The 288,358-nt window shown below is 38.1% G+C and overlaps 1 protein-coding gene across 3 annotated transcripts; it reads right to left on the bottom strand.

Moving 5' to 3' along the window:
* Positions 1 to 77,756: 77,756 nt before the first annotated feature.
* On the bottom strand, positions 77,757 to 284,066 carry foxp1b (forkhead box P1b). Of its 3 annotated transcripts, none has more exons than XM_041783699.1 (19): positions 283,879 to 284,066; positions 263,201 to 263,281; positions 223,641 to 223,708; positions 196,424 to 196,594; positions 155,633 to 155,773; positions 129,957 to 130,094; positions 129,698 to 129,796; positions 124,832 to 124,976; positions 112,110 to 112,323; positions 102,809 to 102,916; positions 95,557 to 95,644; positions 93,852 to 93,935; positions 87,785 to 87,989; positions 87,555 to 87,631; positions 86,832 to 86,933; positions 84,217 to 84,338; positions 83,341 to 83,410; positions 82,982 to 83,148; positions 77,757 to 78,812 (listed from the first exon to the last, which is right to left on the bottom strand). In XM_041783699.1, the coding sequence occupies exons 4-19, from the start codon at positions 196,580 to 196,582 to the stop codon at positions 78,668 to 78,670; spliced, it is 2,064 nt and encodes a 687-aa protein (XP_041639633.1). In that variant the 5' UTR covers positions 196,583 to 196,594; positions 223,641 to 223,708; positions 263,201 to 263,281; positions 283,879 to 284,066; the 3' UTR covers positions 77,757 to 78,667. The 3 variants fall into 3 exon arrangements, with proteins under 3 accessions (XP_041639633.1, XP_041639632.1, XP_041639634.1); XM_041783698.1 differs by having other exon boundaries at positions 129,698 to 129,799; positions 283,879 to 284,065; XM_041783700.1 differs by lacking the exons at positions 155,633 to 155,773; positions 196,424 to 196,594; positions 223,641 to 223,708; positions 263,201 to 263,281; positions 283,879 to 284,066 and adding an exon at positions 139,642 to 139,828 and having other exon boundaries at positions 129,698 to 129,799.
* Positions 284,067 to 288,358: the final 4,292 nt, after the last annotated feature.

Genomic DNA, 288,358 nt, shown 5'->3' with positions numbered 1-288,358 from the left:
ATCTTGCTAAGAAATTCCAGCAGAAACTCTCCAAAAACTCACAAGTTCAATGGATGCAAGAATAGTGAAGGAGATTTTAAAGAAGGGCTCCTATGTTGCATATAACTTGGCCTGTTAAGATGTTTTTGATTGAAATAGCTTTTGATTTCACTAAATATGACCTCCTAATGCTGTAAACTCAATAAATGATCATTTTCAGTTCTTAAGAACCTATAAAATGTTTTAAAACTCTGTTGTGTATAATAATATGGAACAGTGTATTTTGAGTTTTTTATTTTTGAAAAAATAATAGTTATCATTGTGAGGTTTGCTTAATCAAAAATGAGGTATGCTTTAACAGTTGATGACTTGAAAATTATACTGACTGTCATTTACATTAACTGTTTAGGAAAATCAGAGAAAATGTCATTTGCATAATATTTGGCGGTGTATTTAAAATCAGCATTAACTTGTAAACTATCTTCTTTATTCAGCTTGAATATCTTTGTTTTTACATTTTGGAAAATACTCAGACACTCGGAGCAGGTAAAAGGTCTCTTATGCACACTCTCCTCCGTCAGTTAGCGGCAGGCTAGGCTTATAAGAGTTAGCTTACAACAGACCAGGATTCAATACGCTCATTTTTCGCTCAGAAAGAAATACAACAAAACATTCAGTCCATATAAACTTTAAGAATTTAACTTTACAGCTAAATAGACTGAATAAACAAAGTCTTCCTCATCACTCTCTCCTCTCTCTATGGCCTGTTACTTTATGTCCTGCCCCCTTAAACCTGATTGGATAGTCAGAAGGCGGACTGATGGTTTTTCCCTTCTGAGTGACACCTGTCTAAACCAGTGAAGCACTTGACAGTGAAGATAGGTTCAAGGGCTGTCAGACATTATAGTGCTTTACGATTACTTCATAACTTTTGCCTCTCAAAGACATGAATGTAAAATATTTCAGAAAATACATCGTTCAGAGCTAATTTTGCACAAGGGGTCAGAAGGGGTCAAAATGGGTGGCTTTGGTAAAAAATAAAGGGGGTAAAGTGGTAATAATTGCTTATAAAATGAAAAAAAAATGGTTAAAAGAGGTAAAAATGAGATTAAAGAGGCAAATGTGAGGCAGCAATGGGCAGAGAAAATGTTGAAAAGCTGCAAAAGTTGCAATAATGGATGAATAGTGGTAAAATTGGCTAAAAGTGGAATAGGTTTAGTGAGGCACAGTCCATAAATGGACAGCTACAGTGATGAAAAGAGGTTAAAAAAAACAAAGTAGAAAAATAGTCAACAATGGCAAAAACTGGTTATAAGGGGGAGAACGGGTAAAAAGTGTGGAAATAAATATGGCAAAATGAATGGAAACATTGATGGAAATGAGGTTAAAAAGTGGCATGAATAAATAATTTGAATTTCAGAACCCGATCATAGCTTGTCATACTTTTCAGCTCAAAAATAAAGTCACCATCAGCCAGGGCGTGAGCACCAATTCTATTGATCCAACACATATGCACTGATATCATCAGTAAATCACAACTTGGGAGGGCCCAATCACAGGGTTATCCAGGGACCCAGCAAAATCTGTAGGCAGGCCTGTGTCTGTATGACGGAGCATTAATGGCTTTTTTTTCCCTGTTTTGACCCTCTTCATGACCTGTTAAAATCCTGACGCAGGAGTCTTTAAACTGATAGAGTAACACAACTGAGAGTACAAATGCAATAAACCATCATGTCTGTTGTAAATGCAGGCATACACACAGTGAGGAATCTGATGACGGTTCTGAAACACTGTCTTATTTATTTGATCTGTTAGACAGTGGTGTTATATATAACTATGACTTAGGTAAAACTCAGGTAACCCCCTAAAACCCACAAGGATGATTTTACTGTCATGAGAAACATATTTTCCCTGTACTTCTCTCCAGTGCAGCCCCAAGATTAAGAGCTGTGTAAAAGGTGCCATTAGAATGTCAGTGGTGATTAATCACACTTATCCCTGATCTGTGGTGGCATTTCTAACTGGGTCACTTGTAAAAAGATTACATCTGATATTAAATAGTACCAACACCTCTCAGAGTATGATCCGGCACAGTGAAATCACTTTAACTGTTACATGAGAAATGATACATCACAGCATAGAGGAATTATTATTATTATTATTATTATTATTATTATTATTATTATTATTGCAGTTTAGTTTTTGTCAAGGAGACTGAAGGAGACTAAAATGTTAATGCTGGACTGTTTGACATTTAAACTCCATGATATTTCTCCATAGTTTGTCAAGTCTGTAAAAACACTAAAAGGGGTGATTTGAGAGCAGGAGGAGAGCTTGTGCCATTTTTGTGTGTGCATTCCTGTGCAGCCACAGGTAAAAAAAATCAGCTCTGGATGCTGCTGGTAGTAACATTGAGACTCTGAATTTTGGCTGTAGCTGCAGGACAGCCCTCTTTATCATCTTTGCATCTGATGTAAACATACTGAAAGTTTGTTTAAATACCTGCTGGTTTTCAAAAATATAAATTGAAATGTTTTTGAAAACCAGCAGGTTAAAATTTAATAAGCAGGGCTGTCAGCATTAATCAGGGTTAATCTAGGTCCATAATCAGTGCAGTGATTTTGTCTCATTTCACTTTAAAAAACTCACAGAAAGTGTACTATTTAAATTAAAATCCATCTGCGCCTTGTGCTTTAAAACATTTACCTTTATACCAGACCAGGAGGGACTGATCTGGAGAACTGGGGGAACTCCCAGTGGGCCAGGCTGGTTTGAACCACTATAACATTGGTTCTGCATGTACTGTATCTTATCATCAGTTAATCCCTTCTACCAATGACAGTCAAGGTGATAATAAAGAAAGAAAGATGAATACTAGCTACTGCAAAGTTGACATAGAAGTTAGACCGAAAAAAAAAAAAAAAAAAAACTTTAGAAGCCAAATGTGCAAATTAATTATGTTATTACAATTTCACAGCATTGCTGTAAACGTGCCAGGTGGAGATGGCACAGGTAAGCTAGGGGTGCAAGATGTGCAACTCATATACACAACATAAATGAAATGATGTTGTAGCCTATAAAACAACTTAAAAGAATACAGAACGAACAAACTGTGCAAAAAGTAGCTATGTAACGAGAACTTAGTGTAGGCTAACCTTTCACCTCTTAGCCCCACTGCAGCCCCAGAACATTTTTCTGCTGACAGATTGAAGAAGAGTAATCACCACTAACAAACCGAGAGTGGGCAGATAGGACACAGTCAATGTAAATGTTAAGAAAAGTACCATTTAGACCTGATCTTAATGAAAGGTGCCCAGAAAAACCCCAATGATTCAGGAGTATGTCAATAAACTGACTTGACATTTAGATGATTAAAAAAAAAGGTTTCTATGAAGGGAGGATTGTTCAACCGACAAAGATAACTGTCCTCTAAAAATGAATAAGAATGTCACAGTAGTTCATAATTTCAAATAGGGACATTTTATGGGAAAAAATGTAGGTTTTGGTTCTTTTTGTTGGAAACTGGCTTTCATGACTTTAGAAAATCATGCTCACATTATGTACTTGATTTTTTTGTCAGTAGCAGTCTCAGGCCCCAGTATTGAGCTCTGTGTAATTGTTGCTGTCAGTAACACAAGGCCCAGGTTCCAGTATAATGAATATCCATACCTGAATGCTACAAGCAACCTTTTATGCCTATTGTTAATAATCATTTACAGTTAAATGTTATTAGGATAAACATACTAAAGGCTGAGAACTACAGTGGACTGGCCTGAGCCATGAAAATCTGTGGAAAATGTGGTGGAAAATGTGTCCCACTCCATCCCTGCTTTACGCAGTTCCCTAATGTCCTTTCAGTCCATAACGACATCCTTTTTCTGTGGTTAAGATTATGACATAAGCTTCAGTCCAAACAGGAAGAGGAATTTCAATGACTTTGTGAAAATAGGGGAGATTATTCACAATTAGCAGCAGAAATTCTGATGTGGTTGACAGCGCTTGGAGGCAACATGCTATTTTACGATGTGTTCAAGATAAGCTTGGTAAAATAATTATTTTTTAAAGGCAGATAAAGCATCATTTTGATTCAAGAAAAGAACATGTTGATTTTGAGGAGAAACTTGAATAAATTGAGTTGTATGAAGACAAGATAGTCATGTTTTCTCAGAAATATAAAACAGATAAATGACTTCTGTTAATAATCGATAAATATATAATATTGTCAACAAAGTCTTAAATTGTTAAGGAGTGTCAATAAGATTGTCAGTGTTGATATAAAACTGCACTACCCATGAAAACGCTCAATTCCAGTTTGTTGGTTTTACATCAGGATATTTTAAAGTAGTGATAGCACATTTATATGAGTGCTTTTCAGTTTTATTAATTCATAATTAGTCATATTAAGCTTCTGATTTTCTAATTATTTATTTGAGTCACTTTTTAACCACGTTTATATTATTGTTGTTTCCCCCATTTTGCCCGTTTGTTTGTGCCTTACATGCAGTTTTGCCCCTTTTAACCAAATGTTGCTATCTTTTAACCCCCTTTCACTACATTAGTCACCCATTTTTACCCTGTAAAACCGCTTTTAACACATTTTTGCCACTTTTCAACAGTTTCTCACCATTTTCCACCCAACTTTACCCCATTTCTTCTCTCAACTCATATTTGCTGCTTAATCCCATTGTTGCTTTGTTTAATCTTTTTTTTTCCTTAGTCCCTTCTACTTTACTTTCTGGCATCCTGGCTTTTGTGCCACCCTCCCACCCCCACTTTCTCTGGGACCCAGAAAGCTGTCCCCTTTATCCCCTTTATGGACAGCCTTGAGTGTGTAACAACAGTCAGATGTCTTTGTAAATTTTCCAATCTTGGTTTCAGATTTTTTGACCTAAACGCAAACTAAAAATAGTATGTATTTTTTATTTTTTAAATCTAGTTTTAAAGTAGCATTTATTGTGAAACTTATTGAGAATAGTATTTATTGTGTAGAATAAAGTTTGGCTTTTCCCCTTACCAGAGTTCCTACTTATGATGGCAGCAGAGAGCATTACTCACATGTCACGCACAGAGGATGCTGGTGAAATATCAGTGCCAGTTAGACTTCAATATTAACAGTGTTTATGGAGGAAGTGGGATTTGCCCCGCCATTCCAAGTCCACTTGCTTTCTTTGTACTCTTAACTTTACAGAGAACAGAGTTGTGTCTCAAAGTTTAGCAGCTCAGGCCAAGGATTTTCCTTAACCTCTTTTGAGAAATGGACCGCAGGGTGAATTCATAAAAGAGCAGTCTGTTGGACAATTTGTCTTTTGACAGGAGGGAACATTGGAAGCCACCAGAGGGTGGTCAGTGGTGAGTGGCACAGGCGTGCCTGAGGCAGTACCTGCAGGCAATTCTTCCTCATAAATTGTCCCGGACCAGGAGAGGAGGGAGTGCCAGCGTGGGCTGCCATCTGGCCCTGGCCAGGGAATTGGGTGTTGAGGTGCAGGTAGTGGTTGCACGTTTGGTGTCAGTATACCTCCATTAGGGCTGTTTGCGAACAGATGTTCTGTGGTGTGTATGTACCGGCATGGCTCAGGAGGGAAGACGTGTCTATCAGTGGCTGGAGGCTTTCAGGGGAGCAGTAGACTCTGACCTTGAGGCTGCTGCTTGTCAATCCCTGTCTCCTAAAGCCCTGTGAGACTGCCAACCACGGCCCTGCATAGTCGCATATTTAGTCTGATGTAAAGTGATTAAAGTGGCGTCTAAGAAAATCTTATAGTAATGATAAATTATCAACAATCTTTATCAGAGCTCCCCTCTTAGTGCTTCAAATGTAGCAGCAGCTTCTGTTTCCTTTAGTCTGTATCATGCTTCCTCATGAACAGAGGGCAACATAGAATGCAAGGGCAAGAGGATCCATATCCACCGTCTCTATCATCTAGATCCCAGCAATCAATAAGTGTTTAATCAGTCAATTATATGGCACTAATTTAACAGCCTGCTGGTAGAGCCATCTCCATGAAAATACGGGCTATAGGAAATTTATCTTCTGGAAAATGTCAGAGCAGAAAATTACGTTTTCAAAGGAAAGATTGTTGAAGTCCACATCACACAGTCAGGAAAGAAAGGACAAAGCAGAAAGCTGCAGTTTGGGGTTTAAAGGATGGAGAGGGCTGAAGAGAAATCATGTATAGATGGAGGAAGGAGCCAGACGTAATTGAAGTCTTGTTGAGGATGTGTAGAAGATGATCTGCAAATAACATTTGTGCAGAGAGGCCTTTTAATCTGATTCCAGAGATAAGGGGGAAGAGAGAGTGAAGGGAATATTTAAACATTTATGATGGATTCTATAGGAACCATTAGCTGTGTCAGATTTATGTTTGGCTTTTAAGGAATAAATAAAAGAAACCAAATGTTACAGCAGAGGGTTTGATTGCATGCCAACTTGTCATTTTTGGTGTCAGTGCTCAAATAGTTTGGGAGCAGTATTACGGACACAGGCAGGGCTAGAGGGTGCACTATGGCTCCTCACTCACCTATAAAAACTAACATCTGTTGAAGCATACATTACGTTTAAAAATAACTGTACAGAGATCACCGGGTAAAGTACAGTCAACCAGATGTCGTTGTAAAAGTGCCAGATGGAACAATGAAAGTGGGATTGGAAATTAGAAAGCACTGTGAAAGGTCAGATCAATTAAGAAAGCTGCATTGGCTGCCATATGACAATTAAGGCAAGTTTAAAGCTCTTAAGCTAACGTAGCGAGTGGCTGTTGCAGCGAGGAACTTCTTGGGGGCATGGAAACGTGTGCATGCAGGATGGGGGAGCTTCCTGGACTGAAGTGCATTTACACCAGGTCAAGGTTAATGACCTGCACAGATGAACCTGATAGAACGCCTCACAGCACTGCTGGTGACCTTTGTCCATCAGTATTAAGAAGCCTATAAATTATAGCTGCGACTTTAAGTGACATTGGAATTGACTCTGCTCTAATGAGAGAAAGAAAGAGAGACAGCAGAGAGGAGCAGAGAGATAGAGAAGTGAATGTAGCTGATCTTAAGGTTTGCTTACAGTGACCTATCATTTATTCCTTAATTCTTGTCAGCAGAGTCCAAAATCTAACACCCCTGATCCCCCTGGATGTCTATTATGATTCTAACATTTTATCAGTCTCACATGCATGTCCTCTAATGATTCATTTTTGTCGTTTTTTGCCCTGAAAACAAGCCACAACAGGTACCTCGTCTCTGCTCTCCCAGACTGCTGCCAGCTCTCCTCACATCAGTGAATGCACACAATCCACAAGGGGGCAATAGTTGCATTGTTTGTCTGCATCCTCCCCAGGCACACACACTGATTAACATTTATGTTTTGCATTTGCACATTTGGATCAAGTACAGTTTAGCTGTTCATTTACATTGCAACATGTTAGCAGAAACCCCAAGAAGCTGTTTTCTTTAGCAGCAGCAGCTCAAACTTTGAATAAGAAGACCACAGGCTCTTATAAAGCAGCTTGTTTCAGTGTTTTTCTGTACTTTTGAAACATTTCTACCCAGCAAAATCTGTGACTTTGTTTCCTTTAACCTTCTGAGACCTGAGCTTACATACATAAAACATTTCAGTTCCCTCCACTTATTTAGGTAAAATAAGACCTGATAGATTAAAAAGCTCAGTCTTTTTTTTTTGAACAGGAATTTGTTTTCGCAGAAAAATACAGCAATGGATGGGTTTATCTTTTGGCTGTGTGTCCACCAGTTTGTCAGTCAGTAAGAAATGGTGTTGGTCATTACCAGAGGTATGGTAGAGATATTTTCTTCTTATTTTGTTGATGGAGTGCAAGGACTTGTTAAGCAAAAACATGAGCAAAATTTTTCCTAAAAGTTCTGAATTACTTGGAAATTTTCCTTTCCAAAATCAAACAAGTTCCCTAAAATTTCTGTGGAAATGCCTAAATGTATTATGAAATAATCCCAGAAAAAGTGCCCTATTTTTTTTTTTTTAATATTCCCCAAATATTGCAGTGAAACTTTATCCTAGAGCCTTATTATTCCAAAAAAATTTCCTCCCAAATTCCATGCAATTTCTTTAAAATTTTTAAGCAAATTCCCCCAAAATGTCTAATTAAATTCTCAAACATTTACAAATACATTCCCCAAAATTCCATGGAAATTGGAAAAAAAAATCTGGAAAACATCCAAACAAATTCTCTGAAATTTCCATGAAAATTCTTGAAAGTTTCAAAGGACAACCCCAAACTGAAAATCCTCAAATGGAATTCCCCAAAACTGCAGATACATTTTCCAAATTCCCATGAAGATGGTTAAATATTTATAAGTAAATTGTCCCCTAATCTTCAAAAGGTTCTCTCCTAAATATGAAAGAAAAATTTCTCTTAAATTCCATGAAAATGTTAGAAAATATCCCAAACCATCCAAACATATTCCCTAAAATTAAAATGAAATTTTATGAAAATTTCAAAGGACACAAACAAGCCAAAATCCCCAATTGAATTCCAAAAAAATGAAAACGAATTTCCCATATTTCCATGAAGATGCCTGAAATGATTAAAAAAAAAAAAATCTCCCCCAAACATCCAAACAAATTTCCCAAATTTCCAAATTCCTGTCAAAGTGATGAATATTTATTTTCAAAATCAAGCAAATTTCTCCCAACTGTTCACATGAATCCCTCCAAAATATACAAAAATTCCCCAAAATTTCCATGAAAATTCCCTGAAAATTCTGAAAGACATCCCCACCCAAAATTCCCCAAAATTACTCATACATTTCACCATTTTCCATTTAAATGAAAAAAAAATCCCCCCAAATTTCCTAACTGAATTCCCTGAAATTCATGTCCCCAAATTTCCTAATTGAATTCCCTGAAATTCATGTCCCCAAATTTACATAAAAATACCTAAATATTCCCAAAAAATGTCCCCAAACATTCAAAATTCCCATATTCTATGAAAAAGGTTAAAAATTCAAACCACATTTTTTTCCAAATATTCAAATGTTCAAAATCTCTCCAAAATAAACAAATATTATCCCAAAATTTCCATGAAAATCCTTGCAATACTTGGACATTTCCAAGCACATTCCCTAAAATATCCAAACAAGAAATTTCAGTGAAAATTCTTGAAAATTTGAAAGTAAATTCTCCTTATATTTCAAGCGAATTTCATTAACTTTTATGGACATTCCAGGCAATCATCTCAAAACTTTGACTAGCAGAAAGTATACCTAAAACTGAAATGTAATGTCCTCATATGTTTATGCAGGAGTTTAAACATTGCACTTAAAGCAGTTGTTCCATGTGGTCAAAGTTACTAAAAAGAAGGAGATCTTCTCCTCAGTTAAACTCTCAGAATGAGACCATTTAGGAATGCCTTACACATTTTGTTCTGTCGATTCTTCTAAAGTTCTGCTGTAAGCACTTTTGCAGTGTGCAAACGGAATTATTCATGGCATTAATGATAACATAAATGCAGTGGCGACAGAATTTCATGCACCCATGGAGATAACCTTTTATTTACTCATGAATAAGAATACATGGAGCTACTTTTGCAAAGTGGGATCTCTGTAAAAGGATTCTTTTGAACTGTGTCTCCATCACACCAAGAAGGATATATGTTAGGGCTGCTAATGTCTCCATTTGTATGTTCTTAAATAGTTTTAATTATAGATAAGGATAGTGTGAGATAACAGCAGCCTAAAAGCTAGCTCAGTATGTTGTTAAAGTTGAATTTTTATAGATAAATGTTAATAGTATTTTTATTATCAGAAAGCCAAGATTGTAAAAAAAAAAATCAGACAGACTGAAATGTGCACTCACATCTAAACGCAGAGTTCTCTTTTTGGTTCTGCATTGAAGCTGGAGCTTTATTTTTCATGTGCAGCTGCAAAAGTTCTGAGTCAAACCTCTGGTGCATCATGTTTAGTTCTCATCACTAGTGACTGCTCTGACTGGGCTCATCTCCATGTGTTTTCTTCCCATCGATTGTTGGGCCACTCTGCTGGAATGTTGGAATTAATTAGACAATTTGTATAATGGACTTAGGCACATAAAGACATGCAGGGCCCAACCAAGTGGCGGCATCCTGCGGCTCCCATTGTCCTTGAGGAACTCTCATCCAGATGTTCAAACTGATTGGAGGCTAACCTTTCACCTGCTCCTAATTATCATCTGAATGACAACATGGCCCAGATCAATAGTTCCCAGTCGCAGTTTGAAGATCACAGATAAGAGGCCACCTTGTTGTCACAGAGAAAATGCTAATGCAATTAATGTTCAATAATCCTGTGGCAAAAGATCTGTTGTGTGGATATTAAAGCTGGATATTTACTCTTAGCAGGTCCATGAAAGAAAAAGACGTTGACCTGGAAAGCAAGGATGCAAGTCGAAGCCCATTTGAGCACATTTGCTGCTGATCACAGTGTATGTGGAGTGAAGGTGTGAAGCAGAGGACACTTCCTGTCGAGGGTATAACTTGTGACGAGGTCAGAGGAACTCTTTAGTCTCACTGCCCTCCCTGTGCTGTTCCTTATGTGATCAGATACCGCTCATACACAAGGCAGGCACGCTGATGACGTCTCACTCGGTGTGACATCATTGTTTTGCCGCTCACTTCATGAAAACTTCACACAAACTACAACCTCCTAGAGAACTGCTCTCAGAAGAGGTGTTACTAAAACCCTTCAATGTCCAGTAAAGACTTTATTTCTTTGAAATACCTGAAAAATCTTGTGGCATATTTTCAGGTTTTCAGGTCAATCCTACCTGCAGTGGAGAATTTTTTTTAAATCATTTCTATCAGATTTTTTAAAAAAAGATTTTTTATTTTTGATTTCTAATAAGGGCTTTATATTCCTCACACATTAAAGCTTTTCATTGCAAAAAATACAGTAAATCCCAAAGAAGAATTGTTATGTGTCCAGGCCCTACACTGTAAAATAAAATTAGCTGAGCTTACTCATTGCTTCAAAAATAGCAAGTAAACAAAACTTGACTTTTGTAAATTGTAATAACTTGTTTGTTTAGAATGTGCTGCAAATACATTAACTGAATACTCCTGAGTTATAAATACTGATCCTAGCCTTATCATTGTTTTGGTCTGCAACCTCACAGTCCATTCCTGTGCAGGACTCTAGTGATGGTCTTCTTTGAGACTACAGTTCCTGACTTGGCAGTTATTCATTTGCAGTTGTGCTGGGCTCTTAAGACATATCTCTCACTAGTTTTCTTTCCAGGGTCTTTGAAATCTTCTCCTAACTCTACCAGGCTTGTTCTGGACTGTGGGGTTCTCTTTGAATGTCTTGATGATCCTTCTTACTCCTCTTCTTGACACTTGTAAATGCTGTGATGACTTTATGCTTCTCCTGCTTTATAAGCATCAACAATTCTTTTTCTCAAGTCTAAACTGATTTCTTTTTGGTTTTGGCCTGGTGCCTTCTCAACTTTACGTTGTGTAAACTGGGAAATAACTTGATTTTACAAGCTTTGAGTATTGCAAAGTTCAGGCACATCATTGATCAACAGTAGTTTTTGCTACGGCTCGACTAAAAGGTCAATTCTAAAGGGGGCTATTAATTTTGACCCTGATAGTTCTTGGTTTTAGTGGAATATTTTTGTTTCTGTGTGTAAGCATCCAAAATAAATCCAGGATGTTTGGAAAAACCGTGTTAAAAACTCTCCACTCTGTTTAACAGCACTTGGGAAATACTTGAGAAAAACTGAAATTGTCATAGGAGGCTAATAATTTTGTCATCATGTGTGGATGAAGCAATGGTCACTGTAATACTAGTACAATTGTAAATGATACTTTGCACAGAGGTCAGTGTGTGTATGAGGTCTTAGGGCTAAAAAAAGGTTTAGTTTTTCCAATTTGGCTTCAAGAGTGAAGTTTCCATGTTGTGATCAGCAGGGTGCATATGTTTACTATCATCTTTTTGTTACATTTCTTTCATAAATCTCATGAAAATAACATTTTACCAGCTTAAAGATCTGGGGTTTAACCCCTGTAAGCCAGCCTATGGTTCCACCTATGCAAAATATAAAGACCAGAAGTCTGATAATGGATGATAGGTCAGCTGGATTTTGAACAGAGTAGATTTGACCAGTCATAACACAGAATGTTTAGAACTGAACACATCTAGACCAGCTTTCTTGTCCATCATTTATGGTGTGAAAATTTCCAACCAGCATTAAATTCAATTTTTAGGTAATGGGCTTTGACTTCTCAGGATTGCTCAGTTGAGTTGCAAGTTATAATTTTTATCATGAAGAGAAAATCCTAAAAACAGAGACGTTTAGGTTGATTTTTTCCTCCTAGGGGGATGAGGGTATTTTTTTGTCAAACGGATTATAAAATCTAAATATACACTTAAAGATGTTTTTAAAACAATCATGTATAAAAAAAAACAACTTATCAGTTCACTGACAAAGGATTGACTGAGAAACAAAGCAAACTGGAATGCTTTTTGTCCCTTAATATGCTTCTGTAGATTAAAGCACTGTAACTGATCCACAGCTGAGAAAATGTCTGACCATGTGCAGACTCACTAAGCACAACCTTGACATCGAGAGAAGACACCACAGACAAAGCTGGGTCCCAAAAGAGGAAAGACTGTGCACCCACTGCAGCCAACAGGAGGTGAAAACAGAGCTGCACTTTAGTTCTATCCACTTACATAACTTTAAAATTAAACCCAGATTTTTGTATAATACTTTTTCTATAATTATTGTCATAAAATAATTACATTACATTGCTTTGTTGAATTCCAACTTCAGTTGTGGGTTCAAAATAAGACCTTTTGGACTGAAATCTCAGAATATCAACATCTTATATTAGATGGAATTCAGCATTACATTTAAGCATATACATTTGAGGGAATAAATATAATAAACAAAATCAAAGTGGTCAAAAAAAGACTTAGATATTGTTTCATGGGTTTATTTGTTCCCATAACAGTTTATAAATGAAACTGTCACCAGGCTGCCCAGTGTTTCTTCGTTTTCCTCTCTTTGTTCCTCCTCCTGTGTCCCTGTCCAGCCATGTTGTCCTGCAGTTATTAGACACACTGAAACACCCCTGCACCATCAACTTCAGGATGTGTTTCTACCAACCTAGAGGTTGCATTTCTCATGATTTAAACTCCTGAAGCCAGTGTGCCATTCAGAATCCCAGTAACGTAAATAAAACAGGTTGCAGATAGAAACGGTAGAGATTTCCAAACAAAGACATTGATTTTATTGTTAAATAACGAAGGATCTAATCAGGATTTCCCTCAGTAAGTAACCCATTCCAGTTAAAATGATATATAGGTGCAGTGAAGAGTGAAGAGAAGTAATGTTTATATGTCTGTGGGAGGATGTGTTCTTAACAAGATGGGGATGGAGCAATACAATTTATTCTTTAAGTGAGGTAAAGGCCATATTGCCTACCATTTACAGAGCCCAACGTCTGCATGGGCTGATAATTAAGTAATCCATACGAGCATGAGCAATACAGGGCAATCACTAACATCCTCTGCTCTTTTGCCACATCAAGCCACTCACCATTTTTCCCTCCAACATCATTTCAGATTATGCTGGGAAATATTATTGCATTGTGATTTGAAAGTGCTGCTGTAGAGGAAAATGTTCTGCTCGCAGCTCCAAACGAATGATTCCAGTGAGATGAGCTCATTACAAAGACGGGAGTTGCCTGTCACACTGATTTGCTCTCTTTGCAAACTTTAGGTGAATATTTGTTTGAACTAATGAAGATTGTTATTTTTATTTTTAACAGATGACTTTTTTTTTTTCTCTCATGAATAAAATAGATTTCAGGACAGCATGTATGATTCCTACTCTAAAACCTCCCCCTCACTCTAATTAGATGTAAATTTGATGTCATGTTGGTTTAAAAACACTTTCTGATCAGGAGCTCACTGAGATTATTTCATTTGATTCATGTGTTTGGATGAAATCAATCCCACGGCATGTGAGATCAGGTGTTGTAATGACAACATTGGATACACCTTATGTTATCTCATGCAGGTTCATGAATGGATGTCATATTTCATGGATTTTTAAAGTGTTTCACTACATGAAATAAAGCTTAACATCGACTGTAGAAAGACTATTAGTTTTTAAACATAAAGAGTTGTTTATGTAAGTTGTGTAATCCTGTAAATGCTGTTTTTAATTTCCAAATGGCTGTTAGGTCTGTAGTAATTAGGAATTATTTAACTCAGAGAGTGACATCTTAATTTCTCTGAATTGTGGCATAGCAGCTCAGTATGCTAATAATAAATCCTTGTGTTGTATCGTATCATATACTGATTTGTATGGTACTGATATTGCTCATATTGAAGTGTATTGTATGATATGTATGGTATATTATCATACTGATATTTATCATATTGATACTGCTAATACTGATATGTATTGCAGTGATATGGATCATACTGAAATGTTAAGTATGGTATGGAATGGTACCATACCAATAAGTATTGTATCATTTCTTATCAAATAGTATCATAGTATAATATATGGTAAGGTATGGTATCATACTGACATGTGTCGTACAGAGACTAATCATTCTGTTGTGTATAGTAATGGTATGGAATGAAATGGTATCATACTGATACGTATTGTATCATCATATTGTATTGTATTGTATCGCTACATATCATACCATACTAATATGGATTACACAGATAGCATGGTATGGCATGGTAACAAATCATATCTTTTCATGTAGGGTCTGGTTATATCTTGTTGGATCATATCAGTACATGGGCGATTGTGGCTCAGGAGGTAGAGTCAGTCATGTAATCAGAAGGTTGTGGGTTTGATCCCCAGCAGTCACATGTCACACTTAACCCCACTGCATGTAAATGGATATGGAAGCATACAAATGGAATAAGCTATTCTCCAACTCTCCATGGCAACCTCTACCATCAGTAAAGAAATGTGTAGGTAGGTGGGACCTGTAGTGTTAAAGTGCTTTGAAGGTCAGACAACTAGACAAGTGCTATTAAAGCTCAAGTCCATCTCCAATTGTATTGTGTCGTATGGTATCATATCTTATCATTTCGTATTGTATTTTTTTGCATTGTATCGCAAAGTATGGTATTGTATCGTGTCGTGTCGTATTGTTTCGTATTGTATCATATCATTTTGTATTGTAATATTTTGCATTGTATCCCACCATATCATACCGTTTTGTATTGTATCCCATTAAAACATGTTGTATTTTATCATGTTACAGAATGATGAGGATACTTTGAGAACAATAACATAAAAAAGATTCGGGCTTCAATGAAGGTTTTTTTTTTTTTTTTACTTGTAGGTTGACCTGAATCCTTTTTCCCAAATGATGGTTGTCTGTATTTTACATGCAAATTTTGGATTTGAAATAGCTTGGAAAAAGTTTCAAATTACTGCCCAATAAGCAAAGATTTTTAGGAAAGCGTGACCCTGGAGTCTCCTGAAGTCTGGGTTGAGCTCTCGATGCCCTACACATGGCCATGTCAGTGTCTGAGTAAGTCAGTCAGTCAGTTAGTCAGTCAGTAAGTAACTGACTGAGTGAGTGAGCCTAATTTATAAGCCTTACAATACAGAGTTGTGTTTGCTTGTAGAGCCATACTTACTTGTGCTGAAAGCCCTCTAATGGCTGCCGCCACTGCTGTAAATACTCAGACATATCTTTAGCATGGCCTCTGTTTAAGCAGAACCGGGCCACATTTCTGTATGACAAAGAATAAAAACAACCCTTTAAGCTTTCCATGTTGGGAAAGATGTTTTCATTCCTCTGCTGACCAACTTTGGCATGACAATGTGATAGTTGAGGGGGAAAAGGTAACTTATTGTGCTTGTATACAACAGCTTACCCAGAACAACATATTTCTCCATCACAGTTAGCGCTGAGAGCAACACAGAAAGCTTTCTGTGTCAGAAAACAATGTTGTTGCTTTTCTGACGCCCCACTTTGGCATGATTATGTGATAGTTACAGGGAAAAGGTTAGTTTTTGTATACAGCTAATGAGTTGTTGTGTCTCAGCTAATGAGTCTAGCAGGACTGCTAGTCATTAGCTGGAACTGAGCTGCAGCAGAGCTTTTGTTTGAACCAGACATTGTATCTCATCTGGACAAGCGCAGAGAGCAACACTGAAAACTTTCTGTGACAGAAAAAAAGTTCCTGCTCTACTCCCGGTCTGTTACGACATGGCTTTCCGATCATAGCGGTGGGCTTGTCCGTATTGTCCGCCATTAGCTATTAGCCTGGATGTCGCTGTAAGACCACAGCTGTTTACTCCGAACTGGACCGCTGTTCTTGTATTTGATTCGGACTCGTGATTTGAGACTCCTGCACAACCTTCGATTTTAAATTTTTCCATCATAATCTCTTGTCCCCCTGTCACTCTTTCTCCTATCGTCCCTTTCTCTTTGACTGTTCGTGCGTCTTTTATGCAGCTGCTCTCCTCTTATCCTCGTCTGCTTTCATGCTGCATAAAAATGACAGACAAACGCGGCGCTCATGCACACTGAAATGCACGCCAACATGTTGGTAGTGTAGTCGTCAGGCTTCTCTCTGTTGAGGGCAAAAGTTTCAGAATACTGGAGGACAAACACCTGAACTTTCTCCTCTTAAAGCTCCTCTCTGACTAGCTCGTCTGCACTGTGTGTGTATGTGTGTGCGCTCAAGCTGTGTATGTGTATGTCACCCGTGTGAGCCAGCAGTGTGCTCTATGTTAAAAAATATTTGGTAAATATTCCATTGATACTATATGTTTGTGGGGAACAAATAAATGTTAAAATCTCTGCATTTGCATTGTTAAGAGAACGCTACGTAAATGTTAGCACTGTTTAATTTGCAAGGAAAATAATAAATGTGCTGTTTATAGATAGTTAACTGATATTTAAAAACAACAATAGGAACACTAAGGTAGAAATTCAGCTTAATTTAACACATATTAAGACTCTTACACACCTGTCTGAGGACAATTAGAAATGTTCATGAAACCTGCTGCAGTTTTTCTTATATTCAATAATACACAGTTCATTAACAGTTAGTGTTTTATTGTTAGCATGAACTTACTGCTATTAAAGACTTATATCTGCCAAAAACACATTTAATCTCCAGTGACACTGTCTCTATCAGTGAAGTAAGACACGTCTCTGTAGTGTTTCATATGTACACAGAGAAGAGTTTTATTAAGAGGAGAGACAGAGGGAGAGAGAGAGAGGACAGCATGCAGCTATGTACATTTAAGTTGCCACAATAAATTTGGCTCACAAAACACAACAATAATGACAGAATCACTCTGCCAGTCAGGCATTTCAGCAGGCATCAGATAGTTGCAGTCAGCCATACTCTAGATTTTTACCTAGTCTTGTTTTGACGTCTGGCTCTGCTGCCAAAGAGAACTGAGAATTGCTTGTTCTCTCATGAAAACTTTTTTTTCCCTAACATCAAGCATATAGCAATATAAAACCATACAAAATAACGGCTACAGTTTCAACAGGGTCCTCGCACCCAGGCCCTAATAACTATCTCTTAGAAATCCTGAGTGTTCACAACATTTGGTTAAAAAAACACAAATGTAAAAAGTGTAAATGCATCAATTAAAAGAAAGCATGTCAGACAATTGTCTTTTCATCCATTGAAGTAAAAATTTTGGGTTGAAATGATCAATAAAGAAGGAATTTAAAGCAGTTGATTTGACCTCATGGATGGCAGAAAACATCTCCTTTAAAGTGACTTCTCTAGTTTGATTTATTCTTTAGGATTTATACACTCAGCCTCTAAAAGATCATTTTTTAGGTCTCTTCAGTGAGTTTAACTGGCTTCACTGTATACTTTCTTGGCTCTCATAATGGATATTTTAGAGTTAGTAGTATTTACAATGTATTTTTAGTATTGTTAAATTTGTGGAATTTGTTAAGGTGATATATCTTACATTTAAAAAATAGACAACAGCATGTTATTGTAATCAATCAAATCTCTCGAACTTGAAAAAAGTGAAAGCACTTTTTCCAAAATTACAATCACCTTACTGAGCCTGATTTTTCCCTTAATATTTGTGGAAGATAATCAACCTGATCAGCTGTTTTGTAAATGAGATAAGCTGCATAATTTTCAGTACTATGAACTGAGAGCTGATACAAACAAAAACAATTAAAATAATGTCTTAAAGTATGTTTCCCATGTTTTCCTCCTGGTTCGACTTTCATGTGCTTGCCTCACATCAGGAGAAATGGACATCATGTCATCCAGCTTTTCATCATGTTGGTCTAGTTGCCACTAAAATATTTATTCAGATTGCAATTTACAACAATCCACAATTTACGACAGCAATCCGTACCATCCATCTCCCTGCTTGTCCAAATGCATTTTCATTGTCTCTTAAAAGAAATTGAATCATAGGAGGTTTAGGACAAGACTCTTCAATTTTTTTCCCTCGCTTCCTAACAAACGGTAACATTTTAATTCCTGCCTTCATCCCTCAAGACTGAAAATACAATTTCATGATCACATCGCTGCGAGAGCCATGTTTAATAATTCCCAATTATGCAGCTAGGCACCTAGTCCTCAGTGTGAGCCCCACCATGCAGCCTGAGCAGCAGCTTGTTCGCCGCTGTGTGTGTATTCAGTCACCTTGATACCATCAATGAGCATGTTCCCCCATCTTAGCAGGACTTATGCTGTTGTTTTAATAATACAGCATGGTATTGTCCAGGAGGGAGTTTACTCTGTCTCTTGTTCCAGCCTTTTTCTCCAATTTGTTACGCAGTTTACCCAAACATGGAGCGTGGGGGGTTTCAGGCTGTGCGTGTGGTGGGTGCTCAGGGACAGCCAGCACTTAATGTGGGAGAAAGAAAACACTACAAGAGGACTGAACAAGAAATGAAAGCCTTTATGTCTATGTTTAGAGTTTCTGAAGAACAAAATCATATCTTAGCACACACATATTGAAACTATGATAAAAGATAAGGTAAAAAACTGTTAAACTCAGCATTCAGCGTGGTGCCCTTTGCATATGGGCTATGGAACCTAGCCCTTTCAGTGTGCTTTAAACTGGAAATGACAGCTGATCAAAGTCAAACTGTGAGGGTAAAAAGTCTGAGAACCCTTATTTCAGGTTAAAAAAAAAAAAGAGCAATACTATATTAAGTGAAAATAAGAGTCCTGGCTGGAAGTGGGATAAATATTGTGAAGAAAATGAACTCAAAGACAAGGAGAAATGATGCCTAATAATTCAAATATTGAAAACGATGAGAGTTAAACCATCAACACCTTTGGAAACACTTCATTTTAATGGGCCTTAATTACCCCGTAATTTTAGAGTATTAAATTGTAATAATCTGGTAATTTCTTAAGAATCAGGTAGTAATAACCTTGTAATAAATTGGCATTCTACAAATATTGGCTTTGAAATATGGCAATGAGTAAGTATTTACCTGGAAATTATGTATTATTATCAAGCATTTCCTTGTTATATTGAGGCAATTCTCTGGTAATCAAAGGATATTTACCCAAACCCCCAAACTCCTTAACCCTAAAAATTACTTAAAAATGATTCAGGAAGGACTGACTATAATTTACTGAGCCATAAAAGAAATTACCTGCAACTAATATAGAAAATTATAATCTTATTTCTAAGAAATAATTTGGGAAAATACCATTTAATTACCAGAGAACTCCCACAATATTACAAAGGTTAGGGTTAGGGTTAGTCAGAGGGTTAGATAAGGGGGTTGGGGTTAGGATTAGGATAAGGGGATAAGGATAAGGGTAAAATACCATCTGATTTCCAGAGAATTGCCACAATATTACAAAGGTTGGGGTAAGAAAGACTGTTAGGATGAGAGGGTTAGGGTTAGGATAAGAGTAAAATACCAACTAATTACCATAGAATTGCCACAATATGATAAAGGTTAGGGTTAGGATCAGAATAAGGGGGTCAGGGTCAGGATATGGAGTTTAGGATAATAGAAAAATAACACCTAATTACCAGAGAATTGCCACAAGTTTACAAAGGTTAGGGTTAGCCAGTGGGTTAGAATAAGGAGGTTAGGGTTAGGATGTGGATAAGGAGTTAGGATAAGTGTAAAATACCAACTAATCACCATAGAAACACCACAGTATAGCAAGGGTTAAGGTTGGGGTTAGTTTTAGAATAAGGGGGTTAGGATAAGTGTAAAGGTAAAATAACACCTAATTATCAGAGAATTGCCACAATATTACAAAGGTTGGGGTAAGAAAGAACATTAGGGTAAGAGGGTTAGGATAATAGTAAAATACCACCTAATTACCAGAGAATTGCTACTTTAATACAAGTGTTAGGGTTAGGGTTAGGGTTAGGGTTAGGTTAGGTTAGGGGTCAGATAAAATACCACTTTGTTATCATAGAATTGTCACAATATTATGAGGAATTACTTGATAATTAATACATTACTAGCAAGTGTCGACTCTGTCAGATGAGGGTTTAGTCAATTTTACAAAAAACTGAATTATCCTTTTTCCATTTTATTCTGTTTATTTGTTAATATATCAGCTAATCCATATGTGATACTATCTTTTTAAAGATAAGTTTGATATCTTAAATGTTAAAAGTTAAGTTAGAATACCATTAAATAAAGAGATGGGAAACTTTACATGAGGGGAAAAATAGATGAACATAATGCATTTTATTAATGAAAATCATTACCTAATACCAGCATTAGATAACTGAAAACTTTTCAGTCATCTTGAATTTAAAAGATTAAAATTAAATAAATTTAACCATGTCAGACATACAGAAAATCAAGATATGAGAGGCAAATTAGTCAGGTTTAAAAAAAAAAATACTGAATTAAAAATCTGTTCCTGCACACAACTGCTAGTTGAGACCTCAACCTAAAAAAAACTCCCCACCTCATATTATTGTGGCAAAACAAAATTACAAAGTCAAGGTAGGAACATTTTTCTAGGGTGTCCTTCTTTAATTTTCTTTTGCATGCCACCTTTAATGCTGAAGTCCCTCTCCACATGGATGAGAGCATAAAACTAGTCACTGAAGATGATGTTGATTCTTCAGTGTAAATCAGTTCTTAAAGATCAATGTTTGCATTATTTTCTAAAAATTATGACCTTTTTTTGTGCTTCCCCTGGCATGAAAACATGAAGAGTATAACATTTTCTCACTGAAAGAACAGTGCACTAAGATGTGAGCTGAGAATTCAGAGAAAACGTGCCTCAGGGTGCTCAAAACTTTTCTAATCTACTTTGAAGAGGTTTCATCTGCTCCCTCCCTTATTTACCACATCCGTGCTTCTCATGAACGATATCATCTTTATTGTCTTTTATTATTTGCCGGGCCTATTTTTTCTCATGAAGCAGCAGGAGTTTTCTGACATGTTTTAGTTTGTCATTTCATTCAAAAAAAATAAAAACCAGACTGTGTTTGTCAGAGAGAGCAGCAGCAGCAGCAGTAGTTCAGTGTGTGTGACTGGAGCAGGAAAAGACCAAATTGCTCATGTGAGCATGAGGTCAGCTATGTGAGTGTGCGTTTGCCTGGGCGTGTGTAAGTGCACTGGATCTTGATCCTAGTTGGGTAGCGATGTACAGGGCCGCGCAGGCCTCTTCAAAGCAATCTCTCTCCATATGGTGTGGTGTGCAGCGAGCGGGTCAACTTGCAGCACAGCTCTAGAGAGAGGAGGATTTTCTCCCGTCCCATTGTCTGGCCACAGCGCCTGCGGAGAGTGCCTGCCGCTTTCAGGGCATCACTGCCAGCTCCTAATATGGCAAATGAATGCATGAGCGAGTACAGGGGTGAATAACTGAATGAATAACAAAGACAATTTACATAATTGCACGTAGGGTATGTATTCTCTAACGTTTCAGCAGCTATTTGCATATTCACACTCTATAGAAATTATTCAGTCAATACTGTAGATCTATCAGTAAATAAAACTCCTTTGAATTAACAGAAAAAAGTGGGGGGGAAGGGGGATTCAAACAATAATAATGTTAATGATGTTTCATGCCCTGAGGAAAGATCTCCTCCTAGCCTCTAGAGCAATCACTGTCAGAATAAAAGTATGATCCCATAAATTCAGGTATGACATGTTTGCTTAGTAGATAAACATTAACTGATAAAAACAGTCTTCAGTGTGTTGCTTTTTTCTTCTTTGCCTGCAGCATTGATCTGAGCTCAAACAAACCATCCATTTCACCCATTTCAAATGTCAAGGGGTCTTTTGTTTCACACATGTGATCACAGTTTGCAGAAACTCGCTGCAAATTGTCGCAACTGTCTTGTTGCATCATTTGAAGTGCTATTTTCCCGCATGTCACCCTTTTCTGTTATCAAGATAGACACCGCGTTTATGTGCGCTGACATCTTTTGAACTATTCAAAAGCCCCAGCATCAGCCCATGTTCCTTTTATTGTTGTTTTAAACAGGATAAGAGGTTAACCTTCACATCTCTTGCTTGACATGAATGCAGGTTGGTGGTGCTGCTGGTGGAGGGGAGGATGCAGGAGGCTGAAGTGAAGAGAGTGGCAGATGAAGAGGGAGATGGGGAACTGGGTAGGTAGAAGAGAATGTGTGCGTGTTGGTGACCTGTCTACCCTTCACCTTTTGTCTCACTGTGTGAGGCTATTGTGAGTGCTGGAGGAGGACATGTGAAGAGCCGGACTCCGGCCAGCAGAATAGCAGCTCCCCAGCCTGCCCCCCTCCTCTTTTTTTTCCTCCGTCTTCCTGGCCTGCAGCTAAAAACACATATTTTCTCTCTTAGTGGGGGTTTACACGAGAGGGGAACCAAACACATCAAAAGCCCACGGCTGAAGTTTGTAGCTGTATTTGACCAGGTCAGCCAGTGTTGTCTGACATTACACAGGACTAGAGTGCATTCCCCTCATTTCTCTCAATCATCTCATTTTGCACCTCTAACAAAACAAGCCTCGTGTTTCTTGTCATACTTAAAATTCTCTTTTTTGTCTGCCATAATTCAGCATCTCATGAATGAGTCATGAGAATAACTGCTTTCATTTAGAGGCTTTAACCTGTGCAAAATTCTACTTGGCTGACTTGGCAGTGACACACGCACGCTTGCACATATCGGGGTGGGTGCTGGAGGCGGGAGATGCTTGGAGTCTTGGTGGACTTGCAGCGCTCTGTCCACAGATGGGGGGGAATGTAAATGAGATGGCCTGCAGTCCTTTGGAGGGGGTTGCACCGCTGATCATTGTCCAGCGCATTAGCACCACTTATTCCCTCCCGCTCACAAGCACAATCATCTCATCATATGCAAAACAGCAGCCCTTCAGTTTAAAAAACAACAACAGCTGCAGTAATGAAACACTCACTTTTAATGTGCTGGAGGGGAGCTGCATGTAGATGGAGAGATGTGTTTCAAAAGATTGTCATTAAAGAGGAGAGCCACTGGATATGAAAGGAGAGTTACACTTTCTCCAAATGTGTTTACATACTCAATTCTGATTCTTTTAAAACACAGGAAACATTCTTTATGCAACCCCAAATCCAAAACAGTTGGGATGCTAGGTAAAATGTAGATAAAAACAGAATGTAAAGATTTGCAAATCACTAAAGCATACAAACATGGAAAAAGGTGTTAAGCTGCCTGACCTCTACACCAACAGGGACTGTAATGCCATTGTGTTCAAACGCATGGACTTTAATATGGAATTTGCCCCTCTTCTGCAGCTACAACAGCCTCCACTCTTCTTGAAAGGCTTTCCAAATTTTGAGTGTTTTTGTTGGAATATGTGCCCATTCATCCTGTAGAGAATTTATGATGTCAGGCACTGATGTCAGCAAAAGGTCTCACTCACAATCTCCACTCCAGTTCATCCCGAAGGTGCTTGATAGGGTTAAGGTCAGGTCAGTCAAGTTCTTCCATACTGGACTCAAACCATGGGCAAAGAAATGTTGGAATACGAAGTCTTTGTGCACAAGGAACAAGGCCGGAGGCCAATACTGGATTCTTACGATCTTGTTAAAAACAGATTCTGTACAGGAATCACTGCATGAAATCAGTTCACCATGCTATTCATGGATGCAAGCCATATGTGAACATGATTTAGAGATGTCTTCTCTGAGCAAAAGCTATTTAAAATGGTCTGAGGCAAAATGGAAAACTGTTCTGTGGTCAGGGTATCAAAATTTGAAATTCTATTTGGAAACCACACATGTAGTATCCTATGGACTAAAGAGGAGATGGACCATCCAGCTTGTTATCAGCCGCATGTTCAAAAGCCTGTATCTCTGATGAGGTTGCGTTATGGTGTAGGCAGCTGAAACATCTGGAAAGACACTAACATTGCTGAAAAGTATAAAGAGGTTTGAGAGCAACATATTCTCCCATCAGGACAATGTCTTTTTCAGGGAAGGCCTTGCATACTTCAGCAAGCAACCGAACCGCTTTAAAAACTTGTTCGTGCCCACCTCAATAACGGTTTTGAATAATATTTCCTGAAGGTGTAGTTGGATTGTGCAATAATGTCATGGTGTCAATCTTTTTACCATATTTTATCTTGCTGTGTTTTTTTCTTGTCATTGGAATTTTTTGCCAGCATTTTTCTTTTTAACTATTTCTAAGAGAGTCTTGTGCAAAATTTGTGGGTTATGTGGTTGCATTGTTTTGTTCTTAAATGGCAGCTTCATCTGTGTGACTCTTGGAGTCAGAGACAAATTTCCCTAAGGGGACAATAAAGTGTGGTATGGTATGGTATGGTTTGGTATGGCATGGTATCATATGGTCTGGTATGGTATTGTATGGTATTATATGGTATGGTATGGTATGGTATGGTATCATATGGTATGGTATGGTATTGTATGGTATCATATGGTATGGTATGGTATGGTATCATATGGTATGGTATGGTATGGTATGGTATCATATGGTATGGTATGGTATGGTATCATATGGTATGGTATGATATGGTATGGTATGGTATCATATGGTATGGTATGGTTTGGTATGGTATGGTATGGTATGATATGGTATGGTATGGTATCATATGGTATGGTATGGTATGGTATGGTATCATATGGTATGGTATGGTATGGTATGGTATGATATGGTATGGTATCATATGGTATGGTATGGTATGGTATGGTATGATATGGTATGGTATCATATGGTATGGTATGATATGGTATGGTATGATATGGTATGGTATCATATGGTATGGTATGGTATGGTATGGTATGGTATGGTATGGTATGGTATGGTATCATATGGTATGGTATGATATGGTATGGTATCATATGGTATGGTATGGTATGGTATGGTATGATATGGTATGGTATCATATGGTATGGTATGATATGGTATGGTATCATATGGTATGGTATGGTATGGTATGGTATCATATGGTATGGTATGGTATGGTATGGTATGGTATGGTATGGTATGGTATGGTATGATATGGTATGGTATGGTATCATATGGTATGGTATGGTATGGTATGGTATCATTAGGTATGGTAAGGTATTGTAAGGTATGGTATGGTATGGTATGGTATGGTATGGTATGGTATTGTATCATATCGTATCGTATCATATCGTGTCATGACGTATCGTGTCATATCTTATCGTAAGACATACTGCATCCATCACAACAGCATGTCTTCATGGTCAGTGAGTCTTGCTGCTGAGCTGGCCTGCCTCCAGTCCAGACCTTTGACCAATAGAAAACATTTGGCTCACCATAAAACAAAAAATCTGGCAAAGACAACCCAGGACTGACCCGGGACTGGTCAGCTAGAATCCTACATCAGACAAGAATAGGACAACATTCCTCTCCAAAAACTCAAATTGGTCTCCTCACTTCCCAGATGTCTGCAGAGTGTTGTTGAAAAAAAAGCTTTCAACATGGCTCTTTGCTCCTCTTGAAATCAAAGAATGCAGTTTGATTCTGATAAAAACTGCTGCTGTCCAACAGGTACGTATATCTGTAGTTAGCACCTTTTTCTTCCCAAATGACGCTGATTAGTCAGGTATATTCTCAGACTGGGCAGTCATTTCAGATTGGAGCGTTGCAAGATGGATCTGCCTGATGACAAACATGGAATCTGACCAATCCATCTGCTTTGCAAGGTTTTTACAATTTTATAGCAATAAAATGTCACTCTTAGGTGACTTGATTTGTTGGTTTTAAAGGGGTGCTCATGAGGACTTCATATGAATTTTTGGTGGAATTAGACATGTTTTCTGGGAGAGGTTTTCTAAAGAAGTGGATGCAGACAGAAACAAGCGAGCAAATCTAGTACAGAAGACCAGCTGTTTCTGTGTTGCCCCCCTTGTTCATGGTTAGAGACAGAAAAATAAAGAAAAGCTGTCGTCTCCCATAGATGTCTTTCTCAACCCCTGCACAGTACAGTAACAGCACGTGGAGACATCTTTTAGTTACAGACTGCTTCACCCATGGTGTGGAGGAAAGAGACAGTGGGTCCTTCCTTCCTCTCTGCTGCAGTCAGACTCTTTAACTGAGCCTGCTTTTATACACCAAAGTGAGAATGACTGACTCTGATTACTAATGTCTAATATGTACACAATTTTCATAATACAACTCTGTGTCCGATTGTGCATATTGTGCAACTGCTTTTCTAAACTTTTGCCTTTAACTTTTAAAATTATTGGTGCAGTTTGCACCATGCCAACTTGGGAGCATCTTGCCATGACAGAGACAAACTGCGACTGGACAGAGCATCCTTTAACGATTTCCTTTTGTGTTGCATGTGTCCATGTAAGGACATGTGAATGTTCATAATGTCTGATCTATAAAGGGTCTTTGGACCACCCCAAGCCAGGATTCAAAATGAGGCAAGACATTTTGTCCATCTTGCTGTCTTATAAGAGAAGTAATCTTAGTCTTGCATCATATTTGAGTGTCTCCTCTCAGTCATCTATGATCACATAGGTCACCTGGTCATCATTGTGTAGAAACTATAGCTTCCAACAGAGCTTTAGCCAATGTATTCTGTGGACATATCCTTACAATATTAAAAAAAATCTCATTAAAACTGCTGGAAAAGTTAGATGAGCATTTTTTCAAGTTTAGGTCAAAAAATCCCTTGAGGAACCAGCAATCTTGATGATTTCTAAAGCCATCTATACAGATTAATGGTGCTCATAGACATCTCCTGTGCTGTTTCATCAATAGAATTGACTTTTGTTCACAGTAGCAGTTCATAAGACTGCACACATGAATCTAACCTGGCAGAGATCCCTCAGCAGGCTCATAATAGCCAAACAGACTCTGATAATACCGTAGACTGTGACAACAAATTAACATCCTATATTTGTCGGTGACATAAACAACAAAAGCCGACACTCAGCAAACACAGGCTTCTGAGGTTATTACGGCGCTTGTGAGTTCTGCAACAGTTAACACATTTGTACTCCCTGAATGCTTCATTTATTTAAATCTGTTGGCGCAATTTGTTCACTTAACTACATGCCTACCTTTTTATTCATTTACATGACAGGGTAGAGCTTCCTGTCAGGAGTGTTTTTGTTTCCTCTAAGCATGCTTCCAGCATCCAAATGTGCTGAACACACAGAGCACACCAGGGCAGGAGAGGAAGAGAGGAGAAGGAGCGTAAGCAGACTGGAGTAAACAACGGTTTGGCTCTTTAAATAAAACATTTGTTTGTGATTGAGGCTTTGTGATGTGAACAGCATGACCTGTTTTACTGGGAGTTCTCTTAACAGCCGGCTCGTCGCCCTCGCAGAAAAGGATCCCATCTCCCTACCCACAGACTCAGGCCTATTCATATTGCATGAGAACAAATTTTTTTGACAACTTGAGTGATAGATTTGTACAAGGCCCAAATGTTTTCTTTTTCTACAGAGGCTGCTGTCTGAGTGACACAAATTGGTATTAATAAAATTTTTACCAGACATGCCATTTGAGTTTTTTTCTGTTAACATGGTACGAGCAGAGCAAATGGTGCTTGTTGAAGGCTTCTTGGGAATAAGGTGTGTGTGTGTGTTTGGGGGGGAGGGGGTGCTCAGAGTCAACATTTGAAGAAGGCATCCTCTTTCAGGAAGGAAAGCATGGCACTTTATTGTGTATCGTAAATGAACACTTCAACAATTAACAAAGGAAAGAACTGAGCTGACCAGACATTTAAGGCCATTTATTCTACTTCTTTTAATTTCAGGTGCAAAGCCCAAACTTAGGAGGGTCCAGGACTATGCTTCCTGTTTTTTTCCTGTTTTTTTTTTTTTCAGTTTTTGCTCACCAGGCAGTCACATGTATAGGACTGGGTTCACAAAATAGATTCTACAATTCAGATTGAATCTAATCTTTTTTTATTACAATGCTGAGTCATATAACTCATAGATTAATTACGTATATAGGCCTGATCCATTTCCTGATGGCTCCTCATGCAGCCAGTCTCGGTCTTACATTGCTCATACAGCATGACATGTCATCAATACCAGCTTTGTAGTAATTGCAACTTTTGTTCTCTGGTAGCTCTTTTATGTTGAAGCAAAAAAAAAAAAAAAAAAAAAAATCCTGCATGAATTGATATTGAATCAGGTCAAATCAAATAGTGAATTTAATTAAATTGGGACAATATGAATCAGAATCCATTCAGGCAATCAGTGGCTATACCCAGCCCTATAAATGCACCATTTTGAGCAATTTAATACAACCAATCTATGCATCATTTGGGCAAAAAATGATGCTGTTCTATCTTAAAAAGCCCTCATTACAGCCTACATCTTTTAAATGTTAAGGTTCTCAGCAGGGATAGGTTATTATTCTAATTTATTGGCACAATTCATTAAAAAACAGAGCATTAGGGGTGAAATGTGTGGTTCTATATTTAAATATATTTTCAGAAATACAGAAAATGTTAATATCTAAAACAATGCTAAAAGTGTAAGTATAGGCTCTTGGAAGATGAATTAAGAAGATTGAGTTTATTCAGTTTGCCTACAATGGGGGTCAAACCTTTAGAAGCTAGGGAGCCCTTACAGGGGAGAATTTTCCAACAACCCCCACATAATCCTCCCGCTGATTAAACATGCTAACTGCCATTTGTACTCCTAGATGATGTATTTCAAGTTCTTCCACTGAAATACAAGCTCTTATCCAGTTAAGTGTGGCTTCTTACATTTTGCAGTCCTTTGAGCAACCAAATAAGATGCCCTCTGTGCTTTTTTTTATACGTGACAAGTGATAGATTTATGTGATATCTCACAATCATATTTGAGTTTTTTTTGGCCCATTTATAGGGAGGGATTGGTTTAGTATGGCTGTTTTATGGCGCAGTGGTTCCATATATATATATATATATATATATATATATATTTGATTGATTTTTAATTACATGGTCCTACTTTAATAAATTATTTTGAATTATTTTGTGGACCCCCAAGCCTTGGCTCACAGACCCCCAGGGGTCCCCAGACCCCAGTTTCAGAACCACTGACTTACAAGAAGGATGTCCATTTGTAAACTCTAAATGATTTCTTTAGCATTTATTGATTACAAGACTAAGCAGAAAAAAATACTTTCACAAGCCCTGAAGATGGGGGGCTTTTAAGGAAACAATGGGGGCTTAAGCCCTCTAAGCCACCCTCTAACTCCTATGTTTAATTAAAGAAGGGTAACCAAATAAGGAGCTGCAAGTTAAAGTAGTTATTTCAAAGTTTGTTTTTTAATTAAATGTGGAAAAATAATTCTATAACCATTTATAGTAAGATCTTAAATTAGTTGAGTTTAGAAAAAGCATAATTTTCATTAACTTGTTTAAGGCCTGAAAATCTTCTGGAGTCTCAGTAACATGAGACTGAAATCTTTTTTATTTATCTGTCATATTTTTCGTTTCATAAAGAGGAAATTTCAGTTTGAATAACTGAAATTCAGATATAGTATCGTTATGCATAAAATGTTTGTGGGGTCACAAAGTAAAATTAATGAGTCACTGCCATTCGTTGTTTTTTGATCAGGCATCTGCAAAGTCACTCGATTTCAAATTTTCTTTTGCTGTATCTCTGTTAACAAACCTTGTGGCCAAGAAAAACTTTGTAGCATGTCTCAGAAGACCTTGATTAATTTGTAAACCTGGAAGTGAGTTGTGAGGTAGAAAGGTGTCAGAGTGTCATCAGGAAATCCAAAATCAGTTAAACCACGACACTGGTTGTACATCAGATGAAATAAATAATAAAAAGGTGTAAAAAGGTGACATGACTTTGTTACTTGAGACAAGATGCTATGTTTGGTGGACACCAAGCACTGCACATCGCAACAAACACCATCCCCACTGTGAAGCACAGTGGTGGCAGGATCATGCTGTGGGGTTGCTTCTCGGCAGCTGTCCTTGGAAAGCTTTTTAAAGTAGAAGGTAAAATGAATGGGGCAAATATGGGAAAATCCTGAAGGACAATCTTATTCCATCTGCAAGAGAACTACAGCTTGGGAGAAGATTTCTTTTCCAGCAAGACAATGACCTGAAGTTTACAGCGAAAGCTACACAGGAATGGTTTGAAGACAGCAAGGTGAATGTTCTGCCCAGACCTCAGGCAGAATGTTTCTGAAATGATACTTAATAAGTTTAATGTTGTATTAACTTTTGAAGTTTCTTGGCTTTATTATATTGAAAGAGTTTGAACTACTGTGAATGCTTTGCATGGTGGCCTGCTCAGTGGTAAACAGGGTCTGCTCTAGCCCCAAAGACCCTGATGGGGTGAGTATGGATGGATGGATGGATGGACTCCACAGATGCCCCTCAGTCTCCCCTCTTGTACAGCTGCTATGATTTTGCACTGCAGTTATTAAGCACCAATATAACGAGGCAGATTTGTCCATAAGAGTGAGCGTTGTCATGGATGCTATCAGACTATCAGCAAATAAACAGCCTTACTTGGCAGTGTTTTGCTGAAATGGGGCTTGCAGATGTCCGACAGAGATGAAAAAGATTATATTTAGCAGGAAAACAAATAGGCTGACCACTCTGGACCAGCTGCCTATTTTGATAAATAGCTCTGTGGATGTTACCTGCTCAGAATTGTTGTTCCATATCACTTCTCTGAAAGTCTGAATTCATGTAAAGTTTACTTTCCATAACAGTGTAGTGGCTGTCTGCCTTCAACTTGGACACGATTTCACTCTATATTGGCATAAAGTTCTTAAATATAATCACTTTTAAAATGTAAGTATGACATTAAACATTTTTTGCATTTGGAAAAAAAAGACAAAAAAAGAAAGAAAAGGAAAACTGAGCAAAAAGCAACACATCACTTTCCCTGTCACTTAACTGAATGCTATTTTTATGTGAACATGCTGCATCCTGATTGGTGAAAAACACATGAAAAAACAAGTCTTTTGTTTTGATTTTAATGCTGTAAAAAAATCTCAAACCCCCTGAATTGTTTAATTTACTCAGGAATCTGCTGCTTCAACCAAGACTGGGCTTAAGAGTATGAGTTTTTCATGCATCTTATTTGCTAATAATGCTTAATAATAGTTGGATTTTTGTAAACTGATCAAACATTGAGCCAATCTTTTAACAAAATTGTTTCAGTCTCAGTTATTTTTAGAGTTACCTAAATATCTGCTGGGATTAAAGGAAAAAAAGAAAAGATACCCTAAATACAGCAATATATTTTTTTCCTCGTTACATTTTCTGAATTGAATCAAACTTCTGGGGTCTAGATAGGAAGCTGTGGGGCCGTCCAGTTTATGATCAGTGATCTAGAGTATCCCTAACTGCTCTGGAATCAACAGTTTATCTCAAAAATCTGTGTTAAAATAGGAGGACATGTCTTATATTTTCTCCACCTACGTGCCTACTAACATAAACCCATTGCATTCAACAGTAAGGAGAAAACAACCAAGGAACAGGAAGTCAATAATGCCAGCAGCTCCCTCAGGGTGCACATTACTATTGTTGTGAGCCAGGTTAATGTACTTCAAACAAGGTTTATTATATACTGCAGAGCACAAGTGAGGTGAGCAGTTGCAGTGATGCGCTGTAGGTGAGAGGAGAAGATAAGCGCATCTGCTTTCTTTGCTTTCTAAGATGGTGTGGTGTCCATCCAGACTTTTACATGAGGACTGGAAAACAATCCATGGTGGTTATCATGCTTCATTTCATGTTCATTTTGATAGATCTGCTGTTACCATTTTATTTTCCCTGCTGACAGCAAAGACAGCAACATAGATTTAGTACGTGGTATATGGAACTGTATACTGCAGTCATTAAATAGTTATGTCAATAATATATATGTCCTGAAATGCCTCTTTGATTATGATTGCATTGGCATGATAGCCTCCAGTATGTTTTATGTAATGCTGTGATGAAAAAAGGACATGGTGGAGCTTTGTCAGTGGCTTGAATTCAGTACAGGGGGCCTTAGTCATTTTTTACAGTCAGTCAAAATGTGTGTTGGTACCATTTCATGGACTCTGGAGAAGTGCTTTACATTTTTATGATCGTATACTCTACAAATCATTGCTCTTCTTAACTGTTGAAATCTTTTAAGTATACCCCACGCACAGAGTTGGCTGGACCCCTGAAAATGTGAGAGGATGGGCCCTCTCCAGTTGTGATTTATTGACGATATTAGTGCATTGGTGTTCCTAAATACAATTTTTGTTTTCTGGAACTTTTTACCTACTTTGGCCACCTTTTGCCATTTTTTTGCAAATTTTATGCCATTTTTCACCTTTTTGTACCACTTCTTTGGGACTTTGGTCAGTTTTATCCCATTTTTGCCATTTTTGATCCATATCTGCCACTTTTTAAAAGCTTTTTGCCCCTCTTTGCCTATATTTGCATCTTTTGCCAATTTTTGCCATTTTCTGCCTCTTATGCCCATTTCTGAAACTTTTTTGCAACTTTAGCAGGCTTTTCCATTTTCACCCATTTTTGCCACCTTGAGTCTCATTTTTGGCCAGTTTTTGTAACTTTGTACCCATTTGGATAACACTGATGCCACTTTTATGTCTATTTTTGTTTTTTGGGGGTTTTTTGTGCATTTTTTTTATCTCCTTTAGCAGTCTCTTGCCATTTTGCCAGTTTTTTCTTCTTTTTACCAGTTTTAGCTGCTTTTCACCCATTTGTGCCAACTTGTGTCCCTTTTTTGGTCACATTTTTGTTACTTTGTACCCATCTTTGCCCACTGATGCCACTTTTTTGCTGCTCCTTGCTCATTTTGGCCACTGTCGCCACTTTTGCCACTTTCACCCATTATAGCATTTTTTTTTTTTTTTTGCAACTTTTTGACCATTTTTGCCCGGTCCTTTTCCCACCTTCCCCATTTTTTGCCATTTCTGCAACTTTTTAAAACACTTTTTAAAACAATTTTCAAACACAACCCATTTATGCCATGTTGTTTTTTTTTTTTTTTTACTGTTTAATCAACTTTCCTCCATTTTTGTCTCTTTTCACAATTATACTATTATTTTCCAAAAAAAATTGTCTCAGTTTCTTCTCCTTTAATTTTTGGCATCCTGACATTTGTGCACAATATTGCCCAGCTATGAAGTCTGACATTACTTCCCTTATCCTTTCATTGAATGTGCCTATCCACATTGTCAATATCACCAGTAAAAAGCTAATTCTCTTTTAAGAAAAAGGGTTTACTTTTTGAAAAAGGGCGTTTTGTACAACAGCAGAAATAAAAATATCCTTTTTGTTGCTTTGATGAGAGTGGTTATTATTCAGGTTTAAAGAAGATTATCACCGCTTAACTGAAGAATGGACCTTGATTTTGCTGACATCCATGGGCTCCCCATTTTGGCTCAGCCCCAGAAAGCTCTCCCCTTTATCCCTCCTTATGGGCGGCCTTGTGCATACCTTTGCCTGTCCAGTGAAAGTCACTGCATAAGCAGTGAAAGTCTGAGTCTTTCGGTCATTGGCTCACTACGCTCTTATGAGGCCTGGACGTTGACTGATGGCCCGAGACACTCCTTTGTGACGACTTCTCTTTGAAGAGAAAGTGGGTGGACCAGAGCGACACAGGGACAAGGTTGACGTGTTGAAGTGTCGAACCAGCATATGCTCCCATACCTGACCTAAACAGACCTAACCTATGCAGTGAGGCCCCTTGATGCACAAGGCCCCAGGCACTGGCCTACCTTTGCCAAACTGTAAAACCATCTATGATGGTAGTCAGCAACTGCTTTGAAACTCTACACACACTTACTAAGGTCTCAGAAATATGTCTCTGCTGTCCAGTGTGCCTGATAAAAGATAGCTCTTTCACAAACACTTCTAGAGCTGTTTGTTTAAATGGATAATCTTTACTTTAAAGCTTTGAAATCTGACTATTTCATTTGTATTTAAATGTGAAGATGAACTAAAAATTAACAACCTTATCGTCCTCAATTGAAGCTTAAGTTTTAAGATCTGACAGAGCGGAATAATGCTTCTATTTCTGCTGTCCCATCACAGCTTTGGAAAAATGACAAGTGGATATTTGCTAGAATAACCACTTTTTGCAAAAGATAGGATCATATGCAAAATGTATATGTTTGTTGTAATGGTTTTTTAAAGCCTTGACAGGGTCTTTCTTGGTAAAGACATTTTGATCTTAATGGGACATCTTGGTAAATTAAGGTTAGATAAAGAAATGAGTAAAGCTGATGTGCCTATCAGTAGGAATGAAGGAATTAAGCCATAATTTCATCAGTACACTTTACATTTTTAGAGAAACATTGTAATGCTGTTTATCACAGAATCAGTCAGAGAGAGCATCTCGTTCTATTCAAATAATGATTTCAAAATAGTCATTTTATTTATATAGAACTTTTCACAATGCTTTACTGCATAAAAACAATAGAGACATCCAGACAATGCAATTGCAGCAGCAGAACAACAGTCAAATTACCAAAACAATCAGTCAGTGAATGCACCAGTAGCATCTCAACTAATTCAGGCTCTGATGTTGAAGCTGTTTGATCGTGGCACTTTTTAACACCACTTCACCACTTTTCCACCCATTTTTCCATTTTAAAGTTCACTTTAAAAATGTGTTTTGTTGCTGAGAGCTGGGGCCCTGACTGAAAAGGCTTGGTCCCCTTTGGTCCTCAGCCTTGATGGTGGAACAGTTAGCAGACCTTTGGCTGAGGACGTCAGGGTTTGACTGGCCTCGTAAGGGGGAGCAGATCAGTAATGTACATGGGGGCAGGACCAGAAATTGCTTCAAAAGTTAACATTAAAATGTTAACTGTTGCATTTTCTACTTGCTCTGTAGGAAGGAGTCTCAAGAACTACTAAAGGATGAAATGAGGACATGCATTATTATTTCAAGTTAATTTCTGGGAAGCAAGTGACAATTTTTGAGATTCTCCTGGGCTGATAAAAACATGACTGTGCAACTGAAATGACCTGCTTATCCAAATTGAGATTATTGTTGAAAATCATTCCAAGACTCGTGCAACAACAGGAAATGTTTGCTGATAAAGAACCAAGGTGCTGGGCTGGGGTATACAGGACCATTCTGCCCTCTTCTCTGCTCTGTCCACAGCCCTCACTGCTCCACTAGAGTCACTTTTCCCACTCAGCAGGCCTGGGGTCCAGAGAGGCCTTTTAGGCCTTGCTTCTATACTGAAGGGAGTGGAGCCCATCAATATTGCAAAGAAATGAAGCAGGCTGGTGGTGAAGGACATGAGTATTGGGGCCTAATCAAGCATCACTGTGCTCCAAAAGAGAATTGGAACAGGGATATAGATTTAGGGAAACACTTTAACACATCTGTTTAATAAATAATGAGGAAACATATGGCTTCTTTTTACACACCTAAAGAAATTTACAGGCCCATACATAATGCTAGTCTTCAACCCTGATGTGCAGTCAGTTTAGACACTTAAGGCCCTCTCTTTAGTCTTCGGGTGACCAAAATAACCCCCATCATTCAAAAGCAGAAGAATACAAGCTGCAGCTCAAAGGGATGGAGGCATTACCTTTATTTCAATTATAAAGTACATTCAATATGACTGACCTTGAACACAGTGGGATGCCAAAGCCCTGCATGGTTTTTGTTCATTATGCTGCAGTAGCTCAGAGATGGCCTACAGTGCTGTAATAAAAGACCAATGAACACTGCACATCCTGTATTGATTTGTTTGCTGAATATCAGAGTGATTTTTCAGATGTATTTATAATGGCCTTATTAAGGCTCCCTTTGATCTGAAGAACACAACAATAACAGAATTGTATGTGAATTTTGCAACCAACATCCAGTAAGGTAAAAATGTCAATATTAACTTCATTTTTCATCGTACGATTTCAGAGTTTCTCCTTTCTTCCCCCTTTAATCATTAAAACTTATTTTATTGGGGGGGCAAGTGTAATAGTATACCATCATTTTTGAGTGTTTTTGTAAATGAAATATTCTATTTGAAATACAAACAAGTTAAATTATTGACAGTGATGTTGCATATATCAGTGAGAGGCTGCTAGATGTTGACTCTGGAAACACAAACAGGATACTGTTGGGGTCTCTGTGCTTGGTGTGTGTTTTATGAAGTCAGTATTTAAAGGTGACTCTACTCTGATATAGGAGTTATAGGTAAACACAAAGACAACCGAGCTGAGGAACTGAGGGTTCATTTACAGCATTAAATATCAACTCAGTCTGTGCTTTATTTTTAACAATGTTCAAGTGGAGTTAAATAAAGAACAGCTAAAGATAAGATTTGCAAAACTTAAGGAGAGGGGTCTGGCTGCAAAACCATGGCTCTCTGACTGCCGCAACCTATTTCCAGTTTTAGATTTTTGAAAAATACATAATACAACTGTATTCATAAACAAAGTCAGATAGTTACATTCATGAAATAACATTACAAACATTCAGACAAAACATTTCATGAATACCATTTTAGAAAGTCTAAAAAGTAAAGCTTACATAGCTATGCAGACAATGAATGTATGAAGTTTATTTAGCTGATAGTTACATTAGCTATGTAGCTGCATTATCGACATAGCCTATGTAATTACAGATGTACATTGGCCAATGTAGATAAGTTAGCTTTAGCAATGTCAGCTTTGACAAAAATAGCTAAAACTAACTTAGCTACATAGCTTACAAATCTTACATACAGTAGCATACACTGCTATTTTGTGAGCTTAGCTTTAGTTATGTAAGCTATGTGGCTATGTTATCTAGATATACAGTGAAATTACAGTACTACATAGCTTTTTCATAAAGGGCCAGGCAGGTCTGGAAGGCTTTCCCCGCCTTAATGAATGACATCATCATTTAAAACTTAAAATTTAAAACTGAGTGGTGCTCTCCACCCAAACACATCTATGGACAAAGCAGACAGCCAAGTCCAACTCCATTGAATGTCTCTGCCAGCTGTTACAAACCAGACAGCATTTCAACATTTTGCTGACCTTGGTGGGGGTGTCTTCAATAAGTGCTGATCTATCCCCATGTTGTTGGCTAATGTCATTCTTTAGCAGTAAACTGTGGCCTCAATCTCAGCAAAGCTTGTGGTGTGAGTCTTACTCCTGCTCCATGTCTTTTTATTCCACCTCCTCTTTGCCTTGCTCAGGAAAAGAGGAGGTGGAAATAACCCACCCTTGTTCTTCCCCTTTCACCTCTAATGTGAATGAAAAGTGACTGGTTTTCATCAGTATGGCCAGCAGGTCATACATATATCCCAGGACATTTGACTATTAAACTGATCTGTAGAAACCTTACAATTTACTGAACATTTGGCTATTTAGTTCTACAAAGATCAATAGATAAAAGCCAGCTGTTTGCAAACTATCATGCTGTTGAAATGGAGGCAGACGCTGGACCAGGCTAGTGCTATGAATCAAATGATAAAGTGGTATTAATGTTAAATGAAAGTAAGATGAACAACTGGAAATTGAGCGTGCTGGCATATTTTTGATCAATAACTTTGGTGTTCGATGGCAGAGCAGAGTGGGACTAACTTAGTAGGGCTATAGCCTAACCAAGCCCTACCTTGCTGCTGCTTCTTTGTTGCATGAGAGCTTTGGGGTGTGTGCTTTTTACATCTGCTTGATTAACACATCGCACAGTGTGTGCATGATGGAAAGCTTGAAATTTTGAAGTCTCCAACTTGATGCTTTGGCCATGTGTAGCTTGATCAGTATCTGACTTCACCTGCTCGGCCTCATGCTGCAAGGTATAAAGATGACAGAAGACATGAAAACAAAAGCTGGCAGCCCTCCAGCCCTCTGCCCCATTAAAAACCCAATTTGAATGTATCAGCAGAAACAAAAATCTGCCATGCATTTGAGCGTTTGATGAGTTTGAGCGCTGCTGTGTGTCTGTGTCTGTGTGTAATGGGCACAGCAGTAGTGCATTATGAACTTACCTGTGTATATCCATCTTCCTAATACAACCTCTAAATGGCATGAAGATACTGTGTGATAAACTTTAGACTTCAGACCAGTGGGGTTCTGCTTTGTGTTGTGATGGTTTTGAATGATGCTGTGACACCTGGATTATTTTCATAGACCACTTTTTTTCTCTCTCTCTGGCATATAAAACAGATAAAAACCTCCATGCACCTTCCCAGCCTGCTCCGGAGAAACTTGGGCAACACATTGGAAGACTTCCCAGAAGTGGGCACAGTTAATAAAAATGTAACTTTGTTAACTGATGTTAGCTTTGATAATTGTTGATCCATTAATATTGTTCCAGATTCACTGAAGATAAAATACGTGTAAAATTAAAATCGCCTTCAAGTCTGACAATCTGCCCCCAGGTCATCAGTGTGCTTTCTAACTAATGTGGTTACTAACACAGCTGCAGTGGAGATATAGTATGCCATACATCGCTGGAAAGTTGCTATTCTTATGATAAAGCATTTCAAAACCATACTAACACAGCGGCTGAAATCAACTAATCTGTCAGACCAATGACAACCAACAGCTTTAAGAGCCATGTAACTCTTTAACTGAAGATCCAGTCTGTTTTTCTGATCACAATAGTTCAACAAATACAGTCCAGCTGTATCAGAAAGGGCCTCCAAAATCCAAATCAAATCTTTATTCCCTCTCCAAAAACATTGCATGAAAAGAAATATCCATGGATTGTTTCAAATCTACCAAAAATATAAACTCTCTTGATTCATTATCAGCGTTCCCTTCAACAAAACCCCTGAAGTACCTAACTTGATTGACATAGGTGACGTAGCATAAACATAAAGAGACAATCTACAGGTAGCTGAACTGCAACTATTGGAAAGTGCAATTGTTGACACATTAAGTAGGGAATTTTTGTCATTTTGTACATGCACTCCTGCATACAGTGCATTATAAATACTCACCCCTTGAATGGGCTGGTGAGTACACACTCAAAAAATAACTCTAGTGTCAAATTGAAAACAAATTTCTACAAAGTAATACCGTTTAAAAATGATGTCAAGTTAACTAAGTGATTGCATCAAGTCAGTATTTAGTAGTTGCACTTTCGGCAGCAATCACAGCACTGACTCTGTGTGGATAGGTCTCAATTAGGCTTGCACATCTGGACACTGCAATTTTATTTTATCCTTCTTTGAGATCAGGAATGAACATCCTTTTTCAAGTCCTGCCACAAAGTCTCTTTTAGACTGTGGTCTGGGCTTTTACTCGACCACTCCAGAACATTCCCCTTGTTGTCTTTAAACCGTTTCTGTGTAGCTTCTACAGTATGTTTTGGGTCACTCTTGCTTTAAAATAAATCCATAAACCCCAAGTCGGTTTTCTTGAAGACTAAATAAGATCCAGGACTTTCCAGTATTTTGCCTTATTCATTTTACCTTCTCCCTTTTACAAGCTTTCTAGGACCAGCTGCCAAGAAGCACCCCAACAGCATGATGCTGCCACCATGGTGCTTCACAGTGGGGATTGGGGTATTTGTGGTGATGTGCAGTGTTTGGTATCCAAAAAGCACCATTTTGGTCTCATTAGACCAAAGGACTTTCTCCATTTGACATGAAATCTCCCAAGCTCTAGTTGAGATTTGTATGAGTTTTTTTTTCAACAGTTGCTTCAGTCTTCCATAAAGCTTTGACTGGTGAAGAACCTGTCAAATAACAGTGGTTGTATAAGCTTGTAACTCCTTCAGAGTAGTCAAAGGTGTCTTGGTGGCCTCTCTCACTAGTCTTCTTCTTGCACTGTCACTCAGTTTGTGAGGACAGCCTGTGGGGGATGTTTAGTGCCTTGGAATTTATTTTTGTATCCATCCCCTCACAAAACTTTTCAATAACATTTTCTCTGAGTTACTTAGAGTGTTCTTTTGTCCTTATGGTGTAATGGTAGCCAGGAACACTGATTAACCAGTGACTGGACCGTCCAGACACAGGTGTCTTTATACTTCAATCACACATTAACTGCACTCAGGTGATCCACATTTCACTAACTGTGAGACTACTAGTACCAGTTGGCTAGACCTCTGTTGAATTAAGTCAGTCACTTTAAGGGGATGAATATTTATGCAATCACTTCTTTTAAATTACATATTCTTGTTTTATTGACATAACTATGTAGAAATCTATTTTCACCCTGACATTAAAGAGGGTATTTTTTATTTTTTATTCAGAAAAGGCTTAGTATATTGACAGTAATTGATTTGTAAAACCCATAAAAAGGATAAAACATTCAAGAAAATGAATACTTTTTACATCACTTTATTGCTCCTTTTTTTGGAACAGAATGTTACTAAGTGGATTATGAAATATGGCATCTGAACTTTTTCTTTTCTAGTTGATTGCCCCAATCCATGAAAAAGAGGAAGGCATGTTCTACAGATGGAGATGACTGCAGTCACAGCCAGGTAGAGGTCACCACAGCCAGGTAAAGGTCACCACAGCCAGTACCTCTTCCTGGTGGAGTTTAATCAGCGTGGTGCTCCACTGACCCTGAAAGGCCTGTTTGTGCCACTTACCCGAGATCAACAGCCATAAGAAGAATCCATCATGAGTGTCAGCAGGCTGCTGCTGTTGGGCAGGAGGGTCTCTGCTGTCAAACTCAAATAAATGATACTGCAAACTTATGTTGCCTAAATGAAATGCATGTGAGAGAGGGGAAGTTGTGTTCATGCAGGGCTGGAATTGTATAGTCTGTGTTGGCTGTTTCCACTTGGCTAACTTTCCGGTCTGCCTTCGAGCCCACACCCTGTACAAGCAACAAGGCCGTCTCACATGCAAAGATGTATGAATGTAGTGTGGAGTTCACTCTGAGGTTAAAAAAAGGTTTCTCCAAACGGTGTTGTTGACTTTTGGCACTACTGTGCTATAAAAGCCTACCCAGGGTGCCAAATGACATCCATATATGCTAAGTACAAGAGTTCCTGCTGATGCTACCAAATAAAGCCTATAATACTGCAGCATGTTCAGAAATTTTGTGGTTGATTTTCTGGAGTCTTGGCTCTGGGCCACACTTTGGGTATAGTGTGATCCAGAAAAGTCATGTATCATGGGCTTTACAAATAAAGCAAATGCCATATGGATTATATCCATGTTTTTATTCATTTCTCATAAGTGTATATGCACTTTTCTGCAGAATCAATATTTCTGAATAATTAAAAAAAATCAAAGTGAGATTATAATAATTGTCCTGTTTCTATTTACTGCATTAACCCCTCCTATCCCAGGGTTAGTTTTCCCAGTGACCATTCCCTCATGACAAGTGTCCCTACCGAATGTTAAAGTATCTAAAATGAAGATCATCCTATGATTAATCCTGATTTAATGTTTCATTGATCAGGTCGGGTTTTTTTTTTTAGATTTAAACCACTCCTTTTTGTTGTAAAACAAAGCTCATAATATCATGTATAGTTATTCCTAGAAGACATGAAAACATAAAAGATTAAATGAACTGAACGTATTTCATTGAGACAGAAAGTGGTAAGAAAAATTTTGAACTGTTTGGGTTTTATTGTAAACCCAGGCATAACTATTACAACCACTGAATACTGTCCTCACTCCATTATCATTAAATAATGCTAATAATTACAAAAATGTTTACCAATATTAAACATTTAGCAGACAATACATGTCTTTAAATTATTTGTAGTATCAAAATATGTTGGTACGTCTTATTTCCAGAAGTCAAAATTTTGCTGTAACATTTTATAAAACTTATTGCTTGCAATGCAGGCCTTTTTTCAGGTTTTCTTAATCTTAAAATGAAATGACTAGCTTTAAGGATAAACAGTGTAATTAGCATCATATTGGTATCAGCAGATATTATCTTTGAAAGTTATATGTAGTGGAAGATATAAAAATTTCTGCTATTTACAAAAATACGTTTTGGCCAGCTTTAGCTATGGCTCAATATGAGCTGTTAATACTGGTTTATATCAGCTGTAAATATTAACCTATATCAGCTGTATCAGATTATTCCAGCTATGAATATTTGCCTGTATAAACTGTATATATCAGTCTATATCAGATGTAAGAATCAATTGTAAATATCAGCTAAAATCCACTGTAAACATTGGCTTATATCAGCTGTAAATATTGGCCTATATCAGCTGTAAACATTGGCCTATATCAGCTGTAAACATTGGCCTATATCAGCTGTAAACATTGACCTATATCAGCTGTAAACATTGGCCTACATCAGCTGTAAACATTGGCCTACATCAGCTGTAAACATTGACCTATATCAGCTGTAAACATTGACCTATATCAGCTGTAAACATTGGCCTATATCAGCTATAAACATTGGCCTATATCAGCTGTAAACATTGGCCTACATCAGCTGTAAACATTGACCTATATCAGCTGTAAACATTGACCTATATCAGCTGTAAACATTGGCCTATATCAGCTATAAACATTGGCCTATATCAGCTGTAAACATTGGCCTACATCAGCTGTAAACATTGGCCTATATCAGCTGTAAACATTGGCCTACATCAGCTGTAAACATTGGCCTATATCAGCTGTAAACATTGGCCTACATCAGCTGTAAACATTGGCCTATATCAGCTGTAAACATTGGCCTACATCAGCTGTGAACATTGGCCTATATCAGCTGTAAACATTGGCCTATATCAGCTGTAAACATTGGCCTACATCAGCTGTAAACATTGGCCTATATCAGCTGTAAACATTGGCCTACATCAGCTGTAAACATTGGCCTATATCAGCTGTAAACATTGGCCTACATCAGCTGTGAACATTGGCCTATATCAGCTGTAAACATTGGCCTATATCAGCTGTAAACATTGGCCTACATCAGCTGTAAACATTGGCCTATATCAGCTGTAAACATTGGCCTACATCAGCTGTGAACATTGGCCTATATCAGCTGTAAACATTGGCCTACATCAGCTGTAAACATTGGTCTACATCAGCTGTAAACATTGGCCTACATCAGCTGTGAACATTGGCCTATATCAGCTGTAAATATTGGCCTACATCAGCTGTAAATATTGGCCTATATCAGCTGTAAATATTGGCCTACATCAGCTGTAAATATTGGCCTATATCAGCTGTAAACATTGGCCTATATCAGCTGTAAATATTGGCCTATATCAGCTGTAAACATTGGCCTACATCAGCTGTAAACATTGGCCTATATCAGCTGTAAACATTGGCCTATATCAGCTGTAAATATTGGCCTATATCAGCTGTAAACATTGGCCTACATCAGCTGTAAACATTGGCCTATATCAGCTATAAACATTGGCCTATATCAGCTGTAAACATTGACCTATATCAGCTGTAAACATTGGCCTACATCAGCTGTAAACATTGACCTATATCAGCTGTAAACATTGACCTATATCAGCTGTAAACATTGACCTATATCAGCTGTAAACATTGACCTATATCAGCTGTAAACATTGGCCTATATCAGCTGTAAACATTGGCCTACATCAGCTGTGAACATTGGCCTATATCAGCTGTAAACATTGGCCTACATCAGCTGTAAACATTGGTCTACATCAGCTGTAAACATTGGCCTACATCAGCTGTGAACATTGGCCTATATCAGCTGTAAAAATTGGCCTACATCAGCTGTAAACATTGACCTATATCAGCTGTAAACATTGGCCTGTATCAGCTGTTCATATTGGCCTATATCAGCTGTAAACATTAGCCTATATCAGCCATAAATACTGGCCTATATCAGTTGTTGATATTGGCCTACCTCAGCTGAAAACATTGGCCTATATCAGCTGTAAATATTGGCCTAAATCAGCTGTAAACATTGGCCTATATCAGCTGTAAATTTTGGCCTGTATCAGGTGTGAACATTGGCCTATATCAGCTGAAAACACTGGCCTACATCAGCTGTAAACATTGGCCTATATTAGCTGTGAACATTGGCCTACATCAGCTGTAAACATTGGTCTACATCAGCTGTAAACATTGGCCTACATCAGCTGTGAACATTGGCCTATATCAGCTGTAAATATTGGCCTACATCAGCTGTAAACATTGGCCTGTATCAGGTGTGAACATTGGCCTACATCAGCTGAAAAAATTGGCCTACATCAGCTGTAAACATTGGCCTATATCAGCTGTAAACATTGGCCTGTATCAGCTGTTCATATTGGCCTATATCAGCTGTAAACATTAGCCTATATCAGCCATAAATACTGGCCTATATCAGTTGTTGATATTGGCCTACCTCAGCTGAAAACATTGGCCTATATCAGCTGTAAATATTGGCCTAAATCAGCTGTAAACATTGGCCTATATCAGCTGTAAATTTTGGCCTGTATCAGGTGTGAACATTGGCCTATATCAGCTGAAAACACTGGCCTTCATCAGCTGTAAACATTGGCCTATATCAGCTGTAAACATTGGCCTGTATCAGCTGTAAACATTGGCCTATATTAGCTGTGAACATTGGCCTACATCAGCTGTAAACATTGGCCTATATCAGCTGTAAACATTGGCCTACATCAGCTGTAAACATTGGCCTACATCAGCTGTGAACATTGGCCTAAATCAGCTGTAAACATTGGCCTACATCAGCTGTGAACATTGGCCTATATCAGCTGTAAACATTGGCCTCCCTCAGCTGTAAACATTGACCTATATCAGCTGTAAACATTGGCCTGTATCAGCTGTAAACATTGGCCTACATCAGCTGTAAACATTGACCTACATCAGCTGTAAACACTGGCCTGTGTCAGTTGTAAACATTGGCCTACATCAGCTGTGAATATGGGCCTACATCAGCTGTAAACATTGGCCTACATCAGCTGTAAACATTGGCCTATATCAGCTGTAAACATTGGCCTATATCAGCTGTAAACATTGGCCTACATCAGCTGTAAACATTGGCCTATATCAGCTGTAAATATTGGCCTATATCAGCTGTAAACATTGGCCTACATCAGCTGTGAACATTGGCCTATATCAGCTGTAAACATTGGCCTATATCAGCTGTAAACATTGGCCTATATCAGCTGTAAACATTGGCCTACATCAGCTGTGAACATTGGCCTATATCAGCTGTAAACATTGGCCTATATCAGCTGTAAACATTGGCCTACATCAGCTGTAAACATTGGCCTATATCAGCTGTAAACATTGGCCTATATCAGCTGTAAACATTGGCCTACATCAGCTGTGAACATTGGCCTATATCAGCTGTAAATATTGGCCTACATCAGCTGTAAACATTGGCCTGTATCAGCTGTAAATATTGGCCTACATCAGCTTTAAATTTTGGCCTATATCAGCTGTAAACATTGGCCTATATCAGCTGTGAACATTGGCCTATATCAGCTGTAAACCTTTTCCTCCCTCAGCTGTAAACATCGGGCTATATCGGCGTTAGATCTCAGCTGTATTTATGATAATGTTTATGAACGTTTTGACAAGCACAACAAACCTACATCATCTGAAGTCTTTTTATGTCTCCATCCTCATTACTTAAACACTGAGGTGTGTTTCAAGGGCTGACGTTTTTATTCTGAATCACATTTTAAAAGCTAAATGGATTTGTAAATACTAGTGTAATGGGCATCAGCAGAAATCTAATGTCTCATCCCTAATTACTTAACTTGCAAGATGAATGTGGCTGAGAACAAGTGTTATTCAATACATCAGACACATTGTACACAGATACACTTGCTCACATTTAGGTCACTGCAGAGCATTTTCCTTGATTTGATCTGGGTCAAATTTGACCTGAATCAGACTAAACATACAAAAATTTCTAGCATCCAGGGAATATTTCAGTCACTTCAGGAAACATCAATTAAAGGCTAAAAGTATGAAAGCTAGGGTGCTTTTTGCTGTTAAATGTCAAAACAAGACAAACAGTATAGGAGTTATGAGATCAGCATTAACCATTTTCCTGCCAATCATGTCAATTTTTTGCCTCCCTTATCCTATTTTGTAGCTTTTATCCCAATTTTGCATTTTTTTATCCCATTCTTGCCATTCTGTAACCCCTTTTCACCACTTTTTTACTACAAATTTCTGCCATTTTATGACATTTTTAACCACTTTTTAATCTCTTACACAAATTGCCTTCCCATTCTCCACCTTTTTTTGCCTTTCTTTACCTATTTTGCAGCTTGTTTTATTATTTTTTGTCATTCTGTAACTCTTTCCACTACCTTTTCCCACCATCTTTTGCCTTTTTAAAAAACAATTTTTACCACTTTTTAAGGCTTTTCACCATTTTCCTGTCCATTTTGATAAGAGTGGTTATTATTTAAACTAAATATAAAATATGGTTATCACAGACTAACTGTACAATGGACCATGACTTTCCTGATCCCCTGTTAGGCTGGGCCCCAGAAAGCTCACCCCTTTATCCCCCCTTATGGGTGGCCTTGCCACCGACAGTGAAGTCAGTGTCAGCAGGCATTTAGTGCCAGAGGAAATGGGAGTGAAGTTTCTCAAACACAAAGACTTTGGTTGCGAATAAATCAGGCACAATTTAACTTGCTTACTGTGCAAGGCTTTATTTTGACCACAGGGAGTCCAACATGTGTCATCAGTGGCTGTTTGTGTGGGAGTCAGCTTTATGAAAAACACTGGATTTTGGTCCTTTCTGTGATTTTTTTCTGCACAAACACAAAGGAATAAACATGTCAAAAGCTTATTTACATCACAGTTAACAATAAACAAGCCAAACAAATGTTCTACTTATTTCTCACCTCTATAATGATGTGTTTTATCCCTGCAGGTGTTAAAAACATGCTCTTGTTGCATATTCCCTATCTTATATTCCAGGAATACAAAACTAGAAAATAGAGTTAAAAGAACAACTATGGTTAACAACAACAAAAACAAAATTATGAGTACACATAGAGTGAAGAGAGCAGGGCATTAAAATGCTGCCTCAAAGAATATGTCAGAAGCCATTTGTTGTAGACTAGAAGCCAAAATGAGACATTTTTAGCACATGTGCGGCTCCTGGCAGTGCGAGTGTATACAGAGCAGCGAGCTATTAAAGGATGCACTTCAAGCATGTGACATTTAGCAGCACATGGTAAATTTGTACCAGACAGAATATTCATGCCTATCCCTCAGGTCCCACCAAATGCATTTTAGTCTAAGATAGTGGATCCCTGTATTTACTTTCAGCAGGGTGAGAAGAGGAGAGCTATAATCACTGATTGAAATGTAAATGTAGACCGGCTAAATGAAGTATAAGGGCCAGCGAGCGTGCAGAGTGGAGATATGAATTACAATCTGTCTGACAATTTTTCTTTTCGGACATTATGTAAATGGAGGTATAAGTGACTAACAGTATTTGAAACAAAAATCGATGTAGTAGGCGATAAGCGAGAGTGGTTGACAGAGTGGTTCTGGATATCCAGAGATATTTTAAATTCAGAGATGATAATTTGATCATACAAAGTGTATTCATAACATAAGGGCCCCTGCATGATAATACAAGACTGCAAGTTAATATGGACTGTAGTTTATGATTTAAAAACTTAATGCTACAATGACAGGAAGTTTCCTCATCATTCAAATACCAAACTTAATATTAAATGCATTGTTGATTAAAAGAATTTGTATGATTCAAACCAAATGTTCCCAATTTTTTTTTTGCACAAAATTATGTTGACTGGCTCCCATGTGCACATGTTCTGCAGCATTTCCTCCATCTTTTGCTCTCATGCCAAAAAAATCTTATTTGAATGATTGGATACTGTTGTTGCGGTGGGCACTACCTCATTTCTGCCACTATAATGGTAAAATGTCAGTAAGGGTGTAAATGATAACAATAAATTCAATATTTATTATTAGGAAAATATTTTATAGAAAAGCATGTGTGACAAACCGTCAATTTTCCATTAGATAAGTGACCTGTAGCTGTTATTTGTAGTTATTAAATCTTTTTCTATAGGTGAACAAATCTGAAGACAATTAATTATATAAAAAAAATTAATTAAATTAATTAAATTATCTAAATGATTTTTAAAAGGGCTTAAAATTTGTCAACATTCATTTTGGGGTTAAAGCTTAAAAATCTATGATTTGATGTTGCATTAAGTTAATATTTTAAATGTGTTAAATCGGGCATTTCGGGTATCTGGGCATATTATCATCTAAAAAAAAAATTGTTAAATCGGTATTTACTCAGATTGAGGTACAATTGTAATAGTTCACACCTTTGAATTCTGAGTAAAATAAGTCAAAAACACCCACCTAGGACTACCGCAATTAAACAAAATGCTGTGTTTGAAACAAAAACAAGGACAAACACAAACAAGGTGTCTTTTTCAAGGTCTTAATTTTCATCTCAAACTCACTGAAGCTGCTATTGGTACTGAGAAATAAAACAGAAAACAAAACAGATTTTCTTTTTCTGTCTGTATCTGTATTGTGAAGCAGAGGCCTGTAGTGACTGTAGCTAGCCTTAGCTAGTTCAGGGTCAAAGATTTTAACAATAGAACAGAAAATGAGGATTTTATGCCCGTTTTTATGTGTAAAGGTTTGGGTGTTTCAAAATAGACAAGATTACAGCAAATACAGTGGACTATTGAGAACAATAAGGGCAAATTTGTAATAATAAAAACATCTAATTAATCTTTATGGATGTAATTCGTTTTTTGAACTGTACATTTGACTGGATTTGGATTATGGACTCTTTCTGATGCAGCAGGACTGTTTCTGATGGGGAATTATGATCAGAAGAGTGCAGGAGGGCCTGTAATAATGAGAAGTGTCATTTTTATTATAGTTTGTTTGTAGTCTACAAATGCATTAACTGTGGCTGCTGTGGTGGTTTTATCGCAGAAAGAATCCTGAGAATCAGAGCTTTCTAGTGGTGCATGACAGGTTTTTATTTACATTTTGCAAATAACTGAATAGTTAAAACAAATATGCTGGCTTAAGTGGTTAAGATTTTTGCAGAGGGATCATCTGTCAGCTGGATTGTAAAAATACTAGCCAGGATACACCAAAGTAACGAGGTATGAACATACAGGATGATAACTGAAGGCATAGTAACAGGTTTTTATTGAGTCTTACGACATGTTAGTACATCAGTGTTTACATTTTAGTGTCTTAAATTTACTTCAAAATGTAAATGTGCACAAAAAACACAACAAACATATGAAAAAAAACACTTTGTCCTCTTCTTCCAGATGTGTAAAACAGTCAGGAGTTAGTTCTGTTGACACAGGGGGCACCATTTTGTAAAAGTAACACAATTTGTACAATCTGACTTTTTTTCTAGACTTTTCTTACACATCAGTGTTCAGCGCTAACAGTTGCTGGCTAGTATGGCATCTACCCCATTTTCACTTGATCCAATGTTAAATATCAGACCCTCAACTTATCTACAGTTACCATATTTTAACTCCTACATGTCCACATTCTCCTTGTCTCTCCTAGCAGCTATGAGCTAACTAAATCTGCAATGCACTCCTTGGCGTTGCCCTGGAGAAAATATGAGCGTGGGAAAAGAAATGCTTTTGTACATTATTTATAGTTCGTCTTAAAAGGATCAATTCTCTAAGACCAAACAGTCAAAACTGAGCTGTAGTCAATCATTCTAGGTATTTTTTGTGATTGCGCTGAGATTTGACAATCATCCCTTAAGTTTTCCCAGTGTGCATCTTAGTGTGCATCTTTCACTCACTGTAAATAGTAGTTGCTTAAATTTACCTACAATGATGTTCAAGATTTAAGTAAATATGTCATTTTGCATTAGATGTAAACTAAATTTTCAAGTACTGGAAAGTTTTCTCGATACAGTTTAACTTATAAAAGTCAAGTTAACTCAACATAAATTTCTGTTAAATTATTACTCACAAAAATCTCTTTCCACCACAAAAAAACCTTTGATGTAATCAGTCTCAACAACAATTTTAAGCTCTTTTAACTTGTCTGTATTTACAGTGCATGGTGAAATAAGGGAGATGTGAGCAATCTTGCTGCCTTTGTGTTCACAGAGTTATTGACAAAGTTTTTGCCACTGGCATCGATAGTTGCAGCTTGGACTCCACGCGCAAAAAAACAACACATCTGTTGTAATATTTGTGTTATTTGGGTGATTCTAGACATCTTCATGATTAATCTGATATACAATCATCACCTTCAAAAACTTTTTAATGATTGAAAATTACATTTTGTTAAGAGGATTTGTCACTGTTCTGCCTTTGATAAAATGGGTCAGGAATTCAACAACGCCATGTGACAGGAAGTGCATGGACTTTTTTTACTCCTATATCACTGATAGAAAAAGGATGCACAACATTTATGAATGTACTGTATTTATTGAAGGGAAAAAATAATGAACTTGCAAAATCTTGCTGGTGTGCCTGAATGGGTTAAGCGATCTATTTTTAAAGAACATGTATAAATGTTTTTCCTTTTCTTTTTCTAAATGGAGAAAGGGTGTTGGGGAGGAATTAATCAGGGTGGACTGGGCCAGTCTGCACCCATCCCAGTTTTCCCTCTGTAAACAATAGGGTTGTGTATTAGTTTGGAAACAATGTGTTTATTTGAAAAGCCCACTTCCTGTATGGACTTAGCAAGTCTCCCATTAATTATATTTGCAGTGGCTCCAGTTCTGAAAATCATTGTTTAGAAGGGTAAAAAAAAATAAAACAAGCAAGGCGAAAAAGGAACCCCTTGCATCAGCGCTTGGTTCCTGTGTGATAGTGTGACAGCAATAATAGAATTGGTGGCAGCTTTTTTTCTGATATTTAATCATCAAACTTACAGCACAGGAAAAAATCAACCGAGGAAACACTTCGATGTTTTTGTTGAGTCTGCTTCGGCATAATCTCGCTGCTGTATAAAGATGTGAGTTCCATGGAAAAACAAGGCCGTTTTTAAGCTTAGTCTATGCTGCCATAAGCTGTCTACAGAATCTGCCTGCAGGGGCTGAGATTCAGCTAAAGGGCTGAGGGCTGAGGGCTGTGGAGCCCAGGAGCGACGCCCACCATCCCCTAACTGCCCAAAGCCACATCCTGTCCAAAAGGAAAAGACTTGCACTTTCTCCTTGGGAGGAACACGTGCATTAATGTGATCTCAATTATCCATGAAGCAGTCCTGCAGCAGCGCTCCCACCTCACAGCCTGGTTCAGCATGTTTCTTTTACCTAAATCTGATTGCTGCTGTGGAAAGTTTTCAGGAGCAGAAAACAAACAAAACTCTTTGTATGAAGGCAATTTAGCGTTATACTGAGCCTCCCCGGTGAAGTCAAATTTTCAGCCTGACAGCAATGATGGGGTATAAAAGGCATTAAGAGTAAGCAGTGCAACCTTCGCCTATCCAGAAACATGCTCAGAGGCCAGAGAGTAACAGGTAAACTCTTGGGAGGGTGGTTAAGCCCTAGTTAGGCATGTAAATCCCACCCTTTACAGGCAAAGCGCTCTAGTAGATCCCTGTCAATTTCCCGCAGCTGTGCTCGGGCGGATTTACATGAATACACTCTATCACTTGCGCTTAGCCCCCCCTGTGTTATACATTTACTCACTTTCGTGTGGGTTTTGAAATTGGTTATTTTCCTTTACTTTTTTGTCTTTTGTGGGGAGAGAATGGTTTTATTTACCACCCAGCAAGGCTTCTTTTGTAAATTGACTCCTCAGTTTTGTCCACGGGCCAGTCACAAGAAGGTTAGCTGCCTGTTTCCTGATAAGCTGGCAGAACCTATCAAACCCCACAAGAAGATAGTGCTCTGTATTTCTGTCATGCTTTATCATCAGCTGGTGTGAAACTAAACCGGTGTTAAGCGAGAGTAGAGGGACCATTTCCCTGGATTACAGGCGTCAACTTTAATTTCAAAGACCAATGGTGTATCCAGGAAAGGTGCAGGCTTCAGTTGCCACTGATTGGCAGTGGGCTCCTGATAAGCACCCAGTAGCGTTGTTTGTATTCACCACAGGGGCCTATTGATCTCAGAGCCGCTGGTTCATTTCATAAAATACAAGGCAAATGGTGTTCGTGCAGGAGTATGACTCCCCATTCACCAGGCACACGGCACCCAGTGCCAAGTCGTCTCATCTCGGTGCTGTGGTGAGCAGGAAGCACACCGCAGGAAGACAGGGCTTTAGTCATTAGTAATTAAGGAAGTAGGTGACAGTTCAAGCTTTTTTTTCTGTTGAATACAGTGCAAGAAGCAAAAAAGGAAAGAGCTTATTCTTTGCAACAAAGCCAAGCGAGTTTTATTCAAATTTCTCGGCACAAGACGACCCTGATTGGCACATATGAGCTGAAAGCAAAGGTATAATTTGGAGTAATGTTTCCTGAAGAGTAAAATTCATAACATATTGAAAACTGAAAGTCCTCCTACTTCACTAATGTTAGTATGAGGACCCTTTTATTTTATTATCAGTGGGTGATATTACTAGAAAATTATTTCATGTGATATTTCACATGGGAAAAAATACCATTTACAAAACACTAATGACTTGCAAACACTCCTCTAGCCTCCGATGCAAAATGACAAAAGGAAGAAAGGCAAAACAGGTGCAAACATGGGTAGGGAAATGGTGAAAAGTGGTTAAAAGTGGTAGAAATGGGTCAACAGTTGCAAATATTGCAGGGAAAAAGTGGTAAGAGTGCCAATAATTGCTGAAGAGAGGCAAAAATTGAGGTAAATGCTTCAAAATGGGTGAGGAAAGGCAATAAAAAATGGGCATGAAAAATGTGAACAGTGGGTAAAAAGTGGCAAAGATGTGTTAGAAGTGGAGAAAATGGTTCAAAGAAGCAGAAATGGATTACAAAAGGCCAAAACAGGGAAAAGTGGGTAAGAAAAGTGTGAAAAGCGGTTAAAAATCAGGTTAAAATGGGTCAAAAGTGGAAAAGTTGCTAAAACAGTTGGAAACAAAGGTAAAAAAAAGGGTTAAAAAGTAGTAGAAATCAGTCAACAGTTGCAAATATTAATGGGATAAAAGTACTAAAATCGAGCCAAAAAAAAAAAAGGGTCAGAAATTTGTGAAAAGTTGCAAAGATGGGTTAGAAGTGGAGAAAATGGTTCAAAGAAGCAAAAATGGGTTAAGAAAGGCCAAAAAGGGGGAAAAGGGGCAAGAAAAGTGTGAAAAGTGGTTAAAAAGTGGCAAAAAGCTGTTAAAAATGGGTCAGAAGTGGAAAAGTAGATTAACAGGTGGAAACAAAGGTGAAAAGGGGTTAAAAAGTGGAAGGTTCAAAAGTGGCAAGTATCGGTTAAAAGAGCAGAAATAGGGCAAAAGCTTCAAAATGGGGATAAGAAAGTTTGCAAAACAGGACAGGAAAATTGTGAAAAGCAGGTAAAAAGTAGCAAAAATTGGTTAAAAGTGGGGAAAATGGTTCGGAGAAGCAAAAAAAGAGGGTTAAGACAGGCAAAAACAGGCAAAAATGGGCAGAAAAAATGTGAAAAGCAGTTAAAAATTAACAAAATAAAGCAAGGCAGAAGCAGGCTTGTGAAACAACAACACAAATCACATTTCACTCAAACTGAAGGATCAGATTTAGGTAATCGTGATTAAAACAGGTGGAAAGAGGTTAAAAGGGGTGAAAATTTGGTGCGAATTAATAATTAAGACATCAGAATCAATAATAGCTTGACACACTTTTAGCTCCAAAGTGAAGAAACTGATAGCCAGGATGTTAGCGTTGATGCCACTGATCTAACACATACAGAGATATCATCATTTAACCAAAATGTAAGTACATTTTCTGAGAACAGAATCAGATTGGGTTACAATTGGCAGAAATAGGCAGAAAAGTTTAAAGTAGCTGAAATAGGTTTAAAGTGGAAATGCAATAGCATAGGCATAAATAGAAATTTGCAAAAAGGGTCAAAGTGGAAAAAAAAGGCAGAAAACGAGGTGAAAATGGGTTAAAAATAGCAAAGATGAGTTAAAAAAATGATAGAAATGGTTTAACAAATAGTGATTAGTAAATAAGGAAGTAGTAAGACAGTTCAAGCTTTTTTTCTGTGGAATAATAATAATTTGAAAGAAGCAAAAAAAAAAGGAAAGAGCTTATTCTTTGCAACAAAGCCAAAGCCAGCTTACAAGAAAAGTTTTATTCAAATTGCTCGGCACAAGACGACTCTGATTGGCGCATATAAGCTGAAAGCAAAGGTATAATTTGGAGTAATGTTTCCCGAAGAGTAAAATTCATAACATATTGAACACTGAAATTCCTCCTACTTCTCTAATATCAGCATGAGGACCCTCTTATTTTATTATCAGTGGGTGATATTATTAGAAAACCATTTCAAGTGATATGTCACATGGGAACAAATATCATTTACAAAACACTAATGACTTGCAAACACTCCTCTAGCCTCCGGTGCAAAATGACGCCTTCTCACAGTGTGTGCTCTGCTCGCCTCTCAACAGGAAGGTGCAGTCGGACGCCGCATGCTTTCCAAATCTAACATGAAGAGGAAAACCTCTTTATTTTTTAGTGGCAACAGCACATTAATTCTTAAAAATCAGCACATTTAAACCTGTCATTACGACAGCCTTCTAATGGTTTTAAGGTGTGTTTGTTGCCCAAATTCAAATGAGTCTCTAAAATATGTACATATTCTCTGCAGAGATGGATTAGGTTTGGGGTATTAATAATTAAGAAGGCATTATTATTATTACACTTTGCATCTTCTGGGTGGATCAAACTCACCTCGCTGCTTGACTGCTAATAATGATTCATCAATAAAACATGGTGGTAATGCCAGGAAGACACGTGTGTAGATGTACTGTCTAATTTTACACAGGCTGACTTGGTCATTAGTTCACTACAGCGTAAATGCTTCACAATGCAAAACACACAGGAGGTCACACAGGTGGCCTGATGCAGCCTGACAGTCAGTGCATCAAGCAGCTTCTTCATTAATGTTAATCATCTTGAAATTGTGAATAACCAAATCAGAGCACCTATATGCAAATATTTAAAGCATTTTACTCTTTAATGGAAAAGGCATTCTTTGTTTCCAGCGCTATCATTTGCATAGTTATAGCCTCTATTGTGTTGTGCTCCACTGACTGGCCTGGATGATCACTAGATAGTCATCTCTGCATGGATTCAGCACACAGACGTGAAAGAAAAACAAGCTAAAAGTCTGATTCCTGAAGTCAGGATTCGTGTTCATGCTTCCAAATTTCACAGGGCTGTAATGAGAAACTAAGAAAAGCACAGACCAGAGGGAGAGAGCTGCCTTTATTGCCACACAGACATAATAACTTAATGCAAATTGTAACTAGTTAAGCACAGCAAAATAATATGATACCATCGTCTGCGGCAGATTGATATTATAATGTTATCATTTGCAAATAATCACATTTTCTCCCAGATACAATTACATTATTTGTTATGGTTGTATCATACACCAATAAAAGCAAACATCATATTAGGATTCATGGCACTTTTCGCATTGTGTTATCAATATGTGGAAATAATTGTCTGCTGAGAGGTTAAATTACATTATTGTGTATCTTTTTCATGCCTAATAAATAATGATGGATGGCTCTTATTTTCATCACCACCTGCAACCGTTTTGTCTTCTTCTCCCTGCAAGTTAAAAATGAGAGAATAAAAAAAGACATAACGGAGGAGAGTTGGGAACCTGGAGCGATGCGAACCCGCAGGTTCTTGGCACTGAAGTTTCAGCGGCTCATAAAGGCGGAGAAGTTGCAAATGCAAGTCAGATAGACATGCAAAAGTTCAGCATGTCAGTGTTTGTGTATCGATACGTCTTCTGGCAAGCAAATAATGAGATAAGGAGAAGTTTAGAGGAGGATTTGATCATTATCCTGACAATCAAATGTTCCTTAAAATACAGCATATTTACAACATTGACCAAATATAATACTAGACTTCATTTGATCATATCAAATATTCTCCAAAGGCACACAGCTGATGTTTGGATAAGAATTTGGCTGATGATGATGCTTTTTCATCACTTCACTGTCATTTAACTGAGCTATGAGGCGTTTTGTATTTAAGATATTAAAAGTTGCTTCTCTTCAAGGCCACCCATGAGGGAGGACAAAGGGGGGAGCTTTCCTGAGCAGAGCCAAACTAGGGGCCCATGGAGATCGTCAAAATCAAGGCTATCGTAAAGTTAAGCTGTGATAACCATACATATGATTTTTAACCTAGATAATAACCGCTCTTTTCAAAGCAACAAAAATTACATTTTGTTTATTTATGCTGTAGTAAAATATAGCCTTTGTCATAAAAGTAAAACCCTTTTTTGAAAACAGAATTCCTTTTTTTTTCAATTGTTAATGATGTAGATGGGCACATTGACTTAACCATTTACAAAGTAATTCCAGACTTCATAGCTAAAGCATGATCTGAAAATATCAGGATTACAGAGAATAAAATAGAAGAAACTGAAATAACTTTAAGGAACACTAAAAAAAGGTGGAAACTGATTTTTAAAAAAGGGTTAAAAGTGAGAAAAATAGGAGGGGAAAATTGGGGAAATTGGTTACAGTGGTTATAATTGGGTTATAAGTGGTACGAATAGGTTACAAGTGTCAGATATGGGACAAAAGATGCAAATGGGTTAAGAAAGGCAGATCAAACATGGGCAGGAAAATGGTGAAACTGGTTTAAAAGTGGTAGAGATGGGTTAAAAGTGGAAAATGTGGTGGGGAATAAAGTGGTCAAAAGTGGTTATGGAATGGCAAAAAAAGGATAAAAGAGGCAAAAATGGAACAAAGGCTGTAAAATGGTTTTAAAAAGGAAAAAATCAACAAAACAGGGCAGAGAAATGGTGAAAAGCGGGTGAAAAGTGGCAGAAATGGGTTAAAAGTGGGGGAAATTATTCAAAAAAGCAAAAATAAAGGCAAATATTTATATATATATATATATATGTATATATATATATATATATATATATATATATAGCGTGACACCCTTATAGCTCAAAATTTAGGTAAATGTTAGCCAGGATGCAAGTATCAATGCCACTCACACATCACAGATTTATTGATATAATCAATAAATCACATAGTTCAATAAAGCTTTTTCACATATTAGCCCCTGTTTTTTAAAGAATAACTTTTTAAAGCTATTTGTATTTATATATGTAGTAGTATATAGCTTTCTTAAACATTTTAACCCCTTTTTGAAAAACAGATTCAAAATGGGTTAAAAAAAAAGACAAAAATGGACAGATTAGGTGGTGAAATGAGGTTTGGAAAGTAGCTCAGATGGGTAAACAGAAACAAAAAACAGGCAGAAAGTCACAAAAATGGGTCAAAGTGGCAAAAACAGGCATTTACAAATGGCAAAAAGGGGTTTAAAGTGGTGGACATAACAAGAATGATATGTGTTTGAAACTGGTGAAAAACGTGGTGGAAAGGGGTTAAAAGAGGAAAAAATGGGTGAAAACAAGCAAAATGGGCCGAGAATGGTAAGAAAGGACAAAAGAGGCCAGCAAAATGGTGAAAGCAGGTAAAAAAGTGGCAAGAATGGGTGAGGGAAATGGTTCAAAGAAGCAAAAAAGGTTAAGCAATTTGAAAATCAGAATGCATTGTGGCTTAATGCACAATATGCTCCAAAATTAACTGTTACCCAGGACACTAGCATCAACGCTACTCACACACCACAGATACGCTGATGTGATCAATAAATCATATTGTACAATATAGCCTTTTTTACAATATTAGCTGCTGTTTTTATCAAACAGAAAGGCCCCTTAAAGCTATTTGTATATTTTTATGATGTAGTATATAGCTTCCTTAAAAATGTTAACCCCTTTTCTGACAAAAAAAAATCAAAATGGGTTAGAACAGACAGACAGAAATTGACAGATATGGTGGTAAAACAGGTTTTTGAAAGTTGTTAAAATGGGTTACAAGTGGCCTAAAGGTTATTTTAGTGGCTTAAATGGGTTAACAGGCAATAAGTGTGCGGAAAGTCACAAAAATGGGTCAAAGTGGCAAAAACATGCAGTTACAAATGGCAAAAATAGGTTTAAAGTGGTGAATATGGGCATAACAAGGAGTGATATTTGTTTGAAGGGGTTAATAACACCAAAAGTGGGTCAATAGGTAAACAATAGCTGGAAAGTGTCTTAAATGGACAATAAAGGGGCTGGATGGAAAGTGCTGAAAAAGAGGATGAAATGAGGCAAAAACTGGTAAAAGGGGCTAAAAAAGGTGAAAATTGTGCAAAAATGATGAAAAGTGGCAAATAATCATGGCAAAATGTGTGGGAAAAGTTGTTAAAAGGGGTAAAAAGATTCACAAATGAGAGCATAGATAGCTGTAGTAGTAGTAGTAGTAGTATAAGTAACACATGCCTTGATATCATCACTACATCACAGCTGGAGAGGGCCCGTTATCCAGCTTTTTCAGGATTATTAATTTAGGATTATTGGCCACTGTTATCTGAAAGAGGGACACTTCTTTGAGGATTTTGAAAGGTACTTAAATTCCTGATCTTTGGCATTCTTTTGAATCCTTTAAACTCCCTTAGCGACAGGTTAGGTTAGATTGAGTGTCAAAGAATAAATCACACATTGCTGATCTTGCTCAAAAAATTATGAAGCACCAGCTCCCCATTCATCTGAGGTCTGCAGATCGTTGAGGTGTGCTGATCAGCTTCCTCTCATCGTCCTGAGGATCACATTAAAACCTGAGGTGATGTAGTGTTTTCTACAGTGGCTCCTAAAACATAAAGAGCTTCAGCTAAATAACAAGCATACCACCCACCTTAGCAACTTTTAAATCCCATATTAATATTTATCTCCTCTGGCTTTAAACTCAGCATGAGAGCTGTGTGATCTCTGTGTCTTTTATTCTCTGAATTCTAGACTTTCTGTTTTGATACTTTTTTTGTTTTGATGCTTTAATGTTTTATGTATTTCACAGCATTTTTAAAACAAATATTTTTAGGTATTTTATGCCTTTATTTAGTGGGGAGGACAGTGGATAGAGTCAGAAATGGGGATGAGAGAGTGGAGGAGAGACATGAGACATATGCTCACATACATGGGGTCCAACCTAACCACTAAGCCAACGGCACCCCACAGAACTTTTTTTTCTTAAATCATTGTTATTATTATTTTAAGTTATTGCTAATTCTTCACATATTGCTACTGTAATTACTGAAAAATTGGAGATAAATGTATGGCCATGACAGCCATAAATTTGTCTTCCATTTATTGTTTTGTTGTTTCTCTTGTCCCTCTACATCCACCTTTTCTCTTTTCCTGCTTCTCCTCCACCCCCTACCCACCAACCCCCTTTCCAAACCCAGCGTGGCTCCTGCAGAAGGCTGTCAACATGAGACTGGTTCTGTTCATAGTAAAGGTGATGGGGACTGATCTCATTATTAAAGGCTTAAAGCTCCATTAAATTTGGAAAGAAATAATATTTTTACAAGAAGAAAATTAGACAAAGACATTGATTGTATTTCAGTTTATTTCAATGTCTGGCCCCCAGATGTTGTTTCATCCTTAGGGGGACTGAACTATATAATTTTAATCAAATGATGTTTGTCAACATTGTAAATCTTAGTTTGTTTTTAAATATATTTTTTAAAATTGAAAATAGTGCATATAACTGTCTGATAACCCCAAAAATTCATGCAACTGGAGCCTAAGTTTGAGCAAAGCCCTGGATATTTAACACTCCTGGTCTCCCCCCCTCCCCATTAGTGGTCAGGCAAAACAGAGTCTGTAAAATACGAATAGAGGAAAGAGCAAAAGTAAAAAGAGAATAAGTGCATGTAAAGGAATAAAGCAGAAACAATAAGACTAAAAAGCTGTTAAAATAAAGCAAGTGGCTGAGAAAGAAAAACTGAATTCAAAGTAGAAAAATAACTCAGACTTGAGGAATTATAAGATGACAGAACATCACAAGAGATTAAAACAAGAATACAGATTAAACACATGTAGGTGCCATTAGCTTTAAAGTAGACTGGAAAAGTTTTTCTTCTTTTTTGATAATTTTGTAGCTGAACAATGTGGAATAAAGAGTTGTGACCTTTTCAGGTGATCTTCATTTACCAAATTTTAGAATCTTTATTACAGTCAGATGTTTTTTAAATCTATTGTTCATTTAAATGCACTCATTGCTCATATCCTCATAAAATTTTCAAATCAGACAATTCAAGTGAAGAAAATACAGAAATATATGAAAATGGTAAAGTAGTCAGATAGTTACATTCAAACCTCAGTAGTTGTAAATATCTCATGCATATCTGTTTTTGTCAAACAATGTGTAACTGCACTCATCTCAGATTGACTCCAACCCTTTACACTGGCTTTATTTTAATCTTATTTCCCTGCTCTATGAAGATAACAGGACTGATAGGTGTCCACTCTCCACTAGGCTTATTTTCCCGTTTTTCTCCTCCAGTGTTTCATTCATACATGTCAATGCAATGTAACTCTTGTTGCATGTAATGCATGTGTTGTGGCACCATTATGCAGCGATACAACAAGGTAAGGACATTAAAGTGCCCCCACCAGTTAATTGGCTTCAGAGAGAGCAATGCTGTTATAACTTCATAATGTCTTAAGTCATGCCCTGTGCACAGCTAGACGTACAGCGTTATGAAAATTTACATTTTAATGAAATATTTGAATAAGTACTTGAAATTCACTCTGCCAGGTCTCCCGGTTCTAAAACCAACATTTCATGTTTGTGTTTTGAATGACAGCTTCAGAAAAATTAACATGCCAGTCAGAAAGATTAGAGGAGAATCAGTGTAAAGTCACATGCCGGTAAACACTACCCAAGACATGTTTTAATGATAGCAGGATTTTAAAGGAAGAAGGAAAAGAGGGGGAAAACGTTTTATTATATGTAGGTATGAAAGAATCCATGGAAATAAATAGGGATTCAGTCTGCAGCAGTTTACAGAATGCACTTCTTTTGAACCACAATAGTCAATGAAACAAAGACAAGGATTTAAACTGGCAAGTTGTGATTAAAATACAACATAAAAAACAGATATAATTTATTAGAATTTAATGCAGGGATAAATGGTTTCAGCAGTGGTTTATTTCACCTCATCACACTGAGAACAATTAAGAAAAGCCTGTTCAAAGGGCTTTAGTGGATAACATAGAGCATGTATGACATTAAAGTATTAAAAGACATGGAAATGAGCAAAAGTAAGACATTAAAACATTTAACATGTGAAAATATAACCAAAACAAGTGAGGAAATATAACATTAAACCTAAAATGTGTCAAACTGTCCATTAGTCAACGCTTAACACTTTATCAATTGTTAAAAATCATTTATATAATATACTGAAATTTGTTAAAATAATTCACTGCCAGCCCTTTTTTGACTCCCACACGATACTGAACCTACCAAACTGAGGTTTCTCCTTTTTTACCATTAAGCTAATGGGTAAATCAGCACACAGCCATTTCAATGGTATCGATCTTTTAATCCACAAATCAGCAAATCGTTTAAAAAGCTTTCAACTCTTCCTCCTTTGATTACATGCTTTTCACACTACTCAGCCACTTAAAACCATACTGGATCTGCTACTTTTCTTTGATTCACTATGACACAAATTGCAAAAGCAACACCTAATTATTCATGTTGTTCTGCATGTCTTTAATAATTCAAGGTAAACATTTCTCAGAGTAATTATTGATGACAGCATAAGAGTAAAGGTCAGCCAGTAAAGGTTACATGCAGTTCATGAGACAGCTCCTTTAGCAGAGGCCCAGGACGAGTCTGGCACCTATTCCACCTGCTTCAAAGTGACAATAAATAAGTCTATGTGCACACCAAGGTTATAACAGTTTTGGATTTTTCAGTAGTTTTGATTTTCATTTTATTTTGTTTTAACTTTCGGTGTTCAATTTCAGTTTAGTTTTGATTAATTTTTACTGCTGGTTTGTTAGTTTAGTTCAGGTTTCATCTGCAAAAATGCTTAAAAACATATTCTAACAGGCTACTCTTCACTTATTTGTTTAAAGATGATGTTTGACTGCCACTCCAGACAAAAAAATACCACTGGGTGAAGTCTTAACCAATCAATTCAGGCGATATTACACCACCCAGGCTTGGGTGTAGGTGCTAGTCAGTGTGGTTGTGTCAAAGACTAAAACTAAGGACAATTTGTCTCTATTTTTATTTCATTTCAGTTAGTTTTGTAAGTTCACTGTAAAGTTTTGATAAGTTTTTGTTTTTTTTGATAAAGCTTATTTTTTATTTAATTTCAGTTGACTAAAATGATTTTCACATTTTAGCCCTTTAAAGGCTATTGTGTCATATTTGATACACACTTTTATGAGACCTTTATTTGATCAACATGATCAATAAATGATTTAAAAAGCTTTTGAATACTATGTGATAAATGATAAAAATGCCTTCCTGTGGATTATCAGTTGCCAAAAACACCTTGCGTTTCAAATGTTGTTAAAAAAAAAGAAGAAGAAGAAGAAGAAGAAGAAGACGACGAAGAAGAATAAAAGAAAGAATACATGTAAAATTTTACAGCAATTGTCCTTTTTTGGGATTTTGGTAGAAGGTTAAATAAACATTTCAATTTAAAAAAAATGGAAATTTTCTGGCTATTATTTGAGTTTTTTAGGCTTTAAGGGGTTAAATGTAATTATTTGGTTAGTTTTAGTTAACTTTAATGACCTTGGTGCACACCACCAGACTGATTATGATCTAATTTCTAAAGATTACTGAAGTAGACATTTAAACAACAAAGTGCTATATGCTTGATCAGAATATGGTCATTACTGGATTATGAAACATGGATGAACACATCAAGCCTTCGTCCAGTAATCTGTTTTATTCCGCTCAGGTTTAGCGTGTAATCAGGTGTTAAAGATGCAGAAGAAGAAACAGCAAATATGAACAGCAGCAGAGAGCGTAGAGAAGCAGCATTTTTGGACTAAAGCTGAAATAATAATAATTTCATGCTGAATGAAATAAATGAAATTAATCGATAAAACAACACAAGTAGTGTGCATTACCGCCATAGAGAGCAGGCAGCTAACAAGTCAGGACTGACCCCCTCTTTCTCTCTTTATGTGGCCACAATAGAGAAAAAGAATTAGGGGTTTTCTCTCAGTAACTAATTACTTTTATGAAAATGTAACAAACAATGGATTACTTGACTTTCAAAACTAAACTGTTACATCGCTCATTACAATAAAGAATTAATCTGAGCACTCTAATGTATGTCTTTGTGACACGTTACCTCCAACACTGTCAAGGACAGATTAAACTGTGGCTTTTCTACAGCAACAGCCAAGCTAATCACTACTATTGTGGTAGCTGGTGGCTTAAAGTACAACTCAACCTCACCCATAACGACTGAAAACTCATGCCAAAGCAGGCAGAAGAGTGAAAGCATCTTTTCTGTCATTACGCTTTCAGTGTGGCTCTATGTTCTTGTTTTTTTAAAGAAATGTGGTTCAATTCTGATAACGCTGCTGCTGTACTATAGCTACAGCCCAGCCAGCCGCTACACCAGCAGCAACCATGGCTAACAGCTTCCAGTACAACTAAACCACGCTGGTAGCCACCGTGTTGTTCTCCTCAAATGATGCTGATTGGTCAGAACTGTTTTCAGTTTGGCACTTTTGAAGATGGATTTGCCTGATGACAGTCAAATCCAAAAGCCTCGTAAGGTTAGCCTAGCTGACTCTAAAACAGCAAAAAAAAGGTTTCATTTCAACACACAAACTAAATCTGAAGGATTTGATTTTGATAAATTATACACAGTCATCACCTTGCCAGAGGCTAGAGGGACTTTGTTACATATTCTATATTACAAAACCATACATCTGCTATCTATTAGGACTTTATACAGCACATAACTGTAGTCATGATAGTTATGATCTAATTTCTTTTTTCAACATGTGATATTTTCAATATCATTTATATAAAATGGTGTAGTTGTGTTGGACTATCTACTACCATTTAACAGGATATCAACAACATAATATTAAGCCAACAGTTGATTCTCAATAAGTCTCCATCCCACAGCTGCATCTTCCTTCTGGTAGTGAACATGTTGGTGTATTTAACTGCTCCTCCAACTCAAAGGCTGTATTATCAAGAGAATGAGGCATCTCCCATTTATTTTACAGTACATGATGAGCATTATTACCACAGGCTCCTCACACGAGGCTTGCTAACTGATGTGATGAGTACCTTTCTGCTTCCTTTAGTTTCCTTTTAACTGCTTGGACTCTTTGAAATCAATCTGCGCCTCTTATCAAAGGAGAGAGCGGGCAAAGCTGTGAGTAACTGCTTGTTGTGTTGGAGCTGGTATAAAGTAAGACTGGCGGTGGTTTTGTTGTGTTTGTGTGTGTGTTTTCTTGCACGTGTGTGTGTAGGGGTGGGGGGCAGCGAGGCATGCCTTTTGAACAGCAGGTGGTAATTGAAACAAAACAAGAGCTGATTAGGGAAGCGTCTGGCAACTCATGATCCAAACAGCGAGCCGCCGAGGAGCCCCAAATACAAGAGCCCTGGAATAAAGTGGTCATCATCTAATTAACAGAACACATTTTAATTACCGGGTAAACCAAGCAGTGCAGTGTGTCAATTTAACTGATGTGGTAAGTGCCAGTTTACAATATCAGAAACAGACAAATAATTGGAATGTAATTACAAGCAGGTCTATTGCACCCCAGCGCCTGTAGCGCGTCTTTAATAAACAAATTTCAACATCAAACCATGAATAACAAACACTACAGGACTGCTAATTGCCTCACTGCAATGTTGGGAGTTTGCCAGCTCTGACTATCTGACTGATGCTGTTGTATGAAGGGACGAGGCTGAGCCATGCTTTAATTAGAAAAAGTAGGGATGTCAAACGATGACATTCTTAATAGCGATTAAGCACTGAATTTCTACAATTAAGTGTGATTTATACTTTGCATTTCAAAAATGCGAGTCATACACAACAGAGTGAAGCAACTCATAGCAAAATCTTGATTCATGAATAAAAAATAAGTCAAAGAGGTGTGATTAATAATCTTGACTTTTTGATTTAGAGTTGAAATGAGTGCTGCACTGCTACAACCGCTGTGGTCTGAAACCATAAAACTTACTGTCATATTCATAGATGCAGTAGAGCCGCAAACAACAGTGTTATTTATCATTTCAATGTCTAATATTGATGACATTTCACATGCGCTTCTAGTTCCTTCAGAATAAAATATGTTGTGTTTTATGGCATTAGGTCATTTTATCTGAGGCTGTTTTTTCTGATGCCATTTTGTCTGATGACTTTAATTCTAAAGCTGTTTGGTCTGAGGACAGTTCGTCGGAAGCTGTTTTATCTGAGGCCATTTATTCTGACACCGTTTTGTCCTATGACTTTCATTCTAAAGCTCTTTAGTCGGAGAACGTTTCATCAGAAGCTGTCTTATCTCAGGCCATTTTGTCTGATGACTTTCATTCTAAAGCCGTTTGGTCTGAGGATGTTTTGTCAGAAGCTGTTTTATCTGAGGCCATTTTTTCTGACTCCGTTTTGTCTGATGACTTTTATTCTAAAGGCGTTTGGTCTGAGGACATTTCGTCAGAAGTTGTTTTATCTCAGGCCATTTCTTTTTTTTGATGCTGTTTTGTCTGATGACTTTATTCTAAAGTCATTTGGTCTGAGGACGGTTCGTCAGAATCCATTTTACCTGAGTCAGTTTTTTTCTGACTCCGCTTTGTCTGATGACTTTTATTTTGAAGCCTGAGACTGTTTGCACTGACAGAGGTTTTCCTGAGACATGAGGCTGTTTGGTTTGACAAATGACAGAGGTTTTCATGACACCTGATACCTCAGTCCGAGACCTGAGGATGTCCTAAAATGTACACAGTACACCTGGGTCTGTCCACTTTTCAGGATTTTCATGATTACCAGCTTTATCTGTGTAAGTAACAAAGTTATGGTTAACAAATGAGGTAAGAATTTTTTTAAAGAAATGGTTCTTTGTCATGCCTTTTTCTGTGCTGGGATACTGGGATACGTATTTGCCCCCTTCCTGGTTTCTTATTTTTTGCATATTTGTCAAACTTAAATGTTTTAGATCAGTGGTTCTCAACTGGTCTCGACTCAGGACCCACCAATTTCTCTGATGACAAATCACGACCCCAAATAGACATTTAGTACATAAAAAAGTTGCACTTAAGATCTTGGATAGAACAAAGTTTATGACAGGAACAAGAGACAGGACAAAATTGACACCATTTTTTCCAGACACACATTTAAAACCCACTGAAAACTACTCCACGACCCTTTTTGGGTCCCAACCGACCAGTTGAGAACCTCTGTCTTAGATATCAAACAAATTCTAATTTTAGACAGAAATAACCTAAGTAAACACAAAATGTATTTAATGGTGACTTAATTAATTAAGGGAAAAAGTCATCCGAACTTACCTGGGACTCTGTGAAAGTAATAATCTTGTCAAATCATTAATTAACTGTGATTAACCTCAGATTTTAGAGAGATGAGTCTAATTTCACCTGATTACTACCAGACCTGTTTAATCAAGAAATGACTTTAACAGAACCTGTCTGACAAAGTGAAGTAGGCTAAGTTCTCTGAAAGCAACACATCATGCCACCATCTAAAGAAATTCAAGAACAGATGAGAAACAAAAGGTTGCAAAGCAGTTTATAAGGTTTTGGGACTCCACTGAAGCATGGTTAGAGCCATTATCCACAAATGGAGAAAAATAGGAATGGTGGTGAACCTTCCCAGGAGTGGCCGGCCTATCAAAATGACTCCAAGAGCACTGCGAACAACATCTTAAGACCAGCAGGCCTCACTTGACTTGATTAAGGGCAATGTTCATGATTCAACAATAAGAAAGAGACTGGGCAAAAAAAAATAGGCCTCATAGGGAGAGTTCCAAGGTCAAAACCACTTCTGACTAAAAAGAACACAAAGGCTCACCTCTATCATAAATATGTTAACAAAAATAATATTAAAAAAAGAAAAAAAGAAGAACTTTTTGAAGGGTATGTGTCTCTATACAAAGCATTTCTTTTAAAGAACATCATACCAACAGCCTAACATGGTGGTGGTAGTGTGACAGTCTGGCGATGCTTTGCTGCTTCAGGACCTGGACCATTAGTAAAGGTAAACGATCATCAGATCACAACATTGTATGCAAAATTATGACTGTTTCCTTGGGGTTTATTGATTGTAACTGTACCCAAATCCCAGAAATAATAACCAGAAGTTAGTTCAAACAGTTGTGGCTGAAGACGCAGGTAGTGATGAAAAGGACAAAGCGATCTGATTGCGTGAATGTTTTTCTTTCCATGTTTTTTTTCCCAGATGTTCATTTAGATCAGAACAGAATGGATACTAGTGGAGTATATATTTATACAGCTAATTAACTAAATATTGAAACAATATACTTTGATAAAGTATGATATTTATCTTAATGCTCAGTCTTTTTACATTTATTTGTCCACAGACTTTTAGGGAAGCCAGAATTAAAGAAATGCTAATAGTTTTAATTTGCTGATAATGCTGCTGATAATATTCCAGATCTGTAAAAGGCCAAGAGTTTGTCCATGGTCTACTTTGTGGTATCTCTGATGTCCACTCTCGGTTGGGAATTAATTAAACTGCAGTTTGAAGCCTAGTGCAAGTTCAAGCAGGACGGCTGTTTCCTCTCCATATATTCTTTCATTCATTATCACTCATTCACATGTCTCTGGTTTCCTGCTTTCATATTTCAAAATCTGTTCTCCTCTCCTCAGCAGTCTGTTGTATTAGTGTAATACTGCAACCCTCCTCCACCCCAGCCACCTCATTTACATCTCACCTGTACCCAGGTCTTCTGAAGTCCACTCCATTCATTGCTACCTCTTTAGAGGTCGCTCCTCTTCTCATCCTGCATCCTTCCATCACTACCACCAGTGTCCAGAGCCCACAGGGGGGTATCCTACCCTATCTTCAGCCTCACTATCCCTTTCAAATACATGAAGATGTTGTCTATTCACCATTTTATATTTGTTAACATTCCGAAACTTGTAAAGCAGATTAATTTTTACTTGTATTAAGTCTCTCTTGCTTGACTTATATAAAAGGACTGATAAGGAATACACCAAATGTATGAATTTGCAGCGATCGAATTCTGCAAGGTATTTCTAAGTACAATGCCTATAGACTACATATGTCATACTTTGTCAATACATGCATATTTATCTACTGTTCCTGTTCTTTTTAATTCATTTTTATAGGCTAAAATAATATCAAACATTATTCTGAAGATGATGCAGCAGAGATTTATTCGGGTGAAAGCTTCTGCACCTAAACACCTTCATTACTTTGTGTTCTACAGCCGTTTGTGATCAGTGCCATAAAACAACATAGATACATACATGTATCCGGAGCATCCTGTGAAATACTGCTTACCCAAAGATTGCTTGTGTTTTTATGTCGTTTCCATTAAATCTTGTCTTTCAAAGGCCTTAATTAATAATACACTTGACATTTATGTTTTTCAGCAATAAGGTTGGCAAGAAACGATTTATGCCCCCTAAAGCTTTTTAACAAATCAATGCAAGTATTTGTAATTGCTTGTTTCACAAGATTAAAAGTGCTTAGACTTGAACCCTGCCTCCTGTTTAGTGGCCATCATGACCCGCAGCACTATCATAAAAATGGTCAGCGTTAGCTGCTGTTGTCAAGTCCATATCAGTGTTATTTCTCTGACTTTAATGCTGCTGAAATTTATAGTTTATCAAATGCAGTTACCTAAATTGCTGTAAGGAAAAAGACACTTTTACTGTCTCTTTAATTACAATATAATTTATAATGTGGAGGTTGAGCTGGGAGTAGTGCAGGAGACGACAAACTTATCTGCCAGCACAAATACACAAAAAAAACAACAAGAGAGAAGACACAAGATATCTGCTAAGGGTGGCAAGACAATTCTAAGATCTGAACTGATTTAAAAAGTGTGGGACACCATGGACATAAGGGAACTTCTAACTAGTTTTCAACATCATCATCCTCTGAATGCAGACTCCAGATGATTTGGCCACTGTGAAACCACACACCTGCTAAATGTAGCAATGATTTCACAGTGGTGATTTCACAGAAGATCTCACAGGAGCTTACATAATCAAGCATAAATTCAGAAGGAAATAATGTCTCTGGGAACTTGGCTTAAGATATGGAAAATTCAAAACTGATTTTAGAATGTGATTTGTAATTTTAACATCCACAAAAACAGAGTGAAAAAAGAGTGAAAATACACATTCATAAGAAACTCTTGTTCAAAAACAGCTCAGTTTAGACCAGGGCTGTGTGGGTGTGCCAGCTCACATCCTGAAAGACAGTTGATGGGATACTGAGTTGCAAAATTCCCCTGGTGGAAAACGGACTTGAGCTTGTATAGTGGTGACTACTCATAGTGCTTATATACCGCTGGTCACACCTACCCATTCACTCCACATTCATACATTGATGGCAGAAGCTGCTGTAGAGAATTGGCAATGAGTATTAGCTTATATATTCAAACACATCCATACACATACACACGCCAACAATGCAGCAGTAGGAGCAAGTAGCTGGGCATCAAACCTTCTAGTTGACCAATTCAAGTGACTGATCCACAGTCCCCCCTTTGTGCTGAGGCCTCGAATACACAGCCAATACCACAGCCTTTTAGTTTTATTTGAAAAACATTGGTCCATAGACTTCTCATATGCATGCTGGTTTTACCACAAGGCAAAGGTAGGAAGTTGCCTGGGGACTCGTGCTCCAAGGGGTCACAATAGGTCATTTTATATAATTAAATCAATACTACTTCTGAACTGATACAGGAAAATTTATTGTTTTGTATTATTGAAAAAAACTGTGAGCAAAGTCCTTCACTTTGTCTTAATTGCTCAGAAGTTGTAGGATTTGATAAGGAGTGCCTCACTGATCCTGCTCTCTCTCTTAAGGTTAAAAATATGACCATTAAGTTTCTGTATTTTGTTTTTAATCATAAAGATACAGTATGTAGAATCTTTTCACTGAAATATTTATGTAAATAAAAAAAGTGACCATTCCTATGTTATCTGTTTTTTAGTTGAGGCCGGGAGCAACACCAGAGCACATGCCCATCCTTGGATCCCAGAGCACATGTGCATTTTGGGATTGCTTCCAGCATGAACGCAGAAGTGCACTTTTAAATGCATTAAGTGTTGATGGGCAGAGCTGGGCAGCACTGGTCTGTACTTGTCATATTGTGTTCTTGTTTTGATTGAGAGCCCCATGGTGGCAGAGTTTTACATACTGTGCATTAAAATAATGGAGATTTGATCATTTTGAAACATATTGTATTTAAAAATATAAAACATTTTGGCAAACTTCCCATACGGAAATGTTTACACTGCAAATTAGCCAAATATTGGGTGTCAGAGATGTCTATTTTTGTTTAATCATATAAAAATTTACCATTCTGGTATTGTATTTATTATTTCTTTACAGAAAAAATAAATAAATGTAGCTCAGCAAAAGTTCAAGCAGGAAGAGTGTTTCTTTTGTCACCATTCATTCATATCTTTTCCTTCTCTTCTTGCTCTGGTGATCAGCTGATTCTGGGCATTCACTTTTTTCAGTACTAAGCTAATCAGATTCTGCCACAACCTTTTTTGTCCAATCTTTATTTATCTGTCATATTTTAAATCTGTTGTCTTCTCTTTTACAGTCAGCCTTTTGTTTGTGTGTAGACACTGCAATCCTCCTCCACCCCAGCTACCTCCATTCAGTTCATCAGCATCTAGTCCAGATCCACATAGGTCTTCTTCTCATCTCATCCTGAATATCTGAATATCATCTCATCCTCCTCCAAGCCACCTTATTGGTGTCCCAGTCCAGCTTCTTGGAAGTCTACTCCTCTAATCTGGCCTTCTTCCTCAACATTGGAGCCTAATCGCCAAAGACATTGCTTATTTCTCTTTCATCAAAATTATTGTTAAACTTGCATTAAGTATCTCCTGATCAGGGGTGTAGCTAGGGATTTTGGGCCCCAAGAAAGACTATTATACACGGCCCCTCTTAGCCAGATAGCCAAGCAACAAATCTTGTATCATTTTTGCAAATATCCACGTATTTCAATGTATTTCTGAACCATAATTTCCAGATGGATTAGCAATATTTTTACCATGGTTAAACTGAATTTACTTGCATTATTTCACAGCGCTGGAATATACCATTTGGACATTTTTAAGGGAGCAGCAAGGGCCCCCCAGTATTTCATTTCACTCTATTTGATATAAATTTAGGTCTGTTGACTAATCCATTTGTTTGCTTTTGATTCAATAATGACTGTAATTACTAAGAAAAAATAAATGAAACACTTTTCATTGCTGGCTTCCCAAGGCCCCCCTACTGTGGGCCCTGATAATCAGTGCAGGTTTCCCCCCTGTGCTACGCCCACGCTCCTGATTAAAAAATATATTGTACAGTGCCAATTAGCTAAAAAATCTCAAGCTATGATTTTTGGTCCATATAAGTCAGCTCTATATTTTAGTATGTCTTGGAGTTCTATGTTTTTTTTTTTTTGTTTTGTTTTTTTTTTTTTACTTGAAAAGAGATGCTCCACCCAGTTTGATTGCTTTCAGCTAAATGATAAAGGGGCTTATAATAGTCTTTGCCCAGGACCTTCAAACACAGTGGCTTGTTTTACCCTTCTCTTTTTTCTTATCTGCTGACACATCTTGAGCTTTTAAAAGTTTCACTCATGATTCCATGTCCCATGAACTAACCGAAAGACCTAACGGCAGACTGACACTAAGACTAAGACTGTTAATAATGCATATATTTGGTCACAAATATCATTGTTAGAGGATTTAAGTGGATTTGGGTCCTCAGAATCTCTACCCTCTGATGCCTTGACTCTACTGCAGACCAGAGAAGGATTTAAGGGCGTGCAAGTCCAAACAGAAGCAGTGCTAATGTAACCATTCTTTATAAAAGTAAGCAATACGTCATTAAACCTTCAGCTATCAGATGAGTTTGACTGTCATAAAATAAAAAAGAGCGGCCCAAAGCATACAATGAGAGACTTGTGAGAACAGATCTGAATAACAAGCATTTTATTGCATGTTTAGAATGCACGTCAGTCATCGCCACTGACTACAACAGAGTGGTCTGCATCAGACAGATGGAATGATGAGGAGATTACATACTGATGAAAGTGATGAGCAATTATACCTTTCAAGAGAAAAAAAAAACAGCAAGAAACTACAGTACATCTCCAAGAAAAAAAAAGAAGAAGAAGAAGAAAAGGCTGCTGTAGGATGGCAGAACCCTGACAGCTCCTGCCCTGAATCCCCACATGGATGGCGGTACAAAAAAAACAAAGGTGCCTTAGCTCGGGTGCTGATGTTGGCGATGAAGATGCCATACAGTTCCACCTTCCTGCTGTACTTTGTTTGAATCATTTACAATCACCCTTGATTTGAAAAAAAAAAAAAAGGAAACATTTTGTGATGTCAACAAAAACATGGCATGGATAAGAAGAAGCACACATCTTTGATGCATTGGTGGAATTTCCAAACAAACAATAAAAAAAACAGCAATTAGCAATATTTTTTACATCTTGGCACTTTCTTTATTTTTCCTATTAATTTCATATAAAATATTATTAGATTGATACACCCTTTATTATTACTGGCCAGTTAAACCTTACTCACTGGCGTCCCCCGCCCCCCCACATCTCTTTGACCCTGGGATTAGCCATGCAAGATATCTCCATTCTGTAGAGGAAATATACTTGTGCCCTTTCCATGAGCAGAAATCTTTAACATACAGCCACAGAAGACAGTGGTTGGACCATGAAAATAAGTATTAAAATCAGCTTAACAAAAGTGGGAAAACATCTGTACAAAATAATAGCAGAGAAAAGTTTCTATATTACAGTTAAAACCCCTCCATAGCCCGGCCCAGCTCACCCAGAAGTCTGCATTGATGATTGGATTTTTTTTTTTTATTTTGAAGCAAATATTACTAAGTAAAAGTCATATGCAGCACAGTTTGCTACACCAGAACATACAGCAGTGTTCTCACAGCTATTTCATACTGAACAGTCAATACAAAGCAGTGGGGAGAAAGCAAACGTCAGACCACAAACGCATTTTTTAATCCTCAAATAAAAAAGAAAAGACAAGGGCTTTTGACTAATCAGATTGACTTGTATGTACACCGTATTGAAACATCCTTAAAAAGACCCATTGGAGATCAGGATCAATAGTGCCCCACACAGCTGGACATCAGGCCTGCAGTTTGGATTGGTTTGGCAAAAAGATGAAAGATCTAATTTCCCTTTCTATTTTATATTTGTCTCTCTACAGTATAAGAATACACATGCAAGACATACAACTAAGTGCAACTGAATGAAATGTTTTTTTTTGTGTGTTTTTTGCTCATTTAATTGAATCATTCCATATAGGTTTGAACTGAGATATGCGTACAAATGGTATTTCTCATGCTGTCGTTTTTAAGCTACACATGCTGAGAACTTTTTAATCCCACCAGTGCAATTGCTCCGTTTGAAGACACACCAGCCACATGACTGGGAGGTTTACAGATGAGTGTTGGCCCTATCATTGCTTTTACTGACCCATCCCACAGCTGCCTTGATGTGTAAAAACATCTGGAAACCACTGATTGCCTTTTACATTTTTAGTCGATGAGCTGTGAGCTTAAAATCAAAATGTAATAAAATTATCTGCCATAAAGTACCTTGTACCCAGCTTATAAATCAACAGGAGTGTTTCTTTTTTTAATATAAAAAGTAATAAGATGAAAGAAAATTAACAAAAAAACCCAAAAGGTGGGATACAATAAATTTAAATGAGGAATAAAAGAAGAGTAACGTTGAATCATCGTGTGGTCCAGTTGAATTTTTAAATCTATTTCACATTATTCTCAGCTCACATACCCAAATCTGACCAAATAGCTCCCTTTTCCCACTCATTGGCCAAAAGATACATTTTTTCCCCTAATTTGGTCATGATGTCGAACTGTTTTGGTAACTGCAACCATTACTGCAGCTGTCCCGTTCGAGACGCCCCCTTTGGTTTCAAAATGAATGAAAACACCGGGGCTTTTGAGGAATGTTTTTCCGATTCAATCTGCCACCGGCTCCATCCCAGCTGCTCAGATTGCGCAACGGGAGAGAAAGAAGGAGAGATATTTGGCCTTTTCTGCTATTGCATGGAACCCACAACATTGACTTAGTAGTTAATCTTTGGTAGTCACAGAACGATTTATTACAATACATCAAGAAAGCCAAATAAAACATAAAATAATAACAATACTCAAAATAAATAAAAGGATTAAAGTGGTTGATTGCAGTCTTGAAATGGTTTCTTCATGGTCTCTTCAAAGTGTAACTCTACCGCTGGAGTTTTTTGGTGCAGCATCACATATCATCCGTGGATTCCTCTCAGGTCAGTGTTCGACTCTACGACTACTGGCTCTTGGATGACACTGACTGCTGAGGAATCCACAGTCTTGAAATGCATGTGCCTTTTGTTTGGGCCCTTTAGAGCGGCTGTCAACTGCTGGAATGTTTGGATCTCTGGTATTTTTCCCTTGATGAAAACTAATGAGCATTTTTGTCCAGTGTTCCACTATTAACACAGCAAAACTTAAACTAGTCATGCCCAGACAAATAAATAAAAACAGGAAAGGCCTTGTGACACCTGCCAACATAATAACAGCCCACAGATGCAGTAAAACACAAAACTAATTCAGACCTGCAGCTTTTACTGAAATAATCCAACAAATGTTACAATGTTTCATTAATCAGTGCTATCATTCACCCTTTACATCTGTCAGTGGGTTTTACAAACATTAAAAGAGGCGATAAGATGTTGATGATGATCCTTTAGAAATAACATTTATTGAAAAAAACACAAGTTTTTCTCCATTTCCTGAAAGTAGTGATTTTAGAGAGAAGAGGTTTTGGCCTGATGGCAGCAATTGTTTCTGTTTTTGAAAAGTTACAGCTTTCAAAATTGAGAGGACTTTCCAAAAATGTAATATGAAATGAAAAATGATCCTTTTGGTCATTTTTAAAATTATTTGGAAACAATGTATAATAGCTCCACATTATTTAACTTTAGTAAAGCTTTAGTAAGCACTAGTTAAGACTCAATCATTATTTATAGATCATTAGTAACTTATTTAAATGTCATGTAAAAACTCAGCTATTAATTTTCTTTTTCTTTCTTTCTTTCTTTCTTTCTTTCTTTCTTTCTTTCTTTCTTTCTTTCTCTGTTTAACCAGATAAAGTCCCACTGAGATCGAGATCTATTTTATGAGGGTGACCTGGCCAAGAGGTCAGCTTCACTGATACTCTGAGTAGGCATAATTAAACACTTAAATGATCATTTATAAAGCATTAATAACTGATTTAAATGTCTTTCATATGCACAGCGATGGATGCATTAGTAAAGCAATAGAAAGTATAAGTAAGTAGTTATTCATTAATAATAAACATAATTGTCAATCTTAATTGATACATTAAATATTATCAAACACTTACCTCATCATTTATTAAGCATTATTAACTAATCTATGCACCATTATATACACAGCTATAAATAGTGGATTCATTAGTAAAGAGGTGTTATTGGAGTTCGGCTAAGGGTTATGGATGCTTTACTAATTTATTAACAAAGCATTTATAGCTGTTTATAGATGACATTAGTTTAATAATAATGCTTTATAAATGATGAGTTACATTTTTACTGAGGCAGGGGTGTCAAACTCAAGGCCCTGGGGCCAAATCCGGCCCATGGTACAGTTAAACCCAGTCAGCAAGTTCATATCATATTCTTATTATAACTGGCCCTAAAATATGAGGTCTGCAGATTTCCTCCAGTATAAAAATGTAAACTTAACCTTGATGATATCAAATATGACTTCAATCTATTATTTGAACTTTTATTTACTATTTTGACATTTTATATTTATTATGTTGACTTTTGTCTCATATTTTGACCTTTTCAACCTTTAATTTAACTTCTATCTAATATTTTGGCTTTTTCAAGTATAATTTTAACTTTTAATCTCATATTTTTGCCCTTTAAGGTGCACCATTTTAAATTATAAGTCATATTTTTGCCTTAAAATATGATTGTGACTTTCTTTATTATATATTGGCCTTTTAAAAGCATTATTTTAACATCTAATTTCATGTTTTGACCTTTTAAACTAATAAGTTAGACTTTTTATCTCAGCTTTGGAGCATTTTAACTTATCATTTTGACTTTATAAATCTAAAAATCATTTATCATCAGTGCTAATTTTTTCTCCCCATGATTTCTTACTGGTGAAAATGAGGTTGACAGTTTGGCTGAATGCGGACCCTGTTAGGCCCTTGGGTTAGACCTTAATTCAGAATCCGACCCCTTCTGTGATCTAGTTTGACACCCCTGTACTAAGTTTTTACTAATGCATGAATAATGCATTTATAATTGTGTCAGGCCAAAACCTTGTATCTCCATTTTTTTCATAAACAAGTAAATTAGGCCATCCTTTACAACTATCAACTTTTTTTTTTTTTTTTTTTTTTTTTAATGTATGTATTTGAACATTTTTGAAGTTAATACATGTCAAAAGGATGCTGGATCAGTGCAAATTATTTAAAAAAAAGAAGAAGCTTTTTTTCATTCACTAAAAAGGGATTTTGGAGATTTGAGGTTTTTGCCCGGGTTCAGCTTTACACATCACTGAAACATTAATAGCTTTGTTTTTAAATGGCATATGAATTAAATAGCAATGTTTTATAAATGAAAAATGATGTTTAACTAATGCTTAACTAATGCATCAATAACACATTTATAACTATGTTTATAAATGTAATTGATAATGGTGTATCAATGGGAACTTAAGCTGCACTTATGCATCATTAAATCATTTATAGCTGTGTTTCTAAATAATATAAAAATTAATAATGCTTTATGAATGATGGGTAAAGTATTTAATAATGTTTACTTATGCATCTATAATTGTTATGCGAATTATTTAATAAAAACAATTATTATTAGAAGTAGGGCCACTGCTATAATGTGTGAAGGGAATCTATAATATTTATGGGGTTATTACATAAAAAGCTGCACATCTGTATTGCATTTGTGGTTTATTACATTCGTAGGCTGCTCTTACTCTGGCGGCCGTTACAGGCCTTTTTATCCTTAGCCACTGAATGGAATTACAGAGAGAAAAAGCAGACACGTCTGATAATCAGTGGCATTTGTGTTAAGAAACCAGATTAAGCCGATTTACTGTAAATCATTATCTCATTGTTACAAACCTGACATTTAAATTTTCCTTAAAAAAACAAGCTTGTAAATGATCATAAATTGTGTTGCAGCTCAACAAACTCTGCTGTGAGGGGCTGTTCTACTGTATAATTTCATAAAGATAAATCATAACCTGCATGATTTCTCTGTCATTCATTCGCATCTTAAATTAAACTTCATTGATGCGTGGAGAGCGCCTTCATTATGATTAGTGCATTACCAATGGACATCATGAGCGGGGGGGCGTAAAAGGGAAGAAGGGTGGGCTACACATCAGACTCCTGACTTTTTTTTTTTTCAAAGACTTTGGAATAAATGACAGAAAAATACTACTTGGTATCAGACATTCGGCTTCATGTATGCGTTTGAAAGAAATACATGAAAGGAAATCATAAACATTCATCATCAAGTGCTGACCATACAGAATCTCCACAGCTTAGGCATGAGGTCTGATCAGTTCAAAAGAAAAAAATACCACAATTAACAGCATTGAAAGTAAAAGATACATTTTGTTGATGCTTAAAAACTCTCATTCCCAACAAAATATACACCCAAATAAAAACAGCATCCATCCCAAAGTATAAAAAGCATAACCGATGAAAGTGTTGAAGGCAGTGGCAATTAACAGAAGTCCACACTAGTCCTCACACACATACACAGAACATGCAGGGCGTGTAAATTAAACGTCAGTCATTTCTCTTGAGTTTGTGGTCAGATGTGTTTGTGGGTGGGTGGGGGGTGGTAGAGACAATATCCCTCCTGCAGTCCAATGAATACAGTCTTCTCTGGCTGCACAATGAGGGTCTCCCACCACGTAACGCGTCACCCCCTGTACCAAACAAGTGTAACCACCACATGATAAGAAATAAAGCTTTTCACTTGTAGGCGTAACGTGAAATCAAAGTAAAAAGTTATCTGCATAAAAAAAACTCATGTAGGGAGTATTCTGTGTTTTTGTATGTTTTCTCTTTGTATTGTAATGGCACTAAAAAGTTGACTTGGAGACATTTTAGAGCTGTCAACAGTGGCTGAGACTGCAAGTCAGTGTTTTAGAGGGCTTCAGTCTCCCACATGACCCAGACTGCCTCTGCCTCTAAAGCCAGGGAGGGGGCGGCACGAGTTTTACAGCATGTCATCTTGGCCCTGGTCGTCATCGTAATCTCTGTGGTGATCGAAATCTGGACTGTGATTGGCAGTCGTTACCAGGGAGAGGGGTCCTTCGTGGTCTTCGGGGTCCAGTGGCTCCTCCTTAACGCTGGTGTGATGCCTGGGGGAGGAGAGGAAACTGAATATAGCTCCATTCTTTGAACGTTTTATGGACTCAGGCATAAAATATTTACAGCTGAGCTGATTCTGTTTATGAAGAATGAAACAGGGTAACAAAAACAAATGTTGGACCTCACTGCTGCTGATGATAATTAGCTTTCTTTTAAGGTTTTCCAATCCAGGCTAAGCTGCGGGCTTTTTTATTTCATGGCACTCGACAACAGGGTATTCACTTAGAACTGATAAATGAGGTAGATTAACAATGTGAGACGAGAAGAGAAGAGAATGGACTGTCGGGAGAGAGTGGACTGCTGTTGTCAGCCTCCTGGTGGCGAATGATCAGCGGCGCGCTGTGTGTTCCCCTTCCTGCTCGTTAACATGCACAACCTGCAAAGCGGGTCTCCAGAGGACGACCCTGAGCCGGCTTCTATCATTAATCAACTTCAAGCAAACACAGCGACCAGACACTGCTGTACAGGCTTTAAACTCCAGAATTAATGCATATTTTCAACCAAGTGTCAATAAGGGAAGAAAAGCTCTGGCAGAAAAGGCGCGCAAGGAGAGCGGCGGCAGCGCACTCGGCACAACGCTGTGATAAGAAACAGAGCCCTTAAGAGAATAATGACACTGTCACTTGTAAACAAGGCAAAAACATGAGCCCCCCAGCTCACAGCCTGGGCAAAAGAGCCACTAAAGAGATGAAATCTGCCAAATTTCTCATTACAAAAAGAGAGAAAGCACGGAGAGAGGAGGCCTGGCTGTGGCAGAGAGGAGAAAAAACACAAAACAAGGAAAAACACTGTAAGCAGCTGCAGGGGAGCTGCCGCTCTAACCTGTGGTGCCAGGCTGTTGAAGTGAAGCTAGAGCGATGTCAGGATGAGGAACTAGGCTCATTTAACACCAGAACAAGGGAGAACTGGCAGATCCTTCATCAACAAAGCCCACGTTTGATTTATTCGCACTAGGATGTTGTGTTATTTGCAACTTTTGTGATGGAGACACTTAAATGCAAATGAGCTGACATAATTTTGTGTAAATTATAAAAAGGGAATAAGTAAAGGCAGCTTTTCTATCATTTTCACATCAAAGTAACGCTACAAGTGCTGTTGCCTCAGGTCTGACTCTGTGGCTGCAGGGTAGACATGAAATTGTTATTATTATGCTATTGAACTGCATGCTGATTTTACACTTTGCTTATAATTAGCTGTCTCTGGGTACCTGATTCTGTGTGGCTGTCCTAATTTCTCCACAGTGTCTAACAGCTACGTCCTGTAAACCAGAAGCTCCATTAGACATATGGAAAACAAATGTGGTAATAGAAAAGCAGCATATAAGTTTAGCGCTTATCCCATGAGCCAGACGAGACTGATGCATTTATCTAGTGTATGTTTATTTAGAGCTCGAATTAAAAAACTACTACAATGAAGTTAAGAAGAAAAGAAAACAGGTAGTGTATCTAATTTAGTGCTTTTATACATCTTATACACATATTAAAAAGGAGATTTTGAGCTCTATCCGCCTGAAGATAAAGAACAGAGGGGTAGAGGGAGAAGCAGGCAGCCTTTAGGCCAACACACCCATCCTGTCTCTGCCTTTCCTGTTCCACAGCCACGCTCAAAGCTATGTTCACAGTGATTAGGGATGGCACTTTTCTCCATTTGGCCAGGAGCTCATTACTGCACATTTTTTGTTTTCAGGCAGAAATTTCCCCCTAGCTCAGACATTTCAGGAGACCATTCCTGAGTCTACCCATGCTGCACATCGGTGGTCTGCCCCCACATCTGGAAATGATGCGGTGAACGCTGTATTATTCTAGGCTTCAAACAACTTAGCGCACACGCCTGTACAACAAGTGAACATGGAGCTGTGGTTTCCAGGCCAACATGAGGGTTTTAGGTGATTTTCAGTGTTGGAAACATTTCTGAAAGTGTTGCAGCTCATCATTTACGCTGTCAAAGCCAACTGGTCTAACACTGCATGTTCTGGCGTGTTTACCAAATTTGACTGCTGATTAAGGCATGACTCAGGACACAAGCAGGAAAGTTTATATACTCACTGTTGTAATAACAGAAGGGCTCCAGCCTCTTCTTATTCAAAAAGGTGGAGTTTCCTTCCTTTCTGACCCCACACACCTCTCTATTCCCTCTTTACTTGATTTATCATCCTCTCTGCATTGTTTCTGTTTCATCTGGAACCATGCCTTAAAAAATGACCCTTTTTGGTGGCCATCTGGGTTATTTTCAGTTTAAATACAGGGCATTCAGAAAGTATTCAGACCCCTTCTATTTTTCCCAGTTTTGTTTTGTTGCAGCCTGATGCTACAGTCAAAAAATGTCATTTTTATTCTCATTAATCTACATTCATTACTCCATCATGACAAAATGAAAACAGAATAAAAAAAAAATAACAAATTTGTTAGAAATAAAAACTGAAATTTGACATTGGCATAAGTAATCAGACCCCACAAATACACTTAAATGTAGCCCAGTTTCCTTCTATTTTTCTTGATCTTTTCTGAGATGTTTCTACACCTTGATTTGAGTCCACTTGTCTTAAAATGAAACTCATTGGACATAATTTTGAAATGCACACATCCCCCTATAGAAGGCCTCATGGCTGACAATACATATCAGAGTGAAAACCAAGACATGAGGTCAATGGAACTGCGTGCAGAGCTCAGAGACAGGATTGTTGACAGGTCTGGGAAAGACTACACCGAAGATTCCCAAGAGCACAGCGGCCTCCATAATTTTCAAATGGAAGAAGTTTGACACAACTAGGACTCTACCAAGAGCTGGTTGCCTGGCCAAACTGAGCAATCAGGGGAGAAGGGCCTTAGTAAAAGAGGCGACCAAGAATCTGATGGTCACTTTGACTGAGCTCCAGAGATCCTGTGCGGTGATGGGATAAAGTTCCAGAAAGAGAACCGTCACTGCAGCTCTCCACTGATCTGGGCTTAATGTCAGAGTGTCTAGATGGAAGACTTTCCTTAGTGTGAGCAGTGAAAGTATGGAGTTTGTAAAAATCTCCATGTGAAAACCAAGCAAACACCACCAGTTTTTGATCAAACTGATCATTTTAACTCTGTGTCTACTAGGATATGTGACTCAACACTTAAACACTTTCACCTTCCTTTTAGTTGCTCATGTGCCACCTTTAGAGCAATTTCATACAACATTAATTAACCTTTTTGAGCCAAATATTTTTTTTTTTAATGTTTTTACACCACAATCCTTGTAGCGGCCCTAGACCATTTTGGTCAGTGACAATGTAAAGCCTCATTTAGGACTTCTGTTAAATGTAAATATTTCACACATCTAAATAACTGATAATCTACTGAGTACAAGCAAAAATATAAATGAGTGATTATCCTGGTTTTATCCCCTCCTCTGGGCACAAGCATTAAAAGCCTGACCATGAAAATAATAAAAATCAGATTCATAGAGAGGTTAGCCACTCTGACATTAAGCCCAGATCAGTGAAGGGCTGCAGTGATAGTTGTCCTTCTGGAACTTTGTCCCATCTCCACACAGGATCTCTGGAGCTCAGTCAGAGTGACCATCAGGTTCTTGGTAACATCTCTTATTAAGGCCCTTCTCAACCAATCTCTCAGTTTGTCCATGTGACCAGCTCTTGGAAGAGCCCTGGTTTTGTCAAACTTTAACTGCAATAATCCTGTCTCTGAGGTGGTTCCTTTGGTTTTTGCTCTGATTTGCATTGTCAGCTGTGAGGCTGAGAGGTGTGTGCCTTTCCAAATTATGTCCAATCAGTTTCACTTACAACAAGTGGACTCAAATCAAAGCGTAGAAACATCACAGCAACAATTGTGAGAAATGGGAGAAACCTGAGCTAAATTTCTACTGTTCTGCAATGCCAATGTCATATTTCAGTTTAAATTTTTTTATTTATTTGCAAAAAATTCTAAAATTCTGCTTTCCCTTTGTGATGATGAGATACCCGATGAGGATTAATGAGAATACATATAATTTTTTTCAACTGTAGCGTCAGGCTGCAACATAAAATAGACAAAAAGTGAAGGGGGTCTAAATACTTTCTGAATGTATATTAAGCATGTTGCTGTCACAGTGGAGTAAGCAGCTGAAACTCTTCTCCTACTCTTGATTTCTTACACTGACTTTGGTCAGGAGAGAAAGTGTGAATGCCACTCACATAGCTGGCAGGGGAGAGCGTCCCGGGCAACTGTCACTGTCGTTGCTGTTTCCATGGTCCATTGCTCCATTCATCTCCTCACGGATGGCGTTGGCCAGGGAGATGAGGGTGGGACTTCCAATGGAAGCAGTAGTGTATAGAGGTATGTTGTTTTCTGCCATTGAAGCCTGAAAAGCAAAGCCCAAAGCATAAAATGTGAAACGGAAGAGAGTTGTCAGCACTTTCTCAGTTGCACATTACTTCTTTCATACCAATACACACTCATCAAAACAAAGAGTCAGAGGCAGAAGAGATGGCGAGCTCCTTAATATTCACTGTTTTGTAGAGTTATGCTTAATATGAAGACACTTTTTTCTTACCTGGAAGGCAGCAGAAAGGGTTGGACCATAGCCCAGGCCGGTCTGAATGTTCTTCACTAAGGCTGAACTTCTGCAAGCAGAAAAAAAAATCCAATTAAAACCTCAGACTCATGTCTCACCTAATGTACATTTCTCTTCTACAGTATTGTATTTCATAAAAGGAAATCAAAGCACTCTGTGTAAGGACTAAATACATTTACTGGTGTGCTAGATATCAAAGCTTAAGTCTTAAGATGTTGAATCATTCCACACTACCTCATAGCTATCTTCAAAACAGAGACATGTAATGGAAGCAGATATCATGAAAGCACGATGAATGGCAAGCTGGCAAGCATGATGGAAAAGGTGGTGCGTAGGGGGTGGGGGTGGGGGGGTTGCCTGTGGAGTTTGCAGGGAAGGTGGAAGTGCTTACTGTACAGAGTTCTCATCAGCGTTGCATTTCCAAGGGTGGCCTCTCTGTATGTGACGGCCACGCTTAAACTCCTCATCATCAACAGTCCAAAAGGACCCAAACTCATCTTCTACTCTCACAAAGCACTTATGCAGGGAAAGGTTGGTGCGAATGGCACCCTGGTAAAGCAAATCAGCAGGAAGGGGGAGGGGCAGCCAGATGCAGATGCAGTGATGGACATCGAACAGACAAGAGGACGGACACAGACACAAGGAGGAGGGAAAAGGATGAGGATCAAAATAAAATAAAAAGCCACTGGGAGTTATGAGGAATCACCAAAAGCCTTCTTTAAATCCTGAAGGGTTGGCAGGCCAAAGCAAGCAGGGACTTGTGGCACAGAGACAATGACAATGTGTAGCAGCAGCCTCTTTCTAAATGTGAGCAGTGAGACAAATGCTAGCCGGGGTTTGAAAGGCTCAACCTACCCACTTATCTTTTGAGGCCTTCTCTTTTGGAACTCAATTTCGTCGACTGTCCACACAGCCCCTTTTACGTTTTCTACTCGCACAAAACACTTGTGAAGACTAAGATTATGCCGGACTGCATTCTGCAGTTGGAGCAAAAACAGAGGGAGAAAGGAAAGTTGCTATCAGTGCTGTAAACATGTTTAAATATGGAGAAAAAGTCTTTGAAAGATGAAATATTTTGACAGGCAGTAGAGTTAAAAAAAAAACAAGGTTTTCAGCAGTAAAATATAACATTATGTTTCAAGTGACTCAGTTGCCACATAAATATTCTATTTATACCAATTCACAAATATACTTTCTCTGAATATTCTGTATAGGGCTGTCAAAAGATTTAACATTTAAAGGGATATTTCAGTAATTTTTACATCAGGGCCATATGAGGTACCTAGCAGTAGAAGTGGCATCAGCCTCCAGTGTTTTCAGTGAGGATTGGACCTTTAAGAAGTACTCACTGGTTGTTCTGGTCTGGAAGCTGTACAGCATAACAGATGGGTACAGTTTCTCTGTGGAATTTAAAAAGTTTTCGGTAAAAATGGGCCACAAAACAATGCTGGCTCAAACGTATGCACTGTGAAAAATTTTGAAGCATTTTATTCTTTACCCAGAAAGCCTCTTTGGCTACAGGTTATGTGCTCTCGCATTTCAGAATAGTGACAGAAACACAGAGGCTTCTTGGGAAAAAAACAAAAAACCAAAAATGCTCTAAAATTTTTCATAGTGCGTACATTTGAGCCAACATTGTTTTGTGGCCCATTTTGAGCAAAAACTCACTAAATCCCACAGAGAAACTGTACCCGTCTGTTACTCTCTGTAGCCTAGCTTCCTGGCCGAAACAACCAGCGAGTCCTTCTGCCACAACTACTGCTACGTAGTTGACTTGCAGTTTGGATACATGCCTGCTTTTAGTTGTAGATTGAAAATTATAACATGAACTTAACTGCAGTAAAAGGAACTTGTTATGGACTATAAAATGAAATAAGAGATCATTAAAAAGTTCAGATGACCTCTGCCTTGTCCACTGAGCTGTCTGAGGGTTTTTTGAATTGAATTGAGACATTAAGGATCAGTGGTGGACTTATTTTACATCACTGTGGCTGCAGAGACACGCCTACAAAAGTGTGTTGAAAGGGACAATAAAGCATGCGATTAATCACAATTAAAAATAATTAGTGCACTAATTTTGGACCATAATTGATCACAACTAACTCGATTTATCATATCAGCCATAATTTTGCACAAATATATGGACAATAAGATACATACTGATTTATTGTTATCATTTACGGCCAAAAAATGGTTCCACTTTTTAAATTGGTGATTCTAATGACATTCCTTATTCAAAACAGAACATTAAAACTGACTCATTTAGGTATGAGAGTAGGTAGGCCTACTTTACAGACCTGCATATAATATATATTTGTTATTCTTGAGATACTTAGTGCATTTGTTTGAGTGAATACTGTTTGTGTTTGTCTTACTATATAGCACCAATGTGCTGTTTTGGAAGGCAAAATGTAGCGTTTTTTCATGCATCCTGGTGAAATGATTTATGTTCTGTCTCTGAGTGTGTGTTAGTAGCACTGTTGAAAGAGCTACTACCCTTTACCAGAACATAATGACATTTTGCAGTGAGACTTTTTATTTAGCCCTTTCAAAATTTTTGCATTTTTACAAAAACACACGATTCTTCTTCTTGATTATTAAGCATGATTTTTATATCTATATAGAGGACTGTGGTTTTAGGGTTGTCAAGATTAATCACTTTGCTTGTGATTAACTACAATTTACAATCAGTGCACTTATTTCTTTAAATTGCGATTAATCGCATGCTTTAATGTCCTTTTCGGCATCCTTTGTTAAGCCACGTCAGGATCTCCCTGCAGCCACAGTGATGTCATATAAGTCCACCACTGTTCCTTAATGTCTCATTTCACTTTAAAACCTCACAGACAGCTCAGTGGACAAGTCAGACCTTGTGTTATCAAACAGTTACCAATTTACTGGTAGATTTTTTCCTTTCAATCCATAACAAGCTCCTTTTTCCATGGTTAAACTTAAGTTAACATCTTCAATCTACCTATAGATAGCATCCAGTAAGTCAATTACCCTTAGTTTAAGACAGGAGAAAAATCCAAACGTGACACATAAACCGTCTAAATGTAAATCAGTGGAATTTTATAATACAATAAATTGTGATTAACTACAGAAATAATGAGACTAATTGCAACTTAAATCTGTAATCTTTTGACAGCACTAGAAATAATACATCCCTCCCACAGAGAATGTTAGAACAACTGTTGAAAGTACCTGACAAAGAGCTGCTTTTCCAAACTTATGCACCCATTCAAAGAACATAGTGGCATTTTACAATGAGACTTTTTATTTAGCTTTTTTCTTTTTCACAAAAACACATGATTCTTTTCCAGATAACTGAGTGTGACTTTTATGTTTAAATTTAGAATGATTAATTTGTACCATCTGGATATTATTTCAACCTCAATGGTGCAATGGTAACTGTACTACCACAGTGTCTCCTTCTAGTTTAAAGATGTAGGTAAGGGCAGAAAACTTACCTTCCACGTCGCTGCATTGCGCCTGAAATATGCAAACATTCGTGTGAACCAGTTGTAGATTTCATTTAGTGTTAGCTGCTTCTCTGGAGATTCAAGGATTGCCTGAATGAGGGATAGTGACAGAAACAAACATTTACAATTTTGCCTCTTAAATAATTCAAAAGAGGCATGTGGGTTAGTGAGCGTTCTTGAGAAAAAAAAACAGACAACAACATAGAAATGTCTCTGTGAAGTGTTCTCCTCACTGTGTTTATAGAAGGCTTCTGCACTGCTCATTCAAGATGGCAGCTTTGAATATATTTTCTTTTGTAAGTGAAAATGAAGGGCAAGCAAAAACAATTTCTCATGCAGATTACAGGGCAGCAATTATGGCTGGCTCAGATTAATTCCTGAGATCCCAGATTACTGCAGCCGGCCTGTAATTGACTGGCCATCTTAAAACAGGTTCATCCCTACTGTTGTGTGAAATGAATTTGCAAAGAATCACAGAAATGTTTAATCAAAAGCATTTTTCATATGTGGCTGTTTTTGGATTACATATACACTCTTCAATGAATTACAGACGATTAATCTTCTCCACCAACTAATTTGCATTGAAATTTTACAGCAAAAATAAGTCAGTTTGAAACCTCATGGGCTGAGTCTCTAATTGCTGTATTTCTGACCATGACAAAGCAGGTTAATATCTAACATGTAAGCATGCATTAAAAGCATAAGCCTTACCTGTCGTATTAGAGAGGCGTATGTAAACGGTGGTCTGACGTCTGCATTCATGTAAAACTCTTTGTTCTGACTGATATCTGAAAACAGAAAAAAATGATCAGTTGAGCCCAATCAGGACCTCACAAAGCAGTTCATGTAAGCATGCTACGACTTTGAAGATGCAGCAGTGTTGAGAACAATGTCCCATGTACTTTTCTTTACATGCGATTCTGTGCGTACTCTTGATTTACCTGGAGAGATGGGCATGTTGTACTTTTCCGAGTAGCGCCGTCTCATGGGAGCTGCACTGTGGATGCTGTTGGCGGTGATGACTGAATGGGTTTGGGACAGCGGCGTTAGGGGTGCTGTGGGTGTGGTGGGGGTCTGGGGCAAGCTAAGAGGAGGAGAGGCTTCAGGGGCTAATTTGGACAGTTTGACGTTTGACACGAGGTTGAGCTGAAGAGAAGAAAAAACAGAGAAAAAAGGAGCACAGATGATTACTGCTGTGTCTTAGACCCTTAGAAGTCCAGACTAATTTGGCTGTTTTGTTCAAACCTGGGTTGTCAAAAGATTACATTTTTCAATTGCGATTAATCGCTTCATTTTATTGCATATTAAAATTCCACTGTCTTGTGTTTTAAACTGTTTTGGTGTCATTCTGAATTTTTCTGCTGTACTACTGATTTGTCTGTTAAAGAAGGTTGAAATGGACAGCAAACCGTGCGATTAAAAAATATATTGCAATTATTTTAGATCCTGATTAATTGTGATTAACTTGGTTAATCTTGACAACTCTTGTTGGTACTTTTCTTTGACAATACAAACCACTTGGCAAATGTTTACTATGCTCATGTTTGGTATCATTCTTTTAAACAAAACCTCAGCTTTATGAAATTAAAACTATTTGTTTACTTCAACTTACTTCTTTAGATATAGGACCTCCAAAATACACACACAAAAAATGGATCTTTAAAAACTGTTATTTAAGAAAACATGTAACCAAACAGGTGGAAATGTTCATTTCAAGAGTAAGAAATTTAGAAAATGTTGTAAATTTACATATAAAATTAGTAAAATTACACATATTAAGCCAAAAATTAACATATTTACACAGAAAACATCCATTTAGACATTTTTCCCAACTAATCCAGTGGTTCTCAAACTTTTCAGCCTGCAACCTTCCAAAATCAAGGTGTAAGAGATCAGAGACTCCCAATGTACCTGAAGGAGGTTGAGGCATAGTTGAACGCAGCCATACACAGTCAAGAATAGTCATGTGCAGATTTACATTTATAGTTTTTTTTTTTTTACGTTACTTTGATTTCAGCATAAAGCTCACCAGATTACAGTGTTTTATATTATATTAAACTAATTTTAAACATATATTCTTGTTAAATGTGTAAAATATAACATTTGAAATCTCATTTGTTTTTTAAGACTGGTGACTCCCTCCCAGTGTCTCAAGACCCCCAGGGGGGTCCCAACCCCTGGATTGAGAACCACTGAACTAATCAATAGCCAAGTTTAAATTTTTTTTAACGTAAGTACACAGAGAACAATATAGCATTTTTTGCATTCCAATACTGTAAGGGATTCCCAAACAGTGCAAATTTAACATAAGAAAGATTTAAAAGAGAGTCAAACTCAAGCTAAATGAATAGAAATATAATTTTATACATAGGATGCTTTTCCCCTTTTCAAAAGTCCCATAAAATGTCTTATGAACACAAGGAGGATTAAATTACATAGACTGCATTTTTATGGTATGGATAATCAGTGAATTAAAATAATAAAAGGAGTTTTTTCCTTTAAAAAATATATATATAAAATGCTGAAATTAGGAAAAAATGACCCATGCCAGTCCTGGACAGTATGGGACAATGTCCCCTCTGTGTAAAATTATTTTTATATCAAATTCAAATAATCTTATTTCCTCTTCTAACTGACCTGCTGACGTCAAACAAAAACTGAAAGAGAGCTTAAAAAAATCACTTTTCACACTAATTGATTACAATGTAAAATGTGGCTTTGCTTGCATGCTATCATGTAAGCAATATGGGGCATGATGATGTCACACACACCGGCATGACGGTGGACTCCAAAGGTTCATGATGATCCATGAACTTCTCTAAATGTTTGAAAAGCCTTCTCTCGCTCTTCTCAGCTCCCCCTTACTCTCTCCAGGCTTTCTTTTTCTCCTTGCCTTTGTTTGGACAAACGCCCCTATCATATTTATCTACTGCACAGGAACTAGTGAGAGTTGTGTAGAGAAGGGAAACTGACTGGTCAGAGCGGCAGTGAAAAATCATTCTTTCCACTCTCACTAAAAAGAATTTGTGCTACTAACAAAATGAAAGTAAATCACGAGGAATAATGAGCTGCTTATTGAGATGACCTGACCATGAACTATCCTATCAGTCTGACCTGTCATCTCGGCCAAATTGGTCTCACAGATGAGCTTTGTTGAACATTTTGCTGTAACACTGAAGCCAGCATATGACGGAAGCTATGTAGAAGGATGAAGTGAAGTAATAATGGCTTCAAGGTAAACTTATTATTCCAAATGCTCCAAAGGTATAGCGTATCTCTCTGCAGCTGTGATGTTTTCAAGCCAAGTGCCAAGCTTCCATACTGCAGCGGCAGTCAAGTGGAAAATTTTAGCCTGGCCCCCTGCTAGAGCTAGTAATTGGCAGGGAAACTATTGACACAGATACATATTCCAACAAAATTGTTCTAATTGCTAATTTGCCGAAGGAGGCCAGTTTCCAAATTAAACTTCAGTTCAGACTATGAGATAAAGAAAGAAAAAAAAGCAGAGACAGACACAGAGCTAAAAAGGGCAACAACGCTGGCGAGACATTATCCTTTGTGACATCATTTGTTGATAATTGATGTCAAGATTTTTGATCATTGATGATTCAATGAGGATGTGGAGGGTTTGACAAAAACAGGTAAAAGAAAATTAATAAAAAATATTATTTCACACAGAATTAAAAAATGAGGATATTAAAAAAAATCACCTTTTTTTATTTCACAAAAAAATAAACAATACTGAATGAATACATAGCAGCCTGCTCCTAACAGTATTAGGTTTGTATTTTCTTGATCTTCGCAGTATTATATATTGCTATTTAAGAATTAGAATCTATCAGAATCAGAATTTATTGGCCAAGTATTCTTACACAACAAGGAGTTTGACCCCGACTAGCTTTGCTTTCAGTGTACAGGAACTTAAAATTGCATGAAAAAAACTGAAGAAAGTATAAAAAAATAAGATTTAAATATGTGCAACCTCGTTTAAGTATCATTGCTAGTATACATAAGTCCATGTGCATTGGTAGTATGGTTGCAAGATGTGCAAATGGTGCAAGAATGCTGACTAGACATGAACAGAAGTATAATATTAAAATATTTTAGCCAGAATCTGCTCAAGCTATTTGTATTTTTTTCAGTGGTATAAAAATGTTGACTACATCGTCACCATCCATAGCTGAAGACATTTTATTTTAAATCATGAGCAAAATAAATCACTTGGGCATGCATGTTTCTAACACAATGCTATCAAAAGAATGGTGCTGCGGTGTTGACTTCTCTTCCTGTGGATTAGTAGGCTTTGTTTCATGTTTCATCCATATTCCATAGCAATAAACAGAGAGAGGCTTCAACAATAGGCCAGACAGGCTGGTAATAGCCTTGCCTTTGTTTGTCTCACCATTTGGGCTCACTCCAGTGCCTAGACAAAATGAGACTTCAGACTGAAATTAATTAAATGGTAATTGGTGATCTAATTATACTGGCTTTGACTCGGCAAGCTGCTAAAGAAAATAAACAAAAAGTCCCTCCTTAATTATGTATGGCGTAAAAGGTCAGATTTCTGACAAGAATGCTTAGTGACACTGAGTGCAGACACCCACCCACACACTCAGAGGCAAACACACACATAGAAACAGGCGCACTCACACAAAAACAAGCATTTCTAATGTGCTATATTTGTTGTGATATTCTCGTGCCCCCATCCACCTCAGAAGAAAAATGAATCCAATTCATTTGACATTTTGCATGCACAGTCTCAGTTTGTTTGTCTTTAATTATAACTAAATGTAAACCAGCACATTCATCTGAGCTGCTTTGTTATGACAGGTAGCTTCTTATACACGTCTTTATTATACGCAACAGCACTGAATTACAGGGAGGCGTATCTGGCATTACTTGAGCTCACAGGCTACTTTCATTCTGCATCTTCTCAGAGCATGTGTTTTTTTTTCCAGTCTTACCAAAGCTTAAGCTAGGACCTGTGCAAGTCACACCAAGTTGAAGCCAGACATATTGATCACAGCGTTTCATAACGACACATAGCAGGCGAAGCAGCTCTGGAGTAGGGATTGAATTAATTTGAATAAAAATGCCCCTTTGGCGGTGTTAATGCAAAGGCTTGACGCAGCCATTCCCAGGCCTCAGGGAGAGGGGGAAAGGAAGTGAGCTCAAGATGTTATCTGCTGTATCTATCACTTTTCATATACAAATCACCCGATGACATAGCCCTTGTTGTGCACTCCAATCCAAACAATCAGCGTGTGTGACACGCACAGCTTTAACACGGCCTATTGTCCTTCAGAGGGCTCTATATATTAAGCTGTTGCCGTTGGTGGGGCGCACATATAGATTCTGCGTGTCCACAGCCACCCTCCTGATATAAATAAATTATCTAATGATCTAAGTATAAATGATAAATGATCTCAGTATGCTGAAAGACTCGACGGCTTCATGGATATTGTGAATCTGTGTGTGATTTTAGATTCATGCCCTGAAGTAAAATGATCTGCCCACATTTGGCTCTTTGAATGAACTGGTATTGAGTCGGAAAAATGGTAGCAAGGTCCTTTCTTAAACATGACAAAGAAGGGCAGACATGAGAATGGCATATGTTTGACCTCGCCCCTCTGAGTTAGTGATTAAGATGAATATAATTTATTGTGTAGCATTTAAGAGTGATACAGATGAAGTCAGGAATAGTTCAAGGAGATAAAAACTGATCTGATCTTATATTTTTTCTAAATTTCCACACATCAACTGCAGCTATTTTTTGTGCACAAGGCAAGAAATTGAAGTTTATTTCTTATTTATATATGAATGTTTGTATACATTAGGGCTGTTGAAAGATTCAATTTTTAATCCAGATTAATCTCATAATTTTTGCAATTAATTGTGATTAATCACACCCTTTTTATCACATTTTAAAATTCCACTATTTTGCATTCAGAACTGTTATTTCAGATTTTTCTACTGTGTTGAACAAAGTGTCATAACTTCCTGTTTGAATACAGACCTTTCTTTATGGGTAGACCAAAAATATTTGACATGAACTTGACCACAAAAAAAGTATTTTGTTATCTTAAAGGAAATATGGGAACAATATAAAGGAAAATGTTTAATTACACATGGTGGAGATGACTTTAAAATGAAATAAGACATAAGGGACCATCAGTTGACTTACTCTACATCGCTTTGGCTGTAGGGAGAAGATTTTTTTTATCATGATTAATCACATGGTTCAATGTCTTGTTTAACAAGCACTGAGTAAGCCATGTCAGCATCTCCTTGCAGCCATGGTGACGTCAAAAAAGTCCACCACTGCTCCTTAGTATCTCATTTCACTTAGAAAAAACTCCCAGATAGCTCAGTGAACAAATCAAAGGTCATTTGCACCTAATGATATCAAACATTTGCACTTTTTATGTTCTCTCATCCCTTTTAAAGTTCAAGTTGAAGTATTCAATCAACCTCTTAAAGCAACTCAGTTTCCAATGACTCTTAGTCTAACACAGTAGGAAATAAAAAAGTGAAACATAAACTGTTTTGAATGCAATATTGTGGAATTTTAGAAAACAATAAAAAGGGTGTGATTAATTGCAATTAACTATAGAAATCTTGAGATCAATTGCAATTGCAATTACAATTCGTAATTTTTTGACAGCCCTAATATAAATAAATATAGTATATAAATCTATATATCTATATCTATATATATATCTATATATATATATATCTATATATATATAGATATATATATAGATATAGATATATAGTCTGATATTTTCTTTATTCCAACCTGGCTTAGAGAGCATATACTCCGTTGATTAAAAGCTCTAAATTGTTGTCCCTGCAGTATTTACAACCTGCTAAGAGAACAGCTGTTTTGCTTTAGCAGATAAATTAGAAGATGAAGGAAGAGATTAATGAATACATGTGTGTCAATTAACACAAACATGAGAATGGGGGAGGGAAAAGAGTGAAATGTATGACAGGACTGATGCTCACCGGCTGTGGAGTGGCTTTTGGTTCTGTGGACTTGACATGGAGGTGTGTCATCATTGCTTGCAGACGCTCTTTGTCTTTCGCTAGCTATGGAGGAAAAGAAAGCATCAAATATTTTTCAGGATCTACATTACAATTAAAAGCACATCTTTCTCCACCTAAGTAAAAAATAAGATGTATTATCATATATTGAGTTATAACTTGATAAACCTTTGTCCCTTAAAATCCTATTTTTAATGTTTTAATGAGCTTTATAAGCAACTCTACTGTTAAAACTTTCAAACCACCGGCTCCATTTTGAGATGAAAAGCTACTTTGTCTTATTGGGAATAAAAGCTCTGGCCCTTTCTACCTGTCTAGAAATGAGCACTGTCTTTTCTGCAGGCTTACATCACAGTGATGGACTGCATGCAGAGAAAGTCTGAGTGTGATAAACCCTGCTTCATATCTCTGGAGAATGCATCACCAGAGCAGAAATAACAGGGTGTCAGAGGGTGCAGTGTGCTGCTAGTAAAAACACGTGCTTTAACTTTTATACTCTAGTTATCAAAATGACTTCATTTATCTGGTTATTGGGGGGTAAAAAAGAAAATCTATCATTCAAAAGAATACTACATAAAGTCTGGGAAGCGACTGTAACATGAATACAAGGATCCAAAACACTTTTAAGAATCAAATTTAAGACTTTTTAAGACCTGAGCTGAGGAATTATATCACTTTTTGCATGGCAAATAGTCACAAATGAAAGGTGAGTGAGATTTCTCAGTACGCAGCTGAACGTCTGGTTTAATGCATTGTTAATAAAATATCCACTGATTTAGGACAAAGAAATGCTTTTGGTCATAAACACCCCAATTTAATGATTTCTGGCACATTTAATGCCTCTATTCTATCAAAATAACATATAGTCATTATACTATTTTTATCATTTAACATTATGCAACAAGGGGATGTGCTAAAATGATTCAAATAAAAAAAAAAAAGAACAATTGAAAACAAAAATTGCATAAACACATCTGAGCCTAAGTCCCCTCTAAGATTGAAGACTGTTTTATGGACTTGAATTTCAAAGACTTTTCAAGACTTTTCAAGGATCTGCAGGAACTCTGGGAATAATTAATGTCCTATAACACAGTGTCTTTAATTTTGATCATTTTAAATACATGCAAACTTTAATTCTCTTTTATATGACAAACATAGTGATACTCTCCTTATCACTGGACAGTGATCTGTGAGCACACTTAGAATATCCAAGGCTGTTCTATCTCAACAAAACTGACAAAGAAAGACGACACCTACATATTCAATCATCTGATTATCTAAACTTGTCTGCAGTGCACTGATTTTCGTTAAACTGTGGACATTTTTGTGTTGTCTTGTCACTTTACACCCTCATTATCAATGCAAAACAAACAAACAAACAAAAATCCTAAAAATAAAGTCAAATTAGAAATGTATTTATTCTTTATTAATAATTAGTATAATTAGTAAGTTTACCCAAACTTACTAATTATACAACATACTTATGTCTGATTCTCCACAAATTATTAAATGTTCAAATGATAATAGTTATTTATCTTGTAATTCTGCTCCCTTGTGAGCCCTGGCTGATAGTGGATGAACAGGGAGGGGTTCAGCAGACACTGAGGAGATGTCAGGGGAGGAAGACACACAAATATCTGGGCCAAAACAAACTCAGAGACAATACCTGCAGCTCCAGCTGTTGTACGACCTGCATTTGCACCCGACACTGGGCCGTGCTCCTGTCATCCAGGGCATGTTCATTGTTAAGATGTCTGGAAAACAAACAGACACAGGACAAAGTGTGAAACTCAATAAATAGACTCTATATTTCATTTTAAACTGATGTGAAAATCTCACATTTCAGAACAGTCAGATCTGAACTACAGGCCTACGCTGAGTGGTGTTACTTTAGAGTTTGAGTTTTAACTCGTTAATGTTGTTCCCACTTATCCCAGCTTCTCTTTGCATTGTTTGATATGCATTTCATTTCTGATAATTGTGTCATTAAAATTATGAGAAATCTAATATAGTCCGAGCAGACGCTGAGGACAACAGGACAAAGAGATGGGATCTGTCACAAACTTGAATTATGAATATAATTATTCATTATTATTTTATACTGGGAAGACTTTCTCTGTTCCTGTACGTTTATACTAATCTTAATAAGTAGCTCACTGGGTAGCAGACAGGCTTTTTTCCGTGATTTATATAAAATGGAGGAGATAAGGTTCACCAGTGAAGGAAATATGATTGGGGGAATTTTATCAGCAGCTACATGAATTACTGTTTGAAAATGCTTATGCAGAGGCATTTCATTAATCATTTAATCATAATCCGAGCAGGATGTTTGAACTGATTTCACAAATACCCTTTCATTTTACTACTTCATTATGCTCGCTAATGGATCCAATATATAATATATATCATAAATTATATCACACCTTCGGTGAACATGTAGGTCACTGTAGCAAGGCTTGTCTGTGTGCACACTGAGATGGGAGAGAGATGCTCGCCTTTTCTAACACACTTTTAGTCTTTTATTAAAAAAAAGCAAAAAAGGCCAGAAGTCAACCTGCAAAAACACACTGGGACTAATGTAGCTAAATTTAATGCTGTTTCATTGTGTACATACAACACATTAAAGTGATAGGGAATAAAGAATTGTGCCACATTTAAAGGATTCTGTTGAGCTGCACTAAATTAAATTTGTAAGGGAAATGTGATCTCTCCCCCTTAAGGCCCACCTATTGTGTTTTATCATACATTTATGAAAAATGAAAGTGATGTATTTAGCCTTAAAGTTAATTATCATGGCTTTAAAGAAGTCAAAAAGGAATATTTTTAGGAAGCATGAGCAGTAACCCTCTTTGCTGAGAGTAATTCAGAGTTCTCTCCGCTTCCAATTGGTTGGAGCTAAATAAATGCCAATTTAATTAAGTAGGTCAGTAAATGACACTGGTAAACATTTCAAAGGAGAAAATAATAGGTAAAGACATTTCAACTTCAATTTAACTGGCACAGATTGAATTTTCAATAAAGGCTGGACTACGTGAGCAGCTTTGGAATTTCTGTGTTCATAGGAGACATGTGCCTTGCTTCTTTTCATCCTTTGTTACATTCCACTTTATTTTTTCTAATGACATGGAGAGTCACAGTGCATAATTAATAGGAAATGAAATATTCAAATGGCCCTAATGCAGCCTTGAGAGGAGTGTCTGGACACGGGAGCAGGGGATACGGGGAATTGACAGTGAGAGAGACTATGAACGTTGGCATGTGTCACTTTCTGGACTTCAAATGAAGCCACTTTTAAAAGCTCTCTGGCAGGATGACAGCCCCCCCAATGTAAATTGCCACAATAAAACAAGTCAAACAGACATTCTTGCAACAGTAGGCTTTCTACATCTCACTTACTGTTTCTGGTAGGTTTTTTTCTCTTACATTTTTCAGTTAAATACACAAACCACAGCAAGAGTACTGTATGTCTCTGGATATTCATTAAATGCGCACTGGTTGGATAGATTTCTTCAGTCTTAACCTCCAACAGATAGAAAAAATAATTCATATGAATTATGTATGGGTACAATAAGTAAAATTTTCAACCTGATGTAATAAATAAAAATAAAATAAAATAGAAAACACTTCTCCTTGTATATCAATACAAACACGCACACACACACACACACACACACACATATGTTAATCACATTAATTAAGATTAATTAAAAGTCACATTTACTGAATTAAAATGTTTTCAATCATGATGGATCCCATGATTTATTGACTCTCTCAGCACTCCTTAGTTAACAACACATTTCCTTAAGGTCTCATTTCACTGTCAAAGACTCACAGACAGCTCGGTGGTCAAGCCAAAAGTCATCTGCACCCCTTATTTTCTTTTCAATCCATAACAGGTTCTTTCTTCCTGGGTTAAATTAAGGTAATCTCTTCATTATATGTATAAAAGTACGTCCGTATCCAAAAAGGAACTCAGTTGCCCTTAGTTTAAGACAGTAGCAAAACCCAAAATCACACAATACAATTGCAATGAGGGGAAATTTCAATTATGATGGATAGGATGCAATTATTGTGATTGACTACAGATATTCTGAGATTAATGCATTTAAAATTCTTAATCCTTTGAATATACACATAGATAGATAGATAGATAGATAGATAGATAGATAGATAGATAGATAGATAGATAGATAGATAGATAGATAGATGTTTTTATAGTAATTATGATCACTGTTTTTCATGGCTTTGACAAAACCAGTGTAACAGATATGATATTTTAATAGTTGTTATGGAACCGCTAGCTGTTGTGTCTAAAAGGAAGAATGAACTGCTACTGGAATCTGCCATTCTGCTGCTTTATCTAATTTATGTTGTGTTATGCTTACTAGTGATGGTTTAAAAATATTCACTAGCATTGGCCGCATGTTTCTTTTCTTAGCCCGATTACACTCTACTCCATCCCCCCACCACCGACCCCTGAAATATTGTGGACCCACTAGACATTTCCAAGTGGAGTATAAATGCGCTGTTCAGTTCCTCCCACCTCAGTTGCTTACTTCTTGTTTTGAATTAAGGACTCTGTTCATTCATCCATCCATTATCTACACCGTTTATCATATTTGGGGTCACAGGAGGCTGGAGTCAACCCCTGCTGTTATTGGGCGAGAGACGGGATACACCCTTGACTGGTCCCCAGCCAATCACAGAATTATAGAGGCAAGATGCTGGTAAACGCTGGTTTATTCACATTCACCTGCTGGCAATTTAGAGTCACCATTTCATCTAAAAAGCATTTTTTGGTCCAGAGGAGGAAGCTGAGAGAACTCATGCATGCATGAGGAAAACATGCAAACCTCACACTGAAAGACCCTGTCTAAGCAGGTATCAAAGAAGGAAGGCCTGAGGACTCTGCTGACTAAAAAAACACTCTCCATAAGGTGTATTTACTTAACAGTGAACCACTGTTCCCCTACATAATAAGGGAGAAAAGCTGTTAAAAATGGTCTTCCTGGCTATTTTACTAAATAGGCAACACATCTTTGTTCATTCTCTTCTGTTATTGTTCAGACTGAGAGCCTGGCAGCAGGATCTACATGCTGTCTGTTAAAGATGTGATCATTCCTCATTATATGGTGCCTATATGCGTCTTTTTTCATGAAGGGTGGATGGTTTGCAGTGGTCTATGTCCAAATAATACACAAAACAATACTATAAGTAGAGTTCAAATGTAAGACCTGCATAAAATGTTTGAAGTCAACAGCCAGTGCAGCCCTGGCACACAGGCACAAGCTCTGACCTCTGACCGGACACTGAAGAGAATAGTCATGACCCTCATAAAAACACCAGGCTCCAGTGTAAACCCAACCCCACCCTTATGTGTGCTGAAACCAAAAACAGGAACAGGCTTTGATGCCTTGTATTTATCAAGATAGTGCATGGAGGTATGTAATGTTTTCTTAAAAAGATAGAGTAAATACACACAAAGTTTAAAACAACATTTCAATCCTGTGTTAGCTGTTAATGTTGGCATGCGGAGCTGAAATCTGGTTGACATTAGCGTCCTCCTCACCTTTTTCTCCTCTCGTACACTGTGTTCTGCTGATTTCATACTAACAGAAATTTTGTGTGGATCTTTCACACATCCACACAAAGATCTCCTGAGTTAATTATTCCTCACAATCAGGGACTTTTGCAACAGTCACATAAAGCCTGGTGTATTCCTAATTTTTATCTTTGGTTTTAGGGAGGCCCAAAGGATAAGATGCTGGGTTTCATGTGGAAGTGCTTAGGGGTTTGAGAGTTAACACCTTGGTGAGCTGCTTGCACTCTGGCCTGCTGTTAAACAATGGCAGCTTTGTGCAGACTTTCCCCTAATGTTTTCTTAACATGTTCCAAGCGGTTTAAGCAGGCAACTTAAGTAAACAAGATGTTGCCATGATAAAAACACTTGTAAAAACATAGCAGAGTGCACTTAGAGACTTTTGAAGGCAGAGCTCTGTGGAACACACAATTCAACTCCCTTCGTTTTTATTTTTCAAACAAAGGGCGAGGCAACGTCAGAGCACAATAAATAGTGATAGATAAAGGGCACTCCCAAAGCTGTAATATGTTTATCGTAGTGTTTGTGTAGTTTTGTGTTAGTGTTAAACAGGCCTTCATAAATATTTACCTCTTGTTTGTGTTGCCTAACATATCATCTTACAATGAAATACAGACTTAGTTTTCATGAAGTAAAAGGTTAAAAAAAAAAAAAAATGAATACAGTCTTCACAGGTCAGACAAAAACTTTCATCTGAGGTGCTGTTATGCAGCACCTTTCTGTTATGAGTGCATGATGAAACAGTGTGGTTTCCAAGTGCTTCTTTCAGGACAATGCCATCGCCTCAAATCATCTCTGAGTCACTGACATGCTGCCACAACACAAAGTTTTTACACCCCCTGCAACCATGTGAGTCTGTACATGTACAGCAGTTACACTATTGTGAGTAGAACTAAAACAGGACTTTTAAAATGCATCCAAGCCTTTTAGTCTGACTGAATTCATACTAAATTGAAGTTCTTGAAATCCAACTACACACCAGAATAATCAGAATCAGCTTTATCTAAAAAATCTTTAAAAAATAAATAAATAAATAAACTCAAAAAGAAAGGATAAAGAATTCAGATTTAAATATGTACAAGCTCTTGTAGGTATGTTTTCTGGTCTGTGTGCTTTGATAGCATGGCTGCAAGATGTGCAAAGGGTGCAAGCATGTTGTCTAGACAGGATCAGAGTACAAAACATGCAAAGATGTAGGGAGATTTACATGAGGTAGAAGATATGATTTAAGATAGTTTATCAGTGCAATATGCACATGAATTTTACCGCAGAGAGCCTTTTAACATAATTTGCATTACAGTGAAAATATTTGTTCCTTGCAGCGTCTAAGTATGATAAATAAATTAAATTTATAATTAGTACGATAAGTCGATTAATCAGCACATGCATATGAAGTCAGGCATTTTACCGCAGAGAGCCTTCTTTCAGCATCAGTGCTACAGTAAAAATATTAATTTCTTGCAGCATTTGAGTACGTCAAATATATTAAATTAGTTTTGTACGGTAGCAGTAGATCAATTAGTGCAAATATGCATAAGAGGTGAGGTATTTTACCACAGAGAGCTTTCCAACAGCAATTGACTAATATGGTTGGAGATCAGTTTACCCCTGCATGTCAACACCTCTATCAGACCAGACTGGACTAAGACTTCTGCACATACTCTACAGCACTGCACAACAAATCGCAGCCTGAGGGCCAAATCAATCCCCCTACAGTGTCCATCCAGTGCCCAGAAGATTATAAAATTCAGAAAATGTGAGGAGGACAAATCTGTTGTGTTATTTAGGGTATATTTTTTTGCAACAACTTTTAAAACAGCCCCAAAACATCTGATATTGAAACAGTTTAATCAGGAATGCCTTAATGCTCTCAGAAAAGCTGTGCTTGCTGCACTCGTTGTACATTGAATAGTATCATTAATAACAGCTCTCTCTATTTCATTGTCATCCTAGCTGCTAATGCTAAAATTGAATTGTCATGTGTTCTATCATTAATAGCTGTAACTGCAAATTTTTCACTCATTGCTACCATCATCAGTAAAGTTATACCAAAATAAGAGGTACATTTATGTCCAAAACCCACCATAAATTTGTCTTTCATTTGTTGTTTTGGTGTTTCTCTTGTCCCTCTCCTTGTCTTGCTTTTTTCCCCACCCCTAACCCCTTCTAGGCTTTGGCAGAGAGCTGTTACCATGAGTGGTCAGCTGGACAGTCCAGTTTTTGTTGCCACTGTAACAGGGCTTAAAACTGCTAGTGCTTAACTCATGGTGATGAAGCTGGTCTTGATTATAATGGGCCAAAACAGACAGCACAGTCTAGACCCACCGCCATTTTAAAGTGTCTTGAGAAAACTTTGGTTATGAACTGGCCCTATACAAACAAAGATTGATGGATTGGTTGATTAAACAGTAGTAGCCTCAGATCAGTGTAGCTGATTAAGGATCCACATATCTCCCTTTGGATCTAGACTATAGACTAGAGTCAAAGATGTCAGGCATTGCAGAATAACTCAAGATTTTTGAGTTTTTGTCTGTTTTCTTATAAAAACTTCAGAACAGATGCATTGCACAAACTTTGAGATGGAGACACACTGCCTGGGTCTCATATCTTGAATTAAGAAGTCATTTAAAACCCCCACATCCAATAGCTTGACTTCACAATGCATGCAAATGTACTGACTGTTATGTGTTGAATCATCTAGAGTGGTGATTGTGTACACAGAGCTGATAGTAACTCTTGGGTCTGAGTCAGACACGTAGTGCTTCAAAACAAAGCTCTTTTTCAGGCTGTTTAGACCTGCTACACATTTGACAGTGAGAAAGTGCTTCACAGAAGAAGATTCAGACAAGACTAAGCTCTGTAAGTACAGCTACATGGTTCATTTTGAGAACTGAGAACCTAAACAACAAGGAACAAAGAAGTAAAGCACTAGAAAGGTGAAAGACAAACAAACCACTGAGAAAAGACACACACACCAATCCTCCTGTCCAGTGACAAGGGCAAACATGCAGAGCGCCCTAAGTGCAGGCTGCTACAGATAAACATCCTACTGTTGTTTGTTTGGGAAAAATGGCCCCTGTCACCATGGGAACTGCACTTATCACAGGAATTAGAGGTCCATGCCGTTCTCAGAGGGAAACCCCTCCACAGTACCCTTGTGAGGGAAGTGCCAACCCAGGCATCCACTCTCAGGAATAACAACCAGCTGCACCTGTAGTGCCTCTGTGTCACTGGGGGTCACAAAATATGTAATCGACCCAACAAAAAGGACAAGAAAGAAGAAGGCTGAAACACCCCCACGACTATGACTTATACTTACTTGAGGAATGACTGGAAATCGTCAAATATAGCTTCACATCCAGGCCACTTGCAAACACCATGACCATAGAGAGGGTGACTGTGGGGGGGCAGCTCTTCTGGTGTGGATCTGAAAGGGAAATACACAGAAGAATACAGGTTATTTAGATAAACAGATTTAGGAGTTTTATGGTTTAAGGCCTCTGCAAGACAAGGTGAGCCAACTTTATCCATAGAGCACACACAGAGCAATTCAAAGTGCTTATCAGAGTTTAAAACAGAAGTTATAACATTAAAAGCATTAAAGGATGGCAAAAAAAGCATATCTAAAATGAATAAATAAAATATAAAGCAAAATGATATTCTGCAAAAACAAGAAAATTGGAGCAAAAATATAAATATTGAATTAATTAAAAGAGTTTTCAAAATAAACTAGGAGAATATGACAACATAATATGACAATATCTTAAAGAAGATAGAAATGTCAGTGTTTATACAGGCTTCCCCATGAGTACTGGGGTTTTATCTCCCATGTAAACTGACCAGATGTATCTGTATGTTTTTTATGCAATCTGATGTATGGCTGCAATATAAGAGTTAATAAGTCAGTCAGCATTTAATGCAATGAATTTGAATACACTAAGTACAGAGACAATGCTTTTTTGATCAGACAATGCTTCAGTATGTGGGAATTTTAATGTACCTACATAGTTTAAATAGCTAGTATGTCAGTTTAGCTTAGCTACATTAGTTATGTTAGCTATGTAGCTCAGTCATCTACTGCTAAATTAACTTTAAAAATGTGAGCTTAAGCAATCGATTACATAGATACGTAGTTTATGTAGCTGCGCTGTCAGCGTAGCTTTAGCTTCCTTAGCTATGTAACTGTTATCTAACAGAGCTATGTAAGCTACATTTGCTCATAGAAGGCAAGCTTTTTCCCCTTGAGCACACAGTTAACTCAGCTTCATTAAATGTTTTGTCATCAGGTCTTGGAGGTCAGGTTCTTGACTTTAACTTTTGGTGTCCTAACCCTAACCTTAATCCTTACCCAAACCCTAAATGGAAATTCAATCAGATTTCAAAAGTTTTAGGGTGCATTTCCATTCTGACAGAGATGGCGTCTCAGATGAACTGTCTGTTAGAGTGGCCATCAGAGATGAACGGTGCAGCCACAGTGATAAAAAGTGAGTGATTTGAAAAAAACAATAACCTAGTGATGTCGACTTTTTTTGTTTACCATTTCCTTTTTTTGTTCTTTAACTCCATAACAAATTCCCTTTTCCATAGTCAGGTCTTTTGATGATCTTCAATTTATCCAAAGTTAATTATTTTCTTTCAAAATAAAAGCAAGTCTCTATCCAAACAGGAAGTCAACAATCCTTAGTTAAAGACAGCATAAAAAATCAAAATGAAACATAACCAGTTAAAAAAACAGTGTTATTTCAAAAATTTAAAGAAAAGGAAGATTAATCACGATTAACTACAGAGCTTCTGAGATTAACCATAATTCTTAAAATTTCAATGGCTGGCTGCCCTAATCCTTTTATTTAAGACTTTATAAATCACTGCAATTCTAAATTTTTCTGCTATACTGTAGACTGAAAAAATAAAGCAATGGCAGATTTTTCCAGCATTGTTCAGCCCTGTTCTGACGCCTCATGCCCCAGAGCCCACCTGGAGGACCGTACCCAGCAACATGAAACCCCTCAGGAGCATCAGGGATTTCCCCTATGAGCATCACCTGTAAACACCCCTGCTGAGTAAAAATCTATACTGGCCAATCCGTGTATGGAAGCACACATCTGTCAGGCGAAAATAGCTCAGTACAAATCAGTCTGAATAGTGGAGACATCCCTCAAAATAAACTTTACAACATCTTCCATATGGTGAGGTGAGGAACCACAGCTAACCACAATCAGCGCTGAGAGGAAGAGGCCTGTGTTGAGGCGGTGTCTGCTAAGAGAGCGAGACAGGCAGCCATATGGACACCGGCACAATACAAGACACACAACTTGCAGCAACAAGAGCCTGGGGGAATGGCCTATATTGCTACCACCTGTGCTTCTGGTTGTTTGTGATCACAACATTGATGCTTCCCTTTTAGTTTGAGCCTCACTCTTTTAAACAACGGGCCAGATAAGGAGATTTATTACAGTAAACTCCAGTGGTGCCAAGTCCGACCAGTACAAATACAGTCATACACACATATTAAATAACAGATGGGAGACCTCTTTGAACACAAAAAAATCAGGCTTTTTTGATTTAGAAATATTTTTACAATTAATCAATAAAAGAGAAAGTATTTTGATCACAGAATAACGGTTTCACAAGGATTGACAAGCTGATGGTTAGATTAAAGTCTCATTAATATCAATGTTGCTAAACTGTATGTCAAGCAAGCCATTTAACAGGTCCACTCAGGTTTCTTTGTGTTATAATTACTTGTTTAAGAGTTCACAGTTGTTCATAGCATGTGATAATTGCATTGCAATTAGGGGGCGGTCAAGCATTCATGAATGTGGTTGGGAGTTGTTTTTGCTCTTTTTTAATGACACATTATGCATTACATGCATGTTTAGACCTCTGCTTTGATGCAGGCAATTAATAGCAAGGGGAAGACCAATATTATTTTGACAAGAAAATGTGTGGACAGGTCTAAAAAAATGCTGGCTTTTGATTTGAAGAGCTGTTTTTGCAAGGAATGTTGTTGTTGATTTCTCTATTAACTTCCTGAGACCTGAGTGGTTTGGAATGCATTTTTTTGTTTATTATTTGGGTTCATTTTGACCAAAAATGACGTCTAATAAATACAAATTTTATAAAATTTCAATAAAACTACCTAAAATTACTGTAAATTGAATGTTGGTTTTGATATATCGTAAAAGTTTCCCATAAAAAATAAATAAATATTCTAATCCAATTTCCCCAAAAAGTCTGGAATTTTAATTCCTAAAAAAAAAAAACCAAAATTAAAACAACCCCCCCCCCCCTAAAATTTCAAAGGACATTCCCCCTAAAAGTATACAGCAAATTCCTAGGAAAACTCACTAATACACTTCCTAGATTCCATGGAAATGACAGAAAATTCCCAGAAACCTCTGAACAATGTTCCCCCCTCCCCATTTCCAATCAAATTCCTAAAATTAACACATACATTTCCCAATTCTCCTTAAAAAATACCTAAACCGCAAATCACCCCGAAAAATACAGATGATTTTTCCCAAAAATTACAAATACATTACCCAAATTTACATGAAAATGCCTGAAAATTTCACAGCAAAAAACTTCCAATAAAACTTTTTAGAATATGCAAACATATTCCAAAATTCCTGTAAAAAACTTGAAAAGTTCCAAGATACATTGTCCAAAATATCCATGAAAATTCCATAGCAAGGCCTTCCAGTTTTTCAAAGAAATTACTTAAACTTAAATGGACATTCCAGACAGTTGTCTCAAAAATTCTAATCCTAGAAATTATTACTGTGTTGTATAAAAGCCTGAAAGTATTGTCCTCATATGTGCATGCAGGGTCTTGTGTCAGGTGTTAAAAGAGTGCATTAGGTATCAAAAGGCACAAATGCTGTGAGCTTTTTAAATCACAGAGTTTACACCAAATGACCTACTTTAGTGTTACAGGAAAACAATGTAGACTTCATGGGGTTTTCTCCTGTATGAAAACATGTCAGAAGGGAAGAAAGGACAGCGCTCTGTAGTTCTCTGTATTGCATTAAATTTGACTTGCACCCATGAAGGTCTGTCAAAATGTTATTATTGTCAGGCAGCCCAGGGGAAGAACACTCTAATGATCCTGTACCAGCCATGAGGAAAACTGTGTCATCAGCTTTCTTTAGAGGAGAGGGAACATTAAAATGACGATTTTCCCCGACAGAAAGAGCACCAACCTTCCCTGTGTTACAATGCCTTTATGTGTTTACACACAGGGGGAAATGTAAGACTGTAAAAGTTTCTAGCCAGTTGCTTTCCAGGAAAGTCATGATCTATGGCGGTGGTTCCCACCTCGCCTGAATAGACCCCCTCCCCCGGGACCGACACGTAAAAAGTGACACAATGCTGTAAAATATTAACATCAATTCTAATGATTTCAACATAACTTGAATTACAGGAGTTGCTAAATGTGTATGGCAAGCCTATTTAGCATTTTTACAGCTTTATCTCCAGAACTTTGACTAAAAAAAGACAACTTTAGAGTAGACAGAGCCTCACACCCTCGAAGACCCCAACACTCATTGGCCTGGACCCGGAATGGGAGCCAGTGATTTATGTCAGTCTGCTGATGGACTCAATCTATCAGCAACAATGAAAAAACTGATATCCTCCATACTCAGAATCCACTTGCAAAGAAGAGTGTGTGAGTAGAGTGTGTAAAGCCAGTCACAACCCAGTCCCTCACTGTTACAGTTTATTCTCATTTTTTTTTTTTTTTAAGAAATCCTCCATCCACACTCTGACCCTCCGCCTTCCTTCTCAGGCCACATGACTGATTCTATTTTTCTGGCTTCTTTGCAGCTGCATGGTGTGCACTATTTTCTTATATAAAACCAGGGAAAAGCAAGAGAGATGGGAACGCTCATTTATCTTCTTAAACAATTGATCTGTTACAGTCCAAAAGCTGCAGGTATCGATCGCTTTTGAGAAGTGGGACAAGCATTTAGTAAGGATGCTTCCCCCTTACAAAGGTGATGCAGCACTTCAACAGCAATTTGTGTAGTCTCAGCGACAAGGAGACTGTGTTCCAAAGCACAAATTGCAACACAGATCAGTCTCTGAAATATATCTTTATGAAAGTTTTGGCAGAAGTGGTTACTTTGTTTCAAACACCGCTCCAACTTTGTGCCATCTTACTGTGTCTGTATTTATAATGCTGGCATCAGCTTGTGGCTGTGTATGACATCAGTACAAGACTCAACATCAGCAATGTCAACCTGCAGTTTACTGTAATGGAGATGTAGAATTAGCCAAACAAAATCTATTACAGTGCTGCAATCAGCCCAAAACCTTAAGTTTTAGTCTCTTAACACACACATCCTGTTTGTTTTGCGTGTATCACACAACATATGCTGCATGCTGTCAGTGCAAAGACATGCTTGCTAAATAAACACTGCATATGCTACATGCTCAGCACTGTCAGAGCTCATATATATATATATATATATATATATATATATATATATATATATAAAGCAACTGAAAAATCAGAGAAAGAGGAAAAAATACTTATTTTTTGTATGTAGAGTTAATGTTCCTAATTGGGGTTAGCAAATATTGTTATTGATATAATATAGCTTGTTACATTACAGCCTCCTGTACTCTGGGGGTTGAGGTTTCTATTGAAATACAGCTATACATTGACAAAAAAGATGTGATTTATGAGATTTATTTTCAATTTTCATAGATTGCATTTAATTTGTTGTACAGTTAAGATGCACAGTTTAAGCCATGGCTGCACAGTTAAATTTTCAGTGTTAATTCAACTCCCATAGTGTTAAATTCAACACTTTCCCAGAGTTCATTCAGGTCTCAGTGGTTCCAGGTTAACTTGACACTTCAGAAAGTGTTATTTCAATTCTCTTTTAGTTTTGATTTTTAACACTCACAATGTTATTTTAGTACACAAAAGTGTGTACTTTTAACACAAAATGTGTTAGTTCCTTAGGCCTTGCATGCTAATTTAATTATTTACAGCAATTATCATCACACTGCAATGTTTCATTCTTAGTTTATTTTTTCTGACTCTTTCTAAGCTCCTGTGAAAGAGTGGGGTGTCCTCTGTCATGGTCATAGTAGACAGAAAAACTCAGTCAAGAAATGCCTGACTTAAAAACATGAAACTCAACAGATGAAGAGTTACTGACTTGGTGGATAACTTCGCTCATGGTGCAAAATCTTCTCAAATCATAAACAACAGTCCACCAGAAACATTAACAAAGGAATTTAACAGTTAACACTGTCAATAACCAGTTCACTTAGAATGGAGTTAAAATTACACTTTGGCAATCAAATCAACTCTAAAACATTGAAATATGTATCAACACTCCAGTTTTTGCTGTGTAGCTGAGGAGTAGAAACAAATACCTTTAAAAAACATAAAAACTGACCCAATCCATGACAGAATCTGAGATCTGATCCAAACTGTCATCACAAGCCATCATTGAATATCTCCCTCCTGTCCCTGTCTGTGCAGTTCCTGTGCAGAGTGATTGAGTGACTCATGGCTCTGGTCGTATCGGTAATGTTGCTCAAATAAACAGAAAAGTCAGCCTGCCTGCTGAAGTGTTCCTTGAGACAAGTTAAATCAGGAACACGTGCCTTGTCTTCATTGTGTCAAGCCGGCAGTGATTGAATTTCTCCTCCTTCCTTAAGACGGAAGTGCAAAGCCGGTGAGTGATTCCTGTGGATGCACTTAAGGTTTTAGTTGCAGGCGTCGTTGTGCCTGGGCAGATTTTATATGACACATGAAACTAACTACAAGGTACTTAGGGTCTGCTGTAAACCGATCTGAAGGCGGCCAGGAAAACAGGCCCATCAGCAGTGAGGCTTGTTTCTGGTGCATGACAACAGGACTTCGAAAACAGTATCAATTAAAAGTTCATTAAGTTCAGCAGTGGGAGGATGAGTGGATGCTCTCTATTTACAACAATCTAGCTTCAACTTGATTTTTGAAATCCCTGGATTATAACAGTTGTTTTATTAAAGGCTTGCTTAGAATAAACATACTTAATGAAATTTTATTTTCTTACAAAGTCTGAATGGAATGAGTCAGAGTTATAAACAGAAGGAAACAATGCTCTTGATGGTTGCAGCGTTGCAGATTTTACACGAGGATTATTGGTTGAAAAATCTATATGAGCATCTAAAAGAAATGTTTCGTGTTTACTTATTTTCTCTTAGTTGTTGTTGCACACAGAATAATAAATAATACGAGTATTTAATCCTCAACTGATTAGTATGGATGAGAATAAACTGATTCTGTTACAGGTGTGTGCAGCTGCTCGACTGGCTTCTTCACTAAAGCTTGTGCTAAAGCGCTGCTGACATCTTTTTAAATCTCTGTCTGTCAGCATCAAGCAGAGGGAAGGCCAGGTCTTGCTTTATGCCTTTGCCAATACTTCATGGTAGCTTCAAGTGTTTTTTTCCTTGATTGCAACAATGTGCACTGGAGGAATCTCTGCTGATTTTTGTCCTGTGTGATTTCAAAGGTTGTGCCAGACACTGGTTTGATGGTTTTAAGGACTACAAGTTGGTTGAAACTCTTGACCCTTCAAGAAAAAAAAGCCTTATTCTCTCAAGTGTCAGTGCTGATGGACAACTTTGAATAGAAGATAAGTCAGTACAGGCTGTTGGATTTGTAAACCTGATTCCACTGCTTCAAACAAACAGCTGTGTATTCCTCTTTAGATGCCCAACAGGGCATACTATTTTCTGTTAAAGCTACTTAGATCCTGTCTTAGACCAGCAAACCCAATTCATCTCATAAGGTGAGGTGGTTTATGATGCTAGATAGTTTATCTTCTGCTTTCATAACCACTCATGATCAAGGAAACACAGTGCAGATGTGCGGTAGTGAGCTCATGATGCCTGGAGGTTCCTTTCACCAGCAGTTCAAGGTTCAGGTGTTGGTGCAAGTAAATTAGGCAAGAAAGGATGAGAATGATTTCTATTTTTTTATCAATACTGCTAACCATTAAAGGTACAACATATAGAGTTTTTGCACTGAAATCCCTGTATCAATATAAAAAAATGAATACCCCTAAGTCTTACATTGCCTCAAATATTTCTCACACTTTTCAAAGCCATAAAAAACTTGGCCCCTGACAAACCCAGGAAGGGGCCTTCTTTACTTATGATTTAATGATGATATCATTGCATGTGTGTTGGATCAGCAGCATTGGTGCAAGACCCTTATTCGTGCCACTTTTTAACCCCTTTTCATCACAGTTTCCATCCATTTTTGCCATATTTGATTTCACATTAAACCCATTTTTGCCACTTTCAGCCAGTTGGGCTACTTTTTAACCACTTTCACTAATTAAGCCACCAATTTTTGGTCTTTTTTGCCACTTTTCAACAGCTTTTAGCTGTTTTTTTTCCAGCTGATTTTTGCCCCTTTTATTCCTTCCTAACTTATATTTGTGACTTTATTCCATTTTCTCCCTCATTTAACCTATTTTTGCCACTTTTAACCAATTTTTGTAAATTTTTGCCTTTTTTTGCAATTACTTTATTACTTTCTTCCCTCAAAGTTATTTCAGCTTATATTACTTTAATTTCTGTTATCCTGACATTTGTGTACATCACGGCTCAGCTATGAAGTCTGAAATTACTCTTAATGGTTTAGTTAAGTGTGCCCATGCAAACTGAGTTTCCTGATCTCCACTTATTTGGGTTCAGTGGGACCTGATAAGTTTAAAAGCTCAGTCTTGTCTTTTAACAGGAATTCATTTGGACCAAAAATGATGTCTAATCAACACACATTTTCTCAAATAATTATAAAAAGACTGATTGAGTTTTCTTTTGAACTGAGGACTCTGATCATAATAATGGGACTCAATTCCGTATCTACCACAAAGTAAAACTGACATTTTGATTTTATGGATGAATGTCAACTAATGAGGGAGAAAAGCTGCTAATGTGCCCTCCCTGGTTAGTGCTACCATCACTCCCAGAGTGCTTTGTAAGTAGCTCCCCATGTGAACCAGGAAGGCCATTATTGACAGCTTTTCTGCCTAATTTTGTGAAAGTCATCAGTGAAACCAAAACACTGGCAAAAAAAAATCAAAACAAGAAGTAAACAGTGGAGACAGGAAGAGCTGAGCAGGTGGTGGCTGACCTGTTTTGTTATTGTTTTGATAGAGAGCACATACTGTGCATTAAAGTTCCTAAGAACATTCAGTTCTAACAGCTACTAGTGATATACAGTACGTGATAAAGGAAATGATACTGGAGTTGCAGTTTGATTCAATGCACTTTCAGTTGCATAGAGCAGTGACCCCAGTTAAACCCATGAGTTCAACCTAATGCAGGCAGGCCTCTCCACCACTGATCTATCAGAAACAGTTTAATTAAATATGAATATATGGCACATGGGCATTCTGATTTCTTGACTCAAAGATGTTCTAACAGGTTGATCTACTATCAGTTGTTAAATGCAGATAACATAAGAACTATTGCTTTGAAAAGCCTGTGCCCTTGCTGACTTCTGTATATTCTTATAGTGAAAGCATGCATAAGATGTAAGACCCATGCAACCAAAAGAGAACAACAGAAAAATGCACAAAGGAGCCGTGGAGGGAGAGACTCACCCTTCTCTCTTATGACTCACATACTGGCCGTTTGTGGAGGCCATGTACTGCCCGTTTGTGGAGGCATGCTGGTTGAGTTGTGTGTTCTTTGGCGGTGCCGGGGATGACAAGTCAAGGCCCCGCTGGCCATTGTTGCTGCTGTTGTTGTGTTCCTCCTTCACATGAGCATTTGTCACCTCCTTCCACAGTTGCTGCAGCTCTGCTGGAATCATGCCTGAGACAAACAAATTGGATAATTAAATCAATTAGCAGCTAATCAAGCTCTCTTCTTCACCACTTAATTAAATCAAAGCATCTGTAAACAAAGCCAAGTATTAATTAGAAAACATTCCACTACAGGGTATTGTGCAGAAAGCTCCTGCCCACCCCCCTTATTCTACCTTACACTCTCCCGTCTGTTTCTTCTATGATCTGGAGCGTGTTTGTGTACATAAATCCCTGGCATCCACACACATTTGTGCCCAGGATGATTAAATAATTATAATCCAGACGAGGCATGAAATCTAAATAATCCCTTACATTCCCCCACAACAACAGACATGTGCAGAGCAGACAAAACAAAAACATTTGCAATAGAAACACAAGAAAGCATCCCTAACCCTGCCTCCTTGAGAAACAGGACCCTGGAGTTATATTCTCAAAAGCACATTAATGTGCAACATACTTAATGCTCTGCACCGCCTCCAATTGACACAGACGACTTAAACCTCATTAACAAGTCAAGCACACTGCAACTCACACAGTCCTTTAAAAAAATCCCTTCAAGACGGAGGAGACGTTTGGCTGAAAGGCTATCTGCATGGTGTGTGTGTGAGTATGTGTGTATTTACTACCAGTGAGTGATGGCAATCCTGGCAACCACGGATGAGCAAAGGATTTTAAAGGGAGAAGGGAGAAAATTCCCAAAGAGCATTTTTTAAGGGGGATAAAATAAATATAAACCTAGAATGATGACTTAGTTTTGACTTTATTAAATGAACATTGAGATGTTTATGTGTTCAAAAACAAACTCACGACAGAAGGTAGTCCAAAAAGTCACAATTTTTCATACACTATATGCCACAATGCAGCAGCGAAACCCAACAGAAAGGTAAAAACATGATTTAACATTAATCTAGCCTACTAGATATGAGGAAATCTTTCCCCATTTTTCTTTTAAAAGAGCAATTTTATAGCACTTATTATTTAAAATATTAAAATTTGGAAAAAATGCAACATTGTCCTTATTATAATGTATCTATTTATTTTATTGTTACTTTTTTGTTGACATCCATATATGGAGTCTAGTAAAAGTAACTCCTGCTACTTTTGCTCTTATTAGAAAGTGAACACATATATATTTTTAAACAAAATCAGGAGTTTTATGGTAAAATATTTCAGCAGTTTTGCATTGGTTATTCCACCTGACAGTGAAAGTGTACATACCAACCTGTGACTAACATTAAATGTTTTTATTTTACTTGAAAATAATCTACCAGCCATTCTGCCATGAGTGTTAGCTATTTCAAAATAAAATACCCACGATTACAGTTGTGCCACTCCGACATTTAAGAGTTTGCAAATTCTTGGACAAAGGTTTTCAATGATCCTTTTAACTTTAAAAGGATACATCTGAATAACATTTGTTTATTTCAAAGATTTTAACCATAAAATCATGCCAAAATATCCTAACTTAAGTTTTACACTCTCAATTAAAATGCTATCTTTAACATGGTTTATAATCTGTTATTTGGAAAGATGTGCCACCTAACATTTTTAGGGTCTGAGATGCCAAAGAATAAAATCAATAATATAATTTTAATATACTGAAATTTGTTCCAAACAAAGGTTTTGTAGCACAAATTGATACTGTATGTGCCATGCAGTGTTTTTTTTTCTAAGGGAAAAAATAGTAATTAAGAAATAATTCACATTTGATGCATACCTGATATCATTACACATAAAAAAAATCATTTATTTCAAGACTGTCAGCATTAATGTACTAATCCTAATAAGGTAAAGGTCCACAATTAATGCAATAATAAATCGCTTATTTCCCTTAAGAGAAAATAAATAATTAAATAAATAAATAACCCTCACAGCCAGCTCAGTGGACAAATCAACAGTCATCCTCATCATGTAGTATCAATTTTGTCCTTTTTTTCTGTTTCCTGGTTTCCCTTTCAACCCATAACAGCACAAGACAGTACAAAAATCCAAACTGGTACAGAAACTGTTTCAAGTTTTAACTTATCACAATTAACTAAAAAAAGAAGTCTTTTTTGGATTTACTTTGGTTTCAAGAGAAACATGTTGCAAATGACCACAGCTCTAGCAATACTCCACATGGTTACACCTAAAAAACACAATTTTATTTAATTTTATTGTGTGTAAATACACAAAACACTAGATAATCAATGCAATACTTCAGTGTGATAAGAGTCCATTAATACTGCATTATTTGTTTTCAACTGCACTGATACAACTTCTCGTCCCTTTCAGGACACCGTGTGTAAGCAATTTAAAGCTTCCCTGCAGCCACAGCGATGAAAAACAAGTGCAACCCTGCACCTTAATGTCTCATTTCAATTAAGAAAAACAGACAGTTCAGTGGATGAGTCAAAAGTCATCTGCACCCTGTAATGTCAAAAATTACTTTTCCTTACAATTTCCTTATTTCCTTTTCAATCCAGTGAATTTTTCCGTGGTTAATTTCATGTCATAATCTTCGATCTACTCAATGTTCCATATTTTCTTTCAAAATAAAGCTGGTCTGTATCAAACAGGAAGTCAGATACCTTCAGTTTAACACAGATGACAAGAGACTTTTTCAAATTAAAGTTTAACTTATCACAATTAACTGCAAAAATACATGGATCAATTGTGGGTAAAATGTTTAGCATTTGATGGTCCTGATTTATTTAACAACTTGTTTATTGTCCTGTAATATCAAAAATGTTTTTCTATAATCACACATATGCTGAACATGGTTTAATCACTACTTTCAGCACTGCCTGCTGACCTCTCCTTATCTGCAGCAGTCCGGTTGTCTGAAGAGACTGCATGAAGTCATGATGTCCGATGACACAGCAGTGGCGTGACTATGATCATGACAAAGGTGCAATGCAGAGTGAAGTCCACAATCCAGTAGTTTTTTCACGTATTGAGCTACTTTCTAGAAGGCTCCTGTCAGCGCCCCCTAGAATACAGTGACCTAGCTGACTGCTTGCACTGCTTTGCCTTAAGCCGGCCCTATGAACAACAGTTAGACTTTGGCCGCATCCTTGATGTCTGTCTCTGCCTCGGAGTAGCTCATCATCACTCTGATTGAGTCCCTTTGCATTCTTGCATGGGTACACTGGCTCACAGCTGCAGCAGGGAAGGAGAGAGGAGGAGAGGGCGTCACGCGCCGGCCTGGATCACATATCTTGCGACCTGATAGGCCAATTCATATTCCTCCACATATATCTGTTCTCTAGCCGGCTGTACTCAAAAAGGAAATAATTTATTTAAAAAAGGGTCACTTTCTCTACAGAGGACAGAAACACACACATGCATGGAAAGTATGACTTTAATAATATAAAGCTCTAATACTGGAATTTGTTTAGATTTGTAAAGGGTTTGCTTCAATAAGCCACATTTTCTAACCATTGTGAGCTATGTGGCAATGCATATCCCTTTGGTATGTAGTGAAGACCAGTCATTTAACATTACAATTAATTAAATCCACTATCAAATTGAGTGCTGGCAAATGAATGACGATTTGCACATGCTTATCTACTTGGGGTTATACTCTCCAGATCCCCCCTCCCTGTTTCTCATCACCAGTTTAATAGACACCAGAAGAGCTCCTTTCAAGCGACAGATTGTAATACATTGTGTGCAAAATGCTTAGTCTTCATTTATTCCTGTTGTGGAAAATAACTATGAGGTGAAGATCTCAAGATGATCAGCGAAAAATATTTTTAATTTGATAAGCTACTAAAGATTTTAATTATGCTGGTAATGGAGAACATTGGCCTAATGAGGCAGAGGACTCTAGAGAGTCACGGGGGCTAAGAACTGTGAAATGAGTCTGATAGGACTGCTGTAAATTCACACTAGATAGTTTGCATATCAAAGAGCAGGAAATGATTGTAGGACAAATCAATAACCTTTGCAAGTCCAAGGAGTGTCTTTTCCTCATTATAATATTTCAACACCATGGCTCTGTGCTGTTTGCCTCTTCTGTGTGCCCTTATTAAAGTGCACAGGACAGACATCCCTGATATGTACTACACTCTTATGCTGACTGATTTCCATTTGCCCGAGCAAGGAATATATTGTTGTTTTGATAGTTTACCAAGCCTTTAGAGTCTTTTTGGCTTTCTGTAATAGCTACTTTAGAATCAGAAGGTCACTGGTGATGTGAGCGTCCTGCACTCCGACAGCAGGAACAATCATTTTCCCCCACTTGGTGCACGGTGACAGTGGGCGATGTATTTTTAGCCGATGGGCTTGACAGGGCGGCCCACTCTGGCTCAATTACCCAGCAGTCCTGGTGACCCCAACACCACTGTTTACTCTGATACAACCGTAAAGGAAAGGCTGGTCTGATGAGAGGGGTAACGGAGTGGGACTGGGCTGTCTCCTTCTGGATCTAGTGCTTGGTTTTATTGCTCTGGTCTGGTTTCCTATTCCAGACAAACTCAACAATAGACATAGATCATAATTCCACATAAATGACAATAAAATATCATTACACAAATGCCTCAGCGGGTATTATATTTTGTGTTTGGACACCATCTATTGACATTCTCTCCATCTGAATACTCTAGGACATATAATGACATAGATCTATAAATCCTCTTCCCCAGGTCCCCAGTTTGTCCATCCCTTAAATGCTGGATTGGTTTATCTTCCCTCTTTCCATTTTTCAACACAACTTTTCCACTCATTACGACTGGGATAAAGACAAGCACTCTAAAAAATGTATGTTGTTGGGACACTTGATTGATCACCAGCCTCCCAACTCAATTTCACCTCTGCAGGTAGCTCTGGCACAGAGACAGGCCAGGCTCTTCAACCTTTTCCTGTCCTTGTCCCCCTGTACCCAGGTGACCATGTTCAAGCAAGCAGAAAGTTGATTTAAGGTTTATAATGACATCAGTTGCAGGCCATCATCCTCCAAATAAAAAATGGCCCCAGAGCTCTGGGCTCTTTAAACTGAGCTGGTACTTCTCACACACAGAGCTGGTGCTATGGGGGGGCCCGTGACATCGCTATTAGTTTATTGTTCTGTCACGCTGGGACCTTTACTGCACCCCTGTTTATGTTGCTGTGATCACCAGCCTGCTGATATGCACCCCTTAGGCCTGAAATATGTCCTGTCCTAATGCTGGAGGAACTATTACCAGTAACCCACGGCTCGTTGTATCAATCACTGACAGGTCAGTCGCATTACCCACCCCTGTCCCCGATGTGCCGCTGTTCTCTGAGCAAGTCATGGTTCGCCACATTCTTTGCTTTCACAATACCCACAAATTTTTCTTGTCACTGTCCCGCTGGCCTCTCTTTGGCAGCTGAAATTATGTTGTTCAACTACAAAAAACTTGCTTCCTTAGAGGATGATTGTTCACTTTGGACATGATTTGCACAAAAAAATACTCGCCCACAAACCACACACATGCACACTGTAACACCCACCATTATAATAACAGCCCACAAATATAATAAACCATAAACACAGTACAGATCTGCAGATTTAATGTAATAATCCCACAAATGTGATACATTTTCTAATAATATTTGCTGAAACAAACAACATTTGAGACAATTCTTATGTTTCTACCTTTACATAACAGAAAAATTTCCAGACAAAAGAAAGGATTTGATTGGATGATTAATGTACTATAAATAAATATCTATTGGTTAAGTGGCATTCAATCTCTATCTATTCACACTTACATTTTATGACATTGATTGCCACTATAACAATTTGCAGATTTTTGGCATTTCCCACACTGTTTTATAAATTGCAGGTGCGTGAATTATTACACTGCAAACACTTACTAAACAAAATAATAATAATTGCGAAGGGTTAATTTGCAGAAAGTTATTACAGCTTTGAAAGTGAAGATTCTCAACCTCTAATAAAAAAATAAATAAAAAAAAAATAAAAAAAATCCCTGCAAACAGTGACCGACTCACCCAGATTTTGGACGAATGGCAGCCTGACGCCCACTTACAGGCTGTTTTGGCCAATCAGAATGGCACACTATTTCACAGATTTTAAATATACATGTAAAACATACACAAATGTATAATAATGCTGATTATGCTTATTTTCTCTGTAATTTTTATTTCAAAATGATTGTTGCTTCCAAAGAAGTATGTGAATCTTCTATTTTTCAGATTTTTATTGTTGAAAAAATATGAAGATAATGAAGATGACAGTAATTTGATTTTTGTCTTAAAAAACCATCATCAAAATTTAAATACAAGGTGATGTTTATTGGGTAAAAAGTATGAAAAAAAACATTTTCAAAATTAATTTCCATTCGAAATAAGGCTCTTCATTTCTCAAGACCAAATGAAGTCATTAGCAGGGCAGGAGCAGAAAATGGATTGGTTACTTTTCAAAGTAAAAGCCCTTTAAGGCTTGAACTGTAAGTTTAACTCTTCATATAATGTAGGCTATGCTGTTCTTGCTCAATCTAAATTTTTATTCAAACATTTTTTAGTCATTTATCCTTTTAATTATCTTTTAAAAATTATTATAATTACTATAATATTTCAAATCTTATAGCAAATTTAGGAATCGTTCATAATAATAATAAAGACGATCAATATTATGAACTTTTTAAATTTTCTACATTTTTCTCTTCATTCCCATTCCCATTGCTAGTGCTAGTATAATAACGACCCTTTTACATGGCTGTTCTTGTTTCTATTATCATGGACATCATGGTAGCATGTTATCATAGACCTGCCCGTCTACAATCGCTTCATCCACCAACATCATGCTTACTTCTATTGTTAATACTACAACAGTTGAATTGAATCTAAGAATAATCCGACTCTAACTGATTTAATTATAAATAATAGTTCTTCCTTCTCATCCAAGCAATGCTAACATTGAATTGTCCAGTGATGGTTGTTAGTGCTAATTCTGCATTACTGACATCATAGTTATATTCTACACAATGGGAGATACGTTTATGGCAGCCATAAATTTGACTTTCATTTGTTGTTTTGTTGTTTCTCTTATCCCTCTCCTCTTCCTGCTTTTCTCCCAAACCCCTTTCCAATCCCAGTGCTGCTTCAGCATATGGCTGTCAACATGAGTCTGGTTCTGCTGGAGATTCCTGCCCCTTAAAGGGAAGGTTTTTCTTGCCTCTGTAACAGGGCCAAACATTGCTAGTGCTGAGCTCATAGCGATTAACACTGGTCTTTAAAATAATAGGCTACATCAGAGAGTACGGTCTAGACCTGCCCTCTTTGTAACGTGTCTTGAGATAACTCTGCATATGTATTGGTGCTATACAAACTGACTGATCAATCGATTGATTCTGGAAATGAATCCAAGTAAAGTGTGCACTTTTCAAACTGTTTGACTACTTTAAGCACTTTTTACACCACAGATCACACCCATTCACACACATTCAGTCCAGATTTACACACTGATGTTGAAGGCTGCTACGCAGAGTGACCATTAGTATCAGCTAATCCTATTCATATGCATCCATACACATTCCCAGAGAAAGTGGGGCTTGAGTTTCTTGTTTAAAGAAAAAATAACATTTACAGTCTACTAGTTACAAATGCTAGGGCCTTTATTTTATCTCAGTCTGTCAATGCCTGCAAAACCATAAACTATTACAGAAAATGACACCTTACATTTGTGGGCTTTTTGTTATTGTCCATATGGGGAATTTATTACTTTGTGGTATTATTATTATTTAAGAAGCTGCAGATCTGAATTAAGTTTGTGGGCTTTCACAATTGTGGGCTATTATTACATTAGCAGGTGTTCCAGGCAGTTACAACAGTATACATGTAAGCAACCCAGAGTTTATGTGATAGGTAGAGAAAAGATTCTCAATAAGACACCATCAAGAAACTTCCAATTTTTGAACATTACTGTCAAGAGAGTTAAAAGAGCAATAAATTATTTATGATAATACAGTTAAAACTGCTATCTACAACTTTATACTAAATCAGAAAAAGCAAATTGCTTGAAGCTAATTTCCATGCCTTCAGTCCATTGTTTTTGTGGGGGAAAATGACTGCGATCTGTTTCAGCCAATACTGTAACAAAGCAAGAGAATGATGTAGAAATGAAGTATAGAGTGCACAAGCATTAGCATGGACTGCAAATCTTAGTCTCTTAGAAAAAAAAAAAAAAACATTTCCCCCCTCTTATTGTCTTAGGAATAATTATAGAGATATCTACATTTTGAAATAAAAGGTATGAATCATCATGCTAATTCACCAACACCCCCCCCCCACCAAGTTTAATCCACAATCACTGGAAGCCAAACAGGGCAGATCAACTAATCACTCAGAATGCAGTGCTAACTGCAAGCTGAATATTGCAGATAAGATCTAAGCACCTTAGGCCTGGCTAGCTGATGCATGAAAGAGTTTAGCGATGTGGAAAATAGAAAGGTCATCAATAACTTCAAACAGTCGAGCAGAAAAATGTGTAGAGGAAAAAAAAAAATGGGTGCCTGAAGCTCGAGTTAAATGTTGTAACAGCTGTGGACACGGAGTTAACCTTCAATAGATGGGGAAAGGCTAACTAACAAGGTTCAACTAGTCATGACAAAGTGGAACAGAACACATGGGAACATTCAGTTCCTTATTTTGATGTTAATGCCAACAGCAACTGGAGATTTTATCTTTTCAGTTATGGGTACAGCTCATTTCATTGTTGTGAGAAAGAAATGAAAAACATGCATGCTCATTGTGTTTGTGACAACCTCTCGGTATGGTGATGAATTTAAGGAGGCTTCTATCAGTCATTTGTTTAAATTAAACAAATAGGCATTGGTATATTGCACAGGTTCTGATGCTGCTCTGGGTGACTGCATTTCATGATTAAAATTACATTTCAAACACAGGTGCAGAAATATTGCAATTTTAAAAACTCCAAGGCATGTCTACAGGTTAGGTAAGGCATCTAAGGTGAGATAATGAGGCTGTGAAAACAGGATGTTATGTGGCTGTTGTTAAACCCATCATGTCTACAGTTCCTAGTAATACCACCATAAAAAGCTTTACTAAAGGGGCGTGTGCATGTTTACCAGACATCTGAAACAGAGCAATTCAGAAAACCACACTGACAATACAGCGCTGCTCCACGCCTGTGCCCATGGCAATCGCCTGCTAGTGGATGAGTGATTCCATACCCAGTCCAAACAATAACACCACTGTACAGACTGTGTTTGTGTTTGCATTTGCCTATAAGCAGCCCCTCCTCTCCTGTTTTTATCACTCTTATCTTGTTATTTCAAACCTGTTTGTCTTAGCTGTAAATGAATAGTCCGTGTCATGCCTCACAGTGCATTTGTTGCAAGACTGCCACTCCTTTAATGAATATTTAAGAATAAAGACGTTAACTTCCTGGTCCTAAAAACGGATATCGACTCTCTGTCTAGAAACAGATACATTCATAGTGGTAAATTCCCTGCCAATTCATGGCAAACAGATCTAGTCTTCCTCCAACCTGAAGGAGATCTGGATTGTCGAATGTGCTGCTGCCACTGTAGATGTGTCAGACTCTGTTATTAATAGCAGTCTTATGAACATTAATGGAAATATTACAGCTGCTCAACAACTGCTACAATTATCATTACCAGTCCTCCCCATTTCACTGACTTTTTAGTTGCCAAGGTTAAATTATTTAATCCATTATTATACTTTGCTTTTGGCTGCTAACACTACACCTACTTTTACCATTGCAACTGTCTATGAATCAATTTTATTCATACTTTTTTTTGCTCCTTATGTCTTCTTTCTGCATCTCTCCATCACACTTTCTAAACAAAACACAGTTTTGGTCTCTTCATGAGACTGGATCTGTTCAACATGTCCAGGTGATTTTCCCCTGCCACTGTTACTTTGCTAAATGTTGCTCTATACTGTGCTCATATTGAATTAATGTTGGGTCTTTGTAACTAACATAGCAAAAGCGGTGTTTCCACCTGGTAGCCCGCTTCAGTTAAGTGTAATTTGGTATGGTTAACCACAATATTGCGTTTCCACAGGCACATGTACCCTCACTTGGTGGGTGGAGGTGTAAGCCACATGGGGTTAGCTGTATGAGCTACGTAATAGCATGACATGCTATTGCAAGTTCCAAGGGTCATCTAAAAGCATGGCTGCTTAATCGTTTAAGATCTCTATTCATACATACTTACATACATCTGTGTATGCATCCTTTGTGCAATATTACATACATAAATACACCTATATATGCTAACCATATATGCAATAACTCTGTGCAATAGAGCTATGTGCAATTATACCAGCTCTTTAAATAAACAAGCCAAGGGCACACGTGCACATTCAAAGTCGTGCAATATATCGTCACTTCAGCTCTTTACCAGGCACTTCAACCTTAATGGTCACGTTATTCCTTGTCAGTCTGAAGCATAGTCATACAGCCATCAGCAGTATTTTTTTTAAGTGGGTCTTTGTATAATAGCATGCTGTTAATAGTGTTTGATCTCTGCGTGTAGTCTGATTTTATTTCTATTTTTTTATTACGTACAAGCTTGATGTAGACTTTTGTAAGTATACCATCAACCTGCTGGGGACTGTGGTTGGAAATTAGCCTATGGCAACAATCTGGCACATTGATATGTCCATGTTCATTAATGTGCACTGTCCCCGAAAAAAGATCAATAAACAAATAAATAAATAAATAAACATCATAGTAGAGTGACATAGCTTGCCAGTAAATTAGAAGCACACCACTGTAAACAAAAGGTGATGATGGACGAGATCCATATGACTGTTTATTAGATGAGGATAAGCTGTGTTTGAGAGAATGAGTATGGTCTTGAGCAACCTGGGGTCTGAGTTCCCCTTGGGGAGCGGGGGTAGAGATCCCAAGGGAGATGTGAGGCTTTGTCTTCTTTGAGGTTGTCAAAATTAGATTTGCATATATCAACCTAAATCATGATAAAACATTTATTTAGTTGTTTATCCAAAGGTCTTTGGGTAAGAGACCCCGTAGAGACCCATTTCTTTTTTTTCCCCCAATGATATATTTAAAATAAATGTTGACTTTTGACACCAATGTGTCACATTTTTTTTCAGTACAGTCAGAAGACCGTACATCTGTTGTAGACTGTTCATGAGAGATGTCTCTGTCAGAAAAGAAGTGCTATAGCAGTGCCAACACTTTTCTAGTTTTAGTTTTAGAAAAAAATGAAAACTTTATTGAGAAACAAAGTCTTGCAGTTGCATTTATGAAATAACCACATTTCAGACAGAACAGATGAAGAAACATTTCATAAATGAAAAAGAGTTAAGTTCAGAGGTCTAACCTGGGATTTAATTACGTATCAACCCATTTGAGCAGTAGTTGCACAAACGGTGGCTCCCTTTAGCTTTGTTAGCTTTAGCTAAAGCTAACATTGATACACCAGCTGCATAAGTGGCATGACTATACATAAGCCAAGGTAGCTAAATTAGCTTTTGCAATGTGGGTTTAAGTAAATGTAGCTAAAGCTAACTATGTAATTGTTTTGTGAGCTTAGCTATGGCTACATTGTGTCAGGATGTTGTCATGGAGGCTTTGATTTTTTTCCTGTTTTTTTTTGGCTTTATTAAATGTTTTTGTAATCAGTTTTTGCAGGTTAGGTTTTTAACCTTCACTTTTTGTGAGCATAGCTATAGCTACATTATCTACGTAGCTTACACAGCAGAGCTACATAAGCTACGTCTGCTGTGTCGGAATGTTTTCATGGAGGCTGAGATTTTTTTCCTGTTTATTTGGCTTTTTTAAATGTTTTGTAGTCTGTTTTTAACTTTCAGCCTTAGTATTATTACTAATACCTTGACTCCTTCCCTAACTTTAAAGTGAAGTTTAATCCAGTTTTATTTCAAACGTTTTAAAATTAATTCTTGCAGAGATGGTGTCTCACTGCAAGGGTCCATCAAAGATGTACAGTCTGCTGCCAACCCCTCTCAATTTTTCCTGTTAGGTCCTGTGTTTTGAAAAAAAAAAAAAGTAATTGGCACTGTACATTTAAAGATTTGCATTTTTTTTTATTAAGATTTGTTTTTAGAAGCATATGCCTTTATTTAGATGGGAGAGACAACACAGAGTTGGAAACTAGGGAGAGAAAGTGAAGATTGACATGCAGGAATGGAGGCTGACCACTTTGAGGTCAACAGCCTCTGTACATGGGATGTGCGGACATAACCACCAGGCTACTGGCGCCCCATATAAAGATATGATGGATTGACTGGGGCTTTCTACAGATGTACTCATGTCTGAAGCATAACAGGTGCCATAAATCTGACTTTGGCACTTGGAACTCCTCTTCCCTTGGTGCCTGAACCAGAGCAGTTACTCTCACATTCACGTCTTGAAAGCCTGAACTCCTCATTTCACCTTTTATCAAAACTATTACATAGAAGCAATGGACAAAAGACAGGCAAATTCTTGATCTATTGTTTTAAGTTGTGGGCTGATGTGACAAAGAAGTGTGGGTTATTATTTCAGTGCAGTGATGTTAGGTACTGACCCTGAGTCACCGAGTGCAATGGCAGGCCGGTCTGTCCGGGCTGGATTGTGAGAAGCCCTTGCCTCTGAAGGTTGAGCAGATGCTGCTGCTGTACCTGCTGGACCTGCAATAGCTGCTGCTGGAAGGCCAACTGCTGTGCTGACACCTGCAGATGACGGGACACACAGGAGACAGAGAGGCACGCCATCAGCAAACAAACTTTATATAAAACCATAAGAGTGCAAACATGTGAAGCTGATCGTCTCTTTATACATCACTTTATTCAAACCGGTATTTGAAGACAACAATTTAAGACCGAGATCACAGAGTTCACCGTTCAGTTTGTAAAATGTCACACTGAAGAACAAGGAGTTAATTTGTTGAAAAGGTACTGAGCATTTTCTGTAGCAAGTTAATTTTGATAAATTTTGCTCCTATTGTGTGTTTGTCTGAGCCCACTAAAGACAGGTTGAGTACACATCTCTCTTTGTCTCTTAATTTACGAGGAGTCTGGAGGCAAATGACAATGAAAAAACATAGTTAATCATTCATAATAAGAGGCACGTGAATTTAATTACAGCCATTAATAATTCAGCAAACAACGTGTGACTAAATCAAAGTGCTTTATATCCACTCTAACAACTCGCACAACTCTCCTGGGCATGGCGCAGAGCTCAAGGATACACTTCTCCCCAAACTAGCGCAGCAAGCTTTGTTCAATCACAGGCTGTGGACTGACTCACAGATGGCTGCTTTGTTGATCTGAGTGTGCTCTGGCTCTTTTTTCAAGATACGATTAAGGGAAAGCTACAGTCTCTTTACAGATCCAGGTGTCAGGGAGGATGTTACGGCTCTGTTTTGTGAAATGTATTTAAATAAAGTTGAGGTGAGAGTAAAAAGAAAACAACAAGGACAAAAAGGTGGACAAGACCAGAATAAAACAAAAAGAGTTATCCTAAATTCAGAGGGAGTGAGATGTTATCAGGGGCACAGAGGAGAGAAAGCAGTTTCAACTCTATATACTACTGCTCTTAACAGCTCAGCTGTCACCTTCCATCTATAAGGACAAATTAAACAAGAATCATGCTGCCTATTGTACAGTACGTTCTAACTTGGAGCTGCATTTCAAACATTAGTTAAGGTGCTGGTATCCTCCCATTATCCATGCACAGCCTGTGTGAGAAGATGCAGTTCTCAATGCTGATCTATGGCTCCTTTCCTGCACATCATTCCTATGTCCTGACTCTTAAAAAAAGGAGTCAACCATCTACAATGATATGCACGCTTTCTTCTGCTCACACGTTTTATAGATATACTGTTTTCCTTTTTCCAGCAAGACTCATCACCTGCCCACAGTGAAGCCAAAACAGCTTATAACTGGTTTGCTACAATAGTATCACTCTATTTGCTTGACCTGATTCCCATAGACAATCTAACATCTTTTCAGAGACAACTGATGAAAACTACAAGTTTTAGTGTGACCCGCAAAAGTCCTCAGATCTAGAATGAGCTTGAAAGCACCAAAAAATGTCAACATCTTTGTCTGTCTTTAAAAAGAGCTCAAGGCAACAGCTGCAACTAAAATAGGTTCAATCTAGAAATTCTGTGTGTCTGAGGATTTCAATACAGTTCTTAACAGCGACCCATTAATCTATACCGTAATTTTCTGCACGCGATTGTCTACCTGTTTCATTAGGGATTTTTACTGTCTTAAACTAAGTGTAATTGTCTCCCTGTTTAGACAACAGACCTGAGTTTATTTTGAAAGGTAAAAAGCTCTGGGTATATTAAAAATAAGGGCATGATTTAACCACAGAAAACAGATGTTATGGACTGAAAGGTTATAAGGGAACAGTAAAAAGTAGGGGTCAACAGATTTGGCCGATTATCAGTATCAGCATTTTTACTTATAATCGATAAAGTTTTTTAATCAAAAAGTGTGCAACTTTGGTTCCACTGCAAAGTGTGCCGTCCCCCTGCCTTTATTACCACGCTCCACAGTCTCCCCAAAAGTCCACTGTACAACACAATCTGCTACTGACCCAGTGATCATATGGCTTCACTTCCTGTTTTCCTGCTTCTACTGTGCTGCTCTGTGTTGTTTTTCAAGCTAACAGGCCAAACCGTTTACTTGCCTTCATTTTTTTGATCATGCATTTTGACTTTTGCCACACTAAGTACAATCTGTACATCATACTAAATGCATTTCAGTTATCAATCTCATGAGTTACCAATAATCAGTACCAGCCCTGAAAAACAAATCAGTCGACTCCTGGTAAAATATTTGATAACACAAAGTGTAGAAGACTTTTGCCTTGTCCACTGAGCTTACAGTGAGTTTTTTTAAACTGAACTAAGACATCATAAAGCCGATGTGTATTAGTTTTATATCACTGTGGCTGCAGGGAGACGTTTCAGTAGCTTAACCAAAGTTTGCTCAATGGAACAACAAAGCATACAATTAATGCAATTAAAAGAGTTAATGCACTAATTATAGACCCAATTCACATGGCCATAAATGCATCATTACAGAAAAGCCTAATTCTAATATTTTACTTCCATGGCTCTGCATGCTGTTATCATCAAAATGTAAAATAAGAGCTTAACATATGTGCTTTCATGTGTAATGAATCTAGGATATAGAGAGGTTTTTACTTTTCAAATTAAACACAGAAAAACCTTTTACACCACAGTATCCCAATTTTTGAGACTAAGGGAAAACAATATGTCTGCCTGCCCAGACCCATTTAGCTTGTCAAAGGGGTTTATTCGCTTTTCTATCCTTTCTCTTCCTCATATTGTCCCACATCCTGCTAACTGCTTCACCACTGAATCATGTTGTCTTGGCCAGGACGCTGCTGTAAATGACACTCTTGATCTCAGTGAGGTTTTCCTGCTTAACCCTTTATGGGGCACTCTTTGAAGTACTTGGAAATACAAAAATTTTAGCCGTAGAAAATTATTGGTCGAAATCCAAATATTTTTACTTTTGTCACTTACATTCTTTTCCCATTATTATGGTCAGAAAGAAAGTTGACGACACATAAAATGGGTTAATAAATGAGGGATAAATAAATTTAAGTAAATAAATTGAATGCTTAAAAATCTCTGGGAAACTGTGGTCTTTTATACTAGGCGAGGTCCTGTCAAGGCCTGTCAACCGTAAAGTTTAGATACTAAGAAGTATCCACATTCATTCACAGGTTTCAGTTAAATTCAGGCAGTCGGTGGCCTGTGATGGTCTACATTAAAGGTGCTTTCCACTGGTTTTCCATGCTCAAGCTTTTTCCTGATAGCTTTTCCCTGATAGCCAGGGATGAGACAATTGCGTAGCAGGGTGTTGGAGTTCACGAGGACCAACATCTTCCATCAAAAATGCTAAACAAATAAACGGTGTCCTTTTTCAGGGAAAAAGCAGAAAAGAAAAATGAGCATTGCAAATGAATTCCACTCTCTCCTCTCCCTCTAGTCCCATCAGATGACAGGAGTTCCTGTGTGTCTGCCCAGCATGCAGACACATTAAAAACCTTTGAACCAATAGGTTAAATTAGAGGTTAACCAGAAGTGGCATGAGGGAGTGAAAAATACAGTTGCCAACAAATGATTAAGAGTGGCGGTGGCAGGCCTTTATTGTCAAGCTTCAAATATAAAGTTAAAGATCTTTGAAAAACTACATTTTTGATGCCTTTAAAATAAAAGAGGCACAAAGAAACAACAGGGGGTTATTGTCTGGCAGCAACAGGGGAGTCACAGTATAATTCTTGTTCTGTCTTTTGATGGCTGCTAGAAATGTGACTGCAAAAAGAAGGAGCAATGCAGAGAGAAAGAAAACATCGTCAGAGGGGGAGAGCCTCTTGAGGCCGCATCCATTTCCTGTGATCATACATAATATGCTTCAAAAGTGTTTTTTTTTTCTTTTATTCTCATGCTTAATTCAACTGATCAATGGCAACTCCTTGTGTCTCTTCATCACCTCCCCCCTCTTTTCTCCTTTGCTCCTCTAGTGTTTACATCAGATAGGACTTGGTGACAGGCCCTATCTGAGGCCGACAAGCCTTGCTGTCATGTTGATTTATGGGAGCATCACGCTACAACTTGTCCAAACTGAAGCCCGCAGTTCATTAATTAGGGAGCTACGACTTTGAAGTCAGGAGCTTGGACAGCACATGGACGTGTATGAGACGGAGTATGTGTAGATGTGTGCGTGTCAGCTTTTAACATTGGGCTTAATGTTCTTCGCTTCCTCATATCACCAAACTTGGAAGTCAATGGGGACGAGAGCAAAAAATTCCCAGCCTGTCTTTGAACTTCTTCTGACTGCACAATAGTAATTTGCTTTGTCCACAGTGATGCTTGTATCCTCTAGTCATTAAGCATTAAGCTGCTATGATCAACCCCTGCTGACTGGAGGGAGCAAAGAAGACACATCGAGAAAGATGGAGAGGAAAAAAAAGCCTGAACACGGGCAACAAAGCTGGAAGCACTTTTGCACTCATATCTTTAAAGCACATGCATTTCCTCTACCATTTCCATGTTCATAATAAAAAAAGCCTCTCAAATCTACATAGTTAATGTTTTTTCAGCTTAATGTGTCCTATACAAGGCAAAAATATGGGTTAAAAAACAAAGGACAGGGACTAAAAATACCACATTTTAAATGGAGATAACCCTATAAAAACAGACACTGTAATTTTTGCAAAGTGTCATCCAGTTGTTACCATTTATCTAAGTCTGACATGCTAATCAGAAGCATAAGTGCACTTGATTTCCCCCCTCCCCTAACCACTTTAACCAAGTCTAAAGCAGATGGGGTTGAAAGCAGGAGCACACATGACTTCCATGCTCTGTCTGGCCAACGGGCAGACAGTGGAAGTGACATCAGCCTACCTCTTTACTCGGCTTGCTGCCTGCATGCTGCTGCTGCTGCTGCTGTAGAAGCTGGAGATGGAGCTGTTCTTGCTGCTTTTTGTAGAATTCTTGGAGTTGCTGCTGCAGAGGAAACAGGAACGTGATGTGTAAGAGTCACATATAGTAAGCAGTTAGTTAAGGGAAGAAGAGTAGCAGCATGAAGAGAATGATTCTTACTCCAACCCAGCATTTGAACATGTGATGCCTTCTCTGCCAGAATGGTTGAATTGTGCATTACCTGCTGTAACATGAGGGCCTGCTGCTGCTGAAGGAGAACCTGGAGCTGCTGAGGGCTCAGGACTTGCTGCTGGAGGATCTGCTGCATCTGCTGTGGAGTTATCACTTGAGGTGTCATCATAGCCACTGACAGTGGGACCTGCAGAGAAAAACAATATATGCATTACAGACTGTTAGTATCAATGCATTAAGATCCATAATTGGTGCAATAATTTTTTATATAATTGCAGAAACTGCATGCCTCATTGTTCCTTTCAGCACACTTTGGTTAATTAACTGCAACATCTCCCTGCAGCAAGTGATGTAAAATAAGTTCACCACTGTGCCTTGATGTCTCAACTCACTTTGAAAAAAAAGAAAAAAAAATCTGGCAGAAAGGTAGGTGAAGTCATCTACACATTTTGTTACCAATCATTTCTTTCTTTTATTTTTAATCCATAACAAGTCCTTTTTCTGCAGTTATGTATATGCCATAATCTTTGATACATCCAAACTTTCTTATTTTCTCTCAATATAAATCAAGCCTGTATCCAAACAGGAAGTCATTTACCCTTGGTTTATGACAATCTAAAATATGTATCTTTTTAACTTTACAGTCCATAACAAGTTCCTTTTTCAGTAGTTAATTCTGTCTATTCAAGAGGCATTCTTTTCTTTCAAATAACCTCATACACATTTGCACTAATAAAGCTAAACTATCTTAAATTATTTCATCTACCTCATGTAAATCTCCCTTTCAGTTTTTAATACTTCATTCTTAAGTCCTGTACATTGAGAGCAAAATATTTGATGTGTAAGCAAACTTGGTCAGTAATGCTGATTCTGATAAAGCAGGTCTGTAACCAAACAGGAAGTCTATTTCCCTTGGTTAGGGTTAGTACAAGAGTGCAAAAATCAGTGCAAAATGAAACAAAAGCAGTTTAAAGTGCAAATAGTGGAAGCAGCAAAGAAAAGAGATTAATTACAACAGTTATTCTGAGATTATTCTTAGATGTTTTAAAAGTAATTATTTGGCTGTCATAATTCTCTTCTGTAAGACTAATTTTCTGGATTTATAAAACATCCTCTATTTTTCAAATGGTAGCATTTATCAGACAAAACTGCACTGCAATGCTGTTTTTCCTGCAGAATCAGTCTTAATCTGATGAATCATGTTCCACTTGGAGTCCACCTGGAATTTAAATTGCAACAAAAATAGGAGATTTATCCTGCTTAACAAATAAATAAATAAATCCAAGGGTTAACCCCACTTATCAAAAAGTTTAACCTTCTGAAATTTTATATATAAAGATAAATTTAGGGTGTTTTAGAGTTTTGGTTCATAATAGGTCGCAAATAGGAGGGAGCATTTAAAATTGAATATTATTTATAAATTACAAACTGTCAAGTTTCAGATATCTTATAGAGAGCCAAATTTCGCAATTGACTATTTTACAAATAATCATGATTGATTGTATCTGCATTTTAAGCAGTGTTCTGAATTTAACTGAACTGAATTTATGAGGTCAGCAGTGCCACAGACTGATTGCCTTCATGCCACACCACTCTGATGCAGTAATTCATGCAAAAATAGCCCTGAACAAGTGAAAATTACACATACGATAACACTTTTTATGCCAGCATTTCTGTTTTATACTCTTTTTTTTCAAACTTACTCTACGGTCTGATAAGAGCAGTCAAAAGATCCTGTCTTTTTCTTTTCTTTGTAGTTATTTTCTAGGGCTTTAATGCTTTTATTTAGAGAGGAGGACAGTGGATATAGTCAGACATAGGGATGAGAGAGTGGGGGAGAGACATGCGGGAAAGGAGCTACAGGCCGGACTTGACCCAGGCTGACCATGTACACTGGGCGCGACCTAGCCACCAGGCCACCTGTGCCTCAAACGATTAAATTTTATCCATCATTAATCTCAGAATTTAAAGGCAATACTAAAAATTTGTTGCATTTTGAAATTGCACAATTTTTTAAATTCTAATTTTGGATATTTTGTCTTAAACTAAGTGTAACTGTCTTCCAGTTTGAAGACAGATCTGCTTGTATTTCAAAAGAAAATAAACATTTGTGTAAATTGAAGATTATGGCATTAACTTCACCACAGCAAAGGAACTTTTCATGGACTGAGAAGAAAAACAGAAGAGAACACTAAAAAGTCAAATGTTTGATAACAAGGTGCAGATGACTTCCTCTATTTTCCATATTGTACTATATATCAGACAGAAAAGATACTGCAATGCCATTTTTTCCTCTGCATTATCATCCCTAATCTAATGCATCAAACCCCTGAGTCCACCCGGAATTTAGAAATGAAACAAAAAAAGATAGATTTACTGTGAAAGAAATCCAGGGATTATCCACAATTTCTTTAAAAAATAATCTCCTGACAGTCCATATACATACATATAAATATGTGTGTGTGATGTGTATTTAGTCTTGGTCTCTAATGCACAACACCCCTGATGCTGCTTCTCTAAGCTGGCGCAGACATGCCTTACCTAAGGACATGAAAGATTGCCTTAAAAAAGCTGTGCTACGCTCATTGCACAACATGTCATGTGAGAACATTTCATTAGAGGCTGTGTCAAATGGGATCTTTTATTGTGAGGATAAAGAGTGCCTGGGGGAGGAGCCACAGTGAATAACAGGCAGGCCTCAAACTTACTCCAGTAGAAAGGTGTGAGTGCTTGACTCAAAACAAGTGATTTGTTATGACACTGAAAGAGCACCCACAGTTGCCAGGGTGCCTTAATTGCTCTGGCAGCATAGGGGACTTGGAGTGTGTCTGGATGCTGCCACTCACTGCTTAAGATTGTGATACCATGAAAATCTCCTTTACGTGACATTTAGATGACAGAGAATGAGATGTGCTGGACTGGGTTAGAAATCTGCCGTTAACATTTTTGCTGATCATTCTTCAGCGTACATGAACGGGGTGGATACATGTGTGTAAAATTGTTTTGTCTCTTTCAAGGGCCAATCAGCAGCTGGAAGAGCGACCAGAACGGGTGACAGTCTGTCATCTTCAAGGTTACCTAAATTGTGTGGCCACCTTATATCTAATGACGCCCTTTGAATTTTTCATGCATGTCTGAATCTGATTTTGCTGTTTAAAACCTCCTCTGATAGCTAAAGGGGGCTTGTGTGTCACACACTCTGGATGCATATATCACCTCAGTCACTCTTTCTGAAGCATAAAACAACAAAAATGTGCAGCCATAATGAACAGCTGAAAATTCAGGAGAAAGGGCAGTGATATCAACCAGGAGCATCTTTGATGCTCTCAGTGTAAATTAGTAAGCAATGTTGTTCTATCCTGTGTTGCCAGGTCCGAGTGAATGACAGAGGATAGCCACCCAGGATGAACACACTTTCTGTTTCTTATCTTCAACATCAGGAGAAAGGAGGAGAATGCAATATTAATTCCTCCCTGTAATATGTCCTATTACTAAGATGGTCTTGGCTATAGCATATAACCTGTCATGTCATTTGCTCAGCACAGGTCTCCCGTGTCTAAATTTACAGCCATTATGGCTGTAAAGAGATCCTCTCTTTTCAGGCATTTTAGGATTTTTTTCTGAAGGCCAACCACGTAGCAATGCCTTTCTGACATGTCAATAAAAACATGTGTGGAGTGATATAGAATTCTCTTTTAAACATTTAAGTTCTCCCCCTTCGACTCGTGACAAGGATAGAATGCTGCACAGTTCATCTAATTGCAACTGCAATTGTAATCACAATGTCAGGCTGTGCAGTTGCATAATCGCATAAAAGGCTGCAATTATTTTTCTATTTTTCTCCTAAGTCATACTTGAGAAGTTTCCAAAAAATGCCTGCAGAAAGGCCTTAATGGTTACAACAGTGCAACTATTGCACTTTGTAGATGTACCTTTATTTCTGAAAAAGGAAAATTTTTATCTAACTGAAAATATTACGACATTTTGAAAGCAGTAATGTAAACAAAAAAAAAATCAGTTTTTCTTATCTTTCAAGTGAATTAACATATGTATACGCTTTAAAACTATCGTTACACTCTGCCTTTTCTTTGACAACTAAGCAAGCAGACTCACAGTACCATATATGTCTTAAATCATATTTGCAATCACAGATTGCAATATCACCCTGTATCATTGCAATCGCACATTATTACTAAACCATGCAGCACTAATAGAATATATGGAAAAGCCACGCTTTTTGGTCAAACATCAAATGTAAAACTTTTAAAAACCCTTTAAGACCTTAATTGAGAAAATTTCACACCACTTTTTACATGGTAAACACTAAAATGAAAGGTATGAAATTTCTTGGTACACTGGACCAGAGCTGAATTTTCTGATAAGTTATTTATTTATTATTTTAATATGCCACACAACAAAAGAGGTGCCCAGCCCTCATGGACTGAACAAGTAAGAGCAATCAAACAATGTACATTACATTTTGAATCAAATGTCATCAAAATGTTGCTCATGGGATATGAGACCTTAAACTGCTTATTAGACAGCAGCTGTAGTTTCTTTAGCCAAACATGAAGAATCCTCTTGTGCTGTTGGAAGGCATTCGACAATGACCTGTTTATGAAACGTCAAATGGTATAGGGCAAAATATTTTTTGATGATAATTTTATTATTTCTGTCACATAAATGCCTCTATTCTATCAATATGTCATCTGGTAATATTGATCATAACACGTTTGCAGGTGTGCTGAGCTGTTTCTAAACAGTTTAACTCTTAATAAGCATAATTATCAGGGAGAAATGAGGGTGGGCGGCACCAATTTTTAAGTGGGTAACCTGGTAGCCCTGATGTTAGAGAACCGTACTCACAACAGCACAGAGTTGATTTAATCACAGTGAGTCCAGTAGAGTCAGAGAGGGGTCTGGGGTCCTCCCCCAGGACATTTAGAACATCCAACACTGAATTCCCTGAATCATGGAGATTATTTATGCAACAATTTGTGGAGGAGGATGGTTAAAATGATTGAAAAGACTGGAAAAGCACACGCTTTAATGTCTTAAAGAGCTCTCAACTGTAAAATTCAGACTTTGAATTTCAAATGTGCAGTTTAAGAGTATTGAAGACCCCTGTTTAATGCTTTAAAATAGCGCATTCAAAATCACGATGAAAACTCAGCTATAGTCTAAAATTTGACATTTACTTATGCTTTTGTCATATAAAACAAAGAATGATTGAAAAAAAAGGACAGACAATTCAAGAAAAAGCAGTTTCCCCCCTTAATTTGCTCCTAATAGCTGTCAATTTCTTTAGAAATCATGCAGAGATTTCCCTCCGCTTAACTGTCTTTAATCCTTCCTCCTTCAGTGCATATCTCACCAGGATCACACCTTGACAGAATCATCTGGCACACAGTAACTCCTGCTAGAGCAGCTCCCTCTGTGCAGAGCACCAGCAAGACACTATTACAGACCCCCATTTTATTACCCATTACTCCATTACTACTTAGGTCATTAGCGGAAAGAAGGATTGTCTGCTTCTTAACCTATTGATCAATGTAACTACTACCATTTATTCCTGTGTTGAAGGAGTGAAAATCTGCCTAAGACCATTGAGAGGAAGGACGGGAGGGAGCACTTTAACTGGAAAATATTACCCTGGCCACTGTATCATGCCCATTTAACGCAAACACAAGACGGCCGTCTCCATCTAAAGCACTCCCATATGGTGTGCTCCCTTATCCCTGATCCACAAAAATATATCACCGTCCAAAGATAGTCTAAAGGAAAGGCCCGTACTGAGCTAATAACTAGAGGGATCCGCTGACCCAGCTCTAATCTCCTATACTAACACGGGTGTGAAAAAGAGGACATTTTGAGGATGCCAGAAATAGCTGACGTTTATGAATTTCACAAAGGTGTGGTGCTCTCCAGGTGCCTCCCATACATAAACATTCAAACCTGGAACATTCTCACACAGCTGCAGAGTGACTGGAGGCAATAAGATGTACCAGCACAGGCCTGCTGGCCAAAACATACAAACACAGACACACGCTCACACACAAATCCAAACTTTGGCATGTTAACTTTTACAAGCACTTACAGGCACATGGAAGGCCTTTACTTGCTGTATTAAAGAATATGCAGTTTTTCAAGGGAAATGAGGAAAGCAAAAGGTCCAGAACTACAGGGAATAAAATACAGAAGAATTAAAAACAGCTTCACGTTTTCAAAAAAGTTGGAATCCTTAATTTTGTAACTGAAACATTCATTTTTATGTGTTCACGGCCTCTATCTCAAACACATTAGAGGACAACCACCCAATATCGACCTATAAGTCAACAACAGTAAAGCAGGCAAAAAACCATGCACCCTAAAAACGTTACATGATGCACCCTTGAACACCGCCTTCTATCAAAAGTCAGAGGTCAAACCCTGTTGAAAAAAAGCGCAGGGATGAAAGAGATCCCCCGGCACTCAAGTGCACAAGGGGCAAATAAATGAGGGACAGGGAGGCAGGTGAGAATCACTCAGCCTGGCCGAGATGTTTCACTGTCCTCATAGGTGAATCCTGGCTGAGAGAAAATAAGAAAAGAAAAGGAAAAGAGAATAATCATATTTTCATTTGTGCCCCCCGGGGTCATCTTGTTTTGTCGGGGCATCAAATGGAATGGAGAAGTAAAAAAGAAATAAAAAGCCCTGGAGAAATTATCCAGTCTAGTCTGCTGGATGCTTATTTTTTTACCTTGGCTTGAAGTGGTGCAAAAAAAACAACTTCACATTCTGAGAATCAAATCTCTGCATGAAAATGATGCAGACAGGAAATTTGCTACCGAGTATCTATTGTACTAAAATGTGCAAATAAATCAGTGTTTATATCACCAATTGGACTAATAATAATAATAATAATAAATAAAATACTTAATTCCACTGCAACCAAACAATGCATGCCAATAGAAAGAGCCCCTTTCATTTGCTACGGCTTCATTTATTACCCCCATCCACAGTGGAGCTGCTTTTAAAATATTAACAGTCCAGATTAAAGGAATAATCTCATGCACATTATGCCTTTAATTTATACAAATCCATATTTAGGTATGAGGTGTGTGTGCTGGGGTTCAGATTATTTGCAACATCTGCAAACACCAAAAGATCGGGGCTCTTTTCATTAACTTTTCAAATAAGCAAACAAACAAATTCAGCCAAACTTTCCCAGTGTCAGGTTTAAACAAGCAAACCCACAGTGGGCGAGCTCTCACCCCAACAATAACAGCTGAGTTAAAGGCTGTTTCCCACACTGGAGACGAACGAGCACGAAGACCCCTACCAACACATACCATCCGTTTCTTCTCTGCTATTGCACATTTGTATTTTAACAGAAATAATTTGGAATTTTTTGTAACAAAAAATCTCAAAGACAATGTGAAATTGTATAAGTATTGCATTTTTCCCCCATTTGCAGTGATATAAATAATAATTAAAATATATTTTACAAATATTTGGAAAAAGAAGAAGTAAAATCATGTTAATATTTTAAAATGAAATTCAAAATCCTCTTCCTCTTTCTTACCCTTCAAGTGCACACTTTAAATTCACTATATGACAACCTCTTGGCATTGAGTTCAAAGACCGCACTCACAAAATCAAGGTGACACCCACTATCCTGCACACAACGCCAAATTCCTTTCAGCTTTCTTGTAGCAGTTTTACTGTCACTGAGTGGCTGAGCCGCTTGTGTGTGCTATATGTTTTTATCAGTGATCTCAACAACAATGCATGTTGTTCAGATGCATTATTTTAAGTCTGATAAGATTTAATTAAGATCCCAGCCTGTAAAAGCCTTCTAAATTAAACTGTACTCAAAAGACAATGGCTGACACATCCTTGTGCCGATTGTTTCTATTTTCTGCACACCAGCAATGCAAAGCTAATCCTTGTTTCCATTACAGCAGACAAGAGGGCTGCAAATGATGTTCCTTACACTTTTAATACTGCTGTGTAAATGACAAAACCATGCAGAATAAAGCATTGAGTAAAAAAAATCAGCATAGGATTAACTGGCATTTGTTCCCACAAAACAAAATATTAATCCTAAGGTGGCTACATTGTTTTGACCTTAGCAGACATAAAAGTCGGGACAGAGATGAGTGATAAAAAAGACCTTCTGCCATAAAACACGACACCCTGTAATCTCATCATTATGCTTCCATCTCATCCCTTTGAAACACATGGCATCTCAAGTTTAGAGTTAATATCCCTGTCTGAAACTGAGACGCACTAATGCACGCCTTTCACAAATGAAATTCTTTAAAGAAAACATCTTTATAAAGAAAGAGAGGAGTATAACAGAGGTTGGTGGCTCACTGCTGCTGAATTCTGCCGTCTCTCCTCTCTGTTTTCCTGCCTGCTCCAGTAAGCAAAGACCATCCCTGTAAAGGATATCCCACCGAGGGTGGAGGCTTCAGCAGCACCCCTTGTTTCCCCCTCTCTGGGCAGCTAATATCTGGTTGCCTATGTCATGGTTTAGAAATGACAGGTGCTGGCAGTCCCTCGCCTCGACAGGCCACTGCACAAATAACACTCCTGCCTGAAAGGGCTAATGCACCACTAATGAACAATAAATCAACTTTGATTACAAACTGTCAACCCAATCAGCTCGCACTCCAGATCTCCTAAACTATGAATCTTGGATTACAGAGCACACAGCACTGTTCAAGCTTCCACTTTCTCTTCCCCTAAAATCTCACCCGTTCCTCTATCTTTACTTATTTTCAGGCACACTTTCCAAGCTTTGTTGCAAAACATGTAACGCTAAAAGTCTTCATAAAAGAAGGAAATGCAATGAAAAGGAGAACTTTTAAAACTTGCAAAAGTACTTGATTTGACAAAGGAACTTGATCGCTGTCTTCCTCAAAGATTTCACACAGGACTCAAAGTTGACAGCAGAAGAAACGTGGAAAACTACAACAACTTTTCCCTCCTAAATATAGCCTACAATGCCTTTGTTGTAACTAACAACACAGACAGAAAATGCTCACTAGCCTTTCAGTGAGACATGAGCGATGACATTTGGATTGACAGACATGCTTTGGAGGTGATGGTTTCCAGTACAGAGCTGTGGCAGCCTGTCTTAATTTACTGTGACACCATGAGGAGAGGAAGGATTAGTCCAGGCCACAGCCTAACACAAGAAAAGTCTCAACTACACCTATGGATTTAGGAGGAAAAGCTCAATATGTATCACTAAGTCTAAATGGATATGTCAGTGAAGTTTTTAAGACAAAGCAATAAGAATAAAAAAGAAGCAAAAACAGTAAAAAAGAAGACAAACAGGCTTTCAGTTTTTCCAGAGCTCTTCATAATTCAAGCTTCATAGAGTACAGTGCAGATCCTGCTAAACTGGTTAGCTCACTAACAGGAAAGTAAACAAAACTAAACAAACAGCTGAAAATGACAGTGAGAAATTGTTTTAAAATTGAGGTTATGAGATACTGTAGCAGACAAGGAAGCAAGCTGAAAGCTTGGACAAAAATGTGAAGTGTTCCAGCAGGAAAACAAACAAGATACACACATCAATACAGTCACAATTTATAATGCACATTCTTATAAAAATCTAAAGTACATGAGCAGCAAACAGGCACAGGCTTCCCTTTGTCTTTTTCCCCAGGTCAAATTAAATTGTCAAGTTTTTTAACACATGAAAGCTGGCAAAATCACAGAAATCAATCATATTGACAAACCTGACAAACTCCATTTAGCTGGCAGGGTAAACAGAGTGCTGGGCCACGCGGTGTGGAGTGAAGCAGAGCGAAGAGCTGAGCAGAGAGGGAAAAAGAGAGAGAGACAGAGAGTACGAGAGAGAGAGAGAGAGGGAGTCTGTAAGTGAGTGAGAGGTCGGGAGAGATAGAGGCACGCAGGCAGGGAGGCTGAGAACTATAGCGCTGTTGTGTTGTGAAGTCTCCAACCTTCCTCGGGAGCAGGCAGTTTGCACGCGGATGGTTGCTCCCCGGCTGACAAGATACAAAACTATCCAATCAACCACGCCCTTCTCCACCAATCACAACCAGCCTTCTAAACATGATCAATTCAAATGGGACCACACAATAGGGGAGCCACAGGCTGGGCTGCAGGTGAACCCGTGCCTTTGTGTGGGGGCCCCTCTACAAAAAAAAAAAAGAAAAAAAAAAGAAAAGACACAGTTGACGGCTGTTAACCCTTTGACCCCTTCCGGGACTCCGGCCATGGTGCTGAAACAATGGGAGCCTTAAGAAAAGAGGCCCTTTAATTAAACAACAGATAAGTAAACAAAGCTATCCAGCAGAAAGAAAGAAAAGTGGCCCAGCTATCAGCCCTGTTATTGTTACACTAAATGGAGTGTTTACAGTGTAGAACAAAGACACAACTCATTTCACAAACAACAAATGCTCACGCTTCTATTTCCAAAGCTGAGGCATTAATACAAGTCTTTGTTTTAGAGTTAAAATTCACTTTTGTTTGGAGAAATTCATCTCTCTAATGTCTGCTACTGTTATGATTTTATTACAACATATTCTAAGACAATTTTTGTGTATTTATTCCAAATCTAAACCATAAAACAAGAGACTTTTTTGTCAAGTTGTTCTCCAGTTCTCCTTCAGACCTGCTGATCAAGTTTCATCAATAAATAACATCACACCAGCTTTCAGCTTCATCCCAATGAGGGCAATTAGCTGTCATAGTGTCATTTCAGTCTTTAACTTCAGTATGCACTCAGGAAGGGGATTTCAAAACAGGACTCTGCCACCTACTGGAGATTCTTCTGAACTCATCTGGGAAGGGAGAAGGAGGGACAAGAGTCCTGGCCTGTCCAGCATATTGACCAGGGATGGGCAGCTTTGGTTACCAAGAGACAAAGTGTTACAGATTGTTGGATATTCTCAGTTTTAACCCTGTGATTACTCATAATTAAATAAAAGGAAGAATGTGTGGCTTTCATGATCATTTATTTTATCAACATTTATGTTTTTCAACTCAAGTGCAGTAAGAAAGGGTTAATTCACTGAGAAACACAGAATTTGATCAATATAATGCAGTTTTTGAATGCAGCAAAGGTGATATTTACTTGTTATTTTGCTTCCATATTTACTTTAACAGTGCATTTAGTGATGCAGCAAAAAAAATCTACTGAAAAGGAAAAGGGAAAAGAACGAATCAAAGAAACAAAAAATAAAAAAAATTAATGAAATGTACGTAAAATAAAAATAAGAAATAGAATAAATAAAAATTAATTGATTAAGAAGATAAAGTAATTGCTAATATCCAAATCAAATAAAAAACAAAAATAAATCACATAAAAAAATTAAAATATTCAAAAATAAAAAATAAAAAAATACAAGTAGATTAAAATAAAATTAAAAAATAAATAAAATTAAACAGTTAATTTTCTATATGTATAAAAAACTTAAAAAAATTATGATGACAAAAATTAAAATAAAAAACATAAGATTATAAATAACATAAAATAAAGAAGTTGATAAATAAATTGCTGATTTCATTTAAAATGAGATAACTCTGGATAAATTATACTAAAAACAAATTAAAATATTCAAAAATAAATACAAATGAAATAAAAATAGATTTAAAAAATAAATAAAAACAGAATAAAAATGAAAAAATCAAAAGAAACTGAAAACAAGTTAAAAATTATTTTAATCAACTCAAAATAAAAAAAAAATAAATTAAAGGACTGACCATATACCAGTATTGAAAGAAAATAAGAATTGTTTCTGTTTTCATGGCAGATTTGTTCCCTTTATTTTCTTAATTATTTTGATTTATCAGTATTTGAAATTGACTTGGGGGCCTCGTTAAGTTAAGGAAAGGGCCAAATGTAGCCCTCAGGCCACCTATTGCCCACCCCTGATATAGACCACGTAACTCACCAATACTCACATTTAGCATCATTTATCCCGATTCTACTAAACTTGTCTGCACAAAGAGCATTCAACAGTACCAGAGCATGAACACGTTTGTCAGTGAGAATTACTTAAAGTAAGCAGCTGTATAACTTGTGCAACATGCTTGGCAAGAACTAAAGGAAAGGCAAGATTATCACCTCACTTTGTTAGTTGTCATAATAATTAACACAGAGCTGAACAACAGAGCTCCAAAACACAGCCCGTATCAACAGCTATAAAGCCCTGGCCAAGGATGAAGGAATGTTCATGGGATGCATTCCAGTCCGCAAACACACTGGTAAAATAAACACAGTGCCTGCATAACAAGCCACTGCTCTCATCTACTAATAACTAACAATGAGCTGTGAGCTAAGCTGGCCTGACCTATATAAATTATTGACTTGGACACCTCAAGTGTCATAAATGACAATTCCAATACATATCATAGTGAATAATTAAGAGAAAAAAGAGGAGACTTGTTTTCTCTCTGACATCGTCAGGCCGTCTCACACAAAAAGACACTGACATGCAGCTTATAACCACACACACGCACTCAATAAACACACAACACACACAAAGTGGTTTAGACGGTAGCCACACTCTTCTCCCCTGGCACCCTCCCTGGGGTGGTATGTCGGCGTATTCTCAATAAAACACCTTCTTAGCAGTAATAGGCCACTGTTCTCATTTCTACACTCCCAAAGGCCTCATGATAAATTTAGCCGACGCACAGTTCAAGCTTCTCCTTTCACACACTGTCTTTCTAATCCATTGCCTGTGCCTGTGGAATGTAAAATAATTACACAAATGTGAAGATGTGAAACACATGCTATATAGATTTTTTTCCCCTGTGCACAGGGAAACATCAATATCTTTGAGCCTTCAACCAGTGTCCCCTGTGATAGTTTACAGAGTGTAACGAGCAGTTGTGTTCATGACAGACTGGATGACATTATAAAATACTCCCATTTCCTGCTTGAGTAAGAGTGAAAGTATGAGCTGATGTCTGGTCTGGACTGGGCTTTACTCTGCCCATCCCTGAGCTGATAATGACTAGACAACAATTTGAAAGCCTCCCTAAAACACTGACACCCCCCCCCCCCCCCCTGTGAATGAGCTGTTCCTGAATGTCATAAAATAAATGCAGAAAAAGGATACAGGGGCGGAAGGATAGCAAGTTAATATTTGTCTTAAACAGCTATGATGACCCAGGCAGTTGAACACACACAGCCCTGCAGTGTCTGGGTGTCTATCATTGTTTACTGATGGTGGAAGTTGGCACGACAGGTGTGGGGCCTATATAAATAACAGCTGCTTGTTAGGATGTCACAATGGCGTCAAAGATGCCTTTCAGATTAACCACAGTAATGTGATCAGCTTCTACTTCATTTATTTATTTATTTTTCTACATTTATCAGAGCTGGGGACACATCTCTTGATCCACTGATCATTAGCACTAAGCTTATTTCTATTCATTTTCAACATGGATATTAATTTGAAAAACAAAAGGAATTCCTCAACTTCCCTTAAATTCAGTTTTTTGTTAGGCATTTTCAAAGTAAGAGCATATAACCTCCCTTACTATTCCAATTCTTTGATTTTGAACAGTTAACTGTTTTTAACTTATTGGACAGGCACCAGTTTAGCTCAGTTGCTAGAGCAGGCGTCCTTATACAGAGTCCTTGGCGCACTGGTCGCTCAATTCCCGGTCTTGGGACATGCACCATATGAGGTTTGATGCTTGTCAATCCCCATGTTTCCATTTGCTCTCTAGCTGTCCTTAGAATAAATGCAAAAAACCCTAAAAGTAATCTTTTTAAAAAAGATGTTAGATTAGGACATTATTATCCAAAGATTAACTCAAATTATTCAAGGCTAAAGCATTCATTATATCATCAAATAAAACACAGGACCACAAAAGCAACAAAATTTAAACACTGTAATTTTATACATAAGATAAATCAGTGTAATGCACCGTTTACAAGGTTAGTAGTTTAACCTTTGCACTTCTATTAGAAACGTGTTGTTCTTTAATTTTTCTCTACTTTTAAGTTCTTATACAAAAGCCAGCCACATGCTTTTATTTTTGAAATGCTACTTTACCTACAAGAAGTTACATATTTCCAGCAGTTCATTAGCGTAATTCAAAAAAGCTCCAGTTACTTGTAGATTTAAAGCAATCTTTATGTATGTAGTATGTAAGGATTAAATATTTTTCTGTTTGGATTGCAGGGGTTCTTTCTGATGCTACAGGACTCTTTCTGTTGGAATATTAATATCAGAAGAGTACAGCATCTTAAAATGGTGAGTTTTCTTTCATTTTTTAAGAGGATTTTTGGGTCTTTTTGCTTTTATTTGGATTGTACAGCCGAAGAGTGATAGGAAACATGGGGAGAATTGTAGGGGAACAACAAATGAGAGCGAGCTGACTGGGTAGCATCACAAGCTGGATATTATGGGACAGCAAACCAAGGATATCAGTAGTCATCCATGTTTATTGCTATTCTGAAGTCACGTTTGATCACGTGAGATCCCTGTGAAATCTCATGTTTGGTGATTCTTCATGGTGAGGTGAAGGCAGGTTGGCAGATGTGAGGTCTCCAGTGGTCTTACAGTCTGAGTCATCTAGTGCAGTGGTTCTAAACTGGTGGGTCAGGACCCAAAAGTGGATCACAGAGCACTTTTCAGTGGGTCGTGACTAGGTGTCTGAAAAAAATGGTGGCAAAAGTCCTGAAGTCCTTATTGGACATGCATCTATACTTTTTATTTTACCCTGTTTTACTGTGAAACTGGGTAAATTGAAATGTTTGATCAATATCTCATTAATCTATCTCCTCTTCTTGCAATAAATGGTTACTTTTCCCATGATAATGAAGTTATTTCACAAGTTCTCTGAAAAGCTGATAAAAATTGACATAATGATGGGGAGACAGGGTATAGAATTTGTCAGCTTTGTCCTTTTTTCTATTAGGCGTTTTGGTCCAATAATGCTCCAAACTACAACATATTCAATTAACTAAACATGCATTGTTGAACATTTTTTGGAAACTTGGGTTGCGATCTGTCATAAGACAGACTGTTGGGTCCTGAGACCAGACCAGTTGAGAACCACTGATCTAGTCTGTGTGCTCAGAGGATATAAAGGCAAAAAAAATTACAGTCTTTATATCTTTGGTCTCCAATGTTTTTAAAATCCTTTAAGACTTGAAAATCATCTAGTGTGTGGCCAGCCTCAGTTAAACATCACAGATCCTGCATTTTACATTCTACATTGGACTTTGTGACCAACTCAGTGATATGTTGTCATTCTGGAGAGCTTCATGTGTTCAAATTCAAATCCTTATTTTGACAATGGAGAAAGAGAAGCTCAGACTATAAAGATAGGTCATGTATATAAACATTTTCAATTAAATTTAGCAAATGTGTAACTTAGTGGACCGTCTAGACAAAGTATTCAATACTGGAAGGACACTCTCCAGTCATGATGTGGGGAAATTACATTTTCAAACAAGACTTAAATATATATGCTGAACTTATGCAAGCAGACTGAGAGAAACAAGGTCATCAGTGATAAAGACTCTCTCCTCACCATTACCCAACAGCCCCATGGTTGGTGTTGGAGAGTAAAGGGCCTCTACCAACCAGTAACCCAGTCAGAAGAGTCAAAGGCCTCTGACCAATCCATACAAGGTAAACAATCTGTTTGGGTTCTAAGGTCTGGAGGCTTGCATCTGCTGGCTAGATGAATCCCAAGGAGCCATATGGAGATTCCCACACTCTCCCACACTGCAAGTTCCTCCATGATAACCTCTTCCTTTGCTCGTACTCTTCAATGAAATGACAAAAGAGGACATGGTAGTTCTTGAACAGTAGCCATCTGTTTGATGGTCCATGCAGCTCTAGTTACATTTCATTAAGTTACACTGGGAGGATCTTTGACGATGACAGGGCTCAACCATGACATTATGACCACCTGCTGTTAGGAAGTCGCCCCTCACATCCACAGAGAAGTGTTGCTGGTCCATTTGAAAGACAATAACACGGCCACAGAGGCAACAAGCATGAACACGAAATTCAGTACAGTGAGATCACTGTCAAGAGATGGTGCAAGGGGCAGAGGTGGTGTAGAGCATAAGTCTACATATTTCAATATATCATGTATTGATTATGTCCAAGAAGTAATTGTGGCCCACCTCTCTTATTATGTATTTTTGTATTTATATGCTTCAATAAACCATTAAATTATGACCATCTGTAGTTGGATGCCCAAGTACAGTGTGAAACTTTTTTGGAAACACTTAACCTTGTGCGCTGTCTATATCATAGTTTTATATATAATGTTATGTTTGTAATGAATAGAAAGCCAAAACTGTTTTATTAGCTTGCATGTCTTTTCTACACCCACGCTCGTTTATTTCATTTGCACTCACAGATTTGGTACTACTTTGCCTCCATACTTCTGTTTCAAGATCTGAGGTACGACGCTTCGGAAAGACCTTTTTTCCTAAAATCACCTTACAACAAGAAAAAATAATACATCATAAAAGCTCAAGTCATGTAAACTGTGCAAACACAGCAAATGAAGTACACTGTAAGGTGGTACTAGCTTGACTGCACCTTTTAGTGTTAATAATGCCATATTGGTGCAATGACAGAGAGATAAACATCTGTTTTTCAACAGCTGGGACAGTGATTCAACAGACAAAAACGTAAACTTTTCAAGTCTGTCCACCTAAAGGTGTAATTATTGTCATGCATCTTTGTGTCTTTCTCCAAAGAGCACATGATTCACTTCAAACAAAGACTCTCTGACATCAGGATGTAGTACCATGAAATTTTGGGTGTTGTGTCAATGTGTGTGTTTGTTGGTGGATGACTACGTGGAGTGGAGGGTTGAGAGGGTTCACAGCTTGAAGGGATAAATCAGGACTCAAGCGCTAGGGGGGTCCTGTAAATGGTAAGTAGCTCCCAGTGCTGTGACTGGAGTCAATTCGACAGTCATCGTCTTGGCTGAGGTAGTGCTCCCCCCCCACACACACACCTCCAGGTCTCTCCCAGCTGCATGTAATTGGGACAGATGACTTCATTCTGACAGCATTATCCCAAACCTGAGTCTATCTATACACTACACATAATACATTTCTACAAAATGACAAGAAAAACAGGCAGCAAAGGAGACGGCTTGATCCTGGGGTTCCATGCTAGCGATGACCTTGGTGTTGAGATGATCATTCCTGACAGAGTGTATCACCTCAAAGGCAGACTTGCGTCAAAATAAGGTTTCATTACAACATCACCTTGAGACTTTTTATAAACACAAAATGATGAACTCCTTCTGAGGGTCACGCATGGAACTTATGAATTAGGAGATTTGACTGTAAGAGACACATTGCAGACTGATAGGTGCATTTAACAGTTCTCCCCAAATTATTGATGGTGACAGCATATCCTTGAGGTGAAAAAGCCAACACAGCAAATAAAACATACACTAAAATTTTCAACCAAGAGCATGCAGGGAAAAACACGGCTCCTCAAAGAACTGTTTGACATTTTGCTTTTTTGTAAGGAGTTTCATCTCTGCTCAATATCACAAATTCCCGCTACATCCTGCCAAATAACCAGACCAAATAACACCTTCTGATTCATTTGTTAATCTGTGAAATCAAATCACATATGATAAGAAACCCCAGGGTTTTGCTTTTGTCACTTTCCCAGTTTTTGTTGTTGGCTTTGCTGAGACTCCAGTCTGGCTTTTATGCCCTGCTTCTAATCTTGTTGCCAAGTTCGGCTAGCTGCTAAAAGTAGCTGCAGTTTACCACACAGCTAGAACAACATGAGGATATATGCCTCATCAAGGTACAAAACTATAGTGAAAGTACAGTAGTGGATCAAGTGAAGGAACGCAGTGTTTCTGCAGTAGTGTGCTACATAGAAACCTTACATGGCCTGATGACCTTGACCCTTGGCTATGGGTACAAGTATGCTTTGTGGCCGTCATTACTCGAGTAATGTCTCATTAAGCAGCAATATTTTTACTAATTTAGCATGACCTGCTAAATGTTATGATTGATGTCATTGTTTGTTATGTGTTTTGGTCTGTGGAGGAGTTGACAGCAATGGCTGAATAAAGCAGTGGTTCTCAACCTTTTCAGCCCACAAAAAAAGCCCTTTAAAAAAAAAAAGGTGCCAGAGCACGGAGACTCGCGCTGTACCTGAGGGTGGTTGAACACAGCCATGCACACTTAAGAATAGTCATGTGCAGAGAAGGCTGCCCATAAGGGGGATAAAGGGGAGAGCTTTGTAGCGTCCCAGCCGAACTGGGGGACCATGAAGGTCAGTAAAATCATTGTGTAGTTAAGTCTAGTTAAGTTAAGCTGTGATAACCATATTCCATATCTAACCTGAATAATAGCAACTCTTATCAAATAAACAAATGCTTTTTTTTATGATTCTCTTCTTTAAATATGATTTGAGAGTACTCCAGTACTTGTATATTAGAGTTACAAGTACAGTCACATCGCCAGCATGGGGGCATAAAAATGACAGTAGTATTTATCTCCTCATCTAAATCTGGACAATGACTGAGCAAACAGATAAAATGCCATGCTATTCCTAACAACAGGGATAGGCCTAAGTCCAAGCTGTTTACAGAAAGGTAACAAACAATAAGACTTTGGTTTAGCTTTGAAATAAAGCACGTGTCCCATTCACAGAACCTCACCAGTGAGCTGCTGCTTCCACAAACTTCAAGCAACCTGGGCTGAACGTCCCTGTAGAGCTAGCTGAGCTCTATCTCACAGGTTAGGCCTAGTGTCCTGAGAACTTAAAGACCAGACCACTGTGCAACACATACAACGCCACGGGCCTACTGCAAAACACTGGGAGAGTAAAGGAAACCGGGCCAAAGATTTCTCAGCCTTACTCCTGTCAGACATAATCTTGGGCCCTGGATTCTGTCTCATCACCCTTCCCCCCCAACAGACCATAAATGAAAGATGTGAAGAGCAAGTGCGGGGAGGGAGGACACAAGAGATGGGCTCTACAACTTAAAAGGGTTTCATCTTGTTAACTGAGAAAGCATTATCTTTTGACACGTAGATGCCCTTTGTTGGCTGTATACTATGAAAACAGTTGTTGAGACTGTGGAGGTGGGGTAACAGAGGATCAGCCTGTCGGAACTACAAATAATAAGGTTACCATTGTTAGAAGGACCGTTATAAAGGTAAAAGTTGAGTCTGTCTTTTGCTTCCTGTCCACTGTCCCACCTGGATCCAGCTGCTGCCTCGGTAAGTTGCATGTCTTGTTAGTATACAACTAAACTAAAGTAAAATTAAGAGAAAAGGTAAAAATGACATACAAATGAAAATCTGCTTCGAAAAATCTTTTCTGAAAAGGCGGTGCTTATGTGATGTAGAAACCCACCATCAGTAGGTTTCTATGTCACAAACGTTATATACCTATAAAAGGTAGAATGTTACCGCCTCGAACCATTCAGAGACACTCCCATCGTCTCCTGCCTGCACCTGCACTGCCTCTGCTCTGAGAGCTCTGTGTTAATGCACAATATAATAACTGTTTCCATCTGAGTCTACACAAAAGGACTCATTTTTTTTTCCATTCAAATCAGTTAAACTAACTAAAGACAAAAAAAACAGAGGCACTGGATGGTCAGTGTATTTCCTGGCAGATCCATTTCCTGGTTGAAAATAGACACAAAAATCAGGAGAAATTCATGTTATTCTGTTTTTTCATTTTTGACAAAAAATTAAAAAAGTTGTAAAACAAGCCATTTTCTTGTTTTTTATTTATTCAGGTCAAAAAAACAAAAATATGTATTTTAAAAAGAGGTTTCTTTTTTTCAATTCCAAAATTCAGTTTTCTTGTTTTAATGAAATACTCAAGGAAAAGGAAATCATGTGATCCATTGGGAAAGGTAAACATTTCAAAATAAAAGCCCTCATGTCAACATGTAGGCCTATATAGCCATCCCCTGTTTTTTAGTATAATTTTAAGCCTATTAACTTTATACAATGCAAAAAATAATCTCAACATTAAGAGAAGTGGTGATTCAATTGACTACATTAATATTAGGAAGAAAATAAATTAATACAAATAAATAAGCTTGGACAGCTTGAGGTATTTATCGATCTACACAGCAGGAGTCAGATTTTCAATTTATGATTGCATTGTTTGGTGGAAAAGTTTATTTATTAGTGTGTGTACAACATAAATAAGTGAATAAATCAAAAAAACTAATAATAAGAGTAAAAAAACAAACAAAAAATCGGTCTACTAGGTAAATGTTGGTTTGGATGGCTTAAATTTTAACATGAGGGCTCTTATTTTGAAATGTTCACCTTTCCCAGGGGGTGACATGATTTCCTTTTCCTCAAGTATTTCATTCAAAAAAGAAAACAGATTAATGGGATTGGAAAAAAATTAAATAAGACCCCCGTTGAAAAATGCGTTACTTATTTTTTCGTTTTTTGTGACCAAAATGAAAAAACAAGAAAACAGCTCGTCTTTCCTGTTTTTCCATTTTCTGTCAAAGACAAAAAAAAAAAAAAAAAAAAAAAAAAAAAAACAGAATAACAAAAGTTTCTCCCGATTTTTGAGTCTGGTTTCAACCAGGAAATGGGTCTGCCAGAAAATTCACCGACCTTAGATGTTGTCCACCATCAGAACTTAATACGTTTGATTGCCACTCTTCTTACTGCCAATGATTAATGCGGACTTATCTCAGGTGCATTCCTGAGAGGGAAACAAGCATGATGTCAGTATTTCTCTGATAGCAAAGACAAAATGTTGACACAATAGATTCATCCCAGCTGAATGCCACATAATCCTCTGTTGGAGGTGAATACCTGCCAAGGATCTCTTACCATGAGGTGTGGTTAACCAGCTAGGTTTGTGTGCGATGCCACAAACGAGTTTCATCTCCCCCTCCTCCCAACTTTGTGCTGCTGGACTATCAGACAGGGTCCGACAGTGTTGTTCCTAATTACCTATCTCGCCACTCCTGATCCTGGCTGGCATAATTAGTTACCTGGGGCTGCAATCCAATTTGAAGTGATGACAAGAAAGTGATCCATGAAAAAGTAATAAGTTAAATCCAATTTCAGCCTGCCTCTAATTAAATGCACATGGAACTAATGAGTCAAACCCCACCATTTCACAGATAATGGTAATTAGCGGGGTGGGAGTTGCTGGCACTCAGCATTGTGCCACTGTGGGTGTGAAGCGCAAAAGGTAATAGCGGCATAGATTCTTTTAATCACACGTGTCATTCTGTCAATGTAATTACCTGCTTTTTGACCAGTCAAGTATGTTTAGCTGCTTTCCAGCCTGTCTAGCAGCTGTTTGTATATCTCATCTGATTAAAGCCCCTCTGAGCTGTTGAGTATACAGCAGAGGGATCTTTATCAAGAGCAAGAGTGGGCGATGCAGAGGTGAGAGTGTGTGAAGTTGTGTGTGGTGGTGGAGGAGGGGGGGTTTGCAGAGGGGGGGCGCTGTTGGTGGCTGATGTCAAAGATATAAAACCAAACAGTCATTTAATGTAGATCAAGGATCCTGACGCTTGTTTGACTCATTTTTTTCCCCTCTTTTACTACTCAGACCTTTTTTTGTCAGATGTTCCGTATACAGTGTACTTCATTATTTTTGACTTGAATAAGAATGAATTGGAAAGTGAGTCACATCTCCATCTGAGTAAAAGTGTCGCCCCACATCTCCTCATGCCTAATGGGAAGGCCCCTGAGATGACTGGAGCCTCATCCATTCATCTCCCAGAATACACAGCCTCATAATTATTGGATCATGTCTTTTGATGACCTAGTCCGGCTCAACATAGAATCATTATCCAAACACAGAAAAAAGGAAATGTTCACTTTGAAAAAAGGTTCCTCTAAGCCAAGGTTTGTTGTTTGTCAAAGCAGGTGAGACGTTGTAAAAAAAAAAAAAAAAAAAACACCAGAAAACCATGAAAGAGTAAAGAGAGGGAAAACATCACACACAACAGCTCTCCTTGCACACAGAACAGGACACACGTTTTGTCTGAACACTCGGCTTTAAAAATCCTGCGTGTGTATGATGTTAGCATGTGTGTGATTAGCAGAATTGTTAATGCAGAGGTTACAAACAAGTGTTTGGACCTATGGCTTTTCCATTATGGCAGTTTCAACCCAGCAGAATGTGATAAACAACATCACTACACAGAACAAGAGAGCAGACCATTTACAGTGTTAGACGCTACAACAAGTCTGCACTCACATCAGACCTGGGCAGGAGAGGGGAGGGGAAACCAAGGAGGGGAAGGGCCTAATTCTTTTTTCAATAGCTGAGTGACAGCTTGGCCGAGCTCTCTGTATACATTAATAAATTAGAATTTTAATTTTGTCTTTGTCTGTAGGAGATGGTCTAGTATTTCACTATGGAACAACAACTGGCATTATACACTGGAATCTGCTGCTGTGGTCCCCTCTTTTGACCTCTGGTTATAAATTCCCTGATAGCTGTGGAAACTGTGAATTTTTTTTTTGGTTTTTTAGAACTTATTTAAATCCTGACAAGCATACACAACAGTCATATTTCACTCTGGTTCTATGCTGGAAACATCATTTGACATTGCAATAGTTTTTCTTTACGTTACATATATTGCCATTTTTTTATACAAAAGGAAATTAAACCAGACAAAAGTAAGGGCTTTTGATATATATTTATCAAATTTAACACTTTCTATGCAGCCTACTTCCATAGAATATAAGAATATATATAATCTAGGGCTGTCCAGAGATTGAAATCTTAAATTGCGATTAATCTCACAACTGTCATAGTTAACTCATGATTGATTGCAAATTAATCGCGGCATTTTTATCTGTTCTAAATGTATCATACAGGAATATTTCTCATGCTTTAAATACCTCACCAACACGATTGGACAAAAATGCTTTCTTTATGCAAATATTTCTTCATGGCAACAACCCAACACTATGACAGATAAAGTCCAAAAAAATTATCCAGATTAAGCTCAAAGATACTGAATGCTCCAAGAATATGCTGAGAGCACCACATCGTAAACTCAAGCCCAGCTCATGCGAATGATTTCTAATAGAACGTCACCCTCTCTTGATCTCATGAGCCACTCAGTTAGCAAAGTTTGAAAGTTTGTTGCTTGCAGAGTTGTCTGAGCGTCTCCGTTATAAACAATCAAGCATGGCCTGCCTCCAGGGTGGCTCTCCACATCGGTGGTGTGCTTGACCAGAAGGTGGTAAGAAATATTTAAAGGGACAATGTGTAGAATTTGGCATTTTAGCGACATCTAGCGTTCAGATTTCAGAATGAGCCGATCTGTTACCAAAACGTCACATCACTAGGCAACGAGAGCATGTGAAGACCAAAAAGGATCGTGAGCCGGACATCATTTACAGCAGTGACGAGGTGAGGGTTTATTCATTCCTTTTTGTAACCATTATTTTTATAGATTATAGGTCAGTCTTCTTCTCCACCTGCCTTCCAGGTAGCTTTCAGGACCGGCGGGCAGGTTCGTATTTAAAAATTGCGTTTCGCTCTTTCTGTCCCCAAAACGTTGCCGTAGACAACATGGCGGTTCAATATGGCAGCCTCCGTGGGGGCGACCCGCGGTGATTTAAATTTATAAAGCTTTTTTCTAATTTTGTAAAAAGAAAACGAAAGTTTAAAGGGGATGATTGTGCACTTATTTTTAAATACTTCACATAGATATATAAACATTATATCCCATGTACACCCTTTCTGTTTGGCGAAATGCAGCCAAATTCTACACATTGTACCTTTAAGACTATGAACTCTGGGTGACTCAGTTCATGTCGACAGTCAGTGCAAATAACTTCAGTCTTATGTGGCATGATCTGAAGGCTGAGCTTGCCATTCAAAAGTCTCTGTCCCTTATTCATTTCTGTGTGTTTGCTACCAACATTACTATGACGCCACTTCATGATCTTGCAAACTATGGGACGCACTGAGAGTAATACAGAACGTGCGTACGTTAATCATAAATAAAAATAAAAAAACTAGTAATGTGTCATTACAATGAATTTGAGATAACGCATTATTGACATGTTAACTTTGACAGCCCGAGCAAAAAGATACTCAAAATGCATTATAATGCACATAATATTCTGTATAAACTGCCGTTATTAGCACTCACAGTTATTTGCAATTCTGTATGAGTACTCCTAAGTCATTTTACCCAGATATTTATAATGATCTATGCAGCAAGATGATGACCCAAAACACACTGCCAAAGCAACAAAGGAGTTCATCAGGGGTGAGGGGTGGAAGGTCTTAGACTGGCCAAGTCAATCTCCAGATTTAAACCCTATAGAGCATGCATTTAGCCTGCTAAAGAGGACACTGAAGGGAGTAACCCCCCAAAACAAACAATTGAAAGAGACTGAGCCTGGAAAAGCACCACAAAAGAAGAATGAAAAAGTTTGGTGATGTCAGTGGGTCACGGGCTTCATGCAGATGACGTCTTATTAACTTTAATCTATTTCAAGTCTGTGTGCTCCAATACTTTTGCTCACCTAAAAATGTGGTGCTCAGTTACAGATAGTGCTATCTTCTTAGTTGTGTATCAGATCCAGATGCAAACAACTGGAAATAAAAGCTGAAATGTTGATCATTTCTCTCACATTCATCTTTTGATGTCAATTTTTTTGAATAGTTGGCAAAAAAAAAAAAAAAATCCAACTTTCCTGGATTTTGCATACATTTTTCTTATTAGAAATGAGGAAGATATAAAAAAATAACTCCCTTCAATACAACAATCCATACTGAATTTGCAATATGAGTCAATATAATTGCAATTAGATTAGATACTTTTATCAAAACTACTCAGCCCGATTTGTAACTGACTTTCATATCGATGTTTGGCAGAGCATTGCTATGTTGTCATGATGATTGCTTATAAGCCTGTAAGTTAAACAAATTAGTGAATTTAATCCTATGATTGAAGTAGATAAACAAAAACATGTAATTCATGCTGATTCATGCATCATCTGATTCATGCATCATCTGATTTCATGCTAACATGCAGGCCCAACCAGAACAGTTTATGTTTAATGTTGGAACATGGAATGATGTATTGCTTGTAAATGGTAAAAAATACACAAGATTAGAAACTTTAAAAAAATAATTGCATCTTAAATCGCAATATTGGGGAAAAAATCCCAGCTACATCATTTTCCCAAATCATTCAGCCCTTGTTGCTACTGAGGAGTGGTAAAGTAAATATGATCTTTCTTTGTCGGCAATAACAGCATGAGGGTTGATCTCCAACCAGATTGGTCAGGTTAAGTCACACCTCTATAATAAAGTGAAATACAACAGCTGTTTATAAGGATGTGATGTGGAATCATTCTCTCACAAGTAAAAGTAAAAGTACAGTTACTCTGGTTTAAACTTACTTAAGTACAAGTAAAATTACTGATTTCAAAATATGCCAAAAATGTACCCCGAAAAACTACTCAGTTACAGCAATCTGACAGGAAGCATAGGAGCAACCTGATCAGATAAAAGTAAGCTGTGATTTCACTCTTGTAGTGTTCAATCTTATGTATAATAAGAACAGAGTAAGATAGAGATGACAATGTGGAAACTAATCAGCTTTATGCACCAAACCTTCCTGTAATGTAACCCTTGTATGTATGGATGGCTGTGCAAGGAGGACTCTGTGAATAAGAAGCAGAGAAAATATGTCTGTTCGAGGGCCAAGATTAATTAAGCCTCGTACAGCTCCTCATAACATTTTAAATACCTGCAGGCACTGCTGCGTGTTGTTGGCTTTGGGGGATTTGCAGCCAGTGTTTTGTTGTGACTGCAGTTGCTGGGACTGGGGCTGCTGTTGTGGCTGCTGCTGTTGATGTTGGAGCAGTATCTGCCGAGCCACTTCAAGAGCCTAGAAGAGACAGAAGAATGGTGGGAAAATTTAAAAAGAAATGCCAAAAGACAAGATAACAGTAGATATGATAATAGTCAATGAGAACACACGCCTGCTATCAGGGCTCAACAATGCTCTGGACAATAGTTCTGTTTGTCTGCTTGTAAATAAGCAAACACCGCAGAGCATTGTCTCACTCTCATTTGGAGTTATTAATCTAAAGGCTGACATAGTCTGACCCTCCATAAACACCAAGGAAACAATGACCAGATGTCAAAACAAAATCACAGACTCAACCAAGAACAAACAGTAATCTGCTGAAAACAGCCCCATAAAACACACAAATTGTCACAAAGGCCTGTACAAGTGCTTCTGACCTTACAAACTCCTTAAATAAAAGGTTTTGTGGTTGTTTTTAAAGGGTCCAGCCTTCTCAAAAGAAAACCATTGCACTATACTCACATATGTATTGCTCCAGCTACTCCCTTTTCTTTTACAATATATAATCAAACGTGTCATATAGAGTTTAAAGAAGCTGGATAGACCGACAAAGTGGTTTTGAAAATACTCCATACCAAGAAAAGCAAATGTGTTTCCACAATGCTCTGGCCAGCCTAACACCTCCACCAGTGAACCATCTGAGTAAATAACAGGCCTCATACTTTCTGTGTTGCTCACATGATTACTCCCACAACAAAATAAACACTAAAGGGGAAAATATTTGAGAAGTTTTTAAAGTGAAAGCAAAAAGAGAAAGAGGGACAAAGAAAAGAGCATGAAAACTTCAACTACTGAATGAAGAGTTTGATACTTAATAGTCCGACACTTTCAAAAGACTGAAAAGGGACAGATAGGTTAGGAGGGAAAACGTTTGATATTGTGTGTCTGAAGGTGTATGTGTTGGTGATCCTCCCAGAATGCACAGCTGTGGGTTAACAATATGGCAACCACGGGTGTCAGAGGCCACATTTATGGCATTTAACAAATGCATGGAATTCCTAGAATTCCCATAAATGTTCTGTTGTGAGCTGCATGTGTAAACATAAACAGACAACTCTGTTAATCCCGACTTTACCAAGGATCTAACATGCCAGTCCCATTATATTTCCCCTCCCTCAGCTGACAGGCAAACTGCTGGAAAACTTCCTACTGTGTGGGACAAGAGGGAACAAGTCAGGACATTTTCTGGGTAGATTATCCTGAAATTTATGAAGGCATGTGTAAAGTACTCAAGAGAGCTGAATGATGCTTGGGATCAGGGGTAGAGTCAAATGAACATTCAGGGCTTAGCTCGGCTTAGCCCAAATCCATATCCATACATTTTCAAAAATTGTCCACTACAAGTGACTTCAGACTGTTTATAACTTGATGGCCATGGCTGAAAGTAGAAACAAAATGTGAGCTGGACATAGACAGTTTTACTTTTAGGCTAAGGTTGCCTTGTGCTCCAATCGGCCAGAGGGTATCGGGGCTAAAAGTGAAAAAAGAATAAAAATGCATAGATTTTTATTTTCATTTCTCTTGGCAGGTCCAAGCCTATAAAAAGTATCCCCCACTTGAAAGTTTTACTGCTTTATTGATTTTATTAATCAATCACGGTCGATATAATTTGGTTTTATAATGTTTTTGTGTTTGAAAAAATATACAAAAACCTCTTCGATGCCAAAGTGAAAACAGATTTCTACAAAGAAATGTCAATCAAATATAATTTTTTAATGTAAAATAAGTGACTGCATAAATATTTACCACCTTAAAGTCAATTTTCAGTAGATGCACTTTAGGCTGCAATCACAGCACTGAGTCTGAGTTGATAGGTCTCAGTCAGGCTTGCACATTTGGACACTGCAGTTTTACTCTATTCTTCTTTACGAAATTGCTCAAGCTCTATCAGGTTGCACAGGGATCACACTCAAACAGCCCTTTTCAAGTCCAGCCACAAATTGACTGATTGATTGAACTCTACTGATCTGAGGTCTGGGATTTGACTCAGCTACTCCAAAACATTCACCTTGTTGTCTATTTCTGTGTAGCATTTGCTGTATGCTTTGGGTCATGGTTTTGCTTGAAGATTAATCTTCTCTCAAGTTGTAGTTCTCTTGCATAGCGACTAAGATTGTCCTCCAGGATTTTCCTGTACTCTGTCACATTCATTTTACCCTCTACCCTTATTAGACTCCCAGGGCCGGCTGCCAAGAAGCATCCCCACAGCATGATGCTGCCACCACTGTGCTCAAAGTGGGGATGGTGTGTTTGTGGTGATGTGCAGAGACTGGTGTCTGATGGCCAAAAAGCATCAGTTTTGTCTTATCAGACCAAAGAACTTTCTTCCACTTCACCATGGAGTCTTCCACATGCCTTTTGGTGAACTCCAGTCAAGATTTAATCTGAGTTTCTTCAACAGTGGCTTTCTCTTTGCTGCTCTCCCATAAAGCTTCAAAGTCGTTGCATGCAGAGTCTTCCCCATCTCAGCTGCTGAAGCTTGTAACTCCTTCAGAGTAGTCATAGGTGTCTTGGTGGCCTCTTTCACCCGTCTCCGTCTTGCATGGTCACTCAGTTTGTGAGGATGGCCTGATCTTGGCAGATTAACACATGCGCCATATTCCTTCCATATCTTGATGGTGGATTAACTGAACTCTGGGGGATGTTCAGATCCTTGAAATGTCTTTTGTATCCATCCAATGACTTGTACTTGGTGGTGGTAATGGTGTAATGGTAGCCAGAAATACTGATTACCCAGTGACTGGACCTTCCAGACACGAGTCTTTATTCTAACATCACTTGAGACCCTTCACTACACTCAGGTGATCCCCACTTCGCTAATTGTGAGACTACTAGTACCAGTTGGCTTGACCTCAGTTGAACTAATTAATTACTTGTTTGATGTTATGGGGAAGGGCCTACTTGCCTTTGCTCAGGGTCTCCAAATTCCTAAAATGGTCCCTGCAATTAGGAATCCTCTTAGTTTCAGTCTTTCTTCTTATCCCCCTCTTTTAAAAATGCATTCAACGTCCTCTTCCCAATGTTAATGTAACATCCTAAATAAATAGTCATTTCATCTAAATCTACTTTCACACCTTATTAGTGAACAGAAGCAGGAGCCTCTCTTATGTCCCTGGGTTCTCACTGTGTGATAAGGGAACTGCTAAGTACTGGATGTCTTTATGTGCAGGCTGCTCATGTGGATTATTTACAGGCTTTGGGGTTTCCTGCTGCTAAAGCCAGCTCTGGGTGTCTTACAAATCCCAGCTCAGAGCATTGCCGCACAGCCAAGCATGCTCTCTGCTGCATCTTTTTCCCACTGGTTCAAAAAAAACATATTTCACATGTGACTGTCATTTTCCTCGTTTTATGTAACTTAACAGACCCACAGAAATATGCAAAAACAGAACTGAAAGGCAAACTCTATATAAAGGAAAGGCATCTCAGAGAATCACTCAATTTGTGTCAAGCATGACTGACATAACTGACATCAAATTTACAAATGACACACTATAAAAGACAACAAAAGTGATAAAAGGTCCAGAGAAAATAAAAATGATGTTGATAAATGCTTAGGGGGAAGCTTGAGTGGGATATCAATCAGGGGGTCTCCAGTGGGAGGCAGACAGTGAGAAAGAGGCCAGCGCTGTTTATTCAGAGCCTTTAAAAGAAACCTCTGTGTTACGAACGTCAAGCTCCTCTGACCACAGCAGGGAAAGACCTTGAACATGAAATGGTTTAGAGCATATTGATCCTAATTGCTTGGAGATGTGCAAGCAGGTATAACCAGATCCCTGAGGCCACTCAGAGAGAAGGAGCGGGGACAAGGTGTGGGCCTGCCTGTGTGTTTCTTAACTCCAGTGTTTGTTGGTTTGTGATTCAGCCTGTTCACTCAATTACTATGACAGGTTTCCTAGTCAAGAGAGTGTGTGGGAGACAGTCAGTAAAAGCCTGACTAATAGGTTATCAATATCTATTAATCTATCACCCCTGTCCACTGGTGTTTCTCTGCAGCTTCTAAAGGGCTTCAGAACCAGAGGGCATAATAAATGCCCTCTGGTTCATAAATGTGGAAATGCTGTATTGTTTTTATTTTCCTTCTTTCTCTCTTTCTCAGTCCATCCATTAACTACAGTGCCTATAAAATATTCACCACCTTGGATGTTTTAACCTTTCATTGATTTTATAAGTCAATCATGATCAATATAATTTCACTTTTTTTTTTACAGTTTTTTTAAAATCCTTTTTAATGTCTAAATGAAAACAGATTTCTGCAAAGTAATGCAGTAATGCAAAAATATGTCATGGAAAACGAGTGACTGCATAAGTATGTATCTCCTTTAAAGTGTCTGACCTAATTCAATAGCGGTGAAATTGAGATCACCTGGTCCAGTCACTTGTTGATGAGTACTCCTGGATACCATTACACCATGAAGACAAAAGAACACTTCAGGCAACTCAGAGAAATGGTTATTAAAAAGTGTACGTCGCTGGATAGATACAAAAGAAATTTCAAGGCACTGAACATCCCCCAGAGTTCAGTTAAATCCACCATCAAGAAATGGAAGGAATATGGCACAAAAATTAATCTGCCAAGCTCATGCAGTCATCACAAACTGAGAGGACATGCAAATAAGAGACTAGCGATAGACCACCAAGACACCTACTCTGAAGGAGTTAGAAGCTTGGCTCATATTAAATCTCGACTAGAGTTTCCATGGTAAAGTGGAAGAAAGTTCTTTGATCTGATTAGATACAAATGGTTCTTTTTGACCATAACACAAGACGCCATGTTTGGCAGACACTGCACATCACCACAAACACACCATCCCAACGGTGAAGCACGGTGGTGGCAGCATCATATTGTGGGGATGCTTCTTGGCAGTCGGCCCTGGGAGGCTTAGAAAGAGAGAGGGTAAAATGAATAGGGCAAAATTAAGGACAACAGTATTTAGTCTGTAAGAGAACTAAGACCTGATAGAGCTTGAGCAGTTTTGCAAAGAAGAATGGAGTAAAATTGCAGTGTCCAGATGTTCAAGCCTGATTGAGACCAATCCACACAGACTCAGTGCTGTGATTGCAGCCAAATCTACTAAATACTGACTTTAATGAAGTGAATATTTTTCCATGAACCTACTTTACATTGCATGTTTTTTATTAAACTGACAACAATTTGTAGAAATCTGTTTCCACTTCAACATTTAAGAGGGGATTTTTAAAATTTTTTTGTAAAAAAAAAAAAAAAAAAAAAAAAAGCCAAATTATATAGACCATGATTGATTTATAGAATCAATAAAACGGTTAAAACATCAAAGGGGGTGAATACTTCTTATCGGCATTGTATGTGCAGACACGGGTGAGAAAACAGGATGAAAAAGGGAATGGCAGGAGAGGGGGAAAAGGTATTGTAGAATGGAGGTTGAAAGAAAGGATAAACAGTGCCCAAACCAGGCAACTTGGGCACTTGGAGCCTGGTACAGAGGAGTCAACCACACCCGCACCCCCTTCCCCATCATCCAATCCGGCGAGGTCAGCTCAGCTATGCAGGCCTGATAGCTTCCGTTTACTGTGCTCTCTGTTTGTTTGGATTCCCCAGCCTTGCTTAGCCAGCAGCTTAAAAACAGATGGCCAAAGAAGGCCTCTATTCAAAGTGGTCTGCTGCAGAAAAATCACCAAGGAAAGTACACAAGCTGCAGACAAAATACACAGACATCACCAGTACAAACATGCAAATCCCCAGGATTCCCAGAGTCTCACTTGCTGCAAACGGGAGAACAGTACATTTGAATGCTGAAAACAGTTATTCTATTTGCAAGCAACACATGCAAGTAAGCAGATAGAAGTGTTGGTCTGATACAAAACAACTTTCTGAAGTGATTTTATAACTGAGCAGTCTGGAGTGAAAGCATTTTCATCCCCTGCCATTATTAAAGAATACCACGTTTATTATAGCTTTAGTGCGATCAAACCCATAAGCCTCCTCCCAGAGTACAACAGGAGCTATCTACTAAATATTGTTTCTCTCACGAGTCGTGCTTCCACTTCAATTACGGCTTTCAACTTCATAGTCTCAGTATGATAAAGTGGCAGTAAAAATCATTCACATTAATACACCATTGTGCATCTGCTGCTAAAGGTAATTAAAGAAGTAAATGACTCATAAGAATAGACATATTAGCCACAAAATGAAAGGCAACTAGGCTGCCTCATGAAAATATGTACCATTAAGATACTGCATTTTCTTATTGGGGTAATCAGCTCCACTAGCCTGATGCTGATTTAATCCACTCCAGCGGAAAGTCTATCAGCGCACAGCCACGTGTCATTGTCTCTCTTATGTCTACCGCAAAGAGCCAGGGATTTTACTTCAGCACATCCTTTGAAATGCTTTTCTAATGCGCAAAGGTCTCATACAAGCAAATCATTCAGAGGAGCAGTGTGTGTGTTAGTTTCTTTTAGGGGCAGGTAGAGAGTGTAAGAAAAAAAGTAAGAGCAAGAGGAGGATAAAATCAGCTAAAAAGAGTCAAAGAAAAAACAGACGGCAAAAGGGATAATCTGGGAACAATGCAGTGGGCAGATCTCAGCAACCCCTCTCTCCCTGACCTCAGCTTTTTGTTCTGATCATATGATGCCTTAAGGATGCCCACCGCTGAATACAGGGGTAAAATCCATCAAGTTGATAAAGTGGGAGGAGAAGAGCACAGGCATGCCAACTGTGCTGGGTACTTAGATGGAGTGTTACAAAACACATGCTCTTCCCGATTGCATCTCTGTTGGAAGTGTTGCATCACTTTGTAGCGGGGAGTAGTATGCTTGGGAAAATGGGCACTACCAAAAGCCAAGCGTGAGACTCAGAATACTGTGAGCAGATTTTATCATGCATGAATGATATTGTTTAGAATGGGAAGATCTATTTGACCTGGTCTCATAGACACAGGACTCAACATTTTTGATACACTCGAGACCTCTGGGATACAACGAGTAAAACCCCTTAACACTCCAATTTAGTTGTGGTGAATATAGATGATGGAGTCCTCACACTACTTTAGAATAGTACTTGAAGAGGAGGAGAGTGATCTGACATAGCACATGGGTTATGAGGCATCACAGTTATGCACCACAAGGTGGAATGATTACCTGCATGTTAATGTTTAAAAGCAACTCATTTAGACAGATAAAACACGACACTTCTAACACTTAGTTTGTGCTTTTCATTTAAATGTTAAAAACAAAAAGCTTCACTTGGGATAGCGAGCTTTTGTTATGCATATCTTGCATTACACAGCTGTGTCATAGCTTTTCTTATAACTTTCTGTGTTTTTAATGCTTTAGCCCCATTTAGATGGAAACATCAGTCAAGTCATAAAAAGAGTGCCAAACTGCTTTTTGATTGTCGTGCGCAGAATAAGGATGGTAAGTGAGAACAGGATGCAGAGGTTGGATTAAATAGCCTGATCATACATAGGTTTGCTTTTAATGAAACATGAATCAAACCAGCTCAGCTCTCATTTCCTTCAAGAGTCAGATGAACCTGCAGTCTGCACATTTTATTTACAGTCTAGATTCAGGTCTTGTTAATAACATTAGACTCCAACTGGTCATTTAACCCTTTGATTTCATCTTGGATTTTTTTGTCAAAATGAGTCATTTTTTACTTTTTTATTTTGTCACTGTTGTAGCTGTTATTACAAATAGCAAGATTTTTTTGTATGGTGTCTTTTTTAACTACACCAAGTAAAAAAGTAAGAACATTTGTGTTTGGTAGATTATTTCTTTGTTGTAACCATTGGAAAGCCCCTTTATTTCCCATTTAAATGGTGCCACATTTGTAAGGATCATGAAGTTGTGGGATGAGCAGCAGAGCTTAGTATGTGGGTTGAACCCATGCAAAATTTGCCAAAGCAACACCAGCAAGTGACTTAAGGACTGCAGACAAAGGAGCAGTTCACTGATGTCACCCCAGATTTAATTTAATCAGTTCAAGTCAAAGGCATGGTCTGCATTTTTGATTGGAGTGAAAAGGAGCATCCACTGCTAGGGAGGAGAGCCCTGGTCATACTGCTCCCTTTTGCAACATCCTACCAGTATGAGATAGGTTTTACTGCTGTCCCCTCAATCAAGACGGAAACCAGATCACAACTGGACATTTAAAATGAACTGAGTTGCTGTCTCACAGATGCAGACAAGACTATAGAAGATCTGTAGAGACAAATAAGCCTGATCTGACAATTATTCATGGGGAATTGTTTATCTTCAGACAGTCTGATTTGAAAAATGTTTTAGGGGCTACAGTTGTTATTTCTAAAAGTTTTTGGTTGTGTGTTGTAAATTTGTTTGTAAAAGTCGTGACTGACAGTGTGTTTGTCTCACGTTCACATATTTTTTACATGTTGATCTGTACTGTGACGCATGGGGGGCCTCCAAAAAAATAATTTACCAAAGGGGACCCCACAGAAGAAGTTTAGGAACTACTGCTTCAAGATTTCAACCATCAAAATATCAGTTAGGCTGCATAATGTCACTGTTGTTTTTTTCTAAGACAGTAATACGACAAAAAAAAAATAATTTTCATTATCCATGAATCCCCCAGCCCTATCATTTCTTATAGAGACAATGGCCAACTTTTTGTGGCTCATCTAGGGTAAAAGATCATTGAAAGTGTCGAGCCCAAAAAGTGAGAAAAAATGTACATTTTGTCTGTAATTGTCTTAGAATGAAGTAAATTTTTAACTTGGAAGCGCATAAAAACAAACAATGCATCAAAGCCTATTTTTTAATTTCTTTGAAATATCTGATACTGTGATAAAAAGATTCTCTGGCCTTCATCATTTTTAATGCAAAATAACGTTTTTTTCCCCCTTTAATTTAAAAAGGGTTTAATTCCTGAAAATGTAAAATATTTATCAGTTTTGGTCAGGGCTGAAGTTGATTAAAAGTTTTAACCAAAAAAGTTTGTAAAGAAATATTAATTTATCATATCTTTAGGAATCATTTTGGAGCTGGACATTTTTGTCCGTCATGGCCTGAATGTTAGAAAAATGAGATGATACCAGAGAGTTAACATCTCTCTTTTCATTGTGCCCCTGAATAGTGCTGGTGATTTGGTAATAATGTGTGGATGTGATTATAATGGAAAACATGGCAATTTGCAAATATAATAACATTATAATACATAAATGGTATCTTGAGAGTATTGGAAAATGTAGAGAATAATGATGGCTCTGTAGTGTGTATTTTGCAACTCAAAACATACAAATATTACAAAGTATAAAAATATCATACCTCACGTGTTTACATTTCTGATTTCAAAATAACGTAATACTTTCAAAATACAACTTAATACAAAAAAAAGCCACCCTTCCATGCGATTGTGTGATTGCACTGAACACGTCTACTGCATGACACATGCTGATGGCAGATGAAGTTACATATATTCCACTGAAGCTTTCACCAGAATGAATCAGTGCATTTACAGGTGAAAAGAGACAAGGTGTCTGTGGTAAAAAAAATAAAAATAAAAATTTTTTTTAAAAAAGTACCCTAGTTGTTAAAATCATTAGACAAACTAGAAAGATCAGACAGGATCTAGGTTAACTTATGTTCTGTGTGCTAAACTTTAAATGAAGGCATGAGTAAATATTTATAACTTCATGTGTCTGCTGGAAACCTTGGTGAGCAAACACAAGCATTTCACCTGATCAGTCTATATACTGATACCTTTATGTCACTTCTGCAGCCTCAAGACAACCTGTCTGCCTGACTGTACCTTCTGTAAAGACCAACACAACCATGGATGCTGAAAGGAGCACAAGCTTATTTCTTTTTATGCATCACTTGCATTAGATAATGTCAAGGTGCAGCGTCTGGTGGAAAACAGGAAAGACACATGCCCTGCACCTAAAGATGCTTTGCACCAGGTGTGTGATAGTGCCTTTTATATCATCTCCCACTGATGTTCAGTGCCTTGAACTGTCCAGACTTAAGACCTAAGACACCATGAGCTGCTGAGGGAGAATTTGCTGCACATCTCTGTGTGAAGCAAGAGGTCCTCCAAAGGAGAGGCTTTTCTATAAATCACGCTCCTGTCCAATTGGCTATGGATTGAGTTGCAGGGAGGAGAGACAGCTCTCTGGGAATAACACTGCCTCCATTGAAGTCATTCCAAGATGGGAAATGTGATCAGATGCTGTCAGGAATAAAGGCAAGGAAAAGAAACAGAGGGAAAAAAAATCAGATTGCTCTGTCCATAAAAAGAAGCAATCTCCAGTGGGGTCAGACACATCACCCGTCAAACTGGACCATAATGTCTTTTAGTCTCACAGGTAAATGATGTAATACAAGGTGGACCTGGCTTTTGGGAGGTACAAAAAAATCATTATTATTTATTTATTTATATTTTTGACTTAAGAAAGAAGATGTTTGTATTGAAACTAATGGTTATGAGGAAAATTAAGATCCTTGCCTATTTGGTGATAAAGACAACGTGCAGGGAGTTTAAACCAAGCAACAACCTCTCTAAATAAAGAACATGCCAATGTAAAAAATGCATTTCCTCAAATGTCCACTGGAGGCTCACTGCAAAACCACAGGAATCATTTTAGGTCTATTATTTAAATACTCATTGCAACAAGATACTAATAAGGTTTTGGTTAGTATTAAACTAATGAAGAACATTACGTGTGTCAGGTTTACGATCAGCTGCAGAGCAGAGAGGTCTGTTGATGGGACAGAAAGGGAAGCATCAGCAGTAAAAAAAAAAGGAAAGGGACTAAACTCTCACCCAGGTCAATGCCAGACAACTTTTTGTTTCTCCTTTATTGATCTGATCCACAGAGATGCTGATGCTGCTGAGAACATCTCTGTCTGCTGTCATACCTTTACACTAAGACGGTCAAATCCTACAACTACGAAAGAAAGAGCAAGAGGTAGGTTAAGCTTGAATATCCTGACTTGCCTGATTTTTATGACATATGTTTTATGGTGAGACAAACTTGCCAGTAGACCGCATTGTCCTCCATTGCTCATCAATGATCTCTTACTTCTGCAACCACTTTGAATATGAACCAATAATAATCATCCATATCATCAAAAGGAGGGATTTCTCTGAAAGAGAATCAAAATGATCGGCACAATAAATCGCCTGTTTTTGCACTACACCCCGAAGAAGGCATGTGAACAAAAGCCGTCTTGGTACCACTGGCCTAAATAATCAAGAGAAAGACCTTTAAAAGATGCCTGTTGGATGTAGGATAAGAAAAATAAACAGTTGGCTCTGGCTATGTTGAGTGAGGAAAGTCAAAGAAAATAATGAACTCTCCCTGTCTGACACTCCTGATGCCTTGTCATCTACCTCTTTTCTTGTTCCTCACCCATCTTGACTAGCATCAAAGAGGAAAATAGGAACCGTAATAGTAACGATGCTTCAAGTCTTTTTTTTCCAAGTGGCCTGTTTGCTTTAGAAGAAAAAAGAAAAAGATCCATGGTGTTGTCACAGTGCAACCTCTGTCACCACCTCCAAAGCTGGAAAAAAGGAGGGATTACTTAATTCCCACATTACGACTCCACAGGTTTCACAGTCAAGGTGCTAATCGCGGTGTGTAAATACCTCAGCTTGAAAAGGGACTGTGAAGCTGTGAAGGATGGGTCTGGGATTTTAAATTAAGTTGACCAAATTTCTTAGTTTTCATTCATCAATCCTCTTTAATTCTATTGAGCTTGTTTCTTGTGTGCCAATGTACGAAAAATGTGTAAAACCAGTCCTTAAATAGTAAGCACTCAATATTCCCTTTGACTTAGTTAACATGTTGAGTTTTATTTGGTGACAGAATTGGCTGTGCTCAATCTGCCTGAGCCAGCTTCAGCTCTGAAAACAGACCAAAAGCTTCAATAAATTTAATAGGAGATCATGATCACAAGTCAAATCAAGTAATGCTTGAAGCTTGAAGGACTTTTGTAGACATGATGGAATTATAAAGCAACAACAGAATGAAGGAAAAGACCAGCAAGAAAAAGTACATTTGAAAAAAAGAATAACTTCCAGTGTTAGGAGATGGCCAGTACTGTAAACGTGTCCCGATGCTGATACTATGTCCGTTGATGACTGTCTGTTGTGTATTTACAATAAATCTCTATTCCCTTTTTGAAGAGAAAGCCAGTTACTGTTGGTATGAATAAGATTTCAAAGAAAAGTGCAGGTGGCAGAAGTAGCCCAAACAACAAGCACTGCAGGAACCAAGGGCATGTGGGCTATAGAGCTGTTGGAGAGGTGGAGGGGGGATGACAGACTGCTGTTCAAGTCCATTAGCTGCTATGTGAGAGGGGTGCATCTAGCAGCACACGACCTGTGAAGAATCTTAGATCTCACTCTATCTTGAAATGGGGATTGCTGCATTAATTCTGGGAAACTGTAATCCCTCAAGCAAATCAAATTACTCTCATTAAGCGCTAGAAGAAAACTGCTTCTGTTATATGTATGTATAAAAAGTATTTATTACCAATAATCACCTATTTAACATGAGCAAGCTCACGATGGCTTTTATTTTTGCTGATTAAGTGTAAAAATGGGGAAACAAGGAAGGGCACATGCTCACGGAAGCATACACTTGACACCGAGACACACCTACACAAACACAAACGCAATCATACGCACAAAAGCGCGCACACACACACTCATCTGATGGAGTTTATGAGAGTGGTTGATGCAGTGATTAAATGGGTGTAAAGAGGGATACAGTGCTTGGGGGCCTTGGAGAGGACATGCCTCACCTAGTCATAAAAACACACCTCTGTCTTTAAGCCAGCACAAGAATCACTATTAGAGGGTTCATTTGGAGGTGAACTGCAAAAGAATTTAAATGCAAAGTAGAACATGTCATCACCCAGACAGTGGGCCTGTACACAGAAAGTACACATGCACTTTTAACTTGGCATACTGACCACCACATATTCACAACGCTTAGTGAGGGTGACAGTCTGAGCCATGCAGGCTCTGTGAACAATGCTCTTTCAGAAATACCAAAGCTGCTGCACATTTGTGCCATTATATATGCATGTGTTTACTACAACACAGACTTCTGTCTAGTGTAATGCATGGTAAATATAGCTGGATGACATCTGCAGCACTATAAAAGGGAGAGCCTTCTTTTCATAAAGCATAAGCATTCTGTTCTTTCTCATTATAATCAAGTTATTACATCAAAAAAGTTGACAAAAACACAGCAAAATGGGTGATAAAAATGATTTGTCTCTGCAAATTCAATTAGCACTGGCGGTCAGTGGGTCATTAATTTACTTTTTCAGCATAATTACCTGTTTTCACTTTACCCCATTTACTTCTCTATTCATTAGGGACACTGATGCTCATGCGAATGGAAGAAAAAATACTTTTTTGTTATCATTCAAATTAAGCATCGATTCCAGAGGGAAAATATCTGTCAAACTACATGAAACAAAGCTAATATGCTGCAAAACAGTCCCCTGGAGCAATAGAGAAGATTTCTATTAAAAGTCAGCCCACATACTGTAAATTTCAATCTGCCTTGTGCAATTTTATAGCCACTAGATGGAAAAATAAATAAAACAAAATCAAATTAAAACTCAATATTTTGTCTTATGGAGTAGACCATAAAATACACCCAAGCACCCCCGCCTATGGCTCCATCTTTGCCTCAGCCCCCAAACAGCCCTTGCTTCTACCACTTAGTCCTACCCATACGTTTTGGGCGTTCACATCTAGGGGTAGGGTGTCCTGATTGCTTTTGGAGTGAAGGAGAAACAGAAAAGTGCCAAAAGGCCTTTAAATTGAGGATTTTCCAGTCAAATCTAACCTGAAACACCAGATTGACTGTTTCATGTCAACAGCATGGATAGATTTTACATTCATCAGGAAAATCTCCCATAGGAAGTCTTTGGGAAGGGCAGAACTTTTAAAAAAATTCTCAGAAGGTGATTGGACAAACATTCTGTCTGCCACATCCATGACAGGCAAATCAGACATGACAAAATGTGGTAGCAGGCTTGCACAGCTCCAGTGCCAACCCTTAGTTACACAAGCTAGCGCTTCCTAAGTGAACAGCAAAGCATTACAGTGGCTAGATTTGATACTGAAGCCTACTGGGAGACATGCAAACATACCTCTGCTAGGAGAAGCTTTTTTGTGGCTCTTTGCTCTTGTTTTAATAAATACATTGGGTGAGGTCTGATTAAAATGCCTCTTTGCTTTTTTACAGCTACATCCAAGTTAGTCACCAACATTATGGTAGCCATTACACATACAGACTTACTCTATAAGACCGTCACTCCAAAAAGTTGCAAACATATACAGAAGCAGTTTGGTAGAAGACCAAAAACATATTTTCTGTCACATAAGCCTTGCTCTTTTTTTCCCATAAAGAAATGTTAAGCAGTTTTGAGAAAGCTGCCACTATACTACAGCTAAATCCAAGCCAATTGCTATACTAGTGGCAGCCATTGCTGTCGGCTCTCAGTAAAACGTAACCATACTCATAGCTACAGCCTCATTCTCCACAATTTGCAACAAACTCTGAATAAAAAGCCAAACAGGCTTTTATGTGTTTTGCACTGAGGAGAAGGAAGGCTGCAGTGATGTTTGTCTTTCTGGAACTTTGTTCCATCTCCACAAGGATCTCTGGCACTCAGTCAGAGTGACCATCAGGTTCTTGGTCACCTCTCTTACTAAGGCTCTTCTTCTGGGTGACCAGCTCTTGGAAGATTCCTGGATGTGTCGCACTAATTCTATTTGAGAATTATGAAGGCCACAGTGCTCTTGGGAACCTTCAGTGCAGCAAATCTATTTGTAGCCATCCCCAGATCTATGCCTTGCAAAAATCCTGTTTCTGAGCTCTGCGGAGAGTTCCTTTGACCTCTTGGCTTGGCATTTGCTCTGATATTTTCTGCTGTGAGGTCTTCAGGAAGAGGTATGTGTCTTTCAAAATCATGTCCAATAAATGTAATTTAACACACGGGGACTCCAATCAAGGTGTAGAAACATCTCAGCAAAGATCAAGAGAATGGGAGGCACCTGAGCTAAATTTCAAGTGCTTTTGCAAAGGGTCTGAAAACTACAGTGTCAATGTGATATTTTATTTTTTATAAATTTGCAAAGCATTCTTAACATCTCTTTTTACTTTTTCATAATGGGGTACTGAGTGTAGATCAGTGAGAATAAACAATAATTGAATCCACTGTAAGGTCAGGCTTCAGTATAACGAAACTGAAAAAAGTGAAAGGGGGTCTGAATGCCTTCTGAATGCACTACTTATATGAACTAAACTGCTTTGTCTCTCCCATAGAAAGAGCCATGCTAATCAGACTTAGCAGGGTTTTATGTTCAAGCATAAAGGCATAACCTGTTGTCCTCTGATGCTGTCACCATCATTATTTCACTTTTATGACTGATGAATTGAACTTTATAGTTTTGATTTTCCCTGAAACAAGAGGAGGGAGAGTGGACCTGGCTTCAGTGTATTTTAATACCTAAATGAATGCATACAGCTCAGTGATATGACACAAAAAAGATGGCACATTGACTGCTTATTTGCTTCTGATTCCTGACACCAGTATGGGCTTTTTGTGGGCCTCAGCTTCATGTGATGTCATATGTACCGTCTAAGGTACTCCTTTGCATGATTACCAAGAAGGCAACTTCCTCTTAGCTCTTTCCTGTCCTCTTTATGATTCATAATTTGTACAAGGGTGAGGTGGGTCATGATTGACTATAGATCTGGTTTCCTACTTCTGGAAAAAGCTGGAAAAACATCTATTAAATGTAATTTACAAAATAAGCTAAAAGGTGTTATGAGGTTGAAGACAGACTCAGCTGGTCCTTTGTAGGATGTCACCCTCAGACTTTGTTAACATCCAGCTTGAAAGATGATTATTTTGATTGAAGGACCCTTGACAGACGTGTCTTTTCAGCTCAACATCTGGTCAAAATATGGGCTAAGTGAGGGCCTCCACTTAAGAGCTTTAAAAAGACTTTATATAAATAGAGCAGTGGGAGACTTTCATTTTTCCCACTTCTACTTAACCATTTTTCCTGCTTGGTGGTGAGTCAGCAAACAGACTTTCCACATCACACCTGTCAGGAAATAATGCTTTTCTCTGTTTTCACTAGAGGCTGCTGGGATATGCAAAGACATGCAGGGCATTTAACTCAGGCAAACACTGAAAACATAAACTGCCTTTTTAAGATTTTTAGTCATCGCTGGCCAAGACACATCTTTGACAATATCTTTCTCCAGAGGGAAACAATTGCTCCTGCAGTATGGGAAAGGGTAATGTGTGAGAGCTGTCAATTTCTGAACTACGTTTCCTACCAAATCTACCCCAAAGAAATCACAGCCTTCTCATTCTTTTTGTATCTTACTTCATAAAGAGGAGAACAACATTGCTGTTTTCATGGAGCTTCAGTGCTAAGACACAGAGAGCAAAATCAACTTCATACTGACATGAATAAACAACAAATTGCTAATTCAGTGCATTTAAGATACCAGTGATAGAAGAAAGCAAAATCAGAGGATTGCTGAAAGAAGAAATCTACTGCTGCTCTGGTCGGCATGCTTGTTGTAAAAGCTGAGAGCTGTTACAACTTCTATAATTAATGTCTTCTAAAGCAGTGATGGAAATGAATTTATAGTAAAATGGTTGGAATTTAAATTATTTGGCTTCTTAGATGTTTATGTCTTATGTAAAAATGATTTCAAATGTGTATAACAGCATTTGTAAGGAGCCATTCTGCCACTGGTTGTTTAGGTGAGAGACTGATGTACACGCACTGACCACTTCATTAGGTACACCTGTTCAGTTAAGTGTAAATATACTGCATATTTGTCACACTTAAAGGAGAAAAGCTATTCAAACCCACCAGCTGAATCAAGAAATGCCTGAACCTGTTCAAAAAAGTGGGCTAAAGATCTCAAAAAGCAACTCATCATGCCCTGAAATTTAAGAGCAGATGAGAAACAAAGTCATCAACATCCATCAGTCTGGAAAAGGTAACAAAGCCATTTCTAAGGCATTGGTATTCCAGTGTACCACGGAGAGAGCCATTATCCACAAATGGAGAAAACTTCTAAAAATGGGGAACCTTTCCAGGATCCTCCAGGAATGGCTGGCCAACCAAAATGACTCAAAGAGAGTATTGACGACTCATCAAGGAGGTCACAAAAGAACTCAGAACAACATCTAAAGACCTGCAGGCCTCAAATGACTCAGTAAAGGTCAGTAATCATGATTCAACAATAAGAAAGAGACTGGGCAAAAGTGGCATCCATGGGAGAGTTCCAAGGTGAAAATCACTCCTGACCAAAAAGAACACCAAGGCTTGTCTCACATTTGCCAAAAAACATCTTAATGATCCCAAAGACTTTTGGTAAAATATTGTTCTGACAAAAGTCAAACTTTTTGGAAGGGCCCTTTATATCTGACACAAACAGCACAGCATTTCATGGAGAAACCATTATACCAACGGTTAAACGTGGTGGTGGTGGTAGTGTGATGGCCTGAGGCTGCTTTGCTGCTTCAGGACCTGGACAACTTGCTGTATTTGATGGGACCAGCAGTTCTGCTCTCTACCAGACAATCCTGGAGGAAAATGTCTGGCCATTAGGTCATGACTTCAAGCTCAAGGCTTGGGTTATGCAGCAGGACATGATCTGAAACACACCTGAAAGGCCACCTCTGCATGGCTTGAGAAAAAGTAAGGTTTTAGAATGGCCTCGTCAAAGTCTGGACTTAAATAAAACTGAGATGCTGTGAAATCACCTTAAAGAGGCTGATGCTTAATAACCCTCCAATGTGGTCAAATTAACACAATTCTGCAATGAAGAGCGGGCTGAAATTCCTCCACAGTTATGTGAAGACTCATTGCCAGTTATCACAAATGTTTGCTTGCAGTTGATGCCACCAAGAGTGGCATATCAGTTGTTGGAATTAGGCAATTACTTTTGACCTTTCACCTTAATAAATGCAATCAGTCTTAATATTACAATTTGTTTGATTTGAAACGTTAAAGTGTAACAAATATGCAAAGAAATACAAAATCAGTTTGGGGGCAGATACTTCATCACATCACTGTGCATCAACTTTCTTCCCCATTCTGATGCTTGGTCTATACTTTTACAGATCATCCTGTCCACATCTGCATACCTACAGTAAATGCATTGGTTGCTTCCATGTGAATGGCTAATTAGATATTTGAGTTAATGCACAGTTGAACAGGTATACCTAATGAAGTGGTCGGTGAGGATATTTGCAGCTGTGGGTGTCTTTTCAGGATCAAACAGCAAGCAATGACTGTGCACAGCTTAGAAATACTCTAAGATTGTTGTGTCTCTGAAGTGTCCAAAAGGCTGAATGTGATCAACAAATAAAGTTTGTAGCACAGCTGTCTGAGATGGAGAAAGATATGCTCTAGAGACCTAAAAGAAGGAGACAGCACAGGAAGAGCAAGCACCTCCTCTATGGGTCAGATTACTGAAGGAGGAGTGGCTTTTTACTGGAGAGTAAGGATAGAAGATCAAAGCATTCAAATACCAGAGACAGTCTTACATTAATCATCAAACAAAGTTATATACTGAAAGATCTGAAAAATTACCTAAATCCTTACAGAGTCCAGCTGACATTTCTAATGATTCTTTAGAGAAATTACTAAAATATGTGGTTATTAATTAGTAAGAGAAATTAGCATTTAGCATAAAGGATAAATAAATATAGTGTTGAATGTGCAGATAAGAGCTCAGTAATTAGATGTAGATATTGCTGTGATGGAAAACATTTGAAAAATGAACCTGGACTAGTTTGCTTCTTCTTTTGCTGCCCTACAGATATTTTACATTATTCAATCCAAAATAGCATCTTTCTGATTCTAACTTTTTTTTCGCATGTTAATGTTTAATAAGAGCCCTTGGCTATCTATGAGCACAATTATTAGATTTCCGCAGAGAGAAATTGAAAAATTAATCATACTCTCAATTTTGTGATTCTCTTATCCATTTGAAATGGCTCTTGGAGCTGTGGCTTCTCCCTTGTCAGAGGCTTCGTCTAAACACGATCAATCTGCTGCCAGCGATGGGTTACTTCTGCCACAGAGACAACAGCATCAATAAAGTCAACAGCATGATTATTTATATGCTTGTCATGATGCACAACAAAGCTTATCAGCCTGTTGAAAGTGATGATCATTTCAGAGATGGCCTAGCAGAGGAAAAGTGAGTCTGTGTAATAGCCAAAATATTATACTCAGTGGCATATTAGAGATTCATCCCACAGGATGTTGTTTCAATAAGTGCTGACAGTTAGGAAATATCTATTGGCCTGAAGCATGTGTTATCAGCCAACACATAAACACGCTAAAACACTCGCTTGGTTACACGCAGAACCATATTAGGACTGATATCCACTGACAAGAGTTGTATATACAAAATTGCTAAGACCAGGTGTCTTGTGCCTTTTTACATCTATACAAGTCAATTATCTATGCGTGGGCCTGCTAGGATTTCAATAATCCATGTTTTGGCCCTCGCCATTACTGCACGCAATCTAAGCCAACACAATAAACGGAGTATAAAATATGATAATGTGAAAACAAAAGAGCATTAAATTAAAGCTGACAGAGGAATATATTCCACACACTGTAATGTGTCTAAGTGGCAATTTCAGCTTTCCAAGGCAAATGTGAAATAAGCTATCATGAAGTATAAATGTAACTAAATTCCAGGACTTTGTAAATGCCACAGTGTGAATTTGATTTCCTGTACTTTCTAATCCATCATCACCACCAGTACATGCATAAATGCTCATCAAACTATTTACAGAATAAGTAGGCAACTTTTGTCTTTACTTCTGATTTCAGCCCTTTGATAATACCGCCACTGACTGCATCAAAATTACATACAGTGACCCTAAAAGTAACAGGATTCCCCACACAAGTGAGTCACTTTAGCCAGCCAGCTCCACTGGGAGGCTGTTTCTTTGTTGACGCTATAATTTAGACTTAGTGAGGGGAAAAAGGTTAAACTAAAGGTGTTTTTCAACTGAAAGAACTTTCCCCAAGAACTAGGGAACTTTTTGACTGCAGAATCCAGGGTTAGCCCATGTAGATCAGGCTTTGAAAAACCTGGAAGACTGAAAATATATACGAGGGCAACCCTAATCCCCAAAAAGGTATGGCACTGTGTAAAACATAAATAATAACAAAATGCAATAATTTGCAAATCTCGTACGCCCATAATTTGCAGCAACAGAAGGCTGGAAAAGTAAGTGCTACTAATGAAAAACTGTTGGAAGAGCATGTTGACAGTAACATGACTGGGTATAAAAGGAGAATTATTTACGACGACTGATCTCTATGGTGGGGCATTTTGGGCTCATCAATTGCAGACCTCTATAACGGGGCAATCTGGACCGTTGGGTGGAAAGTGCCGAACATCAGGCTACCCAAGCCATGATGTACTGAAAGATGTATATTTTCTTCTCGCTGTCAGAGGTTACAGTAACTGGCTTTTTTTCAAAACAGCAGAATTTTATGAATAAAATTGAAAATTTACTGAGGGGTATATACTTTAATTTAACACACCACAAACCCAATGAGTTTGGCCCATTGTAGAGGTCTACAGCCAGGAATACTCTGACAATCTGCAAGAAACTGCATCTAACAATTTTGGAGTAATATTGAAAAAATATTACTCAACATACAATTGCCAAGGCTTTGTGTGTCCCATCATATACAGTACATAATATCATCAAAAGATTCAGAGATCCTGGAGGAATCTCTGTGCCCAAGAGACAAGGCCAGAGAGATTGGATTCTCGTGATCTTTGGGCCCACAGGTGGTGCATTAGAAACAGGATTCTGCCTTGGAAATCATTATATTGTTTCAGAAACACTAATAGAAATCACTGTCTGTCAACACAGTTCACTGTTACATCCACAAATACAAGTTAAAGCTTTATCATACATTATATTGCCAAAAGTATTTACTCACCCATCCAAATAATTGAAATCAGCTGTTCCAATCACTTCCATGGCCACAGGTGCATAAAATCCAGCACCTAGTCATGCAGACTGTTTCTACAAACATTTGTGAAAGAATGGGTCGCTCTCAGGAGCTCAGTGAATTCCAGCGTTGCACTGTGATGGGATGCCACCTGTACAACAAGTCTAGTTGTGAAATTTCCTCGCTCCTAAATATTCCACCGTCAACTGTCAGTGGCATTATAACAAAGTGGAAGCGATTGGGAACAACAGCAACTCAGCCACGAAGTGGTAGGCCACGTAAAATGAAGGAGCGGGGCCAGCGGATGCTGAGGCACATAGTGCTCAGAGGTTGCACACTTTCTGCAGAGTCAATCCCTACAGACCTCCAAACTTCATGTGGCCTTCAGATTAGCTCAAGAACAGTGCGTAGAGAGCTTCATGGAATGGGTTTCCATGGCCGAGCAACTGCATCCAAGCCATACATCACCAAGTGCAATGCAAAGTGTCAGATTCAGATGTGTAAAGCATGTCACCACTGGACTCTAGAGCAGTGGAGACATGTTCTCTGGAGTGACAAATCATGCTTCTCCATCTGGCAATCTGATGGACGAGTCTGGGTTTGGTGGTTGCCAGGAGAGCAGTACTTGTCTGACTGCATTGTGCCAAGTATAAAGTTTGGTGGAGGGTTGGTTATGGTGTGGGGTTGTTTTTTAGGAGCTGGGCTTGGCCCCTTAGTTCCAGTGAAAGGAACCCTGAATGCTTCAGCATACCAAGAGATTTTGGACAATTCCATGCTCCCAACTTTGTGGGAACAGTTTGGGGATGGCCCCTTCCTGTTCCAACATGACTGTGCACCAGTGCACAAAGCAAGGTCCATAAAGACATGGATGAGAGAGTTTGGTGTGGATGAACTTGACTGGCCTGTACAGAGTACTGACCTCAACCTGATAGAACACCTGTGGGATGTATTAGAGCGGAGACTGAGAGCCAGGCCTTCTCGTCCAACATCAGTGTGTGACCTCACAAATGCGCTTCTGGAAGAATGGTCAAAAATTCCCATAAACACACCCCTAAACTTTGTGGAAAGCCTTCCCAGAAGAGTTGAAGCTGTTATAGCAGCAAAGGGTGGACCAATGTCATATTAAACCCTATGGATTAAGAATGGGATGTCACTTAAGTTTATATGCGAGTCAAGGCAGGTGAGCAAATACTTCTGGCAATATAGTGTATGAAAAAAAGCCTTATATGAATGCAATCCAGAAACAACACTGTCATCTCAGGGGCAAAGCTCTTTTAAAATTGACTGAATCAAAATAGAAAACTGTTCTGTGGTCAGTCCTGTGGACTTGTTATCAGTGCACAGTTCAAAAGCCTGTGTCTCTGATGGTATGGGGTTACATTAGTTATGTTGTGAAGGGGTGCCCAAACTTTTTCCACTGAGGGCCAGATACAGAAATATATAAGGACACTGGGGCCACTTTAATAGCCACCAGATGAGGTATATGACATTAAGTCAGAAGCCGACTAAAGGAGGAGCTGGGGTGGAGGAAGGTTGCAAGAACAGCTTGCAGAGAGAGCAGCAGAGCGTGGCCACACAAAACTATTTTAAATAAGACAGCATGAGAGCGATTGGCCAATAATATGCTTCGAGCGAACCAGCTGGCTGTCAGTTGATAAGGACTTGTGCTAGATCAGCTGACTGACGAAATCAGCATGGTAGCACCGTCTTGTGCTGAAACTATGAAGTACTGTACAGTCAAGCACAAGCTTCATGATGCCATGTTGCCATATTTCAAGTTATTTCTACAATTTACTGCAGACCAGTCAAAATTGGACTGCAGGCCGCATTTGGCCGCCAGTCCATAGTTTGGACACCCCTGCATTAGTGCATACAGCATGGACAGCTTTCACAATGCAAATGGGGGCTTATACTTGGAGAATTTCTTTACCTAAGCTGTGGAAAAAAACAATCTATAGCACAAAGATGTAAACACAGTGCTTTGTATCTATGTCCTTTAATATTGCAGTGCAAATGCAACATAATTCATGGAAAAAATGCAACAATTAAACAATCTATTATCTGAGCTAGAACAAAGTAAACAAGTTACAGGTGTGAGTAACACCAAAATGCACAGTTGAAGCTATAGCCTTTATATAAGATAGGACCAGTGAAGATAGTAAGTTTAAAGGACCGACTCAGACATCAGTATTTGTGAGTCCAAGACATACGATGGTTCATATGTGCTCTCAGTCTGCCTCTCGGTAAACGCATGTTGGCCTGACTCTGTTTCCTTTATCATACTTCAAACGTGACCCCCAGCACAATCCAATCCCACCCACAGGCACAGACAAAGACATGCACGCACAGCCCCCTGACAGAATGCCCTTCCTTCTGAACAACTCTTTCTTTAACATCTGCCCAGAAGCAGCGCTGCTGCCTATTGTCCACTCAGTGTCTCCTAAGGCATGTCATCCAGCTCTAATCAAGCAGAAAATGGTCATAAATATTTCTTTCTGCTAGATTTCACATTCACATTTCACGCAGGGACATAACATTTTCCCTCTACCTCCAGGGAGTACCTAATGCAAAAAACAGTTACTCATATTCAAGGCTCATGTTCCTTCAGTCAAATGCAGAACACATTTTTCCTGTTTGCAGGGGGGTAAGAGCTAAAGAAAGGAGAAAAGGGGAGGTGGAAAAAAAAATAAAGAACCATCTTATTTTCTGTGCCATTTACTGGGTAGTACAATCACAACATTCCCATTACATCATGTTGGAGATTGTAAACAAGCAAATAACAACAGCGCACAAGAGACCAGTGAGGGAGCGGCACCATGGTCCTGCTCTGGCGGTCTCCCTGCCTCCACTGAAGTGGAAAAAACATTTGTTTTACAGTCCATTTAAATAATATATTTCTTTTTGGTACAGAGGAAAAGGTTGCACGAGGATTTATAGGTACATTGTCTGTGGCCAAGCTAAGTATTTATGGCACATGCCATTCACAGGATGCGAAGGTACCATCACTATTATTTATGACAAGACATCCCATCATGGCATATCATTCTCTAAATGGTACACAGCTATTCATGAATGAATACGGACCTGTGCCATTTTTCTCTCAAATAGAGGCCATGTCACTGCTGAGCATGCATAGGAATTGTTATTAATCACTAGTACATTTGTTGATGGGTGAATACATGTCAAACAATCTAATTCATACTAAGAGACACACACATGATGGGGCTTTCAATGCAGGGACTTCATTGATGACTCATTTGAAGTCCAGACTCTGTGATATATCAATTTCATTTAGATAACCAAAAACAAAACCGTTTTTTCTCACTCTATAATCAAAAAGGCTACATAACACATTGTATCCTGCAGTAATAGGTGAGGAAATTCCATTAATTTTGCAAAACTGATCAAGACTGAATTTAATATGTAATTCAATATTTAATTCTGCACACAATATGAAGTTTCCTTGTACTTTTTTGTATTTAAGTCCATTGTTTTTATAGTTTTTCTTTATTTTTCATTTTATCAAAAAGCAACAAACACTGCATATTATCATTATTATTATTATTATTATTATTATTATTATTATTATTATTATTATTTTTACTACAGACAGCCATTGAGGACAATCATTTTAAATCAGATTATTTAAATAATGCAAGGCAGCACCACATGGAATAGGAAGTGACATACTTGAGCCATATTTTTATTTCAATAACTGAGTTGAACTTATCAATCTCAGATTTTGATAGAAAGGCCTCAATATTTCTCTAAACACTGACATGTCTTACTAAAGGATGCCTTACTTGCAGTATTGCTGACCATTTTCGAATTCTTGCCGATTTCACAGGAAGTTGGCATAACTCTCATAACAAGTGTGATGTTTACATGTATGATAAAGGTCCTCCCCTCCACACATTCAACAGGAAATTTTATGATTTTTTCTTTAGCGCCACCTACTGCAAGAAGCAATCCACTTCAATAAAATATCCAATCATCTTTGACTTTTATTTGATTATAAATATCAGTCCTGCACAGATCGCATCTACATTAGTGCCTTGCTTTGTCATACTGCCACCTAGTGTTGACAGCCAGTACTACCTCATATACAACATGCTTCTTGTTTATCATTTAATGACAGTCCTGGAGGATTTACATGGCCTCTCTGCTGTGCCGCAGCACACTGCATGGGTTTTTAAGACCCAGGAGTGGCTTCACACTCATGGTTGCCATACATCCTGAGGTGCACAAGGGTGTGAGGACTTCACAGTTCTGTTTGCAACCTTAGTTTCCTCTTGTGTTTCTATGTTTATTCTAACGTGGGCTTGTTATATAGTTCAGCCTGTTTCTTATTTTATGTCATATGCTTACTTTTCAGGTTCATTGATCCTTGTGTGTTTATAGTCATTTCCTAGTTTGTATTTTTGGTATTTAGTGTGTTTTTGCCATCCGTAGCCCCTTTTTTCCTTCTAACTTTGGTTTAATAAATCACTGAGTTTTGTTATGCACTTGGGTCCACTGATTTGTTTACAACATTTGTCATCTGTGACACTACATGCATACTGCCATCTACTGTACCAGACAGCAGATACGCAGGTGTGCCTGGGCACAAACCAATTGTGAAAGCAGACCAGTGAGGTATAGGGGAGGAGAATAGGTACTTGGAACAGTATGAATTAATCGTGCCAAAAGGAAAATGCCCAGGAACAGCTGGATGTTTTGCCGAGTAGTTTTTTAATATGCTTGGTTCAGTCAGGAACACTCTCATCACACATTTTACCATTTTACTGCAAAACTGATATACAGTTTAACTTAGTGGATAAGGCTCTGCTCAAAAGATGCTCCCTGGGTTAGTCAAGCAACATGCTTTGATTTTCCAGAGAGCGCATGGCTAGAAACCTCCATATGGATGGATACATTTATGACGATGTGTACTGAACACAATAAAATTAGTTCAAAAACAAGTAATCCATAGTAGCATGAATCTGAATATGAGAGTACAACAAGCTTTACGTATGCTATAAAGGAGGAGGCTTGGGTGGAGGAGGTTCAGCTTTGCCAGCAGCATCAGTGAGGTACATCAGCATTAATGCAAGCAGGGATTAGTTAAAATCATATTTAAATAAAACTGCTGTGTTGAGAGAAAGAGCTGTGATTGGCTGTGGGAGCTGGGAGGTGATAATTGGGATCAGCTGGCTGTCGGCTAATCATAGCTGGGCGTATGACTGCCATGTCCTGCATGAGCCAACGCTAAGCTTCAGCTGTTAGTGGTAGTATTTCAATGAAGCGTGAAAACATATAATAGACACAGAACTGAAGCAGGTTTTTAAGCTGCTCATTTAGTTATCAAAATATGGTTTGATACGTTAGATTCAGTCTTCATTCTGCAAATAGTATAAACTACAGACAGATACATGATACATGCATTACAACATTTACATCATCAATAATTCAAGGCATTATGATGTCATTTTTATTTTGTGACAATGCTGTATATTTGTGTACTAGTCCATAGAAACAAACTATGAAGACTATCATACCAGAAAGCTCCTTGAAGAGCTTTTTAGCTGGTTGTGGAGACTAAAACTGAAAGTTAAAATTACAACTTTTTTTAATGCCTTGAGTATTTATCTATATAAACTTCTTTAAAAATATAAAATGAATAAAAATGAATTAAAAAAAAAAAACAACAAAACTCTGCCTCTTCCTGTATATAAGTCACCTTCTGAAATTTGGTTTAAGCCCTGAGACGCAGTGGTAGCATTGTCTCAGGACACTTTGGGGAGCAATATCTGCTGAGCAGCAGGTGGCAAACATGCATTATTGCATTAAGCACTTCCTGCAGACGGAGCTTGAAGGCTGACGCCAAGAATGAACTCTGATGTTTATTAACAACACTGTGTCAAGAGATTATGAATAAGATATAAAAGTCAGGCTCACTACAGGATTTTCACATTAGCCTGTCCGTGTAGGTGATGCCCTCTATGCATAAATGTATACGAGTCCACATGCCTGCATGCATCATGAACACACATGCACACATTTCCCTAAAGCAGACACACAACACGTGTCCCAGGTAGCTCTGTCTTTTGTAGCAATTTGCATTTGCATCTAAAAGCGTCCTGATCTGTAAGAGGGATAAGGTTTTATTAAAATAAATAAGTGTTTCATGAAGAGACAGTCCCAGTTTCAATTTCAATTGCTCATTTAACCCTTATCTGTCCAAATCCTCAGGGTCCATTCTATGTTAATTGGATCTACATTGCACCAGCATTGGGGGTGTTAACAAGCACAGCCTATGAATATTAATTACCCTGAAGTTTTCTGCACAGGAAAGACTTCAATGATACATATTAATTCTATGAAGTTTTTAAAGTACTGTTGTTATTAAAAATGAATAGGCTCTGCGCTGCAATGTTTCCCCAAGAGGAGCTGTGCATCCTTAAGACTATTCCTAATAAACTGGGTCAGATACACTATCCTTTAAGAACAGCTTCTTTTAAAAAATGCATTATTGTTCAACTAAATATAAACAGTCAAGATCAGTGGAGAAAATATTTAATCAATGTTCCTGTCAAAGATGATTAAAACCAGTCATTTGTTAGTGTGCAGTTCTGGTACATAATCTCTCTAGGGTCTAAAGCTGTAACTTATTTACAACACTAAACAAACAAGTTGCTCAGCTAAACGGCACAAATTTACTCTGTTTCCTTGTGTTTGTGTGTATGCTAAGGAGAGCTAAGGCCTCTCTGACGCTTTCAGCCAGCTGCCTCAAACAACTGCTCAGGGGTTTGTGGGTTGTTCAGGCCAGCACAAACACGATGACCTGGGCCATCAAAGACCATCTCTGCGCCACACAATAAAAGCTGTTTTACTCTTTGTGAAGATACAAGCTTACACTTAGATCTTTAACATCAGAGACTTTGTAAGCGAGAATGCTTTCAGATTGCTCCTATGATAACATTTTCTTCATAGACACAGAATGTCAAGCCCTAAAGATGCAGGATGACAACTTTTACAGGAGGAGGTTTGCACTTGAACTACCACCCAAACATAGCTAAAGAGAGAGAGAGAGACCTCTGGAACCTCACATGGCGCTTTTAATCTGAAATTCAGTCTGCAGTTGGTATGTAAGATCAAATTTCTCCACAGTGTCAAAAGACTGGTTTTGGGTTGAAGGTAGGGATGTTCCTACATGACTTATTTCACATTTGATCACCAATTATCATAGTAAGTTGTCTAGTCTAAAATAAGGCACATTCTGTGCCTATGGTTTTCAAACGTTTTTTGTCTAAAGGCCAGTCCAGCCTACACAATTCTTTTGGTCATTCACGACAGTACAATGTCAGACTACGCAACTAAAATCTTGTCCAGTCTTAGGCCAGCCGCACATTAGACGATTTTTTAATCTGAAATGATTTTAAAACCATGGAAGACCACAGACTTCAGGACAAATTCTAAAGATCTCTTATCTTTAATCCTCTGAACGCACACACTAGACGACTCAGCCAGATTTTCAGATCACTGGAGACTGGAGACACACACCTGCTTACCTGCCTACGACCTTGCATAATCACGACTTCAGAAAAAAAAAAAACAAACAAAAGAAAACAACAACAAAAAAAAAACCCAAACAAACAAGGATGTCTGTCGATATATCCTCTTGCTGTCTCTCCACAACAGGCATGCATTACAGGAGCAGCAAAAATCATAAAACAAGGGAAAGACTCAGGATGAAATCCTGGCTGGAATTAAGGTACAGTTTTGTTTTGGTTGTGAGTGGTGAAAGTACGTCTGGTGACGCTACCTGGTCTGCTTGCTCTCATTGGTTGTTGTAGGTACTCCGTCAGCGGCACTACGACCTAGAATTGTAAATATCAAACATGTTTCATACACCCCCACTATCGTCGGGGGGGTGGGGTAAATCTTGCCTAAAAAAAGGCTTAAAACCCTGTAGTGTGTGGCCGGCCTTAGCTGACAGAGTGGCCACATTACAAGAGTGATCCTGACCACTCATCATACGCTGACATCACCTCTGTCTACACCAGTGGCTCTCAACCTTTTATCTTGGGGACCCCTACTCATATCAAAAAGAAGCCTAGCCCCCACCCCCAGGACCCAATTAGAAAAATATCAATTTTGATAATTTTCAATTCACAAAATCCCAACATAATAGGGCTTCATACACATGCTCTTGCTAAAAGGTCTATGTATAAACTATCAAATATTACAACAGCATTGTAGCACAACTGTAAAAAAAATAAAATAATAAAAAGGATCTGTCATTTACAACAGTTAACCAAAATACTCAAGTTTTAAAAGTCCTAAATTTGCAGAAAAAAAACATTTCTGACTTTAAAAGTCATGAATATCCATGAACCAAAATGCAGTTTTAAAGATTATAAATCTAAAAATTGAACCACTATTTTAAGTTCAGTATATTGTGAATTTTTGACTTTAAACTGCTGTAACTTTTTGAAGTAAAACTTGAAGTGTTTGGGTTCAACTCAGAATTTTAAAAAGTTTTGATTTTCTTATAATTTTACAACGTTTCAACTTTTCTAGTAAAGATTTCCAGTAAATATAAGACTTTATGATCTCAGTTTTTTTTTAATTGTTCCTTTTTTATCAAAAGTGAATAGAGCCTCAACAAAATTTGAGGCTCTTTTCAGGGCACCCCCAAAAAATGGGGTGCCCTGATGCCAGGTTATGTCAGGTTTTCAAAAAATGCAAACAAAAGTAGGACCCAAATGCAAAGCACAGATGCAAAAATTACTCAAAAAAATGCACAAATACAAAAAAATCCAATCCAAACTCAAAACGCACTAAAGCTATAAAACACAAAACCAAAAGCTCACCAAATAAAACACTGGGGAATACTGGAAGTAGCCAAAAGAGATAAACAGGAAGGATAACCAGACAAACTGACAGAGACACAGGGAAACACAGAAACTTTATAGACAGGGAGTGATTAGACACAGGGAGACAGGTGAGGACGATGGGACACAGGTGAGGGCAAACGAGACACAGATGAAGGCAATCAGGGTGGAGGGAAAACACAAGGGCAGGAAGAGAACAGAAATCACACACAAGGAGAGGAAAACTACAAAATAAAACAGGAAACACTGAACAAGGACACACAAACACACGGAGGGACGAGGAAACAAAATAGCAAAAAACTAAAAACTAAACAGGGAAACACAGGAGGTAGAAACAAACACAAAGAACACAGGAACCCTAATAACTCAAAATTAAACACAAGAAAATCCCAAACCATGACAGGTTGGGAACCACTGGTCTACACAACTGTGTGCGAGTTCATAGGTCATCAGGGGGACGGTCAAAAAGAATAAATCAGAGCTACAATAGAAGTGCTCTGTGTGATTTCAAGGGTTTTTTGCTCTGAAAAGAAGAAGAAAAAAATAACAGGAAACACAGTTGTACCAGTGTATCAAGAGGAGGACAATGTGGACCAGCTCTCCTTGGACATCAGCTGAAAAGATGCGTGGAATATAAGAGTGTAATGTGCTAAATCATGGCAGAACTGTGCTAAACCAAACCGGACAGTTTCCACTTTGAATGCTTGGCATAGTCATGCACAGCTTAAAACATTTGATCGCTTTTCTCTATGCAGAAATCACAACCTGTCCCCCATCAGGAGTTCTCTGCTGCTGTGTGACGTCATCAGCAGAGAAGCTATTGTCCAACTGCTCGGTGTAAGTCAGAACTCCAACCCCTGGCTTGACCACTGTAGTTTAGTGTTACCCTGCCAGACATTTCCACGTCAAGTAGATGCTCTTCTCAACCCACCTTCACCTCCTTGAACACAACGCCAGCCTTGCTGTCATGGAAGGCCTTCCAAAGCCAAACAAGAGGTGCTGGGTGATTTACTCTTAGAAATTAAAACCATTCTCATGATGAAAGTATCCCAAAAGTTGCACCTAAACCAGGCCAAAGAAATAAATAATTAAACTTTGTTCGAGAAAGCATTCTGATTTAAGAAAGAGGAGATTGAGCTGGTGAAAAAGCACTCAAGATATCTTCAGTGACATGCTGCATTTTTTCTACCATAATAATTATTTCCCCCTTTTTCAGCATAGAAGCATTGCTGTTCAATTTTCACCTCCATATGTGTGATTATTAATCAACTCACACATCAATTGCCAGAAACAGCAAAGAAATTCAGCCTGTAATAAAACTGTCATGTGCTGTGGTACAAAGACAGATGTTGCCAGTTGTGTGATAACATAATTAAACTGTTGGGATTCCATAAAATTATTTAAATTGGACGAGCACTATCATTTTACTAATAAGGCAATTTAGGGCAATATGCAGTGTCATAACACCGATGTTATCCTCTCCACTAGATTTTCCAATAAGCTGGAGCCTCTGCTTGGTCTCCTTTGATAATGTGAGCAGTATACATGAAGAAACCTGAGAACTGCTTCAGATGGAGGAACACGACACACCAGTAACAACATGTGGTCTACCAGCCTTTTAATGTTTTATTATTGTGGACCTGAAGCTGTAAAAGTGAGGAGGAAGAGGAGGATGGCAGGTCATGAAAAAGAAGCATTTTACACTAAAGTCACCGGTCAAAAACCCCCAGTGTGGAAAAGCATTGCCACAAATATCAGTGTTCAACAGTGAGCTACAGAGATAAATGACTCTGAAGGAGAGAAAATACTGGAATACTGGCAGGAATTCAATTCATAGATGTTGTGTTAATGCTGCTCTTAAATCAGAGATCTACTGTTTTGTCCTCATGCTAGAAGCAGTTGCTATGTATTAGTTAGTTTGGCTAAGGGTTGAGGTGATGGTTAAGATACCGAAAGTTCAAAGTCAGAAACCTGGCCTGCAAAATCTGATCACAAAATAAAGCTCCTCCTCCATGAAAACATTCTAACAAAGCAAATGTAGCTTACATACGTAGTTCTGTTAGCTACATTAGCTATGTAGATAATAGAGTTAAGCTGCGAACATAGCTAAAACCAAACTCACAAAGCAGCTACGCTAGCTATGTTTCTGCATTCTCTACATAGTTAAGTTAGCTTTAGCTAGGTTTGCTAAAGCTCACATTGCTAGAGCTAACTCAGCTATAGAAACGGAAGCTACATAGCTAACACAGCTAAAGCTAAGCTCACAAAGCAGCCTTGTAAGCTTTGTGGGCACGTTATCTATGTAGCGTCAGCTTTATCTATGTTTGCTCTAGGGCACAGTGCTACAGCCAACTGAGGTAAAGATAACAGAGCTACATAGCTAATACAGCCATCATAGCTAAAGCTAGGCTCACAAAGCAGCTGAGTGTCATGTCTACAGGTTTTATTTAGTATCTCATTCATGTTCATTCATGTTTCTTGTCTCGTTCCTCCTGTTTTATTTTGTACTTACCGTCTCTTTTCAGATTGCCACTTCCTGCCCATCCCTACCTGTGTCCTGCATCTGTGATTACCTCATGTGTTTCACCTGTGTGTGATTGTCTCCCTCTCCCCAGAGTATTTAGTCTTCCCAAGTCCTTTCCTTCCCCGCCAGTTTGTCTTTTCCTCGGTGTAAGCTTACTCGCATTTCCTCATGTTTTCCAGTTAGATCTTGACCCAGTTTGGGTATTCTGATCTAGTCTTTAGCATGCCAATTTGGATACCTCTGCCTCTTCTTCTGGATTTTTGTGTACTGACCTTACCTGATTAAACAGACTTTTAATTTGCCTTTTTTTTTCTAAGTCGTGCATTTTTAGTTCTTTTTTTGGTTCAGTATAATGTGTAAGCTACGTACATACGTTATCCAAGTAGCTATGTTTGCTTTAATTTCACTTGCTAATGCTCAAGTTGCTAAAGCTAACTTAACTCAGCTTAAGAAGTAACTTTAATTACCTGGCTAGCTGAGCTGTGTTAGCTTTAGCTTAAGCTAACGCAGCTAATGTGAGCCACTGTCAGTTTAACTACTTCTAAAATGGATCAATGCATTATATAATCCCAGATCAGACCTTGTTTTTTTCCCACAATTATTTATGAAAACTGTAATGTTTGGCATGTGTTTATCTCATGGATGTAACTGCCAGAGTTTGTTTATGTACAAAGTTGAATTGAGAAAAAAATTCAAAACTGTACATACAGACATAAAAAAAATACAGTACACACAAAAAGTAGATGCATAGAAGCCCTAAGAAGGAAAACAACACATTCAGGGTAATGAGCATGTTTTTTTGTCAAGATTTTGTCAAAATGTTATTCTTCAAGATATTATCAAATGTCCATGCTTTCTTGGGAAAAAAATAAATGTACACACATTTTTCTGTATTGATGTGCTTCTTTGACATTTTGTCCTTTCTCTGTCTTCAGTCATGTTATGACTCATTAAGTCCATTTAACTGGGTGAAGATTTTTAAAAATTTGAGTAATGATCTCTCAAAAGAAGTTGGTCCTGATGCTGGGCTGGTTGAGAACCTCTGCCTTAGAGCAAGAGTTTCTATCACATTTATATCAGTCATTTTATTCACACCTGCACAAAGCTCTTAACATCTTTGGAATGATCCTGTGTGGGCTGCAAATATGAACACGCTATGACCAGATTTTTGGGGTCAACAGCTCATTTTTTTTCTCCCAGACTTTCCCCTGAAATTTCCCAGCTAGACCGTGGGTATTTCCCCCTCCCCCACCCTTCCTTTGCCTATCTGCAGAGAAACTTCCTGCTGTGATGGACAAGTGTAAAAGCTAGTCAGGAAATGTTCTGGGTAAATGAACCTGAAAATTTCTAGAAAATGTCAGGGATGCATGAGTGAAAGGTGCTTATATATGTATCTATTTAAGCTTACAAAGTACAGATTATCAACGGGCACCTTCCCCTGATGGTTGGCTTGGTGACAGTGGTTAAAATGTCGATTTCCACATTCTCAAACCTCCAAAAAAGAAAAAGAGTAGGCCTTGCATAATGCAAACAGGAAATCTGTGCCTGCTCAGCTCTTTCTGCAGCCACTTATTGTGTTTCACTCTCTTCTCACTGCAAAAGCAACACAACAGATGCTTGATTGCAGACTGAAGAAACAGAACATAGGCTATCATTATCCTATGCTAATGCTATCCTTTAGCATTAAAGGATGTGACTTATGACAAAATATGATCAAAATGTTTTTGTGATTTGTTGGCTTATGCAGGGAAACTGTTAATGGGAGGGGGAAATCCTGCTGTAATGGTCTTCAGTTAAACCATTTTACAAAGTCTCAGTCTTATGGATCACTATCATGGATACATGTAGTGCATAATTTAAATGTTTTGCTCAAATTTACTACATATCAGCAGTTATGTGTTTAGTTTAGTGTCAGGAAGATGTCATGCCCCTGACATTGTTATTGCCACTTTGTGTTTACTTGACTTGAGCCACAAAGTACAACTTCCTTTTGCAAAATTGTGTAAATCACAAGTAACAAAACAGGTTATTGCAAAACAATCGTCTTTCATGTTCACGTTTTTGTTGCTGTCTGTATCTTCACTTCCTCATGAGGACATATAAAAACCACAACTTCTCCACCACAAACGAAAACACAGACTGCAATAAAAACAGGAAAACAACTGATCTGAAAGAGCTACATTATGCACAGAAACCAACAATTATAATGTCATACAAACACCTGAATAGTGTGATACAACAGATCTGATCTGAGTTCCTCTGAAAGATCAGTTTTCACAGCCTCAGAAACAAAAGAAGACAGACAGCCCTTTCTTTTTTTTTCTCATTCCTTACTTAACACTATTTGACTTACTAATAGAGACGCTTAAATCATGCTTATGGTCCACCTCCCCCAATTCTCACAAGTCTACAAGATGAATTCCCCTGTCATAGTCAAAATGATCAAACAGATAACAATTATTTCATCCCCCATCTTTATTAATGAGGACTGTCTTTCATGGATATGCTCCATAATAAGAATAAATGATATGCCACCGCCAGGTTTGTTGTTCCCGCTCACCCAAGGGACTTTTAGACATTTGCACTTACAATATGACAAGATTCTAAATTGATTTTTTTCATCCCCATAAGGGGTAATAGACTGTTTGATGTTAAAATCCAAAGGAGAAAAAAAAAACCTAATGTGTCAGATTTGTAATTGCGCAAGATGCAAATAGACTTAAAAACAGAAAAGGTGGAATTCTACATATCAAGTGAGAATGATTTTGTCCTGGGTATGATTGAAGCTTAGTTTATACTTTAGAAGCTATGCGGTAGTGGCCTATGGTGTATTGAAAACTGCTTACTTGTGCATAATGGCTAGGGCCCTATTACACAACAAGTGAATGGGCCTTTCACCAACATCATCTAATGAACTAATGATCAGTGACATTACCATAAGCTTTAATGTTAGATCTGGAATGGGTGGTCAAACTAAGCCTGTGCTCAAAAACTTGATACGGCAATGTAACATGATGCTCCTGGCCGATACGCGTATTGGCCAGGAGCAATATGGCCGCACAGAATCAATATGGCTGCAAATGCTGTGACAACAAATTAGAAATACATATCCCCCATGGTACATTTAACAAAAAAGGCCAGCAGATGACAGCAGTCGTAAAACTGCATGATACAGCGAATGCGTCACTCCTCACAACAAAACAAGATGGTATTCACTCTGGTAGCAAGGATCACACTCCATCTACTAAAGGCTAAAAGTAAAGATACTGGATTATTTCATGCAAACTGTGCAATAAACAAGGTAAAACCCGGCAGCCACACTAATTTTCACTGACACATGACAGGCTAACTTGCAGTTAGCAAAAACAGCAAACCTCACCAGGCTTGTCAATGTCATCCTAATCGATATTTAATGAAACTTTTCAGTCAACTTCTGTCAACTTCTAAACAGGATAAGGAGATTGTGAGCAGCAACTTATGCTTTATTTGTGAGGACTTAAGCCGAACAGCAGCGCTGATAACCAAGGCTTCAAGGAGCTGCTCCAGGCAGTGTGAGTAACGGTTTAATTCCCACTTGTTGGTTTTTCACAGAAACTGCAGTGCCGTTTTGTGCAAAAATGAAGCAAAATCATTCTTACAAATGCAAGCGGGCTTTTAGTAAAGTGAAGCCAGCATATTATGTGAAAAGAATGAAAAACAATATAAAGAAAACCAAGAAAAAAACCTGTTGCTTCTGTGCTACTGCTAATAAAGAGAGTATAAATCAGAAAGCAGGAGATGGCTTGCTTGTTGTTCTGTTTTTAAATACCAGGGCAGATCCTGGTCAGTAAGAGCTCTTCTGGGTGACTAGAGACCAGGGAACATGGTTGAAACTGGCTCATTTCTCAGAGGGAAGCTTTAATTCCATCACTTCTTGGTGTCAAGCATGCATCCGTGCCACTTTTCACTCCCCTCTCTTCTGCTCTCCTTTAATCCCTTGCTTTAAAATATCAAAGTTGTAACCTTTTTTGTCTATGCTTAGAAAATCAGAATGTGCCTCTGGCCAAGTACGAAGGAAAAGTCAACAGGAATTATGTTTCAGTGCAACTGTTTACTCCACTGTGGCCTGCAGTTATTGAAATTTTATCCATGTTTTTGCAACTATACGGCAGTAATGAATTCAGTATGGCTGTGATTTTCCACTGATATAGAGTTGTAAAAACCATGGGTGGAGAATGGGGTTTAGCACTGAGGATGAAGAAGATATCTGGTAAGAGCTAAATGCTTAACGGCAGGATTATAACCCATTTGACTTTTATGTTTGCCCAATATGATTGATTTTTTTAAAACATGATAAAATATGTGTTAGCAGCTCTTCATCCACACATTGATCCCTAAAATAGATCAAGAAATCAGTCAAGTCACAGCTTCCAAAAACGTTTAAGTACATAATCAAGATCTCTTACACTATCAAAATGATGGAAGCCAATCTCCATCAATCAAAGAAAAAAGGTCAAGTATTCATTAGAAGACAGAAAAAAATCAAACTCCAAATTATAAGACTGTAAGTCAAAACCATGCTGGCATCATTTAGATAAAATCAAAATTGTAATATGTAGTAATAGTAGTAATAGTAAAAGGCAAACACACCATCAATGTATTTCAAAACATTTAAAGTGGTATAAAAAGCATCTCATAATTATGACGAATTATTTTAAATTTAAAATTTTTATGTCATAACATTTCTGACAAATTAAACTGTTTTCCTCAAAATTATGTCTCAATATATCATATTTTTTACTACTCAAACCTTGATCTTCACTTTCTTGTCTTAATTATGACTGACTTTCTCATCTGTGAGTTTTTATCTTTTTTTTTTTTCTTTTCAGAATTTTGACTTACTATCTTATGATTTGACTTTTTTTTAATTACCTCTGCCAAGGAGGTTATGTGATCGGGTGGGTTTGTTCATTTGTTTGTTAGTTTGTTTGTTAGCAACATAACTCAAAAAGTATGGATTTTGATGAAATTTTCAGGAAATGTCAGAAATGGCATAAGGAAGAACTGACTAGGTTTTGGGACTGATCCGGATCACCATCTGGATCCAGGAAATTTTCAAAGGATTCTGTACTATTGGGAGGTATAGGGCTAATGGCAGAGGTCTGCGCTGTTACCATTTTAGACCAGAAGATGGCGGACATGAGTAACTTATTCAAAGTTTTGGAGTTTATAGAGTTTGAAAGACACATGCCCGGTCGAGGAGACGAGTCGGAGTGTAACAGAGAGAAAGACAGCGAATTGTAGTGAGAATACTGACAATGCTGAGAGGAATAGAGGAATATTCATCCTCTGCCAATGCTTTGCTTCACCGTGTCTCCACCACACCAGGGAGGGAATAATTGGCAAATTAGATTTTGGGAGTGATCTGGATCACCATCTGGATCCAGGAATGTTTTTAAAGGATTCTTCACTATTGGGAGATAGGGCTGATGGCGGAGGTCTGCGCTCTCTGAGTGCTTTTCTAGTTACAGACTGTAGTCACAGGATTAAAACATACTGTCTCATAATTTTGACCTTCACCTTAAAATACGACTTTTTAATCTCATAATTTTAACTATTATTCTGACATTTGGTATATAATTTTCACTTGATAACACATAGTTTTGTTTTTCATCTAATATTCATGGCTGACTCTCAGAGATTGGCCTTTAATCTCATTATTTCAACCTCTTAGCTCACAGTTTTGACTTTTTATGTTGTAATTGTAACCTAATATCCCATAAATTCAATCATAATTTTGACTCTTATCGCACGATTATAACTCACCTTCTCCAATTAGACTCTTTAACTCTTTTTTATCTGATAATTATGACTGATCATTTGAAATTTCCAGATTACTATCTTTTATTATAACTTTTCTCATTAATTTTCTTTTCTCATTAATCTCATTATTTTGACCTACTTTCTCATTATTTTGTTTCTTATCTCATTTTATTTATTTTTATCTCAGTTTTTTGACTTACTTTCTCATATTTTCGATGTAAGGCTGGTGGCATTAATTCATTAATTGCAATTATTTAAGGTAGAGAATTAGTGCGTTCGTTTTCCAATCATATTAACAAGACACTTCACTGTCCCTTTAAGCACACTTTGATTAGTTTGCAGCTCCTCCATTCAGCCACAGTGACTAGAATAAGTCCATCATTGCTTCTTAAAGACGCTGTAAAGTGAAATCCAAAGTCTGAGTCTTAACACACTAGATATGTTTGAATATGGTTTAAACATGTGAAAACACTGAGATCTACATGTGACTGAATTCTGGATTTAGACTGAAAGTTTTTTACCTCTTTCCTGGCTGGGTTTCATGTGGGCGGGGCCAATATGTGGGCTCATGATGTCATGAGCCCGCAGTGGGGAATAACCCCGCCCCTCTAATACTACGATATCAAATCACAGGGCAGTTCATCTCAGTAAAGTTTGTTGTTAGTTGATGTCACCGCCTTTATTGAAAGAAAACAATCAGTTAAATCCTGTTTTTTGTTCTTTGTGAGGTAAATTTGCCAAACCTACCAGCCACAGTGATCAATGGATCATTTAAAGCACCATAACAGAGATTTAAGGCAGAAAAAGGACTTTGTCTCTTCTCTGGCACAGAGCCAGGCAGCTGCATTCTGCTTATAAGGTCAACATTCAGACTGTAACATTTTTTAAACCTGAGTGGATTGAATTTTTCCTGAGTGGGCACGGCTTCAGCTCATTCAATAGACACACCCGCACCATCCTGGAGCAGATTTTACTGCCTAATTTTTCATGATTTTGAAGCTTAACTTGTAAACTTAGAGATTTTTTATCTGACTGGAATTTGAAATAGGGGCTCATACGCAGTGACCTGTCATACAGCAAACCTAAATACAGATTTATTTTCACTTTACAGGGTCCTTAATGTCTAATTTCAGTTTTATAAAACCTCACAGACAGCTCAGTGGACAAGAAGTCATCTGCACCAAGTGTTTTGAGACATCGCACTTTTTACAGTTCCCTTTTCAATCTAGAGCATTTTCCTGTTCCATAGTTAAAGTTCATGTCATATTCTTTGAACCACTCAAATTCCTTATTTCTTTAAAAATAGAAGCAGGCTTGTGTCCAAACAGGAGTTCATTTTTTTTCATTAAAGACAGAACAAAAATCCAAATGAAACAATAAAAAACAATTTAAATGCAAAATATATACATTTCAAAATGCATCTTAAAGGGGAGATTAAAGTTGATAAACTACAAAAATCCTGAGATTAATTACAATTAAAAATTCTAATTGTTGGACAGCCCTACTAATGATGGGTTTTTTTTGGAATATTGTTATAATAATTTTAAATGAAGGGAATGGACTTCCCTACAAAATACCTCAATAAGAAATTTTCTTATTTTTCATCACAAGGTGAAAAGACAGAATTATGTCACAGTGTTACTAATTTTATTTCCTATCATTAAAATGTTCATATGTTTCTGCAGAAAGAGAGCACATAATAGCACCCAGTTATTGCTCAGCTTTCCATGTTGGGTGGGCCCTTCTTCAGCGGCATCTTACAGCATTGTTGCCCTCTCTCTTCGAATGCTGATGAATGTGCTGTGACAACTGACAGGGATACAGAGCCTGTGCATCATCACCAAACAGCTCCTGACAACAAGTCACACTGTCAGATAGACCGAGATAGCAGAGGACACACTGATCTTTTCAGTGTTGTTTCCTTAAACACGCTGTCGTGTGCCACACATAACACTGACACCAACAGAAAGTGCTTGTCTGTTTGCATGGAATCTCAGATGCTAAAAATGTTTTTGGCTTTAGCGACAATAACAGTGCCTTGCATCGTCATACCTCACTGGTTAACGCAGCAGATCGCTGCATTAGTTGTGAGTGTGAGGTGTGTTTACACGGAGCCGGGGGAGAATGCTGGCATCCTATTGGCTGTCATGGTTTCTTAACTGTCTAGTGAATCCAGTGGCACCCAAAACTTTAAAATATGCTAGAACATCATGATGAATATTTTACTGAAATGCAGATGCTGTATGCTGTGATAAACACGTTAAGAACTTAGCACAATCTCATAGAAAGAGCACTTCCACTATTTAAATATTTAAAAAGGGCCTCATTATACATAAATAATAATAATGTGTTTATGTACTAGCTGTACTTTGAGTTGGGATTAATTATTAATCAGCACTCGAGGAGGATCAAGGCTGCTGTTGACATGGCTTCATAAATTAAGGACAGGTGTGAAAGGCGGACGGGTCTACCTGGTGCTGCTGAAGATGCAGGAAGTCAGATGGGGTCAATTCTGCTGACGGCGTGGTACTCTTAGGGTGTCCATCCTTGGGACTGCCCTCCACACTCACAAGGGAATTTTCATCTGCTGTTTTATTGCTTGTCACATCGGCCCCAGATCCTTGCATCATGACTTGGAAAACCTAATAAAAAAAACCCAAAGAGAGAAGAGCGAGAGAGACGGAGAATGTGAGACAGACTGAAACAGCTGTTAAAACAAACAGCAATGAAGTCCCACCTTCATTCTTGGCCAAACCATAAACATCTGTCCAACTCTTCCCACACAGTGGAACTTCATTGCAGGTTTTTCTGTTTGTTTGTTTTCTGCTTAAGCGTACGGGTGTGTTATGAGTCAAACTCACACACACCTCTCTCAGAACGATCACGTACAGAAAAATAAACTCCGTTTTGTTGTTTCCTGTGCATATCTTATAACACAACTGTCCAAGGCCAGAGAAAAGGGAGAGGCCCAAGCTTTGTTTGTTTTCTCTATTAAGGGGTATACGCGGGGGGGTGGAGGGGTTTGGATCTAGCACACAGTGGAGAGGAACCAAACTCAAGTTAGTGAAAGCAGACAAACACTAGAAGTATCAGCATCTGCTGTAGCTTTTCTGTCAAATCTAAACAGTTATATGATGCTTATTGCTTATCAATGTTTGGGGTACTGTCATTTGATAATTGCTCTGTGTCTAACAGATACAGAGCTTTCAGAAAGTTTTAAAGACCCCCCCCCCCCCCCTTTTTTTTTTTTTTTTTCAATTTTCTTATTTTGGAGCCTGATAATACAGTCAAGAAAAAGATTTTTCTCGACCAGGACTCTTCCAAAAGATGGTCAAGCCTGAACTGAGTGATCAGGGTAGAATTGTCTTAGTAAGAGAGGTGACCAAGAACCCTATGGTCACTCTGACTGAGCTCCAGAGATCCCAGGTGGAGATGGGACAAAGTTCCAGAAGGACAATCATCACTGCAGCCCTCCACTGATCTGGGCTTTGTGGCAGAGGGGTTAGACGAAGCCTCGTCCCAGTGCAAAACACATGAATGCACAGGTGGAGTTTGCATAAAAGCAAAATAGGTTTTGTAATGAGTTGATTTCAAATTGAGTTGAATCAAATCAAATCGGGGGGTTGTAAATTGGAATCAAATCAATCCAGGCAATCAGTGGTGATACCCAGCTCAAGAGTCTATTGCACAACAATGGCTGAGTACAAGAGATCTTTTATTTTTTCGTCAAAATGTGCATCTATTCTCTAATCTATTGTGTTTCTGTGCACCACAAGTACAGTGCTGTGCAGAACTTTCACACATTTGGGCCAAAAATTGAGGCTAAAGTAAGACGTGCAATAGCAAGTACTTCCACCCGAGGGCACCATTGGCTGAGAAGGAGGATTAACACATCCCAGGTTGTGCTCTGGACATCCACGCATTTACCAGGAGATGAGAAAAAAATCTGTTGAAAAGTAATAACGTCCACACCTTTGACGATGGTGGCTAAGCATGGCCTAGGGCAGTGATTCTTCATTGGTGAGTCGGGACCTGGAGCTGTTTTTAGTAGGTCAAAAATGTGAGCCTGGAAAAAAATGGACATAAAGTCCATGATGTAAGTAAGATCTAAGCAGACAGATCCAATTTATTCGACTCATTTGTTTTCCATGATAAAAAGTATATTTTCCCAAGATCTAAACTCATTTAATTCCTTTTATTGGGGAAAATAAAAATGGTGTTCTCATTTTAACATGTTAACTTCTCAAAATAACAAAACAACAAAGAAAATGTGCTCCTTATCATGGGTAACGGAATAGTACTGGTAATAGTAATCTGTACTGACATGCTTGTCCTCTCTCTTGAAGTCACGTTTTGTTCCATATGTGGCACAAACTCCAATATTCATTGAGATAAGTATAAGTTGTTAAAATTTTCTGAAGTTTGGGTCGCAAAGTCTCATTTAAGAAATGATGGTGGGTCCTGAGGCTGGTTATTATAAGGGCATTATGATTGAAATCTTAAAACTAAACTAAGATGTAAATATAGATGTAACACTACTATAAGATGAAATAACAGTCTACAAATGATTTTTATTAAAAAAAAAATTTACCTCAAGCAGTCCTGATCTTCAGTACACGGTATGCGTATCATCAGTAACAGTTTGGGGTAACAATATCATTGTAAAACTAGTAAAAAAAACAACAACAACAAAAAAAAAAACAGTTCATTTTGGTTTTAATCCCCTCTTCACTCATGAACCATATCCAAGTGAGTAATTTCACACTGTGGCCTGTGCCGGTTCAGTTATGTGTCACAACACCCCCACACCAAGGGGCCTGTCTAAGGATCTTTGACCCAGCCTACAAGCCCCTCTTTTCTAGGCTGAGGCTAGAGCCGCCCCTCTTCTCCCTCCACACAGATGTTGACCTGGCTCACCCCTCCAGTCTGGCACAGCCTCCTTCCATAATAGAATTTCTAAACAAGGAGAGAGAGCAAGAGGAATACTGGATAGGACATAGGAGGATAGGTTGCAGCTTGTCATAACTCTTTCTACAGGCCATTGCTTTCAACAACTTCCCCTCCCAGATGCTAGCTAGAAAACACACATTTCTGGCAAAACAACAAACCTAATGTGTAGTATTTACCCTAAGAGGTTCAGCTGTAAAAAAGAAACCATGCAAAAAAGGACAGATACTAATCCCTCCAAAAATGTTGTTTTAAACGGGGCAGTAGTTCTGGCTTGTTTGTGTAAATTCTATGCATTTGTAACAGGAAGGTGCAAATCTCCAACTGAATGGTCTCTCCATAAGCAATTAAGAAAATGAGCCATTGGGGTGGTTTAATGTATGCAAAACTAGTGACACAGAATAAAGAGGGAAAGAGCCACACAGCAAGCAATGTATGCATGCTTAAACCAATTTTGATAAAGGGATTGCTCAAATAATACTGTGCTCATTTTAAATGGCTAAAAACTCGCTTACCAGATGGCCAACAATCAAATCACTCTAATGTCAGTTCACCTTTCTTCCTCATTTTGATGTTCAGCTTAAACTTCATCAGATCATCTTGACCTCATCTACATGCCTAAACGCACGTTAGAGCAATGTGATGGTGTGATTAGATATTGCATTAATTAGTTGTTGAACTGGTTTAAAATCTTCTAAGAAGACACACCTCTTACTAAAAAACCGCCATATTCAGATGATGCCAGAGTACATCAGACCAATGCACATGGAGCTGGAGGAAATCCAGTAAACAGAGAAGTCCATAAACCTTAAATCTGGTTTTCCATGAATAGAAAAGTAATTCTCTCACAAGAGTGAATCCCCAAATATTTTCTTATAACAGCTCTCCTTCATTTGACTTTGATCATCTTGCTCAGATGCAGACCATGCTCATTAACATAACAGGAAGTAGACAGACAACAGAGGACAAGAGATCTCTCCCCTGACTGCAGGCTCAGTGCAAAGGACTCCTGCAGCTTATCTTGCCAATACGTTTAGTCAAAAATCCATTTTCAAGGTTAAAAATGACTTTGAGTGCTTCAGAAACTTTTTTTAATCTTTTTAATAAGAATGGTAACATGGTTTAGACGTGGTATTACATCAAGACATCTTTAAAAGGATTGTAGGGATGTCATAACTTGGGATCTTAAAAAATGTCTGCTTTTTAGATGACAAGGATTACAATCACATTGCCTTTTAAAAGTATTCACCTCCTTAGGTAGTTAACCCTTTAATTGATTTTAAAAATCAATCATGGTCAATATGCTTCAGCTTTTTTTTTGGCAAGGAATTAGAAAAAAACTCACTTTAATGTCAGAGTTAAAACAGATTTCTACAAAGTTACGTCAAATAAATAAAAATACATAGAGTAAATTGTTTGATTGCATAAATATTCACCCCTTTAACACTAGAACTGCCAATGGGTCAAATTTACCTAAGGCTGTTCTTTAATTGTATCTTACTTGATGTGTACAGTATTAAAGACAGTCAGTTTTTGACTTTTCCTAAAAGTTTGTTTTATAGCACCTGGTGTAATAAAGTTTTTTTTTTTTTTTTTTTTTTTTTTGCATAAAACTACATTTTTAACAGAAATTTAAATTTAGAACCACCATGCAGGTCAAATTTACCCCATAAGAAAGCTTTGATTTTCCTCCAGTTATTTCACACCAGCAATAAATATGGCACAATGGAAATACCATCTCTCTAATGCAGCAATGCCTATTTGGAAGTTGAAAGATCAACCTTCAACATGGATACAACAGGGGGAAAAAAAGACACTTACCATTGTTAAATGTCAAAAGGTAATCTCAGTGCTTTTAAGGAAGAAAAATCCAGTGATGAGGAAATTTCAGGATTAACAATCAGTAAAAAGATGATTTTCTATGTGACAGATCATCTTCCAACAGTGATTAGTTTGCTATCTGTGGTTAATAAGCTGTTCAATGTCAGTGGTGAATTAACAGTCCTTGATCAGTGCTATTTATGAAAATCAAGGCACTTTAATGACAGGTAAATTTGACCCTTCAACTGTTTTAGGTATGTAGAGATCCACGGTGGGTCTAATGTTAAATTGACTGACCTATTCAACAGAGGTCCAGCCAGTTAGTGCTTGTAGTCTCACAATTAGTGACATGAGGATTACCTGAGTGCAGTGAATGTGTCTCAAGTGATAGTAGTATAAAGACACCTGTGTCTGGAAGGTCCAGTCACCTGTTAATCAGTATTCCTGGCTACCATTACACCATGAAGGCAAAAGAACACTCAGAGCAACTCAGAGAAAATGTTATTGAAAAGTATAAGTCAAGGGATGGATGCAAAAAAAAATTCCCAGGCATTGAACATCCTGGTATTTCAGTCAAAACCAGTGGCAAGAAATGGAAGGAATATGGCACATGTGTAAGTCCTCATAAACTGAGTGACTGTGGAAGAAGGAGACTAGTGAGAGAGGCCACCAAAACTCGTATTACTACACTGAAGGAGTTACAAGCTTCAGCAGCTGAGATGGGAGAGACTCTGCACACTGGTACCCGTGTTCTTCACCAGTCAAAGCTTTATGGAAGAGTGGCAAAGAAAAAGCCACTGTTGAAGAAAATTTAGATTAAATCTCAACTAGAGTTTGCTAAGAAGCATGTGGGAGAGGTCATGGCCAAGTGGGAGAAAGACAACCTAATAGAGAATATGTGGCTGATCACGCCTGATCCCCATTCCACCTGACAGAGCTTGAGCAGTTTTCCAAAGAAGAATTAAGTAAAATGCAGAAGTGCAAGCCCAACTGAGACCTCTCAACACAGACCCAATGCTGTGATTGCAGATTGTAGAATCTGCTGTCATTTTGACATTTAAAAAGTTTTTTTGTATTTTTTAAAAACTGAAATCAATTAAAGGGTAAAGCATCCAAGGGGATGTCAACTTTTTATTGTCCCTGTAAATACTGTAAAACCAAACTGGTATATTTTTGGAGAGGGGTCCAGCTGTAGACCTCCACAACGTAAAACAGAAGCCACCTCCATCATAGGACGGAAGTGACGTAAAGCTAATCCTCTCAGCCATCTGATAGGCTCCTCCACCTCCAGCTCCTCCTCCTCTATTGTCAGACGGAAGTGACATACATCATGCGCGTCTTAATTAAAATATACACCTACCCCAATGAGCTACCCCTAAATCTAACCAGTGGAAATTAAAATGCTAAACCTAACCTAAAGCTAAGCAAATTTTCATATCCTGACATCACTTCCCTCTGACGGGGGAGGGGATCTCAGAGTGGAGCTAGCAGGAGTGGAGGTCTGCAGCTGGACTGTCTTGTGTATTTTTGTAACATGGACAATAACAGAAGATTTAAAAAAATGCAGCACGAGAAAAGCATCATTTGTGTATTATATACAACTGCTGCAGGTGACAGACACAGGTACACAGAGCTGAATAAAAATAAAGTTTATATATAGAATCAGAGTTGTCATGTGAGGACTTCTCTCTAGTGTGTGAAAGGATTAAAGAGTCCTCAAAGGTTTTAAAAGCAACAAGAAACATCCATGAAAAGGTGAACTTGGTGAGTCATGCCACTCTTCTGGATTTAAAATCTTTTTATTATTACCATAAGGCTCCAAGCTGTGATCTATCTTACCGTTGAATTTTAAGTTCTTTTTAAGCAGTTCTCAAAGTCCAGGGACCATCAGGGGTCAACAAGGGACTTACAGGGGGTTCAACAATAATAATAATAATAATTTTTAAATGATGGAACATAAAACAATTGAATATTTGTATTCATTTTTGTATGATAACATGTCTAAAATGTGCACAAGGAGTTCTGTGATATAAAAAAGAGAGGCTGATCATGAATAACATATTTGCGTTTTCATTAAAGATCAAAAACACATTATTTGTTTTTACAGCACAGCCATGCATCATAAACCAGCTGTGACTCTCAAAACAAAATATTCTTTCCCCTGTTTGGTACTGAAAAGTTGGAAACTTTAGTGTTGGTGTCCAGTTGTCCAAGCCTATTAAAATGCACAGATGAACCCCTGTGTTCAGTAATTTAATTACAGAATGATAGCGTTACAAAACTTCTGCACTTCATGTCCTAAAACAGATGTAATCTAATTGTCCTTGATATGGCTGGGTCTTTTCTATTGCAATGGCCTGGCTGATGGACAAAAACACAAACACACAAAGAAACATGCATGCACACACAGTAAGCAGGATGTTGACACAACTAGAAGAAAATTAAAGACTAAAAAAGATCTCATTCAAAAGCTTTCAAAATCTGTTTTATTTTTCATGACTGCCTCTGAGATCCAAAATGCCCCTTATTCAGGTATTCTATGTTGCTTAATTTTATTTTGAAGGGCATGTATGAAAGCCTGTTCTCCCCCTTACCAAATAAATACGTACATTTTTTAAAGTAATTATGCTATCAGATACCTGATAGTTAAGATCACATGACCTTTCACCTGAGGTCATCTGTGACGTGTGAATGCAGCTGTGACAAAGAGGAGAGGATGAGGGATTTCTTATGTTGATATGTGTTTGCAGCCTCATTAAAAGATGTAATTTTTTCTGGTGTGTGTGTTGCTTTTAGTGTGTTTTCATTCAACATGTCAGAGGTATAGGCCGGTACATAACAGTGACTTCAGAAAGAATTTAGACCCCTTTACTTTTTTTTTAAATTTTGGTTTATTGCAGCCTAACAACCAGCACTCTTCTATGAGCTGGTTGTCCAGCAAAATTGAGCAATCAGGGAGAGAGGGGCGCAAATTACTAAAGATTGCAAAAAAATAAATAAATGCAATACAGGATTACATACTGCTAATGGATAATAAAATAAAATAAAACCCATGAGCCTGTCTCCTTATTTTTTGTCCCCATAATGTAAAGGGAATAAAACAAATCTTCCTAGAATAGGTTCCCTCTACAGACACTAAAGCTATACAGGGGTAGTGTAGTTTGGGAGCCCATACTCTAAGTCATTGACCCTCCCTGTTGCCCCTGAAGAAGCATGACAATGGGCTTGTTTAAGCCTTAGAAGCATGTTATTTTTATAGGAGCCCCATTTTCTCAGTGAGAGGACAGGGAGGGTTAAAAAGTAAGGTAGTTAATGCCTTTCATTAAGCAGTTACATTGAAAATAAAGGGCCAAGGGCCTAATACTAAAAGACCTTAAATCATTTCAGTCTTTTAATGGAATTGGGCTTTAACAACTCTTTTTTTGTTTAATACAGCCAATGTCAGGAGGATGCGTCCGACTCATAAAGCAGCACAATGGCAATGTACAGTGGCACTTACACAAGGACATAGTTCATCATGACATTTTCTGCTATTCCCAACTGATTAGGGTCATTATGTTGGAGGCCTGATTTATGCTGTCATTTCCTCTCACCGATCCTGCATCAATGAATCTTAATGAATTGGTAAATAAGGGTGAGGATTACACTGTGTGACACTGCAACATTTCTCACCCACAACGGCCGAGATTTATGTAGCCAATTAGAGACTAACAGAGAAAATAGGCTGGCAGAAAATAATATTCTTTATGGCATAAAATGGAGCAGAATTCTCAGCGAAGGACAATTACATTATGGGTGTTAAAACCCCTGTACCATCCTCTAGCCAACCTTAAAAGTGCAGAAGGTGCTGAAGTATGTTTGTAAGCATGTAAGGGCTAATTTAGACCAGTGTAAGATGACCATACGGTGAGCCAAAGTCCTTAACATTCCCCATGCACCTTCTCCTATGTTTGATTAGCATGTACAGATGCCTGGACGACAAGCATGGTTACCTTAATCAGACAAACATCAGACAATCAGACACCATGAGTAGCTGCTCGTCTAATGAGGACACATGCAGGAGCTTTAATAGGCTAAGTCGCTGTGGTAGATATGCATATTTAGCATTATGTGCAAAGAAAAGAAGCAGAATTTGTTTTATAGATTTTTAACATAAAAAGGCAACATTAGCCATTAAATTTTAGAGAGCATTCAAACACCCTCTTTCATATTTAAGGGGATGAATATGCAGAACAGCGCTCTCTTTGAAGATATCAACACCTAGAAGACCTGCAAAACCAGACTGCAGGATCTTAAATGGCTCTGTTATCATTAATACACTTCACAGGAATATAAAAAAATTTAAAATGAATATACTGAGAGAAAAAACTGTTTTCGTATCCCAAGAAAGGATAAAAGCATGCTTCCTTTGTAATGCCAACTCCTTAAAAAAGCATCTGCAGATATAATGAGCATTTCTGTATTACATATTGTGACAAGATTTTTGTGTGTTAGGAGGCGCCTCTTCACATCAAACACACTGTCCTGCTATTAGGCAGAGGGGTTGTGGGATGCAGCGTGAAAAGAAGTGGAAAATTAAAGCTGAAGCAAAGCAGGAAAGGGCTTAATTTACTGCTGGGTAAAGTATGCAAATGAGATTACTCTCAGCTTAACTGTATCATTTATGTCCATAATAACAGCATAATCATTACAGGACTCAAATTAAATTACACTGTAATTAACATTTGAAAGTTATTGGTTAAAGTTTAGAAACAAATACCCAATTTGTTAATGAAAATCAATGGCTATCGTTTCAACTCTCGGTAAATGCATCCACAATATAAAGGAGTGTTGGAAAAGGGGAGGAATATCCCTCCTAAAAGACATGCCAATGAGTCTGTGTACGCATCTCCGTGATGGGGGTATTTCACCTGGAGAGCTCCACACACTCAGAATAGATTTCCAAAACACCAGGAGATCAAAGATCCAATTTCCCACACTTGCCATTCGAGGAGCTCATCAATAAAATACTAATCACTTCACGCCTAATTCTTCAAATGTAGCCTCAGCCGAAACACTTAAGTAGACTTCAATAATCACAAAGAAACCCTCCACTTTTACTATCTTGACTGTTACTAAATATATGCACACATATTTCTGCACATGCACACACACACATACAGTATAATTTGCTGTTAGGTTTATCCACTAGCTGTCCAGCTTTTTCCCTCTTCAGATAAAACATGGTGAGTTTTAACATCTTGCATGGTAGCTCAGAAAGCCTTCCCTAAACCTCAGAGGAAAACAGACATACCTTATTCAGTATGCATGCTGGACCCAGCCGCACAGTTTTCCTCCAAAATATATTGGTATAAATCAAAATATATTCCAGCATTACCTCTTATCAATATCAACACTACAGTGTTGTGATACAGTGATGTGATAACGACACTAAAAAGCAGCTGTGGTGGACATTATAAGAAATTAGAATGTCATTTTGATAAAATGCTTGTCTACGAATTTCAGAAAAATATGAATTGAAGTTGTTGGTCCATGTTTTTTGATTAATAGAGTTTTGTGAGCGTTGGAGGTAGTGATGTTAGTGTACAACCCATGTCCAGGGTTTCCACAATGCTCAACATTTATCATAACCTATACATCAACCTTAAAAGGAACCCTGCATGATCAGACAAGTTCATCTTGTTGGATAGGGTTTTGTATCTCTTGTATGTATATTGAACTAAAAAACTCACTAGATATCTGCATTTTGAGTAAATTGGAGCTCATAAACTCACCAGGAGGCCACCATGTTTTTGTCCACGATGGTAGAGTGACGTCACAGTTCCGCAGCGCTCCCTTTGAGCGCTCCTCTCCGTTCCTATGCAGTAACTGCTGTTTCAGACGGTTTTGCTGCTTGCTGCTGTTGCTGCCACAACAGCTTTCATGCCAAGCTGAGTTTGCTGCGTTGGTTTTATCTCCCTGCTGCCAAAGCTCTGTCATTCCTCCTAAGTTTTACCTCAATAAAACTCTGTACAAGTGACTGGATCCAGTGTATAGTGGAAGCGTGCTGCAAGCTCTTCAAAATAAAAGCTGTATGTACATACGAAGGGAGTTTCTCCAAAGAAATGCTAAAGTGGACTTTTACTTTGAAAAGCGTAAACCGGAAGTGATTTCATACTGTGTGGAAACAGACAGCTTCATAAAAAGTAGACGTTTGGGGAACAACTTTATTAAACAGAAGCATTTTAGCTCGTGGCCTTCATCTGGTTCATCAAGAAATGGATTTCAAATATTCTGCTGATGTGGACATAAATATTTGCTACAAGAAGGTAAATATGATTCTGTATTTATCATTTTCCTGTCTAGATGGACAGATAACTGCTCATGGTGCAAATAAAAAATAGAAGAGACCGCAAATTTTAAAATTCTCTGTGTGTGAGATGCAGCCCTAACACTGGTTGCCAGTCTGAAACACCAGTTGCTGCCTGCGTAGGAATGGTGAGGAGCGCTGCAGAACTGTGACATCATACTACCAGTGTGGACCAAAACATGGAGACAGCCTGGTGAGCTGATAAACTCAAATTTACTCAAAATGCAGATACCTGGTGAGTTTTTTAGGTCAGTATACATACAAGAGATACAAAATATCTATCCAACAAGAGGAACTTGCAGGGTTCCTTTTAAATACAACCTCAGTTCCAAAAAAGTTGGGGCACTGTGTAAGTTGTAAATAACAATAGAATTTAATAATTTGTAAATCTGAGAAATCCATATATTATTCACAATAGAACATCAACAACATATCAGATGTTGACACTAAAATTTTACCATTTCATGAAAAATGTGCTCATTTTGATTTGATGGCAGCAACACATCTCAAAAATGTAGGAACATGGCCATGTTTACATTTGGGTAGCATCATCTCTTCTTTTAACAATAGTCTGTAAAAATCTGGAAAGTGAGTAGACCAGTAGCTGGAATCTTCAGAGAGGAATGCTGTAAAATTCTACTACTACTACTCAACAGTCCTGGGTCATCTTTGTTGGTATTCTCATTTTATGATGTGCCAAATGTTTTCTGCTGGTAAAGGTCTGGACTGCAGGCAGGATAGTTCAGCACCTAGACTCTTCTAGAGTAAAGCCATGCTGTTGTGATAGATGTGGCATATGGTTTAGCATTGTCTTACTGAAATATGCAAGGCCTTCCCTGAAAGAGACATTATCTGGATGAGAGCGTATGCAGCTATAAAACTTCTGTATTCTCTTCAGCGTTGATAGCGCCTTTCCAGGTGTGTAAGCTGCCCACACCATGGGCACAAATGCAACCTCACCATCACAAGCTGGATGGTCCCTCTCCTCTTTAGTCCACAAGACACGATGTCTGTGGTTTCCAAAAAGAATTTCAAATTTTGATTCATGAGAACAGTTTTCCATTTTGCTTCAGTCCATTTCATAGGTGCTTTGGCCTAGAGAAGACAGCAGCATTTCTTGATCATGTGCACATATGGCTTCTTCTTTGCATGATGCAACTTTAACTTGCATTTGTGAATGGCACAGTGAACTATGTTGACAGACAATGATTTCTGGAGGTGTTCTTGAGCCAATGCAGTGATTTCCAGTACAGAATCACACCTGTTATTAATGCAGTGCCGCCTGAGGGCCCAAAGATCACAAGCATCCAATATCGTCGTTCAGACTTTTCACTTGTGTACAGAGATTTCTCCAGATTCTCTGAATCTTCTGATGATATTATGGACTGTAGATGGTGTGATATTCAAAGTCTTTGTAATTCTACATTGCAGAACATTTTTCTTAAATTGTTCCACAATTTTTAGACCCAGTTTTTCACAGATTGTTGATCTGCCCATCTTTACTTCTCAGAGACTCTACCGCTCCACAACACTCCTTTTATGTCCAGTCATGTTACTGACCCGTGGCCTATTAACATAATTAGACATAAAAAAGCTCCTACAGCTGGTTTTTAGTTGCACTACTTACTTTTCCAGACTTTTGTTGCCCTGTTCCTACTTTTTTGAGCTGTGCTGCTGCCATCAAATTCAAAATCAGCTAATAATCTTCATAAAATAGTAAAATGTCTCAGTTTTAACATCTGATATGTCATTTATGTTCTATTGTGCGTAACATATGGGTCATGAGATTTTCCAATAATTGCATTCTGTTTCTATTTACATATCCAAGGTGCCCCAACTTTTTTGGCATTGGGGCTGTAGCTTGGTTTTACAGTCTCTTAGTTATCAAAGATGAGCAAAACAGTAGTCACACAAAACTGACCTCAAGGATAAGCAAGGTGCCTTCTAGCGACACTGTTCCCCTTGTAACTTGCCAACACTGTGTTTTAAAGGTACATTACACAAATTAACTGCTGGCTCGTAAGGGGTGCAACTTTAAAGGGACAATACGTATAGTAGTTAGTAGTATTTTTTTTCATTGAAATGTCTATGCTGATTAAAAATGACCACTACTATATCATAAACTTAGTTAAGTACTTAAATTACCGAAAATATTTCCATCCCTCTTTATGTTGTGGCCACACTAGACATTTAAAGTCTAGTAGAAGTGCACTGCTCAGGTCTGCCCACCTCCATGGCCTACTTTTTTATTTGAAATGAAAAGTCCTTTCAACAAAAAAAAATGTACTCTATATGGTGTATTTGTTTCACACAGTGAAAGAGAAAAAGCTGTTAAAAGTGGTGGTGCTCTTAGTGATCCCAGAATGCTTTGAGATTAGGTCACAGAGTGAACAATAAGGCCATCTTTAACAGCTTTTCTCCCTTGTTGTGTGGAAATTCATCCATGAAATGAAAACTTTGGTTCACTACCTCGCAAATACACCTCATGGAGGGCAGTCTTCATTGAATATTTTCTTCATTTCAAGACAGGAAGTCAGCTATCAGAGGCAGTGGAGATGAGCAGCACGTCATCGTTTGTTATTGTTCTGATTGAGCGCTTCCTGCTGATGAATTTACAGTGCATTTAAAAGTGACTCTAAGCCATATCCAATGCATCAGTTACAGAGAGTGATTACTGCACAGAGATGCTGATGAGGGTACAATGGTTGGCAGGAAGCAGATGACTTCACACAGAAGAAACCCACAGGAAATGCAGATATCTCACTTATATATAAAGTATGCTATGTCCAAATATACCACACTGCTAGCAGTTATTCTGTTTTGCTGAAACAACATTTATTCAGTCATATTCACTACCACATTAGTCCTAGATCAGACTATCTGTCTGCCTCTTCTTTCTATCTGAACTCTTTTCAGCGTTACAGTCTGTGCACATCATTAGCCTTTCTTTGACTATATTTGTTTTTACCAGCGCATACCCTACTTTAAAGTGCTTCATGAAATAAACACTGTATGCACAGAGCACCCTGTCTCTATGTGTCCCTGGGGACAGGAAAGGAAAAAATAACATGCCAGTGATGCCCCTGCTATACCTATATTTAAAGTGTTAATACATCTCTGACTTCATATATGTTTATGTGAAAACCTGCTGACCTTTTCAGAAAGTTAATTTGAAACGAGTGAGTAACCTTATATAAAGTTTATTAATTTCAAACAGAACAGCCGTCCCCTCAAATAAAACAAAAGGCAAAGGCTTTTTAATAAACAAATTATTATTTCATGGAGGAGAAGAGGTTTAATAAAAACAGAAGAGAAGAAATGTTTCAAACATTCAGTGTGTTTACATCAGGTTTTTCAAGTATCCTGTTTTATGTTTCATATCCCAATTTCAGAAATCATAAAAAAGCTCTTATTATGATTGTGAGAAATATTTTTTTCAACTGAGAGAACTGGTTGGCATGCATGGGCCTCACCCTATTTTCTGGCACCTGGTGACTACAGTGGGTGACTGTGGCTTGATAGGTGGTCGTCTTTTAACCGGAAGGTCGAGGGTTCAACCCTCCTCCTGCAGATGTGATATTGGTCCCACTGCTACATCAGTGATGTGTGAATATGAATGGATGGGATGAGTTAATACTAGGGCTCTTGGCACTGATGCATTAATTGCATTGCAATAAATGAGAGACCATTTAACAAACAATTCATTTTTGCTGCTACCTTATTTTCCTTTTCAACTTAAAATAACCTCCTTTTTCCAAGGTTAAATGCATGTCATAGTCTTTGAGCTACCCAAGTTCCTTATTTCTTCCAAAATAAAACCAGGCTTTTGTTCAAAAAAGTCAATAACCCTTAGTTTAACACAGAACAATAATCCAAATCAAACAACAACAGTTTTAAATGAAAAATAGAAGAATTCATGAAATAAACAACTATAACTTAGAACTGCGATTAATCTCAGAATCCTGTAGTTAATCATAATTAATCGTATCCTTTTATAGCATTTATAAAATACCACCATTTTGCATTTCAAGCTGGTTTTGTGTTATTTTGGATTTTCCTACTGCCTTAAACTAAGGGTAATCAACTTCCTGTTTGGATACAGACCTGCATTCACAGGCAGAAGGACGATTAACCTGAGGTTTACCATGGAAAATGAACTTCTTATGGATTGAAAATGAAATAAAGGATCAGCAAAAAGGCAAGATTAATCAAGATTAATGTGATTAATATTGACAGCCTTAATTCAAATATGAAAAAGAGAGTATGGATCATAATAATCTGGGGTTAATTCTGGTTAAACTTTTTTTTTAAATTTGTTTGACAGCCTTATTTAATACTAATGGCCACTTTACCATCCACAGCGGCAACTGGGCCTCCAAAAGGTTTAAAAAAGGCCCTTCAAGAATGTTATTTAATAATATCAACAATGCTTGATCATTAGCATTAGTGCTAGCCTCTACACAGGGCTGACTATAAAAGGGTATAATGGGGAGAGTTTTCAGGGGCCAAGCTAAACTGGGGGTCCATGGAGGTCATCAAAATCATGGACCATTGTAAAGTTAAACTATGATAACCATATTTTATTTTTAGCCTGAATGATAACCACTCCTTTCAAACAAAAAATGCACGTTATTTAATCATGCTGTAGTAAACTACAGTCTTTTTCAAAATGTAAACCCTTTTGTTTAGATAGAATTACCATTTAATTAGTAATTTTAACAATGTGGATGGACACACTGGTATAACAATAAGAGAGTAATGTCAGACTTCAGAGCTAAACAGTGATGTGCAAAAGCATCAGGATGACAGAAAGAAAGAAGAATAAACCAAGACAACCTTAATGGAAATTAATGGAATACCCTTGGAAAGGAACAACAGTGGCTACAAAGTGGCAATAATTGGCAAAAAGTGGCAAAAATGGCTCAATGTGTCAAAAAGTTTTCAAAAATGGGTTTAATGTAGCAATAAGAGGAGGGGGAAATGGGTTATAATAGTCAAAAATGGATCAAAAGAGGCACAGAGAAGTAGGAAAATGGGTGAAAATTAGCAAAAATAAGTTAAAATGAGCAAATACGGGCTAAAAGTGGCAACAAGACATAACAAAATGGGTGAAAAGCAGCAACAATCAGTTAAAAGTGACACCAGGAAGTGGCAAATAAAGGCACTGAGCAGCAACAATCGGTTAAAAGTGGCAAAAAGGCAGCAAAAATGGGTAAAAATCCACAAAAATGGTTAAAAGTGACAACAAAAAGTGGCAAATAAGGGCATAAAGCAGCAACGATCAATTAAGTGTGAGTAAGTAGTAGTAGTGAATTAAGTAGTTAATTTCCCAACGGGGATGAATAAAGTTCTTGTATTGTATTGTATTGTATTGAAAGTGTCAAATAAGGTCATACAAGTGGGAATAAAATAGCAACAATTGGGTTAAAGTGGGAAAAGAAAGGCAAATATGGGCATAGAGCAGCAAAAAAATGGTCAAAAGTGGCAAAAAGAAGTGGGAAAATGGGTTAGAAAGTTGTGAAATGGATTAAAACCAGGAAATTTCTTAAGCAATGATGTAAACCAGGACGCTAGCGTCAATGCTACTGCTCCAACACACATGTATTGGTATTATTAATAGGTCACAACAGTGGAAGGTCCATTCTCTCGTCTTTTTAAGGGCCAGTCAACTCTGTGAGCAGGCCTGTCTTCACACAGAGATTGTTGTCCAAGAAAGTCCAAGGGCCAACCTGCAGCATAAATGTTATAAAAATAAAAGCTTGTATAATTTGAAGAAGGAGAAATTTAATTTTAAAACTGGATGAAGTGAACTTATTATGAATGTTTAGTTGTTGATGAATGTTTGATATGTTTAAAATAAATCTTATAATTGCTTGACTTTGGGATGCCTTTGCTAGTGCGTTAGGGCCCCTCTATGCAGCTGGGCTCCAGAAAACTTTCCCCTTTGACTTTCCTATCGACCTGCTCAGCCTCAGCAAAATGATGCATCAGCAACCAAAGTATTTTCTTCTGAAGAGAGGGAGGAATTGAGCTCTATTTTCTAGTAATTAAATAAATATATATGAGCATCAAAATGCTTTCCTTTTTAAGTGTGTGGAGATGAGGATGGGCCTGTGCAGAGGCAGTGACAGGCTGACATCAGTCAAAACAGAGGATGTGAATAACCAGGTGTTTCTGTGTGCACGTAAACAACACTTCCTGAATATGATCAAAACCAGGAGACTCATGTCCATATGAGTGCAGTCACAGTCATCTGACATATTCCTTTATGCTTTCTTTAACTTGCATTTATCATATATCCAAACTGTAATTATTTCACATTCACTGCAGCATTTGCCAAATATGGCAGTAAAATGCACCAGTTTAAAGGTCAGTAGAAGCACTGTATCACATGATGTCTGTTTGATCCTGGCCCCGGTATTTTCTCAAGGATTCTCTGGCTCTGTCCTGTGTAAACCGTGTGGTTTGACCTTCTACATTCCTCATGCTCTGTCTTTTCATTCATCCACAGGCACAGATAATTCTGGGCAAATATCATAAACGTGAGGATTTTAGGATTGGAGTGAGGCTGCAGTCATCTTTCACCACTTGGGGAAGAGAAAGCCCACGTATCCAAGAAGACCCTTCTTCCACATCCAGCCAGACTAAACTGTAGGTTAACTGAAACTCAAGCCTAGTACCCTCTTTACAGATGGCACATGGAGAATACCAGATGGTCAGAGAAACACCCAGGATTAAGATTTTGATGACATTACACCTGGATTTGTCTGACAACTCTCCAGGAAAATTATACTGGATAAAAAACAGACCAAACACTGACTCACTGCAAGGCCAATGCAGTTTTTCCTGCTGTTACAGTTGTATCTCATCGTCTGTGGGCAGCTGGGAGCTTTATCCTCAGAAAGGCTCTCCACTCTCTTCTGGGTCAGTTTGACAAGCAGTAAGCCATATAAGGGCATGTAGTCAATAATAAAATATTTGCTATCAGATGGAAATTTTTCAACTAACTGTGTTTGTCATTTCTGTTTTCAGTACACAGAACAGCCTTTCATTTTCTGTTACTGACCAGAGACTGTTAAAACAACACAGGGACCACAGGCTAAATCAAGAGAAGGCCCAAAAAACAAAACAAAATAAAAAAAAAAAACAAACTAAGAATCACAAAGAAATATCATTCAACTGTAGGTGACATCATACGGTGACCAAAAAAAATCCAACTCTTGACATTAATAAGTCAAACATTGGTCACAGATACAAAATATTCTCTCTTTAGACACACATCTGCTTTATTTTGAAAGAAAATAAGGAACTTCGGGTTGATCTCAGATTATAATGTGAACTTAACCACGGAAAAAGGAACTTGTTATGGACTGGAAAGGAAATAAGAGCAGTTATAAGGGAAATATTTGATAACACAAGGCACAGAGGATTTTTACTCGTCCTCTAAACTGTCTGAGTTTTTAAAGTGAAATGAGTTATTAGTGGACTTATTTTACATCACTGTGGCAGGGAGATGTTGTAGTGGCTTACCCAAAAATGCTGAAAGGGGCTAAAAGCCTGTGACTGGTTGCAATTTTTAAAGATTATGCATTAATTAGGGACCTTTATTAATCTCAATTAGTGCATTAATGCTAACAGTCCACATTTTTGCATGATTAATCTCGATTAATCATGATTAAGTGCACCCTTTTAATCACATTCCAAATTCCACTACTTTGCATTTTAAACTGTTTTTGCATCATATTGGAATTTTCTTCTGCCTTCGACCACAGGTGACTGACCTCCTGTTTTGATATGTTCTCATGGATTTATCATGTATGGGATCCCTCGAACTCTGGTCAGAGAGCTTTTCATGTTGTAGCTCCATTGTCTTGGTCAGAGTTACGGGGTCATCTTAAACTCGACCGTTGTGTTAGTTTAGGAGATTTTTAAAGCTAGAATTAGGGAACATTTGACCAGTGTGTCCACGTTTTTCTGCTGAAAGCTGCTGATTTGTTGATTGGTGTAACTTTTGTTTTTGTGTCCTGTTGAATGTCATACGTGTGAAACATACGCTGCTGTCTTGGCCAGGACTCCCTAAAAGAGATTTTTGTATCTCAATAGGGATACTCATGGTTAAATAAAGGTTAAATAAAAAGAAACTAGAAAAGCACTCGGAGAGTGCAGACCTCCACGATTAGCCCTATCTCCCAACAGTAAAGAATCCTTTGAAAAATTCCTGGATCCGTCCCCATGTGCCCCCCACCACAGAATTTGCCGATTACTCCCTCCCCGGTGGGGTGGAAAGCATTGCCTTCACTACGGGTGGACTGTCATGGTGGAAGCATTGCCTGCCAGTGCCAACAGATGCACTGACAGTCTCACCCATGGTCTCATCGGATGACTGGAAGTCATGGCAGAGGGGGAATATTCCTCTATTCCTCCCAGCATTGTCTTTCTCTCTGTTACACTTACTTGTCTCCTCAACTGGGCGTGTGTCTTTCAAACTCTATGAACTCCAAAACTTTGAGTAGAAACACACCCAAAATGCTACTGGGATTGAAGTTACTCATGTCCGCCATCTCCTGGTGTGAAGTGGTAACAGCGCAGACCTCCACCATTAGCCCTATCTCCCAATAGTACAGAATCCTTTAAAAAAGTCCTGGATCCAGACGGTGATCCAGATCACTCCAAAAATCTAATCGGTTCTTCCTTATGCCATTTCTGACATTTCCTCAAAATTTCATCAAAATCAGTCCATAACTTTTTGAGTTATATTGCTAACAAACTAACTAACAAACTAACTAACAAACCCACCCGATCACATAACCTCCTTGTCCGAGGTAATAAATATAGAGCTGCTTTCATAGGCAGATTGAATATTACACATGAATTTAACTTTGGAAAAATGAACTTGTTATGTAGTGAGAGGAAATAGGTGAACAGCAAAAAGGTTAATGTTTGATAGCACACGGTTCAGGTGATTTTTGACTGTAAGACATTAAGTGACGGTGGTGGACTTATTTTACATTACAGTGACTGCAGGGAGATGCTGCAGTGGCTTAACCACGTTAAAGAAAGTGAAAATAAAGCATGCGATTAATCTTGATTAAAAAGAATAAGAGCACTAATTGTTGATCAAAGTTAACTGTGATAATGCGATTAATTTTGGCAGCCCTGGGTCATCACTACTGATGCCTTATTAGTGACTTACTTAAAACAACTTTAGATGCCTTATTGGGGAATTAGCAAAGTATTATTTGACCAGATTCTGTCTCTCATAAGACAGATTCATCATGCAAAGCTTTGAGCTGAAACATCTGTTTCCAGTCAGAGAATAAAAGGAACAATCAGTGTCATATGAGGAGAACAAGGCAATCACTATAGGCGTGGTTTAGTTACTGAAAACCTGCGAACAATGGCAACTAGTAAAGAGACTAGCGTGGATGACGCTAGCAGCACTTTTATCAGAACTGGACATTTCTTTATTAAAAGAACAAACAACTGCACAGACAGCTTTTCTTGGTGGAAAAAGGTGTTTTTTACTCTTATTAACAACAGGCTCCTCTGATAAAAGCTGCTTGTCAAGCTCATGCAATGTTGGTTATTCCGTTAAGTGACGTGCATACTACACAGAGGTTGGTAGTAACGTTACATCAAAGCCTGTTTTACGCTTGATGTCGCGATTGTCCGCGCGTCGAACGTGACTTCAAATATTAAGACACGCCTCTTTGGGGACGTGCGCGGCCAATTCTTGTATGGCTGAAATTTTTGCGGACGCGGCAGACGTGAAAATGGCATTAAACACGCTACGGACGTGATTATTGAAGACACTGCCCCCTAGCTTTGGGAGAATATCAGTTTGCGGCGAAGAGGAAGCCAGCGCTAGGTATAAATGCACCAGACGTTTCTGCATCATGATTCCGCATCAGTTTTTGTCCGTGCGGCCGTCTGTGCAGTAAGCTGAACCGAGCCTTTACTCTGAACCGAGCCTTTACTCAAATACATGTAACAGAGTAAAGGCTGAACCGAGCCTTTACTCTGTTACATGTATTTGAGCAGTTTTTTGAAAAATCCTACTTCTGAGAATAGTTTTTGAGCGCTTTTTACTCCTACTCCGTTACATTTGTGTTTCAAAAAACGATACTTCTACTCCGTTACATTGGGCATGCACTGGTAGCTACTACTACTTTTCCATAATTTATTTTCATTAAGTATTTTTTACACTCAGCTGAGCTCTCACAGCAGTGTGAGGTAAAATCCTCAGCACCACAGAGTAAATGGAGGACTGACCCCTCCCCCTTAACTATCAACAGTTGGAGATAATGGCTGATGATGTAATACCTGCGTCTCCTTCAGAGGAGCATGTTCATCCCTGGTCCAACATCAAGACTGTTTGCCTTTCAAATGATGAGGAATAACAGCCACATAATGCACTGCCTACTGTGTCTACCTAAAACGGTGGAAATCTCAAGCTTCAAAAATAGCATGTCAAATCTAAGAAAGCACGTTATGGTAAGAAAGCTAAAAAGTTAACGACTGCACTGCTAGTTAGCTAAATGTATAGATTCAAATATCTGTTTTAACTTGCAGACTGCAAAGACACAGTTGTGTCAGTGATAAATGGTGTCAAGTGTCCAAATATCTCTGCAACTCTGCCACAAATGTGATTTTACACGCCATTATTTAACGTGATGTCGCAGGTGATACTATTTCCATGTGCATGTGGGATATTTCTTATATCAGTGATTTTACCTTACATGGTTATAGTGTGGGGCTAGTGGGCCAACGTTGTCTTTGGTTTTAATAAGTTTCAGTTTGGCTTGCCAAATTTGTTGAGTGAAAATCAGGATAAAAATTCATACAATGGAGCTAAAAAGTAAGATTAAATAAAAAAGGGCAAAAAGTCAGAAATGAGACCAGTTCACAAGATTAATTTCATAAATATGAACCAAAAATCATTAACACATTATAAAATTAATATAATGTGATTAAAAAGTAAGAAGTGCAAGGTATAAAATCATATATGTCAGATTAAAATCATGTAGAAAAACGATAACTATTATGAGAGAAAAAGTCTGTTTTTTCTCATTATATTGAATTTTTCATCCCATAGTTGTGATTAACAAACATAATTTGACTGCTGCTTTATGTATTAAATGAAGTTTTTTTTTATTTCTTTTACTTTGGGCAAGTTATGCTACTTTATTTATGACAATGTACAGTTTACATTACTGGCCCCCTGAATATGTTTTAATGCAATACATTTTAACAAATTGCACAAAATGAAGATACTACTTTTAATAAAGTACTTATTTACTTTTACTCAAGTACTTATTTTTATGAGTACTTTTACTTCTACTCGAGTAATTATTATTGTTAAGTAACAGTACTTGAGTACTGTGACTGTGTACTCTACCCACCACTGATACTACATCATATATTTGTCATATATTTTGTAGCTCTGAATGGCCTTTAATGAACGTGGCAGACAGAACATTCATCAAATCACCCTCCAAGGTTGCTTGTTACCCTTTTTATGGGTTCTGCCCTCCTAAACATGTTGTAAAGACAGTTTCTCAGATGGACATGTAAAAAATCCCTTGCAATTGATATGCGAAACAGTTTTTGTTGTGTGTTCAGTATGGCATTTATAACTGAACTCTTATCCTAACATACACCTTTATTAATACCTTACTAGCACATACATTTATATATGTTTATAAATGGTATATCTTTTAATAATAATGCTTTGTAGCTGATGAGTCAACTATTTATTAATGCTTTACTAATGCTTATTAGAGTGCAGCTATTGCAAAGTTTTTTCCCTTGCAACCAACCTGCATGCATTTTTAGTAATGTTATTTTTCCATGATTAATTTGTTGAAACTCATCAACATTTTTCACAGCCCCAGTTTTGATATTTTTTAATGAAAGATATCAGCCTAGGATATGAAAAATAATAAAAGGTTCAATTTTGCTCAAAACAGCAAATCAACTCAAGTTATTGGTTGTTTTCTCTCTGCTCTGAGGAAGAATCACTTCCTGGTGTCATCGTTCTATATAACAAGTCATGCTCAGACAGGATTTGTTTACTTGTGTGGTCTCTCTCAATCTCTCAGAATATCTGTGTACAGCCGTTCTTCAGCCTCTGCTAGCAGACTGTTATCACAGCTTCTCACTCTCATAACCCATCAGAGTTTATATACCCCAAATATGTTTTGGAACAAAGCAGACATTTCACTTCCATACTGATAGAAAAGGAAATTGAAAGTACTCAGAAAAAAAACATATTTAACTATCTTCAAGATAACACATCTGTAACATTTTGAGAGCAATTCCTCCTGGACCAAAGAGATGCAGGTGACCTGGCTGAGCGTGATATGATCGAGGCTGACGCAGCGGCAACAGCAGAGCAGACGGTGGCCAGATGAAGGTTTTTCAGCGACGCATCCTGAGATCTCAATGAACAGTAGAAGGCAGATGCACACATTCATGTTTTGTGCCTCGTGTCCGTCGTGATGTCTTTGTAGGAAGGATAAGTTTTCATTTCACACTGCCTTGAATTTAATCAATCTCTTTCTGTTTTTAACTACGGCGACCAAGCTCATATAGATTATGGTGCTTACAGTGCATGAAAAACACAGCAACAAAACTGCCAGTGAGATAAGTGTTTAACTTTCCTGCTAGAAATCCCCCCATGTGGCACTTTCACTACAGCAAGTTGTTTATTATGTTCCAGGCTAGGCATAAGCGATTAAAGGAGCTCTTAAGATTCAGTGTTATAAATGCATGGAAACACAGTCGACTGTAAATGCCAAAGAATTAGAAGCTTACCAAGCCTTTTACTAATACATAGCAATTTTCTGCTTGATGCTGATATAAAGAAATTACTTTTTTAAAGTTAGCAATAACTGCAGTGAAGAGAACTAATACAGAGGCCCTATTTTCATCCCAGCATAAATCTGCACTAAACCGTTCTGCACCCCCCCCCCCCCTTTATGACTGCACTTGTTTATTTTGATGACACTTCACACGAAGGAACACACAATGTTCTGTATAATTACAAGGAAACAGCTGAGGAATGGAGAAGGAACTGCCAGTAAATCCTCAGTTAATGTGTAAATCATGAGTCATTCCTGATTACATTTTATAGTAGTGCTTTGATTATTTAAACAAATATTAGATAAACCTAGGTAAATAGATCAATACTTCATGGGTACTTATAATGAGCCTTCATTTACTGCAGAATTTTAATGATTTTCAAAACATCCAAAGCTGTACCAACAACAACAAATCATTACTTTTTCAACCACATACTGCGCATCGTACAGCAACTCTGGACTGAATCTTTACTTTCTTGAATAAATTTTGCATTAGCTTTCTATTTAGTGCAGTGAACCTCGAAGTGATTGTCATGCAGGTAATCAGGTCTGGCCACATGATTGTCTTGGCCCCTGAAAAAACCCCAGAGAATAGGCCCTCCCCAGTTGAGATTTATTGATGTTGTCAAAACGCGTGTGAGATCGGTAGCATTGGTGCTATGGTCCTGGCTAACAGTTAGCTTGTTTTGGAGCTGCAAAGTGTGCCAAGCTGTTATTGGGTTCTGATGTTCTAATTACTCATTGGGGCAACTTTTTAACCAATTTTCATCACTATTTTCCCCCATTGTCCCACATTTTTAACTCATTTTTGCCACTTTGTAACAGCTTTAAACATTTTTTCCTCCCATGTTTGCCCCTTTTTTGCCTTTCTTGGCCCATTTTTGACATTTTTATCCCATTTTTGCCACTTTTAACCAATTCTTTTTGCTTCATTCCCTGGCAACCTGACACTTGTGAACATCATGGCTTAACTATGAAGTCTGAAATTACTCTCCAAATGGTTTGGTCAGTGTTTTATGTAAAAGCTGATAATGTAACAGTAGCTGGATTTCCATTAAACTTGGAAATGCGCAAAATCGAAGTAGCGCAATAAAAAACTGGAAACACCTGAATTTCAAAAAAACCTTAAAATATCGCTAAAAAGTTTTTACACTTTCATGAGGAGGTTTGTCAGGCGTTTCGATATAGACATGTGTCGCAAAACTGCAATGGAAACATTTTTTTTGCATATACAAGTCACGGGACGTGACGTACGGTGTCACATGACCAGTCACTCCGAGACAACATGGCGCAGTTCATGTGGACAGAAGAAGAGACAAGACTTTTCTTAACGTCATACCCTTACGTGTGGCTTTTGCCATACATATGAACTTTAACTCTGAACCATCATCCATTGTCTTCGTCTTTAGTTCAAAATTATTAAGGCAACTGCCGTAGATGTAACCAAAACCGTACCAACACGCAACAGGTTTCGAGCGTCAAGCTTCCCTGCAGCAGATTTACGAGAGATGAAATTTTACGAGAATTTCAAGGCCTATGCCCAAAACTCCTTTCAATGGAAACGCATTCAAAGTGCAATTGTACCTAATTGAAATTTAAGAAATATCACTTTTATTTTGTGAAAAAACTGTAATGGAAACCCAGCTAGTGATAACCTGACAGATGGATGTGTTTCACACATCCATCTGGGAAAGCTTCAATAGGAAATGTTTGAGAAAAGGCAGAGGCTTTGAAAAAAATTCGAAGTATGATTGGGTGAACGTTCTGTCTGTCACATCTCTACGGGCCAATCAGAGCAACAAAACACATGATGTAGCCGCTATCAAGCTGTGCGTGTGCAGCTACTGAGGATTATTGCGAAACATGGCAACTATAGACATGTAAGTACTCGACTTTTGTCATTTTTGAAAAGACAACAACTCACTGCTGTTCTTTTTTCTTCTTTAAATGAAGAAATGTTGACAAGTTCTGATAAAACCGGTGCTTTAGCAGCATCCACACTAATATCTTCCTCCATAACTGCACGAGCTCTTGCTGCTGCTGCTTGTTTAAGTCATGACTCTGTTGCGCCTGAAAGTACTACCCCTCATCGCTGATTGGTCCTGTCACTTTCTAACCGGACCCAAACGATTCAGATGGGAGCTTAACAAGATGGATTTGCCAGTAAAAAACAAGGAAATGGGCGTGTCTATCTGCTTTGCAAGGTTAAGCTAGTGATGCATAATGTAACAGGAAAATGTTACAAAAACTCACAATGTAAATAACTGGTCAATCATACAACAAAATGCTGCACCTTTTGTGTTTGTCACAATGCAGAGCAAGCAATATTTTCTCCTAATAATGATATCATTGTATTACATTATAGAGGTAATCATAAAGTAATGTTTCAGTGTTCAGTAACTACATCATGTCATGCTCAACCTACCCCACAAAGCTATGCACACGTCTGTTAATCTATTAATTATTAATAATCAAGTTTTTGATTTATTTTAAAAACAATAACAAAACCTTCAAATGATAAATTCAACAACACCATCCAGGCTTCAGCTTTTCAATTCCTACCTGCTGCCATTTCAATGTGTTTTTTCTAAACTTCTTCTTTTTTTTTTGCCTGAGTATCTCACAATTTTCAAGACACACAAGTACTTTAAAATTAAAGACTGTTGTTATTTTCATACTTTGAACACTTGGCTCAGTCTTAGACAACTCAAAACATTGCTTTTATGGTAGCATTCCTCTATGCAGAAATCCCTACTTGCCCCCCAAGGGGAGTTCTCCACTGCTGCGTCTGACCCACTATTTGAGAACCACTGTGTGCAACACACCTAAGCCTATCAGACTGTTCCAGCACAAGGTAAAAAGTAACATCACTGGGAAGCAGATTCTCCTCAGAGTGAAAAAAGGAATACGAAGCAGACAAAAGATACCCACTAAAAAACAGTTAGAGGTAAGACTGAGTTGTTAATCCCTCCACCCAAACCTCTTTGTGTAGGAAGCAGTGCTTTAAAACGATGAAGCTGTCAACAATTGGCCAAAAAATTGGAGAGAGCTTGGCAGGGGAAAAAATCAAATTCTTTAGAGCAACATAAAACATTTAAACTAATGCTGGGTTTACACCAAATGACGTTCCAAGTGATTTCAAAGTTGCTGACAAAACTCCAAAGTCAGAAAAGTCAGAATAAAATCATGAGAGTCTTGCTCGTTTGCAGCACACACCCATGATCTCAGTCGCAAGGTGTAAAGTGGTCACTGAACTCTCGATCTGAGCAGTTTTAAGGCAGTCTTTCTGCAGTCTTGGCATCACGTAACGTAAAACGTGTTTCATATTTTCATTGGGAAATAATCTCTTAAGGAATCTTATCTAGTGTTGTAGTTAATGACACAAAGTCAAAGTAAAATCTTGGTATGAAAACTGGCAAACTGTCTTTAGTTGTGAGAGGTTCCCAGATTTTAGTCTTTAAAACATTTTAGCAAAATCCTCTGGTGTAAGGCCAGCATTAGACAACAAAACCTCTGACTATCTTTTAAGCATCTATGCTACTTTGTCACTTCTTAAAACCCTGACAGAGGCAACTCTTGGGCTTTCCACCACAAAATACTGTGCACAAACAAGACATGCTCTCTGCATATGGATAATTATTAAGCCAAATCAATACAGCTTTGCACACACACATGGCATGGAGTCAGGGTGAATGATTGCATGTTTACCTTTTGCTATGGGTTTGCTTATTCTAAGCAATCTTTAGCTCCAGCGGTGGTCAAACAGCCGCCTGACCCTGTGGACATGAAACAGAGAAATATTCAGAGTAATAAATGAAATCCATCCTTTAAAACATGGGCTCTGTCATCAGCATTCAGACTTACAAAAAAAAGTTGCACAGTTGACTCTGTTAGCTCTGGATAGAGTTCTTAGAAATCATCATAGAAATCAAGCCTCTGCATTCTTTTGCTTGTTTGATCTTCTGTGTTTGTCTGAGGCCATGCCGGCCGATGTTCTGTCCTCTGCCGCTAAAGGCCAACAGCCACTATTCTGTTTAGAGCAGGCTCTTTTCTTCTCTCCATCCGTTAACCACAAATAAACCCAGTCATGATAACAAATGAACAACGGAGCTGCCAGAAGTGAGTGAATGACTTATTTGCAAGACAAAAAACGTCCATGTCGCTGACCATAGATGCCCTTCTTCCCCTCCCACAGTGACAAACCCGGTACACGTGTACCTGCTCAGCTCAATCCCCCCCCCCCCCCGATCTGCATCCATGCAGCTTTTCTCTCGACCCGGGAAATGAAAGATAAAAAAACGAGAGGAAACAAAATCATGTTTTTATGGTAAACTGAGGAGGAACTGTGGAGCAATACCTCATGTGCATTTAAATAAAAGCTTTAAAGCATATCCAGAAAGAGAAAGATAAGAATACCTCTCCTACTGTTCTTTTGCTATTTATATTTGACAGTCAAAACTGCGGCCATGCGTTCACGCCAGTGTATCTAAAGTAGACAGATAGAAACAAAAGGTGCCACGTTGCTCAGCTTCAACAATAACTATGTGTTAAATGCTCTTGACGGAAACACAAGTCACCATGCAGCTGGCTCTGAGGGTTGAACAATCATCCAAAATGGACCATTCCCACACAACTATCCTATTACTGTTATTCATTACACTTCAATTAGCATATCATCAATGGAATAAATCAATGGTGAGTGGTGACAAATTAGAGATATTTTCAGTTCAAAACTACTAAACATCATTAAGTCCCATCACCTGCAAGAGCCCCGGGAGCTAAATGAGTTTACCCAACGCATAACATCCATTTAGATAAATGTTTCATCATTTTAATAATGGAAAATTTGTATTTCGGAGAAAAGGCAACAACAGGATCCTGAGAGCAGCTGTACGCCTTTTCTCCTTGTAATATAGAGCCCATCTTGTAATGCATAAGCAGATAATTGTCTCCATTTCAAACAGCACAAGGCTGTAATACTGCCATTTAGAACAGTAGGGGTGCGCAGAACGTGGGATAAGGATAAACACGTACATGCTGTTTCACCCAGTTGGGAAAAACCTAGCCCATCACACACTCCCACATTAAATTTTTAAAGAGTAGAACAACTCCTGGTTGAGATAATTAGACACCTAGGTGGTTTATATGCACGCTCAGTATGAAGCCAAAGCTAAGAATATGAATCAAAATGCAACAATTTGAAAAGACAATGGAGCCCAAGGAGCATTTTGCAAGCTTCTCTTGTAAAGTCTTGAGATAATACTTCTTGTGCAATGGGTCAAACAGAGTGGAAAATAGGACAATAAAGACTTTTGACAAAAGAATCCCATTTTAGTTGAAAGACTTGTGTGTTATAGACAGCATGACCGTTAACCAGACAATCAATGGAGGATCATATGGTCCAAATAAATGTTCCCCTTTTCTATGCAAATACCACAGGCTTCATTATAGTCACGAGCAAACAAAATGCATCAAACAACCTGTTTTCAAAGGGAAGAGGTAATCAGAAGCTTTTTTTTTTCTTTCATAATGAACTGCCGTGGTTATATCCGAGCACAAAGACTCATTTTAGGCAGCACGCGCCTGTGAAGTGTTTTTGTAAGAGGGTCAGGCTCGACAGTATAGTCTCAGGTATGTTAACAGTGTCTTTTGCTTTGTTATAAGATTGCATGCAATATAAATATCCCTCCATTGAAACAAACCCAATACTAACAAAAGGCTCGTATTCAGTGTGGACAGCTCTTCAGCTGCGCTAATGGACAAGCTTTCATCTCTCTTTACACTGCGCAGACAAAAAGCTGAGGGCCCATGAATATTTACCACTAAGTAAAGTTATTCCATTAATTACTCCAAGCACGCTTACAACTGTATCTGAGGCTACTTTCGTGGCAACTCGTTAATGAACCTTCTCGCATCATTACCATTTTAATTTATGCTCAACTCAATGGTTGTCAATAGGAGTCTGCCAGAGTTGTCTCTGCCTCCATTTGGGATGTTTTCATCACTAAGTATCAGCATCTCAGTAAATCTAGAGTTTTTATTTATCATGCCAGGCCCTAACAGCAGGTTTGGAAGAGGAAAAGTGGCACGTGTTAGCACTCCTTAAGGCTGGATGAGACATGTAAGCATTGAAATAGGAGGGTGGAGAAGAGTTGTTGTTTAGTCAGTGGTATTTATACATGCAGGGTCACTGTTGTTTGTTTTAAGGGTGAGTACAGGCAATTTACCAACTCACCGTCTACGTATGAGAGCACAGGGAAATATACAGCATGAGTCACCTTTTAACAAATGCAGCTTGCTTACTGTATGATCTGATAAGCTTCACAGGCTGACTGCACAGGGTTTCCTCCCTCCTTTCTTCTGAGCTTTTATTGAGGACAGGTTAGATGGCTTTGTCTCAAAAAGGAGGGTTGTTTCTTTTTTTTAATTTCTTTTAGCTCTGACAATCTGGATCTTGTTAGTAGCACTGAGACATCCTCTGTAAACAGGGACATTCACCTGACATGTGCAGAGAATCAAAACCCATGGAGTCAAACCCAACACAAATCCTGACCCATGTTGATGCTTTTTTTCTAAGCCCATAAAGCAAAAGTGTATAAGGTTAATGTCAGACCTCTCCAACTCCTCAGGTAACTTTAAACCACGCTTACATTTTACAGTGTGCACAGAAACGTTTTAATGTTAATACCAAGGAACTTCTAGCAATAAAGGTTCATTTACTCTATGTTCTACATTCAACCAATACATATAGACTGAGCTTTCTGTCCCTATTCTGATTTTATTTCATTCGTGTGTCCATATTTTCTCGAAGTTTGGCCAGATTCCATGTCTGTCATCAAACCCATCTTGCACAGCTCCAGTCTGAAACAATTGTGCCAACTGTGAGAACAGACCAGACCAATCAGCATCATTCAGGAAAATGAGGCAGTAGCTACAGGTGGGGTTTAGTTGTACTGGGAGAGGGTAGCAATGGCTACCACCGGTGAAGCATTTAGCTCAGAGGTAGCTATAGCATAGTGGCAGTTTTGTCAGAACTGGGCCACATTTCTTTATTAAATACAGAGCAAAGAGCCACACCAAAAGCTTCTCTTGACAGAGAAGATGTTTTGCTCTTCTCCCCACTGGCCTCAGCATGAGTTTTATCCACAGAAAAGCTCTAACATCGGTAAAATATGACTTTGGCCCTAACTGCCAAACTTACCAGAGCTGCGCATTCCTGACTACTTCATTTTGTCTTGTCAATCGGACCGGCTGGTACTGAATATGAAGGAAAGAACCTTTGACCAATCATCTCCCTAGAACTTCTTTAAAAGTCCAGCCCATCCCAAACATTCACCTTGTTGTCTTTACAACATTTCAGTGAAGGTTTTGCTATAAATTTAGAAAATAAATCGGCTCCCAAGAATTGTGCTATATTTTATTGTTGTATTAATTTTACCCTCTTACTTTATGAGCCTCCCAGCACTGGCTGCGGAGAAGCATTCCCACAGCATGATGCTGCCACCACTGTGCTTCACAGTGGGTATAGTGTGTCTGATGGCCAAAAAGCACGATTTTGGTTTCACCAGACTGAAGAACTTTCTTCCATTTGACCATGGGGTCTCCTACATGCCTTTAGTAAACTGTAGTCCAGATTTAATAAGAGCTTCCTCTTTGCCACTCTCCCATAAAGCTTTGACTGGGTAAGAACCCAGGCTATTGTTGTTGTATGCAGTGTCTCTCCCATCTCAGCTGCTGAAACTTGGAACTTCTCCAGAGTAGTCATAGGTGTCTTGATGGCCTCTCTCATTAGTCTCCTTCTTGCACTGTCACTGAGTTTGTGAGGACGGCCTGATCTAGGCAGATTTACACATGTGATTTACACACATATTCCTTACATCCTGATGGTGGATTTAACCGAACTCCGGGGGATGTTCAGTGCCTTGGAATTTATTTTGTATCCATTCATTGACTTGTACATTTCGGTAACCTTTTCTCTGAGTTGCCTGAAGTGTTCTTATGTCTTCATGGTGTAATGATAGCCAGGAATACTGATTAACTGTTGACTGAACCCTCCAGACAGACAGACTGGTGTCTTTATACTACAATCACTGAGACAAATTCTTTGTAGAAATCTGTTTTCACTTTGGCATCAAAGATGTGTTTTTTTTTTTTTCCAGAAAGGCCAAATTAAATTTACTATGGTTGATTTATAAAACTAATAAAAGGGTTAAACATTCAAGGGGGTGAATACTTTTTATAGGCACTGTAATTGTAAATGCTGCAATTACTGTAAATATGTAAACACCAAAGACTTTCTTGTCTCTGTACTGTATAAGGGCCCAAAGTGAGAAAAAAAAATAATAATAAAAAAAAAAAAAAAAAAAAAATTAAAAATAGCATCTCTGTTTTCTGCAGTTGTCATGGTATCTGCCACTGGTTTAAGCTCTTTCTGCCCTCCAGGCCTCAGTACTGATCACATGGCTGAAAACTATGAATTGGATACTAAAACACTACCGAACTACTATTTTACAGGCTATTCTGTGTTTTCAGGAAGTCTTACCGATCCATAAGAAAACATAATACAAGAAAACTAAAGGATCTGAAAATGTTTGTGCAATAAGGAAACAACAGGATCACAAACGATGAGTATCATACACTCATATTTTTATAACCAGCTCCCTTCCTCTGCTGGAGCTCATCAAGTTTCTATTCCATTGTTCAAGCTATTTATCAGTAGAGAACAATAACAACAGATGTAACCTGGAACTGAAGAACAGATGATGAAATGTGAGAGTGTTATTGGAGGGGCTACAGCATGAAGGGGAGGGGGGATAGCCACACAGCTCCACACACCAGATGTGAACTTTCACAAGGAGAGTTTATGTGCTCTCCGGCCACCACTTGTGCCACATGGTTTGGGCCACATGGGTTGGGCATACTCCACTCGGGCCTTGCTCATTACTTCTCCATATTAAAAAAGGGTTGAAATCAGACATGACACAGAGATGACACACATGGCTCCAGATTTGCCCTGTGGTATACTCAAAATCATGCTTTTTGTGCTAAACAAATTAAGGTCATTCAATGAGGAAAAATGTGTCTCTTTGTAGGATTACTGTAATAGCATTTCATTTACAGAAGTTTGAAAGATATTTTTGTAGCCCGAATCCCCATCATTCAAATCACAGTACACCTCAGATGACTTAATGAGATATTGTCTTTTTTTTCAGCATGCCTTACATTCACAAGGAGCCGGTTGTGAGACAGACCCATTTTGACACTGACTTCATTTACACTTGGCTTATATCAGCCACAGTCTGACAGGCAGCGGAAGGGGCTGCAGCATTAAAGCAAAGCCAGCTCTTTTTGTGCCTCGTCAAGGGTGGGAGATGTCTGCAGATAGCAGTACAAAAGATCTGCCCCTCTTTTCCACAAGAAAAGCAAAGCTTTTGTTTCATTAGCTCCAGACTAAAGCATAATTATCTCCCTATAGACCTTCACACCAACAGAATGATAAAAGTACAGAAAAGCAGTTTCTTCTTCAGTCATTAAAGTTTTTTTTAATAATGTTTTTTTTCTCATCATGCACTTTGGACATGTCTATAAATATGCAAGAGAATAATTGGAGGACAAGTGTCATTGTCAAATCGAGATTTGGACAGCAAAGTGGGATTAAGTTGTGCCAAGCTGACCTATAAAAATTCTGTTTGGATTAGCTGAGGGGCAAAGTTTCAGTCAAGCCCACATAATGAAGATTTGTTTTCTTTCCATGTGATGTAAAAAATAAAAATGACGGACGTACATGCAGGAAAACAATAAGTGAGACAGGTTAACTGGCAGGGTAGCATTGCCATAGATATATGACCTCAAGCACGTCATGCAGTCTCCATTTGCAAACATTTTTGATACAAACAGAGTCGTTTTGAAGAGCTCAGTTTCTTTAACCGTGGTGCTGTGATGGATGCCACCTTTGCAATAAGACGGTCTGGGAAATTCCACTCTCAGCTGTAATTGATATTATTAGAAAGTGGAAGCGTTTAGGAACAACAGCATCTCAGAAGACCACGCAAAATCAGAGCGAGGTCAACGACCGCTAGGGTGCATGGTGTGTAAAAGATGCTCTGTTGATTCTATAGCTGAAGAGTTCAGAACTTCCACTGGCATTAATGTAAGCACAAAGCTTCGTGGAATGGGTTTCAATGGCCGCCATGCAAGCCTCACATCCCCAAGTCCAATGTCAACCGCTGGATGGAGTGGTGTAAAGCACACTGACACTGGACTGTGCAGCAGTGGAAATGTGTTCTGTGGAGTGACGAATCACACTTCTCTGTTTGGCAGTTGGATGTACGAGTCTGGGTTTGTTCGATGCCAGGAGAACGTTACCTGCGCTGTCCCAGCTGTTAAGTTTGGTGGAGGAGGGATAGTGGTATGAGGCTGTTTTTCAGGGTTTGGGCTAGGCCCCTTTTCTCCTGTAGAGGCCAATCTTTATGCTTCAGTATAACCAAGACTTTTTGGACAATGCTATGCTTCCAATTTTGTGGCAACAGTTTGGGGAAGGCCTTTTTGCTATTCTAACATGACTGTGCCCTGGTGCACAAAGCCAGGACAATAAGGCAATAAGTTCAATGTGGAAGAACCTGACTGACTGACACAGAGCCCTGACATAAACCCCATCAAGCACCTTTAGGATGAACAGGAACAGAGATTACAAGCCGGGCCTTCTCGTCCAACATCACCGCCTGACTTCTAAATTATCTACAGAATGAATGGGCACAAATTCCCACAGAAACACTCCTAAATTCTATAGAAAGCCATCCAGGAAGAGTGAGACTGTTATAGTATCTATCTAAAGGGGGGCAACTCCATATAAAGTAGATGTGTCATTATAGTTCCTTTGGGTGTAATGGCCAGGCGACAAATTCATATAGTGTATGCATAACATTCACTGGAACTGATACAGAAATCTTTGTTTTCCACTGTAGCTCTTTTGAGGGAGGAGAGTATAATTTCACTGATGCAGTGCATAAATATAATGGGCCTTATGACACAGAAATAATCAAACTGTTAAACTATAATTGAAAATGCTAAAAATTACAGGGTTAAATGTTTAAAATGTATGTATCTCTCTCTTGTTTGCAGGCACTTGTACTGTAAAATGATAAGTTGCTTAAAGTGCATACAAAATTTTAAATGAAGATTAAAACAGAAAAAAAATAATAGCCAAAATGAAATGTCTTTCATTTGCATTAAATGGTCTTACGCATTTTTCGGGGGTATAAAGTCAGATTTTGTGATGATAAAGAGACAAAAGGTTTTTAAAAAAAGGAACTATTGAGCCAACAGCCATTTTGGTTCACTGAGACCGAGGTCCGGTTAATTAGGCAATTGTCATATTAATCAGGCCAGCTCAGCTGCTTCTCTTTCTGAAAGAGGCAGTGGACTTTACACAGCTGAGGGGATATTTGTGTGTCTGTGAACATATGTTGGTGTGTAAATGTGTGTGTTCAGCCTGAGATGTCACCCAGCCTGGGGATATGGAGTATGGTCTGTTTCTCTCACATGGTTAGAACATTAATGAGGTAGAGACTAACCAAAGAAATAAAGACGCCTGGAGGATAACCAGAGGAAAACACTCATCCTTGATGCATTCTTGTCGATGTTCATTTGAAAGAAATTTCAATAAAAATCTTTAAATATTTAAATTATTCTGGCTATCACATTCAGCATTCTCGTCTTATGTTATACAATAATATTGTTACTATTTTTATTTCTTATCTTTTTAAAGGCCAGTTTGTAGTTACAAATCAAAAGCAGCAAAGGACTGCATGTATCTTCATCTATAGGCTCACTAAGTGTTTTAGCTCTGTGATATATTTGGTGAATAAAAGATGGACGACAAAGTCACCTAGTATAGTTATTGTTATGGTGTCTTTAAATTTAGGGCATCAAGTACCAAACTAGGAAATACACAGTATGGATCAGAGGGGGGAGATGATTAACAGGACTAGCTATAAAAGCTTTGGCAAACATTAGATACCAGATCCTGCCCTATACTAAACTCTGAGCAGTACTTGATGCATTTTATGGACAATCAATTAATGTTAACTTCAAACAAACGCTAGCAAACTTAACCCTGTGGTGGCGCTGCTATTAACCCCGGGGCAGGATTGGCATTGACTGTACTCAAGCATCAGGGTATAAAAACCAATGCACTATTTTCCAAGCTTCAGAGGAAACTACGTCAAAAGGGACTGGACAGTTTAGTGCACGTCACTTATACTGCAACTTATAATGCATTGCAATGTATTCATAGTTCAGCTTTTTTTTGATAATAGCCAGTTAATATTAATCTTTACTGAAATGTTCACATTTATACTCTATATAAATAGAATTTATATTTAAAATGATAAATGGTAACCTTAAAAGCCAAAATGTACAAAAATAAGGCTAAAGATGCCAAAATAATGCACAAATTCAGCCTAAGACAACAATAGCATCATCTACATTGCTGCATCTCCATTAAATATTTCTACTGGACTGCAGCTTATTAGGATGGACCATCATTTCGAGTGATACAGCAACTTTAACTGTTATGTAAGCCAGACAAACATGGCATCAAAGCAGGGACCAGTATTCTAGCTTTGCCTGTTTACCATTAAAGGAAGGGACATATGCAGGCTCTGTGACATGAGGTGCTCACATTCCACCATGTAAAAATCACTGGGAGAGGATGGATTAAAAATGGGCCTTATCTTCAATTTACACATAACCCATTCTCCAGCTCAGTGGTTAGCCTGACATGTGAGGCTCCTTTATCATGAGTCCATTTTGAATGCTACATGCTTGCATATTTAATGGTGATGTTCATGTGGTTTACTGCAGAAAGACTTCATCCTAAAAAAGACCAAAGAATGTAAGTTATACATGTGAGATAACTGTGTGCAGATGCTTAATCCAAAGCAGTCTTGTCTCCATAATGTGCCATTGTGCATGTTTTATACTTTTTGATCATGACTATTCAGCATCCTTGCAGTCTTTGCTCTGAAACTGTACCTTTAATGCACATGGACTTGTTTGGAGCGTGTACTTGTTTGTGTGTCAAACAATTACATTTATTTTTGTATTTAAAGTTGTCTGTCTGGTAATTATTTTATCATGTTTATTATTTTTATGATTAGTAGTAGTAATAGTAGTACTAGAACAATAACAATAGAAATAAAATTAAAAATTGAGTAAGGCTGTGTGCAGAGTACCTTCTTTCCTTAAAACAAAGACAGTAGCTGTTGGAGATTATTGAGTTAATCTAAATAAAATGCTGTCTGTTAGTACCTAAAATAATAATAATAAAATTATTGATCCATAATGCCAGAACTGCAGACAAAGGCTTGGTTGTGTACTTTATTGTCCACTGCTCTGTTTCACCCTCAGTCCACCCATCCATCCCTCTCCCTTATCGTCATCCTCGCCTCACAGCAAACAGAGTTGTAAGCAAATCCTTTGAGCCATAATGTGTTTTATTGTTTTGTGTGAACATTTGAATGTTTGAGATCTAGATGTTCAAACTTTAATTTACATATACAGTTGACAGTGAGTGCAGGCAGTTAGGTTTGGGCCAAAGATGGCACATATTTGCATCTGGTTTGACACACCATCATTTGCATGATTATGTTCTTCCTTCAAACTTGTTAACAATGCAGCTTACCTATATGCAACAAATGGCCTCTGTATGTTTCAGAGTCACAGAGCTGATCATGTGAATCACCCACGTACACTGTGCTCGGGCAATTTTTGCAAAACTGATAAAACACATTTACATAGAAGTGTTAGCGGCCATGATACTTAACACACAAACACACGCTCACAAGCAGAGGGAACGGATGTATTTAAGTGTGTGTTAATGCTGCCCTCAGGGAGAAAGCTCTATTACACCCATGGATATGAACATCATAGTAAACAGATGTGGTGGTGACAGTCCCAAGCAGAGTCTGCACCTTTATTCTTTCACTTACTCTGATGATGGATTTCATGCAGTTAAACTATTTGCGTGTGGAGCCTTTGCAATCAGCAGATAAAGCTGCTTAGAATATCATCAACACGTTTCCTGTAGAAAGCTAAAGCCTGGTGCCCTCTGACATGGTCGAAGCAGTCCCTTAGTATGGAGTGAGTATCATCCATGCAGGCCTCTGCTCCTCAGTGCATTTCAAAAATGGCACTCTGCTACCAGCTTCTTTCCAACACAAAAAGACAACATAAGAGCATTCAGAATAATGTCGAAAGATGTTATTTTGTCTTGGCACACTGTGCATTTGTACTCAGACAGTGTATTAAAAAGGACATCCCCTTTGGCTGTTGTCTCTTTGGGAGCCTACCTGTCATACAGCTGATATAACGCCCTTTGAATGTAGTGTACATGTGATCAGAGCAGCAGCAAGCACCCCCTGACATAGAGACTAAGGTTGTCAAGGCAGCCTACAAACATGCCTGTCCTCCTCGAGAAAGGAAGCTGAGAGCAGCAGAGGCGCTGCCTTGTCTCATCTGCCAACAACACTCACTGCTTCACACCCTCATCACAGCAACCATGTCTGATGATATGCACAACTCCACGCCGGACGTCTGTTTTGATTTCAGCCTGCGTGACACATCTGTTGTTTGTCATCTTGTGTTGCCCGTCTCGGGCTTGCTATGCACTAGACGATGTTCAGATCTCAACTGATTTGTGAAAAACGTGGATGATCACAGACATAAGGACAGTTTCAAGTGATGTTTAACATCAGAATCCTCTAGATGACTTGGACGGACCCCCAGACCACACACCTGCAGATTGTTGTAGGGACTTTCACAGCAGTGATTCCAGAGACATGAGATGTCACAGAAACTCACAGGATCAAACATGACTTCAGAAGGAAAAAAATAGGGATAAAGATCAGCCATGTCAGCCGGGTGTCGGCACCATTGCGGTATGTCTTGCATGAGACACTGTAAAGGCATTCATTTTTTTGCCATGTGGCAAGCTGGTTCTCTTCAATATTCACCTTAGCTCAGGTCACAGTTGTGGTTATGTTTGTTGCCGTACATGTATGTAACATACCCTGGTCCGGCTAAAGGCTCATTTATGCTCAATGCATGCATGAAAGTAGATCTGTGCATTTTTAAACTTTACACCCGTCAATACCCTCATACTAGTGTGCATCAATCAGGACGCCGCTTTTACTGGATTCAGTTTATCTTTAAATCTGTTCACTCTAATTTACAAAAATCACTGGTTCCATGCAGATCTGTTTATTCCCTCAGACATATACAACACCCTCCTTTTCCGTCCCCAGAATTTCCAAAGAAATTGGTGGCAGATCATTCAATAACAAAGCTCCTTCTGACTGGAATAATCTCCCCTGTTTATTGAAAGTAATCAGCCCTCTCCCTTGCTTCATGATTTCTTTATTTTCATATCTTAAAACAACATGCTCATGCTTTTAATTTGTGCATGATGCTCCTTCAGCTTATTCGCACAGTAACACTGACTATGAATCATACAACTGTTTTTTACTACTATTGTGAACCTATCGATCATCTTTGTTACTGTTTCTAATGATTTGGTACATCTGAAGGTAGAGGAAGTGGGTGGAACTCGGGAAGCGAGCCGTTCTTCTTTGTAACATGTATCGATTGTTTGTCATGTAATTCTGTTTATATTGTTTATGTTGTATTTGTGTCCTTGGGACCCCCTCGAATTACCGCATCTCAAGGGGTTATCCTTAAATAAACTCATCAACTGTTGTGTTGGAGTGGACACTGAAAAACTAATCCACTAGAGGTCATCGTCTCTGAGCTACTCTGATGCTGCCCCAAAGCGTGAAGAAAGAATGATTCGTCCTCTGCTCAGTCAGTGTCAGATGTCGGTGTTTGTGCCAACATCATCGATATGTTTGTATTTTCTAATAACTCACTCATTATTTGTTTTTATTTCCTTAGAAAACTCAATTCAGGTCTTTTAAATGTTTCTTTTTCGTTGTGTTTTGCTACTCTGGGTTGAACAGTTGGCCGCATTGCTCAACGCTGCCCCGCGATTGGCAGAAGCATGGGCTAGAAGGGTGTATCTGCAGGCTCGCAGGCAGCAGATTCAGGACTGTAGATCTATGACCCTGCTAGTGCACATGTTTATGTGCATTTTTTGATTGCTAGCTATTGCTGTTGCTATTGCTACCATTCATGACAGCAGTGGATGACAGTCAGAGCGTAAATACTTAATGAGTTAAGTTTGATCTGTTTAAAAGAAGATACACATTTTGGAGAATCTAAGCAAAATGAGCATTGCATTGCAGCATTGAGATTGTGTAACATTATTTATAAGACAACATTACTGGTAGTAAGGGAACTAATGTCATCAGATATCAGCTAACTTTACCCTAAATAATAAATACATATCCTTGCATTTCCTTCCCTCAGGTGTCCTGAAGCATTCAGCAAGTCCTGTCTCCCACTTTTCCCCTGGTTTTGTTCTTAATGTTCTGTTTGTTTATCTGTTTACATTGATTTAGTGGAACATAAAAAAAAAAAAAAAGTCGGATAAAGAGTTTGTTTATTCAATGCAGAATCATAGACTTTTGGAAAAATAGCTTAATGTGTATTAAATAATTGAAATGTAAGGAAAATACTTAGAACATCACAAAAAGTACTTCAAATTGACTTTAAATTCTTGTGTATCAAGGCCGTGTCAACTGAAGCAAATTCTTTCATTGTAATGCCCATTCACTTCACTGGGTGGCAAATAAAAGTGTTCAAGTCTTATGATACAAGTTATTTCAGTAATTAGTGAAGTTACTGAATTGAAAGCAACTAAATTCATTGGTCAACGGACTGAACAATGTATTTAATAGAGTAAAATAAATAAAGCAGGGACAAAGATGAAAAGTATCTCTCTCATTACTCTGGCATTTTGCAAATAGAAATAATGTGGTAATCCTAACTGACCTAAAACGGGAACATTTTCATCTGATTTTATGTCAGACAGTGAGTTAAAAAGGTTTTGTTTCTTTAAACTTCTGGTTTTAATTGTATTTGCCAACATTGAAATTAATTGAACTTTTTATAGTAATTATTTACAATTTCATATTTTTTACATATCTTTGACATATGTTGTTTTGTTTTTACATAAAAGGGTGGAAATTGAAAATGCTGTATCTATCTGATTGATCAGGGAATTGGAAAAATAATCATCCTATCAATCAATTATCAAAATAATCATTTGTTGCAGCCCTCCTTCCAAAAAAGGACCACATGGAAGGTCTATGGCTGTGCAATGTAAATGCAAGTAAGAATGTCGGAAGGCTGACATTGTGATCTTTATTAAGAGTCAATTAATTGTGAGGCTCTACTCGTTCACACCATATCCTCATTAACACTGATGACGGAGGCAGCTATGACAAGTGTCCATCAGTGTTTATTTGTGACATTTACGCTATCAGCCACTCAGGAGCACAGGAGAAAAGGTCACTTAAGAGCTGAGGTTAACCCTGACCTCCCAGGTTAGGGTCACCCAACTTTCCCACTGATCCACAGCCACCCTACATGAGTCATTTGCATGAGCACCAAACACCAGCCTGTTATGTAAATTCAACGCCTCTTCAGAGGGTGGGGAAACATTTCAGAGGGCGCATTTACATTGTCAAATGACACACCACTCAGACTTTCCATTTCTTATTGCACTGTTTTTGCAGAACTTGTTGGTGAGTTACACACACTCGGCTAGTGTGTTTCATCAACAAGTCGGCGTAATAACACTGCTGAAAGACAAACCGAATGCAGGTTGGATGGTGCACAAACATGATCAAACACCGTGACTGTCATTATGACCGGTGCCATCAGACCACGAGACAACATGCAGCAGAGCTGGCACAGCAGGGAGGCACAACGCCGCTATGGAGCTCTAATATATTCAAAGAGGGATCATTTACTTAAGGCTTGCATCCAAGGATCAGTCTGGCCTTCATTAGTCTCAGTCTGACACGGATGTGAACAACATGTTGGCTTACCACATGAACACTGCTCCTCCTCCCTCCAAACCTGAATGCCCCCCCTTCCCCCCTCCCTTTTTTCAGACCTGTGCTGCAAATTCCTCTGGAAATATAACAGGCTGTTTGCATTCCAGATAGAATTTTACATGCTTGTACACTCAGGCCTTCATTAGAGACACTATCTGAGATCAGCAGCTGGGCTATTTCAAAAACACAGGTTCACATCAGCCTCCAGTCTTCCCTGGCATAATGTGGAGAAGCTCACAGGGGGAGGAGACTCTGAAACAGGACTATGAATATTAAATATATCAAACACAGGGCCCCTGTACACAAATTAACAGCTCCTGCTAGGTAATATGTAAACTCTCGAACAACATTTGCTTAAATACCTTTGCCAAATTGTCACCTCGTTAGCTATGACACAGTGTCACACACCTCTGAAACAAAGAATGATGATTGTGGTTGTGTGTGTGCTTTTTTGTCTCATTAAAGGTTGACCTGAAAACAAATTCAGCAGGGTTCCAGCTTTGGTCTTAAATGCTATATCAAGTCTCTAAAATCCTTCTCACAAATCTATTTTTTAATATTGGTAAAATATAATCAAACATGTCTGTAATGTAAATGGTGCTGTCAGAATAATGCAATAATACAGATACATTAACCATAGAAAAATAACACATTTGAAAGAATTAATGCTGATGGTCACACTCTGATTTCTCATCAAACCTGATTCATTCTTACTGACTTAATCCTTTAAAAAATTGGAAAATTTAGTAAAATTTATCAGTGAATTTTAGAAATAACCATCACATTATCGATACAATTAATCAAGAATAATTTATCACAAAAGCTGTAATTAATCATCCTCAATATATATATTTTTAACAGCTAACAGCACTTGAAATAAAAATCCACATCAATCAAAACAGAGGGTAGTATCTAGGGCTGTGTATCGGCAAGAATCTGGTGATATGATACGCATCGTGATACAGGAGTGCCAATAGGATACACTGCGCTATAATGATGGCCATAAATGCTGTAAAAGCAGTTTTTAAAATACAGCATGTGTTCATCTTCCATGGTGCAGTTAACAAAAAAGACAGCAGATGGCAGCAGTAGTAAAACTGCATAATGCAGCGTATGTCTGATGTAGTAACATGCATCACAGTTACTACCGCAAGGAGACTCGCAGGTTTCTTCAAACTCCTGGGACCCAGGGGTTGGACATGAATCATGCAGGCCATGCAATAAGAGAGGTAAAACACTGCAGCAACACCAATCTTCATCGGCGTCACTCTAATTAGCAGTTAGCGACAACAGCTAGGCTCACCGGGCTAGTCTGTGTCCTCCCAACCTGCACTGAAAAATGATGTTAAATCAACATTTCCCTCAACTTCAAAATGGGATCAGGAAATCATAAATGGCTCTTTATGCTTCATTTGCAAAGACTTGAGCCGAAAAGTGACGCTGATAATGAAGGCTTCAGACAGCTACTGAGGGAATGTGCGTGACGCTGTTTAATTCCTACTCATCCACAAAAACTGTGTGCAGTTGCAGAAGAAAAGCAAAAAAGACATTAAAAATGCAATTGGGCTAATAGTAAAATGAAACCAGAATATATAGAAAGTATGAAAACAACAGCAACAGAGAGGGACAATTTCAGTTTAAAAAGTAAAATGTTACTGTATTTGCATTTACTAATATCTCAGTGATTATAAACAGACAATTTTAATCTACTTGGATCTCTGGGATCTGAATTAAGTGTTTTTTACAGAGTAAGAATCGTTAATCTAGACCTCTATTAATATCCTTTACATTAAGGAAAAGCTGCTGTAGTAAATTCAGTGTAGGACATCGGTTATTACAACATGCTTATTACCCCAATTTAGCAGGTATCTCCATGCATATGATATCTAGTCTCTGTTATGGGAAACTGTGGGATAATACCCCTAGTAACAATCAGTATTAGCTGATCTCATTATGCATCCATGACTATAAGAGCAGGGGATCAAACCCCTGGCCTTCTGATTGAGGGAGGGATGACTCTACCCACTGAACCACAGTCCCCACAACCCACAAAATAGAACGGGAGTCCTGCTCCATCATTCCTAGCTGTGATATTCAAGGCCTGCTTTGAAAACTCAGATTTTGTCCTAATATTAATTTCTACTTTGTCATTATAAATACAGCTATAAATGCTTTACTGATGCATTGGTGAAGCATTGGTAAAAAGTTATGGATAATGTGAATCATCTGTGTGAATGATGAAACTGTTTTATAGTTGATATAAAAAATGAGTCATAAATGTGAATCTATTTGGTTAAAAGTGCTAACATAGAATAATTACACACATAATAGCTGATTTTTAAAATGATCAATACAGGATTTTTATCTGTGTGTATAAAGGATTTATGAATGAACAAAAAGTGCTGTATAAATAAGCTTTATCACTGCACGAAGGAAGCACTTACACCTTTTTTAATGCCTTACGTAGTGTGACTTAATATTAACCAGTGCTTTACTTTGACTGAACTTATGCTTAACAGTGTATGGTTTTAAAACAGTGCTGGCTCTGAAGTTTTCTTCCAGTGTGGAGCCCACCCAAGGTCATTGTTTGTTTTTGTCATGTTTACACAGCACACAAAGAGGAATGACTTCTAGGAAAAGAGGTGCATTCATGATGAAACACACTCTATCAACCTTTTTCTTTACTGCCAGGTTCACAGACATTTAGCAGCTGTCAGCTAAGAGAGGACTCAGTGATTGGGCCCTCGATTGGACCATCGTCAGGGTTTAAAAGTAATCTGAATTTTAGAAGTCACATAAGAAAATGTAGTAATCTTTCTCATTAATTTGTCGCTAAAAAAATAACATTTACATATGATGCTCTTCTATAGAACACAATAAAATGTTTTTTTTTCAATTATATAAAATGATAAAGAACATTATGCAAAGTTATTAGAATGGTAGATGGTTTATTTCCATTTTAGCTGATCTATATCATCTACTGATGCACATGAGAAGTATTTAAAATGATTTAAAGTTCCCATGATGTCACTCCTGGAGTCTCTTAACAGAACTGGTAAGCATAAGTGGAAATGAGTGAAAAATCAGTGGAAATAATTTCAGACATAAAAGTGACAAAAACAAAGAAAACACGATCAAAAACCACCAGTTGCACAGTATACGGGGAGGCACATGAGTATCTTTATACTCTGTGGTTGAAATGTGGGTGAGTGTTCACATGAGTCATTGAGTGTGGAAATGACAGTTGAGGGACACCAAACAGGTCACTCTCATTAAGACAGAATTACATGCCCACCCCCAACATTTTTGAACATTATGTAGCATCTCAGATGACAACTCCCTTGATTACACAAATAATGGCCCATTAAATAACCTGTAATAGAGTTCAAATTAATTTGAGCACTGCACTGATTGCATTTGAACGCTGCCCCTCCCTAACCTTACATCAAGCTCTGTTTAATTATTATCTTCCCAGGACTAAATCCCTACAGTGCTGGTACAAATATAAACAGTCTTGTAGTTTTTAAGGACATGCTAAGACATGTTGCTGTCATTTTTACAGTGTATGACTGCTAATTGGATTTAATGGCAATAATATAAGGCACTATTCACTCATGTCCTATGCCATTTATAAATACAGCTATGAATGCTTTATCCATGCATTAGTAAAGTATTAGTAAATCTCTCTCAGAGGTCATTATCTACAAAACATTAAATATGTATGTGTATCATACATAAACTAGGGCTGTTAACGTTTGCATGTTAACGCTTATGCTTAATCTGTAAACATGTTAAAAACTAATAATGCAAATTAATCTTACAGACTAGTTTGACAACAACTTCCTGATGTTTACTGATGTTAATGTGTCTGGAGGTAAAGAGGTGACTGTGATGAAAGCATATTTCGATTTAAAAGCTGCTGAATGGAAGTTTAGATAAAATCCAAGTTCTGTGATAGCAAAGATGGTAACATCAACACAGAAGACGTGGTCATAAAGATACAATGCAATTGCTGAAGGGAACGCCAAAGACTGCTGACCCATCAACATCGTTGAGGATGAGGGCTGAGCAGTCTTCCATTCACTTTGTGTATTTGTACCTGATGTGTTTGTCTGCTAATTAGGTTTGCAGTTTATGGTTATTTTTGCTCAGCGAATTATGACATTGTCATTTATAAACCATTAGTACTAACTGAGTTGTTGGCATTTTAAAACTACAGTTTAATATACATATACTCATTTGATCTCAAACTACAATGCAAGTAAATTATCATATTTTGTACAATTAATCATGATTAATCATGGCATATTTATGTGATGAACTTTTTCTTAATCAATTACCATTAATAATATAAACACAACTTTAACATAGCAGTAGTAGCCATATAACCCTAACACTTACCTCTAAGGCTAACCAATAAGGGTCGACTGATAATTAGTTTTCAGGGCCAATATTTATAGACCAATGGATCAATATGCAGTTGTTATGAAAAACTAAACTCAATGTGATAAAAGTAAAATTGCAATTAAAAAGATAAAGAAAAATAGTCAATTTAGCACTAACTATCAATATAAGAAATAGAGGCTCTTTTTGTTTTGTTGTTTTTTACTTTGGTTTGGGATTGAGACGGGATGGGATTATTTCCATGGGACTGGGAATAAAAATGCACTCCTGTTTCACCCTCTAATAAGAAACAGCACAGACCAACACTACAGCAGGAAACAGGAAGAGATGTCATACACTGCATGTGTCAGTGCCACCCAGGCCTCAGTGCTGATTGGCTGGTAGTTGTGTGACATCAAGCCAGTCAGAGAGTGTGGACAGAACATTAGGTGAGATTGTAGAGAGTGAAAGCAAAGCAAGAGGGGAAGATACACTTTACAGTGGAGGCAAAGTAGCACACCTTTGAATTAAGTGGTTTTATAAATTCTAAAAAACATAAAATGCCAAAATTGCTAATTGGCTAAATGCCAAAAATCATCATCAAAAATCATCCAGGCTGATTATTGGTCTACCCCTACTGATTGTTAAGCTTTATTCAAAAACGTACAGGAATACGGACAATGCTTTTGTCTGTAATAGCCTTCATGTCCATTCGGTATTTCTGCATGTTCAGTCAAAGTATATGGGTATGGAACAAAAGTTGCAATACCACCAGTAATCATGGGGGCAGTGTTGAGCTATGTAAAAGTTAAGGCAAGAGCAGCAAAACATAAAGTGATTTTAAAAATGGTGGAACTGTACTTGAACTATCAGGGAAAATACTGCCGAAAACTGTGTGAGTTGTAAGAAAGTGGTACAGAGACAGACAACTGCAACAGAACAGCTGGCCGTAGGACGGATGGAGCAGCAGTACAGGAGATGTGGAGGTCTGTGTGAGACAGTGACTCCAAGTGGATTAATTCTTAATCTCTAACCAACAATTATAGATGCACCAATATGTAGGCAGTGCCAGCTGTATTGCTTAAAACTCACAGATGTTTAACCCTTATCAATCCCATTTTCTAAAGCACTGAGAGCTGTTTGTAAATGAGTTAATTATGCCTTATAAATTATGAGTTCAAAATTTCCTAATACTTAACTAATGCTTTAATAATGCTTTACTAGTGCTATATAGTGTGTAGTCATCTTATAGTGTTTCTAACGTATTTGAATGACACATGAATGTTTTATTCATGTTTTGAATGAGTCAGATACAGGTTAAGATCCCCAAGAGAAGTGCAATGCTTTATTTATGGTAGAAAATGTCCATGCTGAAAGTCACTAACAGCCTCTTTCAGCAGAGCCCTGTCACTGCCCGATGCCCCTCCCATTAACTTCTTCCTTCCGTTTGCAAACACAGAGGAAAGAAACAGCAAAATGTGTTTCCTGAAAGTGAGGAGAGTTGGAAAAAACCTGTTTGCCCTAAGAAACACTGACGCCCCACCAGAGCCGCCGCCACTGGCCATTCTGCAGAGGCAGCAAAAGTTCCCCTAAGAGGGGAGTGTCTGCCAACTCATACAGGGTTCATTTTCCTCACTGTGGGCTGCCAGCCGCCCATGTTGGCCTGAGCTGGGTTTCCTGAGGGCTCACTGCAGCTGGAACTCTTTGAATAAAGGTAACAGCAATGTCACAGCAACTGTAAACTTGCTAGGTTTATCCTGTCAGCAGGACATCCCAAATCAAAGCAGAGAGGGCCCCACCTCAAAAACAACACTTTTTATTTCCACCAACAGAAGTTTAAACTTCCCTCAAATCACAAAGAGAGTACACAGGCCAGAGGGCAGCGATGGTTTCCTGATCTTGGAAACTAAATGCCAGGAGATCCGGAGTGACATTCAGTGCTGAGGTTTTAAGAAACACACATTTTGAAAACAGTGCTTAGCACCTTCTCACTGAGAGGAAAACAGCACAGCAGCTGTCTGTTTTCCTGCATGAATTTAGAATAAGTCATTATTTTGCTTTCAGGAACTGGGCAAGCATTGGCATTACTCATATGGTCATCGCTGACAAATGATTGGCATGCCACCTACTATACCTGATGTCATGTACCCACTCTGACCATTTAAAGGCACTTAAACCAAACAACATTTTTGCTTCCACTATTACAGGTCTGAATGGCCACATAAAAACCTGGCTAAGCAGCCTGGCCATGCAGATGTCGGAAGCACCTGTCTGGGGAGAGCATACAGCCGAGCAGGCCAACCACAGCACCAGCTGGGTACAGCTACCAGCACTAAAGATCCCCCATGCAGGTATTTTCTCTGTCAAGGGTGCTGGAATAATTTCCTGCAATGCAAAAGTATTTCATATAAAAGTTGGATTGGTATAATAATTTTCAGGATGAAACTTTTGGTGTATTTCATCTACTGAGTGGTGTTGGTTTATGTTTTGCCTGTCTTTTGAAGAAATGTCATCTCCAGAGACCTATCTTCAGAAATTTTACTGCTATTCCCCGAGCAACCGGTGGCGAGTGTTTCATCACTCATGGAGCAGAAGACGGATGGGCTGTCAGTACCTTCTCGTCTCCAGGATTCAGCTCCTGGGCTGGGTTGTAGCTAAAAAAAGGCTTGGCTATGCTTTCCAGGTCTGCACCATTTTCTGGGAGTAATTCTCTGATGCCAGGATGCTGCCAACGTCCTTGCAGCCAATGGCAGAGAGGCCAGTAAGTTCACATTAACTGCAGAGTGTAACTGCACTGAACATCTGCTCATGAATGAGAGCGCTGCCCACTAACTCGGCGAGTTGAGGCCCGCTGATGAAAAATTCAACGTTCTCCTGGTTGGCACATTTGTTTTGCACAATTCTCCTGAGCCTCCAGAATTATATTAAGAGAATTTCAGCACGTGTATCTGAGAGAACAGCTGGCTCTGAGGAGGGATCTCTCGGCGAGAGCTCAGGGACTTACACAGGATCCGTCTTCTCCTGCATCATTTGTCCTTGAAGAAAAAAACCCCATCAGTGTTAAGTACTGAGGTAAAATTTAAAAAGCAAAGGTTACATTTAACTGATTACACAACTCATACAGCAGACTGCGCATTACCAATTAAGTCTTGAATTGATATGGATTTGAAAGAGAAGGCAGAGAGGCAATTGTGAAAAGTAGCTCCCTGAAGAGACCTATTCAACTAACCTCTCTTTTGTTTGACTTGTTAGGCCCATAAGAATTTTTAACTTGAAGATATCGGCCCCCTAAGCCCTCAATATGGATGAAAACTAAAACTAAAACACATGAAACTGTCAATGAGGCCTCTACTTAAGATTTTATGAATCTCAGAGACACAAACCTGTCCTTCAAGTGCTGCAACTATGTGTCTGTTACGTCTATCATACAGCATCATGGGACAGGTCCTACCTTCATATGATTACATTAATCTAGTAACTGGTAATGATCAGGTAATGGTAATCATCTGATTAGACATGTTTACATGCACTTCAGTAATGTGGAACGTGAAAAATGTCTCATTTTTTCTTCTGTGCAGCCTCTCCAGACTGCTAATAATAGCAATGTTGGCTCTTACCCCTTGTTTCCACTTACATATGGTTACAGAGGTGACTCAGTGGGAAGTCTATTCATTCCTATGGGAACCTCCGGTACCCAACATGCCTACCAAAGTCCTCCTTTCTGTAATGTTTTCATCTGGAATGTGCCTGAACTTTGAGAAGGGTCTGGCTACAGACATACATCTTTGACGGCCACTAAACCGTTCATTTAAAACGCTGTATATCTCAGAAAGGAAGAGCTTTAATTCGCCTGTACAACATGTTTCCAGCTTCATACTTTTTTAAAATTCAACTTTATTCATAATCGAAGTCTGGCAGTTACATTCATGAAATAACCACATTTCCAACATTACAGACTAAGAAACATAGATAAAAAAGAAAAAAGGTAAGCGGTTTAATCTGGGAATAAATTAGAACCATTTTATAAGTAATAACATGAACAGTGACTTGATTTAGTTTCATTACCTTTAGCTAAAGCTAACAAAACTAAAACTACATAAATAATATTGCTAGCAAATCTAGCCAAGTTAGGTTTCACAATGTTAGCTTTAGCAAACATAGCTAAAGCTAACATAGCTACAATAGCTACATAATTATCTTTATTGCATAAGCAAATCTAGCTAAATAAGCTTTGGCAATGCGACCTCAGCAAACACAGCTTAAGCTAACATAGCTAAAATAGCTACGTAATTAACATTATTACATAAGCAAATCTAGCTAAGTTAGCTTTGGCAATGTGAGCTTTAGCAACCGTAACTACAGCTACCATAGCTACAATAGCTATGTAATGAATAATCCTACATAAGCAAATCTAGCTAAGTTAGCTTTGGCAATGTGAGCTTTAACAACCGTAACTATAGCTAACATAGCTACAATAGCTATGCAATGAAGATTCCTACATAAGCAAATCTAGCTAAGTTAGCTTTGGCAATGTGAGCTTTAACAACCGTAACTATAGCTAACATAGCTACAGCTAATTGACTTTAGAAACATGAGCTTCACCAAACATCAATAAAGCTAACTCAGCTACATAGATAAGATATGTAGCTTCTGTAGTGACTTGGTGAGTCTAGCTTTAGCCACATAAACTAAGTTAGCTACGTTAGCTCCATTAGCTACGTAGCTAATGCAGCTAACTTTGCCGTTTTCAGGGAAGACAAGCTTTTCCTGTTTTTTTCCTTGGCTTTATAAACATTTTGTTATTAGTTTTTCCATTTAGTTTTTAACTTTTAACTTTTAGTATCCTGCCCCTTTCCTTAAGTCTTACCCTAACCCTAGACTGAAGTTCACCAATCTTGTTTCTAAAGTTTTAGCGTGTATTTCCATTATGGGACATACAGTGTCTCAGATGAATGGTCTGCAGCCAGACTGTCTTGTGAACTTTCACATTGAATTTCAGACAGATTGTATGACAGTGTGCTAGCTTGGCTAACAAGATATTAATTAGCAGACAGGCTACAAGGAGTCATATATTTATCAACTTGATATGAAATACTGTCAGATAAATTACTCTGATATGAAATACAGCACATTTTATCAGTTGACATGAATGTTTTCTGATCCCCTTGGCAGTTTGAAACCTATTTACACATTTGAGTGACATTGGTAAGCGATAAATGGACAAGCTGCATCGTGTTTTCCTTGTCACATGACCACTCAAAGTGCTTTACAACACAGATCACACTTGCCCATTCACATGGCGATGGGGAATTTTGATATAGGGATTGGCCATCAGTATTAGCTAATCTTATTCAATGCATCCATACATATTTACACACAAAAAATGTCTTGCCTATGGATATATCGATGTTTCTGTAGGAGCTGGGGATTGGCTGTAATAACAGAATGACAATCAATTGGGTTGACTGCCAGCTCAGTTTCTACTCTGTCGGTTTTTGGCCAAGTTCAGAAAGTAAAATGTGTCCCCAGTCCTGCTTTAGCACAGACATGAAGCTGTTGCATAAAGCTATGTAAAGCAAATATCCAGTAGTTGTTCTCACTAGCCAGAGTTCTCCAGGACTGCTGATCATTTTGGCCTAAGACAAAAAACTCTAGCAGAAACTCTGGTACCGATCATGGTGTTTTGTCTCTTGGATTTGTAACAAGCAAGCTTCTGATAACACAATCTATGCAACACTTTAACCTGACCTTGACCATTTTTTGTAGACCCTCTTTCAAGTATTTTTGACATTTCAATATTTCCAATTTCCAAAAATGCTGCTTCTCAGTGCTCTTGCTGCTGCTTGGCATTAGTCTTCTTCCACTTGTGTACTTAACAGACTATAAGGGATGACTGGCCAAAAGATAGGTGTATTTATCTGATTTTCATTAATCAGATGGCCTTCATCCAGTTAATAGTGGATAATGCTATTTGCATGACTAATTGTGTAAATAGGTAACTCCAGAAATGAGATAATGATATGATGATTGGTTCATTGTGTAGATGTAAACATTACAGCTAAAATGTATGGTTGAATTTACCACAAAGAAATCAATGCTAATGAGAAATAAACAACCTTCATTGCAGCATAAGTTAAATGAACCTAGTATTTCATCTGGAAATTATGAAAAGTTTTAGTTTGGATGCCATATGAGCTTAGTTGGTGGAGCAGACGTCCAATGAGGTCAGAGTTATAGATGAAGCTCACTCTGTCATTTAATTTCTTTCCCCTTCCAAAAACAGAAAATTATATTCTTCTCTGTCAGCAAAGACGAAAACTGAGAGACTTTATGGACTTTTAATGTCCTTTTATACCGTTATTGTAGGTTTTTGGACTTGTTCTTTTCCAGTAAGCTGACAAAATTCACGTTTGTCACACATGTCCAGCCTTCTTTCATGGACATGCACGCTCCTCCTGTCCCTCTTGCCGTTCTCCACCTCTCCACCAGATGCCCCTCACTCTTCCCCTCTGCCCAGCACATATACATGTTTTATATAGATACAGAGAGAGCAGGAGAGAGAGAGAGAGAGAGAGAGAGAGATGTCTGGGGAGAAACTCAGTTAGCCGATGACAAATGACAGCACTTTTTCTTCCTGACAAGAACCCTTCTTCTTTAAATGCCCAACTTCACTTGGAAATAGGAAATCTCACATTATCACACTGACGAAAAATTACAGCCATGTCATTAGCAGCAACCCTGGGCCTGAAACCATTAACAAAACATAATGTTGCACACCATGCTGGCCAGCAGAAGAAACACATTATGTATATGAAGACACTAGTTAATCAATCATGACACAAACAATGTGACCCCTGCATTTTTAGAAAGATATCAGTGCTGGAAATGAAAGATGGTGCAACTAAACAAATACCCTAAATAAAAATAACAATAAAAAATCAGGCAATGAAAGTTCTTCAGCTTCAGATAATAATTTATGTTTGCTTTGATGAAAGAAAAAATACACCCCTTTTATTAAAAATAAACAATTAGAGGGAGTTTCTCTGAGTGACTTAATAAGATATGGCCCATACATATTCTTTTTTAATATATCTCCCAGTGTCAGCCAGCAAATGAAAAAGCTAGCATCTTTAAATATGACTCTTACTCGGCACTTCAAACACAAACATTGTTGACACTTAATGTAATTTCAGCAGGACGTCTAAGTGAAAGCACACCAGGGTAATATCATGTTCTTAATGAGAATTCCTTTCAGCTTGAGGCCATGGTGAGATAACCATAATGCATGGCTTCTTTTTTAATAAAATAATTGATACAGTTATGAAAGATGAGTCTCATCAAATCTGAGATGACAAAATAATTTATTATCAAAATCTGGGCTTGTGAATATAATCTCCGAATGTTTGAAAAATGATGCCCTTGGAAGGAAAAATAATAGTCTTGGAATTGTCCATGTAGAAGTTCAGAGAGAATGACAAAAGATTAATTCTAAAGAAAAAAACAATGGATATCCATAGCTTAAAAATATCATAAACAGGGTTCCCACCCTTCTTGGAAAATCTGGGAAACAGCTGACCAATGGAAAACACATGGACAACATACTTCAACGTTCACTAATATCACTTAATATCAAATTTGACTAAAACAGATGATACTAATCGGAAAGAGCTAATTTGTACTAAAGATCTGATCAGATATAGATGTAAGACCATAGCCTATAATAAAATAGGAAAGTATGAGTCATAGCTGGTTGCTTACTATAGGTTTAGTTGGCTATGTGCATTGATGGCCCTTACTTACGTTTTGTTTTGTTTTTATTTTAGTCACATCATCCCAATGGCACACAGGAATGTCAGATGGAGCAGGAAGTGAAGAACACAAGTTAGGAATTAACAGGAAAGGAGAAAAGTTAGTACATTAAAGCTCTACGTGAGCCTTTCTGCTGCAGGTATCATTAGAAAATATAAGCATACAGGTGCATCTCAAAAAAATTGAATAACAAGTAAAAGGTCCGTTTTTGCTGTGATTTACTTCAGAAAAGTTAACTTCCATAAACTCAAGATCCATCTCAAACAAAGTGAAACATTCCAAGACTTTATTTATTCCTTCTTTTTATTATTTTAATCTTGATGATTACGGCTCACAAATCAAAAACCCACTATCTCAAAATGTTGGAATATCGTGTAAAAGGCAGATTTGTAATGTTTTCTGAGCCTTCATTCTCTCACTTTGGTTCAGTACACACAACAACAATCATGGGGATGACTGCTGACTTGACTACTGTCCACAAGACAATTATTGACACCCTCTACAAGAAGGGTAAGCCACAGAAGGTCACTGCTGAAAGGGCAGGCTGTATAGAATCTGTATCAGAGCATATTCATGGAAAGTTGAATGTTGGGTAAGAAAAGGTACATAAGCAGTAGGGATGAGCTCAGCCTTAAGAGGACTGACAAACAAAGCAGAGTCAAGAACTTAGGGAAGCTTTACAAAGAGCTGACTGTGGCTGGAGTCAGTGGATCAAGAGCTACCACACACCGACAGATCCAGGAAATGAGCAACAAGTGTTGTGTTCTTGACGTTTTCAGATGTCATACATTTCTCCCTGGGGCTAAGAAGAAAAAGGACTAGATTGTTGCTCAGTGGTCCAAAGTCCTGTTTTCATGTGAATCTAAATTTTGATTTCATTTGGAAGTCAAGGTCCCAGAGTCTGGAGGAAAGTAAGAAGGGCACAGAATCCAAGGTGCTTGAAGTCCAGTGCTTTCAGTTTCTACAGTCAGTGATGGTTTGAGGTACCATGTCATCTGCTGCTGCTGGTCCACTTTATTTTATCAAGTCCACTGATTTCCTTTTCCAGCAGAACTTGGCATCTGCCAACAGTGAAGCCAAAACTACCAGAAACCGGTTTGCTGACCATGGTAGTACTGTGTTTGATTGGCCAGCCAACTGGCCTGATCTGAACCCCATAGAGAATCTCTGGGGAAATGTCAAGAGAAAGATAAGAGACACCAGACTCAACAATACAGCTGAGCTGAAGGCTGCAATGAGACCAACCTAGGCTTCATAACATAACAACTAGCAGTGCCACGGACTGACTGGCTCCATGCCACGTCACATAGATGCAGAATTTTGTGTAAAAGAAGCTCCAACCAGTTACTGAGAGCATAAGGTCAACATGTCTGTATTACAAATCCTTTTTTTTTCTGATATGTGTGCTTCTAATATTTTGAGATAGTGTATTTTTTATTTTTGAGAGCTGTAATCATCAACATTAAAACAAAAAGTCTTTTAATATTTCACATTTCTGACACTGTGCCTCCAGGCTTTACACTAAGGGTTTGATTCCATTTCTGTCATCATTTCTCCATGAGCAAACATTGGAAATGTTGAATTTGGCACTACTTTTGGAACAATAGCTCAAGATTGTCTTTCTTTCATTTTTACCCTACAGTCTGATAATTTGGCACAGCCATAGACAGCACAAAACTTTACGATTGAAAGTGCTTTTCATGCAGAAATCTCTTCCTGCCCCCCATCTGGAGATCTGCGCTGTGATGTGACATCATCTACAAGCAGCCTTCTGTATATTGTCATTTCAGTTGTCTTGTTTGAATCAGTTGCTCTTGACTCTAAATTCAACATTACTTCCTCTGTATATTTTAGCCACTTACAAACTACCAGCCTACTTGTCTTCAGCAGACTGACCCATCCTCCCCTACTTCTCATTTGATGATCAAACCTGGGGACTGAAGTGTGAGGGTGGAGCTGAGAAAGACTGAAATATAAGGAAGGAAATGTGTTTGGAGGGAGGGAAAGGGGGAATGGCATATCCTGCATGAAGCCACATCCTGAACAAGCACTGCTGCATCTCGCTGTAATTAATATCTCTATTGTCCGTGTAGCTTCGGTCAATTGTCACCACCTTGGCCCCCTATCACCTTTAAGTTCAACCAGGGAAGTGCAGTGAGGTGAGAGAGATGGCAGATATGTGCTTTAATTAGCTCACTTAAGCCTGTGTACACGCTCCTTTTTATTCTCCTGAACCAACCAGCTGCCCTGGCTTTGGTTCTCAGTCTTCATTTCACCTTCAGTCACCACACTGACCAGAGGAGACTCTCTGTGTAACCAGGAAACCATTTAGTGGTAACTCCTCTCCCTTTATATAGTATTAGACAAGATAATAAGAATGCTCAATATCTGAAGAGGAGCTCTGCTGCCGGCTAACTTTCTAATCCCTATGCATTATCACCGGAAATGCAAAAGAACAACAAAAGCAGGTGAAGGTAAACACTGAGACATGACAAGCTCTAATCCATAAACTCCTCCTTGCTGCCAGAAGCTTATTTTGGGAATATAAATTATAAAATGAGAGAGTAAGTATCAAAAGGTCGCCGTTGAAGTCAGGCCAACCTGTCAAAACTCACTGATGACATCTAAAGACTATCTGCACTGATGACCTTAGACACAGAGTGAAAACTAGCAACAGTTGAATACCTGTGCAAACTATACAAATGCCATAATGTTCCATACTGTGGAACAAGGACTGTGTGGCATCCACATCTGAGTTGACATTCAACCAATTTACTGTGACCTTTGACCTCTAAAATCTAAACAGAGTTAGGGTGGATATTTGTACTAACTTTGAAGAAAATCCCTTCAGGCTTTCTTAAGATATCACCCACACAAGCAATGGCTTAGCATGAAGCTCAATAACCTTTGAATGCAAAAATTCAATTAGTTCATTCTTTAGTCAGAGTGAACATTTGTGCAAAGTTTGAAGAAAATCCCAAGTGCCCTTGAGATGTTCACAAGAATTGCCTGAATGGACAGATGTATGTATGTACAGTCATGTGCATATGTTTTAGGCCTGTTGGGGGCTAGGGGTTCAGCACAGGGCTGGATGTTCCAAACTCAGGGCTGGAGAGGAGAGGTGAGAGAGGGGAGGGTGGCCAGTCAAGCTTGACACGCAAGTGTCTCAGCAGCCAAGGTCAAGCTCAACAGCATTTCTTTTGTCCAGGCCTTTTCACACTTGGTAATACACCTGGGGACTGCCGGCAGTTTTCAGGCCCTTGAGACATCCACAGCATGACCAGGGGCTCGTGGCAACGCTAACTTCCTGCCCAGACAGTACCCTAGGCCTTGCTTACTCGCCACATCCACCTTTTATTTTATGGACTTTGTTATTTTCTAACATATTGTTTTCCCCTGGTAATATGCAAGGCTATCCAGAGCACAACCAGGGTTGTGTCAATCTTCCCTCCTGTCCAATAATGCCCTGAGGCAGCTTACTTGCCACATCTACTTCAGCATCAAATTTTTAGCCATACATGCTTGAAGTTCAGCACAGTACTGTATGTACAGATGGACAACTGGAAAACGAGTATCCAGCCATACAAAAAAATTGGGCAATAAATATTTAATATAACGGTGAGATGCTTTTCACTGATAGACTGCAAAATGGGATTAGGTTAAGCAGACTGCACAATTGAAGCAGGTCAGTCTTTCTACAAGTCTGTATGAGTGGCAATATTTAGAGTAATTCTTTTTAGACGGCACTCTTGCAAAAGAAAAAAAAAATATCTGTTTTTTTTTTTATCATATAAGGTTTAATTTTCCAGCTACATTGCTGTGAAAAAGTATTTGCCCTCTTCCCAATTTCTTTCATCTTTTTTTTTTGTTTGTTTTTTGCATATTTGTCACGCTTAAATGTTTCAAATAATCAAAGAAATTTTAATATTAGATGAAGATAACCCAAGCAAATACAAAATACATTTTTTAAATGGTGATTTTATTTCTTAAAGGAAATCTCCTTTTTGATCAGCAATGGTTTTGGCCTTGGAACTCTCCCATGGAAGACATTTTTGCCCAGTCTCTTTCTTAATGCTGAATCTGGAACACTGACCTTAACAGAGTCGAGTGAGGCCTGCAGGTATTTAGATGTTGTTCTGGATTCTTTTGTGACCTCCTGGATGAGTGGGCAATATGCTCTTGGAGAATTTTGGTAAGCTGGTCACACCTTGGAAGGTTCAGCACTGTTCAAAGTTTTCTCCACTTGTGGCTAATGGCTCATCAGAGTTTGCTAAAATCCCAAAGCATTAGAAATGGCTGTGTGATCCTTTCCAGACTGACAGATGTCTCTGACTTTTTTGTCATCTGTTGTTGAATTTCTTTAGACGGCAGCATGATTTGTTACTTTTCCCCTTAATAAATTAAATCATCGTTTAAAAACTGCATATTAATTACTCAGGTTATCTTTGTCTGATATCAAAATTTGTTTGAAGACCTGAAAAATTTAAGTGTCACAAATATGCAAAAGAGAAAAAAAAGACATCAGGAAGGGAACAAATTCTCATCAACAAATTACATGGATGCATCCGATGCATTTAGTCATGTAGACATAGTCGAGACGATCTGTTGAGGTTTAACCTGTGAATGTTTGGGAATATTTTCCAATTGTCTGTTGCCCATCTATGGCACCAAAAGCAGGATTAACATCACTTAAATCATCTCCTACCCCATTCTGAGGCTGGGTTAGGTGTACCTAATGTAGTGGTCAGTGAGAATGCAAAGCTGAAGGTTAATGGTGCACACTACTATGTCTTAAATCTTATATCTTAACCAAAATCAGCTAAATTGGATGGAGGGGATCACTTATTTTTTGAGCCTCTCAATTTGTTTAATTCTATCAGCAATGTAAATCTTTCTGCACTGATGCTGCATTTACATTTATGCAGAAAACATAACCAAACACTTTCATAGTGCACCGTTTTCCCTAACAGTGAGTTGTGTTCTTGAGATCTTGCCCTATCTCATTGTGTCGGAGTAACATCATTATCTTTCCCATGATAATGAGTTGATTTTAGGAGTTTTCTCCAGATCTCAATAAAAAAAGAAAAATAAAATGGATGTATGCATGACCACATAGGGCTTCTGTTGGTGACAAAGCCAGGTTCTATCTTTGTAGCCTGAGGAGAGGCTCAGTAGCCAGGCACATTAGTCTAAAGAGCAACATCTCAGAGCGTGGCACAACCTGCCCAGGGGGGAGTTTGATTGTCACAAGTTTGTGTTTAGCAATATCCTCAGTACAGCGGACTGTTGTTCATTTCCTGTACAAAGATAAAATAAGCATATAAAGGCCAACATGTGCTCTCCCACTGGCCTCCATCCACATCACAGCACTTTTCCGCCCAAGTGGGTAGCCACAGATAATTATGCAATTAAAACAATTTTCTGCCCCTATCTGTCAGATTGATGTAATTCACCATCCGAATGACACTAATGGAGTGAGCCCTTTTCTTTATCCTTCCACAAGCAAAAGCCTTTCCTTAGCACTCCACAATGCAGCAGAGCCATCAGCTACAGAGGAAAACAGACAGCCAATAGGAAGGCTTCAGTATTATGATAGCAAGATGTCAGGTACTTAAACTAAAGCCAAGCTGTTTTCATTATGAGCCACACTGTAGCTAGAAAATAAGGAGATTCATCTGTTGTTTGCTCAAATTAACCTCTGGATGAGGACAAAAGATCATCAAAACATTACTCAAAACAAAACAAAACACAACATAAAAATGTTTCAGTTGACTCTAATAATCTTTAGTCCAGATCAGAATGCACACATCTAAAATAGTGCCTACACAGAAGGACTAGTATTAAACCACAAGCACCAGCAGAGAGCCTTTCAAGGAAACCAATCATGGACTGAAGCCATTTGCTATAGAGTCCACAAATTAATCTGTATCTCCCCTCTGCCTTGATGCCATCCGTCTGTACTGGACCACAAAGAAGGATCTGCAGCTAGCATGAACTAGAACTGCATGTGTGCTCAATTTAAGCTTAAGTCAGAGTGGCCATTTATGCAAAGTTTAAAGAAAATGCCTCAAAGCATTCATGAGATATCATGGTCACAAGCAAGGGATGAACATGAGTTCAATAACTATGGTCTTTGACCGATGACATACAAAATCTAATCAGTTTATCCTTGAGTCAGAACGGACTATTTTATCATTTTGAAGAAAATACCTCATGTTCTTGAGATAACAGGTTCATGAGCGAATGGACAGATAGATGGATGACCTGATGTATGGACAGACAGACAGCCTTAAACATAACCTTAAATTCCCACATACACTGGCTGCACTGCAAATCGACACGCATTGGTTTTGCTCTTAAGATGAGCGACCTCTCATACTGGAAGCATGTCTGGGGGAGCGTCAAGCTCACACGGGAATAGTATGTCAACTAGGGTTGGGTATCTTTATTGGGTTTTTTTTCTGATACTGGTGCTAAATCAGGGCTTTTAAATAGTGCCAGTGTCTAAATGGTGCCTGATTCAACAATTTTAAGTACAAAGAAAGTGTTGAAAGTCTTTGTATGAAAAATAGTTGTCCTGGTATCATAAATGATTTAGATAAATGTCTTTAAAAGATGCCAATAGAACATAAGACAAAAAGGAATTTAGTGTAACTTCTTTAGGTAAGAGGCTTAAGCAAAGTTCATACAATGGTGCTGTGTTAGAGACAAACAACATGTAAAAAGGGTGACTTCCTCAAAATGAAAAAGCGGGCAAAGCAAAGAAATTGCTTCAGACAGAAAAAAAGGATTAAAAGAAAAAGTTGTCAGGTACCAAAATGAAGCATCGAAATCTGTGTTGCATTTCGGTCCCGTAGGTCTCAGATTTCTTGGTATCAAATTTCAGTACTCATCCCTATTGTCAACAGTGGATTATTTTTGCCTTTTTTGGTTGATCCATCATTCATTTTGACATGAGTTCATGATTTTTGTGCTTCTACCATGGTGAGTACATAAGGAAAGGTTCATGTTTGCTACAAAGAATCTGTGGTTTCATGTAATCTCACAGTGTAACTTTTCTTTGTCAGTGGCACCAAAGTAGCTCTATAACCCACAGCACTGAAATTAGACCTGGCACATATGTCTGGCAAAATGGCACTTAAGAGATGGATATACAGTCGCTAGAAAAAGTATGTGAACCCTTTGAGATTTCTTGGATTTCTGCATAAATTGGTCATAAAATGTGTTTTGATCTTCATCTTATTCACAACAATAGACAAACGCAGTCTGCTTAAACTAATACTGCACAAAAAATGATATGTTTTCATGTTTTTATTGAACAAAACATGTAAACATTCACAGTGCTGGGTGGAAAAAGTATGTGAACCCCTAGGCTAATGACTGGTTGACTCTCCTTTGGCAGCAATAACCTCAACCAAACGTTTCCTGTAGTTGCAGATCAGACCTGCACAACGGTCAGGAGAAATTTTGGACCATTCCTCTTCACAAAACTGTTTCAGTTCAGCAATATTCTTGGGATGTCTGGTGTGCATCGCTCTCTTGAGGTCATGCCACAGCATCTCAATCGAGTTGAGGTCAGGACTCTGACTGGGCCACTCCAGAAGGTGTATTTTCTTCTGTTGAAGCCATTCTGTTGTTGATTTACTTCTATGCTTTGGGTCGTTGTCCTGTTGCATCACCCATTCTCTGTTGAGCTTCAGTTGGTGGACAGTTGGTCTTAAGTTTTCCTGCAAAATGTCTTGATAAAATTGGGAATTCATTTTTCCATCAATGACAGCAATCCGTCCAGGCCCTGAGGCAGCAAAGCAGCCCCAAACCATGATGGCCCCTCCACGATATTTCACAGTTGGGATGAGGTTTTGATGTTGGTGTGCTTTTCTCCACACATAGCGTTGTGTGTTCCTTCCAAACAACTCAATTTTGGTTTCATCTATGGACACAATATTTTGCCAGTAGTGCTGTGGAACATCCAGGTGCTTTTTTGTAAACTTAAAACGTGCTGCAATGTGCTTTTTGGACAGCAGTGGCTTCCTCCGTGGTTTCCTCCCATGAACTCCATTCTTGTTTAATGTTTTACTTGATTTAGATTTGTCAACACAAATGTTAGCATGTGCCAGAGACTTCTGTAAGTCTTTAGCTGACACTCTAGGATTCTTCTTCACCTCGAGCATTCTGAGCTGTGCTCTTGCAGTCATCTTTACAGGACGACCACACCTAGGGAGAGTAGCAACAGTGCTGAACTTTCTCCATTTGTAGACAGTCTGTCTTACCATGGACACATGAACATCAAGACTTTTAGAGATACTTTTGGAACCCTTTCCAGCTTCATGCAAGTCAACAATTCTTGATCGTAGGTCTTCTGAGAGCTCTTTTGTGCCAGGCATGGTTAACATCAGGCAACACTTCTTGAGAACAGCAAATTCAACACTGATGTGTGTTTTTTATAGGGCAGAGCAGCTTTAACCAACACATCCAATCTCACCACATTGATTGGACCCTAGGTTGGCTGACTCCTGGCTCCAATTAGCTCTTGGAGAAGTCATTAGCCTAGGGGTTCACATACTTTTTCCACCCTGCACTGTGAATGTTTAAATGGTTTGATCAATAAAAACATGAAAACATATCATTTTTTGTGCAGTATCAGTTTAAGCAGACTGTGTTTGTCTATTGTTGTGACTTAGATGAAGATCGGAACACATTTATGACCAATTTATGCAGAAATCCAAGAAATCTCAAAGGGTTCACATACTTTTTCTAGCGACTGTAGCATGAGGTTGAACTGCTCCAATTGACTAGAGAGGAAGCGATTTTCTCTGAAATATGTTTCATGGGTGGGTCACAGCCTTTGTGTAAATTGGAAGTTAGGCTGTCAGCCCTGGCTTTACCTGTGAAGAGCTTTATTTATCAATGTCTGAAAAAATCAAAGTAATATAAAGGTGTTGGCATTTTTTACATCTAGACAGCCACAAAACCAGACCATACATATTTCTGTGCAGCGGGAAAATTTAGGCTAATGCTTTGGGATTTATTACTTTAACAGAGATGACACTATGTATGTAACTGCTTGATTGTGAAAGGAAAGTGGGGCTAAGGTGGTTCTTCACTTTAACTTTAACTTTGTTCTTCCAAAACATGCTCAATTTAAGCTAAAGTGAGAGTGGGCATTTATCCAAAGTTTGATGAAAATTCCTCAAAGACTTCTGGAAATATCACAGTCACAGGCAAGGAATAATTATGAGGCCCAACAACTTTTACTACTTTGACCTCCAAAGTCTAATTAGTTCATCCTTGACTCAGAATGAACATGTGTGCAAAATCCCTCAAACCATCCTTGAGGCACTGCATTCACAAAAACAGCCCAGACAGAGGGATGGACAACCTGACGACATAATGCCTCCATCAATGGCTATCTCAGCATAAACCCTCTGGAGGTCATGAACTTCTTACTGGGGTATATTACCATGGTAATGCACATCTTAACTGCTGGTGCAGGTTATTCCTGAGATAAGAGATGAACCCAGAGGACTCTGACGTCTACCAGCAAAAACCTTTAGGCTCTAAGAGAGCTCTGCAGAATAACACAACCTGACATGAACACTTGGGAAGAGACTGTGGTGAGTGGGCCTGCTGAGAAGATTTCATCATTGTGTCTGATTGGGGGTGAAAGGGAGGAGATAGACTATGCCTATTCACAGATTTAATTGCTCACAGGTTCCATTACCCCTGCACAAATGTCACATTCTCTAATAATCATGGGGCATGGCTTCACTGGCAGCATGGCTGGCTGGTAGCCAGACTGTAGGGTGCAACGTGTCCATGCCATCAACATTTACAGAGACAGATAGACAGTGGTAGATAGTAAGCTGAGGGACAGAGAGACTACAGTATGTGGAGAGTAATGAACACAAAGCAGATGACAGAAGAGAAAAAAACACATTTAAAGATATCAGATATTAAACTGATTTCAGCTGCACCTGTATATTTCAGATAGTTTGTTACTGATGACAAAAAGCATGAGATCAATGTAATAAGAAGAGAAAGAAGGAAGAAAGGAGAACACAAACATACGTTGTGAATTTTCTTCCATAAGTTAATTCACAGGTCTACTTTATTATAACTTCTGATTTACTTTCCTTTAAATTCTGAACCCCAGATTTATCTTAAGAGCCAGTTTTGCCTCTGACTGCAGCCATTTCGCTTCATTGTGCACGCCAAAGAGAGCGTGTAATTACTTAAAAGGTCAAGTTAGTGAAGAAGCTCAGTTTACTGTGCAAGATGTGGGCAAGATCAACTAGATTGGGTTAACTTCATGTGGTCCCATCAAACACATTTTTGTTTGTTTGTTCTTTGGTCTTATCTGCCATGATCTGAAGTGTCAATGTGGGCAAAGGAAGTGGCCCTTAGGCATGACCTGATGCTGATCACATACTGGGATTCACTGATAAAGTGCATAGCAGCAGCCAAAACAGTTTACATTATGTAAAATGTGCAGCAAAACATGTTGTGCAAATCTTAGTACAAAGGGAATGCAGTAATGAAAACACATATTGAAAATAATAACAAAAAATTGTGTCAACAGTAATGCACTACCTTACTGTATTTCAAATAATCTACCAGCATTGTGTCTGCTTCGGGTATTTTGCGTGTTATTTGGTACAGAAAAAGTTGGCAACCCCAGGATTAAGCAACACGAAGAAGAACTCCATCTGGCAAAAATAGGGCTGTAAATGGGAGCCACGCTGGTGTCAGTGACACATGTAACAGCTGTGGAAAATTGTGGACTTGGTCTTCAAAAACTTTCTGCCTTGTTGTACCTACTGCTGTCTAGACTGCCATACAACCTTAGCCTCTGTGGTCACCCCTACCTTTCATGTGCGTACTACATTTTGTGTCATGTAAACTCTTGGGGGCATGCACATCTAAAGTGCCACACATCTGCAGGGGACAAGAGGCAGCCTCCGTGCAAACACAAAAGCAGATGAATCTCCACAATGGTGCATGGATTCCATTGCAGTTGTTTTCTGTGCATGTTTTTGACTGTGCATTATTCATGTATATGCAGCACATGCAATGTTGATGTGTGTGTGTGTTTTTTTTTTTTTTTTCTTTTGCCTTGTGCATCTTTTTCCATTTGCAATTTTTTCAGTTTTGTATTTTTGCAACATAGGTTATGAATTTGCTGCATGCTTTGTCCTAATGTAAATTATTACAGCAATTATTGTATCACAGTACCACATCAAAATCATTTAATTGTCTGGGGTTATAAACATCATTTCTCTTTAATCTAACTACTATAACTGGCAGCATGTCTGCATGTCTGTCTGTGTTGTTTTGCACGCCACACTGTTGCTTTAATTGTCCTTGATATTTCTCAGAAGACTTCTTGGGTGTATTGGTTCAAAACTGGTGCCATAAAAAAATCATCATTATGTACAGGTCTTCAATAAAATATTAAAACTGTTGAACTGAGTCATAATGCTGTGTTGGGATTATTGTACAGGCTACCGGATCGTGAGCTCCAACACCCTAAACAGACAATTTTGCTTTTAAACCGTTTTTTTTTTTTTTTTTTTTTTACATAAGCAAGAGAGTGCTGTAAGAGTGGAAACATCTATATCAATCAGAAGTCAGAAGCTGGAGTGCCCCATGGCTCAGCTCTGAGCCCCCTATTGTTTTTAAACCTACCTAAGTGACATTTACTACCCACCAAGAGAAGGACAATTCCCCAGTTTGCACATGACCTGTGCTGCTGGGCATCATCTAAAAACCCTTTTTTGATCATCAAAAGAGGGAAAGTATTTCTGCAGTCCAAAAAAAAAAAAAAAAATCAACAAAGCGGCAAGTATTAATCTAATTAGATAACACTGTCAAGCAGGAAGTACCCATCTGTTAAGATGGCATTGTAGGAATATCATAATGTTATCTTCCTTGGTTTCAAACTAGCAAAATTCCTTTAAAAGATACATTTTCATCAATGGCAAAATCTGACGGCAGAAGGATGTTTGTTATTACATACAGTGCTTAACAAATTTATATTACCACCCTAACCCTAACCAAAGTAAGGTTTATGCCACAGCTGCCCTAAATTAACAGCATTGATAATTACCAGAATCATTTTTTATGTTTCTAGAATGGTTAATACACCAATATGTAGAAGCCCTTTAACCCAAATGATATTTTTAATGCTAAAATATAATTATTATTGTTATCCATGAATTTTCAAATTTACTGATTTACAAAAAACTGAAAAAATAGTAAAGCACATTATTATTTCCTGATTAATTTGTCAAATTATAACTATTTTCTTGCATTCCTGAACAGAAAAATTAGTTTTAGTGGTTGAATGTTATGCTTGATTAATTTCTGACTTCTCAGAGAAGCCCAGTGAGCCGGCTCAAATTTGGGTGAATTCAGTTTGAAATCCCTCATTCCTGTTCAAAAGTGTAAAACGTGGAGAGCTCACTGAAAATGATAGAGTCTGCATAAAAGCATTTCATGATGCTGGATGGTCTCTGAGACAAATATGACAGGTGGTCTAATAAATTTGTTAAGCACTGTACCTCTGCCATGGCTGCTCAAAACTGCAGCATCAATAACAAAAAAAGACAAGCAAGAACACTTCCTGTATGCACAAAACGTTATTTCACAATCTCAACATTCAGATCCGACTCATGTTTTGAGACTGATATGGGTTTTCCCCTCATTCATATCTAAATCAGACCACATATATGCTAATGTAGATCTCTGAATCCCATCACGAATGAAAAATGCCTCAGTTTGATTTGAAATAAACAACTGCCTCACCTGGTTTGCAACATTCCAGTTAAATACATAACTTTGGTCTTTAATATTTGTGTTTTTATTCTTTGCTTTAGTGCTCCCTGGAATCTATTGCTTAACAGTCAAACATCTTAACAGAATTTTTGATGTATTTGTTGAGGTCCTGATCAAGCAAATCATGGCCTGATACAAATAAGACTTCGAGACAAACTCAAAATACTGCAGAGTTCCCTCAAAGAGGTGCCGAAAACATTTATGGAAAAAAGAGACAAATACCTTAGTGTTGCAGGACAGGGGGGCAATCAGTTCTTCAAATCAGAAGTCAGCTCAGTCTTGAGGGCAGGGCCATCGGTTGCTCTATCAGAGAAAGGTAAAACAGTTTAAAACAGGCGGTAAAACAGTGAAGAAATCCTCTTTTTTGTTCTATTTCTACAGGTAGAATAAATGAACCAAAGCTCTTTGTAAACTATCTTTATATAAGCCACTAATGTTGGCATTTTGTGCCCAACGTTCAAGTTAGTTTCTATTTTTGCAGATAAGCAGCTATTACAGAAAAACAAAGTAAATGCATCCTAAGTCATTGAAATATGTGGAAAATATGTTTTCAAAAGTGGTTGCATGTTTTATTGTTTTATGGTTCCTTTAAAGGAGCTGGTCAAGATGAACAACCACGTGTATACAGCACGCTATGAAGCTAACCAAGTGGTAAAGTTACAGATTTAAACATGTTGTTAACCAGTATTCATTTGTGGGCATTCATATTCTAATAATGACCTCAATACTAAAGCCTAAACTGTGAAATTACATAATTGTTACTGTAAGGATGGCCTAGTGGGTTAGGCTCAAAAAGGAGTCAAAGGTTCCAAAAAATGCAGTCCAATTGAATTTATTTACAGTGAAAAATGTGCAGTGGTATTTACAGTGCAGGCCTGGAGGAAAATAATGCTAAAAACTTGCAAAAGAGGAAAAAATGTGAAAACAGAAGAAGACTGAGCTCTATACAATGCTCTGTTGCAGCTCTGCACACACTTTGTTCACTTCAAACAGCTCTCACAACCTAACAGCTCTGACACCAACCACCAACAACCTCACTAGGCCTCAGCCTCCTCTTATATAGGAGTGAGGGGAAGGTACCATTGTCAAAGGATTAAGTTGAAATCAATTAACTCAACTAAACACAATAAATGACTGCAAAATGAATAAACATTTTCCAGACAAATTCATATCATCATACACAATATCACAGGTAAGTTACATGTTCACAGTTAATTTAAAACAAGACATTTCCTTCTGTTTGCCATAAAAACACCCCTCCAACTCCACCACACTTGGTGCCTTCTACCCAGCACATCTCTATATAAGCCAATGGCGGGCTTCTATTCTGTTTGCCACTTCCTGGTTTCAGAAGCTAAGCAGAAGAAGGCACATGGAGCACTGGGTGAACAAACATATCACTTTGACATCCCTAGCTATAAATAAATGTGTTTCGGGTTAAAACAGCATTCATGTCTGTTTATTTGACTTTAACCAGTAATACTTGAATCAGTTTTGAATGTTTTAGTTTGTCAGAAAGAGCTTTTTAGACTAAGTAGCTGTTTGCTAGCAGTGCTATCCTAACATGACACAGGCCTCTTAGCCGGTTTGATGTATCAAAAGAAAGGCTGTGTTACATTAATGCATGCATGCTTTACTCAGTTTAGAGGGCACGGGGTAGCACCGTGACAGTAACAGAGGATGTCCAGAAGATGATGCACCATTCAACCTATCCCCTCTGTCCCACGGCTCTTTGCTTCTCTCTCCCCTCTTTTTTACCCTGTGCTTTTATTTGTCCTTCTCCAGCAGCTAATTCATGGCTTTAATGTAACGTCACACACTTATGGAGTCACCCATGGTGACCAAGAAAAGCCTCCATCTGCTGTATAATATGGATCAGACAGTAGAAGGTAAGTTATTATATGCAACATAAAACAGAGAAGTTGCCTGTCTCAGATGCCTCCTTCATGTTTTAACCTATTTTATTTTCTACTCTTTTAATGAGAACATTTGATGTTCAATTGGATGCTCGAACCAAAAAGGAGACAAGCTTGCAAATGATTTAAAGGTTAATAGATGATAGTGCAGGAGGTTTTACTGCACATCTCTTACTGCATATCTCTTTACTTTGCCAGATTTGGAAATGTTTTAGATCTGTGTAGCTCTGTTTCTTTGCTGAGTAACCTTAATTCCTGTCATTCTATTGCTTGCCATTTTATCAAAGTATTCTATGACCTTGGTGGCCTATTCATCTGAAGTGCTGTTTTTAAAGACCTCTCAAGTGAGCTAAATCCATGTATTGGTATCATTGATTCACTAACTGATGCTATGCTGCTAATTCTGTCCCACTAAAACACAAAGTTAGACATGTTCAGGCATCAAGCATGTTTCACTAGTTACACATATGCACAACAGTGCTCTTGGGTTTACTGTCAGATACTGACCCCCTGCATAACCAGCTGGAACCTTGGGAGGATGAAGGAGGGGGCAAGGAAGACAGAACAGGGAAACCCAGGCTCAGAGGTGCCAGAGACACAAGGCGGGCTCAGAGGAAATTTAAAAAAAAAAAAAAAATACAGAGGCTCGCCATAATCACAGGAGAAAGGAGACTGAGGTGCACGCAAAAGCTAAGTATGAATGCTTTGGCCCAGGCTAAGATTAAGTCAGTGGTCATATCAAAGAAAAGGGCTTTTTAATTCATGCTCATTAACTCTGGAAAGAAATGTTTTAATAATTCTGCTTTTACAAGAACTTTTGTAAACCATTCAAATCATTTAAAACAAGTTAATCTTAGAGCCCAGAACAAGTATCATTAACACCAATGTTGTTTTTAAAAAAATGAACACCAGAGTTAGCACCCATGGAGGATGGACAGTGCCTAAAAAGTATTCACCCCTATTTATCAATTTTATAATTCAGTCATGGTCAATATAATTGGGCCTTTTTAACCAAAACAAAGAAAAACAAAAATTTGGGACTGTATGTTTCTTTTCCTGGCTACCATTACACCATAAAGACAAAAGAACACTCAAGCCACTCAGAGAAAAGGTTTGCTGAAAAGTATAAGCCAGGGGATGGATTTTTAAAAAATCCAGGTTATTAAACATCCCCCAGAGTTCAGGTAAATCCGTACACAAGAAATGTAAGGAATATGGAAAATGTGTAAATCTGCCTAGATCAGGCTGTCCTCACAAACTGAGTGACCACGCAAGAAAGGGACTAGAGAGAGAGAGGCCACCATGATATCAATGACTACCCTGATGGCAGCAGCTGAGAAGGGAGGGACTCTGCATACAACATACAACCAGTAGCACAGGTTCTTCACCAGTCAAAGCTTTGTGGGAGAGTGGCAAGGAGAAAGCCACTGTTTAAATAAATTCATATTAAATCTCGACTAGAGTTTGCGCGCCAGTAGTCGAGTGGTTAAGGCACCATGTATGCGGGCAGCCCTGGTTCCAATCCGGCCTGAGGCCCTTTGCTGCATGTCTCTCCCCCACTCTCATCCCTGTTCCTGAGTCTGTCCACTGTCTCCTCTGTCCAATAAAGGCACAAAAAGCACCCCCCCCCCCAAATTATCTCGACTTTGCCTAAAGGCATGTGGGAAACTCCATGGTCAAGTGGAAGAAAGTTCTTTGGACTAATGAGATCAAAATGGTACTTTTTGGCCATTAGACAAGACGCCGAACACTGCACATCACCAGAAGCACACCACCCCCACTGCTGAAGCACAGTAGTGGCAGCATCATGCTGAGGAGATGATTCTCAGCAAGAATGTGGTAAAATATAGGAAAATCTGGGAGGAGCAAACAGCAAAAGCTACACAGAAATGGTTTTAAGACAACTGGGTGAATGTCCTGGAGTGTACAAGTCAAAGCCCAGACCTCAAACTAAAAGATAATTTGAAACAAAAGCACTGAATGGGCAAACGTAGGTGTAGGTGTCATCTGCTGGTCACTTTTGTGCCAAACCTGTGCTGGAGCAAATGCCTTAGGCCTGCATAGACCATAACCTATGCAAAAGGCTAATAAGCACCTCCACAAAAATGGAATTGCATGTTGAATCAATGCAGAGCGTAAGCCCTGTGACTGGTCCGATTGCTAGTATGGGGTGACTGCCCGTCTCTGTAAGCTTGATCGACATAAAGTCACTCTTAATTTCATGTAGAGTCACATAAATGGCTACAGATGACAAACTAATTTGTCAAATCTACTTGACATCTGAAATGATCAGAAGTGTGTTTCCTCATCCATGTCTCTCAGGGGCCGAACAAAGAGCCCCCCCCCACCCTCTGCTTCAACTGTTCAAGCCGCAATACTGTCCATCCCTTCCCACGTCTCCTCTCTTTTATTCTCTGCAATAATTGCAGTATGATCAACTACTTCTCAGGATTAATCAGCTTGGTTTTACTTGCCATTGTTCCCTGTATACAAATAGGCATAGTGGCAGCAGAAACTCTGTTTACCAAGTAATGACAAAAAACATCATGCAGAATAATGTTTGGTTGCCTTTGAGAATTAACTACATCTCTAAAGAGCTCCAAAGATAATAATACAGATCCTCTTGAAGTCCAGTCGTCCCAAGTTTCTCTGTTTATGAGCACCCTCATTTGCCAGACTCACTGACATTTGTATTACAGTAGAAGGCTGGTTCTATAACATTTTAATATTGTGGCTCTGAAATACACCAACATAATCGCAATAGCCTACTGTCAACACCAGTATTTCTGCAGTCCATTGTAGCAAGTGACGTCATGGTGGTCACATGACTGCAAGTGGTCAGCAACTGGGGCTTTGAGTGAACAGAGGAAAATAGGTGCTGAAACAGATCCATGGCTGGAACCATTAAGTCATCCTACTCCCAGTGCGTCATCTACTAAGAGATGGTCTTTGGGAACACACATGACTGACCCATGCAGCTGGGGACAATTACAAGAGATTGGTCTTTCAGGGCTGTCACCCACTTACTTGACCCGGTAGCTTAAAGACAAAGAGAAGATCCACATGATTTAAACTCCTCCCAGAGAGGTGCTCACAAGGTTAGGGAGTCAATGCAGACATTAATAGGTCACTGTGTGGCCCACTTGGGAACAATTACTCCCAGTCACAGCTAAGTGGACACTTGATTGAACAGGACAGAGGCAGAACACACTTCCACAGATAACAATCCCCAGAGCCATTTGGGATAAAAAGCCCTTGTCACAAAGTCTTTATGGCCGAAACTCATCTTCTTTTTCCCTTTTAAAGAAAGTGAGAGTGTGATAGAGAGCCGTTCTCTGGGAGAGATGAGTCTCTCAGAAATATTCATTTTCCAGCGACACTTATGCTGATTATGGCACAGAAACAAATGCAAGGTGACTTGTAGAAATGCTCAACAATGTGAATGGATCCTACTGTTCACTATCAATGAACAGACACTCACCAGCTACTTCATTAGGTACAACTCCTCATTAACACAAACATCTAATCAGCCAATCACATGGAGGCAGCGATGCATTTCAGCAAGTAGACATGGTCAAGATGACCTGGTGAAGTTTAAGCCAAGCATCAGAATGGGGAAGAAAGGGGATTTAAGAGACTATGAAACAGAAACAAAGGAGAGTGACCAGACTGTTTTGGCTTGGTAGAAAGGTGACAATAACTCAAACAACCACTGGTTACAACAAAGCTTAGCAGAGGAGCATCTTTGAATGCACAGCACATCAAACCTTGTAGCAGATGGGCCACAGCAGCAGAAGACCACACTCCTATCTACTAAGAACAGGAAACTGAGTCTACAATTTGCACAGGCTGACCAAAAGTGGGTGATAGACCATGCCTTATCTGATGGGTTTTGATTTTAACTGTGGCATTCAAATGGTAGGGTCAGAATTGGTGTAAACACCACGAACCAACCAAACCACAAACAACCATGACACGTTATTTTCACTTTAAACACTTCCTCCCCCAATTGTTGTGAACTTCAGCAGATTGTTTTTATCAGGTCTACATGCATACATGCTTCCAATGCTGACTCAATATTTACTTTAGGTAAATCTAATGAGGTTTTTGGTGAGAGTATATCACAATGAAAACTGGTAAGCTTTACAATACATATTGCAATTGTTTGAACACTTGAAATGCACTGAGTTCAACTGCAACAAGAAACGTATAATTCTAGACGAGAGTGGCACAGAATACCAAAATTTCAATACTTTTTCAGTACATTTTATTCAAAACAGTATAATACTAGTTACCTGGTATTTGGTACTATTTGTTCGTCATGTGGTTCCGGCCTATAAAGAAGTATTTAAAATATACTATCTGGATCTCCACAAGGTAACAGTATAAGCAAGGCGGGAACAGTGTCAACAGTAATGTAGATAGCTCCAATCATTCATTAAGTTTTACAAAGCGCAAGCACCAGCCATAAGAGGAAGCTTGTCCGCATGACATTAGCCATAAAACGTCTATATACCATACTGGTGAACAAAAAGGGCGACCAGTGTCTCCAGTAGAACTATGTTATCCACATGGCAAACCAATGGACCTACCAAACCTGCATGCTAAAGGTACTACAAAACAGCAAGCATACTCTGAACATCTCACAAAGAACCTCAGTGACAAATGCACAGACATCTCCAAGGTTAGCATATGAGCTGGCTGGCTAGCCCACTAGCTGCTAAATGCTGTTATATGGTAAACATAGTGTATCAGTAGCAAGTGGATGACAAATAAATGAAGCTAAGTTATTTTGGGGCCTGATTTGTCGGTTTATTTTCATTGGATAAATGGCTTATAATAGGGCAACTAAATTATGTTGTGTGTTTTTGTATCTTGTTGTAACAGTCAGAAAAAGGTTGGACCCAAATAATAAAATCTAACCACAGATTAGCTACTTGCCCTGATATTCAAGAAACTATATGGTGGCTCTTAAAATCCTACTTTGTAAACTCTGTCACATAGTTTTGACTTAAATAGAATGGAGAATATTTTCTAGAACTACGGTTGTTTGTCAAATGTCATTTCCAAAATGCAGTCATCACTTTTAGACACCCTGTGTCTGATCCATTAGGCATCAAGCTTTACAGCGGCACATAGAGAGAAAGAATCCCCATCATACCCCAAAACACCAAAACTGGAGTGCTGATATCTCAGGGTCAAACATTTTTGAGATGATTTTAGTGTAATTTTATCTCCATTCTCAGTGAAATGGTCTTCACCGTTGTAGTTTTACAAAAGTGGTGATCCATCAGTGTTAGTTCAACTCTTTAAAGAGTTTATTGATCTAAGCTCTGCCTACAGCAATATCAAATCAGAGGGTGAATTTCCCCATCATGTCCTTGGGCAGAGTGTTTAGATGTGTTTTATATGTGTTTAGTTGTGTTTCAATGTTGGCTGCTGAACAGTGATCCCCGCTGAGGTTGTTTTGGTCATGTTTCTGGTGGATTGTTGTTTTTGGTGTGAGACATATTGGCACCATGAGGGAAGTTACCCACTGAGTTAGATCCTTGCCCTTGGCTTTAGGTGTTCCTATGTGCTTAGTGCATATTTTCTTTCAGTAGTTTTAACTTGGCTATCATGTTAAATCTCTACTTTGTTCTTGACAGAGGAGACCCTCCCACAGATTTTCGAGAGTTTCTGGAGCTCTGTCATATTTTGAAAAAATTAATACTTTCAAAAACATAGTTTAAAATATGCATTGTGGACACTTCTAACTATATAAGAGTTAAAGGAACACTCTAAATTTTGCCATGATTTGACTTAAACTTTTTTAAAGGTGTGACTTTACCTGAACAACCTGGTTGGAGATTTATTCTCTTGTTCTTCTTGCCAATAAGGAAAGATCATATCTACTGTTAAACTCCTCAGTACATAGTACTTAAAGTAATCTTTAAATTGAATACTTTTACTTTAACTTGGGTAGATTTATAGACCGATACCTTTACTTTTACTTAAATAAATCTTAACTAGAGTAGCTGTACTTTTCCTCGAGTACAGTAGTCCTATATTTTTTTCCACCACTGGTCATAACAACACTATTCAGGGCAAAGACTAAAACTCTTTAACAAAGACATGAATTGCCTCCAACACCTGGTGTCTTAGGTGTGGTTTAAAATCAGTTCATGTCACAATTAACAAGAAGTTCATGGGTTTTAAGTTTGTTGAGTATAGGAAAAAAAACAAATAAGTAAAAATAATGTTAGTGTAAAATAGTCAACCCCTCATACACAACTTAATTTTATTAATTTAGGAGCACATTTTCCAGTGATTTGCATAGGCTGTGTGCTGTTTGTGGTCCTGTATCTTTTTTTCTTGGTCTCTGTTTATTCATTCTATTACATTAGAAAATCAGTTTCACATTCTTTCTCAGCCTGCAGCAGCTGGTGCTACAGTTTTTGGGTGATACTGGCTGGAGATGACAGACAAGCACAGCTGCAGACCAAGTGGCAGACTTCAAAACGCCCGCAGACAAGAAGAGACTTTTTCAGATATGAAAAATAACCAACTTGTTGATAGAGTTTTACCACACCGGACAAAGTCCAAGTTCATCACTTTTCCCTCCTCACTGTTTGAAAAACTGAGAACTCCAAGGAATGAACACTTGCCTTGTTCTCACATTAAAATAGATCTATTTTTATTTATATGGGGCCTACAGAAATAACAGACCTCAGAAATGTTTGCCAACAAAAACCCTAGCTGAACATTTTTAGGCAAATTAACAAAAGTGTTACACAGGTATTATGGCTGCCAAACTTGATAAATGACCCACAAAGAAGCCTTCTATTCTCAGCACACACAAATGGGGTACGTACCCCTTACTGTGCTGCAAAGCAAATTGTGTTTGCTGCTTTTTGTATGAAATTAAATCAGAAATGATGCATTTGGAGCAAAATTTGGCCTCATTCTAGCAAATGAGCCTTACGGCAAACAAAAAAAGGATCTGATTCACAAACCACGGACACATAGCAGAAGTATTTTGGGCCTTAGAAAGTTAGGTCACAACTGCAGTGTGGTAACTGTGGCTGTTTCATTCAGACTGGAAAAGTGATCATGACAACAATTCCACTTGCATGTGACCTAAGAAAATAAATCAGGTATATTGTTACTGTAAATGGACCGCAAATGTGTTGCACAATTCTTCTAAGCACTCAAAGCACTTTACACAACATGTCAGCATTCACCCTTTCACACACACATTTAAACACTGATGACAGAGGATGATATGCAAAGTGCTGGGCTGCCTTTCAGGACCATCCACCCACATTCAGGGCCATCACTGTCCCTTTGGGAGCAATTTGGGGTTCAAAGTCTTGCCCAAGGACTCTTCAATATGTGGATGGCAGGGGCCAGTGATGGTCCAACAACCAAATCAGAGCATTGGCCTGCCTTATGTCTGAACCACAGACACCCCAGTCCAAGACTGCAGTTGGTGGAGACTGTTTGGAGCCATTATGCAACATCAGGATGAGCCTCTGGATAAGCTGTTACTGCTGGATAATACCAGGGAGGTAACATCTTTATAGACACTGAAATTGATAAGTCAGAGCTTTACATTAAAATGGAAATACAACCCTAACTCCAAAAAAGCTGGAGCACTGTGTAAAATGTCAATACAAACAGAATGCAATGGTTTGCAAATGTCATAAACCCAGAGGAACAAAAACAAGGTATCAGGTGTTGAAACTGAGACATTTTACCACTTCATAGAAAAATATTAGCTCACTTTGAATTTGATGGCAGCAGCACATCTCAAAAAAGTAGGGACAGGGCCATGTTTACCAAAGGTCTGCAAAGGTCTGCAAAGGTCTGAGAGGTTTTGGAAATGTAGGATTCTAGTTGCTCAACAGTCCTGGGTCTTCTTAGCCAGATTTTTCATTTTAAAATGTGCCAAATGTTTTCTATTGGTGAAAAGTCTGGACTGCAGGCTTGCCAGTTCTCATAGACTCTTTGACTGTGAAGCCATGCTGTTGTGATGGATGTGGTATTGGTTAATCATTGTCTTGCTGAAATATGCAAAGCCTTCCCTGAAAGAGACATTGCCTGGATGGGAGCATTTGTAGCTCTAAAACCTCTGTGTACTTTTTGGCATTGATAGTGCACGTCTTTCCAGATTTGTAAGCTGCCCAAGCCATAGGAACTAATGCAGCCCCATCAAAGATGCAGACTTTTGAACTGTGGGCTGATAACAAGCTGAATGGACCCTCTCCTCATTAGATAGCTAAACATTCTGTCTGTCGTTTCTAAAATAATTTCAAATTTAGATTCTAACCACAGAACAGTTTTCCATTTTGCCTCAGTCCATTTTAAATGAGCTTTGTTCCAGCATTTCTGGATCTTCTTCAAATATGGCTTCTTCTTTGCATGATACAGCTTTAACTTGTACTTGTGGATGGCACAAGAAAATTATTTCTAGAAATGATCCTGAGCCCATGCAGTGATTTCCAGTGCAGAATCATGCCTGTTTTTAAAGCAGTGCCGCCTGAGGGTCTGAAGATCATGAGCATCAAATAATGATCTTTTCCCTTGTGCACAAAGATTTCTCCAGATTCTTTAAGTCTATTGATGATATTATGTGCTGTAGATGGTGGGATATTTAAAGTCCTCACGATTTTACATTGAGCAGCATTTTTCTGAAATTATTCCACAGTGTTTGGATGCAGCTTTTTGCAGATTGGTGAACCTCTGCTTGTCTTAACTTCTGAGACACTCTGCCTCTCTAACATGCTCCTTTCATACCCAGCCTTTCAATGCCCCGTCCTACTTTTTTAGAGATGTGGTCCTGCCATAAAATTTAAAACTAGCTAAAATGTTTATGAAATGTTAAAATATTTCAGTTTCGACCTCTGATATGTTCTACTGTGCAGCAAATGTTGGTTTATGAGATTTGAAAATCACTGAATTGTGTTTTTATTTACATTTTACCCAACGCCCCAACTTTTTTGGGAACTGGAGATATAGAACTGTCCCCTCCTCCTTCAGCAGACATACTGAAAGGAAATCCACCAGCAGAAGAGCACAGCTCTGTCCAGCAGAGAGGGAAAGTGTCAACAGTTCCTCTGTATGATCAAAATTTGAACAATTTAAAGTGTTTTGCTAATTTGGCATGTTTGTGCTAGAACTGAATCACTGAATTAGACCTTTAGATTGCAAAAGGAACAGTCAGCATTGTTCCCCAGGATCAATTTAAAATATATGATGTGAGTGCCGTCTGGGTATCACTCTTTTAACCCCTGCATGGTCAGAGGTTAACAGCTATTCACTAATGGCTTCAATAAGAAAATCTCATGATCCCCCCAAATGTGACACTGATTTCCCATTTGAGTCTATGTCTGTCAGGATACAATACATGCTTAGAGTAGAATTTAAAGCACTTTCACCCTTCTTTCACAAGTTCATGTGCCAACTTTTAAAACATTCCATAGAGAATTTATTGGCTTCTTTTATTCATGTTTTACATACAAGGTTAAATGGTTGTAACCCAAATATCTTTTTATTTTTACAACTTTATCCTTGTGGTGAGCCTACAACAGTATTTTGCAAACACTTAGACCAGAGAAAATGCAAAGCCTCCCTTTATACGTATGACAAATCATCCACACTTTCCTGGCCCAGGCACAAAAGGGAAAGGTGGTCATGACATTTGTCTGTTCCTCTCAACAATGGTGGCATGTTAGAGAGACGTAGCTGACCAGAATGACTCAAAATAAGACACTGAAAGACTAAAGTTACTATGATGCTATCTATATTCCTCCAGTGTGCCAACTCTGTGAGAGTGCACATCATGACGTGATGGCGTTTCTGTCCTTAGGTCTGGTTGAGCTGAGTGTGAGTGTGAGTGCAGGCCGGCAGGGGACTGAGGAAGGGGGACAAGTGTGCATCAGCATGGTACAGGGTAACCGGCCCTAGCGTGAGTGCATCCTTAGCCGATACCCTAAAGACCAAAACATTAAAGACACAGATGATGAGGGAGTCTAGCTTCTAGCTAGAAAGGCAAAGCTACATGGTTTTTGTTCTTGGTCTGTGATTTTAAAGACTACATATGACAACACCACATACTAGTATCGCCATCTTGACCCTCCAGTTTGCTCGCTCACTCTCTCACTCACTCGCTCGCGTGCCACTGGTTGCTCTGTAATGCTGTCGTTTCAAGTTGTGACTATTTTTCCTTCTTCAAACTACTTGAAAATTAAAAATTTAAGCCCTAGAATATTATTGTTGGGCATCCCTATATCTATTTGTTTTTTACTTCTGTCACTTTAATATATATTTCACATTAGTGAAAGTTAGGGTCGATGAAGTGACCATGTATGGTTCCTTGCCCATTGTTTAAAAACATCAATTTAGTCTATGCATATAAAATTGTAATTTATGAAAAAAATGAACACATTTAAAGTCAAAGACTTATTTCATACAGTTATTTTCAAGGTACATAAAGTAATCCTCAGGAGGAATCAGTATGATGCCTCTCGATAAAACTTAGGACATGGGGCATGGAGCAGGGACAGGTCAGACCTTGCAGTCACCTAGGGGAGCTGCTGTCTCTCCTAAGGCTTAGAGACATCAGAGATGGTGAGGCTGACCTCTTCTGTAGATGAGACTGGCTTCAGGATATTGTATAGGTTGCAGTTGTAACACAGATTTAATCAGCAGTAATGAGGCTCACAATAAAGATAAAAACCAAATTATGCCATTTAAATATGACAAAAATTGTAAAAATGACTAAAACCACACATAATTCCCTGTTTATATCACTGATTTTTCCTTATAATTCAATCAGAAAACCTAAAAAAATCCAAATATTAAATGTCTAAATGAAATTTATGCAGGAAAAAAGCTCACAATAAAATTAAAACTGATTCAAACCAAATAACTTTAATAAAGCTGTTATGAGGTTATCAAACAGAGCAATAATTACACATATTTTAAAACATTTTCCATGAAAATTTAAATAAAAAAAAGCAAATACCACTGGATCACTCTTCAAGTTTTTACAAACCTGTGGCAACAACTAACTTCACTGTTAAGTACTATCATCCTACATTAGGCAAGTTATTTGTCATGGAAATACCCTTAGTATGGCAGCTAGATAAAATAGCCATACATCTAAATATAGGCACCCTTTTACACACCTAAAAAAGCTCACAACCAAATAAGTGCCTCCATTTTTATGTAAAAATTGCAGTAAATGATAGAAATCCTACACAAACAAAACCCATCCTGACAACTAGCACTACTTTACCTTTATAATGTGAGATTCATCAACTTATCACAGTTAGGAAGGCTTTTAAGGTCATTGTTTGGGACCAAAAGAGACGTAAAACTGCATTTTGCACGTTCTGGAGGAAAAAGGAAATTTGAGACATTCTGGGTCACTGCTGATTGGTCAGATGCAGTGATGTCAATTTCTGTGACGTTGACTGATCTCCACTGAGATACAACACTTTTATAAGCATTCAAGACTACTTATAACGACTCATAACGAGAAGTATAACTAATTATAATGCCAGTGTTCATAATGACATATGACTACATGCACCATAACACATTATAAGTCATTATAGACACTGGCGTTACAATTAGTTATGATTACTGTTATATGGCATTTTAAATAATCATTTGTGCTTATAATGTTTTATAAAGCACTTATAATGCTGTATAGCTATAGCTACAAGTATACTTATATGTTATGATTCATTAAAGAGAGGGTGGCATAGAAGGTGCTACCAAAAATCCCTCTGGTTCTACTGTAAGATAAGATATTCCTTTATTACTCCCACAAGGGGAAATTCCAAATTCCTGTATTACAAGGAGTTTGGGGAAGGCCATGAAGGAAGTTGTGACCATATATGGTTCCTTGCCTCATAAAGGGTTAAGTGTCATTGAATTTAATGATGCATTGGGAAAAAAAATCCTAATTTAAAAAACTGTTGAGGTTACTTGTATGCACATTGTTATAACATCTGGTTATAGGAATTAGTGCTTGGAATCACAGCTTTTTCACTCAATGTTCAAATATTGATTAATCATTATTAATAATTGTTATAAATAACACTAGAATCAAGTAGATATTGAGACTGATGTTAATTTTATTAGTTTTATTAGTATCTATTAATAATTAATATTATGGTTAATATTTTGCTAATAACCAAGCTAATGATATTACATGCCAATATCATCCAAGTCTCGTGTAAACTGGATCATCAAGAGTCAGAGAAGGTACCTTTATCAGTCTCACACTAGCTAATACAGTATGCCACTCAACTGTGCCAGCTAAGGCAGAGATTCAGTGGTTCAAGGCAAAAGTATAACAGCGAGGGAGGTTCATCAATCTAATAGCTTTTTACGGGAGCCAATAATTACTTACATAAAATTTTAAAAAATCATGCTAATAGATAAGGATATCTAATACTGTACTTCTTTACAGTAAAGGATAAGTTAGCAGTAAGAACAGGGCTAATCTCTCCACCTCGGCTCTGTTAGTTATTAAAGAGACTTCTGGGATGATAATTGTAACCTTCATTCTTTCATCTGCGCTCCAAACTCATCAGCGTAGTAACACCTCTGCTGAGGCACTGAACTACATCTTGGGTAATTACTTCTCTCCATTACCACCCAAATATCAAATAAACAAGCAACATCCTGTCAATTAGCAGGACCCTCTCTTAATGAGGGGTTCAGAATGATGCTTTATATGCAGACAGAAGGAAGCAGTTTGACAACAGAGCGCTCAGAATTAAGTAGAGTTGTAACGCAGTTAACCATAGTGGACATATTAGTTTGCAAAATTATTAAATTGTGTTTTTTGAGATGATTAATAATTGTTTTTACAAGCAATTAAAGACGTTTTAATGTCACAAGGCTATAGTAAAAGCAGACTGGTGCTGTGATGAACAGATCAGGACTTGAAAAAGAACATGGCCTTTATGTTTGCAGATGATTTAAGATGGACAGTAGCATTGATGGATTCAATGACAAAGAGAACAGCTGCAGTAACAGTCTGTCAACAAAATTTGCATCGCTGCTCTCTCCTCATCTCCATTACTCTCTCCTGTCTCTCCTCAAGCCCACAGAGCTGCCTGTTCAGATCTAAGTACTCTGATGGCTTATCACATAGGGAGCAGCAGGCTTAGCTGAAGTGATGCGCCAAAAGGCATGATCAAAGCACACCAACTTTCCACCCAGCAAAAGTGATGGAAAAGAAGGCCTTGCCATGTTATGCCTCTTATTAGACTGGAACTGCCAACTAAAAACACAGCCAAGGAGTCAAGGATGAAGCCCTCGAAGATGTGCTCCAGCAACTAATCCCACATTACGATGGCTACCACAGCTTACAGCGTTTAAAACATGGAGACATCAGCAAACGTGCATGTTGAATCTTACATTCATGTATGTTCAAACCCTTTTGCCTCTGTATTTTATGAACCGTGGGAGCAGCTGTTACTGTAAGCTAGGCTGGTCAAGCTATAGGTTTTAATACTGAGTAAGTGCTGTATTTTAATAGTCAACTGTAATTCCATCATATGTTGTTCCCAGTTCTGACCACTGACGATGTCTATATTTGAGAATCAAATGAATACAAAAGGGTGCATGATATTGGATTTTTGAGGATATCCAGCAAGCTGATATTTACACATTTGTTTTAGCTTGAAGTTTAGGTATCAACAAAGAAACAAGCTTCAGTCCTTGGCAGGCCTGCACACAGACATGGGCCCTGAAAGCTCAGTAACTCAGTAATTGGGGCCCTCCCTACATAACATACTAATATCAATGTATGTTTGTTAAATTTGCTGATTTTGGAGCTTGACTGAATACATTTTTCAACAGTTTATTTTAGGATGTCAAATTTTTTGACCTGCAACTTTCTTCTCCTTTCTTTTTTGGATCCCAACTTTTGTGGAAGTCCGAGCATCACTAACAGTCTGACATCAAGGGACTTGCAGTTACATGCTATGGATACATCCATTATTTTACTGTTAAATTAATAAATGCTCATTAACACTTTGGGTAGAATTGAAGTGACTTACGTTTGAAACAGGCAAAAAATAAACAAAATGTTTACTTTAATGCTATAGTAAGTAATGGTATATAGCTATGTTCTGCAATGGCATTTGGCTAGCAATGGTTAAATTTTGGATGGGCCATGTTTTACTAACTTCCTAATTGTCCAAGGCCCTTGAAAAGTTTACCCCTTTTCTCCATCTTATGGGTGACCCTGGACTTAGCACCTTTTTAGGTTTAAGAAATGAGGATAAACAAAGAAAAAGACTAGGCCAGTTGGCCCTGCCTTAAACCCCACAGAGTTTTTTTTTGTACACTTAGCAGATATTTACAGCTAATAAAGGTAGTAGTAGCAGCTCTGTATGAAAGAAATTCTGGGCTGACATGGTGCTGCTATTTGAGGGCTTTAGAGGCAGGAGACAGCTTCAAAGTGCTTATTTTGTCACTGAGAGTTTAACACTTTTATAGAATTAAACATAGGCAGGAGCGCATGTACAAAATGACTCTAACATCTTATGATTCTGGTCAATGTGACATCATTTGCACTTTTCAGGAGTTCCAGTTTCCTTGCTTTCTTTGTCTGATGTATACAACTAGTGTCACGGTTTAACTGTTGTTAGATTAACTAACTCCGTTTAACATTCTACTACGCCGCTGGCTCCAAAATATTCAGAATCTATCACGGTCTTCTGAGACATTGACGCGTCTCGGGAAAGGTTTGCTTGACCACAAAGTAAACCAGTGCTATTGGTTACCCTTTATATCTGTCAGTGGGTTTTCAACTTTTCAGCCAATAAAAAGTGTCAAAAAGATGCTGACTATGACCATACGGTGTAAAACTGTTAGAAAAGGGTTTTTTTTTCTTTTCTGAAAAGTGGTGATTTTGCGGCATCCAGCTTTACTATGGTACACGGAAAGGCACATAATTTATCTTATTTATAAAAAAATCAAGCCCATTCGTTTTGGATGTTAATCTCATATCAGTTAGAACAATTCTAATATTACCACAACAGCACCCACATTGAGGTCTTCTCTTGACAAATGCTACATTTAAGATAACCAAATTTCTATGATAAAGCACAAAAACATTATTATCATTATTATTATTATCATTACATTTGTACATTGCCTGTGTGTTGAATTCTCCCTCCCTCTAGCCGTCCACGTAGACAGAACCTTTTTTTAGCATCCCTCTTTAATAAAGAAAGATGTCAGCAGAGGACAGGTATTAATGGCTGTATGCCTAAATGGCCGTCATGAGCATTTTGCAGGTCTCCATAGAGACCAAAGAGACGCAAAGAGCATACCTAAAGCTGTCCACTTTGTGAACAATCGCCTTCTCTTTAGCAACTGGCAACTGTCTGCCTGGGTACCCCACAGGGGCTGGGACACATGAACCTTCACTCTGGAAATATTGTACTGCTTTTCTTTGTATCACTTCCATTCATGTAATACAGCACTAATTAGCATGCTGCACTCTTATTCCTTTTGCCAGCACTCTTCCCCTTTGTGTTAGGTGAATCTATGATGCATAAATCACAGGACAAATTCATTTACTAGCAAATTACCTTTATTAATCTGTCCCTTGTCATGCTTTTTCTTTGGGTGTCCTGTATCTAAAAATCTAATGAAGGGTAAATGCAGTAAATAAATCTGAGAGATAAAATACAGCTGTGGAGCCTTATTCCCAGACTGGACCAAAAATAGGATATTTCATTGTGTTCACAAATATTGAGGCATCAGATGAAAGAGTGCCACTCCACTCGGGGCTGAGAGTCCTCTTGCTGAATGGATGAGTAACTGATTATTTTCTTACCAGTTGAATCTCAACTCTCTATAAAAATGAGCCTTAGCCCGTAACGTGAAGAGGCCAAACCAGAAACAAGGACAAATTGGGGCATCAGGGACCAAGCTTCATTACAATTTCTACACCAGCTCTTCCTCAAATTTCAAGGTCTTCCACCCACAACCCCCACCCATCCTAGCAGCAGTTTAATCAGTAGTAGTATGGAGCAGTGATAGTAGCCTTTCTTCTTTTTGAAAGCAGATGTGGGCCTAGTATTTGGTGGTTCTAACGTCTACAACAGCCGTATCAAACGTCAGGACAGGTAAAGTTGCAAAGGAAGTTCATTTTGTGTTTTAAAGCCCGGGTCATGATTTGCTAAAGTCTATTTCTGCATGAGAACACAAACCCCAGCGCCTGTTCAAATAGTCTGCAGCTCTCTCTCAGGATGACAACAGCCCGGCAACAGCACTATTTGATCTTCAGTGTTTTCTTTAATCCGGGGTTGTCGAGGTTTGCTTGTTGGAGGCTGTTTACCTTACTTCTATGATTTTAAAAAAAGTTATTTTTCCTTCTTTTCTCTCAAACAACTAATGCAGATTCAAGAGACAGGGACAGGAGAGCACTATTAAAGCTACAATTTTCCATTATGTAAATTATGAAATGTAATGCTTCTCTGGGCAGCTGCTTCATTAAAGAGCATGCTTTCAGAGTAATATTTACATTTTTACATGTATGCAGATCACTGTAAATAGGCTTCTTTTGCTCTATTTAGACAACAATTGTTTTAGGTGGACATGCAACATTTTTTCTTGCATTTACACAAGAGTTTGTATGGTGTAGTCGATATGCTTTCATGTGACCAGTATTTAGTTGATGCTGCTTTTCATGTGTCTGGAGTAAATGTGTCATACATTTTATAGTCACAATGTGATGGTTTCTACTTAATGTTAAATGCCCTCCACCCCCACTTTCACTTTTTTAATATGTATTGCACAGTGAATAGCACAGGCTGATGTTAGAAACTAATGTGGTTATTCACACACCTTAGAATTGACAGCAAATAGCCTAAAAAATTATCATGTAATAAACTTTTTTTTTTTTTTTTTTTTTTACTTTTTCCCTCCACGGAGGTTAAACTCCTGCAACTTCAGCCTATTTACATTAAGCAAAGCATACAAGTGACCTGATCTAATAAAAGTACCAAGTTTAAAGTGTGAAATAGGCTGCAGTCAGGCCTAAAGAGTATAATATTTTAATGTAAAATGCAAATTTCAGTCGTCACAATTATACATGGGTCAATGGCATGAGGCTTCATTCACTTGTGGTTGCACCACCTGACATTTGCAACTAATTTCAAATCAAACATGTTGTCATTTTTGTTCTTGTTGAAATAAAATCAAGAATTTTATGGTACAAAAAAACTTTGCTGTTTTCATTGGTTGTAACACCTGACAAGTGTACCCACCCATCTAAGCAAAATTGTAATTTATCCTTTTAGAAAATATGTGATACCCTGTTTACCTTATCAGAAGGAAAATGAATATTTTTGAAGCATTAAATATTTCTATTAACTTCATATACTGACACTTTTTTGCAGTTTCACCACCTAAAACACTGGTTGCGCCACCTGACATAGTCACGCACCTGACATTTGCAACGAACGTCAAATTAAACAGGCAAATAGGCGGACACATTATAACTTTGATTCTTGTTAGGTTGTGAACATATATTTTTAAAATCAAGCATTTTACGCTAAATTTGTAGCAGTTTTACCATCTTAAAGTGAAAGTGTACCTGCCCACCTGTGAGTGAAAAGACATGTTTTTAAGGATCTATAGCACATTTCACTCTGCCATGAGTGTGAGCTGGAGTTAAATGGAAGATAAATTACACTACAATCTGTTTTTCTCTCTTAATTTCAAAATAATATAACCATAATTAAAGTTGCACCACCCTGACTTTTAAGAACTTGCAAATTCTGGGGCAATAGCTTTAATCACACTTGTTATTTTGAAGATTTCTACCATAAAATCATGCCAAGATATTGTAATTTGAATTCGTCACAATTAAAATGTAATTTTAATAGCTTCAGTTATCCATTCATTTACTTGGAAGGTAGCACCACCTGACATTTTAAGGGTTTAAGATGCCAAAATATGAAATTGATTTTATTATTCATAATAGTGAAAACGTGTCAAACAAAGTAGGTTTCATAGAACAAAGTGATATATGCCATAACCTGATTAGTCTTTTTCAAACGAATATAACAGATTTGGACACAGAAAATCTTCATATGATGTCACTGACCCATATATAAGAGGGATTTAGTAAATATCTGTCAACTAAAAGTAAGCCATGATGTGAACATGGGTTCTCAACTGCCTTCTTTCACTAACTCCAGAGATACTTCTACAGAAAATAAACGTGTCCACCGCGTTTGACTCCCATCAATGAAGGCAGTGATGTCTCATTTCACTTTGGAGGACACTCGTCACGTGGGAAAAGTTCGTTCTCTGGTCTTACTGCAGAGAAATAACGGCAAGAAAACTTTTAGTCCACAATGTTGAGATAAACTTTCACCGTCCAGTCGCTACCAAGGTAACACCGTAATTATGTTTACGGCTATCGCAAAGCTAAGGTTCTGAAGCGGCAGCTGTCTCGAGCCCCATGAGATGCATCGACTGAGTGGAAAGGAAACTTTAACAGGAGATAAAGTTAGCGGATAAAAACATGCAACAGAAAATATTATAGCAACTTTTCGTTACGGGGGCATTAAAGCGCTACCAAGCACCCTTCGAGGAATAACACAGGTGTTTAGCCTCATTCTGCATTAAGAAAACAGTGGACGATAACTCGGTGTTGGCGTTAGTGAGAGCAACGAAACCAAAGCCACTGTGAACATTGTATTAGTGAAAGTTACCATAGCAGAAAATGCTTAATAACTAAAAGGGATGCGGAGAGTATCGACTTTTATTTAGAGATTTCGACCCGTGCACGTGAGCATGTGCATCGAACACGCGTGCGACACCGAATCCAGCGTACACACAAACCGTATCACTCCGCTCGCCCTCGGAATTTGTAGCGATGTGGTGTTGAGCTGGGGTTGGGTTGGAGGACGACTAACAAACTTAACTACAAGGAGAAAGATAAAATCTTACCGAGGCGTCAAGACAAAGCAAATTGTAGATTTTCGCACTCGCTGCCTCACAGTGTGCCTCGTGGGAAAAGCAGAGCTCCTTTCTTAGTGTTATTAGTTTTTTAACACACCAAGGAAAGAAGAAAAAGGGAAGAATCGCTGATTTGGATGTTGTTGTTTTGATGTTCCAATTCCGTTACGTCATATCCACCTGCAGGGTAAATAACCTTCCTTGCATCGAGGATCCTTAGAAATACCGAAGTCATAAGAAAAATTGAGTAGCACTTTGTCGCACTTGTTTCTATAGTGAATTGTAATGATATGCGTTAGTTTTAGCTGAAAGTGTGACAGGAGAGAGGGGGCTGTCAGATGTCTAAGCGGACTAATTAAAAATGAGTCCGATAAACTTCAATTAATTCAGAAAAATCTTTTTGTTCTTTTTCATCAATAACTGCCCCAATCCTACAAAAGGAAGAGGAGAAAGGGATGCTGTGACATTATTACCATGAAATATGTTTTATTTCAACTGCGAGGATTTTTAACTCTCAAAAAAGAAGTAATGTGTTTTTTAATGGAGTGCAGACAGGTTATTCCACTGTTTATGTTGTGAATAAATTTCAGAGACCCTCATAAAACACCGTCTGTCTGGATATAAATTTCAGCAAAGTTCTGAAAAATCTCCCCTCTTTTTTCCTGCTCTGATTTAGACAGTTGTTTCGACATAAATGACACAGAATGATCACACACCACTTAAACTGTCCAGATGACAGTTATTGTAAAGCAACATTAATTTAGACTTGAGGAGTATTTTAAGTGTATGAAAGCTATTACTTTTATGATGGTTGCATAGCAGGAATGATGGGGATAAACCCTTTAGGAAGGACAGCTTTTATTAGGTAAGAGCGCCACCCTCTGGCCATGCTCGGTCACAGATTTATGACTAGGCCTGTATTTACACAGAATACCCACTTAATCCGTTTTAGGGCTTTATGTGGACTAAAATTTATATTGCATTTTTTGTTAATTATTCCTCTGCTTCTGGTCTTAAACTACAAACCATTAAAAGCAATTAAAGCAAACCAATGTGAGGCTATGAACTGACATTAAAAATATATAATAGTAATACTACTTAAATTTTGGAAATCAGCAATGTACTTTTACCTAAGTTCATTCTGGGGGAGGGTTATACTTAATTACGCTTTAAATAGAATCAATCACTGAGTTAAAAAAAACACTAAATGAGAAGGTTCTAGCTTTGAAACTACATGAAACCGGCTGGTAAATGCATGTGACAGTCATTTCATCTCAAAACAACTGTTATTTGATTCATTAATGAATGTGACTTTACTGAAATAACCTGGTTGGAGATTCATACTCTCATAATGTTACTGCCAATAAAGGAATTTTACTGTAATATTCCTCAATAGCTACTTAGTACTCAGTACTCTAAATGAAACACTTATTTACTTTTACTTGAGTAGATTTATAGACCAGTACTGCAACTTCTACTGAAGTAGATTCTTACCAAATTAACTATTTTATGCTTTTACTTGAGTACAATAGTATTGTGCTTTATTCACCTCTGGTGCTAAAAAAGCAGCAGAAGAAGATGATGATAGTGATTATAATGATGTAACGGAGCCTCAAATAAAATAATACTCATAAACATCCATAACATTACATTAAAAATACCTAAAACCCTTGAAAAAAATCCTTTTTATTTTTCATTCAAAAGAGTCATTAAGAAAATTGTAAAACATTTATGGCTTTTAGGATATGGTGTTAACATGGGTTAAGTGCTCAAAATAACAGAAAAAGCATAGTATTGTCAGCTATTTCTGTTTTTACAAACTTTAAGCAATAAATATTGTAGTTGCCCAACAGAGCTTGGAGTTCGGACAGTTATGTCAGAGCAAAGGCTCATGGGATTTCTAATATTTAGTTAAAAATTAGTGTTATAATTATTAAGTTTCTTATAATTTAATAACTGTGCATGTTTAAGGCCACGTTCAGATAAGCACAAGTCCAGTTAGTATTTTGTTACACCCTATCATGACAGATGAGGCTTACTTGTGTGTTTAATGTGACAGGAAGAAAATAAAGATTCTGTTTATTCTGGCAAGAAAGATGATTGTTCAGAAAGAGTCCTGTGTCTGATCTGTTCTTCAGCTGCTCAGTCATGACAAGATTGTAGATCAAATCAGATTAAAAAAAAGTGCATTATCAACACATTTGAATTAACCAATGAGGTAACCTGAAGTCCATGCAACATTAAGCGAAGGGATTTGATGTTTAGATGATATGAGTGAAAGTGAAAGCACACAAGACTACTGTACTTGAGTACAGGAGTAAAACACCAATAAATATACTCATATAAAGGTAAGAAGCAATTCAAAGTTTACTGAAAGTTCTGAGTACTGATTAGCTTCTTTTTCTACCCAAGGGGGTTGTACAGTGAAATGTGAACTCATTCTCACTAATGATCACTTTGTAATAAAGGTGACCAGTTTCATGGCAATGGCAGAAGCTTAGACCACCTCATTTTGATTTTTAGTTTTTATGATTTATTTTGTTTACTCAGTAATGGAGGTTTTTTGAATATAGTAAGGTAAAATTCTTCCCAAAAACTTTAAGTAAAACTAGAATTTCTAATATTAACAACTAAACAAGAAAATACAATCACACAAAAAAGCTACTCTGTTACAGTAATGTGAGTAAATGTAGTTAGTTACTTTCCACCCCTGAATGCCAGGTCTAACTACATTCATGGATTATTGGCATTTTGTAAAGGTAAATGGTTAATGCCATAGCACGTACCTTATGATAAGCGTCAGTATGATTATCTCAGTGTGACAGTAATGACCTAAACAGAGAATTCATACATGTAAATTGTGACATACGACACACGTACAATTTCTTTAATGCAATGGCACTTAATCTCTTACTCCACTGAAACTGCTTCAAAGATTTGCTATGATTTTCCCCTCAAAAGTCTGTAGAAAAAGGTACAAACTCGAATCAATGTAGAAAGTTATGAGGACAATGCATAATACATGATACTTCATTTAAGCATCCTAATTTTTCAGCTGATTGATTACATGTCAATACTTGGTGAGCTCAGCAAAGCCCAGCTGCCGTGTGATTGGCTTTGAAATTAAATTGTGTTTTTCTTGGTGCTATGCTGCTCGTATTTTGCTGGTAATGTGTTTTATGAATTAATGCCCAGGCTTAACAGGGTGTCACAAATTAATTGAGGGTGACTAGTAGTCACGCAACAGCCTCTTCACACACATATATATGATGTTAACTTTATATAAAGCAAACACAAGGTCCTTTTGATTCAAACACGTCTAAACAGCTCATGCATTCAGTGATGTTTTATTTACTGTTGGAGGCTGTTTTGTTCAACATGTAAATGTGAAATGTAGAAACTAAAAAATCAGTTTTATTTTCTGCATTTTACCCATGAAGCTGCTGCAATTAAGTTTCCAGTTATGAATAGTAAAAGGTAATAATGGGGAAAAAAAATCACAACCATCTTATACAGTTTTTATGGTAATTGCATTGGATCATTCTCACCACTGTTATGGCTTGTTATTAGAGAGAAGTTTTTATCAACTTTCTTTAACCTCAGCACCATATGATGAGCTTAAAGATGGGTTTATACTTAGCTTCCCCTTTTTCTCATGGCCAGAAACACTTCATGTGTACCAAGGCGGTTATATGTGATCACATAGGCCATGCTCACTTTGTATGTTATAATCTCAATGTCGTCTTGACAGCTTACTCTGCTGCCCCCAAGTGGCCAAATATTTTAATGGCAGTAATGGAGCTTCAAAAGGCCTCTTTATTCAAACAATACATCTTAGCCTGCAACACAATAAACTCAGGTATAAAACAAAAATGAACATGTTATAAGAGGGCAATGATGTTAGCACTAACATCACTGATTTTACTATTAAGACCGCATTAAAGGGACTCCTGTAAAAAGGCTAGTCCATAACGAGGTATTATGTTTTAAATTTAAATCCAGATACAATTTATTTCATATATTTGGTTATATTTGTCTAATATAATTTTTTGACATTCTGAAACATTTAAGTGTGACAAATGTGCAAAAAATAAGAATCAGGTAGAGACAAAGACTTTTTCACGGCACTGTAAATGGCTGGAAAGAAGCTGAAATGGTAACACATAAACTGACAGTTGCTTTCATTTCTCATGTGTCTTAAAGATATAAGATGACATGTAAGTGTATTTTCATTTTAACTTTATAAATGGGTCTATGTTGTTAAAAATGATCTTATTAGAAAATAAATCTGTCATTTAACTAATTTCTTAAGCAGTCCAAAGTTTCTTTCAAGAATGATGCAGCATAGAATAACAGCCAAATCTGTGGTTGACTGGAAACACTGCAATAATGAAATGTCGTGTTTTTTTAGTGAGGTTAAAGTGACCCAGACTGATACATATAGGCAGATTACTATAAGGCAAAGGTAGGC

Source organism: Cheilinus undulatus, linkage group 3, assembly GCF_018320785.1.
Source record: "Cheilinus undulatus linkage group 3, ASM1832078v1, whole genome shotgun sequence".
In the NCBI taxonomy this organism is placed as follows: domain Eukaryota; kingdom Metazoa; phylum Chordata; class Actinopteri; order Labriformes; family Labridae; genus Cheilinus; species Cheilinus undulatus.
Note: the sequence above shows the minus strand (reverse complement) of the source record. Positions and strands in the feature narration are given on the sequence as shown.

What these genes read in the sequence shown, in the direction of transcription:
- foxp1b (XM_041783698.1), bottom strand. Translation starts at nt 196,582, where the DNA reads ATGATGCAAGGATCTGGGGCCGATGTGACAAGCAATAAAACAGCAGAT. An exon ending in GCAGCAAGCCGAGTAAAGAG is followed by an intron (nt 124,977 to 129,697) that starts GTAGGCTGATGT and finishes CGTCATCTGCAG; the next exon opens with GTGTCAGCACAGCAGTTGGC. An exon ending in CGCTCTCCCCTGCCAGCTAT is followed by an intron (nt 78,813 to 82,981) that starts GTGAGTGGCATT and finishes CTCCTCCCCCAG; the next exon opens with GCATCACACCAGCGTTAAGG.